General features: G+C 39.0%; 10 protein-coding genes and 1 non-coding gene across 31 annotated transcripts; 4 read left to right on the forward strand and 7 right to left on the reverse strand.

Annotated features, from left to right (window-relative positions):
- Positions 1–2,340: 2,340 nt before the first annotated feature.
- Positions 2,341–28,759, reverse strand: MARVELD2 (MARVEL domain containing 2). 3 transcript variants are annotated; one of them, XM_019463093.2, is made up of 8 exons: positions 28,455–28,635; positions 23,586–23,699; positions 21,974–23,137; positions 19,394–19,429; positions 9,776–9,924; positions 9,144–9,315; positions 4,966–5,016; positions 2,341–4,150 (listed from the first exon to the last, which is right to left on the reverse strand). In XM_019463093.2, the coding sequence occupies exons 3-8, from the start codon at positions 23,120–23,122 to the stop codon at positions 4,028–4,030; spliced, it is 1,680 nt and encodes a 559-aa protein (XP_019318638.2). In that variant the 5' UTR covers positions 23,123–23,137; positions 23,586–23,699; positions 28,455–28,635; the 3' UTR covers positions 2,341–4,027. The 3 variants fall into 3 exon arrangements, with proteins under 3 accessions (XP_019318638.2, XP_019318637.2, XP_019318635.2); XM_019463092.2 differs by lacking the exons at positions 23,586–23,699; positions 28,455–28,635 and adding an exon at positions 28,642–28,759; XM_019463090.2 differs by lacking the exon at positions 23,586–23,699.
- Positions 28,760–28,988: 229 nt separating this feature from the next.
- RAD17 (RAD17 checkpoint clamp loader component) lies at positions 28,989–66,767 on the reverse strand. 5 transcript variants are annotated; one of them, XM_053907284.1, is made up of 18 exons: positions 66,631–66,741; positions 66,267–66,315; positions 65,276–65,379; positions 62,291–62,545; positions 61,676–61,759; positions 57,527–57,683; positions 56,453–56,589; positions 55,302–55,354; positions 55,096–55,221; positions 54,934–55,003; positions 44,855–44,966; positions 41,410–41,592; positions 39,434–39,519; positions 39,168–39,314; positions 37,564–37,713; positions 35,692–35,812; positions 31,803–31,860; positions 28,989–29,762 (listed from the first exon to the last, which is right to left on the reverse strand). In XM_053907284.1, exons 3-18 carry the CDS (start codon positions 65,315–65,317, stop codon positions 29,498–29,500), a joined length of 2,046 nt encoding a protein of 681 aa, XP_053763259.1. In that variant the 5' UTR covers positions 65,318–65,379; positions 66,267–66,315; positions 66,631–66,741; the 3' UTR covers positions 28,989–29,497. The 5 variants fall into 5 exon arrangements, with proteins under 5 accessions (XP_053763259.1, XP_053763258.1, XP_053763261.1 ...); XM_053907283.1 differs by lacking the exon at positions 66,267–66,315 and having other exon boundaries at positions 66,631–66,764; XM_053907286.1 differs by lacking the exons at positions 66,267–66,315; positions 66,631–66,741 and adding an exon at positions 66,373–66,598.
- Positions 66,768–66,897: 130 nt separating this feature from the next.
- Positions 66,898–70,922, forward strand: TAF9 (TATA-box binding protein associated factor 9). 3 transcript variants are annotated; one of them, XM_053907290.1, is made up of 3 exons: positions 66,898–66,920; positions 69,069–69,161; positions 69,968–70,922. In XM_053907290.1, exon 3 carries the CDS (start codon positions 69,985–69,987, stop codon positions 70,780–70,782), a length of 798 nt encoding a protein of 265 aa, XP_053763265.1. In that variant the 5' UTR covers positions 66,898–66,920; positions 69,069–69,161; positions 69,968–69,984; the 3' UTR covers positions 70,783–70,922. The 3 variants fall into 3 exon arrangements, with proteins under 3 accessions (XP_053763265.1, XP_019318652.1, XP_053763266.1); XM_019463107.2 differs by lacking the exon at positions 66,898–66,920 and adding an exon at positions 67,094–67,115; XM_053907291.1 differs by lacking the exon at positions 66,898–66,920 and adding an exon at positions 67,713–68,179.
- Positions 66,929–83,209, forward strand: AK6 (adenylate kinase 6). Of its 3 annotated transcripts, XM_019463110.2 has the most exons (6): positions 66,929–67,078; positions 69,069–69,161; positions 78,671–78,729; positions 78,830–78,975; positions 82,000–82,051; positions 82,750–82,861. In XM_019463110.2, exons 1-5 carry the CDS (start codon positions 66,952–66,954, stop codon positions 82,031–82,033), a joined length of 459 nt encoding a protein of 152 aa, XP_019318655.1. In that variant the 5' UTR covers positions 66,929–66,951; the 3' UTR covers positions 82,034–82,051; positions 82,750–82,861. The 3 variants fall into 3 exon arrangements, with proteins under 3 accessions (XP_019318655.1, XP_019318653.1, XP_019318654.1); XM_019463108.2 differs by lacking the exon at positions 82,000–82,051 and having other exon boundaries at positions 82,750–83,209; XM_019463109.2 differs by lacking the exon at positions 82,000–82,051 and having other exon boundaries at positions 66,992–67,115; positions 82,750–83,209.
- CDK7 (cyclin dependent kinase 7) lies at positions 74,205–163,983 on the reverse strand. 7 transcript variants are annotated; one of them, XM_019463097.2, is made up of 13 exons: positions 163,583–163,793; positions 163,188–163,247; positions 155,471–155,504; positions 154,500–154,567; positions 153,476–153,544; positions 150,450–150,560; positions 149,321–149,439; positions 146,792–146,891; positions 135,863–135,949; positions 131,591–131,740; positions 128,299–128,446; positions 75,821–75,887; positions 74,205–74,373 (listed from the first exon to the last, which is right to left on the reverse strand). In XM_019463097.2, the coding sequence occupies exons 1-13, from the start codon at positions 163,646–163,648 to the stop codon at positions 74,349–74,351; spliced, it is 1,104 nt and encodes a 367-aa protein (XP_019318642.1). In that variant the 5' UTR covers positions 163,649–163,793; the 3' UTR covers positions 74,205–74,348. The 7 variants fall into 7 exon arrangements, with proteins under 7 accessions (XP_019318642.1, XP_019318644.1, XP_019318650.1 ...); XM_019463099.2 differs by having other exon boundaries at positions 155,471–155,532; positions 163,583–163,756; XM_019463105.2 differs by lacking the exon at positions 131,591–131,740 and having other exon boundaries at positions 163,583–163,983.
- LOC128778412 (U6 spliceosomal RNA) lies at positions 89,033–89,139 on the forward strand. The gene has a single exon (XR_008424003.1). It is a non-coding gene; the product is annotated as a U6 spliceosomal RNA (small nuclear RNA).
- CCDC125 (coiled-coil domain containing 125) lies at positions 93,665–125,164 on the forward strand. 3 transcript variants are annotated; one of them, XM_053907288.1, is made up of 13 exons: positions 93,665–94,060; positions 99,896–100,062; positions 101,433–101,782; positions 104,337–104,395; positions 105,873–105,959; positions 106,744–106,821; positions 107,524–107,609; positions 114,366–114,448; positions 115,988–116,103; positions 116,847–116,954; positions 118,109–118,283; positions 122,687–122,823; positions 123,670–125,164. In XM_053907288.1, exons 3-13 carry the CDS (start codon positions 101,473–101,475, stop codon positions 123,976–123,978), a joined length of 1,548 nt encoding a protein of 515 aa, XP_053763263.1. In that variant the 5' UTR covers positions 93,665–94,060; positions 99,896–100,062; positions 101,433–101,472; the 3' UTR covers positions 123,979–125,164. The 3 variants fall into 3 exon arrangements, with proteins under 3 accessions (XP_053763263.1, XP_019318639.1, XP_019318641.2); XM_019463094.2 differs by lacking the exon at positions 99,896–100,062; XM_019463096.2 differs by lacking the exons at positions 93,665–94,060; positions 99,896–100,062; positions 101,433–101,782 and adding an exon at positions 103,216–103,447.
- Positions 163,984–168,081: 4,098 nt separating the features above from the next.
- MRPS36 (mitochondrial ribosomal protein S36) lies at positions 168,082–179,694 on the reverse strand. Of its 2 annotated transcripts, XM_019463112.2 has the most exons (4): positions 179,544–179,680; positions 171,472–171,535; positions 168,944–169,131; positions 168,082–168,426 (listed from the first exon to the last, which is right to left on the reverse strand). In XM_019463112.2, exons 1-4 carry the CDS (start codon positions 179,583–179,585, stop codon positions 168,409–168,411), a joined length of 312 nt encoding a protein of 103 aa, XP_019318657.1. In that variant the 5' UTR covers positions 179,586–179,680; the 3' UTR covers positions 168,082–168,408. The 2 variants fall into 2 exon arrangements, with proteins under 2 accessions (XP_019318657.1, XP_053763267.1); XM_053907292.1 differs by lacking the exon at positions 171,472–171,535 and having other exon boundaries at positions 179,544–179,694.
- An 8,123-nt stretch (positions 179,695–187,817) lies between these two features.
- CENPH (centromere protein H) lies at positions 187,818–216,531 on the reverse strand. 2 transcript variants are annotated; one of them, XM_019463111.2, is made up of 9 exons: positions 216,302–216,531; positions 207,500–207,555; positions 202,888–202,936; positions 202,193–202,267; positions 194,512–194,568; positions 191,976–192,039; positions 191,579–191,630; positions 189,629–189,792; positions 187,818–188,098 (listed from the first exon to the last, which is right to left on the reverse strand). In XM_019463111.2, exons 1-9 carry the CDS (start codon positions 216,427–216,429, stop codon positions 188,003–188,005), a joined length of 741 nt encoding a protein of 246 aa, XP_019318656.1. In that variant the 5' UTR covers positions 216,430–216,531; the 3' UTR covers positions 187,818–188,002. The 2 variants fall into 2 exon arrangements, with proteins under 2 accessions (XP_019318656.1, XP_053763268.1); XM_053907293.1 differs by lacking the exon at positions 216,302–216,531 and adding an exon at positions 210,001–210,146.
- A 6,758-nt stretch (positions 216,532–223,289) lies between these two features.
- CCNB1 (cyclin B1) lies at positions 223,290–231,671 on the reverse strand. Its single transcript, XM_019463113.2, has 9 exons — positions 231,473–231,671; positions 230,682–230,852; positions 230,432–230,584; positions 227,618–227,800; positions 225,977–226,135; positions 225,521–225,757; positions 224,658–224,798; positions 223,924–224,034; positions 223,290–223,529 (listed from the first exon to the last, which is right to left on the reverse strand). The coding sequence occupies exons 1-9, from the start codon at positions 231,491–231,493 to the stop codon at positions 223,422–223,424; spliced, it is 1,284 nt and encodes a 427-aa protein (XP_019318658.1). The 5' UTR covers positions 231,494–231,671; the 3' UTR covers positions 223,290–223,421.
- Positions 231,672–245,773: 14,102 nt separating this feature from the next.
- Positions 245,774–280,792, reverse strand: SLC30A5 (solute carrier family 30 member 5). Its single transcript, XM_019463114.2, has 16 exons — positions 280,686–280,792; positions 271,227–271,349; positions 269,998–270,064; positions 268,076–268,161; positions 264,290–264,377; positions 260,265–260,352; positions 259,009–259,085; positions 258,600–258,770; positions 257,119–257,407; positions 256,734–256,942; positions 256,037–256,194; positions 254,633–254,762; positions 252,030–252,231; positions 251,141–251,367; positions 247,447–247,575; positions 245,774–246,617 (listed from the first exon to the last, which is right to left on the reverse strand). Exons 1-16 carry the CDS (start codon positions 280,766–280,768, stop codon positions 246,447–246,449), a joined length of 2,298 nt encoding a protein of 765 aa, XP_019318659.1. The 5' UTR covers positions 280,769–280,792; the 3' UTR covers positions 245,774–246,446.
- Positions 280,793–288,358: the final 7,566 nt, after the last annotated feature.

Here is a 288,358-nt window from a genome sequence, read left to right on the forward strand (position 1 = left end):
GTGCTGACCGCTTGTTCAGAGCCTGGAGCCTGCTTCAGATTCTGTGTCTCCTTCTCTCTCTGCCCCTCCCCGCTCACGCTTTGTCTCACTCTGTTTCTCAAAAATAAATAAATGTAAAATTAAAATAAATAAATAAATAAAAATAATAAACATTAAAAAAAAAGAGAGAGACTGGGAGGATATGTTCCAAACAGTATATATTGACAGAGAGTAGAATGATAGTGGTGGGACTTTTATTTAAAACAAAACTTTTTTTTTAATGTTTTTTTATTATTTTTGAGAGAGAGAGAGAGAGAGACCAAGCAGGGAAGGGGCAGAGAGAGGGAGGCACAGTATCAGAAGTAAGCTCCAGGCTCCGAGCTGTCAGCACAGAGCCCGATGTGGGGCTTGAACTCACAGACCACGAGATCAATGACCTGAGCCGTAGTGGGCTGCCCAACCGACTGAGCCACCCAGGCGCCCCAACTTTTATTTATTTTTTAAGTAATCTCTATACCTAACAAGGGGCTCAAAGTCATGACCCTAAGATCAAGAGTCACCTGTTCTACTGACTGAGCCAGCCAGGCACCCCAATAGGGGTGGGACTTTTATTTTCTAAGCTTTTACACTTACTATTTTTTTTTTCTTTAAAAAATTATTCTGTAATAGTTTTTATTTTATTTAAAAAATTTTTAAATTCAGTTTCAAGAGAGAGAGAGAGAGAAAGTGGGGGAGGGGCAGAAGAGGCGAACAGAGAATTCAAAGTAAGCTCTGTGCTGACAGCAGTGAGCCCAGTGTGGGGCTTGATCTCATGAACTGTGAGATCCTAACCTGAGCCCAAGTCAGACACTGAACTGACTAAGCCACCCAGGTGCCCCTACAATAGTTGTTTTTTTTTTTTTAGATAAGAATCAGAAATAATTATATATATTTCCTATATTGTCTATCTTTTGAACATTGGTGCATCTCAGTATCAAGTTCACTACACAAACCATTTCTAGAAATGCATGTTAACAAAAATGTGTATTTCATTATCAAGCCCTGGTTGTCTCATTCATACCTCCCATTAGACAAGAGTCTTGGGTTTTCTGTATCACCCACTACTGTACCCTCAATGCTAGAGTAGCATCTGGCCAATGAAAGCATTTGGCACATAACTGGCAAATGAATGAGTGAAGAATACATACCTTCTTCTTTCTAAGTTTTTAATATATTGACATATTCTCAGGGCATATGGATGGCTCAGTTGGTTAAGCATCTGACTCTTGATTTTGGCTCAGGTCATGATCCCAGGATTGTGGGATTCAGCACTGTGTCAGGTTCTGTGCTCAGTGTGGAGCCTGCTTGAGATTCTCTCTCTCTCTCTCTCTCTCTCTCTCTCTGTCCTTTTCCCTTGCTCGTGTGCATACACTCTCTAAAATAAAATGTTTATAGATATATTGACATATTCTTGTATTAAGTTTCAAATTAGAATACATGTTAAAGTTATCTGGAAGAAATAAAATGTATTGGAAAATATCTTTGCTTCTGAATCTCACAACTTGCCAAAAATGACTGCTATGGGTTAAATTGTATCCTTACCCCCCCAAAAGTTCTAACCTCTGGTATGTCCAGAATGTGACGTTATTTGGAAATAGGGTCTTTGCAGGTGCAATTAGTTAACATGAGGGCATAGTAGAGAGGATGAGTCCCTAATCCAATATGACTAGTGTCCTAAGAAGATAGCCACGTGAAGACAGAGACACCAGAAGGCAATGTGAGGGCAGAGGACTGGGATGATTAATACATAAACCAAGGAACACCAAAGACGGCCAGCCAACTGCTAGGAGCTAGGAAGGATTTCCCTACAGGTTTCAGAGAGAGCTTGGCTCTGCTGACACCTGGATTTCAAGCCCCTGCCTGCAGAACCGTGAGACAATAGATTTCTGTTATTTTAAGCCACTCAGCCTGTGGTGCACGGTGGCCTTGGCTTTGAATTTTTGCAAATAATGGGGAGGAGGAAACTGTCACCTGAACATCATGACCTACAGGTTTTCAATGACTTTCCAGTTTATTTTCTGATAATGGAAAATATTTTCAAGAACATGCCCAGTCAACACAGGAATGCTAGAAAAGCAAACAATAAAGGGCATGCATGGGGCACCTGGGTGGCTCAATCAGTTAAGTGTCCGACTTTGGCTCAGGTCATGATCTCAAGGTTTTTGAGTTTGAGCCCCGTGTTGGGATCTCTTGCTGTCGGTACAGAACCCGCTTTGGATCCTGTATCCCCCTCTCTCTCTGCCCCTCTCCTGTTTGTGCTCTCTTTCTCACTCAAAAATAAATAAACATTTAAAAATAAGTAAATAAAGGGTACACACAAAAAACAAGTAATTGAAATTTTAATATGCCCAGGTATTGACATAAAAAATTTAAAAAGTCAGTATTACAGCATTGGTTTTTCAAAGGTTAACATTTATAATTAGAGTTAAATTAAATTTCACAAAGTTAAATCTAACACTTCATTTCAGTATGAATCTAACTCTTTATAATCTATCAAAATGGTATTATTTCATGTTAGTTTTCCTCTTCTTAAAGCACTGGTATGCATCTTAAGTGAAACATGGAGCCCCAATATGTAAAACGGAAGGTGAAGCTGTTGCAGTTGAGGGGACTTTATACGGGCCTCACTCTTCCCTAGGTGTCACCTGCTAAGTTGCTTAGGGCCTAAACCATAGTCTGAGAGCCATGGAATGAAAATATTAAAATAAATGCTAAGATTTCAATGATAAAGAAAAACTAGGAAGTCCATTTAGTATGCAACACTTTTTAAGCCTCTTGCTTTTCCACATGCTTTTCTTTGGTTTCATCACTTTAGTAAATTCTTTGAACATCACTTGTTTGAATGGCAGGTACGTTAAGCAGAAATTGTACTTCTGCACCTAGGAAACTATCTCCAAGATAGATGCTGTGGAATAGGATCCAATAATAACAGTGATTTTTTAAAAAACATTTTTTCAGGTAGTCCACTGTTCATACTGATAAAAACAAAACATTTTTCATGAATAAAGCCCCAAAGCCAAGATAATGCTTAGGAAGACGAAACATCACAATAAGTCAAAAGGAGGTCCCAAGTAAAAGTAAGATCATGGGGTCTTAGAGGGACACCCAAACAGGACAGAAAACACAACAATGGTCACACAATCCTCACAATGAATGTAGACAGGAATGGCTGGGCTGTGGGGATGTGGACATATGTGCCCAGTGACACTGATGAACGAGAGGAAAGATGTGGTGGACCCCAATGGGCACAGATCCACAAGGAAGCATCCGTTTAAGGCTACGTGTGGTTAAGAGTTATTAACAGCAAAGAAAGAAATTCATGAGACACGTGGGACTTGCGGTTAGCTGGCTGAACTTGCCCATTAAAAACCTTTCCTTGCTAGTTTGTTCGTGTCACAATCACTGCTACAGATTTCATACACTCTAAGGTACTGCGTATAATGTGCCAGGGTCTATTCTAAGTGCTTTACGAATATTAACTCATCTAATCCTCATAACAACCCTACAAGGGAGGCACTATTATTAGCTCCATTTTCACAGACGAGAAAATAGGCACAGAGAGATTAAACAACTTGCCCAAGATCATAAGACTTAAAAATGTGGATCTCAGATTCAAATCCCTTTCAAGAGAAGAAATCACACTTGGGCTGGAAGAGAAATGTGTCCTAGAGAAATCCCAGGCGTGGCCTGAGTGAAAAAGGAAAATGCGGCACCACAATTGATACCCTATGTGTCCATCACACTGCAAGGGTATGATCTCTAAGCTACTTTTAACAAGATAAATATAAAATGTACACAGATGAACATACCACTTCTTACCCTTGGTAAATCCGAATCTGTTTTGAAATGTGTCAAGTGGAATCATACTATCATAACATGGCTGACTGGCTACACCAATTAAAAGCCGATGCCGGAAGCACATGCTTTTGTCTATCGTAGACTAGCATGAAAAAGACAGTAAATAAATAGTAAGTTTAATATAAAAAAAAAAAGTGGTTTCAAACAAGGGTTAAGAATAACCTTGTACATTCCAATTCATTACTTTATCATATTCTTGAATTCTTTGCTTTATGTGAGAAAGTTTATTCTTTAGATAATCACAGCGCTCTTTTTTTTCCAGAAATGTAGGATCCTGAAAAAGAAACACAGCCATTATTTCAGCCTCCAGTTTCCTCAGTGAAGAACACAGAAACAGACATTATCATCCAGAAAATGACCCTTCATGGGAGAGTTTCTGCAACAGATTTCAAAATCTTCCTGATAAGAAGAGCATGTCTCTACATTTTTAAAATAGATTTTACTTTTTACAATAGTGTTAGTTTCACAGCAAAATTGAGTGGTAAATACAGAGAGCTGAGACAACTTTAACTTTGGTAGTTTAAATTATATCAAGGAGCAAATAATAAGTGCAGAAAAAGACTAATAAAAGCTCTCTCCAGGCTCTACTTCTCTGTGCAATTAAGTTAAGGATGGAGTGACAAACATAAAATAACTTCATCTTTTTGAAGGAAATGTCAGTGAAAAGTTCTATATCGGGTGTTCATTTCCCTAGGTTGCTAAACCAGGATGTAACAGAAGACAAAGAGAAGAAAAGGTATTCAGGAGCTACTCATGTTCTCTAGTAAGTACCATCTTAACAAATACTAAAAAAGAGGAGCGCCTGGGTGGCTCAGTTGGTTGAGCGTCTGACTCTTGATTTTGGTTCAGGTCATGTTCCCAGGCTCATGGGATCGACCCCAGGGTCAGACTCTGCACTGACAGCACAGAGCATGCTTGGGATTCTCTCTCCTTCTCTCTCTCTCAAAATAAATAAACAGTAAAAAAAAAAAAAAAAAAAAAAGGAAATATTAAAAAAGAACTACTTTAGCTGAGAGAATCTAAGGTCTGTCAGCTCACCACGGCACCTGGATAAGAAAATACTTTGAAGAAGAAAATGGTTTTACTCACATTCTTTTTTTTCTTAAACTCTTCATGGATTCTTGAAATTCTTTCATGTTCCTAAAAATAATATATTGTATACTTGAATTAAAACACCAGGATTTACTCAAATCATATCTCAAGAATGTCTCAGAAGTACACTGGGAATTAGAACAAAAAATAATTTTTATCTAAGACTATAATGAAAATACCCACACACTAAAATTCAATTCAATGGACACAGATTAGAGGGCTTACTACTCACCACACACTGGGATCTAGGGGTGAAGAGAGAGAAAGGCCCCCGCCTGTGTGAAACCAGAACCGAGTCTCAGGGCCACTGCTTGCCAGGTGTCTGACCCTCAGCAAGCTACTTAACCTGAGGCTCACTTTCCTTACTGGGAACATGGAAATAATAACCACAAGGACCTCATAAGGTTGTGAGAAGCTGTACTTATTTGAAATGATACTTATAAAGTGCTTGGTATGTTATAACTACATTATACACCGGGACTAAGAGGTTGAGACTATTCAATTTTCAAAAATAACTAACAGAAGGTTCCTTCTAACTTTAAGTTTTATAGTAAATATGAAGTTACTTAATGGATTGAACCAAAGGGAACAGATTACTAGAACAATGCCCTCATTTATCTATGTAAACCAGTGCTTTAGAGTTGTCAAACACTGTAAACCTAATAAATAAAAGTGAAAATATAATAATTTATAGTTCTAAAAGCCTCCCGAGAACATTTTTTTCATCACCCACTCATATCCTTTTTGCAATACATTTTGATTCTTCAGTGTCTTTTGTATGAGTTTCAATTGTGTTTTCATCCTTTGCCAGCATCGAGATGACCTTGGTAATTCAATTGTCACCTGTATGAATGGGTCCTGGCCTGGGAGTAAACTAGCTGCCTGGGGCCCGGGGTGCTGTGCTGAAGACACAGCACAGATAAGAGCGGCAAAACCTCTCCAAGAGTCTGTCACAGAAACTGAATTTCAGACAGTGAGGACCAGAGAGATTATTTTGAGCATTATTTCTATTTTGTGGGCTTAGAAAAGTTATGTGATTTTTCAAGGGCACACAACCAGGTTTGTGAGAGAACATGTGCCTTCAAATGGGCCCGCTGTGCTTGGAAACGCCCCTCCCTGGGGACCTGGTGGGAAATGAACGGGCCTGGCAGGCCCCCACCCATGGCAAAGCTCAGCCTGTGGCCGAGGAGATGTTAAATTTTGTGATACAATTAATATTTCTATTTTATTATTATTTGTAAAAATTTTTAATGTTTATTTATTTTTGAGAGAGAGAGAGAGACAGAGTGAGAGTGGAGGAGGGGCAGGGAGAGAGAGAAACAGAATCCGAAGCAGGCTCCAGGCTCTGAGCTGTCAGCACAGAGCCCCACACAGGGCTTGAACTCACGAACTGCGAGATCATGACCTGAGCTGAAGTTGAATGCTCAACTGACTGAGCCACCCCAGTGCCCCTAATATTTCTACTTTAGATAAGAACTAGAGGAGACACTGAGACTGTGGCCTTTTCATCTGGTTACTTACTTGCCATGCTGTGTACAAACCAGAGGAAATGACTATTGTTGATACTGTACAGAAATATCACGGGAAGGCCGAGTCTCAGCCCCTACCATAATTAGGACTTTATACCCCTCAGTTGCAGACCCACATGCCTGAGCCCTTGCCCATCACACAAAGCCCATACACTGGAGTCCACTGGGTCTAGACTCAAAGACTCCACCGCACAACTGGATTGCTCAGCATCTTATCTGTCAACCAGCTTGTTCTTCCCAGCCTGAGCCAATCCAGTTTCCTGGGGCCTGCTCATTCCTTCCTGCACTCCTTTAAGGGCCTATAAATTTGGGCGTCCTTCTTGGACCTATGGACCTTGCTTGTTTTTCAAGTGGTACTAACTGACCCTTGACCTACAGTATTTGCTGGATTTCTCCTGCTTCCTGGTACCAGTATGTCACAGATAACAGCATTCCATTGCTCCAGGATTGGGAAAATGTTACTTCTCTGGTTATTTTGGCTTAGAGAGCTCGTAATTACAAATGATTTAAACGTACACTTAAAAGTTTATCGTTGGGGTGCCTGAGTGGCTCAGTCGGTTGAGTGTCTGACTTCAGCTCAGGTCTTGACCTGATGTCTCTTCAGTTTGAGCCCCATATCGGGCTCTGCGCTAACAGCCTGGAGCATGCTTTGGATTCTAGGTCTTCCTCTCTCTCTGCTGCTCCCCTGCTTGTGCTCTATGTCTCTCTCTCTCTCTCTCTCTCAAAAATAAATAAAAACATTAAAAAATAATTTTTTAAAAAAGTTTGTGGTCGGGGCGCCTGGGTGGCTTGGTTGGTTAAACGTCCAACTTCGGGTCAGGTCATGATCTCACGGTCTGTGACTTCGAGCCCCGCGTCGGGCTCTGTGCTGACAGCTCAGAGCCTGGAGCCTGTTTCAGATTCTGTGTCTCCTTCTCTCTCTGCCCCTCCCCTGTTCATGCTCTGTCTCTCTCTGTCTCAAAAATAAATAAACGTTAAAAAAAATTAAAAAAAAAAAAGTTTGTGGTCAAAACAAAGATGCTCAGTCAATATGGATTTCAGGAGCACTATATATACATATATATTAGTTACATACATACACTGAGTTGTTTGACATTTGTTAAAAATGCTGTGTGAGTTTTAAAAATTTGAATTACAAGGATCCCTGGGTGGCAAAGCCGACTGAGTATCTGACTCTTGATTTTGGCTCAGGTCATCATTTCATAGTTCGTGGAGCCTGCTTAAGATTCTTTCTTTTTCTCTCACTTTCTCTTTCCTACTGCCCCTCTCCCCTGCTCATGCTCTCTCTCTCCTTTCGAAATAAAAAAAATTAAAATTAAAAATTTGAATACATGAATAATAGATTAACATATTGTCTTTTAAAAGGATAGGATATTACACACAAAAGTTCATAGCAATATTCATAACAGTCAAAAACTAGAAACAACCAAAGTGTCCATCTGCTGATAAATGAATAAATGAAATGTGGTATATAGATACAATGGAATAAATACCATAAAAAGGAATGAAATCCCGAATATTCCTACAATATTAATGAACCTTAAAAACATTATGAAAAGAAGCCAGACACAAAAGGCCACATATTAAATCATCCCATTTATATGAAGAGTTTGGAATAAATCCATACAGACAAAAAGTACATTAACAATGGTCAGTGATTGGAGGGGGGAGGGAAGGGGGAGTGTGTGCTGATGAGTATGGCTTTTCTCTCTGGGGTGATGAAAACGTTCTGGAATCAGGGGGTGGTAATGGTTATACAACTTTGTGAATGAACTAAAATTCACTGAATTGTTCATTTTAAAAGGGTGAATTTTCTATGTGAATTTTGCCTCAATAAAAAATGTACATCTGAGAAAAAAAAGTGCCACTGATTATCAGGGCATCCTGACTTCAGAAATATTAACATGCAAACCCCCCCCCCCCCCCGCCCCCAAACTCCAGAGCATTACAGAAAATGCTTGAGTCCCTGGTGACTGGAGTCTCCTCCTTGGTTCCCTCTGTCACAATCATGGTTATCAGTCTGATGGGATGAGCTAACAGCTCAGATCAACTCTCTGTCCTTACCATTGTGTTCTTTGGACCTGGGGTGGTAACCGCTTGGCTGTTACTTATCCCTGGAGAACGCACGACCCCTGGTAGCTCCCCTACACCCACCCCTGTGTGAATAAATCTTTTTCATTTTTTTTTTTTTTTTACGTTTATTTATTTTTGAGACAGAGAGAGACAGAGCATGAACGGGGGAGGGTGAGAGAGAGAGGGAGACACAGAATCCGAAGCAGGCTCCAGGCTCTGAGCTGTCAGCACAGAGCCAGACGCGGGGCTCGAACTCACAGACCGCGAGATTGTGACCTGAGCTGAAGTCGGACGCCCAACCGACTGAGCCACCCAGGCGCCCCAACTGTGTATAATTATTTAGTAATTGAGGGCAAAAGACACAAAATTATATAATGTGAATTGTAATCCTGACTAGTCCCTTCGAAGATCTCAAATGACTTTCCCAGACACAGACAGCCAATGTACCCACTTATTATGGCTTCCCCACATCGACCTGAAGAAAGCTCAGATTTTTCGCTTCCTCTCTCACTGCTCCTCCTAGATTTTACGCTTCCTCTTTCAGTGCTCCTCCCAGGCACTGTGGGTACTGACCTGTTGGTTTTCCGAACAACGTGGCAATCTGCTCATCACTGCATCCAGCTCATCAAACTTCCTCAAGACGGCTTGGACTTCTGCAGAAAGCTCTTTGTACTCTGAAAACTGGTCTTGGAACACAGCTTTATAGCGTTCTCGTTCATCATCTGTCTGAATCACAGGGTATTTTCTGCGGGAAAAAATTGGCCAGCGATGTAACTTTTTCACTGAAACGGACTGAATGGGAAATCAGCTTAGCTCTTTCCTCACTGACCACACCGTATCTTCAATTCAATGTACTACCTCTCAGGGAACAAACAGCTGAGAGAGAGGAAGAGAGGGAGGGAGGGAGGGAGGGAGGGAGGGAGGGAGAGAGGGAGAGAGGGAGAGAGGGAGAGAGGGAGAAACAGACTCCGAAGCAGGCTCCAGGCTCTGAGCTGTCAGCATAGAGCCTGACATAGGGCTCGAACTCACAAACCGTGAGATCATGACCTGAGCCGACGTCAGACGCTTGGCTGACTGAGCCACCCAGGCGCCCCTGGATACAAATGATCTTAAGCAGAGAGCATCAGCTTGGAGACAAACAGGAAAATGAAATGCCCAAATGGAATCTCTCCGTTTCTACCTCGAAGAAGGACTTAGACACTCACGCCACATAGTCGGGCATCACGATAGGTTTAGGAATGTGGCCTGGGGGAATGTGCCCACTTAGTAGCTCAGGCTTCATTTTTGTTGGTCTCAATTCTTTGAAATTAGCTTCTTGGTCTCTCTGTCTGTCAACACCGGTGGCCATTTCACACTGCAGTTAGGGAGAAAAAGAGGATTTATTTGTAAACAGATGCAGAGGAAGAACAAAACCATGACTTTATTTCTTAGAAGAAAATGGTGGGGAGAAGAAGTAGGAAGTAGAAGCAGAAATTAATACTTCACTTTAGAATTACAGGTTTTATAGTCACAAAGTTGTTCTGAATGCTTTTGTAATGGCTAAAGGGGACCACACTGCAATACAGGAGTACATAACAGTACAAAACAATCGTGTGGATGTCAAATGTGGAGGATGAAATGTTAAATGTAGGGTCTTCAGTAGTTTATTTAGGATTTATACCTCAATTAGCTATAAAAGAATACAAAATGTAGTTCAAAATAAGAAGTTCATGGGCGCCAGGTGGCTCAGTCAGTTAAGCATCTGACCTTTGATTTCAGCTCAGGTCATGATCTCACGGTTCACAAGATTGAGCCCGCATTCGGCTCTGCACTGACAGAGTCTGCTTGAGATTCTCTCCCTCCCCCTCTCTCTGCCCCTCCCTGGCTCACACGCACTCTCTCTCTCAAAATAAATAAGTAAACTTGAAAAAAAAAAAAAAAGAAATTCAGAGATAAAAATGGAACAAGGCTACTTAAACAGCAAGAGAAAAAATGACAGGGGAACTTGAGATGAATGAACTACCAGTAGCCACTGAGTAGGTCAGAAAGGGAAACAAGTTACATTGTCTTCATTACCTGAAATGGAAAACAAGCAAACCCAAGGGAAAGGCAGTGAAGGTCTTTCAGTTGTCCAAGAGTTCTGAACCTGTGATTCCCTGGTTTAAGTCATTCTGGTTTCTAGACTGGAGAGTTCATAGAGGCCTTTTTAGTAAAAAAATGGTACATTTCAAAAGAGGGGAAACAGCACAAAATGAAATGGCCCAGGGAGGAAGTATCAGGACAGGGCTTCAAGCACTAAAATACCGACATATGGGAAGCAGGGATGCAAAGGCCCAAGGGAACCCATTCTAGAATGAGCAGGCTAACATGGGTATGTAGCTTTGGGGGGAGACTGTTCAGGAACCCCACTGGGCAGTGCCCAGAATACCAACCATACTGGTGAGGCCTGTGGATGCCAGGAGAGGGGTTTCTATTTTACATAGAAAGAAGCAAGGTTCAGAGAAGTTAGGTATATATTCTAGAGCCTCACAGCTGGGAAGTGGAAAAGCCACAATTAAAACCCAGAATTTTGGGGTCACCTGGGTAGCTCAGTCGGTTAAGCATCTGACTCTTGATTTCGGCTCAGGTCACGATCTCCTGGTAATCAGATCGAGCCCAGTGTTGGGCTCTGCACTGAGAATGGAACTTGCTGAAGATTTTCTCTGTCTGGGGGTGCCTGAGTGGCTCAGTCGGTTAAGTGTCTGACCTCTGCTCAAGCCATGATCTCATAGTTCCTGGGTTTGAGCCCCACATTAGGCTCAGAGCCTGGAGACTACTTTGGATTCTCTGTTCCTTCCTCTCTGCTCCTCTGCCATTCATGCCCCCTCTATCTGTCTCTCTCTCAAAGATAAAATAAACATTAAAAAAAAATTTTTTTTTTAAAGATTCTCTCTCTGCCCCTCTCCCCTGCTTAGGCTCTCCCTGCCCGCCCCCAAAAACAACAACAAAAAACCCCAGAACTTTTTGGGGTTTTAAGGAATAACACAAGGAAGGTTTATGTAAATGCATACTGTTCAAGCCTCAATTCTGACAGCATGTTAGAAATGGTTGATTTCTCATTACAGCAGTAAGCCCCCCTCCACTGACCCCTCTTTGGGACTTCAGCAGACAGTTGCTGAATTAAACTTGCTGAACTAAACCGAGAGCAGCTTGGGCGGGGGGCAACTTGGCTGAAAACAAACTGCAACACAGGATTTTAAAACTTTGCTCTTTACCTTACCAGGCAGCTTTAAAATCCTTTTGTTTCCTGATTTCCCTATCTCTGAGGCTGCCTCTGAGGTTTGGTTTAAGATTAGCTCACACATTAGATGGTGAGGCTGCTAAAGCAGCATTGGGGGAGGGTTGGAGAGGAGAAGCTGGGCCCAAGGCACCCAGGGTGACAGCTGGAAGGGGAACCAGATCGTCTTGGTGCAGAAGGCATGCCTGGCCACTGGGCCCCAAACAGCAAGAATTCAAGTGCAGAGCAGGAAACCCCAAGGAAAGGAGATTAAACAAGAGTATTTCAGAGAACAGTTCCTGAGGTTAGTATTTATTCTCCTTTGTTCTCCACTGCTTGGGATGCCATTTCTTCATCCTAATGAATTCTTTTATTAAATTTTTTTTTTTTCAACGTTTTTTTATTTTTTTTATTTTTGGGACAGAGAGAGACAGAGCATGAACGGGGGAGGGGCAGAGAGAGAGGGAGACACAGAATTGGAAACAGGCTCCAGGCTCCGAGCCATCAGCCCAGAGCCTGACGCGGGGCTCGAACTCACGGACCGCGAGATCGTGACCTGGCTGAAGTCGGACGCTTAACCGACTGCGCCACCCAGGCGCCCCCATCCTAATGAATTCTTAATGTGTTTGATCTTGATAGTGAATCATGGTATTAAATTAGGGGTACCTTTTTTGGCTTAAATAAATGGATCTCTATTTCATGGCATCCCTTTTTAGCTTCTAAATATTTAACAACCCATTTCCCACACAGCTCGCTGAAGGAGCTATGGAGCATGGTGACTCTCTAGAGCTTAGCGGCAGCCGCAGGTACCCAACTCGGGTTTCCAGGTCAAAATCATAAATTCTGCCCAGGCAGTCACAGTGGGCAGGAGAGTCCATAGGAGGGCGGTTGTTGTTTGTTTGAGTCTAGGTCAAGTTTTTCAAGCAGGAACTATTCATTTTCCCTACTTGCCTATCCCTTGTTGTAAGATTCACTTTTTAATTTGAAAAGGGAGCTTTAAGGGGCGCCTGGGTGACTCATTCGGCTAAGTATCTGACTTCGGCCCAGGTTATGATCGCATGGTCAGTGAGTTCGAGCTGAGTTTCGGGCTCTGTGCTGACAGCTCACAGCCTGGAGCCTGCTTTGGATTCTGTACCTCCCTCTCTCTCTGCCCCTTTCCCGCTCATGTTCTGTCTCTCTCTCAAAGATAAATACATAAACATGAAAAAAAAAAAACAACTTAAAAAAATAAATAAAAAGGGAGCTTTAAAGAAGTCAGAGTAGTTTCACAGTAGTTTCCGTGCTGTCATCTGCTTTAAATTTTTTTGTTTTTATGCTCTTAATTTGTTTTTGGGTGAATGTCACTGACCCTAAGTTTCAGAAAACCTTATTGAGAAAAAAAAAATCTGAAAGCACACATAAGACAAAGAATCAAAACCTCATCAGGCTTTTAAATTTTTTTTTTAATGTTTATTCATTTTTGAGACAGAGAGACAGAGCATGAACGGGGGAGGGGCAGAGAGAGAGGGAGACACAGAATCGGAAGCAGGCTCCAGGCTCCGAGCCATCAGCCCAGAGCCCGACACGGGGCTCGAACTCACAGACCGTGAGATCGTGACCTGAGCTGAAGTGGGACGCTTAACCGACTGAGCCACCTAGGCGCCCCTCATTAGGTTTTTATCGGATGGATGCATTGGGCTCCAGCCCTGGAACACATCACTCTCAAACCGTATCCATGACTACAAACACATGGCCCGAGATTCCAGATGACCTTTCTTTGCTTCTAGCAAAAATGAATGTTGTCAGCAAATATCAAAAAGCTTTATCATGAGGCAAGAGAAAGTAATTAAGCAACGGGGGTAAGTAATGCTATGGTTATAATTACTAAGCTTTTCAAATTAAAAAATGTATTGGGGGGGGGGAAAGATGGGTGAAGAGGAGAGGGAGGTGCAGGCTTCCAGTTATGGAACGAGTAAGTCACGGGGATGAAAGGCACAGCATAAGGAATAGAGTCAATGACACTGGAATAGTGTTGTACGGTGAGAGATGGCAGTTACACTTGTGAGCAGAGCATAACGTAGAGAGATGCTGAATCGCTATGTTGTATGCCTGAAAGTAATTAACAGTGTGTGTCGACTTCAATAAAAAAATGCTTTAAATAAAAACGGGCTGAATATGCTGCCAAGTTAGAAATAGTGTACATTTGTCCAAATGCTGAGTCTCTCTCCCTCTGAGCATAGAATACAATGGTGCAGGGGCCCCGGTCCCAAACGCACACCATCACCTTCAATGCTCAGATTAGATTCTCACTTTTCTGGCTTGGAAAAAAACCTGTTCTGCACTTGGGAAGTTATTAGAATTTTTTTCTGCCTCTGTTTGATCTTACTTTATGTCTGTATATTTCTTTTTAAAAATGATCTTATTGGGGCGCCTGGGTGGCGCAGTCGGTTAAGCGTCCGACTTCAGCCAGGTCACGATCTCGCGGCCCGTGAGTTCGAGCCCCGCGTCAGGCTCTGGGCTGATGGCTCGGAGCCTGGAGCCTGTTTCCGATTCTGTGTCTCCCTCTCTCTCTGCCCCTCCCCCGTTCATGCTCTGTCTCTCTCTGTCCCAAAAATAAATAAAAAACGTTGAAAAAAAAAAAATTAAAAAAAAATAAAATAAAAATGATCTTATTTGCTTTTCAAAAAGTGTATTTATTAAAATACAAAATAAAAAGTTACAGTCTAGGAAATAGCTCCAACCAAGGGACAGGAAACAAGGGACAGTTCAGAGAGGGTGCATAATTTCCTCAGAATCATGGAGTTACTAGTAATAAAACTCAGATTTGCCTGATTCCAAAGTTTATTTTGTTCGTCATACTACTGCCTCTCCTGTGGTAGGCTGCCAATTCTTACTGACTAAGAACTGGGAAGGAAGCTGGTGGAAATCAAACCCAGTGAGAAGCTGGAGATCCAACCTTTTCTAAAAGGTTTCTAGTAGGTAAGTCCAATACAGATTCCTCAATTAAGTCATGAGATTCCCTCTCACAGAAGTCTGCCTCTAGAACACACCTAATTGTGGATCCATAATGATTCATTTCCCAGGAAAAGAGCCCCATGAAAGGACATCCTTTGCATTCAGCAACCATATCTTGAAAGAGTATAAATTAACTGGATTGGTATGATTTTTCTTTTTTCTTTTTTCTTTTTTTAAATTTATTTTGAGAGAGAGAGAGAGAGAGAGAGAGAGAGAGAGCATGTACGAGAGGGGAAGGGGAGAGAGAGAGAGGGAGAGAGAGAGAATCCCAAGCAGGCTCCGTGCTATCACCACAGAGTGTGACATGGGGCTCGAACCCATGAACCACGAACTGTGAAATCATGACCTGAGCTGAAATCAAGAGTCTGATGCTTAACCGACTGAGCCACCCAGGCGCCTCTGGATTGGTATGATTTTCAAAGGAGTTCTAGGAATGGGGGTTCCAACTCCACTAAGGTTATTCCTGACTATTCCAGGACCCCTCGGGAGCTGGGACCCTGCAACACACCCTGGACGTGATGCGTACCAGCCTTCTAAGGCAGCCTGGAAGAGGTACTCTGGAACTTGCTTGCAGATTTCCCTAACCCTGTCCTACCTGTGGAATCTGCTTTAGCCACATTCTCACCAAACCATGATGCTGACCACCCTAGCATCTGGGGCAACTCCCCCCCCAGTTCAGCCAAGCCTTTCAGGTGGACTCTACTCTGCACTTAACCCTACTGGTAAATCCCATGACCTCAAAGGGACTGATGAGGAAGCCCATAAATTCCACCGTGGCAAACAATGACCACCATTGCCACATCACTGCCACACTGCAGCCCCATTAAACAGCCCTGTCCAGCTTGTTGCTTAACAATCAACATCTGCAAAGTGCACACCACCTTCAACCCCCACAAAGCAAACAGATTAAGTCCCTGAGGATGATCTGAAACATACTTTTTTTTTAAGTTTATTTATTTATTTTGAGAGGGGTGCAGAGAGCAGGAAAGAGAGAATCCCAAGCGGGCTCTGTGCTGTCAGCGTGAAGCCTGAAGCAGGGCTTGAACTCACAAACTGCGAGATCATGACCTGAGCCGAAACCAAGAGTCTGACCCTCAAAACAACTGAGCCACCCAGGTGCCACCCCCATGAAATATACTTCTTAATGCTAGCACTCTAACTTGCTAACTCTGGTATCACGTTACACTATCACCTGTTAACAAGTTAAGTTTGTAGACCCCTTTTCGTTATAAATAGGCTTTGTAATCCTGATTCATCTTCTAAACCAAAGTCCTTTTAAACTTGATTATTCTCCGTGTGGTGAGCACTATGTTAGGACTCTCATTGGGCTGAGAGGCAGCAATGATGGTCATTCCTGGCCAGGGTGGGATTCAAGAGTTTCGGAGTCAGTCCCTCTGAGGGAGTAGAACTTCCCAAAGGGTTAAGGTGGTACTAGAAACCTGGAATGAGAGTACCGGCAACGGTCTGCCCAAGACGCTCTGATGAGGACACTCCACGGGGAAGACTGGTCTCTTCATTTGGTCAAATTTATTTACGTCTCAGTACTAACACTGGAACGCAGCCCATAAGTAAGTTAGGGAAGCTGCACCTAAATCTCAAAGGGCCAGTGTTATTAATTAAATAAACATCAGCTTTACATTGCTCATCTCAATTTTATGTATGTATGTATGTATGTATGTATGTATGCAGGCTCCATGCCTAGCGCAAAGCCCAGAGCTCAAACTCACAACCCTGAAATCAAGACCTGAGTCGATATCAAGAGTTGGACATTTAACCAACTGAGCCACCCAGGCACCCCTGATTTGAAGTATTTGTTAGTTTAATTCGTTAAAAGCTTTTAAAATTTTGAAGGGGGACCTGGGTGGTTCAGTGTCCAGCTCTTGATTTCAGCTCAGGTCATGATCTCACTATTTGTGGGATCTCCATGGAGAGCACAAAGCATGCCTGGCATTCTCTCTCTCTCTGCCCCTCCCTACTTGCCCTTGTGTATGCATGTGTTCTTTTTCTCTCAGAATAAACATTAAAAATAGATAGATAGATAGATAGATAGATAGATAGATAAATCCCTTACTTCACTGTGAATAAAACATTTTCATACAGTATTTGTGTTATAATATAGAGAATAAAGTTAAAAAGAACCTATAGGGGTGCTTGGGTGGCTCTATTGGTTAAACGTCCAACTCTTGATATAGACTCAGGTCATGATCTCATGGTTGTGGGATCAAGCCCTATATTCGGCTCCATGCTGAGCACAGAGCCTGCTTGGGATTCTCTCTCCGTCTCCCCCTGACCTTCCCCTGCTCATGCTCGCTCTCTTAAAATAAATAAATAAACTTTAAAAGCAAAAAAGATCCTGGGCACCTGAGTGGCTCAGTCAGTTAAGTGTCTGACTCAGTTTTGGCTCAGGTCATGACCTCACAATTTTGTGAGCTGGAGCCCCACATTGGGCTCTGTGTTGACAGTGGAGGGCCTGCTTATGATTTGCTTTCTCTCCCTCTGTCTCTACCCCTCCCCGCTCACACTGTACCTGTCTCTCTCAAAATGAATAAACTTCAAAAAAAAACCCAAAAAACCTATAAAAGATATTTTTAAAATGCATTCACTTAAAGGACTTGTATAAATTAGCAACTCAGTAAAAAAGTGGACAGGATACAGTTTAACAGGGAAGGAAAAGCAAACATAATACATGAAAAATGCTCAATCTCACTCCTTATAAGAGAAATGCAAATTACAACTACATTAGATATCATTTTTCACCTATCAGGTTGACAGATGTCAACAAATTTCCTAACACAGTGTGTTGGTCAAGGTGTGAGGTAGCCCATGGTGCTGCTGGGAGTACAAATTGGCAAAACTTCCATCGGGCAACCTGGTAGTCAAAATAAACATGTGCATTTCTTCTGATCCAGAAATTTGCTTCTCAGAATTTATCTTTCAGGTGCACTTATGCATATCTGGAAGGAAGTATGTACAAGCATATACTTGGATGTATACAGTTATTCACTGCAGCACTGTTTTTAATAGAGAAATATTGGAAACAACTTAAATGGTCATTAAAAAAAATTTTTTTTAATGCTTATTTATTTTTGACAGAGATAGAGAGCAAGCAAGCAAGCAAACAAGTGGGGGAGGGGTATAGAGAGAGGGAGACAGAGAACCCAAAGCAGGCTCCAGGATCCGAGCTGTCAGCACAGAGCCCAACATGGGGCTTGAACCCAGGAACTATGAGATCATGACCTGAGCTGAAGTCGGACGCTTAACCGACTGAACCACCCAAGCGTTCCGTAAGTGGTCATTTATGGTTAGGTAAATTATGTAACATCCATATAATGCAATACTAATATATATAGCTATAAAAAGAGAATGCAGAACTTCTTTATGTATTAATAAGGAAACATCTCAAGAAACATATTGTTAAGTGGAAAAAAAGGGACGTATGTAACTGTGTATGGGATGGCAGTGTGAAAGGGGGAGTTAAGCAAATATATATACATTTTACATATGCGTACATATGTAATATGTATGTATAATATAAACAGATATCTGAAAGGAAACACGAGGCACTGATAACACTGGTTCCTTCCAAGTGGGAGAGCTGGGAAGCTGAGACAGAGGAGTGAGAGAAGACTTTGTATTAAAGACCCCTTTGAATTTTTTTTGTTTTTGAGAGGGAGAAAGAGAGAGAGAGAGAGAGAGAGGAAAGGAGGGGTTGCAGAGAGAGGGGGGTACAGAGGATCTGAAGTAGGCTCCACACTGACAGAAGAGAGCCTGATGTGGGACTCGCACTCATGAACCATGAGATCGTGATCTAAGCCAAAGTCTGATGCTCAACCAACCTAGCCACCCAGGCACCCTTGAGAGCCTTTTGAATTTTGAATCAAGTAAATATATTCCCTTTTCAAAGAAACAAACAAATCCAAAGTCTGGACTCTCAAACTCTTGCTTAGAAATAATACCCAATATTTTTAAAAAAGGACTTTTCAATGAGGTAAAATTATGATAATGTATTAGGTTTTTACATATGTGTATATAAGTATAATAACAGCATCTCATTTAATTCTCTCAGCAAACATGTGATGGAGAAATTATTATTATTATTCCAATTTTACAGACGAAATTAAGGCATGGAAAGTTAAATACCTTGCCTATTGTCATACTATTAGTAAATTCCGGAATAGGAATTTTCTTCCTGACACAACAAAATTTAGCATCTGAAAACAAGATGAGAAGGTCAGAAAAGAATGTCAAAGAACTTTAAAGAGACTAAAAAAAGTTTGAGAGAATCTCCTTTACTTAAAAAAATTAAATTTTAAACATATAAGGAGAATCAACTGTTCACGTGTTCAACTAACAAAATGAAAAGACACTATAAAAACTATAGAAGCCATAATCTTGCCCAATAAACACCATGTACATGTCTAATTTGATCCTCTCATTATGAGAAAAAAGTTGAAAGTTAAACTCCATGTTCAGTTAGGAACTCAATGTAATAGATACACTTTCACAGACAGATGATCTACTCTCAGGTAAACAGATAAGAGAGAAGTATTTAACAAATCTAGACATAAAATAGTAATGTGAACTTTATTCTTACCATTTTCCTTTTTGATGGCAATGATGGCTCACTTATCTGGAACAAAAAAGAGTTAAAATGACTTTTCAAAGGTGTGTGAGGCTACTGTGTTAATATTTTCATCCATTTGCATTTATAGCCCAGTCTCAACTTCACAGAGGTCAGTTCTCTGCTTGACAGATGCTCCTCCCCCTCACCTGGCGACTTTTGATTGGCTGGAGGAGAGCCAGAGGAGGGATAACGATAACCTCTAGTCAGTCAGGAACAGACAGCAGGGTTGGAGTACAGACAGGATAGAGACTATCAGGTAAAGTGCTTTGAATTACCTAGAGATTTTATTTATTCTTGGCTCCCAATACCTTGTGCAATTAAAGAGCTGGAAACAGAGACCATTATAAAATTAACAGAAAAAACCCATAGGCCAGAATAGCTTCTAACTATTAAGAAGTCACAGCAACACCCAAACTGGGACCACCTCCTATATCAGGGGTAATTCAAATCTCATCAGCCATTGGAAAAAGTCTGATGGGAACAAGTTTTGAGAAAGGAAAAAGAAATGAATATATCATGTCGATAATTATAATCCTATTCATGAAGAATTGTGAAACAACATTAAGAACTCTGTTGTTATTAAACTTACATAAAATTATGAGGAAATGTGGGTGTTTCATTATCTGGATTTCATACTGATTGAATCTGAAATTCTCTATTTTGTATACACAGATGTAAAATTAAGAAATATGCTTAATGTGCTAAGATAAATCTTTAGAAATAACTTGAATCTAGGGGCGCCTGGGTGGCTCAGTCGGTTGGGCATCCGACTTCAGCTCAGGTCATGATCTCACGGTTTGTGGGTTCGGGCCCCGCATCTCTCTGCTGACAGCTCTGAGCCTGGAGCCTACGTCAGATTCTGTGTCTCCCTTTCTCTCTGCCCCTCCCCTACTCACACTCTGTCTCTCTCTCTCAAAAATAAATAATAAATATTAAAAAAAAAAAAAAAAAGAAAAGAAACAACCTGACTCTATGTGGAGTTCCAGTAAGATTAATATATTGTGATGAGAGAGTATGGATCACATTGCAACATGTTGAGGTTCATCGTACAAACACAAGGTACTGGTTATAAAATTAGTCAAGTTTTATGCGTAAGATTCATGCAAAAGAGTAAACACAAAATACACAGATCAGTGAGTAAATAAATAGGTTACTGAGTACTTTTTTTTTTTTAATGTTTATTTATTTTTGAGACAGAGAGAGACAGAGCATGAATGGGGGAGGGGCAGAGAGAGAGGGAGACACAGAATCTGAAGCAGGCTCCAGGCTCCAAGCTGTCAGCACAGAGCCTGACGCGGGGCTCGAACTCACAGACTGTGAGATCATGACCTGAGCTGAAGTAGGATGCTTAACCAACTGAGCCACCCAGGTGCTCCTGTTCGAAAAATTTTATTTTATTTATTTATTGTTTTTAACGTTTATTTAATTTGGGGACAGAGAGAGACAGAGCATGAACAGGGGAGGGGCAGAGAGAGAGGGAGACACAGAATCTCAAACAGGCTCCAGGCTCTGAGCCATCAGCCCAGAGCCCGACGTGGGGCTCGAACTCACAGACTGCGAGATCGTGACCTGAGCTGAAGTCGGATGCCCAACCGACTGAGCCACCCAGGCGCCCCGAAAAATTTTAAATATGGCTTTTATATAATCTTATCCCTCAGGTATTGTTATTATATTATTATTAATTCTCCTCCTTCTTATATTTAATTAGTTAAATCCTACAAATAAAAACAAGTGCCAGACTCCCATTCTAATTTTGGGAACACTATTTTCCCCAAAGTAAGAATGAAACATCAAAATGCCCAGGCAAGTTTTCAGAGTATGTTCATGACCACTCAGCCTCTCCATACTTGAAAAAATCAAATACGGTTCACTGTATTCTTACTTCACTTTATTTAAATCACCGGAAGAAAGTGTCACTCATCATAACATGTAAATAAGCACTTTCTCCTTATAATTGAAAAGTTATGTTTTTTTTAGTTAAGCTTTACCATATTAAAGAATCAACACTGTTCTTAAACTTACTTTAATGGGGAGACATTTATTGTACTGAATATGGTCTTATTCTTAGTTGTAAGAATCAGTAGCTGTGTTTTCCCCTTAAGCATCACAGACATAACGCAATCGACAAACTATATACTGTATTTACACATCTGGTACCTACCTGCAATGTTCTAGAACAGTGACACGCCAGAGTGGGGGATCCCACCCAAAGCAGGTCAGTCAATGAGGTAGGATTTTTGAACTTCAGATCATTAAAACAAAAAGGTTGGGGGGCGGGGCACTCCTGATTTCAGCTCAGGTCATGATCCCATGGTTCATGAGATCAAGCCCTGTGTCAGGTTTTGCACTGACAGCAGGGAGACTGCTTGGGATTCTCTCTCTCACCCTCTGCCCCTACCCCACTCACATGCTCTCTCTCTCTCAAAATAAACAACATAAACTTAAAAAGCCTTTTATAAAATTTTTGTTTTAAGAACTATGTATATTTAACAAGGGAATAAATAACAGGAAAAAAATTAAAAATGAATGAAGGATTATGAAGTTCCTTACCTCCTGCTGTTCCATGTATTCCCTATGTCTCCGAGCTGCCTCGTGCCTCCATAACTTTAGGCAAACCAAAGCACTAACGAGATAAACAATCATGTTGACAAACAGGAAGATCATCGCTGCTATCTGTCCTCCTTCTACCCGGCAGAACAATGCATTCATCGGTGTATTGAATAATGGATAGTAGCAGAGTCCACCTCGGTTGGTATCATTCACATAGACTATGGCTGCAGCCATATACAAAATAAACAAGGCAACGTTAATTCCAAATTCGGTCAGAGGCCACCAGTTAGAATCCAAAAGAATGGTCCGATAATACATGGACATGCCAAGAACCAGAATAATAACGGTAGCGATCCAAGCTAATCCAGCAACCACGAGTACAAAAGGGGTTTTGGGGCCACTGTAGTAATAGCCCCCGTACGTACTTCCCAGGCCACCGAGGCCTCCCATGCCATAGGGCTGTGAATATCCGAACAAGTTATACCACTCGCTGTCCTTGTAAATGTAAGCCGTGACACAGGCAAAGACACCAGCTCCCAAGAGCAGCTCCACCACACCCAGAATTCGCAGCAGGCCTGCCCACGACTTCATGTAGGAATACCTCAGGTTATACTCCTCCACCTTCTCACTGTACGTTCGGGCTGTCTGTGTGTGGCGGCCTAGTGAACCGTAGGGGTCGTGGGGAAACATTGCCTCAGCCTCTTTCGGGGAACTGAAGGTTCCTTCTGACCCTCCGTAAGGATCTGTGTCGGAGTTGGGGGGTGAACGGTGGTTTGGTCTTGCTGGAGAGGATGGAGGTGAACACTCCACTCCATCGGAGATGTATCTGATGTCAGACACCGGCTTATCCCATCCCAGGTCCTTTTTCTTCCCTCTGAAGAAGTTCTTCCAGGACTCAGGGACAAAGCGCCTTACGGGTTTGAGATCTGGCACTATGGCCGGTTCCTCTGTGTCACTTGAGTAGAAGTCTGGGCCGAATGGTGGCTGTAATGGGAGAGGGGGTGGTGGCAAGGGATCAGCGCTCACGGCCAGCTCACTGTCATGAAGAGTCTGGAGGGTTCCTATGGTGCCATCTTGATAGGGTGAGTCCCTTGGAACCTCATCATAGTGCCTGTCCCGAATCTTGCATCTTCCATCACTGGACGACATTTGGGATTTTTACACCTGTGGCCAAGATAAAAGTTATCACTTATGCCTAGTTATTTATTCTTTCAACAATGCTGATTTTATCCACTTAATGGCAGATGATCATATTTAGGAAACCAATATGATCATGTCTAACGATCATGATATGTAAAATGATAACATGAACAGGTATATTTTAAACATATGTAACATACTAGCCAGGGATATCATCATCGTTCTATATGATTTTAAGGGGAATCAAAATTTAAAATCTTAGTTCTGAATTAAAACATTTATAAGTCTAACTTACCTTACGAGCCCTATGAACAACGGACTGTAAACACCATAACGGAAACCAAATTTTAACAATACAGGATACTGACACATCCCAAATAGAATCCTTTCTTCAAACATCTAAATCAAAATATTTAACAGTTTGGGCATACCAAAGTTTGACGGGTCAGCAAATTCTCTTCATTTTCATTACCTCAAATCTGCTTTGGAAAGGCCTGGGAGAAGCAGTTTGATAAACACAGGGAGTGAAGAGCACCTTTCTTTCTTAAATCAGGGAAGTCAGTGTAGGGGACTTGCTTCTTCCACTCTAAAATATTAACACTTCATATTAGATTTTGAAAATTTTTTTTTAATGTTTGAGACAATGCGAGAGACAGAATGCAAGCAGAGAGGGGTAGACAGAGGGAGAAACAGAATCTGAAGCGGGCTCCAGGCTCCGAGCTGCCAGCCCAGAGCCGGATGTGGGGCTCGAACTTACGAACCGTGAGATCATGACCTGAGCCGAAGTCGGACGCTTAACTGACTGACCCACTCAGGCACCCCTTAGATTTTGAAATTTGAAAACTCAGAGGAAAAAAAAAGGCCACCAAAGCTTAAGATTCCCCAAAAGTACAACACAGAACAGCCATGTATATCATGTATGTCACTCTTTCCAGTGCAGCCACCTCAAGGTGATCTGCTGTTGCCATAATGACACTCAGAAAGTATCTCAGAGGGGGTTTGAGCCACCTAAAAAATAAAGCACAAAAAAAGCACTTTCACTAAACCTGTTTGATTTCTTTCACACAATCAATGACCTGGACACGTATAAAAATAGGAGGACACTTTCTGCTAATGTAAATACTAGGTTTAAGGCACAATGAATTTCTCCCTCATATTGCTCATGAAGCAAGTATTTGCTAAAGCAAGTATCTCCCTCATAAAGCAAGTATTTGCTAAAGACTCACCGGCCATATAGCATTGTACTTGGTACCATGAAGGTCTTAAATTTTAAATGAAGAATCCTGCCTTTATGGTGTTGAACCATTTAGAAATTCCTAAGGCTTTTTTTCCCCCTAATGTTTATTTTTAAGAGAGAGAGAGAGAGAGAGCGTGAGCAGAGAGAGAGAGGGAGACACAGAATCTGAAGCAGGTTCCAGGCTGCTCACAGATCACAACGTGGGGTCCGAATTCATGAACCGCGAGATCATGACCTGAGCCAAAGTCAGATGCTTAACCAACTGAGCCACCCAGGTGCCCCAGCTTTTTTTTTTTTTTTTTAAAGTTTCTTTATTTATTTTGAGAGAGAGAGAGAGAGAAGCAATGAGCAGGGGAGTGACAGAGAGAGAGAGGGAGAGAGAGAGAATTTCAGCAGGCTCCACACCGTCAGCTTGGGAGCCTGATGTGGGGCTTGATTTCACAAACCATGAGATAGTGACCTGAGCCGAAATCAAGAGTCAGACGTTTAACTAACTGAGCCACCCAGGCACCCCCTAAGGCTGTGTTTTGTTTTGTTTTCTTAAGTTTATTTTTTAAATTTATTTTGAGAGAGAGAAAGAAAGCAAGCGATAGCCAGGAAGGGACTGAGAGAGAGAGGGAGAGAGAATCCCAAGCAGGCTCTTCGCTGACTCAGGGATTGAACCCACAGATCGTGAGATCATGACCTGAGCTGAAACCAAGAGCAGGACGCTTAACTGAGTGAGCCACCCAGGGTTCCACTAAGGCTTTGTTTTATTTTATTTTGTAAAATGGAGACCTATCATTCAACAAATATTTGCCAAACATCTACCATGTACCAGGCACACTGAAAGTGTATCAGTGAACAAAACCAAGTGAAATCCCTGCCTTCATGGAAATTAAATCTCAATGAAGGGATAAAAGATGATAGATAAGGGAAGTGAAAGACATCTGATCAGACGCTAAGGAATTAAGAATGGTGAGAAGGTACTTTGTGGGCAGGATATTATAATTCTAAATAGAACGACACTGGAAGTCTCCATAGAGAATATGACATCTGAATACACAAATGAAGGATGTGAAGGAGGAAGCCAGACAGGTTATCAGGGGAAGAGGTCCAGGCTGCAGGAGGTCCAGCCGCTGCAAAAGCCTTGAGGTGGGAGTGCTCAGCAAGTTCAAGAACTATTAAGTCATGGAGGACAATGGGGCAGCAAGTAGTAACAGAGAGGAGAGGGTAAGTAGTAGAATTAAGTCCATTTGAATCACTAGGGTCTTGAAAACCATTGGAAAGAATTCTGGCTATTATTGGAAGTGAGATGAAAAGCCAATGGAGCATTTTGAGTAGAGAAGCGACAGGATCTGACTTATTTTATTTTTTTAATTTTTATTTTTGAGAGAGAAAGAGACACAGAGTGTGAGCACGGGAGGGGCAGAGAGAGAGGGAGACACAGAATCTGAAGCAGGCTCCAGGCTCTGAGCTGTCAGCACAGAGCCCGACGCGGGGCTCGAACTCACAGACTGTGAGATCATGACCTGAGCCAAAGTTGGATGCTCAACTCACTGAGCCACCCAGGTGCCCCAGGATCTGACTTGTTTTAATAGGATCACTCTGGATGCTATCAAGGGTACGCTCCAAGAGACAAGGGAGAAAACAGGGAGAATGGCTAAGAGCCAACAGATTTAGTCCAAAGGACCACGGTGATAACAATGGAGATAAAAAGAAGTCAGATTTTTAAATACAGGGAATTAATTTTTTTTCCTATAGAAACATTCAAACATAATAAAAAGTGGAAAGAATAGCATTATGAACCCTTATGTACCCATCAACCAGCTTCAATAATTATCAATTTATGACCAATCTTCTTTCCTCTATACCTCCTACTTATTCCTTCTGCCAACAGATTGCTTTGAAGCAAATCTCAGACACGAGATCATTTCATACGCAACATTTCTCCACCCCCTCCAGTTTAGCCCTGGGTATAAGCAGTCTGAAGAGTTTGAAGATACCCATTAGAAATCCAGGTAGAGAGGGGCGCCTGGGTGACTCAGTCGGTTAAGCTTCTGACTTCAGCTCACGTCATGATCTCAGGGTTTGTGGGTTCCAGTCCCTCTGTGCTATCAGCACAGAGCCTGCTTCAGATCCTCTGTCTTCCTCACTCTCTGCCTCTCCCCCTGCCCCCCTCTCTCTCTCAAAAATAAATAAAAACATTAAAAAAATGTAAAAAAAAAAAAATCCAGGCGGATACATCCAGTAGGCAGTACACACACAGAAAGGTAAGTAATACCATAGATTAGATACAATCACCCAAGGAATAGGTGAAAATGGAGAGTTCTAAATTTCTGGATCTTTTAGTGAGGCACTCCAATTAAACAAAATTTTTTTAGGGGTGCCTGGGTGGCTCAGTCGGTTGAGCGTCCGACTTCAGCTCAGGTCATGATCTCACAGTTTGTAGTTCAAGCCCTGTGCTGACAGCCTAGAGCCTGGAGCCTGTTTCGGACTCTTTGTCTCCCTCTCTCTCTGCCCCTCCCCCTCTCATGCAAGGTCTCTGAAAAATGAATACAACCCTTAAAAAAAATTTTTTTTTAATGTTTGTTTATTTTTGAGAGTGAGAGAGAGGGAGAGTAGGAGAGAGAGAGAGACAGGGCATGAGCAGGGGAGGGGCAGAGAGAGAGAGAAAGAGGCAGACACAGAATCTGAAACAGGCTCCAGGCTCTGGGCTGTCAGCACAGAACCTGAGGTGAAGCTTAACCCACCATCAGTGAGATTATGACCTGAGCGCAAGTCTGATGGTTAACCAACTGAGCCACCCAGACATCCCTGGGGTACTCCAATTTTAGAGAATTAAGTCTGAAAGTCCCAGCATGGTGCCCAAAGTGGCAGCTCTATAAATGACATCAATTAAGGATTATTTTTGTCCCTGTCATTTAGCTCATCTGTGTCTAAAAACATAGAAATTTTTTTTCTTAACCTTGTTTACATTTTTAAATAGTTTTTAAAGTTTTATTTATTGCGAGAGAGAGAGAGAGAGAGAGAGAGAGAGAGCGCGCGCAAGCGGGGGAAGGGCAGAAAGAGACAAAATTAAGCAGGCTCCACAGTGAGCGTGGAGCCCTATACGGGGCTGGATCCCACCCTACAACCTGATCATGACCTGAGCGGAAATCAAGAGTCAGACGCTCAACCCACCAAGCCATCCATGGGCCCCTGATACATATCCATGTAAAGGACATCCTTGCTTAATTTAACACACAGGTAAAAAAAAAAAAGTGTGCTTCATTGTAATGGGTTTACCTTATCTTCATCAATGCAAAGTGGCTCATTTGAATTAGACTATCTTATTCACGTTTAAATAAAATACAAAAACAATAAATTTGAAGAATCATGCAATTAACATAACACGTGATTTTAGAAGGGAATGGTCAGCGGTATTTTATCACGTTAGTTATCTGGCTACCCCTCCTGTATGGTTCAGGGTGTCACTGAGAGCCCACTTGGATTCAGCATACTGAGGCACAGTGGGTCTTTGTTTTGGTCAAGCCCCTGGACCCTGACTCCATTCTGTTGGAACTCACAGCTCTGAACCCCACATCGGTGGGAGGAGAAATGGTTTCCCCCAGGAAAGTGACACGGCAACCGAACTCGGTAGCCTCCCCAAAAACAGAATGATCGCTTTAGCCAGCTTTAAAGTTCTGCTGGGCCCAAGAGATGTTTCTGCTCTTCCTAGGGGTTGGGAAAGCTCCCTGAGGGTTTTAACCCACGCGTGAGTGCCATGGGACACCCAGCATCTTCGCTGGGGTCTCTCTCGAGCCTGCCGTTTCGCGTCCGGTCCCAGAATCCCGTTCAGTCTTCGGCTCTGCCCACCCCAGGGAACTACCCCAGGGAGCGCTCCTGCCTCGCGTCCCAGGGAGAACCCATTCTCAGTCTTCCGAGATGACGCCCCAAAGCGGCCGGAACTAAGTTGGTGCCCCGGTCAGGATATCAGGATAGGAGGATCCCCGCGCCAGGGAAGGGCGGCGCCTTCGCGGCCGGCGGGGCGCGTCTCGCGGCGCACCTGTGTCACTTGGATGAAAGCGCGCTAGTTGAGGGGCCCTCCTGACGCGCTGACCCCGCTCTCCCCGTGGCCCTTACCTCTCTCCGCGCCGCCGTCTGGTCTCGGCCGAAGGTTATGGCGGGGCTGAATGGAGAGCGCAGCAGGATCAGGAGCGCGCTGAGAGCCCACGGCCTCGCCCTCCCGACCCGCGCACCTGCCGGGGGCCGCCGGGCCCTCCCCGCCCACGGCCGGATCACGTAGGCCCCACCCCTCGCGCCCCCTCACCTGCGCGGCCGCCGGGAAGAGCGCGCTCGCCGCCCGCGGCGCCGAAACCAGGCTCAGCTCCCGGGGCGGAGCCGAGCCACGTTTGCCCCGCCCGGCTTTGTCGGGACCGGACTCCGGCTAGGAGCCGGGGAGGGTCGGGGCCGCTGTTACAAACCCGCGCCGCGCATGCGCATACATGGCTTGGAAAGGTAGTGAAGGTGAGATTCACCGCCCTCCAGAGTTCTCTTTGCAAGGTTCTCTTACTTTTCTGAAAAGTGTTAACAATGGATAAAGGAGATTCATGTATTATGCCCAATGATACCTTGCCGACAATACATGTTAGGAAATACTAAAAGAGGAAACGAAAAGAAATTCAACATTTTAATTTTGATATAAATTACTTTCCATAAAGTATCTAAAATAGTCCAGTGTACAGCATATAAAAATGGTATTTGAGAAGTTAGAGACCATAGAGAAACTGTGGATAAGGCACAAAGTTTATTTACACTCATCATTGCATACTAAACTTTTATAATTTGTATTTACAGCCCCATCAAGTTTTAATAATCAGAATCATTCCTTCACATTGTTTGATATTTGGCATAATGTTCAAACACACTTCATACACACTGACCTACTCCCAGCACCACTCACAAGACTCAATAAATACTAGAGAAAACAAAATTAAGGTATTATTTGAAGCTTGATCTTCTGTTTACTTCAAAATGACAGAGAAGTCAGTTTCTTGTGCTGAAATACTACGAGGGTGAAGAATTGAACTGTCATTCACTTGAAAAGCATATTATCTCTGTTCAGGTACCACTGAATAAAAGGAAAATGAATCTGCCAAGTAGCAATATGATTGGCAGGCTGGTTTCTATGTCCCATCGCTTTCATAGTCTTCTATGATCATCTCTTCATCTTCCAGGTCTCCCTGCGCTGAAAAGGACTGAGGCTGGCTGGCAGGCAGTTCACTCCCACTATTCTGACTCAAAGGAAGACAGCATGTTTCAGTTTCAGTGGTTTGAGTGGGTTCACCCAGAGCTTCCTCTGCAGGCTGCCTTCCAGGAAGCGGGGCTTCATCTCCACTGTCAGGGTCTATCATTCCATGCTCCCTGTCCGTCAGGGCTTCCATTTTCAACCTGCCAGATTCATAATGCAGGCATCAATAATAACCAAATAAGGGGATGCCTTTAAATTACACCATGTGTGTGATGATTATGAAGCCATCTCTAGTTTTTCATCTACTTTCACTGTGCTCACTGTTTAGCCAGGCCCTTTAGCTTATTTAATGATACAAGCAAAAATACAAAGGTAAATGACAAAATGTGAATAAATCATTACAACTTATAATACAAAAACTTGTAAAGAGTTCTTACAAATTAAAAAGAAAATACAGAATAGAAAAATGGGTATAAAACACGGACGACTTACATAAAGAAAGTACAAATGGTAAGTAAACAAATTGTTCAACCTAATCAATTTTAAAAAATGAAATTAAAATAATGAACTAGTACTATAATCTTTAAGACAGGCCAAGACCATCTATCTATCTACCTACCTACCTACCTACCTATCTTTTATTTATTTAAGTAATCTTTACATCTAACATGGGGCTCAAACACACAATCTCATGATTAAGAGTTGCATGCTCTTCCAACTGAGCCAGCCAGGTGCCCCAAGTAAGTAATAAAAACCCAGAAGTGTCAAGAGTTAGGAGAAAAGAATATGCTTATACAATGTAAGGGGACATAAAATTAGCAAAATATTCTTAGGAGCAATCTGGCAATATAGAGCAAAGGCTTCAAAAAAGTGTATGACCATTGATCCAGCAACTTCATTTCTAGGAATACATCCTATGTAAATAACATTTGATGCCATTCACATCCTTTAGGATGTCTGTTATAAAAAAATAGAAAAAAAAAAAAGACTTGGCAAAGATATGTGGAAACTGAAACTCCTGAGCATTGCTAGTGGAAATGCAAAATGGTGTAACTGCTGTGGAAAATGGTAAGGAAGCTCCTTAAAAAATCAAAAACAGAATTACTACATGACCTAGGAACAGCAATGATTTAAGCTACAAGAAAAGCTGTGATAAAGTTGGAAATTAGCTAAATGTACAAAAATAAGGTGTAGGTTGGATTACAGGAAACTAGAGAACTATTAAATATTAATATTAAATGTCAAGCTAAATATTCATATTTAATATTGTCAACATGAATCAATGATAAGGTTAAATATGGTCATAATGAATGAAAGATAAAGTACTAGTCACTGTAGTAAGTAGCACTGACAAATCCTGTCTCCCAAGATAAATCAAGTAGTTGAACCAATAAGAGCAGTTAAAAAGCCCTTTTAAACCTTTAAAAAATGCCTAAGTACAGGAGTGCCTGGATGGCTCAGTCAGTTGGGCATCTGACTCTTGATTTTGGCTCAGGTCATGATCCCAGGGTCGTGGGACTGAGCCCTGCATCAGGCTCTGAAGTTGAGAGTGGGGCCTGCTTAGGATTCTCTCTCTCTGCCCTCTTCCCCATCTGTGCTCTCTCTCTAAAGTAAGATAAAAAGTAAAATAAAACATTAATAAATAATTAAATGCCTGAATACATAATTTGATCTTACAGATAAGCTAAGAAGAAATGAAATATAGGTGCTGTGTTAATCACTGGTATCAGCCCAGCAGTCATTTTGCAATAAAATGAATAGCACAGATACAGATTTACCTCTCTACATCTAGGTGTTATTTGTCTGAATCTTTTAAAATAAGTAAGTTTAAAAAAGACAGTGCTTTTGTGGTAGTTCCTGGTTCCTGCAGGCTTTAAACATAGGCTAATGAGCACTGGAGTGGCTCGGTCAGTTGCCCAACTTCGGCTCAGGTCATGATCTCACAGTTTGTGAGTTCAAGCTCTGCATCAGGCTTGCTGCTGTCAGTGTAGAACCCACTTCGGATCCTCTGTCTCTCCCCGCTCCAACTCTCTCTCTCAAAAATAAATATTTTAAAAAAATATTAGGAAAAAAAATAAACTAAGAACATCTTGGGAGGAAAGGTTAAAAGAGGTTTCCAAATACGTAAGATTTGTTAACTGGAAGATTACAGATAAATTTTTACTGGTTGTATACTGAATAAGTAGATAACATTCATTGGACATTTCAGTAACAGTTCTTTGAAAATTAAAACAGCTTACCTTCCAAAGTGTCGCTTCAGAGGAAGCTTTCCAATATCTTGGATAAAAGAAATTTGAGCTGAAACAGATTTTAAAAAAGCTTTAAATAGACATTTCTCTGAAGGAGATATGTAAATGGCCAACAAGCAAGGGATACTTAGGGCACCTGGGTGGCTCAGTTGATTGAATGTCTAACTTTTGATTTCCACTCAGGTTATGATCTCAGGATTATGAGATAGAGCCCTGCATTGGGCTCCATGCCAGGCTTGGAGCCTGCTTAAGATTCTCTTCCTCTCCCTCTATCCCTCCCCCTTGCGTGAAAGGAAGGAAGGGAGGAAGGAAGGGAGGGAGGGAGGGAGGGAGGGAGGGAGGAAGGGAGGAAGGAAGGAAGGAAGGAAGGAAGGAAGGAAGGAAGAAGAAAGCTCAAAATCATGAATCTTTTGGAAAATTCAAATCAAAACCATGGGATCCATTTCATATCTTTTAGGATGTCTGTTATAAAAAAATTAAAAAAAAAAAGGTTTGGTAAAGATGTATGGAAACTGAAACCCTTGGGCATTGTTGGTGGAAATGTAAAATGGTATAAATGCTGTGGAAAATGGTAAGGCAGCTCCTTAAAATTAAAAACAGAATTACTACATGATCTAGCAATTCCGCTTCTGGGTATACACCCAAAAGAACTGACAGCAGAGTCTTAAAGAGTAATTTGTATACCCATGTTAACAGCAGCATTGTTCACAGTAGCTAAAAGGTGGAAGCAACTTGAGTGTCCATCAACAGATGAATGGATAAACAGAATGTGGTATATACAATGTGATATTCTTCAGCCTTAAAAAGGAAATGCTGATACATGCTATAATATGAACTTTGATGACATGCTAGGTAAAACAAGTCAGTAACAAAAGGACAAATACTGCATGAGTCCACTTATGTGAGGTACCTAGAGTAGTCAAATTCAGACACAGGGGCACCTGGATGGCTCAGTGCGTTAAGCATCTGACTTTGGCTCAGGTCATGATCTCATGGTTCATGAAATCAAGCCCTGCGTCGGGCTCTGTGCCAACAGCTCAGAGCCTGGAGCCTACTTCAGATTCTGTGTGTCCCTTTCTCTCTGCCTCTCCCCTGCTCATGCTCTGTCTCTCTCTCTCAAAAATAAATAAACATTAAAAAATTAAAAATAAAATTCAGAGAGAGAAGGTAGGTGGTGGACAGGGAGTAGGAGGTAGTTAGCATTTAATGTGTGTAGTTTCAATTCTGCAAAATGACAAAGTTCTAGAGATTGGTTGTACAAGGTGAATAAGCTTAACACTAGTAAACTATATACTTAAAAATGGTTTAAGATGATAAATTTTATGCTGTGAAGAAACATTTTTTTCAGGAAAATCTAACAGCAAGAGTGTGGCATTTGAACCAGGACCCACCCCTTCACTTCCTCAGCTTTAGAGAGACTTCACTCCAGGTCAGGTACGGCCAAGAACTCATAGGACTTCCTCCCTCCTGTGGCCAGCCTAGAATTCGGGACTCCCTTTCTCCAACCCTTGGCATGGAAGCTCTATCCTAGTAGCACAGCAGGCCGAGAATACTGCCTTCTCCTCTAACTGCCACTGGCCCTCACCCAAGCTCATTCATAGGGCCAGGAGGGTCCACGCTAGGAGGGGCTCAGCCAAGATGATCAGAGACTACCCCCACTTGAGCGCTCACCCAGAACAGTGACTCACTACAGGGGTTCAATGGTAGATTTGAACTGGCAAAAGAATCAGTCAACTTGAACAGAAACTGATAAAGATTACACAATCAGAGAAAATGGAATGGAAACAAATGACCAAGGTTGGCAGAAGAAAGTGGGATATCTTTAAGCACACCAACAAACACTAATGGAGGAGCAGAATAAAAGACAGAGATAGGAGCACAAAAAATATAAAGAAATAACTTCTAAAATGACACAGTAAATGGGGAAAAAAATGATAAAAACAAAAATCCAAAAAAAAATTTCTTTTAAAGTAGGCTCCATGTCCATCTTGGGGCTTGAACTCATGACCCCAAAATCAAGAGTTGCATGCTCTACCACCTGAGCAGCCAAGAACCCCCAGAACATCTTATTTTTGAATGAATTTTATACACCTTTCAATATTTGTAAATGCAACACTATGAGGGCTCATAAATATTTATTTATTTATTAATGTTTATTTATTTTTGAGAGAGAGTGCGCATGCAAGCAGGGGAGGGGCAGAGAGAGAGGGAGACAGATTCTGAAGCAGGCTCCAGGCTCAGCTGTCAGCACAGAGCCTGACGTGGGGCTTGAACTCATGAACCGCAAGATCATGACCTGAGCCAAAGTTGGACATTCAACTGACTGAGCCACCCAGGAGCCCCAATATTTACCTTTTTAAAGATACACTCCAGAACAGGATCAGGATTTTTTAAAAAACAGCTTTTTCATATGGAAAAATGAGTTGTGATCCTATAATCTGAATTTTTAACTAGTGGATAAATGATTTTCCAGATAATTTCAATGTAAGCTGTCTAAACCAGTACGAGTTACTGAACTGGGAAAGGTTAAAATGAACTCTGTAGTGTTAGGCTGAAAATGAATGTACTGGCGTGAACTCATGGTACACACATACATGCACAGAAAAACTTCAGGAAGAACTTACACACACACAAATACACACACAATCTCCTAGCTTTGTTCCATTGAAAAAGAATAGACACAATGATACTCCAATAGCAATGATCATACCTAGTGCCAGATTCTAAATTTTTTTTAAGTAGGCTCTACGCCCAGCATGGGATTCAACTCAAAACCCCTAGATCAAGAGTCACACGCTCTACCTATTGAGCCAGCCAGGTGCTCCCAGATCCTAAATTCTAAATACCATTTCCACTAAGAGGAACCAGGGCTCCTTGGAATTCCTGATTCTAGTACTAGGGCAGAGAAAGTATAAAATGATCCTGGATTTCTGACATTTACAAAAAGAACATCACAGAGACCTCTCTCTTGCTCTGCTCTTTGCCATGTGAGAATACGAGAAGATGACCATCTATAAGCTAGGGAGGAGGCCTTCACCATCTGCTTGTATCTTGATTTTGGACTTCCCAGTCTGCGGAGCTGACTGAATACTAATTTATAACATATGGAGTGCTATCCATGGTAAGTGTATATGCCAATTAAAGCATATGCCTAATATTTGCATATGCACAGAAAAACGTCAGGAAGAACTTACACCAATCTTTCAAAAGAAATTACCTGTGGTTTTTAGTTTTTCTTTTTATTAACTTCTATTATTATTTGAATTCTTTCTTCCTTTCCAAATCTGAAACGTGTTAATTTTGGATCAAAAAATAATGGAAAAAATATTTAGTCTCACTAGATTGTAGCAATGAGTTGACTTTAAGAAGATAAGGTTATAAAACACTACTTTTGGGGGTTCCTGGGTGGCTCAGTTGGTTGAGTGTCCAACTTGATGTCGGCTCAGGTCATGATACCAGGGTCATGGGATCAAGTCCCATGTGGGGCTCCATACTGAGCATGGAGCCTGCTTAAGATTGTCTCTCTTTCGGGGCATGTGAGTGGCTCAGTCGGCTAGGCGTCCCAACTTCGGCTCAGGTCATGATCTCACGGTTCGTGAGTTCGAGCCCCACGTCAGGCTCTGTGCTGACAGCTCAGAGGCTGGAGCCCACTTCAGATTCTGTGTCTCCCTCTGTCTGCCCCTCCCCTGCTTGCACTCTGTCTCTCGCATTGTCTCAAAAGTAAATAAACATTAAAAAAAAAAAAATTTAATATTGTCTCTCTTTCTCCCCCTTTGCCCCACTCGCGCTTGCTCGCTTTCTCTCTCTCTCTCTCTCTCTCTCTCTCTCAAATTAACAAAACAAAACATTACTTGGATTAAACAAAAACCCATGTTATTACCTGGATTTCTCATTGGAATGGTTAGCAAAGCAAGGTATGGCAACAGCTGAGTTTGGAGGCATAAAGCTGGTAAGCAGAAGTCAGAAAAAAGAGCTTTTGCTGCCAGGCAGTTTTCCCGATACTGTAAAAGGGGGGTTGGGGGGGGACATGAAATGAAAAATAAAATTTAAAAAAATGGAGATGTATTCCTAGACAAATGAAGTTTACTGTATCACAAAGTGTGTTTATATATACCACAAACATACTTTTAAGAGTTTACCTAATTAGTTTTTTATAATTGTTCTAGCCTTATCTAATAAAGCATTTTACCTATAGAACTATTTCATATTTGACATAACAGCAACAAGAATTTTTTAAGAGACTTAAGGTAAAAGGAAAATAAACCTTAAAAATCAGAGGAATTCTGTTTATGAGCATACATCACAAATTATGTGAGGATACTGTTCTCAATTAAAGAATTAATATTTAGTTAACACGGGTACAATGCTAGGCTGATAAGGAGACAAGTACAATCTGCCTTCAAAGAGCTTATGGTTTTACAAACAATTCATATGTAACTATAAGGCAAAATTAATATAAGTGCTATAAATAGCAAAGCAAGTCAATAAGGGATACAAATTCGTTACAAGTCATGAAATTCCCCAAGAAATCTTTGGAAAAAATGTCTTAGGTAATGAATTACAGGCTCCTATTCGCCATATGATTTAAGAACTGGAAGATATGTGGGGCACCTGGGTGGCTCAGTCGGTTAAGCATCTGACTTCGGCTCAGGGCATGATCTCATGGTTCTTGGGTTCGAGCCACGCATTGGGCTCTGTGCTGACAACTCAGAGCCTGGAGCCTGTTCCAGATTCTGTGTCTCCCTCTCTCTCTGCCCCTCCCCGACTCTCGCTCAGTCTCCCTCTGTCTCAAAAATAAATAAACATTAAAAAAATTTTTTTTTAAAAAGAACTGGAAGATATCTTAGAGATGATGCAGTTCCGTGTCACAAATTCAGATGCTCTAGGAGACAGGCAGGTACATAAATCAGTGCAGTGAAGCAGCTGGGGAAGGTACCCATCACTCCCATCTTCAAGGGGGAGATGCTACTTGGCTCAGCCAGATTGTTGCCATGTAAAAGTATAGGCCAGTGCTGCCTTACTTTGCATTTATTTCAGGAGAGTCCAGACATTCTGAGCCAGAAATCCATATCTGAGTTTTAATTATTGTACTCATTTTTAAAGACTGGAAATTCATGAAAAAAAAAATCTCTGTGTAGTATTCAACTTGTGGGACCGCCTATTTTTAACTTCTAATTCAATCCAATGCATTTAAAGCTGTGGAAATGAAGTGTACATTAGGTAAAATAATCTGTCCAGATGGTTAGAAGCAAACCCAGGATTGCTTTCTTTTCTTTCCTCTTCTTTTTTTTTTTTCTTTCTTTCTTCCTCCCTTTCTCCCTTTCTCTCTTTCTCTCTTTCTTTCTATAATCTCTAGACTCAATGTGGGGCTTGAACTCACAATTCTGAGATCAAGAGTCTCATGCTCTTCAAAATGAGTCAGCCAGATGCCCCTATTTTCAATTAAAATTAAAATATAATTATAATGATACTTTGAATTCACTACTAGTCAACTAATAAATAAAATATAAGCTTTCAAATTTTGAGTGCTTTTTTTTCCTTAAAAATAATGACTGGGTATTCAAGAAGAGTGTCCTTTTTATGTCTTAATGTAATTTGAAGAAAATTGTGGGAATTAACAACTATTTTTTACTACTAATAAGACACTTTTTCAAAACTAAAAAAAAAAAAAAGTAACAGCTTCATTGGGATATAATTCACATGCCATAAAGTTTACCTACTAAAAGTACACAATTCTTTTTTTTTTTTTTACCTTTTTATTTATGAAAAACCACTGGGGCTTGTGCAAGGGTCGAAAACCTGATCCTCCTCCTTGGCAATGAGCAAATCCTCGTGCTGTATTGGAATGCATCACACCCCTCGTAGCTATGGATGTAGTATATTGCCTGAGTAAGGAGCGCATCTAAAAAAGGAGACAAAATGTAAAATAACGAAAATGAGAGATTTATAAAGTAGTGCTATTCATCTTGCTGATGCCAAAAAAACACCAACCATATTTATTTAATGTTCACTTTTTCCAACATTACCACAACCTTGAAAATAATAAGCTACAAAATTACCTAAATCAAATTCACCTGAGACATAACAATCAACCACTATGTGTGAACTATGGATCTTGGATATGGGTGTTGAAAATAACTTAAAATACATTTTGAGACAACTGGGGAAATCGAAATAATGACAATATGTTACTGAATTAATGTTAGTTTTTTTTAAAATTTTTTAAATATTTATTTATTTTGGGGAGACAGAGCATGAGCAGAGGTGGGGAGAGGGAGAGGGACATACAGAATCTGAAGCAGGCTCCAGACTCTGAACTGCTTGTGAGCACAGAGCCTGATGTGGGGCTCAAATTCACGAACTGTAAGAACATGACCTGAGCTGAAGTCAGATGCTCAACCAACTGAGCCACCCAGGGACCCCAAGTGTTAGTTTTCCTAAGTGTGATAAATGCTATTATGGTTATAATAGGGCAAGGTCCTTACACGTGGATAAGTATTAAGTGACATGATGTTTGCAATTACTTTCCAATTATTGGGCCAAAACAAGTGTATAAACACATAGAGATTAAGCAAATGTAGCAAAATGTGAAAAATTGGTGAACAAAAGCTAAGGGTATATAGGCATTCATCATACTATTCTTCCATTAGTCTATAGGTTAGAAAATTTTAAAATAAAAAATATAAGAAAAATTAAGCAAACACAACTGCTGAATAATGAAACTCTAAATACAGAAACCATATCATACATGTTTTTCACTGTATCTTTTCCAATTTTAATTATTAATACTATTTCAAATTTATAACAGAAATATTAACATATTAAAACAATGTTGTCCAAAAGAACTTTCTGTAACAAAAACATTTTGTATCTAGCTGTTTAACACAGTGGTACTAGCCACATGCAGCTATGGAATGCTGGAAATGTGGCCAGTGTGACTGAGGAACTGAATTTTAAATTAAGTTAAATTTAACCTAATGTAAATAGCCATATGTGGCTAGTGGCTATTACATTGATTTATAGTGAATAATTTGAAAGTTATGAAAAAAATTGTTTAAAAAAGTAAAAGAAAGTATAAAAAACACACTTCTTCCCTATCTACTTTTCAATGGTTGTCAAAATTTCTGAATATATTAGTTTTATAATCAGAAAATAACTTCAGAAAAAATTAGTGTTATATTATCACCAAAAAAATCAGATTAACCGGTGTCATTAGAAACACTGAGTTGGATTAAATAATTTTATCATTGTTATTAAGAAGTTACATAAGATGTCCAATAATGAGGAATAAAAGCAAACTTTCTCCATTTGGAGGAAACATTCATAAACAAAAATGGTTAAGTCAAATGGTCTTACATTCCAGTCACCGCTGAGGATATCTGCAAAACTCAGAAATTCACTGGCTCTCATAACATCATCTACTTCCACGAAGAAATCTAAGTAGTTTTGGTGAAGATATAAATTAAATAACTCTCCTGGCATGTGTGACATTTCTACTACTTCCTATAAAAAGAAGCATACACATATTATTTTGGTGAAAATTCTGTGGTTAAACGAACATTTCCATAAATGTAACTAATATATATCCTGGAAAAAGTAGTATATGTTATTAAAGACTTTACCTCAGGTTGAACAAGTAAGGTATCCCGTTCATACTCTGATAAATGTGAAGGCAACCGAGGGGAATCTAACTCTGTTAAAGATGCTCCTATAAAAAAAAATTCTGGAATTATTAAAAATAACATCACCTTAAAGTTATACAGAACCACTCATTTGAAGATTTTTTCCAATACTTTAGGCACATAATACCAAACATACTAAATAAGATATTAAAAATAAAAACAAAGCAACTGGAGACCTATGTAAGTTGCCTCATTACTACAGCGCCTTGCTACTATATGTATATAGTTAGTAGCCTCACTATCACTATTCTTAAGAACTCAAATTAGAATTCTGATGCCTGGATTATGGCTTTTCTAGTATTAAAATATTCCAGTTCTCAAAGCACTCTGCATTTCACCTTTTCAGTTCTGAGTTGCTTTCTTTTGATCCTCATTCTCAATATAGAGATCTTTACTGTCTGATTTACGATGTAGGATGAGGTTGCTTTCTGCACAAGAGAACACAGACCCTGTTCCCTGATGCAGGAAGCTGCAAATGAATGTTGAGAAGGAAAAGAAAGTGTAGAAGGGAAAGTATCAGTGGGAATAGCAACTGAGGTTCAGAGGTAAGAGGATCCAAGGACAGAGGGTGTCTTCATTTCCACCTAAGTGATGCCAGGTTCATCTTCAGGTGGCATGAAATTTTCCATTTAGAAATCTCAAATTTTCAACCACCTGGAAAGAAGAAACTGAGAGGTAATAGCCTAAAACAAGAAGGATGCCTGGAGTGAGGAGAGAATGAAGCAGAAATACAGAAAGACAACAGAAGAGAAAGAGGCAAGGAGGTAAGAAGATGGAAAACAGGTATAAGAGGCACTCAGTGTTATAGAAAGATAAAAACAGTGGTTTAAAACAACTGGGCTTTTGGCAACCAGAAAAAAATCTCAGATAATAACAGGCATGATAAACACAAAGCTTAAATGAATGTCTGTTCACATACTACTTGTGACCCACTGAAGCAGTTAATTTACACAAGATTTGAACATCTGAGAGAAAATTGAAGCCATTGTACACAAAGGACTTTTTTCAACAGTCCATTATGATTATTTACTTTGTGGTATAACATATAAAACTATTATAAACTATGGCAGGGGCACCTGGGTGTCTCAGTCAGTTGAGGGTCCGACTTTGGCTCAGGTCATGATCTCATGGTTCATGAGTTCGAGCCCCGCGTCGGGCTCTGGGCTGAAAGGTCAGAGCCTGGAGCCTGCTTCAGATTCTGTGTCTCCCTCTCTCTGCCCCACCCCTGCTTGTACTCTAGCTCTCTCTCAAAAATAAACATTAAAAAAAAATTTATAAACTATGGCAACAATTTCCCTCAAAATTTTGTATGAATTACTTTAATCTACATAAAAGCAGGTCAGATCCCAACCCCCCAGCCCCCAATCCTAATTCTCTTCCTTCAGGATCAGCTAAGAAGTGATATTTTCTACATAAGAAATAGAAGTTTGGGATTTTATTGAAAAGAGAGGCAATTTGGGAGCTGGGTGATGGGTGATGCAGATGGAGGGTCGGAGGCGAAGCAGGCATCAAATACAGAAAAGGCGATGGAACATCTCTGGTTGTGGAGAGAGGAGCTAGTGAAGAGAAATGTAAGGAGATCCAAAGAAGCCTGACGCTACCTGACAACTTGTCTAGGGTTCTGGTGTTGGTCTACCAACATGTGCCACTAAAATTCTAGAGGAACTGATACATAGTTTACCTTCAGCAAACTATAATTTTAAAGATTTACAGACAGTAGTTTTTACATTTAATCCCATCCACAGTCCAAAAATACTGTACCTAAATACATTTATCTACTGTGTCTTAGGCCTTGCCAAACAGTGTCAGACCTGGCCCTAACTGCCAAATACATGACATTTTCAAAAACTGGTATTTTATTTCCGTTGTAGGACGAATACCTAACAGATTTTTAATAAAACATAAGATTTTCTTACTTTTACAATATAGTATTTTCCCCAAAGCTCTGAAGAGAAAGAGTGAAACATCTTTGCCACCAATAGCTTGGACCTCCTGGTTTTCAAAAACCCTATCTGTTTTTTTTCTTTGTTTTGATTTTGACAGCGCAGCATCTGATTTTAATGAAGATGTTCCTTTTTTCCTTGGCCAAAAACGGTTTTCTCCTAAATAATATACACCCAAGAGACAATATTGCAAATAAAATTAAAATATGAAAAATAAAACTGAGAACATTTTAGGTACAGTTACACTAAATATTCTAATTAAAATATACTTTTCTAATACACAATACTGTAAAATCTGTGAACTAAGTAACAGTCCTCTTTGGGTTACTAAACTATTAAAATGAAATAAAATGTCATCTAAAAGTATCTCATGACAAAAATTTCAAATTTTCACACATTGAAATGACACGAATACAGGCCTATCATCTTGATTTCTCACAGTACTGCCTGTGCAAGGTCCTATTCTTGGTTCATATGTACTAACCAATTTAATCCTCAAAACACTTGAGATTAGGGGAGAACTACTATTATACACATTGAAGATAGGACATATAGGGGCGCCTGGGTGGCTTGGTCAGTTAAGCCTCCGACCTCAGCTCAGGTCATGATCTTGTGGTCCATGAGTTCTAGCCCCACGTCGGGCTCTGTGATGACAGCTCAGAGCTTGGAGCCTGCTTCGGATTCTGTGTCTCCCTCTCTCTGTCCCTCCCCTGCTCATGCTCTGTCTTGCTCGGTCTCTCAAAAATAAATAAATGTTAAAAAAAGAAAAAAAAAAGATAGGACATATAAAGAGTTTAAGTTACTAGCTCGAGGTCATCATCTGGTAAGTGATTTGAAACCAGGCAGTATGGTTCTGCAGTGGATGCTTAACACTGATTTGGGCAGTCTTCAATTTACGAATATGCCTGTGTTGAAATTTCATTGGTAAATCTGTTCAAAACTCAGAATGCATCACTTAAGAAAAGTAGCCTGAGGGGTGTGTAGGTGGCTCAGTTAGTTAGGCATCCAACTCTTTTTTTTTTTTTTTAATTTTTTTTTCAACGTTTTTTATTTATTTTTGGGATGAGAGAGACAGAGCATGAACGGGGGAGGGGCAGAGAGAGAGGGAGACACAGAATCGGAAACAGGCTCCAGGCCCCGAGCCATCAGCCCAGAGCCTGACGCGGGGCTCGAACTCACAGACCGCGAGATCGTGACCTGGCTGAAGTCGGACGCTTAACCGACTGCGCCACCCAGGCGCCCCAAGCATCCAACTCTTGATATCAGCTCAAGTCAAGATTTCACAGTGGTGAGATTGAGCCTTGCATCAGCTCAGAGCCTGTCAGCACAGAGCCTTCTTGGATTCTCTCTCCCTCTCTCTCTGCCGCACCCCACAACCAGTGCACTCACTCTCAAAACAAATAAATAAACTTAAAAAAAAAAAAAAAAAGTAGCCTGGAAGAGCAGGAAAAACATAGGATCTGGAATTGATTTATTATTGTCTATCTCATTAGGCTGGTCAAAAATTAAATGTAAAAATATATGATTGCTCATACAGTTCCTGACCCATTCAAAAAATATTATTTTCTTCCCTTTAAAATTTCTGAGCTCAGAATAATAATGGTATAAATGGTAGTCAGGATCTCAAACTGGCCTACCTCAACCTTCCCAACCTGTAATTCCTAAGTGAACCTAAGTGAACCTAAGCACCATTTACATTTCTACAGGAATAAGCAGAATTCTACTTTCAGCTGTATTAGGCTGCCTATTTACTTTTCTCTATCGTTATTTTGAAAAACAAAGATGTAGGGGTGCCTGGGTGGCTCAGTTGTTTGAGTCGGTTCAGTGACATCGGCTCAGGTCACGATCTCAGTTTGTGAGTTCGAGCCCTGCATTAGGCTTGCCGCTGTCAGCAAAGAGCCTGCTTCAGATCTTCTGTTCCCCTCTCTCTCTGTCCCTCCCCTGCTCCAACTCTCACTCTCAAAAATAAATAAAACATTGAAAAAAGAAATTAAAAAGAAAAACAGAGATGTAAACTAATGAACAGGCTACACTTGTAGGTAGATACTAGGATTTCAGGTGGATTGAGAGCTCCAAAGATGCCTTTTAAATATTCAAGGTCAATTCCTCAATGTGGTGACTTATTATAATGTTTTCTGATGAAAGACCACGCACAATAAATCATGTACTCTCTTTTTTTTTCTTTAGACTGAGCCGGGGAGGGGCAAAGAGAGAGAGAGGGAGAGAGAATCCAAAGCAGGCTCCGCACAGCCTGACAAAGGGCTCAAACTCACGAACCAAACCGTGAGATCATGACCTAAGCAAAACTCAAGAGTCAGATGCTGAACTGAATGAGCCAACCAGGTGCCCCATGTGCTATCTCTTTTAATGTAGCATGACTATGCACCGTTTTTAAAATGAAGTAAATCAATTTATTAAATGTATCTTACATAAATTAAAAATCAAAAGTAAGGGCGTCTGGGTGGCTTGGTCAGTTAAGTGTCCAACTCTGGCTCAGGTCATGATTTCATGGTTTGTGGGTTCGAGCCCCACATAGGGCTCTGTGCTGACAGCTCAGAGCCTGGAGCCTAGTCCAGATTCTGTGTCTCCCTCTCTCAGCCCTCTCCTGCTTATGCGCACGCTCTTTCTCTCTTAAAAATAAACATTAAAAAAAAATTTTTTTTAAGTAATTTAAAAATCAAAAGTAATTGATTACTTTTGTGATCAGCACAATATTATTAAATTCATTAACAGCTGACCATTTATTGATCCCTTAATATGTATCAAGCACTGGAATAAACACTCTACAAGTGCGACCTCACTTATTCTTCACACAACTCTGTAAGAGAGGTTCTCATATAAAAGGTAAGAATATGCAAGCACAAAATGATTGTCATTTGCAAGACTAAGTCACTGGCAAATGGCAGAACAAGGAAGTCTCATCCAAATTAACTTTAAAGGGGCGCCTGGGTGGCTCAGTCGGTTGAGCGTCCAACTTCAGCTCAGGTCATGATTTTGCAGTTTGTGAGTTCAAGCCCTGTGTCGGGCTCTGTGCTGACAGCTCAGAGCCTAGAGCCTGCTTCGGATTCTATGTCTCCCTCTCTCTCTGCCCCTCCCTGGCTCACACTGTCTTTCTCTCTCAAAAATAAACATTAAAATTAAAACAAAACAAAAAAACCAATTAAAAAGTAAAGTAGTAAACCACATAAATAAATCAGGTTTTGTCTCAGGTATATGGATACATACAATGACATATTCACAGGGGTGTGTTTATTGTATGCACATATACATACATGATTTTATGAAACAATCTCAAAAAAGATAGGTGGAGATAGACATGTATCAGTTGTTAAAATATACTTAGTTTGATTTCATCTCATGAACAATTAAGAGTAAATCACCTAATATAATGCTGTAAGAATTTATCTTTCATAGTTACCTTTTGAAGAAGAAAACTGGAGGCTGTTTATTGCACTTCTGATATCACCAGAACATCCTTGACAGAGCAACTCTAGGGAAGTTTTGTCAGGGACAGTAATATTTCTTCCATTCTAAAATGAAAAAATTGCAGTTTAAAAAACTCTTTTCTAAAACAAACCCCCCCCCCCCCCGCCCCACCGCCCATTCTCTAAACTAAATGAAAATAAATTAGAATCTTTCAAAGCTGGAGGCTAAAAAGCTTCCTTGTTAAACACCAGTCTGCTCAGGAAGGTCAATGACTTATCATAGATTAAGGTAAATTTTCAAGAGTATAAAATAATTTTACTTGTTTATTTGGGCTAGATTGTATTTTGAGATTCTCTCCAACTATATGTACATACATATATACAAATATCACTCCCTTGTCAGGCCAAGTATAAGACCAGAAAAATTTATCTTTCCTTCTCACCTTAAGAAACCCTAATGGTTTACTGATAACAAGACTTAAGTTGAATTCATGTGACGGCTCATATATCACCCATTTCAGATTTTGTAAAAACTGATTAAAACACAAAAAATAGTACTTTCCTATTGTCTTTGAATATATTTTTATTAATCAAAGCTGTTTCAGAAGTCTTTATGAAAAATTTACTGTTCTAGGTTAGTCTCCCCATATCCTAAACTTTGTCACAATTGTTCATATTCTAGTGAGTATTTTTCCAGACTACTTTCTGTGTAAAAATATCTCTAAGTACATATAGAACCTAAAAGTATGTAAAGACATAGTTAACTTTTTAAAGTTTTTGTTTTTTTGACAGAGAGCGAGCAACGAGCTCATGCAGGGGAGGGGCAATGAGAGAGAGGGAGAGGGAGAATCTCAAGTAGGCTCCATGCAGTATGGCACCCAATGTGGGGCTCAATCCCATGAACCATGAGATCATGACCTGAGCCAAAATCAAAAGCTGTACGCTTAAATGACTGAGCCACCCAGGTACACCCACATAGTTAACTTTTAAATACAAGTAGGGTCATATTACATGTATTATTATTATTATTATTATCATCATCATCTTTGAGAGAGAGTGCCCAAGTGCGGGAGAGGGGCAGAAGGAGAGTGAGAATCTTAAGCAGGTTCCACGCCTGACACAGGGCTCGATCCCACAACCCTGCGATCATGACCTGAGCCAAAATCATGAGTCAGATACTGAACTGACTGAATCACCCAGGTGCCCCTACATGTATTATTCTATGACATGACTTTTTACTTAATACCATTCTCTGCAATCTATAATAGCACCTTTAACTGTACTTCACTTTAAAAAAACATTATGAGTATATTATAATTTACCAGTTTCCCCAATGAGGGACATTACGTTGTTTCCCATTTTTCACCACAAATTTATCTTTGTCAGCAGCACAAATATTTCTGTAAAAGGAGAGTGCCTTTGGGGCGCCTGGGTGGCTCAGTCGGTTAAGCATCTGACTTCAGCTTAGGTCATGATCTTGCGCTCCGCGTCAGGCTCTGTGCTGACAGCTCAGAGCCTTGAGCCTGTTTCAGATTCTGTGTCAGTCCCTCTCTCCCTGATCCTCCCCTCGTACATGCTCTGTCTCTCTCTGTCTCAAAAATAAATACACGTTAAAAAAAAAAAAAAAAAAAGCAGAGTGCCTTCAAAAGTCTCTCAAACAGTTACCAATTTTATTTTTTCTACCAATGGTATATGAGAGTGCCTCTTTTCTCCTTCTCTGGCAATCCTTTTTGTTGATTTCTTAAATGTTTTGCAAACTGATACATGAAAAATGGTATCTGGTTTAAATATGAATTTCTTTGGGGCACCTGGGTGGCTCGGTCGGTTAAGCATCTGACTCTTGATTTTGATTTTTAAAAATTTTTAAATGTTTTATTTTTTGAGAGAAAGCATAAGCGGGGGAGGGTCAGAAATAGAGGGGAACAGAGGATCCAAAGTGGACTCTATACTGATAGGCTAACAGCAGTGAGCCCAATGTGGGGCTCGAACCCACAAACCATGAGGTCATGACCTGACCTGAAGTCAGACACTCAGCTGACTGAACCACCTAGGTGCCCCTTGATTTTGACTTTGGCTCAAGTCATGATCTCACAACTGTGGAATCAAATCCTGTGTCAGGCTCTGCGCAGAGTGTGGGGTCTGCTTGGGATTGTCTCTCTTCCTCTCTCTCTCTGCTCCTCCCACACTCATGCTTTCTCTCTCAAAATAAATTAATAAACATTTAAAAATATATTTAAATATTAATTTCTTTGATTACTAGTAGGGCTAAACACCTCTCATGTTTATTAGCTATTTGTAGTACTCTGAGTATTGGCTTCTGTTCTTAACCTTTTTTTGGAGGCACATATATATATATATATATATACATACATATATATAATTTTATATATTAATACAATATATATTGCATTATATGTATATATGTTACATATAAAGTACATACTATATTCAGCTGTTAATGCTTTATCTGTTACATAAATTGCAAATATTTTCTTCCATTCCCAGGCTTGTATTTTAACTTAGCTTATCATGCCTTCTGTCATCTCCTAAGTGCTTTTTTTTTTTTTTTTAATGTTTATTTTTGAGAGAGACAGAGCATGAGCAGGGGAGGCGCAGAGAGAGAGAGAGGAAGACACAGAATCTGAAGCAGGCTCCAGGCTCTGAGCTGTCAGAACAGAGCCCTACACGGGGCTCGAACTCACGGACCATGAGATCATGACCTGAGCCGAAGTCTGATGCTTAATCAATTGAGCCACTCAGGAGCCCCTCTCCTAAGCTTTGTGAAGTAAATCCAGTGTTTTTAGGACTTCTGTTTCTTGCTTAGGAATACTTTCCTCCAAACCAAAGTCAGTATTTTTTCTTTTTCTTTGATTTTAGAGAGAGTGATGCAGGGGAGAGAGGGATGCACATGCAGGGGAGTGAGAGAGGGAGAGAGGGAAAGAGAGAGAGGGAGAGAGAGAGAGAGAGGGAGAAAGAGAGAGGGAGAGAGGGAGAGAGGGAGAGAGGGAGAGAGGGAGAGAGGGAGAGAGGAGGAGAGAGGAATGGAGAGGGAGGGGGAGGGAGAATCTGAAGTAGGCTCCACACTCAATCCAGAGCCCCATGTGGGGGGCTCCATCCCACAACCTTGGGATCATGACCGGAGCCAAAATCAAGAGTCAGGCACTCAACCAACTGAGCCACCCAGGCACCCCAGAACTTCAGTCTACCTAAAAATTATTTTTGTGCATAGTATAAAGATGCAACCTTATGTCTTTCCATATGGATATCCAATTGTGCAAATACTACTTAATTTTAATAGTCTCCTCTTTCTCCAGTAACGTAAAATACCACTTTCTTATACAGAAAATTGCCATTTACACATACTGATCTATTTCTGTGTTTCTTCTCATTTTATTCTTTTTTGTCTATTACTGTGCCAATATTATGCAGGTGTGATATGTATAATTTTATATTATGCTCCAATACCTACAGAGCAAGTCTCTCTTCATTATTCCTTTATAAAATTTTCTTGCTCATGCCTGTGAATTTCTCTTCCAGATTAACTTCATTTTTATTGTGAATACGTTTATTTTATTTAAAATTTTAAATGAGTATTTCTTTTTGAAAAATTCTAGTATGGTAGTTGCCAAAAAGGAAATGTAATTTAAAATCATGATCCTTGGTAGTTGAAGGAAATACCATGGATGTTAATTACTCTGCATATACAACTGTGGTTGAAATGTGTGATCACACTTTACATACTTAATAATACAGAAAAGACTAAAGACCTTTTTTCTTATAAAAACAGAGAAACATCTATTTAAACTTAAAAAAAAACCAAAAAACCTAAGATATTCAACATTCTTTCTTATAACTAGGGGCACCTGGGTGGCTCAGTCGGTTGAGCATCTGACTCTTGATTTCAGCTCAGGTCATGATCCCAGAGTTCTGGGATCAAGCCCCGTGTCAGGCTCGGCACTGGTCATGGAGCCTGCTTGGGATTTGAGATTCTTTCTTTCTTTCCCTCTGGGCCTCTCCCCTGCTCGAGCTGTCTAAAATAAAAATAAAACATTATTTAATAAAAAAGATGTCAACACTCTTTCTTAATTTAATTAACTGAGGTGCAGAATGCCAGAGATTAAACTCTTAATCTTCCTATAACATCATTATCATCTTTGGAGACTCCAGACAGCATCCTAACAATTGATTTTATAAAAGTTTGAAGGATTTGAAGTGTGCTGGTTATTGCTCCTGTGATGTAACGTATCAACAATAAACTCAATGTATACTAGTTTTAGGTGCACCTGGTTGACTCAGTAGAGCATGAGACTCTTGATCTCGGGCTTGTAAGTTCAAGCCCCACAATGGGTGTAGAGATAACTTAAAAAATCTTGAGGCACCAAGGTGGCTCAGTCGGTCAAGTGTCCAACTCTTGACTTTGTCTCAGGTCATAATGTCACAGATTTGTGAGATTGTACCCTGAGCAGGGAGCCTGCTTGAGAGTATCTCTCTTCCTCTCTGCCTCTCCCCCACTCACTTGTGCTCACTCACTGTCTCAAAAATAAATGAGTAAACTTAAAAAAATAAAAACTAAATTTAAAAATCTTAAATACAATGAAATTTTTAAAAAAATTTTTATTTATATTTAAGAGGTAGAGACAGAACATGAGTGGGAGAAGGGCAGAGAGAGAAGGAAACACAGAATCTGAATAAGGCTCCAGGCTCTGAGCTGTTAGCACAGAACCTGATGTGGGGCTCAAATTCATGAGCTATGAGATCATGACATGAGCCAAAGTCAGACACTTAACCAACTGAGCCACCCAGGTGCCCCAAGTATACTAGTTCTAACATTCTTGCAGGTCAACTACTTAAAGTGCAACATGTTAACTACACAACAAAAAAGTCATGTTATCTTTTTTTTTTTTCAATTTTTTAACGTTTCTTCATTTTTGACAGACAGAGCATGAGCGGGGAAGGGGCAGAGAGAGGGAGACACAGAATCTGAAACGGGCTCCAGGCTCTGAGCTGTCAGGCACAGAGCCTGACATGGGGCTCGAACTCACAAATTGCAAGATCCTGACCTGAGTCAAAGTCAGACGCTAACCGACTGAGCCACCCAGGCACCCCATCTCTCTTTTTTAAAAAGTTTATTTATTTTTGAGAGGGAGAATGAACGGGGGAGGAGTGGAGACAGAAGGAGAGACAAAATCCCAAGCAGGCTCCACACTGTCAGCACAGAGCTCCATGCGAGGGCCAAATTCACAAGCTGTGAGATCACGACCTGAGCCCAAACCAAGAGCTGGATGCTTAACCAACTGAGCCACCTAGGCGCCCCCATGGTATATTTTTTACTATTCCAACACAACTTATTAAAGTGAATGCCATTTGCAATTGAATGATTTGGTCTTTTTTTTTTTTTTAATGTTTATTTTTGAGAGAGAGAAAGTCAGAGTGCAAGCAGGGGAGGGGGAGAGAGAGAGAGAGAGAAAGAGGGAGAGACAGGATCCAAAAGCAGGCTCCAGGCTCTGAGGTGTCAGCACAGAGCCCGATGCGGGGCTCGAACTCACAAACTGTGAGATCATGATCTGAGCCAAAGTAGGATGCTTACCCAACTGAACTACCTAGGTACCCCTGATGATTTAGTCTTAAAAAAATTTTTGAGTTAATGTGGTAAGCTGCTATATGTTGACTATGTCTATTAGTTCTTGATGTTTAGTAAATAAAGTATTTAAAAATAATAATTTGTAGTTATGCTCCTAGTAGAGAACGTAGATTTATTTTCAAAAAGACATAAAAAAAACACAAGTAATCCTACCATCCAGAACTAACCACACTCAGCATTTTTATGTAGTTTCTTCTAGTATGTATGGGTGTAAGTATAACATGCATTCTGTTATTGAAAATTATTTTGTTTTAGCACAGTGAACTGGAGTGAGAACAAAACTTCAAACCTATCTGATACTTAATAGTTGTGAGATATTATGCAAGTCATTTCCCCCCAAAAGCTGTCTCTTCATCCATAAAATGGGGATTATGTACCAATTTTGTACAGTTGTAATGAGGTTTAATAAGATCAGGTATATAACAATACTTTGCTTAGTGCCTGATGCATATTAAGAGCTGAAGATGAATTTTTTTTCATTTTTTTAAAATGTTTTATTTTATTTTTAAGACAGAGAGACAGAGCATGAGTGGTTAGGGGCAGAAAGAGAAGGAGACACAGAATCTGAAGCAGGCTCCAGGCTCTGAGCTGTCAGCACAGAGCCCGATGCGGGGCTCGAACTCATGGAGTATGAGATCATGACCTGAGCCAAAGTTGGACGCTTAACCAACTGAGCCACCCAGGTGCCCCTAAATATATAATTTCTATTGTTAGCATTATAACTTTGTACCTTACTATTGTTATTATTATTTTAATGTTTACTTTTGAGAGAAACAGAGTATGAGCAGGGGAGGGGCAGAGAGAGAGACACACACACAGAATCCAAAAGAGGCTACAGGCTGTGAGCTGTCAGCACAAACCCTGATGTGGGGCTCGAATCCATGAACCGTGACATCATGACCTGAGCCAAAGTCAGACACTTAACTGACTGAGCCACCCAGGTGCCCCTTGCACCTTATTATTTTTAACTTGACATTAAGTTAAAATACATTAATTCGTATTTTCCAATATCACTAAATATTCTCAAAACACTAATTAATGACATGACACCTCATCATAATAACTGCTCCCTCTATTATTGGAGTCTGCCTATAATTTTTCACTATTAATAGTTTTTACTTATTCAGTTAAGTGCTTTTCATACATACATTTTTTTGTTTGATCCTCAAAGCAACCTCTCTCTTGAAGATTTCCCTCAGTTTCTATGATCCAAGTGGTGCAAAAAAATTTATTATGTTTCATTTAAGATCTAGTTGATTTGTAGTAGTAGGCTCCCCCTAGAACCATGCTGCTGGGAGAAGTTCCATCAATTTATTTTAACATAATGTTGATGTCAAAGATAGAAAAAATGATGCATTAAAAATGACAACATGGGAACGCAAGCTGGTGCAGCCACTCTGGAAAACAGCATGGAGCTTTCTCAAAAAACTAAAGATAGAACTACCCTAAGACCCAGCAATTGCACTAGTAGGCATCTATCCAAGAGATACAGGTGTACTGTTTCGAAGGGACACATGCACCCCCATGTTTGTAGCAGCACTATCCACAAGAGCCAAAGTATGGAAAGAGCCCAAATGTCCATCGATGGATAAATGGATAAAGAAGATGTGAAATATATACACAATGGAGTATTACTTGGCAATCAAAAAGAATGAAATCTTGCCATTTGCAACTACGTGGATGGAACTTAGGGTATTATGCTAAGCGAAATTAGTCAGAGAAAGACAAATATCATATGACTTCACTCATATGAGGACTTTTTAGAGACAAAACAGATGAACATAAGGGAAGGGAAACAAAAATAATATAAAAACAGGGAGGGGGACAAAACAGAAGAGACTCATAAATACGGAGAACAAACTGAGGGTTACTGGAGGGGTTGTGGGAGGGGGGATGGGCTAAATGGGTAAGGGGCATTAAGGAATCTGCTCCTGAAATCATTGTTGCACTATATGCTAACTACTTTGGATGTAAATTTAAAACAAAATAATAAATTAAAAAAAATAAACATCACTTCCTTGACAAAAAAAAGAAAGAAAAGAAAAATTCCATAGACAAATAACTCAGAGTAATTTATGTCACAGATCAGGGGCTAAGCAAAGGTTAATTCCCCTTGGCTTACAGATGTACAAACCAGTTTAAGAAGCTTTTCTTATATGGAACCAATGATTTATTTGATTTTTTGTTCCCAAACTCATCAGAAAGTTAGTTTATTTTACAGAAAAAAAAGTCTACACCAATTTTTTTCTGGAGGTTTTTCTTTTTCCATTTATATTTATTTGCACACCAACAAAGCTCATTCTGCCAAATCAATAGTTTCAAATATTTTAGATTGTCCTTTTTGGTCAATAACACTGGTTTTGGTTTAAAAGCCATAAAAACCACAGGGAAGAAATATAAATCTGTTTAAAATAGTTTGTATAGGGGCGCCTGGGTGGCTCAGTCGGCTGAGCATCCGACTTCAGCTCAGGTCATGATCTCACAGTTCGTGAGTTCGAGCCCCGCGTCGGGCTCTGTGCTGACAGCTCAGAGCCTGGAGCCTGCTTCTGCTTCTGTGTCTCCCTCTCTCTCTGCCCCTCCCCTGTTCATCCTCTGTCTCTCTCTGTCTCAAAAATAAATAAACGTTAAAAAAAAATTTTTTTTAATTAAAAAAATAAAAAATAAAAAATAAAATAGTTTGTATAGATACAAGCATGGTAATAAAGTTTGGGAATAGTTAATACATACTATTTTTATAATGGCAGTGATAGTAATGTTAACATTAATACCTTAAAGTCTAATAATCATACCACTAAATTAACAGGTATTATATTATTAACATTTTACATTTTCTTCTTAATATAATAGCTCAAAAGAGCTGAATGTTCTGTACCCAAGGACTTCATAATATTTTAATCACTGGATTGTGCTAGAAATAGAGATTTTAAGACCACACAGAATTACAAATGTCAACTTCAAAGCTCAAAAAATCAACTTATGATTAATTCATCAATAAAGTCAAAGGACAAATTTGAACTTTACTTTTACACACTAGACCAATCGTTTGGCTGATGAAACTAATTTGACTGATTCGGTACCTTAAAGGAAAAAACAGGGGCGCCTGGGTGGCTCAGTCGGTTAAGTGTCTGACTTCGGTTCAGGTCATGATCTTGCAATCCATGAGTTCGAGCCCTGCGTCGGGCTCTGTGCTGACAACTCAGAGCCCGGAGCCTGTTTCAGATTCTGTGTCACCCTCTCTCTCTGACCCTCCCCCATTCATGCTCTGTCTCTCTCTGTCTCAAAAATAAATAAACGTTAAAAAAATTTTTTTTTTTAAAAAGGAAAAAACAATTTACCATTTAAATAATAACTACCATGGTACTGGCTCCTATGAAACCCCATCTGTTTTTATTTGATAAAGTATACAAATAATATAAAACTATAATTACAGTTAAAACATCATTATTTGTCATTGAAAAACATTAAATCACAGAAATTCCTTGGTTCTGAAACTCTCATTTTTAACGAATTGAATTATTCAAGTTAACATTGCAACTGTATACACAATAAAAAAATGTAACTGTGACTCCACAAATAAAAACAGAATTGTAATTTAAAAAAAAAATGACAATAGCCATTTCACCAAAACGTTAATATATCTAATACTACTGAACTGTACACTTAAAAATGGTTAAGACGGTATAGTTAATAACACTGTATTAAATATTTTAAAGGTACTAAGAGAGTAGATCTGAAATGTTCTCACCACAAAAAAGAAGTGGTAATGACACGACTTGGTGGTATTGTGTAATGCCACAGTGGTAAGCATTTTGCAATATGTTAAGTGTATCAAATCAGCGTGTTGTATACCTTAAACTTATGAATGTTGTATGCCAAGTATAGTCCATAATATCAGAAAATACATGGTTAAGATGGTAAATTTTATGTTTCTTACCACAATAAAAATGTTAGATTAAAAAAAAAAAAACTGACAACAGGACAAATGTAGAGTTGGAGTGTTGATGACTCCTACCTAAACGTCAGGAAACAGTCTCTTGATAATCGACACAATTTAGAATACTAAGCCAAGGAAAGAACTATTTACTTCAATATGAAAGAGAAAGTGAGGTTTAATAGTAGAAAAAGGTTAAAGATTCTTTTTTTTAAGTAGGCTCCACGCCCACTGTGGAGCCCAACAAAGGGCTTGAACTCATGACCTTGAGACCAAGACCTGAGCCAACATCAAGAGTCAAACGCTTAACCGAATGAACCACCCAGGCACCCCCGGATTTCTAAAACTATTTCCTGCCTTTCCTAAAATGACAGGCCTTACAAATGTAATAAAATATTTTAATTCTAAAAACTGAAATAATATGTGTCTCTAACTCTGCAAGTTTCACTTTCTATAAATAAAATATAAGATTCAGATTAATCAGTTCTTAAGAGATTTACCTTATTAGCTTCCATGGTCACTATTCGATTAAGAAATTTCATCATAATTGTTGGTGCCACAGGGTTAAAACTGTCAAAAGTTTTATAAAGAAAGATAAGGGTTAGATGATTACCTAAAAATATAACTTGTGAATGTGAGCATAACAAGAATTTCATTCTTACCTAATGTTTGATATAGCACACTCTTCCTGAATTTCTTTGGGAAACAGTAACCTTTGATTATTATCTCCACCAAGACTGTCAGAGATTATAAATATTAGAGGACACCGACCAGTATGCACATATTTCCTAAAATAAAGTATAGCAATGTTGAAATTTAAGCTATTGCCATTTAATTCAAAGTTTGAGAAAACTTCACTGAAACTCACCTGAGAATTTCATGTAAAGTATGAGAATCTCGATAAAACTGGTTAGGTAAATCCTATTGAAAAATGATAAATACTAGTTTAGTTTTATTCTTGTGTAAATTTATTTTCAGATTTATATTTACCAAATTAGGAAAAAATGTCACCTATTCAACGTAGTGTAACTAGAACTTTTATAGAAATTAAGGAAGACATGAAAAAGCTGATGTCCTATCCAGTAAAATGCATCAATGGGAAACCCAAGTTTCAGTTCAAATTTCTTAAGGTCACTACTAGTTACAGTATTTTCACTAAGACACCACTTTCTAAAATCCTTCCTTTTTTTTTTAAGTTTATTTATTTTGCAAGAAAGAAAGTGAGAAGGGGAGGGGTAGGGGGAGGGAGGGAGGGGAAGAGAGGGAGGGAGGGAGGGAGAGAGAGAGGGAGAGGGAGGGAGGGAGGGAGGGAGAGAGAGGGGGAGAGAGAGGGGGAGAGAGAGGGGGAGAGAGGGGGGAGAGAGAGGGGGAGAGAGGGGGAGAGAGAGGGGGGAGAGAGAGAGAGGGTGAGAGAGAGAGAGAGGAGGGGGAGAGAGAGAGAGGGGGGAGAGAGAGAGAGAGTGGGGGAGAGAGAGAGAGGGGGAGAGAGAGAGAGAGGGGGGGAGAGAGAGAGAGGGGGAGAGAGAGAGAGGGGGAGAGAGAGAGAGGGGGAGAGAGAGAGAGGGGGAGAGAGAGAGAGGGGGAGAGAGAGAGAGGGGGAGAGAGAGAGAGGGGGAGAGAGAGAGAGGGGGAGAGAGAGAGAGAGAATATGAATGAATCCCAAGCAGGCTTTTCACTGTCAACGCAGACCTGATACCGAGCTTGAACTTACGAATTGCTAGATCATGACCTGAGCCGAAATCAAGAGTCAGATGCTCAAATGACTGAGCCACCCAGGCACCCTTCAAATTATTTCTTTTGCTTTTTCCACACTTACATCATTAAAATTCTAAAGTTCATCAACTGATAGCTACTCTATTCAAGTTTACTGGAAAAGACCTGAGGTTTCTGCTATCACAGAGCCTTTACATTATATTTTACCACGATTAATACTATGGAGAGAGTTAACGCCACTATCAGTAAGATATATCTTGTAATTATTTACTCAATAGTTAGTAGGATCTCAAAATTTGTCCGTACTTCAACCAGAATTATCCTCTTATCAGTTGTCAGATCATCTCCAAGCATCTGTAGTTTGTTATATTTTGTTGCTCTTAGCAGAAACTCTTTAAAAACTGTTATCTGAGATTGATAGGGAAATACTTGGAAGCTTGATTCTGAAAGAAAACACATTCAACATTTTTACTCTCAACAAATTATGCACACATCAGCACCACACATATGTACTTAATATACATATATATGTTACTGAATACATTCACATATACCTGAAGGAGCTCACAAAATTGTGGATTTTTTTCTAATTAGGCAAAACTGTTCAAATTCAAAATAAGATATACATTTCAAAAGACAAGAGTCATCATGGACCACAGTGAATTTTCTATACCAATGAATGTAATATGGAATTAAATAACTTCAGAATACAGCTGTCAGTATAATAGTCACCCAACTGGTAAAAACATTTATGTCTTTGCCTGTAAAATGAAGACACTCCAAATGAGTGTGCTATGAATCAATTGATCAGACTTAATCCTCAAAGAATCCCATTCTCCTCTACTGGAGGCAACTTTCCCCTCTTCTCTTGAAATTACTACTCTCTAAAACTGGGAAGTATCAAAGAAAATGCTCTCATATGGTTTCATTTGATTGCTATTCTTATTTTATGAAGTTATTAATAGTGGTCAGATGTCAATCTAGCATACGAGTGACAACACATAATTTCTTCTAAAAACATATACCCAAAAATCTTGGGAATCTCAAGAATATAGATGGGGAGTTTCTTTCTTTCTTTTTTTTTTTTTTTTTTTTTAATTTTTTTTAATGTTTATTTATTTATTTTGAGAGACAGAGACAGAGCATGAGCAGGGGAGAAGCAGAGAGAGAGACACAGAAACCGAAACAGGCTCCAGGCTCTGAGCTGTCAGCACAGAGCCCGACACGGGGCTCAAACTTACAAACCGTCAGATCATGACCTGTGCCGAAGTCGGACACTTAACCGACTGAGCCACCCAGGCACCCTAGATGGGGAGTTTCAAACCTCCTTTAAACATAGACTTTTCCCACTATTTCCACTACCTTCACAGCAAATCTTACCAGAATTAAAGATCTCCTTGAAATCATCTTTTTGGAAGTCTGGTAAAATTGGATTGATCCACTCTTGTACTTGAATACCATGCTCCTTTGATAGTATTTTTAGAGTTGTTGTTTTCCCACATCCAGGAGGACCTGTTATTAATAAAACAGATCCACCCTAAAACCAAATACAAACATTAATAAAAAATCAAAATCACCTGGAATGCTAGAGTATTTTGTTTGAATTTTCTTTCTAAATATTAATTACTTCTACAAATATTTACTAAATTTCTGGTATAAAGTGACTAAATTTTACAATGATGCTATCTGGATTATACCAACTGTATAAAATAAATCATAAGTATTTTATGACTATAAAATAAGATAGTCTTTTTCCTAAAATTTAAGTATAGCTTCTGATAATTCTTCCATTCTTGCATTATGTCCCTACTAAGGTCTACTTAGCAGCTAAATTAAAACAACTAAATGTCAATTAGATTGAGCAGGTAATGTCTGAAACAAATATTTTTAGAGGTTACCTGAATTCAAAAACCCAATCTTAATACAAACCTCTCTTTCAATTATACACTTTAGTATTAAATAAGTATAATATCCTTATAGGAAGATCTTCGTTTGGATATCAAATTTTTTAAGAAAAGTGTATTACGAAACATCTTTTCCAGAATTAGAACTCTAAAGACAGACTAGAGGTTGTAGGTCACAGTAATATCTCCTCATATTATCAATCTGATAAAAAAGTTAAATCTAAAAAAATATCAGGGGAAGATTTCCTAATCCCCTGGTGGACTGTAATCCTTACTCAACTGTTTACCTTTACTAACTAGTATAAAAAGGGCTCTTGTACTTGGCCCCAGAAGAGAACCAGTCCCATTTTTTAAAACAAATAAGTGCATGAATTATAGTGCTATCTATCGGCCATGATTTTAACGATTGAAAAATATGGGGCACCTAGGTGGCTCAGTTGGTTAAGCATCTGACTTCAGCTCAGGTCATGATCTCGTGGTTTTTGAGTTCAAGCCCTGCGTCAGGCTCTGTGCTGACAGCTCAAAGCCTGGAGTCTGCTTTGGACTCTTTGTCTCCCCCTCTCTCTGCCCCTCCCGTACTGGAGCTCTATCTTTCTCTGTCTCTCAATAATGAATAAGCATTAAAAAAAAAAAAAAAAAGTGTAAATACATATATATATATATATATATATATATATATATATATATATGTTAAACATGGTGTCTTTAAACCAAAACAAATATAAAACAAGGTTATATATTGATGACTTGATGTAAATATGGCCAGAGGATGATTCTGCAGGAACCTAACTACTTATTTCTCTCAGGAACTATGGTTCAGTATTCGCTGTTTCTAGTAACTTTACAGGACATGCCTAATGTAAGTAATGAGAACTGACTACCACCAAGCAGATTACTTTTAAAAAAAGAAGAGGAAGATCAACATGGGCACCCATGTATTTTTCTTATGTAATAAAGTTAAGTGTCTTGTTTTTTGATACAGTGAGCACAGCCACATAGCAAAAGCTTTGCTTCCAGTAAGAGAAGTGGGAGGTAGGTAGAACACTAAAGCATAAAGACTTGTGTGTTAATGTTCCCATCGCCTAAAATAGAGTTTTTTCTATTTTTTATTGAAGTATAAATGACATAACCTATTAGTTTCAAGTGTACACATAATGATTTGATATTTTTATACACTATAAAATGATGACTTTTATACACTATAAAATGATGACTATAAGTCTACTTATCATTTCACCATACAAAGTTATTAATTATTGACTATATCCCCTATATACATTTTCATCACATTGTAATAGTTTTACCATATTTTAAGGAAAGATGCTGCCCTGAAAAATTAAATTCAGCAGATATTTGAAGTACTTACAATAAATTTAAGAAAAAATAATTTTAGCTTGCCCACAGAAAAATCTAGAAGTCACCAAATTTTTTTTTTGAATAAAAATGTCTTGTAATTACTGACATCATTGGACTTTTGTATAATAAAGAGTGTATGATTGGTAACACTCTAACTTCTTGGAGGGAAGAAGCTTTTAAAATTGTAGAGGAAATATTTTCCAAAATACCAACATGTGCACACACATACCTAAGTTCATTAGAGTATTAACAGTAACACAAGTAGGTTTAGCACATGATAATGTTTACATTATCAAGGTATTGGTAAGTGAGACAACATAGTGAACACTAAAAAGATATAAATATTAGCTCAGCTAAGAAAATGCCTGGATGTAAGAAGTGTGTCAGGGAAACTGCCCAAGAATCTGTACTCACAAAAGAGAGAGGGGAGATTTTTTGAGCCAGCAGAGGAATACCAATGCTGACACTGCAAATCTACCTTAAATACATTATCTCAACACTAAACCAAATGGTTAGATCCACAGACCAGACAGAAAAAAACCTCAATTCAAAAGAGAAAGACCTGTTACCACTGGAGGCAACTAAAACACAAACCCCTTCATCTCAAAGTTGAAAACTAAAGGCAATCCATTAAAATCTATCCTGTGTTTCCAATTGGAATTGTATTTAAACGTAGTTACATAGCCCCAATTAACATTGGCAAACTTCTGTATAGAAAACTGCCAGCTAACAATTATAGAAAAGTAGAATTTAAAAATCACCATTTTGCAATCTTAACAAAGTAAACTGATTCAGGCAGAGACTGCAAATGGATGCTAAAGCATTTTGGTGAAAGGCTGCTGGGGAACTGGACATATAACATTGTCAAATTTTCTCCCCATAGATTATATGGCAGTTGCAAGGGAAACTTTTCTCACAATGAAGATTTTTTACTATCATTTCCTTAATTTAGTGAAAACTTAACATCAAAGACAGTAGGAAAACCAAACATCTTTTCTCATATGGGACAACATAAAACATACACCATACAACACAGAATATTCTTACAAAAATGTTCAACTTGAGTCTAATCAAGCCCTTAATTCAAACTTCCAGATTACAGGAAATGCAGGATAGAAGAACAAGTTAGACATCATGAAGAGGAAACAATCTGACAAATTTAGAATGTGAGAGTTCTGCGTATCACCAGACCTGGTCTCTTCACAATGTCTTAGAGAAAAAGAGAGAGTGAAGTGTACTGTTCTAGATTTTAAAAGACCTAAGAGGTGTAACAATCCATTGCAATGGGTGTTCCCTGATTAGATCCTCGTTGTAACAAATCAGCTGTAAATGACATTTTGGAGACAAATGGATAAATGTGCATATGAAATGAGCATTAGATAACATTAGGGAATTATAACTAATTTTGTTAGAGTAATGGTACATATAGTTAATTAAGAAAATGTTTATTTAAAAAAAAGAGGCATACTGATGTTTCTAAAAATCTGACTGAAATGTCACTTACCTATAATTTACTTTAAAATACTTGAAAGTGAAAAATGACGGGTACTTTATGGGAGTATGAGTTTTTTTATTATTCTACTTTCCTTTACATTTGAAAAAATCTCAGAAAAAGTAAGTTTAAAAAAAGAGAGAAAGAGAGGCACCTGGGTGGCTCAGTCAGTTGGCTCAGGTCATGATCTCGCGGTTTGTGAGTTCGAGCCCCACACCGGGCTCTGTGTTGACAACTCAGAGCCTGGAGTCTGCTTCGGATTCTGTGTCTCCCTCTCTCTCTGTCCCTCCCCTCTTCACACTCTGTCTCTCTCATGAAATAAACAAACATTAAAATAAAAAAAAAAAGGAGAGAGAGAAAGAATATTCTAGCTTGGAAGCCAAGAGTAATTACAGAATTAGGAAGTGAAACAAAAAAATTAGCCTTAAAATGAATGACTGTTTCAGGCTATATTTAATACAAAAACTAGTAAGTAATTTGCCTCTTGCTTCAGCAAGAGATGATCAGATATGCTAAATATGCTAGCACCCTAACCGGTTTATTATGCTTTATGATGACTTACGAGGGCATAAGTGGGAGACAGGTGTAAGTAAAGGAGAAAACTCAAAGTCTGAGTCTTTTAGTAAAACTTGAAGCAGTAAACCAAAGACTTTTAATGTATGTGATCTGGACTTAATGAACAATGTCATCCTAAAAGTTTAACTTCTTACAACCAACCATAAATAAGAGAAACATTTGATGTTAATATATTGTAAAACACATTTCTTATCAAATTACCTGTTTTGGTTGCCTTTCTAAGACTTTAGCTTTTAACCAGGTTTCAACTTCTTCAATTTTCTTTTTATGCACAGCAAGTTCATGCTAAAAATTTCAAGTTTAAAATAAACAATTTTAGCCCAAGGATTTTTGGTACATTAGTACACATGAATCTAAATTAAGCATTTTTAATGAAAAAACTAGCAAACAAGTAACACATGAGGTAACTAAAAGTCTTTGTTATTACACTTAATTTTTTATATTGTTATGGAAAAATTCCGTTCTTACGCTGATACCTTTTTATGAAAATTTGGAGCAGGTCTGGAATTTTATAATTTTTTTTAAATCCTCAAATACATTTTGGGAAGGGAATAAACAGAGGGAGGTGTTATACTTAAGAAAAAAATAAACAGATCAATTCTATGTTGGGTTAAATTAAATCTAACACAAATAAGCAATGGTCCAACTTTGGAAGAACTTGAGAAATGCTAAACAACGGAAAATAAAAAAAACCTAGGAACTATTGTTTTTTTCTAATTCATTCATTCAGATTTTTATGAGTAATCATCTGAAAATGCACATTCCTCTCCTTCCTGAAATTAAATTACGTACACTTGTTTGTATCCTACTTAGTACCTGAGTTTCTGGTTTGTATTTATCCACCCATGGTTCGTTTTCAGATAAATAGTCTTTTGAATTTTCTGGACCATAAATCTGTTCTGAAGACAGTGGCTTTTCTCTTTTTCTAGCTGGAAATCTGCTACTTTCTAATCTGGAAGGCACATTTTTTCTTCTGTGACTTGCGTTATTCACATGTAACGACGTGGCAGTAATAGAGATGCCTGTATTCTCTGAAAAATCATCAAATGATGGGTCTACCCAATCTGTTACCTGAAAAAAAGAAATGTAAATATATTTTCTGCTTCTATTCCCTATGTAAGTAAGCTACAAAAAATATATTCATATACTTGCAATATCTCAAACAAAAATCTCACAACTTAATTCTTTAAGTAAATCTGGCTTTATATCTATTAGTTATTTTTTTACTTCATGCTAGGTACAAATGCATACTTGTTCACTTAACCAAGATAATGATGAATGCCATCTAAAGGAATATAGAATACAAACGTAATTCTTTTTACTAATTACAATATTCCCAGTATAGAATAGACTGATTATTCTTAAACTCATTGGTAGACTAAAACAAGAATATTAAAACTAAGTACCAAAAAAGAAGCAAAACTAAATAAGGAAATAGACTGTTAAAATATATATATTTTAACCATAAGAAGAGTGATACTTCTGCCTTGACCAGATTAATACATTCACAAACTAAGAACCACTGCATACTTATCCAAATAATCCTTATCAGCTTTGACTTTTATGAAGGTACAGTCTAAGAATCCTGATGCTATGAATAATTTGTTCTTTTTTTAAGTTTATTTATTGTCAAAGAGAAAGAAAGCACCAGTGGGGGAGGTTCAGAGAGAGAGAGAGGTAAGAGAGAGAACCCCAAGCAGACGCAGCATTACCAGCACAGAGCCCAATGTGGGGCTCCAACTCATGAGCCGTGAGATCAGGACCTGAGATGAAGGCGTATGCTCAACTGAATGAGTCACACAGGCACCCCGCTATGAATAATTTCTAATTATGACTTGATTATATTTCTCTTTAGCCTGTAAAGCAAATACTATTTTCAATAAAGGGAGGCAGGCTTTCCAAGGAGGATGATCTGTTTCTTAGATTTGTCTAGGAAAACAGAATTGGGATAATAGAACAGGAAAATCAGTGAGTTCTATCTCATGTGCTTCTGGTCTCTAGAAACTGTTGGTCTCTCTACAGTTCCCTTTATCATCAACTTTTCTTTAGAATCCTTTGTATGGATACACAGAGAAAAATGACGAATTAAGCAATTTAAACCTAAAAATATTTAGGGGTGTCTGGGTGGCTCAGTTGGTTAAGCGTCCAACTCTTGATTTCGGCTCAGGTCATCATCTCACACTCGTGAGATCGAGCCCCACGAAGGGCTCTGTGCTGACAACACAGAGCCTGCTTCAGATCCTGTGTCCCTCTCTCTCCACCCTTCCCTGGCTTGTGTGCTCTTGCGCTCTCTCAAACATAAGCAAACATTAAAAAAAAAACAAAACCTAAAAGTATTTGGGAGTATTAAAAAGTTCTTTTTAGTAACTAAAATTTTTAAGATGAAATTTCTTAACATTCCTACAGTGTAAATCTAGAAAAACCTAGCTTAGTACTGGCTTGTGAAATTCCCTGGCTGGGTAACAAGGGGAAACCTAGGGTACATTTTCATTGAATACTCAGCCATAGTTGTGTACCACATATTAGACAATGCTAAGGAAATGCAAGTTGAGATTTAGAAGTATTTTAGGAATGAAAGTCACACTTCACTCCCACTTTAAGGACAAAAAGTTAGGAATATTATCACCAGTGGGTAAAGGAATGAAGACCTGTGGGAAAAAAATTCAGTCATAGCCACCTAATTCATTTCCTCTTCTCCAAGACTGTTAGTGGCAATACAATTTTGGCTCTTTTCTTGTATTTTAAGAGTATGTAAAAATATCATTTGCTATAGTAAACCTTTTGATAGCAAATCTGATATCGCAATTCTTTTTTTTTTTTTTTAATGTTTATGTATTTTTGAGATCAGGGGAGAGGCAGAGAGAGAGGGAGACAAAGGATCCAAAATGGGCTCTGCACTCACAGCAGACAGCCCAAATGCAGGCTTGAACTCACAAACCACATGATATCACGATGTGAGCTGAAGTCAGGTGCTTAACTGACTGGGCCACCCAGGCGCTGTAATTCTATTTTCTTATATGTATATTTATTTTTAAGAGAGAGAGAGAGAGACAGAGAGAGAAAGAACGACTGTGCGAGAGCACAGGAGGAAGGGAGGGGCAGAGAGAGAGGCAGAAAGAGAATCCCAAGCAGGCTCTACACTGCCACTGAGAACCTCACTCAAGGGCTCAAACTCACAAATCATGAAATTATGACCTGAGCCGAAATCAAAATCAGAGCCTTAAATAACTGGGCCACCCAGGCACCCCTGATCTCATAGTTCTGATCTACATGTTACTTATACACTTTACAGTTTTATTTCTTATATAAATGTGGACTCCCATCTACTGGGAAAAAAAAAAAAAAAAAAAAAGACTGAGAAAGAGCAAAGTTTAATCACTTATTTAAGATCAGAGAAAAATAAGACCCACCACTAGAAAACAGGTACCCTGCAAATGAGTATGATACCACCTGACCCCCGACCTACTCTACCCACTAGCCTTAGTGAGAACTAAGGTTTCTAAGATGCACGGCTTGTTGTTATGCTTTAACACCAACTAAGACTCATATATTTCTTTTTCTTCTACTGACCTTTCATTTAAGAGTTTTCAGGCTTTTCTTTGCAACTGAGATTTTAATCACTTTTTTAAAATTGTTGTGGTTTTAGTCACTTCACAACTTACTATCACAATTTTTAGATCATTAATTACATCACATACTGGGCATTGTTACTTTGATGGCAATAATAAGTCATTAAGAACATACACAAAATTTACCATTCTTTTTGGACAATTATTACATGGCCATTTTAGTGTGTCATACCTTTGTGGAAGATACCTTTGGTCTAAGAAAAGTTTTTGACATTATAAACTTTAATAGTTCCCATCCGTAGTATACAACCTGTAGTACATTAAAGTATACTTCACCTAGAGAAAAAAAAGAAAAAATTTTCAAAATAGGAAAAACTGTAATATAGAGGTATGGTGACATATACCATTGTAATCAACAGTATAAGAGAAGTTCAAAAACTAGTGAAAGATAACATAGCAAATATACATAACGAAGTCAAAATGCTACAACAAAGTGTACTTTCAATTACTACAACGTCAAATAACCTACTTGTGTTAAGTGTAGTCTTTCACATGTACTCAATAATATATTAGAGAAAACAGAAAAAACACATACTTCACATTTTGTCAGTAAAAAAAAAATCAGACAATTCTATTTGTGTTCTTATGGTGAAAATTAAAATTTCCTTCATTTTAAATTACCACTGCAGGTTTTTTTTCCCCACAAAATTAAAAAAAAAAAAAAAAACTGACCACATAACAAATTCATACTTCCACTTATTTTGGAAAAAGAGTTTAAATCTAACTGTATAATAACTATAACTGTTTTCCTTAATTGAACATACTAGGAAATTTGGGGGTAACACTGTATTTTCTGACTTTAATAATTCTTTAATGTTTATATAAACTAGTGAATTCACCAATTTTAAATTAGCTACAAGCAAAGTTTAAGGTCTGCAAACTTATAAATTGGAAAGTGTATTGGGCTTTATGGTTTGGATGTACACAGTTTATATGTGTAATAGCTTCCATACACGATAAAACAAACTGTACACCCCCCCCCTCCCCCCCAACACACACAAATTGTTCATGATTAGATAGGTTTTTGCTTTGGAGTTTCAGAGATACATAGGTGGAAAAAAACACCTGTTGGATAAATATAGCTGGCAGGTCGAAATAAAAGATGCAGACTGTTTTTACGATCAGGACTCTGGTCGCTCTTTGGAAACAAGACTGACAATTACCTCCTTTAAAAAAGAAAAGTAACTGTCCCAGATGATGGATGCCAGTTTCCTGAAATGAGACGTCAGAGGTAGAAAAGACCTTCAAGAATATTTCTGGCCTACTCACCCTCCCACCCCCCGCCACACACACTGCGGGGAGATACTAAGACCAGACATTCGTCAAACGTCAAAGCTACTAATCAGCCGAGATGCGTTCGCGTGCCCCGACCCCAGGCCAGAGTTCTGCACCCCCACCCTCTCATCTCCAAATGGGATGGGCAGGTCGGGAGGAGGAGCTAAGAGAGCTCGGGGAGGCGTTAAGGCAGAGATGGGTTCGAGTCTCTAGAACATATATATACTACAGCCGCAGCCGCGGCGGCCTTACTTTCCGGGAGCTGCATCCCCCTCGTGGGCGGAGAGGAGCGGAGGAGCCCAAGCTCTCCACCAGCGGAAGGGCAACCACCTGGCCCTACCCGGGCTCAGCGCCGAGCCTCTCAGAGGTCCCGCCTCCCGGGGACCTTTTAGACCCGTCGGCGCTTCCGCGACACAGGCAGAAGGGCGGCCGCCAACGGTGCCTGTGACTTAGGCATCTACCGCATTGCCTGACCCGAAACGCGGACCTGACCTGTGCCCCAGCCTGGGACACTGCACTGAAAACGTGCTATAGAAGGCCAGGTAACCAATGTTCAGTGACTAGGCGGTAGAGATGGGCCGCGAGCGCCGCGCAGGGCCTCGAGAACCCCGAGGCCGCTGGCGCTTGCCGCAGCTCGCCCCTTTCGGCTCCTCCCTGTCGTGCGTAGAGTGCGTGAGCCAAGGCGCCCAGAGCCAGCGCGGTGAGGACCATGTTGCTTCCGAACATCCTGCTCACGGGTCAGGCGCGCGTCGGGGAGGCGCTGGGCTGCGGGCAGGCCACGGACCTGAGTGCTGTGGGGCGTCGGGCGCCAGAAAGGGTGCCGTGCCGTTCGGTGTTTCGAGGCTAGTGGAGGGCCGCGCGGCGTGGCTGTGGTCCCGGCCTCGAGACCTGGTCCTCCGACCGTTGCGGGAGGCGGGGTGGGGGCGGGGAACGTTATTCTTTTGGCCTGAGGTCACTCGGTGAGGTAGGGAGAGAGAGAGAGGGAGAGAGACCTGTCCTGGTCCCTTTTCTGGCAAGAAATCTGATTCTGCCGAATCTTTGGGAATCTGGTTTTTGTTTGTAAAATGGCCGTTGATTTTTTTCTTTGGTAGGGTTGTGTTTAGAGTTTTAAGCGAGATAATGTAAGGCAGTCATTTTGTATTTAATGCTGGATGCCTCGTCCTTAGGCCTTTCTTGGCCATGTTTCATTTTCCTTGGTGTCTGATAATCACTTTTGGGTAAAAGGGTTCGGATATTTGTGACGTAGTTTGGTTAACTTGCTGTGTACGTTGAGTTAGCGTCAGAAGCTCTTTTCTGTTTGGTTTTTTTTTTTTCCTTTCAAAAAGAAAAGGCACCTACTGAGCATCCCTGATCGTTTCTCTTGTTTAGATGCACTCTAAAGTTCCTGGGATGATAGTTTCGTCCCTTCTCGGTCTTTGTACCCGTATGCAGGGCGCTTGTTACGCGGGAGGCCTACTGAACTTTCGCATTATGATTTTAAAGACTATTGTTAGCTGTTTAAATGTTTATTAAACTGTAGTTAATAGCATCATGGGGCATTCATGCAAAAGTCAAATGGGTGTAGATGGTGTTGGAACACAAAAATTGAGACGCTCTTCCTGGCAACAAAGCAGAAGTTTATTATTTAACAAAACATAATCTTGTTGACAGCGCCCACGTCTTGTCAGTTTTTGAAAGCTACAGATAGTAATCTGTTTACCTATTATGATTCCTTAGGGGAAGATACTACAACTTCTGAACTGTTGGGGTCAGCCAGGGTCCTGGTATTTTAGTATCCAGCCGTACTGTCAAAAACCTAAAGGTGAACATTTTAGGGAAAACACAGTAGTCCAGGAAAAAACAAACAAGCACAGGATAGTCCAGGGTTCAGACTTGGTGTATTACAGTGGACTTGTAAAAGTTCTTGTCCTGTAAATGGAGGCATGATTTGTCTCTGTTATCTTTAATTATTATAATGACCAAGTTTTATAACTTCACTGGCTCTAACCTGTTCTGAGCTGAAAATTACACATTTGATTATTTTGAAATAAAATAGATGTAAAAAAAGGAAAAGTGAAGAACAATGCCTAGTACTGCTATTTATCTGACAGGCAATGAACGTATGGTGTGTTTATTACATAAAAATGCGTGTAATACATATGTAATATATATATATATATGCACATATGTGTATATATATGGGTTGCCATATATATAAATACACGTGTGTATACACAAACACCTATGCATTAGGATTTCTTGAGAAAGATAAAAGAAACTGCTTTTCAGTGGTTATCTCTAAGGAAGAGGTAGTGGAGCCAGTAGTGGAAATGAGATTTGTCCCTCATACTGGTTAAATTTTTTCCACGAATTAATTTCTTCATTTTTTAAAAATGAAAGCAAGTAAACGATGGTAATTTGAGATCACTAGTGTTATTATTGGAGTATCTGTTATGGTGGCAGGCAGTCTGTGAATTGGTATCAGAATCACCCAAGCCTTACTCCTGATAGATCAGATATACTTGGCGAGATTATGCTATCCAGCAGGCTTTGAGTAACTTTGACTAGGTCATAGTGTATAGTAATTCACGGAGGATTGCTAATTAGGAAATTTTTCATTTCAGTTGTTAAGCACTTTATGAAGGGTAGATAGGTGGCTGAAGTCTAATAAGTATTTTATGAACAGTATTCTTCTATGGCTTGTCTTACAGGTACACCAGGGGTTGGAAAAACCACCCTAGGCAAAGAACTTGCATCAAGATCAGGACTGAAATACATTAATGTGGGTGATTTAGCTCGAGAAGGTAAGGGATACTTTGGTGCTAGTTTTTGTTTTTTTGGTTTTTTTAAAGAGAGTAGATAATGGAGTTAGTACTATATTTGTGAGAGGTACAAAAAGCAGAGACAGTGCTTTTAAGGAATTGATGCTCTGTTGAGGACCCATAGAAAGAGAAAATAAGTGTATAATACTGTGTTCTGGTTGTTTTGGCTGTTACATCCCATCCTCCCCTGCCCTCTTGGCCAATAGTTTTTTGTTGTTGCGTTTTGTTTTTGTTTTGTTTTGGGTTTTTTTTTTTGAGTGGTAATAATTGGGAATGTTTCCATGAAGAGATGGGATTTGGGGAGAATGTTTTTGAGATGGACAAACACATCTAAGTGTGGGTACTACTAAGCGTATCTGTGGAGATAGTATATTGCTCTCACTGGAAGGACACATTATTTTGAACTCAGTCAGTAGGACATGACTGTTCTTTTTTTTCTTAGAGTCATTTGATAGTTGCATGCCTGCACACAACTGAACATTATTCTGAAGTGATAAATGTTTTTATTTATTTTACCGTTTCCCCCAGTCTTTTATCACTCCCTTATTTGTGTCTTCATTTTTGTATATCCTGTAATGATTTGGATAGGGTGGAAACTCCATAAACTTAAGTAAAGGGGACTTTTAAGTGTGCCTCATTAAAATTAAAAAGATTTAATATTTAAAAATTTTAAATATATTTTCACAATTTTAACAGTATTTAAAATTTAGAAAGTTCCTGACAGTTGCTACTAAAGTAACTATTTCAGGTTTGATCTAATGTACATATTTTTTTCAAATGATCTAAAGTCTGATCAACGGATATCATGGATTCTGGCAAGATGGCTTCTCCCAAGAGCATGCCGAAAGATGCACAGATGATGGCACAAATCCTGAAGGATATGGGGATTACAGAATATGAGCCAAGAGTTATAAATCAGATGTTGGAGTTTGCCTTCCGATATGTGACCACAATTCTAGATGATGCAAAAATTTATTCAAGCCATGCTAAGAAAGCTACTGTTGATGCAGATGATGTGCGATTGGCAATCCAGTGTCGTGCTGATCAGTCTTTTACCTCTCCTCCCCCAAGAGATTTTTTATTAGATATTGCAAGGCAAAGAAATCAAACTCCTTTGCCCTTAATCAAGCCATATTCAGGCCCCAGGTTGCCACCTGATAGATATTGCTTGACTGCTCCAAACTATAGACTTAAGTCTTTACAAAAAAAGGCATCTACTTCTGCGGGAAGAATAACAGTTCCGCGGTTAAGTGTTGGTTCAGTTACTAGCAGACCAAGTACTCCCACGCTTGGCACGCCAACCCCACAAACCATGTCTGTGTCAACTAAAGTAGGGACTCCAATGTCCCTCACAGGGCAAAGGTTTACAGTACAGATGCCCACTTCACAGTCCCCAACTGTAAAAGCATCAATTCCTGCAACATCTGCAGTTCAGAATGTTCTAATTAACCCATCATTAATTGGGTCCAAGAACATTCTTATAACCACTAACATGGTGTCATCACAAAATACTGCCAATGAATCAGCAAATGCATTGAAAAGAAAACGAGAAGATGATGATGATGATGACGATGACGATGATGATGACTATGATAATTTGTAATCTAGCTTTGATGCTTGTAACATGTGTACTTGGTCTTGAATCCATTGTACTGAGATTAAACATGCATGCTGGGTGTTTTCATGTTGTGTTGTAGAACATGTAAATTGTATTTAATGAGTAAATATAGTTACTCTCTCTGAGTTGTTGGATTTTCTTTAATAGGATTAGTAATGGTTTTTCATCAGCCTTCAAGTGTAAAAAATAAAGTTGTTCATCAATTTGTTGGTACTTTGGCAATTATGTTTTTAGAAGCAGTTTTCTTTGTGTCACCAACAGGAATAACCCTAACAACAACTTGAAGTTGTTGTGGCCTATTCATTACCACTAGAGTGTTACTTCTGGTGTGTTCAGATGTTTAGATCACAGTATGATCCCTAGTGTATAAGTCAGTCTCATAGAACCGTGTCTCTTTTGGAGAGACCACTTCATCTGTTTTGATGAATAATCTGTCAATTATTAACTTCTTCCTAGGTCCTATTTTTTTATCGCTTTGGTTGTATTTAAGGACCTTTGATGGGTCTCCCATTATCGTTCCACTTTAAAATTGCAAAAAAATTTTTTCCAGTAGGGCACCTGAGTGGCTCAGTCCTTAAGCATCTGACTTTGGCTCAGCTCATGATCTCATGGTTGGTGAGCTTGAGCCCCACGTCGCATGAGCCCTGCTTCAGGTGAGCCCCATGTTCTCGTTCTCTCTCTCCCTTCCTCCCTCCCCCTCACCCCCCAGCTCCTGCTGCTCCTGGGATTCTCTGCCCCTTGCTCACTTGCCTCCCCCCAATATCTTTTTTTTCCCCAGTATCCTTTTTTTGCAGGTCAGTTTTGTACATCTTAGCTTTGTCATATTCTTGATGCTGTAAGTATCATGCTCATATTTTTTTTTCAGTGTTTTGAGAGAGTGCATGCGTACACACTCAACTAAGGGAGAGGCAGAGAGAGAGGGAGAGAGAGAATCCCAAAGAGGCTCCACACTCAACCTGGAGCCTGATGTGGGGCTCCATCCCATGACCATGAGATCATGACCTGAGCTTAAACCAAGAATCAGATGCTTAACTGCTGAGCCATCCAGATTTCACTCATGGTGATATTTTAATCCAGGTCTGGTATTTATAGTTCATAAAATTTAGGTATTTATTTGCTGTTGTACAAGGCTAGTCAGTCTCCCCATTTTATACCTATATAAAATCTGGTTTTCTTCCTTTGCCTGTTGAATTTGACAAGTGATTTCACAGTCCCATACAGTTGTCAGTTTCAGTCTTGTCTTCCAGTTTATCTTACCCACTGACTTTAACATTTCTAAATGTAATGAAGTTGCTATATAATTTATCACGAATAGTATGAGAGGAATAATAACACTAGACGATTGGTTCCTGGTGTACTTGTACTCAACACTTTTAGCCAGTGTATGTACACCTAATGGAGTATTTAGTCCCAAATGTCCTCTGAATTTTATTGATGAGATTGTTTCATAAGATAGAATCTAAGCCTTGGGTTCCCCCACTTCTCCCATAACGCCGGATAAAGGATTTCTGGTCTCTCAACATGGTGTTAGATAAAGTACTCTATGAGGTTTTTCATAATGTACCAGATTGTTCTTTTCTCCAGATGCTATTTGAATATATCTGAAAATCTTAACTAGAAAATATACTGAGACCCCTACCTGTTCATTTTTCTCAAATAGTGATGTATTTTAAGAGAAACCATGTAATCATCTGTAAAGGAAAGGTTCCCAACTAGGTGTGATTTTTGCCTTTCAGGGGACTTTTGGCAATTTCTGAATACTTTGAGTAGTCATGACTGGAGTGGAAGCCAGGGATTCTGTTGAACATCCCACAATTCACAGAATAACCCTCCATTCCCATAAAGGAATTATCAAGCTCAAAACGTCAGTATTTGAGATTGAGAACCCTGCTATAAAGCAATAAGACCAAAACAACCCACTTGTTTTAAATAAATCTGTCTAAATAGAATTTATTGCCATTCTAGTAACCCTGTTGAGTTGCTATATCATTTGTAAGAGACTTATGCCATGTGGAACCAAGGTAGGAAAAATTAGGTAAGGAATTAAGCTTAATAAAATGGGGAGTCCTAAATATGGTATGGCTAAGAATGCTTTTTTACCCTGTTACTCCAGTCTCAGATTCTTCCTTTCCCTTATGCAATCACTTAATTACTTAACAGCATCCTTAATTTTCCTGCCACAAGTTTATCAGTCTTCAGCCTCTGCTCATAAACCCCAGGATCCCCATATGTCTAGACAAAGTGATATAATTCTATTAACGTTGGGTCCATTTGGAACATTGTTATGCATAGCTGAGCCCTCAGCACTTAAAATCTTGATCTCTTTCTAATCCAGGAGTTGACAAACTGCTGTTTTTTATAGAAACCACATTAGCTGAAGACTAGCGCATGAAGCATGAAGTGTTTGCTATCTGGCCTTTTACAGAAAACGCTTGGTATCCCCACTCTAACCTCTTTATCCCATTTTTTTCCCTCCACTGGAAGCTACCCCTGGAAGGCTCTGAAGCTAACCTCCCTGGTGGCCCCTCCAGCACTGCTGTCTCCCAGTCTGCATGTGATCCTCCTACATACACGTCTTCCCCCATAATTTCACTGCAACTGTATTGTAGTTTTGCCCCTCCCTTTAGTAATCTCATTCACTCTGGACTAGTTACTCCCTTTTAAAAGAGCCCAGTTTCAGGGCACCTGGGTGGCTCAGTCGGTTAAGTGTCCAACTTCGACTCCGGTCACGATCTCACAGTCCATGAGTTTGAGCCCCGTGTCGGGCTCTGCTGACAGCTCAGAGCCTGGAGCCTGCTTCGGATTCTGTGTCTCCTCTTCTCTCTCTGCCCCTCCCATGCTCATGCTCTGTCTCTCAATAATAAACGTTAAAAAAAATTTTTTTTTCAAGATCCCAGTTTCTAGACACCTACTAAAGGTAATCACCTTCTTGACAGTTGCCAGACCTTTTCACAAACTAAAACATTTAAGAAGCACATGCTCTGAAATCCTGACTACTTGCTCATGCTTGATTCTTGTTCCCCTCACACAGAAACACAAACATGCTAACACAGATCCACTTGCCCCGTAAATCTTAATGGTTTGCCTGAAAAATCCCTATGGTATCCCTATCCTATTTTCAAGCCCATTTCTCCTGAATCTCCTACTCTTTAGTATCTTTTCCTCTTCTATGCCATTATTACGTCCTTTATAAAGAAGAGGGAGAGGGAATAAACAAGACTTGAACTTTTTCTGATAAAGTCCATCATCTGTAATGTATGGATTATGAACTGGTTTGAGTTTACCTTTAGCCTTACCTGCAGCCACTCCCCTAGGTTCCCTTCATTCTGCGCACAGTGCACTTGTTCCTCACTGGGAATTGACCTCCAGGTCTTTACAAGTGCTGTTCCCTTTACCTGGAGATGCCCTTATCTGCCTTTTAAACAACTCTTTAAAAGACCCAACTCAAGGGGGGCGCCTGGGTGACTCAGTCACTTGAGTGGCTGACTCTTGATTTCCGCTCAGGTCATGATCCCAGGGTCGTGGGATGGAGTCCTGCGCCAGGCTCTGCACTAAGCATGGATCGTGCTTGAGATTCTTAAAAAGAAAGACCCAACTCAAATGTCACATCTTTGGTGCTCACTAACCTCTAAGGATTTATTGTGCTTTTCTTTACATAAAAGGTCAGGTATCAAAGCACTATATCTTTCTAAACCAATTAGCTTCTTGTACTAATTGCATTACAGTTATAAGCTTCTCGTTGGATTGAGGTAAATGTGGTAAACTTTTCAAAGTAAGAAATCAGGGGGTTGGGGAGGGGGTGCCTGGCCGGCCGAGTCTGTAGAGCATGGGACTCAAGATCACAGGGTTGTGAGTTCAAGCCCTACATTGGGCATGGAGCTTACTTAAAAAAAAAAAAATACAAAGTAAGAAATCTGAAAATGTTTTAAATATTGGCAATAGCAATGAAATAGCATCCAACATCATTAAAGAACAGCTTTCATGTGAGTATAAACTCTAGGAGGGCAGTTAAAATGTAATGATTTTATTGCTTGACTAACAACAGGTAGGAAGATCTTTTGAGGTAAGAACTTCAGCTGTTTAACTTTGGCAACTAACTTTAAATCATAAAACTTTGTTGAGAAAATTGAATTTTCTAAGCTTTTGGTAGGTTAATCAATTCAAGCCTTTTTATCGTTTCTAGATTAGGATCCTGTACTTAGCTCTAAATTTGACTTCCAACTGAAACTTTGTAAAGGGCATACATAAAAAAATAATAAAGTAGCATACGTTTTTCCGTTTTTTTCAGAAATTTGAAATGAACTTTTTTAAAATGTTTTTTTTAAACTTTTTTTTTTTTTTTAACATTTATTTATTGTTGAGAGACAAAGACAGACAGAGCATGAGCAGGGGAGGGGCTAGAGAGAGAGAGAGAGACAAAGAATCCGAAGCAGGCTCCAGACTCTGAGCTGTCAGCACAGAGCATGACACGGGGCCCGAACCCACGAATCGTGAGATCATAACTGGAGCCGAAGTCGGATACTCAACTAACTGAGCCACCCAGGCATCCTTTAATGTTTATTTTTAAGAGCTAGAGGGCACAAGTGGGGGAGAAGCAGAGAGAGGGGGACAGAGGGTGCCAAGGGGGCTCTGCACCGACAGCAGAGAGCCTGATGCGGTACTCGAACTCCCGAACTCAGAGACTATGACCTGATCCAAAGTTGGATGCTCAACCGACTGAGTCACCAGGGGCCCCATGAAATTTGAAATGAACTTTAAAGGATTTTCTTTTTTTTTTTTTTGAGAGCAAGCACAAGCCGGGGAGGGGCAGAGAGAGAGAGGGAGAGAGAGAGAATCCCAAATAGGCTTTGCTCTGCCCGTGCAGAGTCCAATGCAGGACTTGATCTCACAAACCATGAGATCATGACCTGAGCCGAAATCAAGAGCTGTACGCTTACCTGACTGAGCCACCCAGGCGCCCCTAAAATGAACTTTAGAATCCATTTCTCCATTCCCTATGGTACAGGTTATAATTATCACTCACCTAAAATTCTGCAGTAGCCTTGATCTGGTATCCCTGTTTCTGGATTTGCTTCCTTCTAACTTATTCTCTATGGAGAAACCAAAATAATTTTTAAAAATTTGTAATTGATCCTGTCATTTCAGGCTTAAAATGTTTTAATGATTTTACTTTGCCTTAGATTAAGTCTAACTCTGCAACCCTTTTTGATCTGGCCTCAATTTACCTGACCCTTTATCACCTATTTTATACATAGTCTAAGAAACTTTCCCTCCCTTAAGTCTTGCCCTCTTAATTCTGCCTTTGAATATCGTTTTTCTCTGTTGAAAATAGTCATCCCTACCTTTTTTCCCTAGGTACCTGCTTCAAGTCTCCACTTAAAAGTCACTTCCTCCAGGAAGCCTTCCCTAATGTTCCACGTTTAAAGTATTATCCTATTATAATTTCCAGGTTACTTTGTCCTCTCTAATTTTATTGTAAACTCTTTAAGGGAAAGACTACGTTTGCCTTCTTGGTCATTTTGCTCATTATTAAATCCTTATTATCCCTACAGGCACTTGTACATGGTAGGTATTTGATAGGTGTTTTTTGAAATGAATGTTTTAAAGGTTGGATTACACTATTCAACTACATTAACATGATTTAAGAAATCCTGCATTTCAGCATTGTGGTATAAAGACTTTAATTCTAACTCAATATTGCAGTGGTTGTCTCTATTTTAGATAGCATATTTTTTAACGATTTCACTAGTCTTGAGAGTTAAGGATTTAAAATATGAAGGAACCTCAGTATTTATCTACTGCAGATTCCTACATAGTATGGAATCAACAGTAGGTATTAGATTTTGTGGCATTGTGAAAATAATACACCAAAAAAGTACTCCAAATCCTAATTTATTTCCATTTTTGTATTTCTGATCTTTGGCCCTATTACAACTTTGAATTCTGCTTTTTATGTTTTACCCTTTGTGTCATAAGCATTTATCATGTGTGACCTAGTCCATAGTACATAATACTACCTAATATTTATTTTCTTAACTTTAATTACATAATATTTCATCAAACTAGTAAACCGAGATATAAGTTTTTCCTATTGTTGAATGTTTATCACTTAAAATTTTTTCTGGCTAGAAATTAAATGGTAGAGGAAATCTATGAATGGATATGACATTTTTATTTTTAAAATTATTTTTTAAATGTCTTATTTATTTTTAAGAGAGTGTGAGTGGGGAGGTACAGAGGGAGGGGGAGACAGAGGATCTGAAGCCAGCTCCATGATGACAGCATAGAGCCGGACGCACTGCTCAAACCCATGAACTGATCAGATCATGACCTGAGCTGAAGTTGGACACTCAACCCAGACACCCCTAAAATTATTTTTGAAATACATTTCCAATTTATTATATACATATATGATTAATGCAACAGGCATAAAAAGGGTAATTTTATATTTCTTTAATAGCCGGTAAAGTCCAACATATTTTCATCGTATGTTTATTAATTATTTTCATTGTGTGTGAATTCCTTTTTGTTAAGGTACGTATTTTTAATCTTGATTTTGAAGGTCATTATGTAATCTACATTTCAGGCCTTTGTCCTACTATAAAAATTTCTCCCAGTAGTTGTTTTTATTGCTACATTATTTTTCACTGAACAGAGATTTAGCATTTTATGTGTTTTAAAATGAACAAACTCAAATGAATCATTCCTTTACAGATTAAATTTTCCGCTAATTGTCTTTGAATTAAACAATTGGCTCTTTAATCCAGTTTATAGTATACAGGATTTAGATTATTTGTAAATCATTATCCAGTTTTCCCAATACCAAGGCAGTTTAATTTTTTTAGCTAGAGTATCTGGTAATTGCGCAGTAATCCAGGGAAGCAGATGGCACAGGGAGGTGCTTGAGAGGTGCTCACGTGGCCAGAATGAGTCCATACACTGTCCTGGCAGGACAAAAAGTTGCAACTGTCTCTGTGCCTCCCATTGACCCTCAGAACTACCCTTTTATTACTTCAGAACTCGTGCTCATTTTAACCTAATTTCAACCTGTGCCAAAATATTGAAGGGAAAGATGTGGGAGGACTATAGCATGCTCTTAGAGATGGCTCAAAGGATGGTCTAAGCCTTATTACATATTTCTTAGAGATTTAGGTGAGCATAGGATTATGTCTCACCTTCTAAAGCAAGACTTCCTTTGAAAGCCAGCTTTGATTTGTTGGAAAATTCTTACATGAGATTTAAATCTGCCTTCTTTATAACTGCCCATCATTCTTGTTTTGCCTCCTGAAATGTTTATTCGACCCATGGGTTTTGAGGATCCTGGAAATCTAGAAGTAAAAATACTGTTCAGGAGCACTTGGGTCAAACTGACTCTCCTTTCCCAGACCCCACGAAGATGGGACCTGTGTGACTGAGGGCTCATTTTTAGAATTGAGAAACTGCTGTTGCTTCTACTAAGTTCCATCTCCTTAGCCTAAAATATTTGATAATCTACTGTTAATGTGTGCGAGTGTCTGTATCCCTGTGTCCCCTCTTCCCACCAAATAGCTCAACAAAAATAATGCAGTCCTCTTCTATTAGTCCCACAAATTCTGAAATCATTCATTTTTTTTAGTTGGTTTCAATTTTGATAGCTAAAATTGTATCAGATATATTGCTATCCAAGTTTCCCTCTAGGTAAAATTCTGATTTAATCAGCATTGCTCTTTACATTTGGTGTCCGTGTGACATCTGCTGTCTGTTAGTGCCCTCTCTAGTCTCTCAAAGAGTAACTGATGGTATATTTCCTTTCCTAAAGTCTAAAATTAATTGAAAATTACTGACAGTGACTTATAAAATACTAGTTTAATAAGCCAGTGTAAATCTCTTTTAGGGCAGTTATATGATGGCTATGATGAAGAGTATGATTGCCCCATTTTAGATGAAGATAGAGTAAGTACAAGTTTTTTATAAAGTATACTTTTTAAAATTTAATAGGAAAGTTGACCTCATTTTTTTTAAAAGGAGCATTCTTTCTGTCCCTTTCTTACAGGTAGTTGATGAATTAGAAAACCAAATGAGTGAAGGTGGAGTTATTGTTGATTACCATGGTTGTGATTTCTTCCCTGAACGCTGGTTTCATATAGTTTTTGTGCTGCGAGCAGATAACAGTGTATTGTACAAAAGACTTGAAACAAGGTAAGAAAGGAAAAACACTGAATTCTTAAAGTATGATATAACCCTTTATTCAGATTCCTGAAATTAGCCAGTACAACCATGATAAAGGATTCCTTTCGAATATGTGACTATTGGTCTCTCATTATAAACCAAGTCTGTATGGTACCAGCGCTCTGAATCTAAGAGAAAAAGATACATTTGTAAAACACAGGTAATAGTTTATAACTGAGTAAATGAATACTGCAACTGACCGTTTAAATAAAATATACCGTAACAGCAACTCTATTTAGTCATGATGTTTCCTTAATGTAAAACCTTCCTGGGAAAACAACCAAGCCAATAACATACTCTGACTGCTGAATGTACATTACCAGCTCAAAATATCCGCACGACATGAATGGGAAAGTTTATGAAAAACTGACAAGATAAATCAACATTTCCAACCTTTAAAATATATTTTGAGTTGGTCCCTCCAAGAGAGCATCAGACTTAATCCAGAATAAACAAAAAAGAGGAATTTTTATGGGAAACATTTTTCCATTGTCTTTTGAGTCAAGCTGTAGGAAGATGGAGGTTCTAGAGGATTTATGGGGCAATCTCAGAAGGAACGCTTCAAAAGTTTCCCTAAGTTCAGGTTTAGAATTCGTAGTTCTCAATGACAGTAGTCAGCTCTGACTAACCATCACTGGATAGGATACTTGTAAAATCCTTACACCAAGGAGTATAGTAGCAAATATATGGGGAAAGTTGGAACTAGACCTAAAACCGTAATCGTCTTTTTTAGGCAGAGAAAAGACGTTAACAGTGTTTTAACAGAGAAGTAATGGAGACCAATTGGTACACATTCCTTTCTGCAAACCAAACAATTTAAATTTTTTATTAAAAATTATTGTTTTGGGGCACCTGGCTGGCTCAGTTGGTAGACCATGCAACTCTTGATTTCAGGGTTTTAAGTTCAAGCCCCATATTGGGTGTTGAGATTACTTAAAATCTGTAAAAGAAGAAATTTACTGTTTTGGAGCACCTGGCCAGCTCAGTCAGTGGAGCATGCTGTGCTCGATCTTGGGGTTGTAAGTTCAAGCCCCACCTTTGGTATAGAGATTACTTAAAAATAAAATCTTAAAAAAAAGATTTCTGTTTTATATAAAGAGCCAAAGACTAAGATATGAAAAAATTTGAGAGAGTTTGTCTTGTTTTTAGCCATTGAAAAAGTTACAAAGTAATCAATCACCTTAAAAAAAAATAACAGCTTTACTGAGCTAAATTCACATACATACAATTCACCCATTAGAAGTATACATATTTGTTTTTAGTATATTCACAGAATTATGCATCTGTTACTACAGCCAATTTTAGAAAATGTTCATTGTCTCCCTCCTCCCCCAAAACCTGTGCCCATTAGCAGTCACTCCCCATATTTCCTCTCAGTCCCCTGGCCCTAGGCAACCAGTAATTGACCTTCTGTCTCTTTTGGATTTGCCTATTCTGGACATTTTATGTAAAAGAAATCTTACAGTACATGATATTCTGTGTCTGGTTTCTTTTATTTAACCTAATGTTTTCAGAGTTCATCTATGTTGCAGCATGTATCAATACTTCGTTTTTATCCACTTACCAGAATATAGACATTTGGGTCTTTTCCATTTTTTGGCTATTGTAAATAATACTGCTGTGAATATTCATGCCTGTGATTTTATGTGGACATTATGTGTTCAATTATCTTGGATATGAAATTTAAGAATAGGATTGCTGGGTAATAAACTCCATGTTCAACCTTTTGAGGAACTGTTAGACTGTTAGCCAAAGTGGCTCTACCAATTTTCCTTCCTAAGAGCAGTGTTTGAAGGCTCTAGTATTTCCACATTCTCGTGGACAGTTGTTATGTCTTTTCATTGTAGCCATCCCAGTGGGTATGAAGTAGTATCTCATTGTGGTTTTGATTTGCATTTCCTTGATCACTAATGATATTGAGCATCTTTTCATGTACTTATTGCTCATTTGTCTGTCTTCTTGGAAGAAATAGCTCTTCAGACCCTTTGCCCAGTTTTTTATTGGGTTATGCTTCCTTCTTAATTAAGTTGTAAGAGTTCTTTGTGTATTTTAGATGCAAATCCCTTATCAGATATATGATTTGCAAAAATTTTCTCTCATTCTGTTGGTTATGTTTTCATACAGTTAATCATCCTTAAGTAGTTCGATTTACTTTTTTTTTAAATGTTTATTTTTGAGAGAGACAGAGTGTGAGTGGGGGAGGGACAGAGACAGAGGGAGACACAAAACTTGAAGCAGGCTTCAGGCTCCATGCTGTCAGCACAGGACCAGATGCAGGGCTCAAACCTACGAACCGTGAAATCATGACCCGAGCTGAAGTCAGATGCTTAACTGACTGAGCCATCTAGGCACCCCATAAGTAATTCAATTTACTCTTGATTGTAACAAGGTTGAACTAATATGAATTTTTAAAAATCTTTTTCATTAGCTAATTAATTAGTTGGCTAATTTACATAACTGCCTAAAGATGATGTAAGTTATTTTTTTTTTACATCTTTGGAATTGGTAAAGCACAGATACATCTCTCTGTATGATCAAGTACCCAATTAGTATATAGTGTTCCTATCAGAAGTATTTAATTTTTTTAAATATTATTTTTTTATTTTTTGTAAAGTTTATTTATTTTGAGAGAGGGCAAGTGTGAGCTGGGAAAGGGCAGAAAGAAAGGGAGACAGAGAATCCCAAGCAGGCTCTGCACTGTTGGCACACAGCCAAACGTGGGGCTCGATCTCATGAATCGTGAGACCATGATCTGAGCTGAAATGATGAGTCAGACACTTAACTGACTGAGCCACCCACGCACCCCTAAGATTTTATTTTTTAACTAATCTCTACACCCAACACTGGGCTGGAACTTACAACCCCAAGATCAGGAGTTGCATGCTCCACCCGCTGAGCCAGCCAGGGGCTCCCCATAAGTATTTCATTTTTATACACTACCTCGTTGTTTTATCTGTCTATATCTTAATTCCTCTAATTTCTTTTGAAATCTAGGACCAAAGTTCTACACTTCTTATTTATCTCATAGCTCAATATCTGGCTTGAGGTAGGTAGATATGTTTGCTAATGAAATGGATGACAAATTTTGGGGGCTGAAATTAAGACAAACCTAAACATTGGATATTAGTTTTAACTTCTTGTCAAAAAAGCCTCTCAGGGCACCTGGGTGGCTCAGTTGGCTAAGCATAGGACTTGGGCTCAGGTCATGAGCTTACAGTTCATGGGATCAAGCCCTGCATTTGGGCTCTTTGCTGACAGTGCAGAGCCTGTTTAGGATTTTCTCTCTCTCCCTCTCTCTCTGCCCCTCCCCTGCTCATGCTCTCTGTCTCTCAATAAACCTTATATATTTAAAAAAGTCTCATATTGGGGCACCTGGGTGGCTCAGTCGACTTTGGCTCAGGTCATGATCTCATGGTTCATGGGTTTGAGTCCCATGTCAGGCTCTCTGCTGACAGCTCAGAGCCTGGAGTCTGCTTCGGATTCTTTGTCTCCCTCTCTCTCTTCCCCTCCCCTGCTCACTCTCTGTCTCTCGCTCAAAAATAAATAAACATCAAAAAAATTAATAACTAAAAAAAAGTTTCATATTTACAGGTGCCAGTCTATTTTATTTAAATAAATAGACTACAAGGAGTATTTTTGCATGATATTTCATGTATTTAAAAGTGTCCGGTTTCTCTTGTGTTCCTAAAACTCCAGTTAATGCCATTCAGTTTGCTGTTTTTTTATCTTCTCATTGCCTTCCAGGGGTTATAATGAGAAGAAGCTAAAAGATAATATTCAGTGTGAAATTTTTCAAGTTCTTTATGAAGAAGCATTAGCATCCTACAAGGAAGAAATAGTACATCAGCTGCCCAGCAATAAACCAGAAGATCTAGAGGATAATATCAATCAGATATTGAAGTGGATTGAGCAGTGGATTAAGGATCATAGCTCCTGATTTACAAGACTACTAGCCACTTTACAACCACTCTTGTTATATCTCTGCCATATTGAATAAATTGTCCAATTTTCGGTAAAGCTTTTTTATTAAAATTGAGCTGCAAGACTAGTAGATGGATGTCCTAAAGGTTTATGTGTGGGCTTTCTTTCTCCATGAGAAAGCAAAAGTCTCAAGTATAGTATATATAATATCATTAAGGATTGATAGTAAAAACTGTTCATTTTAAATGCTTCAACAGCTAAAGAATAAATAAATCTGACCACATGGGTGGCTATCTTTTAAGTTCATCGCAGAATAAAGTAAAAGTGATCCCTTAAAGTAAAAGTTAAGACTGAAGATAAAACATCAGAGTTTTTCATTTTTATTTCTTTGCTTAAAAAACAAACACACAGGGGCTCCTGGGCGGCTCAGTCAGTTGAGCTTCTGACTCTTGATTTCAGCTCAGGTCATGATCACAGGGTCATGGGATTGAGCCCCGTGTAGGGCTCCATGCTGAGTGTGCAGTCTGCTGAAGATTCTCCCTCTCTCTCTCTCTCTCTCTCTCTCTCTCTCTCTTTCTCTGCCCCTCTCCCCCGCTCACCCCTCCCCCCATCTCAAACACACACACACACACACACACACACACACAAAGAAATGGTAATACTTATACTCTACAAAAACTGGAAGGTACAAAAGGGTATACTGGAAAGGTAGGTTTCCCTTCCAGGCCACCCCTTATTCTTCAGCCACCCCAGGTCCCCTCCCTTTAAGAAGTAATGTTTCTGGTTTCCTAAGTCTCTTTTGGAGAGATTTTATGCCTGCAAAGTATGTATGTTTGTGTACTTTAGTTGCTTTAAGCATGTGGTAGCATATTATATACACTCTTCTGTATCCTTATTTTCATTTAATATATTTTGGAGAGTATATCATCTCATAACATACAGACCTCCCTATTCTTTCAAATTAAGATAAAATTTTACTTTATGTGTTTTTTAAAATTTTTATTTATTTACTTGTTTGTTTATTTATTAAGAGAGAGCGTGGGGGCCCTGGGTGGCTCAGTCGGTTAAGTGTCCGACTTTGGCTCAGGTCATGGTCTCGCGGTTTGTGAGTTCAAGTCCCACGTTGGGTTCTGTGCTCACAGCTCAGAGCCTAGAGCCTGCTTTGGATTCTGTGTCTCCCTCTCTCTGCCCCTGCCCCCCTAAAGAAATAAATAAACCTTTAAAACAAAAAAAAAAAATAAGAGAGCACAGGGGAGGGGCAGAGAGGGAGAGAAAGAATCTCAAGCAGGATCTACACCCAATGTAGAGCCCAACATGGGGTGGGGCTCGATCTCATGCCAATGAGATCATGACCTGAGCCGAAATCAAGGGATGGACGCTTAACTGACTGAGCCACCCAGGTGGCCCCAAATTTGTCATTTTAAAGTGCATAATTGGGTGCGTGGGTGGCTCAGTTAAGTGTCTAACTCTAGGTTCAGCTCAGGTCACAATCTCACATTTTGTGGGTTCAAGCCCCACATCGGGCTCCACGCTAAATGGCACAGAGCCTATTTGGGATTCTTTCTCTTCCTCTCTCTCTGCCCCTCCCCTGCTCACTTGCACTCTCACCCAAAAAATAAACTTAAAAAAAAAGTGCACAACTAGCTGGCTTTTATTATACTCACAAGATTGTGTAATCATCATACTTCAACCATCACTATCTAATTCCATATGTAACATTTTTATTACCCCACCCAGAAAAAGTCCAGTACTGTTAGCAGTCACTTTCCATTTTTCCCTTCTCCTAGCCCCTTGGAATCACTAGTTTACTTTGTCTGTATGGTTTTGCATATTCTGGGCATTTCATATAAATGGAATCATACAATATGTAGCCTTTTATGTCTGGCTTCTTTGACTTAGCATATTGTTTCCAAGGTCATCCCTATTGCAGCCTCTACCGGTAGGTACCTCATTCCTTTTTATCAAGTAATATTCCACTGTATGTACCACCTCTTGTTTATCCATTCCATCATTTGCACAATTGGGTTGTATCCTTTCTGGGTCTTATGAATTATGTTATGAACATTTGTATACAGGTTTTTGTGTAGATGTAGGTTTTCAATTCTTGGGTATAGAGGGAAATTTCTGGGTCCTTTCGCAACTGAGTTTAACTTTGCGAAAACACCAAACTGTTTTGCAAAATGGTTGCATTACTTTACATTCCCCTCCCCCTGTCTACGTAGTAGGGATCTAATTTCTCCACATCCATGCCAGTACCTGCTAGATGAACACTTGTTCATCTAATAGCCATCCTGTGCATGTATAGTAATATTTCATATTAGTCTTGATTTACATTTCCCTGATGACTATTGATGTACCTACTAGTCATTCATATATCTTCTTTGGATCCCTAATTTTTTTTTTTTTTAAGTTTTATTTAAGTAATCTTTACATCCAATGTGGGCTTGAGCTCACGATCCTGAGATTAAGTCACATGCTCTTCCAACCGAGCCAGCCAGGCACCCCTGGATCCCTAATCTTTTTAAAGCTTGCACATAAGTCCATATAGGATGTGCTATGATTGGTTTAATCTGTCCCCTACTGATAGACTTTTAGGTTGTTTCCAGCTTTTTACTATTACAATGTTGCCAAGAATGGTAAGAAAGAAAGGTACCTGAGAGGCTCAGTTGGTTAAGCCTCTGGCTCTTGATCTCAGCTCAGGTCATGATCTCATGGTTCATCGGATCAAGCCCCACGTCAGGCTCTGCACTGACAGCAAGGAGCCTGCTTGGGATTCTCTTTCTCTCCCTCTCTGCCCCTCTCCTGCTCACATGCTCTCTCTCAAAATAAATAAACAAAAAAAAAAAAAGGGTAAGAAAGAATAACATGTATATTACATGTATATATTACATGTATCTTACATGCCAAGCACTCTTAAATACATTTCAAAAGTGAACTCTATTAATCCACATGATACCATCTGAGTTAGGTATTATTATTTCCATTACAGGTGATGGAAACAGGGCACAGAATGAAGTGACACAGTCAAGATCGCAGGAAGTATCAGAGTCAGGAGTCTATCTTAGCAGGCTCTTACCCATTAAGTTATACTGCTTAATGTACATGGAACTTGGCACATGAGTAAGTTTATCTGTCCAGTAAATTCCTGAGTAAATTGTAAGCAAAGATAACATTTAGTAGATTCATTTTAATAATCCTATATTGCCTATTATATACATGCAAGACTCCAACCAAATAACTGGTGGGGAAAGCCTCAAGTTCTTGACCTTCAGATGATCATAACCTAGTATACAAGGAAGATATACATACAAATGGGCCCTTTAGACAAATCAGGTAGACTATGGCAAATGCCCTACTGGAGATTCTAACAGAGAGAATAAAAGAGATAACTGTTTCCTACTATGAATATCAGAAAAGGATAAATGCTATAGGATGCAGGGCTTTGAAGAATGAGTATAGAGGTAGAGAAGAGAATTACTCAGACTAAGATAATAGCACATAGGTGCTATCCAGTCAAATCACATATAAAATGAGGATAATTACATCATAGGGCTATTGTAAGGATTAAATAAACAGTGTTTGGCACATACTGTTATTATTTTTAGTAATATTAATGGCTGTTTTGAGAAGACAATGTTCTTTTCATTACTAGAATTTAATAGTAATAATAATAATAATTTAGTGAAATTATCAAGTGGTTGCTAATTATCTTAACAGTAAAACTGACTCAAAGATTTTCCTTCAACAGAAGGGAGATTATTATCTAAAAGGGAATCTAATACAGAGCTATACACCTTTCAGGAATTTTAATTAAATATTAATTAAATATTAATATAATTAAATAAATCTTAATATACTCATTTCAGCTCTAGGTTTTTATTTGAAACTAGTGATAGTGCTTTAACATGTTGTTACAATTATTTGAAGGTTGTAGAAATAACCCCATTTACTGTTTGTCTTTGGTTTTATTTAACCTACTTGTTTGGTTTTTAACTTAAGTAGATTGGTTTAAAATAAACCTAAGGAGGGGCGCCTGGGTGGCTCAGTTGGTTAAATGTCCGACTTAAGCTCAGGTCATGATCTCACGGTTCATGAGTTCAAGCCCCACGTCAGGCTCTGTGCTGACAGCTCAGAGCCTGGAGCCTGCTTCAGATTCGATGTCTCCCTCTCTCTGCCCTTCCCCTGCTCATGCTCTATCTCAAAAATAAAACATTAAAAAAATTTTTTTAATAAAAAAAATAATAAAACAAACCTAAGGAGATAAAAAGTGTTCTAAATTTTAAATCATTTTATGTTTCTGTAAATAAGACTTCTTAATAAGATATATTTTGTTCCTCGTGAGTACCTTAACCAGCTTTGAAGTATGTATAACCACTGATTATTTTCCTTATGCCCACTCTTGTTGGTTTATTTTTTATTTTTGTGGGCGTTTAAAAGGGGTTTAGCCTCACTTCATCTGTATTTCTTTTGAATGTTCTACCACCAATCCCTACCAACATTTAAATTTGTTAGTTTCTAACAAAAAGTCATAGGGGTCAGGGGTCCCTGGGTGGCTTAGTCAGTTAAGTGTCTGACTTTAGCTGAGGTCATGATCTCGGGGTTCATGAGTTTGAGCCCTACATCAGCTCTCTGCTGTCAGCACGGAGCCTGTTTCTGATCCTCTGTCTCCCTCTTTCTCTGCCACTTCCCTGCTTGCTCTTTATCTCTCTCAAAAATAAACATTTTTTTTTTAATTTTAAGAAAAAAAAGTCATAGGAGTAAAAACTGCTAAGAAGCATTTATCCTTTCCTATGGAGTGGGGAGAGTCCAAGGTAAAAAAAGAATCACGGTTCTTAGTAACTTTTTTTTAAATGTTTATTTATTTTGAGAGAGAGAGAGAGACAGAGGACAAGCAGGGGAGGGGCAGTGAGAGAGAGAGACAGAGAATCCCAAGCAGACTCCACGCTGTCAGCTGAGAGCCCAACGCAAGGCTCAAACTCATAAACTGTGAGAGCATGATCTGCACCAAAATCAACAGTCAGATGCTTAACCGACTCTGTCACCCAGGCATCCCAGTTCTTAGTAGTGAAAAACAACATCCTGAAAATCATTTATATATGCCTATTTATATGTATAAATCGGCTTTTATTTAAAATTTAGTTCCTTAACACTTTTGATGACATAAATCCCTTTGACAGTCTGATATAAGCTATGAACCCACTTCCTCTAAGTAATACAGATATACATATTAATGTAAAATACTGTTTATGTTTTTCAAAGACTCAAAGACCCTTGAAATCCATTCAGAGGTTTGTTGTCTACGGAATTTATTATTATGGAAGGGAGGATTCAAAAAAAAAATAATTTGTTACACGAGGCTAGCGAATAAAAAGCCAAGTGATCATTTGCTCATCCTCGGGATCCTCACCAGTGCATTAAGCAGAAAATAAATAAAAGACATACAGAGCTGTCAGGAAAAAAATAAGGTATTCTCAGGTAACATGATAATCTGTGTAGAAATTCCAAAGAGAATCTATACAAAAACTACTTGAACTAATAAGTGACGTTCACAAAGTCACAGGATATAAGACCAATACACAAAAACTACTGCATTTCCATATAGCAGTGACAAACAATTGGAAATTAAGACTAGAACAATACCATTTACAATAGTACCAAAAACATGACCTACTTAGGTTAAATCTAACAAAATATTTGCAAGATCTGCATACTGAAAATTCAAATGAAAGAAATCAAAGATCAAAAAAAGATGTATAAACCATGTTCATGAAATCGAAGATTCAATATTATTAACATGACAATTTTCCCCAAATTGATCTATTAATCCAGCCCCAATCAAAATGCCAGCATACTCTTCTAAAGTAAAAGTTGCAGGGCGCCTGGGTGGCTCAGTCGGCTAAGCATCCGACTTCAGCTCAGGTCACGATCTCACAGTTCGTGGGTTCAAGCCCCGCATCGGGCTCTGTGCTGACCGCTAAGAGCCTAGAGCCTGTTTCAGATTCTGTGTCTCCCTCTCTCTCTGACCCTCCCCCGTTCATGCTCTATCTCTCTCTGTCTCAAAAATAAATAAACGTTAAAAAAAATTTTTTAAAGTAAAAGTTGCTGAGTGCCCATTTTGGCAGCACATACACTAAAATTGGAACAATACAGTGAACTTTAGCATGGCCCCTGCACAAAGATGCCACGCAAATTTGTGAAGCGTTCCATAATAAAAAGAAAAATTGCTAAGCTGATTCTAGAATTTATATGGAAACATGTAGGAGCTAGAGTAACCAAACAATGCTGAAACAGGAGAACAAAGTTAAAAACAACCCTGGTGTACGTGATTTCAAGATTTGCTATAAAGACTAAAGCAAGACAATGTGGGACACTAGAATGATGGACACATAGATCAGATCTTGTAATAGAAAAGACAGTCCAGGAAGAAATCCATACCTAGACAGGCGATTTTTGATGGAGGTGCAAAAGGAAAATCAATGGGGAAACTAACTTTTTGACAAATAATAGGTATACATATCAAAAATTGAACCTCGGGGCACCTGGCTGGCTCGGTTGGTAGAGCAGAAGACTCTTGATTTTGGGGTTGCGAGTTCTAGTCCCCACATTGGAAGTAGAGATTAGTTAAAAATAAAATTTAAAAAAAAGTGAACTTCAAACTTAACCACATACCGAATTCAAAATTCAAAATGTCTCAGAGACCTATGTGTAAAACCTAAAATATATAAAACTTCTAGATGAAAACATACTAAGAAATTTTAGTGCTCTTTGATTAGGCAAAGATTTATCTGATAGAACACAAAAAACACAAACCAAAGAAAAAAGAATCAATAAATTTGACTTCAAAATTTAAAACTCTTCCTCTCAAAAGACACCTAATATTGGGGGGGCCTGACTAGCTCAGTCAGGAGAGCACGCAACTGGATCTCAGGGTCATGAGTTCTAGCCCCAGGTTGGCCATGGAGCCTGCTTAAAAAAAAGACTTAAGAAAAGCAGCAGCCACAGATTAGGAGAAATGTAAACACACATATGAAACAGATTTGTATATAAAATATACATGATACTCTTGGGGCACCTGGGTGACTCAGTCGGTTAACTGAGTTGCAGCTCCATTCATGATCTCACGGTTTGGTTTTTGAGATTGAGATTGAGCCCCGTGGTGGGCTCTGGGCTGACAGCACTTGCTTGGGATTCTCTCTCATTCTCTCTCTCTGCCGCTCCCCCACTTATGCACATGTGTTTTCTCTCTCTCTCTCAAAATAAATAAACTTGAAAAGAATGAAATGTACTCAAGTTGGTAGATAGAAATTTTTTTAAAGACATTCACCGCACATTTATTATGCAATAGTTTAGCAGCATTGCACATAAAGGGTGATGAAAGCCAACTTTAAACTCATGCATTTTTTCAGGGGCACCTGGGTGGCTCAGTCGGTTGAGCGTCCGACTTTGGCTCAGGTCATGATCTCACACTCCGTGAGTTCGAGCCCCGCATCAGGCTCTGTGCTGACAGCTTGGAGCCTGGAGCTGGCTTCAGATTCTGTGTCTCCCTCTCTTTCCCTGCCTCTCCCCTGCTCATGCTCTGTCTCTCTCTGTCTCAAAAATAAATTAAAATATTAAAAAAATAAATAAATAAACTCATGCATTTTTTAAATAAAAATTTAATATGCATGCATTCAAATCTATGCTTTCTGGAGAAGTCTGATAAAGAAAACAGAGTTAAAATATTTTTAGTGGGAAAGTTCTGAAATATTTTTAAGGTTAAAGAAGTCTATTTTAAATCGGTCAAAGTTTTAAGTGAAGAAAAACTATTTTTGGTTTGCAAAGCTATTGAATATGCTAGACTAGTAGGCAAATTGACTTTAAAATTATAAATATATTAATCTCTACTGGCACAAGAACAGACACTCAGATCAATGGAACAGAACAGAGAACCCAGGAATGGACCCACAAACATATGGCCAACTAATCTTTGACAAAGCAGGAAAGAATATTCAGTGGAATAAAGACAGTCTCTTCAGCAAGTGGCACTGGGAAAACTGGACAGCAACATGCAGAAGAATGAACCTGGACCACTTTCTTACACCATACACAAAAATAAAATGGATGAAAGACCTCAATGTAAGACAGGAAGCCATCAAAATCCTCGAGCAGAAAGCAGGCAAAAACCTCTCTGATCTTGGCCGCAGCAACTTCTTACTCAATATGTCTCTGGAGGCAAGGGAAACAAAAGCAAAGATGAACTACTGGGACCGCATCAAAATAAAAAGCTTCTGCACAGCGAAGGAAACAATCAGCAAAACTAAATGGCAACCGACAGAATGGGAGAAGATATTTGCAAATGACATACCAGATAAAAGGTTAGTATCCAAAATCTATAAAGAACTTCTCAAACTCAACGCCCAAAAAACAAATCATGCAGTGAAGAAATGGGCAAAAGACATGAATAGACACTTCTCCAAAGAGGACATCCAGATGGCCAACCGACACATGAAAAAATGCTCAATATCATTCATCATCAGGGAAATACAAATCAACACCACAATGAGATACAACCTCACCTGTCAGAATGGCCAACATTAACAACTTAGGCAACAACAGATGTTGGCAATGATGCAGAGAAAAGATCTCTTTTGCACTGCTGATGGGAATGCAAACTGATGCAGCCACTCTGGAAAACAGTATGGAGGGTCCTCAAAAAATTAAAAATAGAACTACCCTACGACCCAGCAATTACACTACTAGGTATTTATCCAAGGGATACAGGTATGCTGTTTCAAAGGGGCACATGCACCCCAATGTTTATAGCAGTTCTATCAACAATAGCCAAAGTATGGAAAGAGCTCAAATGTCCATCAATGGATGGATAAAAAGATGCGGTGTATACATACACTCACCCACATATATATATACGTATACGTATACATGTGTATACATATATGTATATATATGTATACATATGTATACGTATACACACACACACACACACATACACACACATACAATGGAGTATTACTCAGCAATCAAAAAGGATGATATCTTACCATTTGCAACTACGTGGATGGAACTAGAGTGTATTATGCTAAGCAAATTAGAGAAAGATAAGTATCATATGACTTCACTCTTATGAGGACTTTAAGATACAAAACAGATGAACATAAGGGAAGGGAAATAAAAATAATATAAAAACAGGGAGGGGGACAAAACATAAGAGACTCTTAAATATGGAGAACAAACAGGGTTGTTGGAGGGGTTGTGGGAGGGGGGATCGGCTAAATGGGTAAGGGACATTAAGGAATCTACTCCTGAAATTAATGTTGTACTATATGCTAACTTGGATGTAAATTAAAAAGATAAATAAAAATTAAAAATAAAATAAAATAAATACATTATATCTCTTAAGATAATCTTAAATCTCTGAGCATCTAATATGCACAGAGCACTGATCTTGTTCTATAACTGATCTTGTTCTAAGTCTGGTTTTCCATATAAGTAGGGTATGTTTACTTGGGGGAAGTGGGTGGTTAAGGGAAGTATGGGCTGAATCTGGAGAAGAGGAAGAATAAAAGAAGTCTACTAAGGCAAAGAAGGGTTCACTTGTTTGTTTCTAATCCAGAATAATCTTTAAATCCAGCCAAAGTTATTTCAACTATGTTGATATTAGGAAATACTATCAAAATCATTTCACCCAGGCACTGAAGCTATTTGATGGGGTTTCAAGTGATGGCGGGGTTTGGAGGTGACAGCCAAGAAAGAATTCTTGAAGATGTTTTTGGTGCAAAAAATGTGATTTTATTAAAGCACGGGGACAGTACCCGTGGGCAGAAAGAGCTCCACTGGGGTTGTGAGGAGTGACTAATTATATACCTTCAGGTTGGGATGGGGTTAGGGACAGTGTTTTGGAAGCAAGGTTTCCAGGACCTTGAGGGGCTAGCTGTTGTTAGAAAAACATTTATTACTGTTAAATAAAACCTCAGACATGAGACCCTTCAAATATATAGAAGGAGCCATATGCTTGGAGTATAATTGCCAACATATATTTGGGGGGAAGGGGGTAAAGATAAAAGAGGTTTGCAAAGGAATTTCTATGTGTTTAAGAAGACTCACAGGGGGCAGAATAATGTTAAGCAAGATTCCCTTTTATCCCCAGCAAAGTACCATCATTGAGGCAGCTGAGCTCCTAAAAGGAGGTCACTCTGCCCGCTTCAAGGACTTGTCAGTGGGCCCTAAGCAATATGGGAATTTTTCATTTGCCTTTGTTTCCCACATCACCATGGCAAGCACTTGAAACCCCTTCATCTTGATGAGGGTGATATTAAGGCTCCAGGAAACGGAGTCTATAGGTTTCTGGAGGTTAGACTATGGATAAGATTGTGTTTTCCTTGCAGTTTACTAAGTTATCTGTAAAATGAAGGAGGTTCCTGTCCTGCATGACTGTGATCTCTATCAGTCAACCATTTGCTTTCCTTTCCTTTGGTCTTCGGTAGCCATGGGCATCTGGAGTATCACACATATCCCACCTTGGAGGGTGTGAGGGTGTATGTGTGCGCGCTGTTATAGCCCTCAGCTTGCCACACGCTCCCTCATCACTACTGACTCTGAATGTTCTGGAGGGTGGGGGATGGGGGGTGGAGGGCAGGGCCCGCCTCTAGAAATCCACGGAATCAGTTCCCAGTGGCAGCTCTTTCCGCCCCCCTCTTGTTCCTTCCCACAGCCACGCCTCGGCCCCAGAAGTTCCTCTCGCCGGTAAAGCCCTCCTCGGTTCTTAGTACGGGAAGCCTACTTTCCCGGTCCACCTGCGCCGCGGAACTGATTCCCCTCGAATCCCTCTGTCCCTTACCCCCTACACACTTCATGTTTGCACCATCTCATTTTCACCTTTACTGAGCGCCCGCGGTCTTGTGTCTCTCGGTCTCCGCGCTAACATTTCTAATTCGGTGGCTCATAGGGGGCAAACCTCAGGCTCTGCAGCCGGACGGAGCTAACATCTCCCGCGTCAACCGATCAGCTCACGCAGGCAGCTGACCAGACCAGCGGGGCCTGACTCCGGGCGGCCTCGCCCCTCCTTCCGGTCCCCGCGGCGCGCGTGGTCACGTGGCTGGAGGGCGGCGACGCGCGCGGCGGGGAGGCTCGGCGCCAGGTGAGCGCGCCAGGTGGGGGTGCGAGGGCGGTGGGGGTCCTGGGCGCCCGGCGGGATTCCCTGGTCCCGTCCCCTGGTCCGGTCCCCGCGACGGGCGTTGCGAGGGCGCGTGGTCAGGCAGGGCTGGTGGGAACGGCGGGGAGGACCCGGGACCCGGGCTGCGCAGATTCGTGCAAACCCGGCAGGTTGTGGACAAGTTGGCACACTGGCTGCTTTTTTCCCCCCTAACCGCTAGTTTAATGGTCTCGTCTCTCGTTAAAAAAAAAAAAAAAGGAATAGATTTGAAAGAATCTGTTTCTGCCTTTTCCCTCTCCTGCTTTATTATTTTTTCCTATTAGTATTGAGCCTTAAAAATACGTGTCCTGCACCAGAAAAAGGACATCAGTAGAAATGGCTGCGGAAATCCCAATAAAGTCTGTGGTTTAGTTAATTCCATGTGTCAATATTAACTTCTTAATTTTGGTAAATGTTAACATTAGAGGAGTGTGAGCACAGGGTATACAGGAGCTCTGCACTATCTTTGCAACTTACTGGAAATCTAAAATTATTTTCATAAAAAGTTTAAAAACATAGTGCTACAGTGTTGTGTAGCAGGCCATTGTTCACCAGGGAGGGCTCAAGTTAGTTCCTCTTTGCCAAGCCTGACAGGAATTGGGTGTCTGTTTGACCATTGTGTTTGCTAGGGCAAATGTCAGGCTAGTGGGTGTGGATGTTTCTAGTCCCAAGATTTCTGGGCAGGAGTCTGTTTCTTCATTTCGGTCTGTCACCGTTCTTTGGACAGGTCAGTGAGTTAAGGATACATCGAGCTACTGTAGGGGCGTGTGCAATACACATGTCAGGAAAATGGACTATTAAAAAGGTACAGGGATGCCTGCCTGGGTCTTCTGTGAGAGCGGTCATGAGTTCAAGCCCCGTGTTGTGTGTGTAGATTACTTAAATAAATAAAAACTTAAAAAAAATTAAAAGGTACAACACAGAGCTAGGAAAGCTCAGAGATCACGTCTGTCTCAGGGGTGTCAGGAGGGCTGCTGGGGGGAGTGGCTGTCATTAGCTGCGGGGGACTACAGAGGAGTCAGCGTTCCTGGCGTGGAGATGAGCACCAGCAGACTTGAAGGTGACTGATTGCCCTGAGGAGGCCTGGGCACAGGTGCAGTCCTTTTTTTTTTAATGTTTACTTGTTTTTGAGAGAGACAGAGACAGAGTGCAAGCTGGGAAGGGGCAGAGAGAGAAGGAGACACAGAATCTGAAGCAGGCTCCAGGTTCTAAGCTGTCAACACAGAGCCCAATATGGGGCCCAAACCCACAAACAGAGAGATCATGACCCAAGCTGAAGTCGGACGCTTGACTAACTGAGCCACCCAGGCACCCCGGTGCAGTCCTTCTTAATGGAAGCACAGAACATGTCCAGGAAGCAGTGACAGCTGACACGTGAAGTAAAAATGAGCCTCGTTGTAGATAACAGGGTGACACTTTAATTATATATGGCATGGGAGCCATGGAATGTTTTAGGGCAAGAGGGGGGCATCTCTGGATCTGTGCTTGGAGCAGCAGTGTATAGGATGGCTTGGGGACTGTTGGTTTCACCTGGAAGAGGTAATAAGAAATCCAGCCAGGGCTATGAAGTTAATATCCAAAGGATATGGTTTCAGGAGATTTTGTGCGCCTAGACATCTTGGCATCTGAAGGGATCAAGGAAAAGAGAAATCCCAAAGTTTTGGACCTGGGTGTTTTGGAGCATAGTTGAAACGTTTGCAGAAATAGAGGACTCAGGATGAGATAGATCTAGGGTGGGAGTGGGAGGGCAGTGAGTTTGTTTTTGAACAGCTGTGTTGTTTTTTTTTTTTTAATTTTTTTAACGTTTGTTTATTTTTGAGACAGAGAGAGACAGAGCATGAATGGGGGAGGGTCAGAGAGAGAGGGAGACACAGAATCTGAAACAGGCTCCAGGCTCAGAGCGGTCAGCACAGAGCCCGACGTGGGGCTCGAACTCACGGACTGCGAGATCATGACCTGAGCTGAAGTCAGACGCTTAACCGACTGAGCCACCCAGGCGCCCCTCAACAGCTGTGTTTGAATTGCTGGCAGGATATCCAGCTGGAAATGTGTAAGTGTGTTTAATAGTGGAAGCCAAACAGAGCAGGACAGAAAGAGGAAAAGGAGCCTGAGCAGGCAGACATGGGGTGGTTCCTCATTCCTGTAGGGTTTGAGGGGCTAAGGTCAACCAGGGGCCTGGGCGTGGCAGATCAGTAGTGTCACAGCTTCTGCACAGGTGGAGGAGACCCAGGAGCAAGACTAGATCTTGGATTTAGCAATTAGGAAGTCAGTGGTCCCTTTTCAGAGAGTTGTTTTAGTGCAGAAGTAGGAAGATTGCTCACTGTCTGTAATTGGTTCATCCTGTGGCCTTTCCCAAGCGACCAGAACACCGGGCCAGGAGCCAGAGATATGGCTTCTAGTTCTGCCTTTTCCACTACCCGTGTAATTTTGGGCCAGTCATGCATAGCTTTTACTAGCATAGAAAAATAAAACCAGAAGGACCCTTTTATTCCTAGCAACACTTAATAGTCCAAAGAACTAGTGTCCCATGGGGCACACACGGGGAAAAGATGATCCAGAACCATAATTTTAGAGTCCTAAAGAACCAGAACATCTTGTCCAATCCTCCCATTTAACAATGGGACTAATACTCCCAAACTCTAATTCAATAAACATTGACTTGAAATATATCATATCAAAGGTTCCCAAAATAACCCTATAAAGTAGTAATGCTTAAACTCATTTTGGAGATTGGAAAACGTGCTCTTAGAAGTTAAATGACTTGCCCGAGATCACAGAGCAGCACTTGGTGGAGTGAAATTTGAACTCAGACCTCCTGAGTTAGAGCCTTCTCTGTCACACATCCTGCTGGGCCTCCCTGGTTGTCAACATTGAATATATTTAAAACTGGCTGAGTGGAACATTAGTAACTTCAAATATTTTCCCTTTCTTAGAAGAAACGTGTTCTGAAAGTCAAGTTTGGTTTATTAATGTTAAGTATATAAAAAAGGGGAGAGTATACAGCCACCAGTTCCCAAAGTTACATTTTTTTAAAACAGTAAGAGTATTGGATCATGGGAAAGCTCATTATGTTAACTGTGAATAGCAGAAAGGCTAGAAAGACCAGACCATGATACCTGAATTTGTGTGGCACATTAAAAAATATTCTTAGCCACGCAGCCCAGCCACCAGAGCCTGCTGCTACCCAAGGCCCAGGTGATGCCTGCAACACATGCTTCTGGGCAGAGACAACCATGAGGGCCCAGGCAAGTAGATGAGACAGGCCTGCACGGGAGAATGAGCTGGAGTGAGTGCCATGCTCTCATCCACGGCTGCTCCAACAGACACCCTGTAGAATCTGCCAGGCCAGGCCCCACTCAGCAGGCTGGGCCCCTGTGTAGGCCAGGATCTGGGCTCCAGAGGATTGGGGGCTCTCCCATCCCAAGAGCCCACCCTGTCCCACCTCCTAGGAGCCCAGGGTCCCAGGACTGAGCCCCACCTGGGCTTTGTGGACAAGAATTCTGGTCACCCAACCCCTCCCTACTCCCAAAGCATGCTAACCCAGCACTGGATTGGGAGCTGGGCAGGGCTGGGGCATTTGGGTTTGGGGTTGGGGCTGGCCCCAGGACCACCATCCCCAGGAATGCTAAGACGCAGGCTCCAGGATGGACCATTGATGTACAATAAAGCTCAGATGACCTTTCCAAAAAATTACATATATATTCTTAGCTAATCCTGTGATTGCTTACTCTTTCCTCTTACTACTTTTTTCCTTTGTGTTGACCAATTCCATTTTCTCCACTGCTGGCTGCCTAGCCCTGAGCATACCCTCCTTAACAAAGGTGTGAGAGTGCATTTATAAGCAGGAGTTTGCATTAGAGGTAAAACATAGCTCCTTAGGGATTATTTCCTGTCTATCTTGATGAATAAAAATAGAAAAACTTACTTATTTAGGAAATAAACTTGTAAAAGAACAAAGATGATTTTATAAAAATTTGGGGGAAAAAAGATTTTTACTTTTAGTAATGTTTGATGTCATAAATGATAGAAACGTGGTTTATTCTGATGTAACGCTCATTCAGATTCTTCCAGTGACAGAAAGCAGTAGCTAAGAGTGTCACAGTGTCTCTGACATTAGGAGTCAGGATTCAGAATCTGGTTCAACCTCTCGTTAGCTAATTGTCTATATTTAATAACACTATTGTCTTGAAAGGTGAAGATTAAATGGAATAATCTAAGAAAAACATTAAAATAGTGCCTAGCACACAGAAAAGAAGCAACAAGTGCTATTATTATATCATTGAAAAAGAAATTCTTGCTGATTTAGAGCATCCAGCTTAATAATTTGCTTATCTAGGAGGATACAATTGATCAACACATTTCTCATCTTGTCCCCTAATGCAGTTAAAGGTCCCTTATTTTTTGTGTTTAAAAGTTTTTAAACCTATTATCGAGGCATAATTTACATATAAAATGCACCATTGTTAGAATGCTGAGTTTTGACAAACCATCACTCTAGTCAAAACCAAGACTTTTCTACCACCTCCCAAAAGTTCCTTCCTGCCCTCTGCAGTCAGCCTTCCACCCTAGGCAACCACTGATCTGTTGTCCGTTATATATTAGTTTTGCCAGGATTTCACAGAGGATGGGCTTCCTGTGTTAGCATAATGTCTCTCAGACTCATCCACGTTGTAATGTCTCTCAGACTCATGCACGTTGTTACATGTATTAGAAATTCATTATTGCTGAATATATTCTGTTGTATGGACTTAACAATTTGTTTTTCTGTTGTACATCTGGGTTTCCAGTTTGGAGCCCATTTGAGTAATGCTGTGAACAGTCATCCATACATCTTTGTGTGAACATATGTTTTCATTTCCCTTGGGTAAATATCAAAAATACAATTGCTGGATCACTTGTTTAAAGGAAACTACCAAAATTTTCCACAGTGGCTGTACCATTTTATACTCCTGCCTACTACGTATGTCTATATCCCCAGCAATACTTAGAATTGACACTGGTATGTAACAGACTGTCATTGTAGTTTAAATCTACAATCCCCTGACAACTACTGATGTTGAATGTCTTTCTATCCAGTTATCTTCTTTTATGATGTTATGTCTTCGAATCTTTAAGCACCTTGGCTTTCAAATACTGAAAGTATATGGTACTTTAAACCCTAAAAACAACAGAAACCTCTTCAACTATGTGTGTGTAGGGGGAGGGGGGTGGTTAAGTTTGTTTATTTGTTTTGAGAGAGAACTCATGAGAGCACATGGAAGGGGCAGAGAGAGAGGGAGAAAGAATCCCAAGCAGGCTCCACACTGTCAGCACAGAGCCTGATGCAGGGCTCAATCTCACAAACTGGAAGCCAAAATCAAGAGTTGGAGGCTTAAACGACTGAGCCACCAAGGTGCCCCATTTGTGTGGTTTTAATAGTGGAAGAATAAGAGAAACATCTCACTAAAAAATGCAAGTTTAAGATTTAATTATTTTTTAAAGTCCTGGTAAGCAATTATTTAAATAGGATATATTTAGAAGAGATGTCAGATGTATGTATGTATGTATTTATGTTTTTTTTTTTTTTTTTTTTTTTTTTAATGAATCTTGGGGCACCTGGGTGGCTGAGTCTGTTAAGTGTCTGACTTCGGCTCAGGTCATCATCTCACAATTCGTGAGTTTGAGTCCTGTGTCAGGGCTCTGTGCTGACAGCTCAGAACCTGGAGCCTGCTTCAGATTCTTTGTCTCCCTCTCTCTCTGTCCCTTCCCAACTCATGCTCTGTCTCTCTCTCAAAAATAAAGATGAAAAAAAAAACCCAATAAAAAATGAATCTTGAGAAAAGGATGAGATATTTCTAAACAACTACAGCAAAACAGCTATTCTGAAATGCCTGGTGGTGAAAGTTCTTCCTGTACTACTGTGTATAAGAGAACAAGGCTGAGCATTTAAGGTGCTCTGCAGCCAACAGGTAGGTGCCTACAGTGGTCCTTTGTCTTCACATGGGGAGGGCTCAGTGGTGGTAATTTCTCGGTAAGGCATTTTTATCTGGAATGTTTTCTTCTGGGAAGAAGGGCAGGCAGTTAGCTTCCCAGTATTCAGTTTGGAGTCTTGCCTAGGTGACTATTTTTCTGCCCTACAGGAAGGGAATTTGTTTATTCCTTCATTCACCTTATTTAAAAAGTATTTATTGAGCTCTGATTATGTCTCAGATACTGTTTTCAGCATTGGGAATGCAGTGATGATCCCAAAGACAAAATTTTCTACTCTTACGGACCTTACTTTCCACTTTGGGCCATCTTGAGCAGGTTTGGGCTCTGGCAGAGGAAAAGTTTTAGGTCGCTCGGCCTTTTGAGAGGCATCATAGGCAGGGCAGAATCACCTTTGGCTTTGCTAGGCTCCCACTTCTGTACTACCTCCTGCCTTTCAGTGGTGTGACTTGAAAAATGAGTAAAATATGGAGGGGTATGTTAGAAGGCCCTAAGTGCTAGGGGAAAAATAAATCAGGGAAGCAGGAGAAGGAGGAGTTTGCAATTTCAGATCTGGTATCAGTCACTGAGGTGTCACTGAAGGAAAGACCCTTAGGAGGTGAGGAACCAGTTGAGCAACTGTCTGGGGAAGAGTTTTCCAGCCAGAGGGAACCCCAGCTCTGCACCAGGCACGCTGGGGAAGCCAGCCAGGGTGGCCAGCCTAGGAGGGCATGCAGTCAGAGGCGAGCCATCAAAAGGACTTTGACTTCTATGCTGTGTTGTGAAAACAGTGGAGGGCCTTGAACACACAGTCTGATAAAGAGAGGGGGTACTTCCTTCCTTCCCACCTATCATCATCTCAGGTACAAAAACCCTGCTGTGTCTGCAGAAAAACAGAAGATGTTCCCATAGTACAGAGGGCTACAGGACAGGCTATAAGAGCCATGAGCACCTGAAGTGCACGCAAGGCCATGAAGGGACGGGGGCAGGGTGCTCTATGTACTCCCTGCAAGTTCCGTTTTGCAGGGATTCCCTGAATTTCACGTAGCTCCTAGGCTGGTGAAAACCAAACCCCTTCTCTTTCCTTGGCAAAGTCTGATTTGCTTTATCCTGATCAGTAGATTACTGGGTTCAGTAAAAGGTTTTCCTGCTTCCTTACAATTCACTGCAGTCTTTGAAATAAGAGGCTGATCATTTCCTACCTAAAAAGTCCTTAAATGTTAAACATCTTGAACCGGATTGCAAGAGATGTTTGTGTGCTGATGCATCGCTGGGATAGTCGTGCCTGTATAATAGAGAAAGAAACTTTTCTCCCCTCGAAACCCCAACTTTATTATACTGATGGTTTTTAAATTGTTTCTCTTAACCACAGATACCCTGTTTTTCCTTATGTTAAATACGGCATCTGGCTGATGAGCAGGGTGGTGAGGCCGCCGAGTGAGGCAGAGGTGCCGACCTGGGAAACCGAGGACGATGACATGGCAGAAGGCGACTTAGGGTATGGCCTCGGGAGAAGGCCCAGCAGTATTTATGAAGTGCAAGTTTCACATCTGTCTACATCTAGAAAAAGATCGGATGGAAAGAACTTTAGCCCTCCCCCCTTTCCAGGAACGAGGGAAGAAAGAAGTGGTGCCATTTTTCAGTATTCCAGGCATAAGAGCTCCCAAGATACACACCCTGAAGAGTCCAGCACTTCCCACCACAGAAGACAAAGCAGCACTGGTAAGAATGCCTCGATCCCTCTCCCTCCTTCTTCTCCCCTGTGGATTTCATCAGTGCCTTCACCCTTGCAATACATGACAATAGGTCACTGTAGTGGATTTTGAGAATTCATCTTTATTCGCCTCTTGGGATTGGTGATAGTACAAAAGTAACATGTTTTCATTTCCAAGTATTGCACAAATTGTGAACTACAGTAGTTATTCTGCATTAATACAGATATGTTAGTGATATCAGTGATTACCTACCTTGCTTTTGTGGGTGTGTGATTTAGTGGTGTGCGTTATCTTTTTTTTTTTTTCTTATTCAAGTATTTTTTTCTTATTCAAATATTTATTTGGTACCTGTTAGGTGCCAGGGGCAGTTCTAGGCTCTGGCAACAACATTAGTGAACAAAATAGTCTCCATGTTACAGTTCACATTCTAGTAGAGGAGAGAAAAAATAAATCTCCCAGTAGTTAAGTGCAGGCATAGTGAGTATCTGGAGGGGTCGGGGCATGCTATTTCAGGCAAGGGTCAGGCCAGGGTCACCTCTCTAAGGAGGTGGCTTTTGAACACTGGAGTGAACTGATGCCCAAGCCTGGTACTTATCTGGGGAAGGAGTATTCCAGGCAGAACATGTATGCTTCTGGTTATTTTAGTAATGTCATGAAATCCTCCCTCTAAAAATTAATCTTTTTTAAAAGTAACTTTTATACCCAACGTGGGGCTTGAACTCCTAACCCTGAGATCAAGCGTTGCATACTCCATGGACTGAGCCAGCCAGGTGCCCCTCAAAAAATGAATCATAATTTATCATAACCCAAAATCAATTATGCCATTTATTAAGGAAAGAACAAAATTCAGAATCACACTGTGATAGAATGTTACAACTCCAAAATGGTTGGGAGCCCAGGGGTGACTCCATGCCTACATGGTGGCACAGCTTTTATCTGGCTGAATCTTTTGTAATCCATGTTGTAAAACTTCCCCCACTAGAGTGGAACAGACACAAATTAGAACAACATGAAAATAATGTAAGAAACATGGTTTTAGATTTGCCAAAAGCATGTAGCAGATGGGGATTTTATCACCATCTTTCAGAATCCTTCTTGAAATTAGCATGGGATTATTTATATATTATTCTTTTAATTCCTCATCACGTATAGAGGATGGGTTCTGCTTTGCAAGCAAGATGTTGAAAACAGTACATGATGCTAAAATACCTTTATAAAAATATGAGGAAACCACTGGGATATAAATATGTGACAGTAAAAGTATGAGCTCCTGTGTTGTTGGGTTACAGACTTTTATCTCAAATTAGCCTGGTCCTAGGTAAGGATATTGTATTGGTTTCTTATTGCTAATAGGTCATTTCCAAGTCACCACAAATTTAATGCCTTAAAAATTTTAACACAAATTTATTATCTTACAGTTCTATAGGTCAGAAGTCCAAAATGGGTTTTACTGGGCTAAAACCAGTTGTTGGCAAGGCTGCATTCCTTCTGGAGACTCTAGGGGAGAATCCATTCCTGTGCCTTTTCCAGCTTCTAGAGCTCGCCTGCATTCCTTGGCCCATGGCTGCCATCCTCCATCTTCAAAGGCAGCAATGGCTGTTCAAGTCTTTCTCATACTGCTTCACCCTGACACTGACTCTCCTGCCTCCCTGTTTCACTTATAAGGACCCTTGTGAGTACAGTGGGGTCCCCTGGATAATCCAGGTAATTAATTTAATCCAGTCCTTAATTTAATTACACCGAAAAGTCCCATTTGCCATGTCTGTCCAGGTTCTGGGGATTAAAATGTGGGCATCTTTAGGGCCCTTGCTCTGCCTACCACAAGGATTACTACAACGCAACATGTCATTGCCAAACCAGTGTCACTTGTCCCTCCTTGGAGCCCCTGTCATCAGAGTAAAACCAAGATTTAGGTTTTGCGTTGGAAACCGCCATAGTGAAAGTTCAGAACAGCAAAGAAAAAAATTGTTTCGAGAAGTTTTTAATGTCCCTCAAAATACTCTTTCTAAAAAATCTTTTCTTCCTTTTACTTCTTCTTAATCTTCTTGCTTGTAATTTACCACTTTAATGTTTTTCTATTGCCAGTGAGACCACAATGAAAATGAAGCTCCTGGGAAGCTCAGTTTAATGTGTCAATTGATCACATTAAGGAGAGAATAATTGAAGTTACAGGAGACTTCTAGTCATTCTCCTTGGAAAGAAATTAAATTCAGGTTATTTCTTAGATATTCACATCACTGTATTGATCAAACTTAAGCCAAACACCAAAATTTATTTCACTCACCAACATTCATGTTTTTAAGTACTGTTTTGCATGTAATAATTAACCAATTCATTAACAACAGTTTAGTAGAGACTCCTTTTTTTAAAGTCTTTTTATTCAAAAGTATGTGTCTTTTCATTTGTGAAATGTTTTAAGCTACCTATTTTTTACCATTATTTGGTTTGTTACAATTCTTTCCTCTTGGCACAAAGCTGCATTTGATATTTTATAAACAGATGTGCTGTACTCAACTAGTTAAAGAATGTATTGAAGTGGGTTTTTTTTTCCCCCTTAATAGATTCTAATTCAGAATTGTCAAATGTCGAATTAAAGCAACGTCTTCATGATGCTTTAGAGGTAAGTCTTGTGGCTTCTATAAAAAGTCTCATGAGGCACTTGGGTGGCTCAGTCGGTTAAGTGTCTGACTTCAGCTCAGGTCATCATCTCACAGTTCATGAGTTCAAGCCCTGCGTCAGGCTCTGTGCTGACAGCTCAGAGCCTGGAGCTTGTGTTGGATTCTGTGTCTCCTTCTCTCTCTGCCCCTCTCACATACTCTCTCTCTCAAAACTAAATAAACATTAAAAAAAAATTCTCATGAGAATATAGCCCACTGATGGATATTTTAAGTAATGCTAAAATTGTATGGAAGGCAATATTGGCTTTCCACATATTCTGCATGAGCCACAGTGTAAAAAGCTCATAACTTTCAACTGGCCTCCTGTTTCTTATCCTCATCTCTCAAGAAAGCTTTTTACGTAAACATGCCCTCCAATTCACCTCTCACCCCTAATCTTTCATGACTTCTCTAATCTGCTCCTGGAGAGAACAGTTATAAACTTCCTTCCATCTGTCTTCCCTGTGCGTGAGGCTTGAAATAAGCTGACTTATTTTAACCTCTTTGAAATCAGAAGACCAGAAAGTATTCTAGGTGCTATGAGGCCCTGCTGACAGTAGGAATTTCTATGCGGGGTGCCTGTCTTTTGGGAAGGAGGAAGCCCATCTTAGAGTGTGTGTGTGTGTGTGTGTGTGTGTGTGTGTGTGTGTGTGTGTGTGACTTCTGGTGAAAGCTACCATTTTCGTTTTCTAGGGCTGCTGTAACAAAGCACCATAAATAGGTGGCTAAAACAACAGAGATTTTTTCTCAGTTCTAGAGGCTACCAATCTGAAATCAAGATGTCAGCTGGCCATGGCCATGTTCCCTCTGGAAGGTCTAGAGGAGAATCCTTCTTTGCCTCTTCCTAGCTTCTGGAGGTTGCCCCTGACAATCTTGGCATTCCATGGCTCATAGCCACTTCACTCCAGTCTCTGCCTCTACTGTTACGTGGCCTTCTCCCCTTTGTGTCTGTGCCCACATTTCCCTCGTCTTAGGACACCAGTCATTGGATTGAGGCCCATATAATCCAGTATGACCTCATCTTAACCTGATTATATCTGCAAAAACCCTGTCTCCAAATAAGGTCACATTCATAGTACCAGGAGTTAGGATCTGGGCATATCTTTACTTGCTGGGGAGGACAGTTCAACCGATAATAGCTACTATAGCTTTGTGGATGATCATGTGCTTATTTTTGTGCTCTAAAGATTTTTTTCATATTATTAGCTGTGTGGTCTAGAAGGATAAAAGCAAAAGATGTGGACTTGTAGTTACAACTGGATAGTAAGAGTCTCAGTGTAAAGCCTGCCTGGGCCACTTATGAACAGTGGAGGAATTTCAAACCTCTTTTATAAGGTCAAAGTGCTTAGAGTCAGTGCACACTGAGCTTACATGTAAACTATCCACATTTGGGGTTGCATATCTTGCAGATGGGTAGACTAATCTTACTTCTCTCCCTAGGAGGTAGAAATTTTAAAAACTGAACTTGAGGCATCTCAGAGACAACTTGAGGGTAAAGAAGAAGCACTGAAAATTCTTCAAAGCATGGTAAGAAGTTATTTTTAAATTTTTAGGTAGTATGGTTTTATCTTTTAAAACAAAAGCGTCTGTGCTTAAAATAGCTTTTTTGAAGGCGTAGATTTTTTTAAAACTTTTACTGAGGTAAAATTTATATACCATAAATTTCACTTGTTTTCAGCATACAATTTATCCTTACTGGAGTTGGATAACCATCTCTAATTAGACTAACCAGTCTAATTCTAGAACATTTCCCCAGTATTCCCCAGAAGGAACCTCCAATCCATTAGCAGTCCCTCCCCATTCCCATCCCCAACCTTAGACAACCAGTCATCTTACTGTCTTTTGGATTTGTCTTTTCTATTTTATATGAATGGAACGATACGACATGTGTCTGGATTCTTTTAGTTAACATGTTTTTGAGGCTCCTGCATGGTGTAGCATGTGTCAGTACTTTCTTCCTTTTTATTGCCTAATAATATTCCATTGTGTAGATATACCACATTTTGTGTATCCATTCACCAGTTAATGGGCACTTACATTGTTTCCTCTTTGGGGCTGTTATGAGTAACACTGCTCTATTTGTTCATGTACCAGTCTTTGTGTGGAAAGTTCATTCATTCATTCACTCTATTCATCAGGAGAGCCGAGCGAAGATCTGCTGACTTTTGAACTATCAAATTCTCCATAAAAGGTGGTCTCTGTGGAAATTCTCTGGTTTTCTACTGTCTTAGAATAAAAATGTGAACCTTACTGTGCATAAAGGAGTGATGAGAAATTTAATGTATACTTGTATGATTTTTATTTTTCTTAGGCAATATTTGGCAAAGCCACAAGTCATACTCAAGTGATGCTTCAAAAAACTACGGAACAAAAGAGATCCTTGGAGAAGGTATTTGCCACTTTTAGTGTAGACTTGTTCAAACTACCAAGCTTTCAAATAGCATTTCCTTTAAAAACCACAAGACTAATGGATGTCTGTTTGTTGTGCTTTTTTATACAGTCCCGTCCCTTTTGGAATTTATAACCCAAAACATATTGTTACATGGGCAAACAATTAAGATTTCTTTTATTTCCTCATTTTAAGGTAGTAGGAAGCTTGACACTTACTATAAATTTTCTTTTCTTTTGCTCCTTCTCTGCTTGTTTGGCAGAGCCTGCCTCTTTCTGACCACCTCATTGTCACGAAAATAGTAGTAAGGGGTCACCTTGGAAGGTCTTGTTCTGTTCCTCCTGAACCCTCCCTTGATGGGAGTGTCCTGGGCTCACACTCCCAGGAATGGATTTTGCTTCTGGGTCTGTATAGGTTGGGGGTGGGGGCGATGAGGAATCTAGGTTCTGAGAAGCAAATTTTGAAGCTAAACAATGTGAAATTTTTCTCATAGTAAGTAAGCTTTGGCAAAGCTCTTCTTGAGTGCTAAAGAGGCATGTTGTACGTGTTTTTAAATGTCATAAACTCTTTTTGAACAATAATTAGTTTCTCTTTAACCTATTTCTGTTAAATGATTAAATGATTTATTTCAGCTATTTACAATGTCCTGAAATGATTTATTTGTAGTAATTTTCCATGAAAAGTCCTATTTTCTTTCTATAGGAAATAAATGCCTTGCAATGGGAAATAGAATTTGATCAGAATAGATTTAAAAATATAGAAGAATCATGGACCCAAAAATATGACAGGTTTGTATATTTTTATTCTGTACTTTTTCTTTGGAAATCTCTAAAGTGTGTATAATTTATTTACTTACATTTTTATTTTTTTAATATTTAAATAATCTCTACTCCCAATGTGGAACTTGAACTCATGACCACAAGATCAAGAGTTACATGCTCTTTTGACGGAGCCAGCCAGGCACCCCATAAAGTGTGTATAATTTAAATGTAGCTTAGGCTTTCTTTTCTCCTTCTGTGAGCTAACCATGAATATTATAAAATTCTTACTGCTTATCCACTTCACTGTTCCATATTTTTCTGTTAGTATTATCTTTTTATATAATATAAATAAACTATATTTTATTGGGCTTAATGCCCACAGTAGGGTTTGAACTCATAACCCTGAGGTCAAGAGTTGCATGCACTCATTACCAACTGAGCCAGCCAGCTGGGTTCCCCTATAAACTGTATTTTTTTTTTAAAAATTCTTTTTTTTAACGTTTATTTATTTTGGAGACAGAGCATGAACGGGGGAGGGTCAGAGACAGGGAGACACAGAATCTGAAACAGGCTCCAGGCTCCGAGCTGTCAGCACAGAGCCCGATGCGGGGCTCGAACTCACGGACCCGCGAGATCATGACCTGAGCCGAAGTCGGCTGCCCAACCTACTGAGCCACCCAGGCGCCCCTAAACTGTATTTTAAAAAGCAATGTAAGGGGCACCTCGGTGGCTCAGTCTGTTAAGCGTCCAACCCTTGATTGTGGCTCAGGTCATGATCTCACTGTTTGGGAGTTCGAGCCCCACATCAGGCTCTACACTGTGAGACTGGAGATCCTGCTGCTTGGAATTCCTCCCCTCCCCGCCCCCCACATCCACCCCTGCTCTGCTATTCTGCTCAAGCTTGCACGCGCTCTCTCTCACAAAATAAACTTAAAGAAAAAAAAAAAACTTTAGGGGCGCCTGGGTGGCTCAGTCAGTTAAGCATCTGACTTCGACTCAGGTCACGATCTCATACTTCATGAGTTCAAGCCCCACATTGGGCTTTCTACTGTCAGCCCAGAGTCCACTTTGGATCCTCTGTCTGCCTCTCTCTCTACCCCTCTTCCACTTGCACGGGCGTGCTCTCCCTCTCAAAATTAAATAAAGATTAAAAATAAAAAGGGGCACCTGGGTGGCTCAGTCAGTTAGGTGCACAACTTCTGCTCAGGTCATGATCTTGCAGTTTGTGGGTTCAAGCCCCACATCAGGCTCTATGCTGACAGCTCAGGGCCTGGAGCCTGGTTTGGATTCTGTGTCTCCCTCTCTCTCTGTTCCTCCCCCACTCATACTCTGTCTCTCTCTCTCAAAAATAAACGTTAAAAATAAAAATAAAAAAATTTCCATTTGCAACTACGTGGATGGAACTGGAGGGTATTATGCTAAGTGAAATTAGTCAAAGACAAATATCATATGACTTCACTCATGAGGACTTTTAGAGACAAAACAGATGAACCTAAGGGAAGGGAAACAAAAATAATATAAAAACAGGGAGGGGGACAAAACAGAAGAGACTCATAAATATAGAGAACAAACAGAGGGTTACTGGAGGGGGGATGGGCTAAATGGGTAAGGGGCATTAAGGAATCTACTCCTGAAATCATTGTTGCACTATATGCTAACTAATTTGGGTATAAATTAAAAAAAAAAAATTAAAAAAAATGCTAGGCAATAAAATAAAAAATAAAATAAATAAAAAATAAAATAAAATATAAAAAAAACTTGGGGTGCCTGGGTGGTTCAGTCGGTTAAGTGACCAACTTCAACTCAGCTCATGATCTCATGGTTTGTGAATTTGAGCCCCATGTTGGGCTCTGTGCCTGGAGCCTGCTTCAGATTCTGTCTCCCCCTCTCTCTATACCTCTACTGCTCACATTCTGTCTCTGTCTCTCAAAAAAAAATGAATAAATGTTAAAAAACTTTTTAAATAAATTAAAAAATAAAAAAACTCTAGGGCACCTGGATGGCTTGGTTGTTAAGCATCTGACTTTGGCTCAGGTCATGATCTCCTGGTTGGTGGGTTTGAGTCCCACATTAGGTGAGTTCTACCTCTCTGTCTCTGTCTTTCCTTGTGCCCCTCACTTATTTGCTCCCTCTCTCTCTCTCCCTCTCAAAAAAACAAAAACAACAACAAACAATTTTAGGGGTGCCTGGGTGGCTCAGCTGGTTAAGCATCTGACTCTTGGATTTGGCTAAGGTCAAAATCTCACGGTTCATGGGTTCGAGCCCTGCCTGTGTCAGGCCCTCTCCTGATAGCATGGAGCCTGCTTGGGATCTCTCTCTCCCTTTATATCTGCCCCTCCCCGGCTTGCTCTCTCTTTCTCTCTCAAAAAATAAACATAAAAAAATAAAAAGCAGTGTAAGAGCCATGTTTTCCAAGTTATTTTATCATTGGCATTTGTTTTTCATATATCTTTTAAGCAATTTTTATTAGTATGAATTTATTTAGTAACTTTATTTTTTAATTTTTTAAAATCTTTATTTTTGAGAGAGAGAGCGACAGAGCATGAGCAGGGGAGGAACAGAACATACAGAATCATAAATAGGCCCCAGGCTCTGAGCTGTCAGCACAGAGCCCGACGCAGGGCTCGAACCCACGAACTGCAAGATCACAACCCGAGCCGAAGTCAGACGCTTAACTGAGCCACAGACGCCTCTATTTAGTAACTTTAAATTATAACATACACATATTATAAAGTCAGTCACTGATAAACTGATTTGATATCTGGGATTATAGATGGCTTTAATACCTAATTTTTAATTTATTATTAACTTTTAGTCTGAGATAACTGAACATGTATAGAAAAGTTGCAAGAATAGTACAAAGAAATCCTGTATATCTTCAAGATTCTCCAAAGTAGAACCCTTTACCACATTTGCTTTAACATTCTGTCTTCTTTATAGTTACATATGTGGATACAGATAGATATCTGAGCCATTTAAGAGTAAGTTACATATAAGGCCTCATTATTCTAAATACTTCAGTTTGTGTTTTTTAAAAAGGGACATACTCGGGCGCTTGGGTAGCTCAGTCGTTTAAGCGTCTGACTCTTGATCTCAGGTGGGGTCATGACCTCCCAGTTCGTGAGTTTGAGTCCTTTGTCGGGCTCTGTGCTGATTGCTGGGAGCCTGCTTGAGATCCTCTCTCTCCATCTCTCTCTGCCCTTTCCCTGCCCATGTTCTCTCTCTCAAAATAACTTAAAGAAAGAAATAAAAAGGGACATAACTCTGTCATAACCATAGTAAAATGATCAAAATTAAGACATTAACCTAATACTCTATTTTTTTAAAGTTTATTTGAGAGAGAGAGAGTGAGGGAGGGGCAGAGAGAGAGAGAGAGAGAGAGAGAGAGAGAGAGAATCCCAAGTAGGCTCTGTGCTGCCAGCACAGAGCCCGATGGAGGGGTCTGAATCCACGAAGCCCTGAGATCATGACCTGAGCTGAAACCAAGAGTCGGATGTTCAACTGACTGAGCCACTCAGGTGCCTCCTAATATTCTTGTTTAACCTACAGCCCTTATTTAGATTTGCTAATTATCCTAGTAATAATACCCTTATATCAAAAGAAAAAAATTCCTGTGTTCTAGGATCCAGTCCAGAATCACGCATTGCATTTGGTTGTCATATCTAAACTTCCGTCCCCTTTAATCTGAAACAGCTATGAGGAGTAAGGGAGAGCGAAGGAAGGGGAAAACATCTGGAACATTTATCAGTGCTTCTTTGTCCTTGACATTTTTTGAGGAGGACAGGGTGGTTATATAATACACTACATTGGAAATGTCTGGTGTTTCTGAATTCGATTCAGGTTATGCATTTGGGGCACTATTACTACTGAAACAATGTTGTTATTAGTGCATCATATCAGGGACCCTGCAATGTGGATTTGTCCCGTTCCTCGCATATGAATGTTGACTATTTGGTTAAGGGGTGGTATCTGCCTTCATTTTCCACTATAAAGCCATCCTTTTCCCCCTTGTGATTAGTAAGCATCTTGTGGGGAGATGCTGTGAGATTATGTGATTTATTGGATTTTCACCCACTAGTTTTACATCCACTGCTTATTCTGCCTGAAGCAGTCATTACTATGACGGTTGCCAAATGGTAATTTTCTAATTCTGTTATTCCTTCTATATTTATTTGCTGGCATTTTAAGAGCTTTTTTCCTCCCCCATTTGTTTATACCAAAATGGATTCATGAATTCTTGCATTATTCAATGGGTTACTATCATAATTTCTTTTTTGCATACAGTTTTCCAACTTCAGTCAATGGGAGCCCCTTCAAGCTGGCTCCTGTGGCTTTCTGACCTCCCTGTTATTGTTGGAGCACTTTCTTGCTTTCTGGTACAAGATGTAATAGGCCACTATGCTTACAATATTGGCATCTTTCCAAGGATTCCTGGTTCCTTTTAGCGGGGAATGGTGTTTAGAAATCAAGATCTTAGTGCTAGGTGTGCTTATGGCTACTGGAAGTCATTGCTAAGAGGTCCTCTGAGAGGACGACTGGAAATGCACACGCACACACTGACATATACATCTACCTCTTCATCGCTCTCTGTTCAGAACCCTTGAGTTCACACCCATATCTTCAACTGCAACCCACCACCACAGGGTGCATTTGAGCCTTGCCCATTTCCATATTTGTAACTTCCAGTGAGAAACCTGGCTCTTTTCACCCAATGTTTACTTATTTGTTGTCACAGAATACGCAGAAAGTAGCTTTAGAATTGCTAATACACACCATTGCAAAATCAAACCTACTAACTAGAGTTCAGTATTTGGTTGCAGTTTTGTTTCTCGCCTGAGGGGATCCAGTCAAAACAAGTGTTCAAAACTGACTTTAGTTTTTTTTCTCTTTCTGTGGTTATACAATTCATTTAAGTTCATTTGTTTTTATCTATATTCTGTTTTAGAGTTGTTTCGTCATCCTTGTTGATTTATTTATTCGTCTGATCTATTTTTGATCTTATAAAACACTGACATGCTTCCAAAAGTCAGAACTATTCTGAGGTATACTCAGAAATGTCATTCTCCCCCCAGGGCCCCTACCCCATTCCCAACCTGCCATCTTTCCTTCCCCTCACTATCTATATAGATAACCAGTTACTGTTTTCTGATTTATCATTCCTCTGTTTCTGTTTGCACAAATTGGCAGATATGTTTGTTTTCTTATTTCTCCTTCTTTCTTACACCAAAGAACAGCTGACTGTACATATTCTTTTGCACTGTTTTTCCTTTTTAACAATATATCCAGGAAACCACTCCATTGTGTGGATGTGCCATAGTGTACTCAACTATTCTCCCATATAGAGGCACTTAGATTGTTTCCAGTATCTTGCGGTTGTAAACAGTGCTGCAGTAAACAGCTTTGACATATATATTTTTGTGTTGTTGGGAGATGTACTTCTGGTGTAAATTCTTAGAATTGCTGGATCAAAAGGTCAATTCATATGTAGATTTATTAGATGTTATCAAATTCTTGTCTGTAAGGCTTGTACCACTTTGCATTCCTACTAGCAATGCATAAAAGTGCCTCCTCAAGAGAATGTCACAAATCTTAATTTATGCCAATTTAATAGTGTTGTCTTGGTTTTTGTATTTTGTTTTTGTTGCACAGAATCCAGAAAATTCTGATTCAAACACCCAGATTTGCACCTGTCAGTAGACTGCCTTTTAGGATATTCTTCAATTAAGCAGAACTAGCAAAAGAGGTTTTATTATGAAGTCTGCACAAAAAGAGAGTGAACCAGACAGCAAAGCATGAGCAGGAGAGGGGCAGAGAGAGAGGGAGAGAATCCCAAGCAGGCTCAGCACTGCCTGCACAGAACCTGATGCAGGGCCCAATCTCAAGAACTGTGAGATCATGGGGGCGCCTGGGTGGCTCAGTCGGTTAAGCATCCGACTTCAGCTCAGGTCACGATCTCACAGTCCGTGAGTTCGAGGCCTGTGTCGGGCTCTGGGCTGATGGCTTAGAGCCTGGAGCCTGCTTCTGATTCTCTGTCTCCCTCTCTCTCTGCCCCTCCCCCGTTCATGCTCTGTCTCTCTCTGTCTCAAAAATAAATAAACGTTAAAAAAAAAAAAAAAAAAAAAGAACTGTGAGATCATGACCTGAGCCGAAATCACGAGTCAGACACTCAGCTGAACCACCTAGGCGCCCCTAAATTTTTATTTTAAGTAGGTTCCACACCCAATGTGAGGCTTGAACTCATGACCCTGAGATCAAGAGTCGCATGCTCTACTGAGCCAGCAGCCCCTCTCCTTATTATTTTTTATTTTTTAATTTGAGATACTTCTGATTGTTTCTCAGATGAGTATACAGAAGGGTTAAGAGTATGTCCAGAATCTTACCATGCTCTAAATTGTTTTTGTTTTGTGACACATATAAGTTCTAGCTTGTTTTGAAGTAGGAAAAATTTTATCTGGGTTTTTGTTTTCTGATTATGGGATACAAATATTCTCATTCAACAATGAAATGTTAGGGGTGCCTGGGTGGCTCAGTTGGTTGAGCGTCCGACTTCAGCTCAGGTCATGATCTCAGTCCATGAGTTCGAGCCCTGCGTTGGGCTCTGTGCTGACAGCTCAGAGCCTGGAGCCTGCTTCAGATTCTGTGTCTCCCTCTCTCTCTGCCCCTCCCCTGCTCATGCTCTGTCTCTCCCTGTCTCAAAAATAAATAAAAACATCAAAAAAATTAAAACAACAAAAACAATGAAATGTTAATGTTTTAGTTATTTGGAGGGTACTTTTTTTCCAGGCTAAACTGTGAAAATGCAGTCCTCAAGGAAACTCTGAATGTAAAAACAGAAGAAATTAAAATGCTGAAGTCGGAAAATGCACGTAAGTGAAGAGCATTATTTTGATGATTGGTTAAGAATATTATGTTAAAATATCAGTTTTAGTGTCCTATGTTAAGAACATACGTATCAATAGACAAAGTGCTATTATTTAGAAGTAACGTACTTCCAAGAAATGCATCATTAGGTTTTTTTTAATGAAAAAATTTTAAGATGAAATTCACATATCAAAATTAACCATTCAAAAGTAAATAATTCATAACACTCACAATGTTGCGCAATTATCTAGTTCCAAAAGATTTTCATCACTCCAAAGTAAAACCCTGTATCCAGTAAGATTTCTCCCCATTCTCCCGTTATCCTTTTGTTTTTCTACTCAGTGTAAAACAAAATGGTAGAGCACCTCATATTTGAGAAACCTAAGTACATGTTTTTTGGGGGGACATTAGTAGGAATGTATTCTAATAGTATTAAGGCTAATACTAGCACTCTTGCTTTTTCAAGATATTGACTACAGACTTGAAAGTTTTTACCTATATGTGTGTACACACACACCCCTTATGTAATAAGTCACCTTATGACAAAAGTTAATAAAAGAATTTAAGATATCTTAAGAATATATTTCTTAAGTTTATTAATTTATTTTGAGAGAGAGAGAGAGAGAGAGAGGCAGAGAGAGTGAATCCCAGGCAGGCTCTGCACTGTCAGTGCACACCCCAAGGTGGGACTTGATCCCACGAACCATGAGATCATGACCTGAGCTGAAGTCGTACGCTTAACCGAGTGAGCCACCCAGGCGCCTCCAAGATGTTTTAAGAATATTAAGATGGCATCAACTTTTTATATAATTTTAAGAGATGTGTTGTTTCTTCCTTCTTAGCAGAAACTGTTTTAAGGTAGTGGCTTGAAGGAGACAAAGTTCTGAATCAGGTCATGGGCCTGAGAGGGGCACTTTCTGTAGTCTAGTAAGTGAATAGTGGCAGAGCTCCTGGGTGAGAACTGCACAGAGAAAATGGTGCTTCTCCATACCTGTGATTAGAGCAGATGGGAGATTTCACCTGTTAGGTTAGTTCAGGAAAGCAGCAGCCTATAACCACATCCACTCCCTCTCTACCACCTCACTCTGCAACAAGTCGGGGAGAAGTCACGATTTTCTGTTCCAGGATGTAGGACCGCTCTTGTTATAAATGGTTGAGAACTTGTGAAAACTCATAATAGAAGTCTAATAGAGTTTGGATAGCTGGTCCATTTGACATTAATGTATGAGATCTCACCATCTGGTGGTCTCAAGATCTAGCAAGTGCAAATAATTTGCATTTGTATGTTCTTTGAAAATCCTACAAATTTTCTTTGAGCAAATGAAGACCAGACTTTGGACACTTCCACATTAAATACAGTAACATTTCATCTAGTGTTAAGTGTCTGTTATCTCGTTTGATACCCACTATTTTATCAGATTTTCTGGCTGTGCAGTTTTGGTAGGCAATGTATGGTAGGCAGTGTATGATGTTGGTGTAACCAGTAGCTTAGGTGAGGCCGGAGTCAGACTGCATAACTAACACTCTTCTTTGGCCCTTCCTAGTTTTAAATCGACAGTATTTGGAGGCCCTTGCCATGCTGGAGATCAAACAGCAGATGGCAGCTCAGGAACACAAGTGCCGTGATAAATGTGGTTTTACAGAGGTTTCAGGTCTTGAGGTAGGTAGGCAGGTATGAAAGATGAACAAGAGGGAGATTTTCTACTTTCCTTTTCCCCATCACCATCTGCGACATGTTCTAGAATAGCACTATACTTAGCAATTTGAGACTGAGGGTAAGAGAGGCCCATTGGTTTCCCCAGGACAGTTCCTCAACCTTACTGGTACCATGCATTACATTCTGGTACACTAGGACATGTGCTGGCCACTTCCTGCCCCATTTCTTATTTTTATAGTTTTAGCATAAGCTGTGTTAGCTGTGTCTCACATGACACAATCACAAGTATTTTTTTAGAAATGGAGGGATGATTATTTTCCTGACATATTAAAATTCATTCGTCATTTTTAAGCATGTACCTCTCCCTGGTGGGAGCTGGCAGGAGTAAATGCTGGGCAGCCAGGCTAAGCTCATTCACAAATCAACAAGGTAGATTTTAATATTACTTCAAGTTCCTGGCAGGGATTCAGACCATAGAAACTGGTGCCAACTTAGAAGTTTTGGAAAAAGAAAAGAAGCAAGGTAGAACTCCTTTATGGATTTGTTCCAAGTAGTAACATTCTTTCCTCATTTGTGGTTGGATCCTGAAATCCGCCTGTCAATTTTCTTCTATTTTTGTTTCTCTTTCCAATTTCTTTGAATTGCATGCTCGAATATAAATGTGCATGTGTGTAAGTGCCCTTGCGTTTGTGTGCAGCTAGGTAGTGCGACCCTCAGTAATGGGAGTAATGTTTTCGGGTTTAAAGCTTGCTGTCCTCAGAGCCTGCCTTTGCCATGGTCCCGGAGGGAGTCCCTGTGCTTGTGCCAAAATGGCGGCATCGGCTCGGAAAATGCTTCTTAAGCTCAAACAGGAGGTAAGTACCATATTATCAAAACACTAAAAGCTTTTTTTTTCTCTATTGATAGAAGGGAAATATCTGCAATAATTAGCTTCCTTTTAGTAGTCACTGGCTGTGGAACTTAGGCTTACTTTTATGTGATAGAATTAACGTACAAACTGGATTTTATTTACATGGTTCCAAAATACAAATAGTACTTGGCATGATACTATGGCAACATAAAGTTGTTTGCCTAAGTTTATAGTTAATATTTCCTAAGTTTATGTTTCTTTTCTCTATAAATGGTCCCCAAATTACTCTATTTATAATTAGAGGAAAAAGCTCATGCTTAAAATCACTAGGATCCACAACACTGATAAATGGGGAGATTAACATGAAGCTTAGCAGAAAAACAGCAAGGTATACTGAAGGGACCTTTGTACCAGCCAGACCTAGGTTTGAGTCATAGCTCTAGTATTTTCTACGTGTGTGGGTTTGGACACATATGTTAAAACAGAGAATAATAACTAGTTATTGGGCTGTTTTGCGGAAATAGAAGAGGCAGACATTTAATGTTTAGCACTGCACCATGCAGGTGCTGGCACTTAAATGACAGCTGCCATTATAGTTAGTTATAATAACAAATACAAACATGGACCATAATTTTAAAAATACTTTACCTTTATTGAAGGTATGGAATTTCAAGTCTTCAGACATAGGAAAAATAACAGCTAAAAATTAGCAGTTCATTAAGACAAGCATAAGATTACAAAGATCAGTCAGGGTCAGTTATGGCACGTACCTAAAAGGTGAGATTCATAATTATTTTCAGTGATACTGTCTAGACTGGCCCAAGGCAGAATGGAAATGCAGCCTTTGGCATCCTCCCTTCTTACTTGTTGGGCAGGACACACACAAGGCCTTTCTGTGGTAATGAGGTAAGGTCCAAGAAGTGGATTAACAAGGAATGATCGGGCACCAGGAAGGAAATTTCTGGTAATCTAGTTCAGAGTGGGCAGCTACTGTAGAGGGGAATCAGCAAGTACTAATTAGTTTAAGCACATGAAATAGATCAGACTGACAGATACATGCTAGGCAGGGAGACTACATTTGCTAATGTTGCTCAGCATTCAGGCAAGAATTGTTCTAGTTTTGCATATGACACCTGTCAAACTTTCTTTCAAAACTAGTTGGGACTTTTGCAGAAGAGTAAAGAAGAAGCTTACATAATGGCAGATGCATTCAGAATTGCATTTGAGCAACAATTAATGAGGAAAAATGACCAGGCACTAAGATTGACACAAATGGATAAAATGTGTAAAAAAGCAACAAAATGGATAAATTGGAAGCACCTTAAGGAGGATGGTAAATATGAATTATAATGGCAATAATCAGGTACAATTTTAGTTGTTTTTTATTATAATCAAAGTTGATTATGCACCGTTAAATGAAAGGAGAATATAATTAAAGTCTCACAGTTGTGATTTATTACAAAATTTAGCAACTATGGGAAGAAAGGGGGGGTCACTGGACGTTACATATGCAGAAGAAATATTGGGATCACTAAAACCATAAAACAGTAGAATCTTTTCTACTACTCAACTATCTCATTTAAGCTACTTAAAAAAAAAATTGTTCACTTATTTTTAGAGTGTGTGTGCACACTAGTTGGGGAGGGAGGCAGAGAGAAAGAGGGAGAGGGATAATCCCCAGCAGGCTCCAAGCTGTCAGCACAGAGCCGGACACAGGGCTCAATCTCAAGAATAGTGAGATCATGACCTGAGCTGAAATCATGAGTCAGATGCCATGGGGTGCCTGGGTGGTTCAGTCTGTTAAGTGCTGACTTTGGTCATGACCTCACTGTTCATGGGTTCGAGCCCTGTGTTGGGCTCTGTGCTGACAGCTCGAAGGCTGGAGCCTGCCTCAGATTCTGTGTCTCCCTCTCTCTCAGCCCCTCCCCTGCTCGTGTTCTATCTCTCTCTCTCAAAGATAATTAAAAAAAAAAAAAAAAAAAAAAAAAAAAAAAAGAAAAGACCCTTAAAGCCACCCAGGTGCCCCTCAACTATCTCATTTAAATAAGACCATGTTTAGTGGGGAAAGTTTATGAGTGCTAGGTGATTAAAGGGAAACTGCCTAGATGTCATAATGAAAATAGTGAAACTCAGGGGTGTCTGGGTAGCTCAGTCAGTTAAGCGTCTAACTTCAGCTCAGGTCATGAGCTCACAGCTTGTGAGTTTGAGACCAGCATCTAACTCTGTGCTGACAGTTTGGAGCCTGGAGCCTGCTTTGGATTCTGTGTCTCCCTACCTCCCTGCCCCTCCCCTCCTCACGCTCCATCTGTCTCTCAAAATATAAACATTAAAAAATTTTTTTAAAAAATAGTGAAACCCAAACATGAAGTATATCTAATTAAACTTTGCTGAAATGTGTGATTCTAAAAGGAGATAGAGGAGTAGAGGAAAAATCTTAAGTTGGAAATATTAATAAAATACTTTTATAAAAATGAAACAAGTTAAGGGTTAAGTTTTGTTCACATACCTATCAAAAGTTCGTGGCCATTTTTCAGTATTGTACTGGTGTGAACAAAATATATAAAAATGGAATAAAAGAATAAAAATGACAGTTGGAAGTAGATCATCCAATAAAATCAAAGTAGCTGTTATTTTTTAGAAATTTTAGTTTCTCTAAATGTTCAGTATCAGTTTTTATTCATCAGTATTATTCAGTGCAACTCATATTGCTTCAATTTAAAATTCCAACTTGAAATCTTTTATTAGTCAAGAAAGATTATATAGTGAAGTTTGTAGGTTTAGATGTTTTAATATTGAAATTCTGAGATGACTATATTTCTAAATATTTTCTATTATGTCAAAACCAATAATCCTAATTCCAATCTTTCTCGTGTTCAGATGAACTTTGGAAATATGAGTCTTAGAATATTAAAAATGAAACTTTTAATAAGATACCTATTTTTAATTTTTTCTCAAGTAGTACATATTCCTAATAATATACAGGTCAGTGATGTGAAAATAAAATAAAATATAGGGAAAATATAAATAGAGGGAAAATAAAATATAGGGAAAATAAAAAAGGAAGCGATAAACAAGAACTATGAAAGTAGATAGAAGCAGATCATAAGACTTCTGTATTTAGACTGTTTATCAGGTGGAAGTCAGGGCAACACAGGAAATCGTAACTCTCAACACTGACTCTTAAGGAGGCATTCCACACTGTCCTGAAATTAATTTCTAAAATGGTTTTCTGACATGAGACTTACAACAAAAATCCCTGAGCTGGCTAATGTCATGTCTAAGTCCCCAACAATCATTTATGATAAATATAAAATCAGCATTTATATGGCTGTTATCTATAATAATCCCTTGATAAAAGCCAAAGGTATAACCTTAGTGCCCAACTCAATGTAGGTGATTCTGCCAGGCAAATATGCAAACATAGTCCATATACTTAGTCTTTTAGGAATTGATGGAAAATGTTAATATCTAGTTCTTTCAAGGACCACAAATGTGTAGGTCATCTTCACGCACCTCTTCTAAGCTAAGCCCTTGATAGGAGCTGGACTGCCGAATTTTCAAAGGTGTTCTCTTTAAGCACAACCTTGGTGTTCTGTGATGTGAACTGAAGGCAAATCCCTTTGGAAATGTAATTTAATTGCTTGTTTGTTTTGATGGAAGATGAGGAGAAGAGTTATGGGAGAAAGAAAACGAAGGGCAAGGCATGGTTATTAGAACAATCTTATGAAAGCCTGCCACATTCTGTCATCTGCACAGAAGACCACCCACTGTGTGCGTGGAAGTTGGCCAAAAAGGTAATGCTAGACAGACAAAATGGGTTTTTCCTAAGAGGTAGATTAATATTCATTTCAGCACTTGAATACATACTCATTTTATATTCTAGAACGACTGCCTTTCTTAGCTAATGACAAACTTGAAAAACTTTTCCATTAAAAATATGATTTGACAGATATAGCTCCTGATCTTTGTTTTCCATTAAGGCCCTGAAGAGACTGGAAGCAGAATTTAAAATAACTGATTCATCTCCAAAAGGCCTTTAAAAGTCCATACAAGTGTCAGTAGCTCTTTGTCAGTTTCTTTTTTTTAATGTTTATTTCTGAGACAGAGACAGAGCATGAGTGGGGGAGGGGCAGAGAGAGAGAAAGGGAGACACAGAATCTGAAGCAGGCTCCAGGCTCTGAGCTGTCAGCGCAGAACCCGACGCGGGGCTTGAACTCACAGACTGTGAGATCATGACCTGAGCCGAAGTTGGAAGCTCAACCGACTGAGCCACTCAGGTGCCCCTACTCTTTGTCAGTTTCTTAGTGACAAGACTGATTCATTTTATTCATGTATTTCAGTAATCTGAAGAGGGACAGGACGTTGCCATAGGTCAGTTTCTTGTATGTGGTTAACATCTTAGAAGACATTAACTTTTCTTGTTGATATGGCAGCTTAGACGAGTTCTGAGAGATAGGTTATAGCATATTTCTTTTTTTTAAGACTACAAATAGAGATGCAGATTCATTCACTCATCAAAGCTAATGAGCACATCAACTTGTCTGGCTTTTCTCCTTTTGTCGAAGTTGCTTGAGGAAGAGGTCAGTGAGTGAGCCCCGGTAGCTGTGGTTTATCAGAATTGGGTGGAAAGGGAATTGTCTTTTATCTGTTCTCAGTTTTCCATTAGACCATTTGCAGAGCATTCCAAAGGCATTCTTGATGTTTTCTTTGTATAAATCCACAATTTTGGTACCTTCTGCTATAAAACTGCATCCTTTCTATAAAGAACATCATCAGTGTACACATTTCAAGATGTGGACTTCTAAACATTAGGTCAGTACCTGGGCTACATGTTTGTTTGTTTTTTTAATTGTGCTAAAATATACATAAATTTACCATTTTAACCATTTTTAACTTTAAGTAGACTTCATGCCCAGCATAGGACTTGAACTCATGGCTATGAGATCAAGACCTGAGCTGAGACCAAGGCACCCAGGCATCCCCCATTTTAACCATATTTAAATAAGATTAACTTCATTCACACTGTTGTGTACCCATCAAGACCATCCATCTTCAGAACTTTTTCATCTTTCCAAATAGAAACTACCCATTAAACACTAACTGTCCACTCCCTTCTCCCAGCCCCTGTGCTCTATTATTTAATGACACAGCAATCCTGAAGCATGGAGGCTATTATTCTCATTCTAGAGTGAAGAAAAAAAGCACGGAGACCTTGTCCAAGGTCACTGAGTACGGGGCTAAATGAGGATTCAAGTCCAGGTCTTTCTCCTCTAACGCAGGATTTGCATGGTTTAGAGACCACTTGTGGCCTGCAGACATGTTTTGTTGGGTCTACATAGCGTTGTCAAATAATGTTGGTAAGTGGCTGACATTTAACACTGGAAGACTTCACACACACATCTGGATTGCTGCTTCCTCTGGAAGACTGAGATGATCTGGTAATGTGGGCTGCATGCTCTCTCAAGGGAAGCTATCGCTGGGAGCCGAGGAGTAGAGCGGCAGGCAGGGCATTGCTCTGGGTCCTTACACTGTGACCCACTCAACCTCCGTTTGCCATCCTGCCTCTCAAGTCTGTGTTCTCTTCCCACTACACTGATGCCTGACTCACCAGACTTCTCCAGAAGAGAACCACCTCTTGACTGATTTACAAATGAATTATCCTTGGTTCAGACTTACCTCTTTTCCTGGAAGTATATGAGTGAGGGTTTTTATGTTTCAGTTGATTTGCATGTTCAGTTTTAGGATTACCATCACAAGGAAGTAAGAAGACCTTAGGGCAGAAACTGTTGGGTATGCTCCCTTCAGAAAACAGTTCTAAGAAGACTGAAGACCAGGATAATCCTCAGGAAGTCTTTAAGATGCTAACAGAGTTGGTCAGTGTTTTTGCTTTCTCTTGTTAGAAGTTGTGGTTAAGCTAATCTTTTTGTTTCCTATTAATTCAACTCTTTTTTTAAAAATTCCGTTCTTCAGTACTCTGTACTTGCCTTTTATGCCCTTTTCTCAGCTGAGGTACCATCCTCCAGTTTTGATCTTCATCTCCTTAAATTCCCTGCATGCTCTTCCCACTTCTCCCATCCATGTTCTTCCTGTACAAGTTAAAGCTTCACCTCTGAAAAGAGGGGGCTCCCTGTAATTAACTGCAGGTACCTCTGTCATCTGCATTTACACATACATTCCATGACAAGACCTTTTACTTAATTCAGGAATTTTTAAAATGTACAAGGCAACTTTCTCACACATTATATCTTGAATCATTATCCCTATTTCATATGACTAAACTAAAAGACTCATGCTATATGAACATACTTATCTATACAAGAGGGTTAAAGTCATTTATTCACATATAAATATATTTTAAAAATTTCACATATAAAGAACTTCAGCCTTCTCTTGCAGGGGTAATTACATGTTGATATTATTTATACACACACACACACACACACACACACACCACGTGTATGTTTTTCCTCTCTCTTCAGATGACCTACAAAAGTTTCAGCAGAAGGAAACTTCTGTTCTTCCTTAAAAAAAAAAAAGTCCTCAGTAATGTGTAGCATAATACTTGGGGATTGCTAGATTAACTTATTTAATTAATGTATTTACATTGACTGACTTAACAGATTGAAGACAGAACATTCTGAGAAAAAGTCTTCTGATTATAGCTCTATATGCTGTGATTTATTGACTAATTGGCATATTTTTACTTTTTGTCCAAGTAGTTGAATGACAAAGAAGAAGCTTTGGCTCATCAAAGAAAAGTTAGTTACATGCTTGCTCGGGCATTAGAAGAGAAAGACACCACCTCAAATGACAATAAGGAAAAAAATCTTGTGAAAGACAATTTTCCATTAAAAAATGCATGGGGGAAAGCTTCAGAATTCCCTGTACTGCATGATCCTGTGTTTTCAAGTGTTCACATTTTAAGTTCTGCGGGCTGTCTTTGTTCAATCCAGCACCCTCACAGAGATCAGCACTGCACAAGAACTCTCAAAAGATCCTGTTCTTTGCCATCAAATATCATGTTTTGAAGATAAATCAATTGAAATCAGACCTGAGAGCTGTTTATATTATGACACTTTAAAAAAGGACTGTACAAATGTTGCTACATCTTCAGAAGTTATATGTTTTATGGGTATTTCTAAGTTTTAGAAGGTAGCTTAAATACTCAAATGTTTTCTACAAGAAATTTATTAATATTCTGTGTTGATGGATTTTATAAATTACATTAGTATGCTTTATTAAATTTTCAGTATTTGCCAACATCTTAAAAACAAGAAAGTGATTTCTGAGAAAAAAAGTTATTAAACTATTTTGATTGACTAAAGGGATCTTTGGCTTAAGCAACAATATAAATTAATGCTCTAAGAAATAACAATGCCTAGGAGTGGCTGCATGATAATTTTTGAAATACATGTATCTTGTTTTATTGCTATTTTTCAGGATTTTCATTTGCCAGAGAAAGGTTACAACTAATAATTTCCTTAAGTTAACTTCAATAAAAAAGTTATCATGGTGGGACTTTGGCAGAAGTATATTCAAAGCATTGCTAGTTACCTTTATAGCTTCTTTTTTTGTTGGTGTGATGACACTTTGGAGCCAGAACTGTGCAGAATTCTAGCACTCACACCATTCTTTGGTTTTGATGCTGAATTTTAAGGTATTGCGTAAAATCTTTAATACCTTCTGGGAATGTTGCTATATTAGTAATATCACAATTATGCCAAAGGAAATGCATTACACTGTCAGAAGTTTTAGAAGTTTTGTAAAACTTTAGTTATGATCTCTAGTAAAAAAAAAAAAAAAGATATATGGCTACATTGAATACTACTTATAGATGAGGTAACAACAAGGTAAAATGAAGTAACAATATAAAATAGAAACCATTTATAGTTGTGTTAAAGCAAGAACATTTAGTTGGCTTTAATAAATATTAATAAAAGATGAACTTTGGCAAATAAATTTTGAAAAAAGGAGTAATGATGAGGAACTACTGTTACTAGACATTAAATTGCATTGTCCTGGTAGTAATATAAAGCTACATTATTTAAAATAGTGTGGTACCAACAGGTCAATGGAATATGATAAAGAATATACACAGAACTAATACATATAATAACTTAATATGAAATAAAAGGTAAGGAAAGCAAAGATTTGGGCATGTTCAATAATATCTAAGTGTAAAAAACAGTAAAAGCTAGAAATGTTCTTTTTTAATGTGTGTATATGTGTATTATATAAAATGCAGATGCTTAAACTGCTAAAATTTGGAATACTCCCCAAATGACAGAGAATCTAAATCAACAGTTCACAAAGAGGGATTATATATGGTAAGCAAATGTGAGGAACTATTCAACAACAGTAGACGTTTAAAAAAAGTAAATGATAATGAGATACCAAATTAGGAAAGATCACAAAGATTATGTGAGTGCTAGAGATGATGAGGGGAAACAAATACTTTCATACAGTGTTGATGACCGTGTATATTTGAGAACCTGCATTCAATTTTGGGGGCATATAACTCAGAAGTGAAATTGCTAGATCATATGAAAATGCCTTTAAAATTCTTTTAAGCAAAGACTACAGTTTGTCATAGCAGCTACACCACTTTACATTCCAACCAGTAGTACACAAGGGTCCTAATTTCTCCATATCCTCACCAACACTTACTACTTTCTATGATTTTTTTTTTTATATATAGTAGTGATCCTAATGTGTATGAAGGGGTATGTCACCGTGGTTTTGACTTGCATTTCCCTAATGATTAGTGATGTTGAGCATCTTTTACATGCTTATTGGCCATTTCTAGATCATCTTTGGTGAAATGTCTATTCAAGTCCTTTGCCCATTTTTTAAAATATTTTATTGTTGAGTTATCTTTTATCAGATATATGATTTGCAAATATATTCTTCTGTTCTTTTCACTGTGTTGCTTAACACTCCTGTGATACATACAAGTTTTAAATGCTGACGTAGTCCAGTGTCTTTTTTTTCTTTTTTCAGAGAGAGAGAGAGCACGTGAGCAAGGGGCAGGGAGACAGGGACGGGGAGAGAGAATTTCAAGCAGGCTCCACACACAGTGCAGAACCCAACACAGAGCTCCATCTCATGACCCATCATGACCTGAGCCAAAATCAAGAGACAGACACTTAACCCACTAAGCCACTCAGATGCCCTATGTCTTTTTCCCCCCCACTTTTCTTGCCTGTGTTTTGGGGTCCTATCCAGGAAGTCCTTGCCAAATCTAATGTCATGAAGCTTTTCCTCTATATTTTCTTCTAAGAGTTGTTACAGTTTTAGGTCTTGAGTTTAGGTCTTTGATCCAATTTGAGTTAGTTTTTATATATGGAGTAAGATAAGGGGAAGTATACTTCCTACGCAGCAAGGAACCCAGTGTGGGGCTTGAATTCACCACTTTGAGATCAAAAGCTGAAATCAAGAGTCAGATGCTTAACTGACTGATCCACCCAGGCACCTGGGATGGGGTGGGGTGGGGTGTGGAGAGTTCTTCATTTTTAAGAACTGAATAGCTATTGGGAACACAGTGGAAATATGGCAATATCAACATTATTGAAAATACATACTTTACGATTCCCATCCTGATTATTTAAGTACTAATCTAGGTACTGCTATAAAGAGATTAAAATCCCAAGTAAATTGACCTTAATATATGGATAATCCAATCAGGTGACCTTTTTTTTTTTTTTTTTTTTTTTTTGAGACAGCAGACTTCCCTTTTTGGTAGCAGACAAGAAAACCAAAAAGATTCTAAGCACGGCTGCTGGCTTACAGATGGAGAATGCCATGTGACAAGGCATGTGGACTGTCTTAGGAAGCTGGGAAAAGCCTTGGCTGACAGCTAACAGGGACAGAAAGCATGTGCATTAAAATCACACGAACTGAATAAGCATAGAAGCAGATTCTCCTCTAGAAACTCAGATAAGAGTCCAGTTCAACGGACACCTTGATTTTGACCTATGTGAAAACCACTGTTGAGCCAGGTCAGATATCTCTGGCTTATAGAACTATGAGCTAGTAAATTTGTGTTACTTTATGCTGATACACTTACGGTAATTTTTATACAGGAAAGAAAAATAACAGTCCATAAATAAAGCATAAGAATGTAGTGTTGTATACGTAAGATAGATGTATGTTTATATATTAGATGGCTGTTAAATAAATTAGATATATATGTATTAACATGGAAAAAATAAAAAAGCTTTGAGTAAAAATAAATTATAGTATGAGATAGCCTATCATTCATATAAAACTTGGAGACTCAAAACAATACTGTATATTACTACATGCATTTTTATAAAATAGCAGGATAAAATCATGGAAAGACCCTCATTTCCTGAGAGTCGCTTCCCTTTTGGGAAGCCAAAAAGGAAAAGAATGGAATGGCATATTAAAGGGACCTCAATTTCATTTGTAGTTTTATCTTTTTTTTCCTATTTAGTATATTAACATTTGTTAACTCTAGGTCGTAGGTATATGCTACATTACTACTACTGCTTCCATTTTTAAATACTACCTCTACCCCTACTACCCTATTTTTAAATACTACTATAAATCTGTGAAGCTAGACGGGCCAGGTCATCAAAATAACTGATGATTATTTTTATTAAGGTTTCCTTAATGAATTTTCAATTCTACGTTTCAGAGAATTGAATTTAATCTTACTTTTGCACTCTCATCAGAAAAATCAGAATTAAGTTTGTTTTAAAATACATTTAATAAAAATAATCCAGTTTTACATATTTTACATGTGTAGAATATTTACAAATTCCTTCTACAGCATTCACTTAACGTTTACTATTTTTCCATTAATTGCCTTTTGGACTATTTCCTTCAGTAGTAAAATACTGTCCAGTGATCTTTGTAACTAAAAAATTAGCTTCTTGGGTAATCCTCCTAGGTGAAAAAAAAATGAGGTTGTTCACATTTAATCTTATGGCAATTCTAACCAGTCATTGCATCCAACTACATCCAATATATTTTACTTGCTTTGATTTGCTAATAGCACTTGTTAAACATTAAGCATGTAGTATACCGATAAAAATTTATAAAGAAAATAAGGCACACATTGATAGTTCGTGCAACGCTGAGGTATACTCAGAGTATACTTTTTCCATGAGTCAAAAGTATACCACATCCTTTTAAAATGTTTGGTTTAATTATTTTCAATGGAAACAAATATGGCTAAAATACCACATTCTCTACCATACACTTAAAAAAAAGCAAACAGCTCACAATCTACATGTCTCAGCTGCCCCTCAGTCACTAGCTATACATTACCTACTTGGAGTTTTCTGAATTCATTTCATTTCTTATGAAAATGAAAGTTTTACCTTGTTCCAAGGCCTGTGTTCGCTTCCGTTTTGTTGCTACAGCTGGATTTGACTGTTCCTTTAAAGTTTCCAGTGGACAGTTTGGTCTTGGCAGCTGACATCCAGGTGTTGGCCCTGGCCGATTACTGAAATACTTAGTTTTCAATGCCTTTAAAGAAAAGATACCAAAGAAAGTAGGGTTTTAAGTAAGTATCTGAACTGTTTATGAAAATCAAAACACCAGAATTATTGAGAACATTAAAAACACTATGTGAATGCCCCACTTCCAACATGAAATTAATCTCAAGAATTTGGATGAGCAAATTACTACAAAGAAACATATAATGGTTTAAGATTGGTTGAAAATTTCATTACCTTAAGAAAAAGAGACAACCTTGTAATTTTTCTACAGGTGAACAGCCTTTATATTAAATATGAAATATCCCTAGTTAAGACATGTATAATTCAGCTCTCTATACATAAGGGGCTCTATAGTTCAACATGTAAAGACAGAAACTTGCTTAAAAAGAACTTCAAAGTCTGTCACAACATGTATGTGTATTCAAATTCCAAAGCCTGTAAATACAGATTTTTTTAAAAGTTTTTTAAAAGACGCAACAGGCTGGTAACAATGTACTAAAATCCAACAATTTACCACAATTAAAAATTTTACTGGGAATGAACTGAACAAGGTTATTTCTACATAATACCTGGTCAATGTTCTATGACATGATACTTTCTTTACTTTGGTCCTGAATTCCAATAAAAATAGTTTTATTCTAAATGACAAATTTGTCAAGTTCATACATTATTTGCATAGTACAGCTCAATAGGCACAAAAATTCCTTTTCAATAATCTTTTCAGGAATATAAAGAAATTCATACAAACTTTTCAAGCATTTCCTCTCACAACATTATTTTACACTATTTGCAGTGACAATTTAGATTCCTTACTTCAAGAGAGTTGCATTTCTAAAGTATGCTTCCAAATCAGCAGTTCCCTAAGTAAATTAAGCTAATCCTGAGCTATCAGAGATTTAAGAAAGGGAGACTATCTCATTGCAACTTTAAGACAGATATCCATGAGTCAAAACCCATTTTAAAAAATTCATTCTGGGGCACCTGGGTGGCTCAGTCAGTTAAGCATCCGACTTCAGCTCAGGTCATGATCTCACAGTTTGTGGGTTTGAGCCCACCATTGGGCTCTATGCTAACAGCTCAGAGCCTGAAGCCTGCTTCAGGTTCTCTCTCCCACTTGCGTGCGTGTTCTCTCTCAAAAACAAATATTTAAAAAATTAAAAAATAAACATTAAAGAATTTTTAAGTAAAAAAATTCTATCAAAATATAACCCAAATAAGTTGTACAACTAGTATTTTTCTATAAATTTTTATTTACATGTTTTATATTTTGATTTTTACTATTAATGAAAACAACTTTCTAGATAATCTGACCTTATCTCAAATTTCTTATGATGAAGGTACTGTGTGTGTGTGTGTGTGTGTGTGTGTGTGTAAAGGTTAACGATAAGGTACTTATTTGAAATGAGAAGAGTGCTTCTAATCGTAAAATATCTAGCATGTATGTATGAAGGTAACACGTACTGCCAAAAAGAGAAGGCCTATAGAAGTAAATGCATTAAACAATGATCTGGTAGTCTGTAATAAACTTAAGTGAAAAAATATCTATTTTATATTCTTGGTATATTGTGCGTAGATATGAAGACTTGTGACATTTCATTTAAATCAGGGTCTTACTTTACGAAGCCAAATCATTGTACTGTGTGGCATTTCTACACTTCCCTGCCACAATTTAAAAAAAAAAACAAACTTTTTTTTTAGTGTTTAATTATTTTTGAGAAAGAGAGACAAAGCCCAAGCACAGGAGGAGCACAGAAAGGAGACACAGAATCCGAAGCAGGCTCCAGACTCTGAGCTGTCAGCACAGAGCCCAACACGGGGCTCAAACCCATGAACTGTGAGATCATGACCTGAGCTGAAATCAGATGCTCAACCCACTGAGCCACCCAGGCACCCCTCCCTGCCCCAATTTTAAGTGTTTGTGACACTAATCTTTTTTTGTTTTGTGCTTGTTTTTAAAACAAAGACAATGGATTTTTTTCTTTCAAAATCTAATGTTCTTTTGTTTTTGTGTTGGACAGTATTTCTTCCTTCTTATGGAAAAGCAGATATTCTTGGTCTTCTAATTTTTTTGAGTTTGATTCTTATTTCCCTTAAGTTAGGGTCAGTATCGATGTCTGTTCTATTCAGATTATCTTTCTGTCTCTTGTAAGCATACAGTTTTTTCTATTTTCAGGGCACCTGGCTCGCTCAGTCAGAAGAGCATGTGACTCTTGGATCTCAGGATTTTTAGTTCAAGCCCCACACTGAGTACAGAGATTACTTAAAATCTTTAGGGGTGACTGGGTGGCTCAGTCAGTTAAGCATCCAACTCAGGATCTCACAGTTTATAGGATCAAGCCCCGCATTGGGCTCCACACCGGCAGCACCAAGCCTGCTTAGGATTCTCTCTCCCCGCCCTCTCTCTCTGTCCCTCCCCCGATTCTGATTGCTCCCTCTCTAAAATAAAGCAACTTTAAAATAAAATAAAATCTGGGGTGCCTGGGTGGCTCAGTTGATTAAGCATCTAACTTGGCTCAGGTCATAATCTCACAGTCTGTGAGTTCAAGGCCCACATTGGGCTCTGTGCTGAAAGCTTGGAGCCTGGAACCTGCTTTGGATTCTCTATGTCCCTCTCTCTGCCCTTCCCCTGCTCGAGCTCTGTCTCTCAAAAATAAATAAATAAACATTGAAATAAATAAATAAAATTAAATAAAATCTTTAAGAAAGAAAAAGAAGGAACTATACCATTTTCTCCCCATTATCACTTTCTGACTATGACAATGATCAGCATGCATACCGAGACTACATTTCATGGGGAAAAAAAACCAGAACACTTTTGGCATTAGGCTTGGCATTAATTGAAATATCATTATTTTAACAAGTACAAAGCCATTCTTATTGTTTCTTCTCTAGGTAAGCTACTTGAAAGCCAATTAATTATGAAATAAATACGTATTTATACGTTCCTAAGCAAAAGTAAACTCTCTTGTTGCATATGCATGATGTAGTTTAATACCAGTCTGAATGGGGCTTGTAGCTTAGGTACAAGATAAAACTTATAACTACTTAAAACAAAAACACATCTTTACGGTATTTAAAGAATGTTAGAAAATCTTATGATACTCTATTTTATCAGTGTCAGAGTTAAGATTATCCTCATATTTCCTAATATAAGAAAGATATGCTAAAATACCTGTGTGGCTGTAATTCGAGTACATGGGTTAAATAAAAATAAGCCTTGTATGAGATCTAACAAGTCGTCTCCTGCTGCAATGAAGATGTGTTGTAACGGGATTCCAGGAAAACTCTTAAATGTCACGAAATCTGGAAGACTACACATGTCCTGTAAAAATATTTATAATTCAAACTTAAGGACTGAAAGTCATATACATCTCAAATGAAGAACTAAAACTGTCAAATGATCTATCTAGAAAATTCCAAGAAATCTATTTAAAAACTCCTAAAATTACTGAGTAAAGCAAGGTTAGAGGATACAGGATAAAGACACAAAAATCGATTGTGGTTCTATATACTGGTAACAAACGTGGATACTGAAATTTAAAATGCCATTTAGAATAATTCAAAAAGAATAATCAAATACATGAAAATCTAACAAAACACATAGGACACTTATACTAAAAGCTACATAACTGAGGTGCCTGCCTGGTTTAGTTGGTGGAGTGCTCAACTCTTGATCTTACAACAGAGTTCTAAGTTCGAGATGCAAGTTGGGTGTAGAAACTAATTAAAAATAAAATCTTAAAAAAAAAATGATGAGGCCTGTCCTATTCATGGATTTGGAGATTCAATTTTGTAAGGATGAGAATTCTCCTCAAAATGATATATGGAGTTGAAGGGAATTCTTACCAAAATTCTGACAAAATCACTTTAGATTATTCTAAAATGTATGTGGGAAGGCAAAAGAACTGTCATAGCTATAACAAGTTTGAAAAACAACAAAAGTGGAGGAATCAATCTACCTGATTTCAACACTTAATGCATAGCTACTTTAATTAAGACTGTGGCATTAAGCAGAAGGACAGGTATAGATCAAAGGAACACAAGATAGAACCCAGAAACAGATCCCCACAAATATGCCCAACTGATTGTTTTGATATATTGTCTTATTTTATTCAAATAATAAACCAAATATAAACAGATGTTAAAGACTGGTCTTTAAATATTCTAGTCAACAATGCCATGCTTGCCTATGATCTCAAAGACATAAAACTATATCCACACATCAGTGGTCACCAAAACATTCAGCCTGTGAGGCTGTTTGAGAACTCTTTTGACTATTTTTTCCAAGCTCTGAGTAACTCCAGGAATCTAAGCAGGGATAAGAGGAACCAGCTCAATCTTGGCATACTGCCAAAATGTGGCCAATCAAGCTTTAAGTGTCCACCAGCACCTGGGCCTTCTCCAGGTTACCAACAAATTAGTCCATGGTTCCAGGATGGAAAGTCCACTGCCCCAGACAGCTGATGAGTCTACCCAACTGACTTTTTTTTTTTTATGTTTATTTTTGAGAGAGAGACAATGTAAGCAGGGGAGGGACAGAGAGAGACAGAGGGAGACACAGAATCCGAAGCAGGCTCCAGGCTCTGAGTTGTCAGCACAGAGCCCAACTTGAACCCATGAAGTGGGAGATCATGACCCGAGCCAAAGTCGGGACTGTGAACCGACTGAGCTATCCAGGCGCCAACTGATTTTTGACAACAATGCAAAGCAATTCGATGGAAAGATAGTCTTTTCAACAAATGGTGCTAAACCAACTGGACCATACACAGGCCAAAAAAAAAAAAAAAGACCTTTGATCAAAGTCTCACACCTCATACAAAAATTAACTCAAAAAGGATCACATACTGAAATGACAAATGTAAAACTATAAAACTATTTATAGTTTTAACTTTTTTTATAGTTTTGTTGAAAAATCTTTGAGACAGGCAAAGAGTTCTTTAACTTGACATCAAAACAAGGATTTGTAAAAGGACAAACTGATAAAATAGATTTCATCAGAATTAAAAACCAAACAATCCAATCACAAAATGGGGACCTGGCTGGCTCAGTGGGTAGAGCATGTGACTCTGGATTTCAGGATGGTGAGTGAGTTCGAGCCCTATGTTAGGTACAAAGATTACTTTAAAAAATCTTAAAATACAACTCATTAAAAAAATGGGAAAAAAACATGAAGAGACACTTAACTAAAGATATACAGATGGCCAATAAGCACATGAAAACATATCCAACACCATCAGTTATTAGGGAAATAATTAAAATCACAATGAACTGTCACTACACAACCATCAGAACACTTGAAATAAAAAAGTGACAACACCAAATGCTGGAGAGGATGCAGAGAAAATGGGTTACTCATTTATGGCTGGTAAGAATATAAAATGGTACAGCCAGTCTGAAAAACAAATTAGCAGTTTTTTAAATTAACTACACAGCTACCATAGAGCTCAGCAACTGCTCTCCTGAGCATTTAGTCTAGAGAAATAAAGGCTTATTTTTATACAAAAAAAAAAAACCCACAAAAAAACAAAAAACAAAAACAAACAAAACCCTACACATAATGTTCATAGGAGCTTTATTTTTAACAGCCCCAACTGGAAACAACGAAGGAGTAAATGGTTAAACACTGTGGTACATACATACCATTCAGCAATAAAAATGAACAAATTACTGATATATACAACCTGGATGAATCTCCAAAGAATTATGCTGAATGTGAAAAAAGGCAAACCTAAAAAGTTACATAGTATGCGATTCTAGTTCTATTCTGGAAATGACAAAGTTACAGAAGGGAGAGCAGATTAGTGATTGCCAGGGATTAAAGAGGGAGGGGGAATGGAAGGAAAGTAGGTATGGCTAAAAAAGGGCAACATAAAGGATCTTTGTGGTGATGCCCCTGTATGTTAATCCTATCAACGTCAGCATGCTGGTCATGATATTGTACTAACTGTGTACGAACCTGGGTAAAGAGTTCAAGGAATATCTCAATTATCTCTTACAACTAAAATCTACAATCATCTCAAAATAAGTATAATTTTCAAAAATCTAAGGAAAATATCAGTAAAGCAGTTACTGTTTAGCAAATCATGTCTGGGGCGCCTGGGGGGCTCAGGTGTTAACCACTTCAGGTGAGGTCTTGATCTCACAGCTCTTGAGTTCGAGCCCCACGCTGGGCTCTGTGCTGTCAGCTCAGAGCCTGGAGCCTGCTTCTGTGTCTTCCTCTCTGTCCCTCCCCTACTTGCACTCTGTCTCTGTCTTGCTCTCAAAAATAAATAAACATTAAAACAATTAAAAAAAAAAAGACAAAAAATCATGTCTATGAGGGGAAAAAAGAAAATCATGTCTAAGAGAAAAGTACTGTACAGAGTAACATGAACATGGCTCTGGAGTCAGACAGATCCACATTGCACTCCTAGCTCTGACACTGTGTGGCCTTGGGTAAGTAAGTTATTTATCCTCACTAAACCTCACTTGTCTCAAATAAACTGGGACTAACAGTACCTACTTCATAGGATTGTTGGGAAAATGACATATAATTTATGAAAAGCCTGTCATGATGGCATATAATGTGTTTAATAAATGATAGCTACTAAAGCATGTTTTACAATGAGTACATATAGCAAACTTTCAATTAGAAAGTTGAGGAAGTAACAGCACAAAAAAAACTCCTTACACTAAATTTCAGCTTCAGATAATTTTATCAGTTTTAACCAGAAGGCAGAGTCTGATTAAAATTTATCTTTTGTAGTAGTTATTTATTCTCCAGGAGATGGGGCTATAACAGGAAGGAAAATCTAAAGGTTTACAGTTTTAATTTAAGAATAGTCAAGTGAGATTATCTTACTAAACTATGATATATATAATTTAGCAACTTAAATTGGTGTAAATTTTACTCACGACTTAAGATTTTTTTGTAGACAATATAATGGATTAAAAATATGCACAATACTGAGACATCTTAACTGTTAGTGAAAATTCTACAAATACACCCTAAATCCACCAAGATGTTGATGAACAAACATGAATACCCATTAAAATAAAATATGCAGCTATTAAAAAGAAAAACGTCAGAATAAAAAAGAAAAAGGTCAGGTATAAACGTTAAGTAAAAAGATCAAGTTGGTGGCAAAAAAGTTTATATGGCATGATCCTATTTTTATTAAAGAAAAGATAAAATATGTAATTGTGTAAGTATATGTTTATGTATGTATCTTCACAGCAAGACATTCCACCAAACTGACAGTGATTAACCCTGGGATGGAGGAAGGGCAACATGTACGTGGGAAGCTGGATACCATACCACAATTTTAACTTTCTACTTGGTATAAATTTTGCAGAGTATATATTACTAGTAAATTAAGACGTGAATACATTTCTTTAAGAAATACGTACATGACAACAACATATAGAATCCTAACTACATTAAAGAACATGTATGAAGGCTTACAGGCCACTGTTCCTCAGTTGGTGTGCCCAAAGTTTCAAATATTCTTGTCAGTTGATCAAGATCTGAATCTCCTGGCAAAAAAGGAACCTGAAAGAGAGCAAGACACAGGTATTTCAAGGTGTTTTGTAATAGTTACACAAATAATACTGTAAACTTAATAAGAAAAACTAAACTGTAACAAAAATCAAAATATAGTTTGAGGTGTACTGGATATGGCATTATGTCCTACACTGCCAACCAAGTAAACAGTACCATCCTGCTCATTTTATTCACTCTTTAATAATCACCATGTACATGATCTCATAGTTCATGGGACCGAGCCCCACTTCGAGCTCTGCGCTGGCAGCTCAGAGCCTGCTTGGGATTCTCTCTTTTTGCTACTCCCTCGCTCATGTGCACTCTCCCTATCTCTGTCCCTCTCTCAATAAATAAATAAACATTAAAAAAAAAAAACAAACACCATGTAATAGGCACTGTGCTAATTAATTAAGCCCTAGGTATTTAAAGAAGGGAACAAGACAGTCCTCACTCTCCTATGGGGTAGATGTGGGGAATGCTGGTAATACAAATAAGGGGGTCTTTACAAGATGATGTTTTCAGTGAGAGTACAGGATTCTAGCCCACACACAATAGCACCTAACCCACTTTAGCTATGTCAAGGAAGGCATCCTAGAGGAAGCAGCAGTGAAAGCTGAAAGATGAAAAAGAGTCAGAGGAAAAGTCTAAAATGGAGGAAAACTATTCTAGCTAAAGTGAAGGAGAGCAAAGGCTGACAGGCAGGCAGAACATATTTACATTACAATCTAATTTAAATAACATCTTGGCATGCTAATTCTCTGAAGAGGTATAATGATGAACTTTAAAAGGTAAGTGATTACAAGTTAAAAATTAGAAGCTAATAAATAATTAAAATCCTTGCTATATATAGACACTACTTTCCAATTCATTCTCAAACATCTGTGTAAATATACAGAAAAGTAAAAAAGAATTTACTGTGAATAACAGGCCTTTCACAGTTAAACGCCTTCAAAAGTTTATAAACAAAGACCAGATTAAGTACCAGGTCTCCAACACTTCTACTACTGTGGACCACTACCAATTGCCCCCAACACTGCCAAAAAAGCATTTAACTCTGCCAGTTATCGATTTACTCGAGCTCACCCTTTTTGCCTTCTCTGAGAAAATAGATGTAGGTCTTTAACTATTGTCCTTTTGGGGGCTCCTGGGTGGCTCAGTCAGTTAAGCATCTGACTCTGGCTCAGGTCCTGATTCACAGTTCATGAGCTCAAGCCCCGCTTCAAGTGAGCCCTGCTTCTTTCTCTCCCTCCTTCTCTCTGACCCTCATGGGATTCTCTCTCTCTCCCTCTCTCTGCCCCTCACCCATTTGTGCCCTCTCTCTCTCAAAAAAAACCACAAAAAACAAAAACGTATTTTTCTTTTGCCAGCTGAAGCTCTGACAATGGAGGCTGCTGGAGGAATATTATTGGAAGAAGACTTTTGCTTCCCAGGTCCAGCTCGCTGGCCCAGCACACCCCCTGCAGTACTCTGAGCTTCTCTAGCAACAGGTTCCTGCCACTGTGGGCAGTTTCTTCATTGCCCAATGCACAGAGCAGCTTCCCTCTAGAGAGGGTTGAGTAGCAGTGTGCCTCCAGAAAACCTCCCCTGAACAGCTTTCCTCCATATGCAAAAGAAAAGATTTCCAACAAGTTCTGCCAACACAGCTCCACGGCAACTTCTATGTCATCCAGTGAGACACAGTGTGTGCCCTTTTCATTTTTTTTTTTAATGTTTTATTTTTGAAGGAGAGAGGGAGACAGAGCATGAGCGGGGGAGGAGCAGAGAGAGAGGGAGACAGAATTCAAAGCAGGCTCCAGGCTCTAAGCTGTCAGCACAGAGCCCGATGCGGGGCTCGAACCCACAAACTGTGAGATCATGACCTGAGCTGAAGCCAGATGCTCAACCGACTGAGCCACCCAGGTGCCCCTAGTGTGTGACCTTTCCAACAAGGTCTAGATTTCAGTCCTTGGGTCCTCTTCCTTGGGTGCTCTATCTCAGTCCTAGGGTGGTTGCTCCTTCTGTGTGCTATTCCTACATTCTTCAGAATTCAGAGTAACTTTCTATTAGTCAACCTTCATTATTCCAATTTCTTATAACTAATTCTTTATATTAAACTTCCCTCTTTAAATTAACGTGTGGTTTCTTTTTTCTGACTGGATCCAGATTTAATACAACTCCTATGTATAACATTGCACTATTATATATATGAAATGTGTACCCAGAAAAAGAAACTTGAACTTATATTAAATAACGTTTTGCAAGTATTTTTAGGCATGCTAACATTTTCTTCTCATACCTCAAAATATTATCTCCTACTTTGCAGACTAACGATGTAAAAACTGTACTCAAGGGACACTCGTCATGATAGCCTTAGTTTCATGGGCAAGCTGGCACTTTAATTATATTTTTTAAGAATGAGTGTTTAGGTGGGCGCCTGGGTGGCGCAGTCAGTTAAGCGACCGACTTCAGCCAGGTCACGATCTCGCGGTCCGTGAGTTTGAGCCCCGCGTCAGGCTCTGGGCTGATGGCTCGGAGCCTGGAGCCTGTTCCCGATTCTGTGTCTCCCTCTCTCTCTGCCCCTCCCCCGTTCATGCTCTGTCTCTCTCTGTCCCAAAAATAAATAAATAAATAAAAAACGTTGGGAAAAAAAAAAAAGAATGAGTGTTTAGGTATGATATAAAGTATTTTTTTTAAGTTTATTTTTGAGAGATACAGAGTGCATGGGCATGTATGTGCATGTGCAAAAGACAGCAGGGGAAGGGAAGAGAGAGAGAGGGAGAGAGGGAGAGAGGGAGAGAGGGAGAGAGGGAGAGAGGGAGAGAGAGGGCTTAACTGAATGAGCCACCTAGGTGCCCTTAAATTTTTTTAAGTATTTATTTAAAGTAATCTCAAGGCGCCTGGGGGGCTCAGTCGGTTAAGCAACCAACTTCCGCTCAGGTCATGATCTCGCAGTTTGTGAGTTGAAGCCCTGAGTCAGGCTCTGCGCTGACAGCTCAGAGCCTGGAGGCCATTTCTGATTCTGCGTCTCCCTCTCTCTCTCTGCCCCTCCCCCACTCACGCTCTCCTTTTCCTTCAAAAATAAACTTAAAAAAAATTTTTTTTTAAATGTAATCTCTACACCCAATGTGGGGCTCAAACTCATGACCTTGAGATCAAGAGTCGTCGCAAGCTCCTCCAATAGGTCCAGCCAGATACCCCATGATGTGAAAATTTTAAATCATAATGGGCTACCTAATGTGTGAACTTTGGATGTCAATTTGAATAAACTATAAAAGACATTTATGATAAAAAGTGGGAAATCTGAACACATGGTACTGATTTATCCTTTTTTCCTCCCAGATTTCTGGGATTTGTGGCATAAAAAGTATGGTGTGAGAGAATAATAAAATAAAGCTGGTCATGTGTTCAAAGCTGGTGAAGCTGGCTAAAGGAAGAGTTGCTTTGGAACTAGAACTGGAAACATTTTCTTTTGTATTATTAATACATACACTGTGCTCAAATATTAATAGACTCAGAATAAAAATCATGAGTCTTTGATCCATCATCCCAATTTATTACTAAATAACTTTTGTTCAGTGCCAACTTAGTATTAAATTTCCCTTCTTGTACAATAATTTGGTTTCCCTAGGGGCGCCTGGCTGGCTCAGTGGATTAGGCAACCGACTCTGGATTTTTTAGCTCAGTTCATAATTTCACAGTCATGGGATCAAGCCCCAAGTCAAGCTTCTCACTGAGCGTGGAGCCTGCTTGGGATTCTCTCTCTCCCCCTCTCTCTCTGACCCTTCCCTGCTCGTGCGCACACATGCTCTCTCTGAAAATAACTAAACTTGAAAAAAATAGCAACTTAGTTTTTCTAGAGGTAAGGATTTCTTATTCCCCTCACTTCAACTTTTCCCACTGTTTTCCTATGGCAACTTAGTTTGTACCAAAGGATAAGATTCCAGTTATTCAATAAAATTTCTATATGATCAAATCTATCAAAATCCATCAGTTCCATTTTTTTCCCCAGGGACTGCCCTGCTGAATCTCTCATCCCACCTGCTACAATCTGGACTCACCGGGCCTGATACACATCTGTTTCCTCAGAACTTCTTTTCACTATTAAATGGGGAATTCTATTCATCCTTTTCTGTTCAACCTCATGCTCCCTGGATCCCACTTCTTTTTCTTGATTTACTCATGTAACAGTAGAGTATATCTACCAATAAATTCCCAAGAAAGGAAGTAGATATAAAATTTTTAGTGTAATAAATTGTATTTATTCTCAGAGCAAACTCAAAATACAAACGGTAACAGAATTCTATGCTGAAAATCATTTTCCAGAATGCAAGAGTGGTTCAGTCAGTTAAGTGTCCAACTTTTGATTTCAGTTCAGGTCATGATCTCACACTTAGTGTCGAGCCCCTCGTTAGACTCTGTGCTGAGCCTGCTTAGCATTCTCTCTCTCTCCCACCCCACCCACACCCTCCACCCTGCTCGCACTCCCTCTCAAAATAAACACACACAAAAAAAGAAAATCATTTTCTTTCACAATGTGTTCTATAGTCTTCCAGATTTCAACGTTGCTGTTGAGAAATCAGACACTCTTTTCTGTCACTCTCTTCCCTAATCCTCATTATGGTTTCTGTGTAACCTTTGTTTTCCCTCTCTATGGAAATAAAATCTTTGTCTTCTACTCTGGCACTCATAAATTTCATAATGTGCCTTGGCATGGGTCTTAAATACTGTTTTTTGTTTTGTTTTCTGAGAGAGGTAACAAGTGAGTGAGGGTACAAAGAGAGGGAGAGAAAGAGAATCCTACGAGGGGCAGAGAGAGAGAGAGACAGAGAGAGAGAGACAAGTGGGATCGAGCTCCCCCGGAGTGTGACCTGAATTAAGGAACCTCGAGATCATGACCTGAGCCGAAGTCAGATGCTTAACCGACTGAGCCAGCCAGGCAACCGGGTCTTTTTTCATTCACTGTGCAGGGTCTTTTTGGCACTTTGAGTCAATTCACACCTATCAGTGCTGGATTGTTTTCTTGTGAATTTCCTATCCTACATTTACTTTGTTCTTTTTTGCTATATTCTAGGATCAATCCTGGATCACTCTGCTAATTTTCTCTTTTGGTTTTACATGATGAAAGAATTCTTGAGCTTACTTTTCCAGTCTTTCCACTGTTATTGTTTGCTTTTACCTTATTTGAAAAGGTTCAAGTATCCCTTATTCTTACATTGTTCCCTTAGGAAGAGTATCATGTTCTTGTTTTACAGATATAGTACTATCCTCTTAGTTCTCTGATGATGTGGGGGTGGAGGGTTAATTTTGTTCTGCTACCTTTTTCCCAAGTTTCTTTTTGGTTAGTCTGTCTTTCTAGCTGGATGTTTTCATCAAATATCTGGAAATCCTTGGTAACTATGTGGTAGTCATTGGCTAACCATTCATATTTAAAGGTAAGGTAATAAAAACTCCTGGGCTTTCTCTAAAAAGAATGGGTGGGATGTTTAATGCCAGTTATCTGTGGGTCTATCCTCTGGGACCATTCAGTTCTTCCAGTAAAGGATCTTCTGATCTTTTGCCTGGATTAAAGAGTTACTACAGGTTATTACAAAAGCTATGAGGGTTCTGGGAGCTAAGCAGGAGACTAAATTGAAGGTTTTACTGTTCAGTATATGACTTTCATGTAATTTGTATGTTTTCACCCTAGCAACTCACCCACATCCTCCACTATGTCTAAGGACAGCTATGTGTGGAGACTTGTGTTTAAATTTCTTTAGACAAACCTATCTCTAGTGGAGGGATAAGTTAGGTGTAAGTCTGGATGGAGGAAGGGAAGTGACCTGGCTGTGTTGGAGACCTTGGTATTAATTGTTCCATATGTAAGTTTCTCAACCAACCCCAGTTTTTAGTCTGACACTTCATTATTGCCATCAATGATCACAAGTGCTTCTCACTAAGCCACTTCAGGATTCTGTGTGTTAAGCGCATACTGCCTCCAGCTGGCATCTTTTTCTGATAATTTCTAGCCTTTCTTCATTTCTGTTTTCACATCTTCTGGCATAGTGTTATGGGCATCTATCTCCTAGTTTCAAACATGGCATTTAAATATATTTTTAGAGATCATTTATAAGCGGGGGTGTTGCCCTGCCATCTCAAAAATCTTTAAGATATAATTACCACTTTATTTTGAAAATGTCTTCCCTATATTAAACATCAAAGCAATTTGACTAAGAAATGCACCGTCATGGAGCACCTGGGTGGCTCAGTTGGTTAAGCGTCCAACTTCGGCTCAGGTCATGATCTCACGGTTGTGGGTTCAAGTCCCATGTTGGGCTCTGTGCTGACAGCTTAGAACCTGGAATCTGCTTCGGATTCTGTGTCTCCCTCTCTCTACCTCCCCTACTTGCACCTGTCTCTCTCAAAAATAAACAGGGGCGCCTGGGTGGCTCAGTCAGATGAGTGCCTGACTGCAACTCGGGTCATGATCTCACGGTTCGTGAGTTCGAGCCCCGAGTCGTGCTCTGTGCTTATGGCTCAAAGCCTGGAACCTGCTTCTGATTCTGTCTTCCTCTCTCTCTGCCTCTTTCCCGCTCACACTTTGGCTTGCTCTCTCTCAAAAATAAAAATAAAAAAAGAAAACATTAAAAAAATAAACATGTTAAAAAAAAAAAAAGAAATGCACTGTCATGTCTGAGCAGGTAGTGGGTCCAGTATGTAACCCACAACAATCAATGCTTTTTTTTTTTCTAGTCATGAATAACTACTTCTGGTTTTCATTTAGTAATTTCAATGGCTATATTTAATACTATGTATAATACATATAAGTCCATATCAGGGTTCTTTTCCAATCTCGTTCTTAATAGCTAATAGTCTTAACCAATTTTCATTTGCTAAATATGGAATTTGGGCTAGTGAGTCATCCATATTTAGTTAACACAACTGTATAATGTTCAGATAATATATCTACATATTACAAACACAAACATTAAGCCTGTGCTTCTTATTGTTTTTTCCTGTTCTAAAACACCTTCTTAGAGGATACCAAAATTTCACCAACACACAATTGTGACTAAGTATGTGAATGAAATCTTTTTAGTTTTAGGAAAAAGAATCAAATTAATCCTAAAAAGAAGAGAGATGCTGACTCCAAGAGTACTAAGATTAAGGAAACCAAGAGGGACATCCCTCTGGTTCTTTTCAGTTTGATGCCATTCATGAAATCTTTTATTCATTTTATTTTTTTAAATGTTTATTTTTGAGAGAGAGAGACAGAGAGAGAGAGAGAGAGAGAGAGAGAGAGACAGAGCGTGAGTGGGAGAGCAACAGAGAGAGTGGGAGACACAGAATCTGAAGTAGGCTCCAGGCTCTGAGCTGTCAGCCCAGAGCCTGATGTGGGGCTCTAACCCACAAACCATGAGATCATGACCTGAGCCAAAGTTGGATGCTTAACCAACTGAGCCACCCAGGCGCCCCATGAAATCTCTTCTTAAATTGAGTTCATATTCATTTAAAAAAAAAAATTATAATGGAGAAATTTATTTTTTCTTTCTCATGTCTTTATAGGGAGGCAGGGATCATAAACCAAATATTAGAAGACTGGCAATGTTTTAATGCAATAGACATAATCAACAATATAGTTCTTGAATAACTAGCACACTTTAGCCTCTAGCACCTTGTATACCAATGAGTCTATGCAAAACCAACTGATGAAAACTGTGGTCTGAGCTAATACAGCTCAAATGAAGTATTAGAATGACAGAGTGAAGCCAACAGGTCTGGATCCTGATCATTTAAATGAAACAAAAGAAGAGCAGGCAGTAATTGGTTGATTAACCTTTGTATCACCATATTATCCCTAGAGAAGGCTTTAATACAGGCCTGAAAGATGCTCAGTGTCCTTACGTAAGGCATAAAATGTTCTTCCCAAACTACAGACTTCTTTATAAACTAAAATGATATCCTTGAAACTATCTAGATCAGATATAAGACAGTTGCTCACTAGTTAATATCTCAGCTTAGATTTTCTATTAATCATTGTCTCAAAATATGATTATGAAAAAGAACATACAAAGATCATAAATTAAATGTGTTCTTTTTCATTTAATAATCACAGAGGATGTTAAGACCGCAGATCAATTTGCTTTTATCTAAAATGATTTAAACAGGAGTGCCTGGGTGGCTCAGCCGGTTAAGTCTCTGACTTGGGCTCAGGTCATGATCTCATGATTTATTTGAGTTCGAGCCCCACACTGGGCCCTGTGCTGACAGCTCAGAGCCTGGAGCCTGCTTTGGATTCTATGTCGCCCTCTCTCTCTGCCCTTCCCCCACATGGACTCTTTCTCTCTCTCTCAAAAATACAGTTAAAAACAATAAATAAAATGATTTAAACAATACTGACTACTTTGGTTGGACATAAGCTTATTTATTGTTTATAAAATATAATATAAAGAAAACAACACTTTAAAAAAGGCTGAATGCTGATAACAGCAAATCTTTTGAACTAAACTGCATTCAATTGTTTGGATGGCAGGATCTCACCACAGATTCAGAATTGTGTGGACAGCAATTCCATGAATATATTTTTTAAATTTTTTTAATGTTTACTTATTTTTGAGAGAGAAAGAGCGTAAGTGGGGGAGGGGCAAAGACAGAGGGAGACACAGAATCCGAAGCAGGCTCCAGGCTCTGAGCTGTCAGCACAGAGCCCAATGCGGGGCTCAAACTCACAAACTGTGAGATCATGACCTGAGCCAAAGTAGGATGCTTAACCGACTGAGCCACCCACGCGTCCCAATTCCATGAACATTTTTAAATGAGCACAGAAGAATTTGAAATAGAAAACATTTGAAAAATAGCAAAATAGGAAACATTTTTCTTCAATTGTGCAGGACTAAAGTATGGCAAAATGGTACAGTTCTTCATCAACTGGAACCATTAATTTCTTCATAACCTTCAAGCAACAAGGCCAATGGCTAATAAAACTCCAACTGTGATTCCAACCAGGTCCACAATTTCTAATCTATTTATTTAAACTATTTTTGTATTTATTTTTTTAGTATTTATTTATTTTGAGAAAGGGAGAAAGAGACAGAGACAGAGAGCACAGGAGGGGTAGAGAGAGAGAGAGAGAGGGAGCTAGAGAACCCCAAGCAGGCTCAGCACTGTCAGTGCAGAGCCCAATGCAAGGCTCAATCCCTAAACCGTAAGATCATGACCTGAGCCAAAACCAAAAGTCGGATGCTTAATCAACTGAGTTACCCATGCGCACCTATTTATTTTAATTTCAATTAGGTAACAGACAGTGTAATATTGGTTTCAGGAGTAGAATTCCTCACTTACAACACCCAGTGCACATCACAAGTGCCCTCCTTAATACCCATCTCCTATCTAGCCCATTCCCCACCCATCTTCCTCCATCAACCCTCAGTTTGTTCTCTATCATTAAAAGTCTCTTGTTAACCTGTTCACTCTTAACTGCTATCTCTCTACTTACTTTCTCAATGGAATGATAAATCATATTAGGGGCCAAGGAATTCTGGCTTTATCTTGGTAATGAATGAACTGTTTGGGGGAACTAAATGATCCTCAAATGTAAATTTCTGGTAAATTCTTTGTTTTTGTGGGTAGCAGAGCCAGCTGATCCACAAGACCCATTACTAGCACACAGATTACTATTCATCTTCAAATCTAAATGTGTGAGGGTTTCTTCTGCAAGCACCCAGAGGAATGAGCTTCTCAAAATGATGCATATAACTCACGCTAAACTAAGAAAGATATTTAAGAAGTCAACTTTGCAGGGCATTTGGGTGGCTTAGTTGGTTAAGTGTCCGACTTCATCTCAGGTCATGATCTCATGGTTCGTGAATTCAAGTTTTGCATCGGGTGAGCTTGAGTCCAGCTTCAGGTAAAAACACGAGTTCTGCTTCAGGTGAGCTCTGCTTCTCTTTCTCTCTCTCTCACCCCGCTTCAGGTGACCCCCTTTCTCTCTCTTTCTCTGCCCCTCAGAGGAATGTCTCTTGCTCTCCTCTCTGTCCCTTGCTCTCTTGCGCCCCCTCTCTCTCAAAAACAAATAAACAACAAAACAGTAACTGGTGTATAGAAGCTGTTTTCTGTGTTCAAGAAACTAAAAAGCTGTATTTTTGTGCCTTGGGTTTACATTTCTTTAAATACGTATCACTTGAAAACAGTTGGGGTTGGAATATCTGGAATGTAAGGAGGAAAAAACTCTCAGCTTCAGAAGGACTCCCCAATATTCCTTTGCTGTCATCATTCAGAAAGGCTAAACCCAACTTTATAGCTAAAGAAAAGTTTCTCATGCACCATCTTTGTCTCCACCAGGGTAGGAGATGATGTCTTGTTTTAAGATGGTCTCAGTTGAGAGGAATGCTCTGTTGAGAGCCGAATCCTTGGTTGAGAGGACCAACATGTCTGCTTTGTTTGAAGAGAACTAAAATAATCTTCTCACACAAGGTTTAGTTATATAGTGCAGCTGCAATGGCTGGTTTTACACATCTCTTAAAGTGTAATTTTAAACAGCCCCAAACTAAAAATGTCCCAGGACTACAAAAGTTCATCCTAACACATTTAGTTACTGCATAGATATTACCATATTATGGCCTAACGAAGATTTTATTATAGTTGTATTTCAGAACATAGAAATGTCCTATAATAAAACCTTCATTGTCCTAAATGAGAGATCTTCTCACCTCACATCAACATTAACAAAAGGCTACACTGGGGAAGATGGCTTTTTTTTTTAACTGGTCAGCTTGTAGGCTTTTTATTATAAGAATGGTGCTCCTCTTCGAGAATTATCAATGGGAAGATAATCTTACCCAAGTTATAAGAATACTGATTACAATACTGTAGTGTATACATCAATCCTAGACTTACCCTTAGAAGCAACTCTGCCAATATACAGCCGACAGCCCACATGTCCACACCTACACCATACATTCTAGCTCCAAATAGTAACTCGGGGGCCCGATACCACCTGAAGAACAAAAAGAAATATTGTAAGTTTTGTTTGTTTGTTTGTTTGTTTATTTATTTATGAATGAGACAGAGAGAGAGCATGAACAGGGGAGGGACAGAGACAGAGGAAGACACAGAATCTAAAGCAGGCTCTAGGCCCTGAGCTGTCAGCACAGAGCCTGACACAGGGCTTGAACCCACAGAGCACGAGATCATGACCTGAGCCAAGTCAGACGTTTAACCAACTGAACCGCCCAGGTACCCCAGAAATATTTTAATTTTAAAATGAATTTTAAAATAATTTAAAATGAATTTTAAAATAATTTAAAATGAAATTATTAAAGTATTTCTTGGAGAAAACTCCTCAGCGAAACATCATCCCACTGATGAAATTCATGTTTACAGATATAACTCAAGAAAAACTGGCTGTAAAACCAATCAGTTCCATACTGGAAATTAAACACATCCTTGGTCCATTCACTCTTCCACTCTTAGATGACTGACACCTTCTTTCTCCTGAAACTTTCAATACCATCTTTCCCCTAAGCCTATAATCCTACTTCCAACTTCACTGAAAAAAATTCAAGTAATGGGAAAAAAAATTGTTTTTTCAAAACAAAAAAAAATTTTCTACAGATTCACCTACAGTCATTTGTATTCACACAACCTGCCTTTCCATCTGTAACTACAGCTAAATCATCCCGCACTGTTTTTTGTTTTGTTTTGAAATGTTTATTTATTCTTTTTTTTTTAAATGTTTATTTTATTTTTGAGAGAGAGAGAGAGAGAGAGAGAGAGAGAGAGGCAGAGCACGATCAGCGGAGGGGCAGAGAGAGGAAGGGAGACACAGAATCTGAAGCAGGCTCCAGGATCTGAGCTGTCAGCACAGAGCCCGACGAGAGGCTCGAACTCAAGAGCTGTGAGATCATGACCTGAGCCAAAACTGGACGCTCAACCGAATGAGCAACCCAGATGCCCCTATTCTGGACTATTTTAAAGCCAGTATCTCAACTGTGGGTATGAGAGACCTTGCTCTCTTATTTTTTTTTCTTCTTTTTTTTAACATTTATTTATTTTTGAGAGAGAGAGAGAGAGAGAGAGAGAACATGAGTGGGGAGGGGCAGAGAGAGAGGGAGACACAGAATCTGAAGCAGGCTCCAGGCTCCAAGCTGTCAGCACAGAGCCCGATGCAGGGCTCGAACTCACAAACCGTGAGATCATGACCTGAGCCCAAGTCAGCCGCTCGGCTGACTGAGCCACCCAGGTGACCCTCTCTTGCTTATTTTAAAGAATACTGAAATCCTCTCCATTTTCTCCCACATCAACGTTTTCTTCTTCACTAGACTTTTACCAATAATGTACAAACAACATTATTTCTTCAGCCTGAAGAAATAAACTAAAAAACAAAGTAACAACAAAAAATTCTCTGGACCCTACCTCCTCCAATAGCTGTCTCCACATTCTCTAGTTATTCTGAAAAGCTGTCTGTTCTTATGGTCTCCAATTCCTACTCTCTTATCCTTTCTTTCTTTTTTTTTTTTTAATGTTTTATTTATTTTTAAGAGAGAGAGTACAAGAGAGGGAGAGGCAGAGAGAGAGGGAGACACAGAATCCACAAAGCAGGCTCCAGGCTCCAAGCTGTCAGCACAGAGCCCAACGTGGGGCTCAAATCCACAAATAATGAGATTATGACCTGAGCCGAAGCCAGACACTTAACCAACTGAGCCACTCACACCCAGGCTGCCCCATACTTTCTTATCCTTTTAAACCCTTTCACAGAGGAAATTTCAGATCCTTAAAATAGACTTGGAAATTAACAAATGACATCCTGACTAGAATTATAAAATCTGTCCCTATTTCATTTGATTTTTTTTAGTTTTTATACATAAAAAGTATAAAACATGAGTACTAAAAACATGAAAACTCCAGTTATCAATGTACTGTTTTAGAGAATTTTTATTCATACTGAATGATTTAAAACATGAAATCACTTAATGACCTATAAAATAAACACAACCCCCCCCCCAATCAGGTAAATATGTAAAAAAATAGCCACTACAGTTCCAACCAACCTAACTAAAATGTAGAAATGGTATAAATTAGTCCCAAAACTTGTTAGGTAAATGTCTGAAAACGGACTTAATCGAACTCCATTTGAAAAAATGGCTGTATTTTTTTCATTGTGGTTAAACGTAAAGAGGTCCATGTTTTTAGCAAAACACCACAATTCCTGAACTCTGCCGAGATATATCAAAGAAGCCAAATGATGCTCATTTGTGATTAATATCCTACACAACAAGGGGCACCTGGCTGGCTCAGTCGGCAGAGATAGGACTCTCAATCTCCGGGTCATAAGTTCAAGCCCACGTTGGGCCCACGGAGAACTTGTTTAAAAAAAAAAAAAAATCCCACACAATGTAAGTTTTCAGTGTTTTAAAAAATTCTTACCTGGTTACAACCTGATGTGTATATGCTCTATTGGGGCTCCCAAATGATTTGGCCAGGCCAAAATCTGCCAGTTTTAGAACTCCATTTTCATCCAGCAACAAGTTATTTGGTTTTAGATCCTGTACATGGAGGTTTTAAATAAATACATAAGCAGGGCACAAGAGAATATTATAACAATATACTTAGTTGGCTTAACTTTAAACTTTGTAATAACAGGGTAAACCCCAAATTTAAATAATAATCAATATTTTTCTCACTGATATAAAATCCTACCAAAGAAAAATTAAGATTGGTTATATTACTTTGGTGAGACCTTGGATCACTGAGCTTCAATTTACCTACAAGGTTGCTGTGAACAGCCTAGTGTAATGACTATGAACTCAACAAAGAGTTGCTGCCATCTGAACTTTGGTAAATAAAAACATTGTGCATTTAGAGAGGATGAGGAATATATCCTTCAAAATCTATACTATAAGGATATTAGCAATAACCTCAAAGGGATCCCAAGTTTAGGATATGAGGATTACTGACTACAAATTATATATTCTCAGCTATTTATCTAAACAGAATATCTAAGAACATCTACTTATTAGATAATCAGTCTTGTTTCAATAGCTGGATGTTTCTAACAATGACTCAACTATTTCAGAAATTTTATTACTTCATAGATTTTTAGAGTTCTTAGAAATTTTGTTTTTCTAAAACAATTTTAGGATTGTATAATTTAATCCAGATTCTCACTGTATTTTTTTTTTTCTGTCACAACAATACAGCACAAAGAACACTGGAGTTAACCCAAACATCTAGATTCTAATACTCTGTCAGTTACCAGCTACTGACCTTGAAAAAATACATATAACCTTGGTCAGGTGACTTAGCAACTTAGCTCTTCATCTATGAAAAAAATGAACTGGGTCTCTTCCATTTTTAAATTTCACATAGTATTTTAGAATCCTCATAGCACCACCTCCTGGAACAACTGAAGGGAACACAGAGGAAGAAGGTGGGATAAAATGGGGTCCAGCTATATTTTTAACAATTTACATATTCAGACCATTTATGTAATAATTGGCTACATAAACCTTGACTAAAATATAAAGAATCAATCATACTTGGATAAAAACCTTACCCTATGTAGAATCCAATGTTGATGTAAATATTCTAACCCTTGAAGAGTCATTAACATGTAGGCTTTGATGTGTGATGGTGTCAGCACTAGACTATTATCCTTTATTATCACCTGCAAAGCCGGTATATAATACACAATTATTCCAAATAAATTATATCACATAAAATCATTTACAGACATATAATCAATTTATCCATTCTACAGAACAATCTCAAGAAAGACTGCCTAACTCTCCTTAGGAAGCACTGTCAGAATTTCAAGTTACATGGTTAGAAAAATATCTCTTCTGGTGCTTTCTCTCCTCCTGTTCTGTTTAAAAGATTTCACTATGTCACTAATAGTGAACATCTGTTGTTTTGCTTGCCCCAGGATGTACAGCCCCTTCTGATAACAGCATTCATCATTTGTTTGAATGTAAAACAGGACTGACCACTACCTGTGGCCTCTAGAGCTAGATACAAGACCCAGGCACAGGCAACCACCAAACTGAAGCCTGTTATCCAGGACACTGGTTTAGGGATGGACATGTGATCCTAGACAAGCTAATTAAAGAGGCCAAGTACTTCTGCTAGAATGAAAAAGGACAAAGTACCTTCTCTTTCTTTAGAGATTAATAAACTCTAAGGATCTGAGCCTGAAGTGCCTGAGCCACTATAATGAGAAATTAGGCACTATATTGAGAAGGAAGGCAACAAAGTAGAAAATAGAGCTAAGTTAAAGTCCAAGACTGAGTTTTGATGGCATTATTTGTGAACTGTACTTAAAGGCAGTTTATTCCTAGATTTTTAAGTTATACTAGCTAAAAATACCCATTTTATTTTTTTAGAAATCAGATTTGGATAAAAGGTATCCAAACTGGCAAGAAGAAATAACTTTCATTGTTTGCAGATGACATAATACTATATATAGAAAACCCTAAAGATTCACATAGTATTTAAAGAACTACTAGAGAGCCTAAATGTCCATCAACTGATGAATGGATAAAGAAATTGTGGTTTATATACACAATGGAGTTCTACATGGCAATGAGAAAGAACGAAATATGGCCCTTTGTAGCAACGTGGATGGAACTGGAGAGTGTGATGCTAAGGGAAATAAGCCATACAGAGAAAGACAGATACCATATGTTTTCACTCTTATGTGGATCCTGAGAAACTTAACAGAAACCCATGGGGGAGGGGAAGGAAAAAAAAAAAAAAGAGGTTAGAGTGGGAGAGAGCCAAAGCATAAGAGACTCTTAAAAACTGAGAACAAACTGAGGGTTGATGGGGGGTGGGAGGCAGGGGCGGGTGGGTGATGGGTATTGAGGAGGGCACCTGTTGGGATGAGCACTGGGTGTTGTATGGAAACCAATTTGACAATAAATTTCATATATTGAAAAAAAATAAAAATAAATAACTACTAGAACTGATAAGTGAATTCGGGAAAGTGGCAGGATACAAAATCAATATAGAGAAATCTGTTGCATATCTAAACACTAATATGGAAGTAGCAGAAAGAAAAATTAAGAGAACAATCCCATTTGCAAAAACAAAAAAAGAAATCAGATTCAGGTAAAATATGCCCCTTTTGGTGCATAGTTCCATGAGTTTTAACAAACATATCCAGTTGTGTAATCACTACCATAATCAAGATAAGAATTCTATAACCCTCACTCCCACCCCCAATTGCCTCAGGCCCCACTGTACCCAGTACTTCCCTCCACTCCAATCCTGGCCACAACTGATCCAATTTCTATTCCTTTAGTTTTGCCTTTGCCATAATATCACATAAATAGAATCATATAATACACAGCCTTTCGAACCTGGGTTCTTTCATTTAGTACAATGCATTTGAGATTTCTCTATACTGTTGCTTAATTGAGTAGTTAATTTCTTTTTATTCCCGAAAAGTATTCCATTATATAGATATACCACAGTTTGTTTATATATTCACTAGACAAAAGTGAGTACTGGATTGTTTCCAATTTGGGCAATAATGAATAAAGCTAAACATCTGTGTACCAACTGATTTCTGTGTAGACAGGTTTTTGTTTCTCTTGAATGCGTAGCAGTGGTATTGCGAGATCGTACTTTATGTGTGTATTTAACTGTTTAAGAAACTGCCAAACTATTTTCCAAACTGGCTGTGTACCATTTTGCATTCTCACCAGCAGCATATGAGACTTTCAGTTGTTCAACATCCCTGGATTGTCAATTTTTGAGATTCAATTAATATTAAGAAAAACCGTAACATTTTAATTTCTCAAAAACAAAAATTTGGCTTTCAAAAAGATGATATTCTGTAATAATATGGAAATTCTGAAAGACCTGATACTCATTTATCCAAAAAGAATGTCAATAAAGTATAGGGAACTTGGTCAACAAAAATGCTTTGAAATCCAAATCTCTGTATCTAACACTGGGAATATGGCTAAATGACTCAAAAGATCTTTCACTTAAGAATACTCGGGCACCCGGGTGGCTTAGTCAATTAAGCGTCCAACTTCAGCTCAGGTCATGATCTCGAGGTCTGTGAGTTTGAGCCCTGTGTCGGATTCTGCACTGACAGTGTAGAGCCTGGAGCCGGCTTTGGATTCTGTGTATCCTTCTCTCTGCCCCTCCCCCACTCACACTCTGTCTCTGTCTCTCTGTGTCCCAAAAATAAATAAACATTAAAAGAAAAAAAAAAGAGTACATTCACATTTAGGGGTGCCTGGGTGGCTTAGTCAATTAAGCGTCTGATTTCTGATTGTGACTTAGGTCATGATCTCACAGTTGTGAGACTGAGCCCCGAGTAGAGCTTTCAGCTGGCTCTGGAGCCCACTTGAGATTCTCTATCTCCCTCTCCATCTGACTCTACCCTGTGTGCTCAAACACAAATGCTCTCTCTCTCTGTCATTCTGGTGGGGGCGGGGGAGTACATTCACGTTTCAACAAAATTAAGCATTCCTTTGACTAACAGTATCTTTAAACATAGAAAATAAACATTTAGGTTCTCTTTTGATTTAGAGAGAAAAAAAATTTCTCTACGAATCTTAATCTTACCTCCAGATCAGTTTCCATAAAATCAAAGACAAGGCTAATATTAGATTTATGTCCAAACGCATCAAGGAGCTGCAAAGCAGTATTAAAAAAAAAAAGATCAAAATCTGATTCTCTATTAAATACTTGAAAATTATACCAACCAAAGTAGTTTCAAAAAATTTAAACTAGCATTGGACTGCTGATATTTCCCTGTTAAATTTGAATTATTTTATTAAATTTGACATTTATCCTTTTTTCCCCCCTAGGAATTAGTACTTTGAAGCACAAAAATACTAAACTTTAATATTTTTAAAAAGTCACTAGAAGTCCCTGCGTGGCTCAGTTGGTTAAGTGTCTGACTCTTGATTTCAGCTCAGATCATGATTTCAGGGTCATGAGATCCAGCCTCGCATCAGGTTCTGTGCTGAGCATGGAGCCTGCTTGAGAATATCTATCTACCCCTCTCCTGCTCACGTGCTCTCTCTCTCTAATAAATAAACAAACATTTTTTAAAAAGTCACTAACTACTTAAATTCTCCTCCAAAATTTTCAGTTATAATTAAGAAATCATTAATGAAAATCTCACCTCAGTCTCTAATTCAGAAAAATTACCATGCTCAGTATTTAAGAAAATCCTATAAATAGCAGTGGCAGCTATAATTCATTATATGCCATCTCTATGCCAGGCACTATTTTCCAGGTACTTTGCACACATTCAATAAATTAACTAGTCTCACAACAACCCTATGAGGTAGAAATTATGGCACAGAGTTGTAGGGAGCTTACTCAAGCTTATGCATGTTAGAGCTCTCTAGGCTTCAAAATAATTTTTGACAAAATTAAATTTATTTCATCAGTTGTACGGTTTTAAAGACACTGCCTCCAGTTCAATTAGAACAAAAAATACATTTCGGCATGATAAACTTTTAAGCTTTTTTACAAGGCTCACCTAAAACAACTCATCTCGCTGAGCCTTCAATCAACAACTACCACATTCAGAAATGGCAGGGTCCCATATCCCAGAAACAACGTAGATCATACTCACACCAATTATATTAGGATGACTTAGCTCCTGTAATAATTTTATCTCTCTTAAGGCTGTTCTATTTATACCTATATAAAAAAGCAGAGCAAAATGTGAAAAGCAATTCTGAAGTCTCATATCTTCTTACAAACATATTTTTTGGGGAAAGGTTAGTCTTTCGGGGAATAGATATGCATATTCTACAGAAAAATAAGGGCTACTTTGCCAATTTTTATGACATCTGGTTTTCTTTTATACTGCTTTATTTTGAAACTAGCTTCACACAGACTATGATAAATGATGACAAAAAGTATTCACTTTGCAGCATATCACTTTAGAAGACTGCTGGAATAACAGGTGTCGGCTTGTAACATGAAGGCAATATGTCAAGAGCTTCCTCCTTCTTACATTATGAATATTAGCAACAGATTCTTGATGGTAACAGCAAAACAGTGGTAAGACAGTATCTTTCCCAAAACAAAAGATAGAATTCCTAATTTAAAATAAGATCTGGTACTAGCTGTTAAATAGATGATGGATCCTTTTTATAAAAACTAGTTCTCGATGACTAAATAAGACTTAACACTATAGCACACAAGGGTGTGGAAGGGATAAAGATATTTTCCTCCATACATTTATTCCAGAGAGTTTTCTGTACTTCTATGAAGTTATATCCTGAATTTTTAAAGTAATTAAAAGCTAAGACAAAGAATAAACTGCTTACAACAACACGTTGAACAGTAACGAAGGCTGCAAGACAAGCCACTGATAAATAACTTTGCTATGTTCCATTTACTCAGATGACTTGAGTGACTTACATGACTCTTAACAACCAAATGGTGGATATCACCGATATCCTGTCTCTATCCTGAGTCCACTCTTCTAGCACCCTGCAAAAACTCTACCCAGAGCCACTTAGAACACTAATACTTGAACTTCCTCAGTGAGAAGAAACACTTATCCTGTTTGGTCAGATTACATTAAATACTCACCATCTTTAGCTTCTGATCTATGTCCAAGTTTAATCTGGTAGAGGGGGAAAAAAAAACAAACACTAAAAATGTGTTAAATTATTTTAGACTTCATGCATAAAATACAAACACTTAAAATACATAGCCACAGTAAAAACATGTAGCAACTTACATGTAGCTAGTAAGCAAGAAGAGAGTCCAAATCACGAATTTGAAAAGCAAAATTAACAATATAAGAAAAGGATCAAGTACCTACCATTCCTCACTCTTTAAGTTTTTAAGTTATACATTCAAATAATGGACTTAAGAAAATAAATGTCTCCTGTATCTTTGCAAGATTAAATGTGGAAAAGTAACTGAGGGCATCCTGATTAACAAACAAAAATATCACTTCAAGGTAGCCTATTTGGGAGGAAATACATAACATATAAACATAAAATAACATGTTTTAAAAAAATGTTTATGTATTTTTTTTTGAGACAGAGGGCCCACGCAAGTGGGGGAGGGGCAGAGAGAGGAAGACAAAGGATTCAAAGGCTGCTACATGCTGACAGCAGTGAGCCCAATATAGGGCGTAAACTCAAGATGCACGAGACCATGACCTGCGCCAAAGTCGGATGCTCAACCAACCAAATAAGCAACCCTGGCGCCTCTAAAGTAACATGTTTATTAATATGCCCAATAATATGCTCTTAGGGAAACAGTTTCTAAAAAGCAAAATTACAAATTAGGAATACAAAAAATGGTTTAACTGTTGTTACCATTAATAAGTGTAACAATAAAAAAATAAGTATAACAAATTGCATTAATAGGTTCAGGCTTACACCAGTCTCTTACTCACTGCTTTATACAATGACTAAATGCAATCAAGAATACTAAAAAACAAAACAAAACAAAATAAAAAAGAACTACTTCTGAAAAAGCTATTGTACCTAAAAAACTAAATACAAACTGATTGCGGCCACTGTGGAAAACAGTACAGAAGTTCCTCAAAAAATTAAAAATACAATTACCACAGGATCCAGTAATTTCACTACTGGGTATTTACCTACCTAAAGAATATGAAAACACTAATTCAAAAAGATATATGCACCCCTGTGTTAACTGCAACATTATTTACAAAAGCCCAACAAAAGCAACTCAAGTGCCCAAGTGTCCATCTACAGATGAATAATAGATAAAGATGTGGTACATATATTCACAATAGACTATTACTCGGCCACAAAAAAGAAAAGAACGAAATCTTGCCATTTACAACAACATGGATGGATCTAGAGGCTATAACACTAAGTGAAATAAGTAAGAGAAAGACAAATACCGTATGATTTCTCTCATACGTGGAATTTAAGAAGCAAAACAAACTCAAATAAAAAAGGAGACAAACCAAGAAACAGACTCTTAACTACAGAGAACAAAGAGGGAAGGTAGAGAGAATGGGTGAAATAGGTTAAGGGGATTAAGAGTACACTTATGATAAACTGTGAGTTACATATAGAATTGTTGAGTCACTATATTGTACATCAGAAACTAATGTAACACTGTATGTTAGCTATACTGGAATTAAAAAAATAAGATTCTTGATAATGATAAAAAATATAGATTAAAAGACATAGAAAGACATCTCCCTAGAATACTACAGACACAACTTTTTACGTAAAGATAGACTAGTATAGCATCAAAAAATATAAGGCACTTTAGGAATAAATCTAACAACAGATGTGCTAAGCCTTCCAAAACTAAATTATAAAAGAATATTAAAACATGCTTAAAAATGAGACCAAAATAAACAAATGCCACATTCATGGACAGCAAAACTCAGTACTATCATAAATATACCAAATACATAAATTTTCTTTAAGTTCAATGCAACCAAATCCAAATCTCAACAACATTTTTTAAAGAACAGTGACAGGGGCACCTGGGTGTCTCAGTCGTTTAAGTGTCTGACTTCAGCTCAGGTCATGAACTCACAGCTCATGAGTTCAAGCCCCACATAGGGCTCTGTGCTGACACCTCAGAGCCTGGAGCCTGCTTCGGATTCTGTCTCCTTCTCTCTCTGTTCCACCTCCGCTGGAGCTCTGCTTCTCTCTCTCTCTCTCCCAAAAATAAATAAAGATTACAAAAATTTAAAAAAGAAAGAAAGAAAGAAAGAAAGAAAGAAAGAAAGAAAGAAAGAAAGAAAGAAAGAAAGAAAGAAAAAGAAGACGAATCGATTCTAAATTCTACATGGGATATTAAGGAGCTAAGAACAATTTTAAAAATTATTAATTTTCTGGATTAAAAAAAAATTTTTTTAATTTATTTTTGAGAGAAAGAGACAGAGCAAGCAAGGGAGGGACAGAGAGAGAGGGAGACACAGAATCTGAAACAGGCTCCAGGCTCTGAGGTGTCAGCACAGAGGTGGACGTGGGGCTTGAACTCATGAACCACGAGATCACCACCTGAGCCGAAGTCTGACACTTAACCGACTGAGCCAGGAAGGTGCCCCCAAAATTATTACATTTTCCAACCACAGGAAAAATACATTAGTTTCATGAAGTCATCTACTTCATCACCCAGATTAAACAATTATCAGTATTTTGCCACACTTATTTCATTATTATTATTTTTAAAATGTTTACTTTTTTTAATGTTTGAGAGAGAGACAAAGCGCGAGTGGTAGAGGGGCACAGATAGAGGGAGAAAGAATCCGAAGCAGGCTCCAGGCTCCGAGCATTCAGCACAGAGCCCAATGCCAGGCTCAAACTCAAGAACTTCAACATCACGACTTGAAGCCAAAGTCAGAGACTTAACCAACTGAGCCACCCAGGTGCCTCAATGTTTATTTGTGAGAAAGAGAGAGAGAGTATGCTAGCGCATGCAGGTGGTGGAAGGGCAGAGAGGGAAACAGAGGATTCCAAGCAGGCTCCATGCTGACAGCAGAGAGCCCAACATGGGGCTCGAACTCGCCAACCATGAGATCAGGATCTCAACCAAGTTGGATGCTCAACCTACTGAGCCATTCAGGTGACCCTCACTTACTACATCATTAATCTCTGCCCCCCTTTCTGTTGGCTAAAATGTTTTAAAACAAACCTCACATTTCATGTCATTTCATCCCCAGGTACTTAAGTAGGCACCTCTAAAATAGACATTTTCTTACATATGCAAAATGCTATTTCATACCTACAAAATTATTAATAATGCCTCAGCACCATGTAATATCTAATTCATATCAAATTCTGATTGTCAGAAATTTCCCAAATGGCAGATAAAGTAGACAAGGTAATTTTGAAGAAAAACAGGTATGTGCAACTTACCAGATTTCAAGCCTTTTTATAAGGCAGTAATAATTAAAGACACTATAGTACTTGAGCAAGGATGGAAAAAAATCAATCAATGGAAAAAAAGTACGGTGCCCGGAAACAGATCCAAGTATATAATGGAACATGGCACTACAACTAAATGCAGAACTTCGTGTTACAACTCACCAGGAAAAGGACAGACTATCAATTATGCTGGGTCAGCAAGGAAAAAAATACTGGATCCTCATATTACACAAAATAGAAAAATTAACTCCAGATGGAACAAAGACCTAAGTGTGAAAAGCAGTATTTTAAAATATTTAGAAAATAGAATCCTTTACAAACTGGAGGTTGGCAAGCATACAAAATGGAAACCCATGAAGGAAAAAAATGGACAAATTCAACCAGAACAGATTTCTAAATTTCTGTGCTTCAGAAGATACCATATATAAACTAAAAGTCTAGTCGAAGACTGGGAGATGATATCTGTAGTTCGTATTTTTGACAAAGGGTCAATGCCCAGAATATATAAAGAATTCCACCAAATCAACAGGAAGGAAAAAATGTAAGCAAGCTAACAGAAAAACTCATAGGAGAAAGTCTAAAAAGTTAATAAAACTAAGAAAGGATGATCAATCTAACTGGTAATCAGAGAAATTGAAACAATTATTTTAAACAATTAATTTAAACAATCATATACTATTTCTTTCTTTGTTGTTTTTTTGTTTTTTTTTAATCATATACTATTTCTGATGCAGGTAATTGACAAATGTTGTAAAATCTGACAATACAAATATGATAAGAATGTGGGGAGGAGGTCAAACTAGTCCAACCACTTTGAAGAGCAATCTAACAATATGTGGTGAGGCTGATGCTATATATTCCCTAAAAGAATAATAATTCATAGTTGGCTTCAAATAAGGACATATTCTCTAAAGAAACTCACATGAATAGGATATAGACATATGAATGTCTATAGGGCTATTTTAAGGGAAAACATAAAGACAACAAAACAGCCTAAATGTTTATCAACAAGAATTTGGATGGGCAAATTTTACTGTAGTCATATGATGAAATCTAATCACCAATGTTCATAAATAAACCAGATCTACAGTATCCATGTAGAAGATTTCAGAAATAATGCTGCATCAGAAAAACAAACTGCTAAAGAAAATTTATATATGGGGGGTTAGGCAGGCAGGCAGCCAGCCAGCAAGTAAACAAAATACTCCAAAAGGCCACTAATACAGGATTGGTTAAATAAATTGGGAAACATAAATTCAGTATGGTCTGTTTAAAAAGATGAGGTAGAGATCAATGCTATTTTATAAATTTCAGTAGAAATTAAATATTCCACTTACCTCTATGACATCTTAAAAGTCCAAGATACAATAGGTGAAAGAATACAGAATATTCATTTTTTGTAAAATTAAGCACAAATGTTAGTAAATGAACAAGTAAAAATTTTGAGTGTTGGGAGGGGAAGGTCCAAAAACATCAAATCTATAGCAGAAAGAATGCCTAAAACGAGGTTTGGGGGAGGGGGGGGGTCTCAAGAAATAACGATGTAAGCAAATTATTTAATGAAACAGAAATAAGTAAATACCAGAAAGGGGTGCCTGGCTGGCTCAATAGGTGGAACATGTGACTCTTGATCTCAGGGTTGTGAGTTCAAGCCCCAAGTTGGGTGTAGAGATTGTCTAAAAAGAAGCAAATTTTGGGGCCCCCGGGTGGCTCGGCTGGTTAAGCATCCAACTTTGGTTCAGGTCATGATCTCGTGGTTTGTGGGTTTGAGCCCCGCGTCAGGCTCTGGGCTGACAGCTCAGAGCCTGGAGCCTGATTCGGATTCTGTGTCTCACTCTCTCTCTGCCCCTCCCCTACTTGCACTCTGTCTCTCTCGCTCTCTTTTATCAAAAATAAATAAACATTTAAAAAAAAAAAAAAAGTAAATACCAGAGGCAAATTATAGGAGTTGAAAGTGATTGCTCCAAGGAGTGAAAAACAGGGCTAGAAGAGTCAAGCACCTTAAAAAGCCCTGGCCTTTTATTTTAAAACCACAAAGATGTATTATTGGAAATAAAAATTAAATGTAAAGGAGCACCTGTCTGGTTCAGTAGGAAAAGCATGTAACTCCTGATCCTGGGATGGTGAGTCAAGCCTTATACTTACTGGCTGGCAGAAATTACTTAAACATGATATTAAAAGAATAAATGTACGGGGCACTTGGGTGGCCCAGTCGGTTGAGCATCTGACTCCTGATTTTGGCTCAGGTCTTTATCCCGATGTAGTGGAATCGAGTCCTGCACCGGGCTCCACACTGAGAGTGGAGCCTGCATAAGACATTTTCTCTCTCTCTCTCTCCCACTGCCCCTCTCCCTTGCTCTCTCGCTCTCTCTCTCTCTCAAAATTAAAGAAATAATAAATAAAAGAAGATTCCACTGTGAGTCACCGTCAAGGGGTAAAAGTCTATCAAAGAGAAACAGGATGGATTTTAAATCCTAACTTACGTTAAAAACAAGCAAAAAAAACCCCAAACGAAACAAACCCCACTAGGATTTTCAGACAACTACAGAACTCAATATACTAACACTAAAGGAATTATATCAGTCTGGTTAATCATTTTTATTTTTTATTTATAGTTTTTAATGTCTTATTTTATTTTTGAGAGAGAGCATGTATGCGTGAGCACGGGAGCATGAGAGAGAGAGAGAGAGAGAGAGAGAGAGAGAGAGAGAAAGACGATCCAAAGCAGGTTCTGCACTGACAGCAGAGAGCCCACAGGGGTTCAAACTCACAAACCATGAGATCATGACCTAAGCTGAAGTTGGACGCTTAAGTGACTGAGCCACCCAGGCACCCCAGGTTAATACATTTTTAATAAATATCTACAAAACTACTGGCAACAGACCAAAGTATTATTTGAGTGGAAGTAGACACACAATAAGTTGATAGATAAGAGGACTTCAGATTTTGATAAATGTTATGAAGATAACGGAGAAATATGGCAAAGAAGACAAGGGTGACCAGTGAAGGCCTCTATGTGGAACAGACATGTGAGTGAGTTTTCAAGATTAGGAATCAGTCATGCCAAGTTTTAGAGGAAAAATATGCTAACCAGAAGGCAGCATATGATGCTGCAATGATCCTGGGAACGAACTGAATTTAATGTGTTCAAGGGACAGAAAGGTCAGTGGGGCTAGAATATAGTGAACCACGGGTAGAAATAAAAACATAACTTCAGAAAGGGTCAGAATAGATTAGGCTTTTACACAGGAATAGCTACAGTGCTGGATTACAGAACATAAATTGGGAAATGAAGCGGAGAGAAGCCAGAAAAAGTGAAAAGACAAAAATAGCAAAAATAACTGTGCAAAGGGAGATAGGAAGTCAGGCATTAAATGAATCAGGGGGATATGCTTCAAAGGAGTTAGGAATTTTGAATGAGAAACAGATTCAAACAGCAACAGGAACAATAAGAAGGTGGAGATCACCTCCCCCAACAGGCCCTGAAATGTGACAACAGCCTCTCTTTCAGAGGGTTACTGATTTCAGTAGCACAGGAAAGAACACGCAACCTGGCATCAAAACACCTGGATTGAAATTCTAGTTTTATCAGTTAGGATCTGTGTCAGCTTGACGAGTTAATCTTTCTTAGCTCAGGCATCTCAAGTATTATATAGGGACACTTTATTTCACATGGCTATTTTGAAGACTAAAAGAAAAAACCTAAGTGAAAGTGCCTGACATGTAGAAAATAAGCTAAATATGACTGAAGTTTCTTGAATGAATCCAAGTCAAAAAGCTACAAAAATAATTTTTTTAAATGATAATGATAATGCTCGTAAAAGCCTTACATGGAAAATCTGTACACAGAAAATACAGATGAGGGGCGCCTGGCGGGGGGCGGGGGCGGTTCAGACCATTAAGCTGTAGGACTTGATTGTGGCTCAGGTCATGATCACACGCTTTGTGAGTTCGAATCTGCTGACAGTACAGAGTCTACTTGAGATTCTTTTTCTCCCTCTCTCTGCCCCTCCTCCCCCTCTCAAAATAAACTTAATAAAAAAAAAAAAAAAAAAAGAAAGAAAATACAGACGATGCACAAAATGGATGCAGGTGTGGCAGAAACGGTGACCTGGGAAGATAAGGATATTAAAATAGTTCTAAGGACCCAACAGATGAGTCCTTGTCCCCCTTACCCACGTCTGAGTTTAAAAAGCAAACGTAACATACAGCTTCCTCTTTATTTCAACTAATGGAACAACAACAAAAAACTAGTTCAACCGAGTTCCATCTTGGAACACAAAATACTAATAAATTCTACCTTCCCCGAAAATGACATAAATAACTCCTCATGAGCAGAGTACGGTCAAGAGTAGTAAAAAGCCCATGCAAGAGCTCACACACACAGATATGCTCAGAGACTCCAGGAAAAATAACAGACGGTAACTCACTTTCTTAATGGCGACAATTTGGTTGGTGTTCTTGTCTCTGGCCTTGTAAACCGTGGCAAACTAGAGAGAAAAGCAGAAACAATCTAAGTTCGTGGGAGCTCTTTTGTGTTTGCCTTGTCACTTTTTCAGATCTGGAGAAGCAAACACCCCACGGCTGTTGAAGATGCGCGGCTGCTTGAAACGTGGTGAGGTGATAAACTGCCCGTTCCAGTCTATTCTTCAGAAAGGGAGGACCACTCGGGAGCTCTCCTCTAGGGTACACATACGGGCAGACTCGCCCAAAAAGAAGAAGAAGCCAGGCCAGTCCTCTGACTTCCACCAGAAAACGTGCGAGTGTGTCAGGCGGCTCCGCGCTCTCGGCTCAGGTCCCCCCGAATCCCGCCCGGGAACCTCACCTGTCCCTCCCCGAGGAAGTCCAGTTTTTCATAACGCTTTGCTCGCGACTTCACGTCCACCGCCATCCGTCGCACGAAACCCGACTCCAACTGTAAAGGGCGAGCTCCTGAGACAGCAGGAATTTAAAGCTACCTTAGAGCCTCCAACAACCACTTCCGTTGACGGGGAGCCGACGCTTTACTAGCTCCGCCCCTACTTCCGGTTTGAGCTGGATGCTGCTAAGTCCGGCCAGAGCTTCCCCTACGGAAGCTGCACGAGTCAGGCCTGTTGGCGTTTCCGCGTAGTCCGCGCCGCGGCTCGCCACAGCCTGCTGGTCCCGGAAGCGGAATGTTTTAGGTTGTGACTGTAACCCTGTTACGGTTTTAAGTTAGATATTTCCTTCACTACCGGAGACAGGTCAGCGTTCTGCTACGATGTTCTGAGTTCGGGGCTTAATGTATGAGTGTGGAAGGCTTGACCTCTTTATTCCGAATCTCGCTTTCTGGTAATTGCGCAAGGGCGTCAGGGCGCCATGGTTGCTATGGACGCCTAGCATCGCAATCTCAGGTTACTTAGAAGAAAACCCAGTTCCTTAGGGCTGGCCAAGTGGCGTTCTTACTTCAGTCCTTTGTAAAGAAGCACTACCGGGAGAAAAAATTCCAAGTCAGCTGAAGAATTTTGTACTGTGGAACAGACATCTGATCATCGGTTTTCTACTTTGTAGAATGGAAATAGGATACATCATAAGTGGTTTTGAAGAGTAAATCAGATATCCAGAAAGTTTAGACATAGTAGGTGCTTATTAACTGTGAGCAGTACTCAACCTTGATTCGCACAAGTTTTCAACACATTAATTCACTATTCAGCGAATGTATATTGAGTGCTATGTGCCAGGCTCTGAGAAATCTGGAGGGAAAAGGACAAGGAACCATGCTTTCCAATGGAAGGAGATAAAATATGGTACACAGAATTCAGTCCTATAGAGATAATAAAGCAGGAAAAGGGATATAGTAGGGCTTGCAGTTTTAAATAGGTGTTAAAAGGGGCGCCTGGGTGGCTCAGTGGGTTAAGCTTCCGACTTCGGCTGAGGTCGTGATCTCTCAGTCCGTGAGTTCGAGCCCCGCGTCGGGCTCTGTGCTGACAGCTCAGAGCCTGGAGCCTGTTTCAGATTCTGTGTCTCCCTTTCTCTGACTCTCCCCCATTCATACTCTGTCTCTCTCTGTCTCAAAAATGAAAACAAAGGTTAAAAAAAAAAATTTAAATAGGTGTTAAAAGACATCACTGAAAAGACACTGCCAAAAAAAAAAAAAAAAACAAAAACGCCACTGTAGAGTTTTCAGCAAAGTAATGTGATCTGATTGTTTCAAAGTTCACTATGGCCCTTTACACTGACAGCAGTATAGACTTAAAGGGGCAAGAAAAAAATCAAGGCCTGTGAAAGAATTATTGCAGTAAGCTATGTAAGGTGGTATCATTTTGGCTTCTAGCCAATAAGATTTACTGACAGACTGGATATGGGTTGTGGGGGGAGGAAAAACAAAACAGTAATTCCAAGGTTTTGAGCTGGAGCATTTGTTGTTTCTAAGAGTTGCGAATATTCAGAGTTGAAAAAGGCAGAATACCAACACTCATAATTTAGTCAAGGTAATGTAAAGGTTGAGTTCTTGCTCTGGATCTAGACTGCCTGCATTTGAGTACTGGCCCCACAAATATTCAATCACTAGATTTATTACTTGGGCAAAGTATTTACCTTTTGGTTCCTAGTTTCCAACTATTCATTGGGTTGCTGCAAGTCTTAAATGACTTCACATTTCCAAAACCCTTAGAATAGGGTCTGACAGTGCTGTTTGTCATTGCGTAACTATTACCGGTCACCTTCCAGCTCTTTGTCACTTGGGTTTTTATTGAGCTCTGATATGTTCATAGGCAAACTTCTCATACATTACACAAACACACCATCTTTACCATTGTCTCTTAATTGTGTCAAGTCATACCTAATAATATATGGGAATCACAGAATTTAAAGTTCCCTCAAAGTTCCCTCACTTTAATATTAATTTAACCTCACTTGTAGTAGCATTAAGCTAAGTAGTGAGCTAAATGTGATGATACACCTGTGAGGCTAGAGGCTCCAAAGTATATCATGGCATATGAATTGATGATCACATTATACTATGCTGTTGACAAGGTAATTCCTATCTGGGGACATTTTAAGTAGGGTAAAAAGGCAGTTGTTTAGGTCATATTCTGGATTCATTAGGTCACTGTATGCATAAAATACCTTTTGTCATCTGTATAGCATTATACAGTTTAGAAAGCACTTGCACCCATTAGCAATAGCCAGCTTTCATGATGGCCCCAATGAATCTTCCATTCTGTATCAATGCGCTTGTGCAGTCTCCTCTGACAGTGAAACAGGCTGTTCTGTGTGACCTGTAGAATATGACAGAAGTGAGTGTTGTAACTTTTCAGTCTGGATCATAAAAGGCATTGCTCTGCCTGCCTTGCAAGCATAGATCATTTGCTCTGGGGTAAGTCAGCCACCGTATCATGAATTCAATCAGGTAGCCCTGTGAAGAGGCCTATGTGGGGAAGAACTGGGGCCTCCCACCAACAGCCAGCATCAACTTGCCAGCCACGTGAATGAGCCACTGGAGGTAGATAATCTAGCTCCAGTCAAGCTTCCAGATAACCGCAGTCCTCTCTGGCATCTGATTGCAGCCTCATGAGAGACACTGAGCACAACTGCCAAACCAAACGGTCCAGAATTCCAGACCCAGAGAAACCATGAGCTATTAAGTGATTATTGTTGTTTTTAGCCACTACATTTTTGGGTGTTTAGTCATTAAGTTTTCAATTGCTACAAAGTAATACATAATACACTACTGTGATCCCACCTATCACACTGTATAGTATTGGAGAGGAAAACTGAAAAACTTGAACAAATTCAGCAATTTGCTGATGGTTACACATTTTAAGTGCTTCACTCTGAAATGAAAATACAGGCTATTTAAAGCTAAGCCAGAATTCTTTCTATACTATCCTTGTTGGGAACTCATCCTGTGACACCAACTCCCACTGAATATGCCTTTTTGTCATACTTGTGTTCAAAGATTCTATAAAAGTGATCTATTTTTTCACTGCAACTTTCATGGTAGGATCTGTAGTGAGGTGAACTTCAGACAGTTCTAGTATGGGGTTCCTGACTGCTGGCCCACAGTAGTACACAAATCACTCTTCATTACTTGAACCCACTCTGTTTCTGAAAGCAAAAAAAAAAAATTGTCCTTGGCTTCCTTTTACTGAAATGAAAAAATTACAGAGAGAAAAAAGAGAATGGTGATATTTTTTAACAAAACTTTCCAAACAGGTTTAAAAAAAAAATCATGAATCATGTTATGAATCACCAGAATAGCTTATTGCTACCACCAAATACCAGTCTCATATTTGATAATTGAGATGGGCAATATTTATATTAGGCCACAACCCTGGAATAGTAAAAAGAAAAAAAAAAAAAGAAAAAGTAAAGCTTAATTGGCAGGCAACTGAGCGATACTCAACAATTTGACTCGGTCTATTGCCCACTAGCTACCCTTACTATTAAGGATGACTTCTTTAAAGCACATTCTAGAAATCATTCAAGGTATGGAAGAAAATTTATTTAGCTTTGTGAGGCTTTAGTTGCACAATAATACATACCCTTGGCATTGTAAGACCTTATTAAAGTTTCATAAATTGCCTTAATAACGTAAATATCTAGGTCGATTTTAAGAGGCTTTCAGACATTAAGTTTGAGAAAGTTAGTGGTTATCAGAATTTGCACACATGATGACAAAACAGTAAAATAAATCAAAGAATAAGACTTTCTTAACACCCCTAATAACATAGTAAGTTGCAGTTTCTACTCAATGTTATATGTTTCTATGTTATATTCATTTTCTTCCGAATGTAGGTTACAAATAATCTTTTGTATTAACTCCCAGTTTTACTACCACAAAGTCACCTGTTTTACCTGCTGTATTTTTATTATTTAGTGTAGGATATGGTTTTTAAACTAGTTATACTCCAGTAATTTTGTGAATGGAAAAATATAAAGAAAATTAAGAACAAATAATGGAGTCATTCTTTCACTGATCCTCATCCAACTTCAGGAAAATCACTTCCCAAAAGCAGCAATTCTATCTGATAAATCTTTCCATGTCTTAAAAAAAACTGAGGGGCGCCTGGGTGGCTCAGTAGGTTAAACTTCTGACTCTTGATTTCGGCTCAGGTCATGATTTCATGGTCATGAGACTGAGCCCCACATCAGGCTCCACACTGAGCTTGGAGCCTGCTGAAGATTCTCTCCCTCTGCCACTCCCCCAGTTACGCATGTGCTGGAGAGGGGAGGGGAGGGGAGGGGAGGGGAGGGGAGGGGAGGGGAGGGGAGGGGAGGGAGGGAGGGAGGGAGGGAGGAAGGAAGGAAGGAAGGAAGGAAGGAAGGAAGGAAGGAAGGAAGGAAACTGAAACAAAAGTGAAATTATGGGAAACCTATGACAGTTTACTAGATATTGTGTGCTTTTAATAGCTCAACACTGATAATACTTGATAATCAAGAGTAAATTAATAGGCTACATTTAAAAATCTATACTTTAATAAGTATATAAACAATTAGGTAAGCTTGTGGAGAAGCTGACCAACATACATATATTAGGAGATACAAGTGTCCATCTAAATTTTCTATTTCATTTTTTTTAACAGAATATTTATTCAAGTTGTTTAATGTAGCTTCTCATGTGCCACTTTGGAAGTCCTTTATTGTAAAGACTATTCCTTTGATGGCAAACAGCAGCCACACGGTCAGTGATTATTCCGGACCTCCACGCTGAAAAGGAAAAAATAAAGCAAAAAGATTAGGTTTAAATTTACAGAAGAAATCTTTTCATGGACATTATATAAATTTACACCATTTTAAGCAAATGATCATCAGGTGTTCAATAACAATTTCGGTTTTTCATTGCTCTTAGGCACTTGTATCAATGTTGTAAACAATTTCTGATCAGGAAGGAACTCAAGGTTGACCTTGATTGGTGATGCTCAAATTTCTTGGCCTCATAAGCCCTTCACACTGAAAAATTACCAAGGACTCTACTGAGCTTTTTTTCATGTGGTTATAGCTATTGCTACTTAACATATTATACTTCTACATATATATTCCTTCAGGTACTTTTACTGAGGGCTTGTACATGGTTTATTTCTCATAACCCTGTCCTACCTGATTATCTTGGTCTTAGCTATGGACCCACTGTGACAAGGAATGGAAAGAACAAGCATATGAAATTCCAAAAGCCAAAAATGTTCAGGTGTTTTGCACAGTACTATGATAAAGAGCGATGACATACTTGGATAAATTCCATTTCTTCTTGAGACACAAGCTTCCTTCTGTATTTCTGAGGTAATGTTTTTATTATTTCTGCAGTGTCTGGAGGACCCTGATGCATCAGCAAATCTGGTGATTTACTTCCCTTAGAATGCTGTGAAATTGAAGAAGAGTGAGATGGTAGTCCTGCTGATCTCAAAACTTCTGATACTGAAAAAAAAATGTAATTAGAGAAATAAATTGCTCAGGTGTCTTAAAAAACTATTTTGAATGATCTATTATTGAGTAATCAAGTCATTCTTCAAATGCTGGGTATAATTCTAAAATGTATTATTGAGTAGCTATAAATTGGGTAGCTATAAATAATTTCAAAAAGTTCTTTTTAAAACAAATAAGGAAGAAGCTTTAAGTTAATGAATTACTAAACTGAACAAGTTTATAAAATAATAAAATTTCTAGGTAGTAGAGTATAACCCATATGAATAATCTACACACTTAAGTTTTGTCATATGGTGGTGTTTACAGGTAATATAATAGGGAATAAGAAAGTTGGTATATGAAGAGAAGTTTTCTCAATACCTTTATACTTCTTTATTCACCTATATATTTTTTAATGTTTATATATTTTGTGGGGGGGTGTGCATGAGCAGGGGAGGGGCAGAGAGAGAGGGGACAGAGGATCTGAAGTGGGGTCTGAGCTGATAGCAGAGAGCCCGATGTGGGGCTCGAGATCATGAACTGTGAGATCATGACCTGAGCTGAAGTCAGACACGTAATTGACTGAGCCACTCAGGTGCCCCCTTTATCACCTATATCTTAATTCTTTAAGAGTTACAATAAGTTAGGGGCATCTGGGTGGCTCAGTCGGTTAAACCTACAAAATCCGCTCAGGTCATGATCCTACGGTTCATGGGTTCGAGCCCTGTGTTGAGCTCTGTGCTGACAGCTAGGAGCCTGGAGCCTACTTTGATTCTTTGTCTCCTTCTCACTCTGCCCCTCCCCCACTCACACTCTGTCTGTCTCTCTCAAAAATGAATAAACATTAAAAAAAAAGTTACAATAAGTTAAATTAAAAATATCCCTATAAAACTTCTTCCACTCCTCCCTGAATTAAAGATTAAATATCTTATAATAAAAACAGGGACAATCATAATGATCAATGAGTAATGTATAGAATTGTTGAATACATTGTACACTGTAAGTTAACTATACTGGAATTAATTAAAAACAACAGAGACAAAGGATTTGCTAAAAGTGAGGGATAAGGGGAAAACAGGACTTGTTCAGAATCTTCAATTACTTTATAATCAATGATTGCTCAGGTCTAAGGCAGTCTGTATCTACTGACTGAATGAATATATCAGTCAATGAAAGAAAAGGTTAGCTGGGAGAAAAATATAAGAATGGCTACTGTGGGGGTGCCTGGGTGGCTCGGTCGGTTGAGCGTCCGACTTCGGTTCAGGTCATGGTCTCGCGGTCCGTGGGTTCGAGCCCCACGTCGGGCTCTGTGCTGACGCTCAGAGCCTGAAGCCTGTTTCAGATTCTGTGTCTCCCTCTCTCTGTGACCCTCCCCCATTCATGCTCTGTCTCCCTCTGTCTCAAAAATAAATAAACATTAAAAAAAAAATTTTTTTAAAAAGAATGGCTACTGTGCCTCACAACCTCTCCAATGTAAGCACGAGAGAATCTTTTAAATAAAGGACAGAAGAAAACAAAGAACAAAAATTTCCCTGTATAATCACAATATAATTAAAAATTCAGAGACGGGGCACCTGGGTGGCTCCATTGGTTAAGCGTCCAACTTTGGCTCAGGTCATCTCACGGTCTGTGAGTTCGAGCCCCGCGTCGGGATCTGTGCTGACAGCTCAGAGCCTGGAGCCCGCTTTGGATTCTGTGTCTCCCTCTCTCTCTGCCCCTCCCCTGTTCATGCTCTGTCTCTCTCTGTCTCAAAAATAAATAAACAGGGGCACCTGGGTGGCGCAGTCGGTTGAGCGTCCGACTTCAGCCAGGTCACAATCTCGTCTCGCTGTCCGTGAGTTCGAGCCCCGCGTCAGGCTCTGGGCTGATGGCTCGGAGCCTGGAGCCTGTTTCCGATTCTGTGTCTCCCTCTCTCTCTGCCCCTCCCCCGTTCATGCTCTGTCTCTCTCTGTCCCAAAAATAAATAAAAAACGTTGAAAAAAAAAATTTTTTTTTAAAATAAATAAACATTAAAAAAAAAAAAAAATTCAGAGACAGGGGTGCCTAGCTGGTTCAGTTGGTGTAGCATGCGACTCTTGATCTCAGGGTTGTGAGTTCAAGCCCCACAGTGGGTGTAGAGATTACTTCAAAATAAACTCTTAAAAAAAGTTCAAAGACATGTTCTATTGAGTCACTACCTTTTTAAATGGAGGTAATAAGAAGTTAATTTCTGCATGTGCAACTTAATAAACTGTTTTGATCTAAGCTATAATGGTCTCCCTGATTTTAAAATGTGAAATAATGCCTATAATAGAATATTCACGTATAAATATATCTGTACCTAATTTTTAAAAAGTCTAAAACACAACTTACCATTGGGTTTAGGATTGTCTCTTCTGTCAGGGAACCTTATTAATGGAGTATGTGGCTTGACTACCTAAAGGAAAAATAAAATATATGGAAAAAAAAAAAAAAGATGAAGCACTAAACTCATTAACTCTATAAAAAAAACAATGTACTGAACTTCATAGATACCTTTGTTAAAACAAAATAACTTAATATTTGACAGCAACTCGAATATTACTATTTTACTCTTCCCCAACTAGGAAAGCTGGTCTATGAACTTTTAATTTATCTTATCTACTCTTCATAATACCTTTGGACTTTACACATTAGAAGACATTTTACTATACTACCAACTGACCTCAAAACAACCCTATGAAAAAAGATGACACAGATTTTATGTTGTATGACATATATTACCCTGCTGCTGGGTAAGAATTAGAAGTGTCCTGACTTGTATTGAATGTTGTTTTCCTAAAACGGCCAATTATCTAGCAGTGCAGAACAGGATAAAAAGCATATTGAAAATTAGCTAATTTAGGGTGACTAGGTGGCTCAGTCAGTTGAGTGTCCGACTCTTAATTTTGGCTCAGGTCATGATCTCACAGTTCATGGGATCGTGTGCAGACAGCCTAGAGCTTGCTTGGGATTCCCTCTCTCCCTCTCTCTCTACCCCTCCCCTGCTCATGAGCTAAGTAAATAAATAAACTTGAAAGAAAGAAAGAAAGAAAGAAAGAAAGAAAGAAAGAAAGAAAGAAAGAAAGAAAGAAAGAAAGAAAATTTAAAAAAAGCTTTTTCCAACTATAAAGTAACACATGCTCTGTGTAAAAACTTTGGAAGAAATGGTGAAAAGCCACAAATAAGAAAACACAGTCTATAATCCCCAAACCCACAAAAACCAGATTAAACATTTGTTGGCCCTTTTAGTCTTTTTTCTAAACCCATAGAAACACATATTTGCGAATATTTTTATTTATTCATTCATTTATTGTAATTTATTTTAATGTTTATTTTTTGAGAGAGAGAGAGAGAGAGAGAGAGAGAGAGAGACACACATATAGAGTTTCTGCCTGAGTTCACTCAGGCAGAAAAATGAACCTGGACCACTTTCTTACACCATACACAAAAATAAACTCAAAAATGGATGAAAGGCCTAAATGTAAGACAGGAAGCCATCAAAATCCTCGAGGAGAAAGCAGGCAAAAACCTCTTTGATCTTGGCCTCAGCAACTTCTTACTCACCATGTCACTGGAGGCAAGGGAAACAAAAGCAAAAATGAACTACTGGGACCTCATCAAAATAAAAAGCTTCTGCACAGAGAAGGAAACAATCAGCAAAACTAAAAGGCAAACGACAGAATGGAAGAAGATATTTGCAAATGATATATCAGATAAAGGGTTAGTATCCAAAATCTATAAAGAACTTATCAAACTCAACACCCAAAAAACAAATCATCCAGTGAAGAAATGCGCAAAAGACATGAACAGACACTTCACCAGAGAAGACACCCAGATGGCCAACTGACACATGAAAAAATGCTCAACATCACTCATCATCAGGGAAATATAAATCAAAACAACAATGAGATACCACCTCACACCCGTCAGAAGGGCTAACGTTAACAACTCAGGCAACAACAGATGTTGGCGAGGATGTGGAGAGAAGATCTCTTTTGCACTGCTGGTGGGAATGCAAACTGGTGCAGCCACTCTGGAAAACAGTTTGGAGACTCCTTGGGGCTCCTGGGTGGCTCAGTGAGTTGAGCGTCCGACTTCGACTCAGGTCATGATCTCGCGGTCTGTGAGTTTGAGCCCCGTGTCGGGCTCTGTGCTGACAGCTCAGAGCCTGGAGTCTGCTTCGGATTCTGTGTCTCCCTCCCTCTCTGCCCCTTCCCCACTCATGCTGTCTCTCTCTCTCTGTCAAAAATAAATAAGCATTAAAAAATTTTTTTTAAAGAAAGTCCCATCTAAAAAAAAGAAAAAACAGTATGGAAGTTCCTCAAAAAATTAAAAATAGAACTACCCTATGATCCAGCAACTGCACTAGTATGCATTTATCCAAGGGATACAGGTATGCTGTTTCAAAGGGGCACATGCACCCCAATGTTTGTAGCGGCACTATCAACAATAGCCAAAGTATGGAAAGAGCCCAAATGTCCATCAATGAATGGGTGAAGAAAATGTGGTGTGTGTGTATATATATATATATATATATATATATATATATATATATATATATATATATATATATAACAGACTATTACTCGGCAATCAAAAAGAATGAGATCTTGCCATCTGCAACTACATGGATGAAACTAGAGGGCATTATGCTAAGTGAAATTAGTCAGAGAAAGACAAATATCATATGACTTCATTAATATGAGGAATTTATGATACAAAACAGATGAACACAAGGGAAGGGAAGCAAAAACAATATAAAAACAGGGAGGGGAATGAAACATAAGATACTCTTAAATATGGAGAACAAACAGAGGGTTACTGGAAGAGTTGTGGGAGGGGGGATGGGCTAAATGGGTAAGGAGCATTAAAGAATCTACCCCTGAGATCATTGTTGCACTATATGCTAACTTGGGTGTAAATTTAAAAAATTAAATTAAATTAAATTAATAAAAAACCCAGATATTTGCAGGGTATTGCTGTTTTACCCCTAGAATTCTAGATAATGCTATAGAGGAACTTCCTGTTTTAAGTTTATTTTGAGAAAGAGAGAGTGCACGAGCATGGGAGGGACAGAGAGAATCCCAAGCAGGCCCTCCTGTGCTATCAGTCAACAGCCCGATGTGGGGCTCAATCTCACAAACCAAGAGATCATGATCTGAGCCGAAATCAAAGTCAGATGCTTAACTGAGCCACCTAGGCACCCCTGCTAGAGAGAAACTTAAATGGACCTTTCAGCATGAAATTTTCTGAATATACAATGCTAAGACTCTAATGAACAGTACTATTTTCAACTAAAGTAATCTAGAAGTTGCTCTGTAACTAGTGATATTGAGCTGTATGTTTATCTCCAAAATATTTGTATATATGTACTATATAATACATTAAAAAAAATTTTTTTTAATGTTTGTTTATTTTTTAGAGAGAGACAGAGTGAGAGCAGGGGAGGGGCAGAGAGAGAGGGAGACAAAGAAGCTGAAGCAGGCTCCAGGCTCTGAGCTGTCAGCACAGAGCCTGATGTGGGGGTTGAACTCACGAACTGTGAGATCATGACCTGAGCCAAAGTAGGACACCCAACCAACTGAGCCACCCAGGCACCCCACTACATAATATACATTTCATATGAATACGGAAATAAATAGGCTTGTTGGGACTGGCCTGAAAACCCCACTATAATTGTGCTCCTGTGAGAAAATGCTGGAATAGAGTTGTCTCCCTCAGCATAAGTTCACAGTCAAGTCTAATGGTAAAAAACAAAACTCTAATGTCACACTGTGTGTCAATCTGAGACTGAGCCCCATGTCCGGCTCCATGCTGGGCAAGAAGACTGCTTAGGATTCTCCCTCTCTCTCTTCTCTGCTCACACACATTCTCTCTCTCAAAACAAAACAAAAATGAAACCCAATTCTCCCTCTAGTAACTATTTCTTCCTTTTCATAGCCAATCTTCTTCAAAGAATGTTCTATCCATACGCTATGAACACCCCATTTAAAAGCTTTAAAAATGTTCAACAGCTTTCAGCATAAACTTCAAGCTCATATTTGGCATTCACTAGGCCCATCCTGATTTGCCTCTCCCTCCCTCTCCAGCCTCACTTCTCACCTCTGTCTTCTGCATCTTTTACTCCAGGTATTCTGAAGTACTTTTCTGTTCCTAGATCAATAAGCCAATGATTAGAGGACAGCTAATCTCCTGCAAAAGGCAGTCAGAGAACTAGCACTTATGCAGTACTGCCAGGTATGCAGTAAATGTTGAGAAAACACTTGCCAAGTGTGAACAGAGACCATTTGTAAGACAGGACTAACTGTATAGGTATGGGAGTAGGTATACACACACTTAAACAATGATACGTACACAAGAGAGAAAAATCCATTTCAGCAATGCTTACGCACACTTAAAAATATGACATAATATGCCCTTATAGATTAAATTGCCAGACTGGTGTCCTTTTTGTTTTTTTTTTTTTAAGTTTATTTATTAATTTTGAGACAGAGCACATGCGTATGAGAAAGCAGGGGAGCAGCAGAGAGAGGGAGAGAAGAGAATCCCGAGCAATCTACTCAATGTGGACACAGAGCCAGACTTGGGGCTCAAACCCATGAACTGCAAGATCACAACCTGAACTGAAATCAAGAACTGGATGCTTAACTGACTGAGCTGCTAGGTGCCCCTGGTGTCCCCTTTTTTAAAAGGCATTTTCCTAAATATATGAGTAGAGCCAGTACTGTAATAAACCCTAATAAACAAAAAACGAAATAAACCCTGATAAACACATTACACAATTTCTTTTTTTTTTTTTTTTTAATTTTTTTTTCAACTTTTTTTTTTTTTTTTAATTTATTTTTGGGACAGAGAGAGACAGAGCATGAACGGGGGAGGGGCAGAGAGAGAGGGAGACACAGAATCGGAAACAGGCTCCAGGCTCCGAGCCGTCAGCCCAGAGCCTGATGCGGGGCTCGAACTCACGGACCGCGAGATCATGACCTGGCTGAAGTCGGACGCTTAACCGACTGCGCCACCCAGGCGCCCCTAACACATTACACAATTTCAACAGCAATAGAGACAATCTTAATTCATCACCCCTTCCTCCATTAAACAAATCCCAACCCTCTCCTCTAACCTGTTAATACCTTCCATATGTATCACTAACATAAAAAGATTTTTGTCAAACCATAATCTCTACACATTTTACCACAATAAATTAAAAATAATTCTTTAATATCATCTAATACTTAACTTATGCTCAAATTTTCCTCTCTCAAAATCTGCTTTTTATTTATTTTAAATAAAAAAAAAAATTTTTTTTTTTAAGTAGGCTTCATGCTCAGTGCAGAGCCTGAACCCACGACCCTGAGATCAACACTTGAGCTGAGATCAAGAACTGGACGTTTAACTGACTGAGCCACCCAGACGCCTCAATATTTACTTAAACAAAAAAATTTTTTTAAATGTTTATTCATTTGTGAAAGAGAGAGAGACAGAGACAGAGCGTGAATTGGAGAGGGAAAGAGGGAGACACAGAATCTGAAGCAGGCTCCAGGCTCAGCTGTCAGCACAGAGACGTGGGGTTCAAACTCATGAACCATGAGATCATGACCTGAGCCAAAGCTGGACGCTCAAATGACTGAGCCATGGAGGCGCCCCAAAATTTGCTTTTGAATTCTAAATGTAGGGGCATGTGGATGGCTCAATTGGTTAAGTGTCTGACTTTGGCTCCAGTCATGATCTCACGCTTTGAGAGTTCGAGCCCCACATCAGGCTCTCTGCTGTCAGCACAGAACCACTTCAGATCCTGTCTCCCTCTCTCTGCCCCTGCCCCACTCACTTTTCCTCTCTCTCTCAAAAATAAAACATTAAAAAAAATTTTAGACTCTAAATGTAAACACAAAGAAGCAATTCCTTTTTTTTAAATGTTTATTTTGAGGGAGAGAGAGAGTGTGTGTGCAGGTGCGTGCACAGGTGTGCGTGCAGAAGACAGGCGGAGAGAGAGGGAGATAGAGGATCCAAAGCAGGTTCCACACTGTCAGTGAGTCTGATGTGAGGCTCAGACTCACGAACCTTGAGACCACGACCTGAGCCAAAGCCGGCACTTAACCGACTGGGCCACCCAGGCACCCCCAAAGAAGCAATTCTACCTGTGTATCAGTTGGGTAACATAACTAAGGGGGGAAAAAAGGAACTAATCCAAATAACTTTCATAGTACTTATACTCTGTACTTTCATCTAAAGGCAATGATAATAATAAATACAGTCCTAAGAAAACTTGAACTTTTTACTTAATATGTTGGTGTTGGTAGCTGTATAAATATAGCAATTTTGAAACCATTTTGAATCTATTGTAGGACTCAGCAAGAGTACATATATTTACAGTGATGTTTGGAGGAACCAGGGATTTGCCTGTGAGAGAAAGTTTGAGCCACCCAGGCGCCCCTATAACTTATTCTACTGAAATTATTTCTGAATACCTTATAGTCGAGCCAAATTTCTCTACTTAATATTGACACCATGCCTTATGAATTCCCATCAGTTTGTGCCAGTTTGTTGAAATACTACTCTTTCTTTAAGGTATGAATTAAGAGCCAAATTCTAAGTTCTATGGAGGCACCATGTCTGGCTTGTTGGTGCTATAGTCTCAGCACTGAGTACAGACCTGACACAGAAGTACTCAATAAATTTTGCTAAGGTTATATGTAATTATTGCATAATGTTAGCAAAAACCACTTTGTATTATGAATATGAGTACAAGTCTTTGCAGCTCTGTTAGAGGAAGACAGACCATTCCTTACTGCGCATCTCACAGTATCTTTTTTTTCTTCCTTATCAGTAGTTAGTAGTTCATTACTGTGTACTATTCCATTTTAATAAATCTACCACAATCTGTTTATCCTCCTAATGGACATTTGGATTTTTTCTGGTTTGGGGGTCATTATGGCATAAAGTGGCTACAGACATTTTTATCTAAGTCTCTGTATAGGTATACGCACTCATTTCTCTTGGGTATAAACCTATAAGTAAAACTGCATCATAGGGAAGCTATATTTAATTACTGGAAACTAACAAAAGTTTTCCAGAGTGGCTATTCCATTTATACCCCTAACAACAATGGATGAGAGTTTCAGGTGCTTCACACTGTCATCAGTACTTTTGGTACTGACAGTTTTTAAACTTTGAATAATTTTGGTAGATGTAGTAGTACTTCCTGGTTTTAATTTGTATTTTCCTGGTAAGCAATGAAGTTCAACATCATTTCACAGACTTGTGTATCTTCTTTTGTGCCATTTCAACTTTTTAACCCATTTTAAAATTGAGCTATGTATTATGAACATGTATGGTTACACATTACGGATACCAACCAGTCCTTTGTCCAATGTTCTCCTAATCCTCATATTATCTTTAATTAGTTAATGCTTAATATCTACCTACTGAATGAGTAATAGAATCATTATGCAATGGGACCAAACGCTAGGATCTAAGATTATCTTTCCGACTGAAACAACTTTAAGAAAAGGTCTTTTTAAGACATGTATTTGTACAAAGGGAAATGCACTTCTTATGTCAAAGTTAAAAACCATACAGTACACTTCTAGAATTTAAAAGAGATTGTGTAAAGCAGCCACAAAAGTGGAGGTTGTGTCCCTTTATATACCAACTTTACCTGTCCTATTTAAGTTAGCGATCACAACTGAAGAAGCAAATACAAAAGCTACCAGGAGTTACTTATTGATGTGTGGATTAACAAAGTTCCTCTAGCTACCAATACAAACTCAGGGCAAAAAAAAAAAAAAAAAAAAAAAAAACTTGGGTAACAACAAAACATGTTATTACAAACAAACTTAAATAATATATATTTCCCCCCCTCCAATTGTCCCCATCCAGCCTGTAACCAGACGCTCGGATTGGTGAGGGAGAATACGCCTGGGGTGAGGACTCCGCCCGCGGGGCCAGTTCTCTGGCCATTCCCAAGACCTTGAAGGGACACTGGGTCAGATGCACCGTTCGCTTCCTTCCACGCGCCGTTACCGCCTTCCTTCCGATTGGTTGATGCGGGACACCACAGACAATACTAGACGCCGATTGGCCGAGACTATTGCCAGGGCAGCCTAGCCCGCAGACTCCTCTAAGAGGGCTACCGAGGTCCTGGCAGGATACAGTCCAGGGACCGCGCAGCAGCTCTTTGCCTACGTGCTCATACACAGCACTCCCGCGGCCTGGCTCGAACCCTCAGCTTTGGTCTCCGGCTCACTGCCCGACTCATTGGGTTCTAGGTCCAATTTTCACACATATCCTCGGGCGGTGCCGCTGGCCCTACCCAGGGCCGCGGTCACCGCGCAGCCTCCGCCACCGCCTTTTCTTCCCAGCGCCTTTGCTATAATCAGCACCATCCCTACCGCCCACGGTGCGGAAAAGTGACCAAATTTCCTTACCTGAACGACCCTGCTGGCAGACGCCATCTTGCTGCCCATCATGACCCCGAGATGGGGCAGCTTCCGGGGCGCTGGCGAGCCGCAGAGATAACAGGAGACCTGGGCGGCTGGGGGCGGGGCCTGCCTGTGGCGTCATGGAGGAGGGGCGAGCGTGCGCTCGCGCCGGATCCTCCTCCACTGCGTAGCCAGCCCACGCTGGGCGCCGACCCGCCCCGCCTCAATTCACGCCTAGGAACTACCCCACGTGCTTTCCATTGTTTTGTTTTGCCCGCGAAGGTTTGTGATGTTGGGTTTGTTTTGCTAATCAGCTCATGAGTAAACTAGGGCCATTTCCTTTCCAGATAGCCAGTTTCTATTTTAAGTAGAATCCAAAATTTAGTCTGAAACCAAATAGGTAATACAAAGTCATGTGGCATCCTAAAACTAACGAGTTCGTTAAACTTAGGAGTTAGTGGCAAGCTCAGAAAGAGCAGGCATTTCGAGGTCTATACAAGGCTACCTCTTACTCTCTGCCTTACTGGCGTTACTTGATACGGTCTTGTTTTCTCTGCCATTAGTCCTGATATTAAACTGCTGCCTGATTCCAGTATGAGAACTCAAAAGTTCATTTTTCTTTTTTAATTTTTTTTGTTTATTTTTCAGAGAGAGAAAGAGAGACAGAGTATGAGCAGGGCAGGGACAGAGAGAGAGGGAGACAGAATCCAAAGCAGCTCCAGGTTCTGAGCTGCCAGCACAGATCCCCACCAGCTGTGGAGGGGTGGGCTTGAACCCACCAGCAGTGATACCATGACCTGAGCCTTAGACACTTAACCGACTCAACATAACTCTTCAATATCATTCCCTCAAAATTACATGAAATTTTGTGAACATTAATTTTTATGTTGTTCTAATTTCTGATACACAATATGTTGTGACCATTTAACATAATTTTGTAGGTAATGTAGCCATAAACAACTTCAAGTACAGTGACAAAATTGTTTTGATGACCTAGGTTGGAGGCTTCTGAATCTGGGAAGAGTTTTAAAAATACTTTACCGGGGCGCCTGGGTGGCTCAGTCAGTTAAGCGTCCAACTTCAGCTCAGGTCACGATCTCGTGGTCCGCGAGTTCGAGCCCCGCATCGGGCTCTGGGCTGATGGCTCAGAGCCTGGAGCTTGCTTCCAATTCTGTGTTTCCCTCTCTCTCTGCCCCTCCCCCGTGCATGCTGTGTCTCTCTCTGTCTCAAAAATAAATGTTAAAAAAATTAAAAAAAAAAATACTTTACCAAGCGCCAAAATGGGCCCTTCTAATAAAATTTAAACTATGCTGAAACACTAGTTTCACCCATCCAACTGGTCAACATACATAATTTGGGTAACACATTCTGGGGCGGCTGTAGGGAAAGAGGCACTCACACACATCATTGGTGGGAGCAAAAGATGGTATTTGAAAACTTACATACTGAATGACTCCAACTATATGACATTTTGGAAAAGGCAAAATTATGGAGACAGTAACAGGATAATTGATTGCCAGGGACAAATAGGCAGAGCACAATGGTTTTTAGGACAATGAAACTCTTCTATGATACCGTAATGTAAGTATGTGTCATTATACATGTTAAAATCCATACAATGTACCACCTTTGAGGGATAATGACATGTTAATATAGGTTCAGTTGTAACAAACATACCAGGCTAGAAGGAATGGTGTTAGTGGGTAAGGCTGTGAATGTGTAGGAGCTGTAAGTATATAGGAACTCTACTTTCTCTCAATTTTGCAGTGAACCTAAATCCAATAAAAATAAAAATAAAGCCTAGGCCAAAAAAAATTTGTTTTGGGGCATCTGGGTGGCTCAGTTGGTTACGCATCCATGTCTTGACTTTGGCTCAGGTCATGATCTCATGGTTTGTGAGATGGAGCCCTACATCAGGGTCTGCACTGACAGTGTGGAGCCTGCTTGGGATTCTCTCCCTCTCTCTCAAAACAAATAAACTTTATTTTAAAAAATTGTTTTAAGTCACCACTGATGAAACCAGATAATGTGTTCTTAAAGCTCAAAAGTGGTGACTATAGTAGGTAATACTGTATTGTGTAACTGAAATTTGCTAAGTAGAACTTCAAATGTTCTCATCAAAAAAAAAAAAAAAAAAAAAAAAAAGAAGGTAAATATGTGGGGTAATGTGTTAACCCAACTGTGGGAATCTCTTCACGATGTATATCAAATCATGTTGTACACTTTAACTATCTTACAACTTTGTCAATGACCTCAATACAGGTAGAAAGCTCAAAAGCGGCAGAAGCTTAGATTTCTAGTACAGAGAGAAAAAGCAAGTTTCTATGTAAATATCTACATCAGATTCTCATTCTGAAGTCATTTAAAAGGCACAGACTTTCTGGGTTACTTTTATAAATAAACATTTTTCATTTTCCTTTATGACTGTGTTTAAGAAATGAATATGGACAAAGAAGTGCCATGATTTAGAGCCTTTATTAAAAAATAAACTTTCCAGGGGCACCTGGGTGCCTCTGTCAATTAAGCGTCGACTTCAGCTCAGGTCATTATCTCATGGTTTGTGGGTCTGAACCCCGCATTGGGCTCTGTGCTGACAGTTTGGGGCCTGGAGTCTGCTTCGGATTGTGTCTCCCTCTCTGCCCCTCCCTGCTCATGCTCTCTAAATGAATAAATAAGTAAATAAATAAATATAAACATTAAAAAAATTTATTTAAAAAAAAGTTTTAAAAATAAACTTTCCAGGGCACCTGGGTAGCTCAGTTGGTTGGGCATCCAACTTTGGCCGAGGTCGTGATCTCATGGCTCAGGGGTTCAAGCCCTGCATCAGGCTCTGCACTAACAGCTCGGGGTCTGGAGTCTCCTTTGGATTCTATGTCTCCCTCCCTCTCTACTCCTCCCCCACTTGTGCTCTCTCTCAGAAATAAACATTAAAAAAATAAACTTTCCAACTCCTCACATACACAACAGTTTCCTGGGAATACTTGGTGACAAATTCAGAAAATGTCAAATGCAGTGCAAATTAATGGTCACATTGGTATGGATTTTGTTTGGGGGAGTCAGGAAAATGACTTTTCTCTAATGTGGGCTCATTTATTTATTTTTATTATTTTTTAAAAATTTTTTAAGGTTTTTTTATTTATTTTTGAGACAGAGAGAGACAGAGCATGAACGCATGAACGGGGGAGGGGCAGAGAGAGAGGGAGACACAGAATCGGAAGCAGGCTCCAGGCTCCGAGCCATCAGCCCAGAGCCCCACCCGGGGCTCGAACTCACGGACCGCGAGATCGTGACCTGAGCCGAAGTCGGTCGCTTAACTGACTGAGCCACCCAGGCGCCCCAATTTTTTTAATGTTTATTTATTTTGGGGAGAGAGACAGAATGCAAGCGGGGGAGGGGCAGAGAGAGAGAGAGAGAGAGAGACATAGGATTCAAAGCAGGAGGTGGGGCTCGAACCCCAGGAAACATGAGATCCTGACCTGAGCTGAAGTTGAACACTTAACTGACTGAGCCATCCACGCGCCCCCTACTGTGGATTCATTTCTAAGTGTTGACATTCATACTCCTTCACAGAATTCTCATCCAGCTCCCTTCTGGATTAATTCTAGGATGAAGATGATAAAAGAAGTTAAAGTGAAGGGAGCAAATTGCCTTAACCCCCAAATCCTGTCTTCTCTTCCTACTGCCGCTCAGTTTCTATCAGCCACCATCAGATCTGTAATCAGATCATAAGATTACTTACCCCATTCATACTGATTTTTGTCTACACCCTCAATTCTATTATTTGACTATTTTCATGGACTCGGAGCACACCAACTGATTCTACTTCTTGTATTATGTATTCTTTCTTTTTTTTTTTTTTTAAGGTTTATTTATTTTGAGAGAGAGAGAGAGAGAGAGAGAGAGAGCAAGTGTCAGCAGGGGAGGAGCAGAGAGAGAGAGGGAGACAGAGAATCCCAAGCAGGCCTCATGACCTGCACATGGAGCCAAGACAGGGCTCAACCTCATGACGGCAAGATCACTACCTCAGCTGATATCAAGAGTTGGATGCTCAACTGACTGAACCATCCAGGTCTCCCTTGTATTATGTATGTTCTTAACGTTACTATCTCTGGGCTTTTGACTCCTTTCTTGTACGGTAAACCCTGTTCCTGATATTGGCTGTAGATCTCTTAGGCAAAACCATGAATAACAGCCTTCTGATGTAATGCAATATGAAGTACCTAGTCACAACTGTAATTTTTCTTGATAAAAAAGTTTGAGGGATGCCTGGGTGGCTCAGTTGGTTAAGCATCCAACTTCAGCTCAGGTCATGATCTCACACATAAGGCATGCTCATGCTCTGTCTGTCTCTGTCTCAAAAATAAATGAAGGGGCGCCTGGGTGGCTCAGTCGGTTAAGCGTCCGACTTCGGTTCAGGTCATGATCTCGCGGTCCGTGAGTTCGAGCCCCGCGTCAGGCTCTGTGCTGACAGCTCAGAGCCTGGAGCCTGTTTCAGATTCTGTGTCTCCCTCTCTCTGACCCTTCCCCATTCATGCTCTGTCTCTCTCTGTCTCAAAAATAAATAAACGTTAAAAAAAAATTAAAAAAAAATAAATGAAAACATTAAAATTTTTTTTTTAAGTTTGAAACTACAAAAAAATTGAAACTACATTTAGTAAAGCAGATCTAAGTTTTAGTTTAAAGGAATACAGAGGTCAAACAAGCTACGTAAACTACTCGGAAGCAATCACACAAATCATAATACAAAATGGTCTACAGGTCAACACGTTTCTTTAAGTCAGTTAACTGTAAGAAAAATAGGGTGCCAGACATATAATCTCTTGCAGCTATTCAGTTCAATTCAATTATTAAGCCAGTGTAGAGGGAAAACAACCAGAGATAATATGTAAATCTATGGGCATAGCTTTGTTCCAATAAAACTTTATTTACAAAAACAGGCAGCTGGTAAGCCACAGTTTGCTGATCTTTAACATGGATCAACCAACCAACCAAAACAACTATGACCACCACCAACCACATTTAAAATCTACATTAACAAAAGCACTGGGTACCTGGGTGGCTCAGTCGGTTAAGAGTCTGACTTCGGTTCAGGTCATGATCTAACACTTTGTGAGTACGAGCCCCCATTGGGCTCTGCTCAGACAGTGCAGAGCCTCCTTGGGACTCTCTGTCTCTCCTTCTCTCTGCTCCTACCCAACTTGCTCTCTCTCAAAATAAAAAAACTTAAAAAAAAAAAAAACACACAAAAAAACACCACTGGTCCAAATTTAAAGACTCAGAGATGTAAAATATTTGAATCCCCAACTGAGAAAGCTGTTCAGGACACCCTCTAATGCCCTCTTCAGATATGGCCAATGTTAGTAATGCAAAGGGAGAACACAGCAAAGGGCAGAGTCAAGAAAGGAACTTCTTCCATTGAGCAGCACAAAAGCCTAATCAAAACATGTTCCCTCTCCTTAGGAAGGAGCACCTCCTATCATTTGCCAAGCAGGATTTCAGAATTGCCAACCTTGTCCACTATTGTTTGCTGACTGTGCGAAACAAAAGAATTTGTCTTTTCAGTTTATGGATCTCCAGATCATGAAGTCACATCTGGACCTGATGGGAAAGACTATCAAGAGATCCTGAACTTGGAAACTGTTACGACTGGATGACACTATTATTTCCTTGGGCAACGTTGTTCCTTTTACATGCACAAGGAAAGTTAATATTTAAGACCAAGATGGCAGACTGTGGTAGACTGTACTCTTTCCAGCAGATACCCATTTTCTACCCCCAGCTCTGAAACCTAGCACTCCCTCTTTGTGGGAGTATACTTTTCTGTCTCAGTGATGTCTGGCATGGTGAAGAGAGCCTTGGTGGAAATACCGTACACTTCTAAGTAGAAACTTTAAATGTGCTTCTGCAATTTCACTTGGTCACATAAACCATGGAATGTTTCATATAGTGAATGCTCCTCATGTCATCTAGCGATCAAACTATGGACCTAAGAGCGTTATCAATGTTTGTTACAATTCAGCACTTCAGGAAAAACTGACTAATGAAATTTCTCTCAGAGTTGGACTTTGGAAGGGAACACAAAGGATAATAAAATCCCAGGAAAATAAATAAAGTTTTTCAGATGATGATAAGTCTTTGTTTCAGGAAGGCATTTTCCAGAATAATGCTTTTCCATAAGAAAAATATAACTTGAGCCAAAATCGTCACTTAGCCAACTAAGCCACCCAGGTGCCCCTCAATTAGAGTTTTCAAAAAATGGAATGGGGGTCACCTGGGTAGCTCAGTGGCTTGAGAGTCTGATTCTTGATTTCAGCCTGGGCCATGATCTTGTGGTTTGTGAGTTCCAGCCCTGCATCAGGCTCCATGCTGACATTGCAGAGCCTGCTTGGATTCTTTCTCTCTGCCCCTCCCCCTACTCTTTCAAAAAAAACAAAAGGAATGAGATGCTATACAAGAGGCCAAGTTCTATTTTTTAGAAGTTTATTTACATGTTTTTTAGTAATCTTTACAACTAATGTGGGGCTTTAACTCATGACCCCAAGACCAAGAGCTGCATGCTCTACTAAGAGCCAGCCAGGTGCCCCAGCAAGTTTTATTTTTTAATAATACAAAGTAACATTTGCTCTTTTTATTATTTAACTTATAAAAGTAATGCATGATATAGAAATACAAAATTTTAAAAGTCACAATTGGGGGATGCCTGGGTGGCTCTGTCGGTTGAGCGTTCAACTTTGACCGAGGTCATGATCTCATGGCTCGTGAATTCGAGCCCCACATTGGAATCTGTGCTGACAGCTCAGAGCCTGGAACCTTCTTCAGATTCTGTGTCTGTCTCTCTCTCTCTCTGCTCCACCCCCACTCATTCTCTCTCTCTCTCATAAATAAACATTAAAACAAAACAAAACAAAACAAAACAAAACAAAGAGTCACACTTGGGGCTCCCAGCTGGCTCAGTAGTTTGAGCATCTGATTTTGGCTCACATCATGATCTCACCATTTGTAGAATCAAGTCCCATGTCAGGCTCCATGCTGATACCGAGGAGCCTGCTTAGGATTCTCTCTCCCTCTTTCTCTGCCCCTCCCCTGCTTGCTTCTCTCTCAAAATAAATAAATGAACGGTTTTCAGTTTTGTTTTGTTTTATAAAAAGTCACAATTACTCTACAACAACCACAACAGTTACACTCTGGATATTTTTTTGTTTTATTTTTCAAGGTTGAGGTGCTTTATTTGTATCTCTATTTAAAGATGTTGATGGGGTGTCGGGGACTTGGGGAGATGTTGGTCACAGGGCACAAACATGCAGTTAGAAGATGGGTAAGTTTTTGGAAATCTGACGCACAGCATTAGTGGGTGGTTATAGTGGTTACAATTAACAATACTGTATTATATACTTCAAAGTTGCTAAGAGACTAGATCTTAAATGTTCTCACCACAGAAAAAAGAAATAATTATGTAACACGATGAAGATGTTAGCTAATGCCATGGTGGTCAAATCAGCCCCCTGTACACCTTCAACTTACACAATGTTTTGTCAATTTTATCTGTGTATTAAAAAAAAGAGAGATGGGGCGCCTGGGTGGCTCAGTCGGTTGGGCATCCGACTTCGGCTCAGGTCATGATCTCGCGGTCTGTGAGTTCGAGCCCCGCGTTGGGCTCTGTGCTGACAGCTCAGAGCCTGGAGCCTGTTTCAGATTCTGTGTCTCCCTCTCTCTCTGCCCCTCCCCTGCTCATGCTCTGTCTCTCTCTGTCTCAAAAATGAATAAACGTTAAAAAAAAATTAAAAAAAAAGAGAGAGAGAAAAAAGAATCTGTGGGGAGATAAATATAAAATGAGATTTATCTGAATAAAATACAACTTAGAGTTGGAAAAAAACCCAAGAAGTGGATATCATTTTCTAATATTTCTAATATTTTAGTTGACTGACAGATGCACAGAAGTATTCCAAATGATGGTGGTCGGGAGGATGGGCTAAATGGGTGATGAGTATTAAAGTGGACACTTGTGATGAACATTGGATGTTGTATGTAAATGATAAATCACTAAATTTTACTCCTGAAATTAATATTACACTGTGTGTTAACAAACTAGAATTTAAATAAAAACTTGAAACGAAAGAAAGAAAGAAAGAAAGAAAGAAAGAAAGAAAGAAAGAAAGAAAGAAATTAATTCCAAATGAGAGTTGGGATTGCCAGGAATGTTGTAAAAAAATGTCTACATTCAGTGGAAAGCTAGATTAGATGTTTTTTGGGAGGGAACTTTGCAAGACTAAAATCTTCAGATTCTTTTGGAGTATGCCAGTCACTTTAATTATCATATTTAAAACAATGATTCCGTGTTATAGTGTTAAGTTACAAAAAATTTGCAGTATTAGAATAGTTCCAAAAACACTAACAAAAATTACTTGAAATATGCTATTTAAATGATATATGAAAGATGGAAACAAAAAATAATAAAACAGAAATTCTTATTTGATCATGGTGAGATTCTTCTCAAGCTGTAGAACAATTTCCTTAAAGGCAGAATCCTCTGCCCAGTTGGCTTTACTTCCTAAAATGAGGTTCTGTAATTAAAAAAAAAAAAAGAAGAAAATTTTTACATTAAACTTTTAAGTACTTTTAAAAATTTAACAAGATTTTTAAAAATCCGCTTTCAATGATGTTTTGAAATATTTACCAAACTAGGTGTCAGCATTTACTCTATGAAAAAAGTACATTCTTGTATATTCATTTCCACTTTCAGTAAGACTTCGGCCTTGATCCCCATAATGCTAAGGAATATTTACAATGTTTATAACAATTTTTTCTGCTTCATCAGTTTTGTGGATAGTTTTTACCTGCTAAGGAGTTTTACAATGGTATTCTAGATGAAAGGAAAAAGACTGCAGCTCCGATTCAGAGTCATTTTGCACTTCTACAGTGAAAAACAGCTTAAGCATAAACTGTTATGCCCTATTTATTATTTTAAAACTATGGCTCAATGATAGCAAGTTACTAATTGAAATCCTGTTAAAACAGATTTTAGAATATAAATGTTATATTGTTTTGTACAAAATTATAAAATTTGGTCTGTCTATAGTATTTTCTTGCTCTTGGGCTAGTGTTTATAAATCCAATTAAATTACAAAGGCAAGTGGAAGTAAGCATTCAAATAGAAGTAAACCCATTAGGGAAGGGAGCTCCTAAGGTAGCCACAACTATGTTCTGCTTAACAAAGCAATGATTTCATTAAATAAGACTTAATTAAGAGTATATGAATAAAACTTAAGAAAAGCAAAATAACAGAAGACTCAAAGTAGTAGGAAGGAACATGTACCCAAAAAATTTAAAATAATCCTGTCCTTATAATACAATCCTCCACTTGAGGATAGCCTAGGGGACTTCCTTAACTTCTAATCAAGTAACCCACTGTTACTAAAACGTAGGTTTAAGACCTGAGGACAAATTTCTTATGGTCAGATACAAGAACTCATATTCTACAAGGATATGCTTTACACATAATAAGCATTTGCTTTGACACATAATAGGCAGTTAATAAAGGAACACATAAAATTTAAGAGGTGAAAAAAGTTTTTAATAGGTGACATGATAATAACTACCAACACTTATTGAGAATTTAGTTTGGCCAGACATTATATTAAACAGATTAACATGAATTATCTTCTTCAGTTTTCACAACCTCTCTTTCTAAACAGGGAAACTGATGTTTAAAAAACCTTAAATAATTTGTTCAAGGTCCAGAACTATTAAGCTGCAGTCAGAATTGTAATTCTAGATTCCCATCACCCCCATCCATGTTTTCCCCATTCTCCCTAGTTCAAGTCTAAGGGTCTCCACCATTATACCATTCTGCCTTCACGGAGCTGCTAAAATCATTCCACTTATAAATGCCTAAGATTAAACATAATAAAAAAGTCAAAGCCTTAAATATTAAATACACATAAATTCCAAATATATGTAAGCAGACTAGTATATAGTATTAAATTCATGATTTTTTCAGGGTCAAAGACTAACTGAACGCAAATCTGAAAATAAGAGAAACAATCATTTTTAAAAAGTTCTTTACCTCCTTTCCTAATTTATATAAATGTTACCTGGAACACATGTTGAATCACTGTAGTAACTTGTATTTCCGTCTGTAGGTTTTGTTGTACGGTCTTTATCTTGTCTGAATTTTCCATAATAGCCAAATCATCTTTCTGTTTGTTCTTTTCAGTCTGTATTTCTAAAAGCTTACTTTCTGAAGCTTGTTTTAATTCTATTAGGTTAAAAATAAAAACAAAAAAACACTACATATAACAACTACAAACAAGAATCCTGAAAAACTGTGAAGCAGAACAGTTCCTGTCTATTGCAGTCAAGAGAAAATATGTAATAAGCATCATTTTAGGGTGCATTTCCATTTTGATCTGAAAATGACTTCTGTGGTACAAAATACCAATATTTTAATTTTACACTTAGCAATGTCCTCCATGAAATGTTCACAGTATGTATGTATGTATGACAATGATGGCTGTCTACATATATTTGAAGGGGCATCATGTTAAGTGGACTTATACTGGGCTGCCAAAAGAATAGACAGAGATATACATAAGGAAATATTTTTTCCTCCTTTATTTACATAAATGACATATCAACAAGACAAATTTTCACCGAAAAGATTCTCTTCTCCAGAGATAAAAATATCAGCAACCTTTTAGTGTAGTTCCTGAAATGTTCTAAGAATTAAGCGATTTGAAAACATAAATGGGTGTTTCCCAGGAGCTTGGTTCCTTGACATTAATGGATCAAAAGTAGGTTGGGATCAATGGAAAAAACATTAAACATCCAAAGGATGATTAGATCAGTTGACCAAGACTACTTCTGACCCTGAGATTACTTACAAACAGGCAAATTTGTGTGATATTTAAAAATAAATTATGCCTATACTATTAAATGAAAAAGGCAGTTTACAACATAGAATAAAATGAGGCCAACTTTGATAAGAAATAAGCGCTGAAGATGATTATCTCTTGATAGTTTACTTTTCCTAAGTATACTTTTCTGTTTCTAAATTCTACTGAAAATGTGTATTACCTTTGAAATAAACATTTCAATAACTTTAATACAAAAAGCCATCTCATTCATGTTCATTAAGTTAAAAAGCTGTAGAATCATATATAACAACCGATCATTTAAAATAATGTATATGTATATTAAAAAATTATGTACATATTAATATGTTTATATGAGCAGGGAAAAATGCTGGAATGATATATGCTTAACTGTGGTCACATAGGAAGGAGGTTATGAATTTCACACTATACTTTTCTGTATCATTTTTTTTCCCCTGAGAATGTATTAATTTTGTGATTTAATGGTCTAAAACAAAAAAAAAAATCAAGCTAAATACACTTTAATACTACTTTTATTTATTTATTTTTTAAGCTTATTTCAATTTATTTATTTTGAGAGATACGGTGTGAAGTAGGGGGGGAGAGAGAGAGAGAGAGAGAGAGAGAGAGAGAGAGAGAGAGAGAATCCCAAGCAGGCTCTGTACTGTCAGTACAGAGCCCGAGACAGGGCTTGAACTCATGAAACTGTGAGATCATGACCTGAGATCATGACCAAGAGTCAGATGCTTAACCAACTGAGCCACCCAGATGCCCCTGACTACTACTTTTAAAAATGCCATGTGTAGGGGCACCTGAGTGGCTCAATTGGTTGAACGTCCAACTTCAGGGCAGGTCATGGTCTCGAGGTTCCTGAGTTCGAGCCCCATGTCGAGTTCCGCAGGGGACAGATCAGAGCCTAGAGCCTGCTTTGGATTCTCTGACTCCATCTCTTTTCTGCCCCTCTCTCCCGGACTTGCACGCGCTCTCTCTTTCTCAAAAGTAAACTAAAAATTTTTTTTAAAAAAATGCCATGTGTAAAATTATGAGAAAATTTGAAAGCTAAGAAATTTCTCAATGGCTGAGATAACTGGCCTTATCAATCTCCATAGTAAGTGAAAATGTTTTCTACAAGAAAACAAAACGAAAGCCAAAACAAACTGTTCTACATACGTAATCTCTTCTTTCTAACATCAAGCAGTTTTTCCTCCAAATCCCAAGATTCCTGTTATTAGAAATAAAGATTAAGGCACATTACCTAAGAACAAACCTGTAACACTTACATCATTGAATTTTATCTATTAGTTCTCCTTTTCCAAACCTCTATCTAGCTCTCTATCCCTTTATTTCCATACAAAAAAGAGACAAAGGACAGTAGCTTAAATTACAAGTAGATAATTAGCCACAATGTCAGAAATAACTGAGTTATGAAAAAGAGGAAACTTAAGGACTGTGAATTCCAATCATACCAGTAACCTCTGGGAAATCCTATATAATGATACACAATAGAGTTGCCAGCATCAAGTTACTGCAATCATGAGAATGTGTAAAGAGCCCAAAGTGCAGTTACCTGCTGTGACTTCATGATTAATTTGTTTAGCTTTAATATGTGTTTCATGTTATCCATGAGCACACTGAAAAGGAATAAAAAATATGACTTGTTAACCTTAATTAAAAATAAAAAAAATCTCATTAATGAACACACATCGATTACTATGTATTTCCTTTCGTGAAATTTACTGTATACTTTAATAGAAAGTCATCATTTAACAAAATAAACCTGGAAAAGTTTGATGTAAACTAAATTTGTATTTAAAATTAAAGATGCAGGGGCGCCTGGGTGGCTCAGTTGGGTCAGGTGTCCAACTCTTGATTTTGGCTCAGGTCATGATCCCATAGTTCATGGGTTTGAGCCCCATGTCGGGTTCCATGCTGGGTTTGGAGCCTGCTTGGGATTTTCCCCCTCCCTTCCTCCCTCCCTCTCTCTCTCTACCCCTCTGTCCCTCCTCCTCCCAGGGCCTCCCTAGCCGAGCCCCCCACCCCCCCCACAGCAACCCCCCACTACTCACTCTCTCTCAAAATAAATAAACTAAAAAAAATTACAGATGCAAAAAAAAATAATAAAAACAATAAAATTAGAGATGCATTTCCCTAGAAAAATCTGTAATCACAGACAAAAAAAATATGAAATTTAAGCATGTATGAATGTTTCTAAAAATCTATTTTGGAGAAAAAGCCCTAATAACTTGCTAATAAGCTGCTTTAAAAAAATACATTTTATTTTTTAGAGCAGTTTTAGGCTGATAGCAAAACTGAAGGAAGGGACCCATATGCCCCTGCAATGACACAAGCACAGCCTCCTTGACTATCAACATCCCCCAGGATAAAGAAAGATCTGTTCATTACAAATGAATCTACATTTAACACATCATTATCATCCAAAGCACAGTTTACATTATGGTTCACTCTTGGTACTATACATTCTATGGATTTGACAAATGTATAAAGACATGTATCTATCATTATAGCATCAACAAGAATAATTTCACTGAATAAGTTGTGTTTTTACCCTCATGTCTTCAACAAAAACCTGTGTTAGGCACCAGGAATGTAAAGTAGAATAAAACACAAAGAGGAAAAAAATCTGTTGAAAGAGATAAATAAATCCACAACTATAGCACGGTGCCATTACAACCAGTAATAAATATGAACTGCTGAGAGTTAAGCACAGAGTACAACAAGGGAAACCCTGGAATCTTAAAGGACATGAAATAATTACCTAGATGAACTAGTTTGGTATGGCTGGAGCCAAAGGGTGTAATGTAAGACTGGGTAAGAACAATGGTTCTTATACTTCAAAGTGCCACAGTCCTTTGTGGATCACCAGATCACCCCCACCACCCTCATTTATCTTCAGAGACTGAGTCAAAAGGTTTGGAATGGGACCGGGAATGTGATCTCTGTGATAATACTAACTGTTCTGATAAACAGCCAGGCATTTGAGAACACTGCAGAAGGAGTTTGTTAGGGAGGCTGAAAATGGGAATCTTTGCAGAGACCTGGGAAAGCTAAGCTCATTTTCTACTAATTATAGCTATACTGGTTTGTAAACTTCAAAACATGCTAAAGGCACTATCACAGCCTACTTGGTCTTTCTGTCCTCTTTGGGTGTCAATATGTCCTGTATCTCTTTAACTCAAGAATGTTTAAAGCTCTCCTTTCAAGGAGGGCCTAAATTCAGATTTTAGGATTTATGGAATCCTGGAGTTAAAGGGAATATGGGAGAATGCATTACCAGTCTGAACTAAGACACCCAAAAAGGGGAAGTGCTCAAATGCATCCAGCACTTTTATGGTGCTAATGGTAGGGGATCTTTTATCACAAGATTTTTAGAACAGGTAAGGCCTCTAAGACCAGACACATAGGACAAGATCATAGAGAACCGTGACCGCCAAAGTTTTTATTTTATATTCCTTCGCAAATAGTTTAACACATACAAACTCATTTCTGCCAATGAAAAATGAGGCATATAATTCCTATCTCATCGGGTTACTGGATTAAATGACATTAACCCTGTTCCTGTTTTACAGTAAACACTGAACAAAAATAAACTTTCAAAACCTTCCTTCAAATTTTCAGACTTTCTGGCTAAAAATCTCCATTGCTTCTTAGGGCTGCAATACAAACAAAATATTGGCAGGACTATAAAAAGTATAATGCTGAAGAGGGTGCACAAAACTTCCATCACTTTTCTTATTCCTCAGATATAGGTGGTTGGCATTGATGGTAAATTAAAAAATGTCCACAAAACTGGGGTGCCTAGGTGGCTCAGTCAGTTAAGCAACCAACTTCAGCTCAGGTCATCGTTTGTGAGTTTGAGCCCCACATTGGGCTGTCTGCTGTCAGCACAGAGCCCGAGTTGGATCCTCTGCCTCCCTCTCTCTCTCTGCACCATGCCCCTCCTGCTCATGCTGTCACTCTCTTTCTCTCCTTCAAAAATAAATAAAATCATTAAAAAAATTTTTTTTCCACAAAAATAAAGACATTATGCCAATGTCCCTTCTTATTCTCATCCTTAACAAATCCAGAAGAAAAAACAAACGTACCTAGTCTGGGGGTTAATTTTCTCCAGGTTTTTTTTAAGTGCAGCCGAAAGTTGCATCCTACAATGCAAGGGAAAAAAGCTTGCATTATAAAACATGGATAACATTTGTGGTACATTGAAAAGAAAAAAATTAAATATTACAAGTTAAAGATTGATTTCCTTTAAATGTAACCTAAACCGGGGAGAGTTCCGGAAGATGGCGGCGTAGGAGGACGCGGGGCTCACAGCGCGTCCTGCCGATCACTTAGATTCCACCTACACCTGCCTAAAGAACCCAGAAAACCGCCAGAGGATTAGCAGAAGGGAGTCTCCGGAGTCAAGCGCAGACTAGAGGCCCACAGAAGAGGGTAGGAAGGGCGGCGAGGCGGTGCGCGCTCCACGGTCTGGCGGGAGGGAGCCGGGGCGGAGGGGCGGCTCGCCGGCCAAGCAGAGCCCCCGAGTCTGGCTGGCAAAAGCGGAGGGGCCGGACGGACTGTGTTCCGACAGCAAGCGCGACTTAGCGTCTGGGAGGTCATAAGTTAACAGCTCTGCTCGGAAAGCGGGAAGGCTGGAGGACAAAGGGAGGGAGAGCTGCTGAGCCCCCGGACGGCAGAGCTCAGCTTGGCGGGGAACAAAGGCGCCAGCGCCATCTCCCCCGCCCATCCCCCAGCCAAAATCCCAAAGGGAACCAGTTCCTGCCAGAGAACTTGCTCGCTCCGCGCAAACACCCAACTCTGTGCTTCTGCGGAGCCAAACCTCCGGCAGCGGATCTGACTCCCTCCCGCTGCCACAGGGCTCCTCCTGAAGTGGATCACCTAAGGAGAAGCGAGCTAAGCCTGCCCCTCCAGCCCCCGTGCACCTTGCCTACCCACCCCAGCTAATACGCCAGATCCCCAGCAACACAAGCCTGGCAGTGTGCAAGTAGCCCAGACGGGACACGCCACCCCACAGTGAATCCCGCCCCTAGGAGAGGGGAAGAGAAGGCACACACCAGTCTGACTGTGGCCCCAGCAGTGGGCTGGGGGCAGACATCGGGTCGGACTGCGGCCCCGCCCACTAACTCCAGTTATACACCACAGCACAGGGGAAGTGCACTGCAGGTCCTCACCACGCCAGGGACTCTCCAAAATGACCAAATGGAAGAATTCCCCTCAGAAGAATCTCCAGGAAATAACAACAGCTAATGAACTGATCAAAAAGGATTTAAATAATATAACAGAAAGTGAATTTAGAATAATAGTCATAAAATTAATCGCTGGGCTTGAAAACAGTATACAGGACAGCAGAGAATCTCTTGCCACAAAGATCGAGGGACTAAGGAACAGTCACGAGGAGTTGAAAAACGCTTTAAACGAATTGCAAAACAAAATGGAATCCACGATGGCTCGGCTTGAAGAGGCAGAGGAGAGAATAGGTGAACTAGAAGATAAAGTTATGGAGAAAGAGGAAGCTGAAAGAAAGAGAGATAAAAAAATCCAGGAGTATGAGGGGAAAATTAGAGAACTAAGTGATACACTAAAAAAAAATAATATACGCATAATTGGTATCCCAGAGGAGGAAGAGAGAGGGAAGGGTGCTGAAGGGGTACTTGAACAAATTATAGCTGAGAACTTCCCTGAACTGGGGAAGGAAAAAGGCATTGAAATCCAAGAGGCACAGAGAACTCCCTTCAGACGTAACTTGAATCGATCTTCTGCACGACATATCATAGTGAAACTGGCAAAATACAAGGATAAAGAGAAAATTCTGAAAGCAGCAAGGGATAAACGTGCCCTCACATATAAAGGGAGACCTATAAGACTCGTGACTGATCTCTCCTTTGAAACTTGGCAGGCCAGAAAGGCTTGGCACGATATCTACAGTGTGCTAAACAGAAAAAATATGCAGCCGAGAATCCTTTATCCAGCAAGTCTGTCATTTAGAATAGAAGGAGAGATAAAGGTCTTCCCAAACAAACAAAAACTGAAGGAATTTGTCACCACGAAACCAGCCCTACAAGAGATCCTAAGGGGGATCCTGTGAGACAAAGTACCAGAGACATCACTACAAGCATAAAACATACAGACATCACAATGACTCTAAACCCATATCTTTCTATAATAACACTGAATGTAAATGGATTAAATGCGCCAACTAAAAGACATAGGGTATCAGAATGGATAAAAAAACAAGACCCATCTATTTGCTGTCTACAAGAGACTCATTTTAGATCTGAGGACACCTTTAGATTGAGAGTGAGGGGATGGAGAACTATTTATCATGCTCCTGGAAGCCAAAAGAAAGCTGGAGTAGCCATACTTATATCAGACAAACTAGACTTTAAATTAAAGGCTGTAACAAGAGATGAAGAAGGGCATTATATAATAATCACAGGGTCTATCCACCAGGAAGAGCTAACTATTATAAATGTCTATGCGCCAAATACCCGAGCCCCCAGATATATAAAACAATTACTCATAAACATAAGCAACCTTATTGATAAGAATGTGGTCATTGCAGGGGACTTTAACACCCCACTTACAGAAATGGATAGATCATCTAGACACACAGTCAATAAAGAAACAAGGGCCCTGAATGATACATTGGATCAGATGGACTTGACAGATATATTTAGAACTCTGCATCCCAAAGCAACAGAATATACTTTCTTCTCGAGTGCACATGGAACATTCTCCAAGATAGATCATATACTGGGTCACAAAACAGCCCTTCATAAGTTTACAAGAATTGAAATTATACCATGCATACTTTCAGACCACAATGCTGTGAAGCTTGAAATCAACCACAGGAAAAAGTCTGGAAAACCTCCAAAAGCATGGAGGTTAAAGAACACCCTACTAACGAATGAGTGGGTCAACCAGGCAATTAGAGAAGAAATTAAAACATATATGGAAACAAACGAAAATGAAAATACAACAATCCAAACGCTTTGGGATGCAGCGAAGGCAGTCCTGAGAGGAAAATACATTGCAATCCAGGCCTATCTCAAGAAACAAGAAAAATCCCAAATACAAAATCTAACAGCACACCTAAAGGAAATAGAAGCAGAACAGCAAAGGCAGCCTAAACCCAGCAGAAGAAGAGAAATAATAAAGATCAGAGCAGAAATAAACAATATAGAATCTAAAAAAACTGTAGAGCAGATCAACGAAACCAAGAGTTGGTTTTTTGAAAAAATAAACAAAATTGACAAACCTCTAGCCAGGCTTCTCAAAAAGAAAAGGGAGATGACCCAAATAGATAAAATCATGAATGAAAATGGAATGATTACAACCAATCCCTCAGAGATACAAACAATTATCAGGGAATACTATGAAAAATTATATGCCAGCAAATTGGACAACCTGGAAGAAATGGACAAATTCCTAAACACCCACACTCTTCCAAAACTCAATCAGGAGGAAATAGAAAGCTTGAACAGACCCATAACCAGCGAAGAAATTGAATCGGTTATCAAAAATCTCCCAACAAATAAGAGTCCAGGACCAGATGGCTTCCCAGGGGAGTTCTACCAGACATTTAAAGCAGAGATAATACCTATCCTTCTCAAGCTATTCCAAGAAATAGAAAGGGAAGGAAAACTTCCAGACTCATTCTATGAAGCCAGTATTACTTTGATTCCTAAACCAGACAGAGACCCAGTAAAAAAAGAGAACTACAGGCCAATATCCCTGATGAATATGGATGCAAAAATTCTTAATAAGATACTAGCAAATCGAATTCAACAGCATATAAAAAGAATTATTCACCATGATCAAGTGGGATTCATTCCTGGGATGCAGGGCTGGTTCAACATTCGCAAATCGATCAACGTGATACATCACATTAACAAAAAAAAAGAGAAGAACCATATGATCCTGTCAATCGATGCAGAAAAGGCCTTTGACAAAATCCAGCACCCTTTCTTAATAAAAACCCTTGAGAAAGTCGGGATAGAAGGAACATACTTAAAGATCATAAAGGCCATTTATGAAAAGCCCACAGCTAACATCATCCTCAACGGGGAAAAACTGAGAGCTTTTTCCCTGAGATCAGGAACACGACAGGGATGCCCACTGTCACCGCTGCTGTTTAATATAGTGCTGGAAGTTCTAGCATCAGCAATCAGACAACAAAAGGAAATCAAAGGCATCAAAATTGGCAAAGAAGAAGTCAAGCTTTCGCTTTTTGCAGATGACATGATATTATACATGGAAAATCCGATAGACTCCACCAAAAGTCTGCTAGAACTGATACATGAATTCAGCAAAGTTGCAGGATACAAAATCAATGTGCAGAAATCAGTTGCATTCTTATACACTAACAATGAAGCAACAGAAAGACAAATGAAGAAACTGATCCCATTCACAATTGCACCAAGAAGCATAAAATACCTAGGAATAAATCTAACCAAAGATGTAAAAGATCTGTATGCTGAAAACTATAGAAAGCTTATGCAGGTAATTGAAGAAGATATAAAGAAATGGAAAGACATTCCCTGCTCATGGATTGGAAGAATAAATATTGTCAAAATGTCAATACTACCCAAAGTTATCTACACATTCAATGCAATCCCAATCAAAATTGCACCAGCATTCTTCTCGAAACTAGAACAAGCAATCCTAAAATTCATATGGAACCACAAAAGGCCCCGAATAGCCAAAGTAATTTTGAAGAAGAAGACCAAAGCAGGAGGCATCACAATCCCAGACTTTAGCCTCTACTACAAAGCTGTCATCATCAAGACAGCATGGTATTGGCATAAAAACAGACACATAGACCAATGGAATAGAATAGAAACCCCAGAACTAGACCCACAAACGTATGGCCAACTCATCTTTGACAAAGCAGGAAAGAACATCCAATGGAAAAAAGACAGTCTCTTTAACAAATGGTGCTGGGAGAACTGGACAGCAACATGCAGAAGGTTGAAACTAGACCACTTTCTCACACCATTCACAAAAATAAACTCAAAATGGATAAAGGATCTGAATGTGAGACAGGAAACCATCAAAACCTTAGAGGAGAAAGCAGGAAAAGACCTCTCTGACCTCAGCCGTAGCAATCTCTTACTCGGCACATCCCCAAAGGCAAGGGAATTAAAAGCAAAAGTGAATTACTGGGACCTTATGAAGATAAAAAGCTTCTGCACAGCAAAGGAAACAACCAACAAAACTAAAAGGCAACCAACGGAATGGGAAAAGATATTTGCAAATGACACATCGGACAAAGGGCTAGTATCCAAAATCTATAAAGAGCTCATCAAACTCCACACCAGAAAAACAAATAACCCAGTGAAGAAATGGGCAGAAAACATGAATAGACACTTCTCTAAAGAAGACATCCGGATGGCCAACAGGCACATGAAAAGATGTTCAACGTCGCTCCTTATCAGGGAAATACAAATCAAAACCACACTCAGATACCACCTCACGCCAGTCAGAGTGGCCAAAATGAACAAATCAGGAGACTATAGATGCTGGAGAGGATGTGGAGAAACAGGAACCCTCTTGCACTGTTGGTGGGAATGCAAATTGGTGCAGCCGCTCTGGAAAGCAGTGTGGAGGTTCCTCAGAAAATTAAAAATAGACCTACCCTATGACCCAGCAATAGCACTGCTAGGAATTTATCCAAGGGATACAGGAGTACTGATGCATAGGGGCACCTGTACCCCAATGTTTATAGCGGCACTCTCAACAATAGCCAAATTATGGAAAGAGCCTAAATGTCCATCAACTGATGAATGGATAAAGAAATTGTGGTTTATATACACAATGGAATACTACGTGGCAATGAGAAAAAATGAAATATGGCCTTTTGTAGCAACATGGATGGAACTGGAGAGTGTGATGCTAAGTGAAATAAGCCATACAGAGAAAGACAGATACCATATGGTTTCACTCTTATGTGGATCCTGAGAAACATAACAGAAACCCATGGGGGAGGGGAAGGAAAAAAAAAAAAAAAAAAAAAAGAGGTTAGAGTGGGAGAGAGCCAAAGCATTAGAGACTGTTAAAAACTGAGAACAAACTGAGGGTTGATGGGGGGTGGGAGGGAGGGCAGGGTGGGTGATGGGTATTGAGGAGGGCACCTTTTGGGATGAGCACTGGGTGTTGTATGGAAACCAATTTGACAGTAAATTTCATATATTAAAAAAGAAAAAATAAAAATAAAAAAAAATAAAAATAAAAAAATAAAAATAAAAATGTAAAGATAAAAAAAAATAATAATAATAATTATTCTGTGAAAAAAAAAAAAAAGAAAAAAAAAAATGTAACCTAAACCAAAGTAGTTTTTAAAACACTACTGTAAGGGAAATACTTTGACAAATAAGTTACAGAAATGAAAATGACAAGATGGCTAGGGCTGTGCACTACTATGCTGAGGGGCTGATGACACTTGAAATCAGCCTGAGGTTTGCTCTCCCAGCCATTCACCTTGGCAAAGGGCCAGCAGGAAGCATTAAGCATTAACACACTACAGAGATTAGCACATGCCTGAAATGGAGAAAGGGAATATAAAGCCATACTTGAACGTAAACTTTAAAATACACCTATATACAAACAAACTCCATAAATTATTTTTAAATTCAAACAGTTAATAAATAAATAATAATGAAAATGCAATCAACTTAGCAATATTTAGGTCATTTCCTCACGTATGTCACACAAAAAAATTTGACTCATTAAAATAAGATCTCTTAATAGTTCTGAAGTCATCTTGAAAAATATGATCTAGGGCACATGGCTGGCTCAGTGGGCAGAGTATGCACTCCTGAATTGGGGTCATGAATGCAAGTCCCATGTAGGGCATAGAGCTTACTTAAAATTAATTAATTAATTAAAAAAAAAATATATATATATATATATTATCTATACAATGAGCCAGCTTGAGAAGAGGGAAAAATGTTCACTGCTGGAAATGATTAAGAGGACTTTAACTACTTTTAAATTAAATGTATAAGAAATTCATCTGGGAAGGCCACAAATATAAGGAAACAATTTAAAGTCATTCATTTAAGTGGAATTATTAATTCAGATCACAAATCTGTAAGATAGCTTATTTACCTTATTCATAGCTGTATACCAACACCTACTATAAAGCTTAAGACATAGTAAGCACTCAAATATTTGTTGAATGAATTTTAAAACAGACAGGCAAAACCTATATGAAAAATATATTTAGGAGCGCCTGGGTGGCTCGGTTAAGCATCCAACTCTTGATTTTTGGCTCAGGTCATGATCTCACAGTTTGTGAGTTTGAGCCCCACTTCAGGCTCTGTGCTGTCAGAGGCGCTGCTTGGGATTCTCAGTCTATTCTCTGCCCTACCCCACTCATGTTCTTTCTCTCAAAAAAATAAACAGTAAAAAAAAATTATATATATTTATTTATTTAAACTTGATGACAATTCTTTTACTTGACTAATAGTTAACCGCAGTAATGGAATCTAATAATCCTTTGAAACATTGAATGGGATTTAAGCTCACCCTTCTACTTCCTTGTCTGATATTTCCTTATTAACTGAATCTTATATAACTACTTCTAATGAAGGTATTAATGAATGATGTTAACTTTTCTCTCAGGGCTCAAAATTTGTGTGACCGTTATCTGATGATCATTTCACTTGATTAATCATTTAGACTAGTTAAAATATTAACTCTACCTCAAATCATACCGATTTTGCATTCAGTTCACGATGTTTATACCAAAAATTTAATAATTACCTGTGTAATGCAAGCCTTTTTATTTCAAAAGCAGTTTTCACCTCTTCAATTTCATTTTCCAGGTCTTCAATTTTACTATCAAAGAAGCATGAACAAAAGAATTTCAGCAATATAAAAAAAAATTCCCCATTAGAATAAATATATAAAGCAAACCTTTTAAAAAGTAAAATGACTCTCTCTTGATAAAAATATTCTACAGACCCCCACATTGATGCATTTATAGATTTGATAAACAGATACCTCTGAGATACTTTACTAATTATGTTGTAAAGGGGGAATGCCAAAAGTGCTAATGGGATCACTCATGTAACGTAAGAACATACCGTATATCAACAACTTCTCAGTACATGCATGAAAAATTACTTGGAAAAATAAAGAAAAGGAAAAAGAAGACAATGGTGTAAGATGGGTAATAGTATCAAATCTTAGTAAAAAACACAAAATTGAGGGGCACCTGGGTAGCTCCGTCGGTTAAGCCTCCAACTCTTGGTTTCAGCTCAGGTCCTGATCTCACAGGTTACGGGATCCAGTCCCACATCAGGCTCCATGCTGACAGCATGGAGCCTGCGTGGAATTCTCTCTCTCTCCCTTTCACTCTCTCTGCCCCTCCCCTGCTTGCACTCTCCCTCTCTCTCAAAATAAATAAATAAAAATTAAAAACACACACACACACACAATTTAAAAATATGACATACGCTTCAATTTGCTTATCTTGCATGATTTGTTCTGGAGTTTTTTCTTCACCTACAAATAAATAATTTTTTGAAGTTAGTAACAGTTTAGAAGAGTGCTGTCCAGGGACATCTGGTGGTTCAGTTGGTTAAGCATCTGACTCTTGATTTAGGCTCAATTCATGATCCCAGGGTCTGGGATCAAACCCTGCATTGAGCTCCATCCACCTTGAGCATGGAGCCTGCTTGGGATTTTCTCTCTCTCTGCCCCACTCCTCTGCTTGCATTCTCTCTAAACAAATGAACAAACAAAAAGATTCTCTCTCTCTCTCTCCCTCTGCCCCTCTCCCTTCTTCTTCTTCAAAAAAAGTGCTGTCCAATAGAAATATAATGGAAGCCAGAGACTCGAACCAAACATTTAATTTTTTTTTAAAAGTAGGCTCCATGCTAAAATAGAACTACCATACAACTCACAGGTATTTATCCAAGGGATACAGGTATGCTGTTTCGAAGGGGCACATGCACCCTAATGTTTATAGCAGAGCTATCAACAATAACCAAAGTATGGAAAGAGCCCAATGTCCATCGATGGATGAATGGATAAAGAAGATGTGGCATACATATATACATGTATATATACACATACATACAATGGAGTATTACTTGGCAATCAAAAAGAATGAAATCTTGACATTCCCAAGTAGGTGGATGGAACTAGAGGGTATTATACTGAAGAAATTAGTCAAAGAAAGAAAGAAAAATATCGTATGACTTCACTCATATGAGGATTTTAAGATACAAAACAGATGACCATAAGGGAAGGGAATCAAAAATAATAAAAAACAGGGAGGAGGACACAAACATAAGAGACTCTTAAATATGGAGAACAGAGGGTTACTGGAGGGGTTTTGGGAAGGGGGCGATGGCCTAAATAGGTAAGGAGCATTAAAGAATCTACTCCTGAAATCATTGTTGCACTATATGCTAACTTGGATGTAAATTTAAAAAATAAATAAAAATTAAAAAAAAAAGAAGTAGGCTCCACGATGGGCATGGACTTGAACTCATGAACATGAAGCTTGAACTCATGACCCTGAGATCAGGACGTAATTTGAGATCAAGAGTCAGATGCTTAACTGACTGAGCCACCCAGGTGCCCCCCAAAAACTTATTTACCACCCTCCCAATTTCCCTAAATTTAATTTTAAATTTCTCATTTCCATGTTATAAATCAAGTAAAAATATTTCAGTATAACTTATTTAAACCCAATAGGTCTAAAATATTAGCATTTCAACATGTAATTAATTTAAAATTACTAATGAAATATTTTACAATTTTTTTTCTGTATTTTACATTTATAGCTCCTCCCAAGGACTAATCACATTTCAAGTGCTCAATAGTCACATGGACTAGCAGTTACCATATGGAAGAGGCTGGTTTTAGAATAATGGAGAAAAAAAAGGAGTAAAATATTAACATGAGCAATGCAGTATCAAAAAAATCATCTCTATGTCTATCTGTTAGCAACAAACAACTAGAAATTAAAAGATAAAATTACGTTGCAAAATTTTTTTCAAAAACATGAAATATTTAAGGATAAATTTATCAAAATATGTACATGAGCTCTACAATGAACACTTTAAAATAATGAAAAGATACATTATGTATAGGTATTAGAAGAATCAATACAGCTAATACAATTTCCCCAGTATGATCTATAGAGCCCAATCAAATCCCAAACAAAATTCTAATACTTTTTTTTTTTTTCTGTAGAAATTGTTAAGCTGGGGATGCCTGGGTGGTTCAGTTGGTTAAGCATCTGACTCTTGGTTTTGGCTTGGTTCAGAATGCATCAGGCTCTGCACTAACAGTTTGGAGTCTGCTTGGGATTCTCTCTTTATCCCTGTCTCTGCCCCTCCCCAGCTCACAATCTCTCTTTTTCTCACAAAACAAATAAACTTTAAAAAAAACAAAGAAACAAAATGACAAGCTGATGTTAAAATGCATATAGGAGGGCGCCTGGGTGGCTCTGTCGGTTGAGCCTCCAACTTCAGCTCAGGTCATGATCTCATGGTTTGTGAGTTCAAGCCCCACGTCGGGCTCTGTGCTGACAGCTTGGAGCCTGGAGCCTGCTTCGGATTCTGTGTCTACCTCTCTCTCTGCTCCTCCCCTGCTTCCACTCTGTCTCTCTCTCAAAAATAAATAAAAACAATTTTTTTAAATGCATAGAGAAACACAAAGGACCTAGAATAGTCAAACCAATATTGATAAAGAAGAACAACACTAGAAGTCTTACAGTAGTGATATCAAGATTTACTATAAAGCAACAGTAATGAAGATACTGTGGCATTATTGTAAGCATAGACAAATACCTCAAGGGAACAGAGAAAATAAACCCAAAATAAACCTACACATAAATAATGGAGAAAGGAAAGTCTTTGAACAAACGGGGCTAGAAAAACTAGATTTCTGTAGGGGAAAAAAACAAAATGAATCTTGATTCTTAGCTCACACCATACAAAAAAATTAACTCAAAAAGGACCACAGAACTGAATGTTAAATCTAAAACCCAAAGCCTCATAGAACAAAACAAAGGAGAAAATCTTTATGACCTTGGAGTGGTCACAGATTCTTAGGACTTAAAATCATACACCACAAAAGACCAAATAACTTGATAAAAAGCACTGCATCAAATTAATGCCTTTGGTTCCTCAAAAGATAGTTAAAAAACAAGGCAAGCAACAAACTGGGAGAAAATACTTGCTAGTTATATACATAGATACAGAAATTCCTACATATAAATCTATATGTATAGGTGGATACATGAAAAGAAAACCTGCATTTATAAACAAAGAATGCAAATCCAATAACACTAATAATCCAATTAAAGGGGGTGCCAGAGTGGCTCAGTCAGTTAAGTGTCTGACTCTGGCTCAGGTCATGACCTCATGGTTCATAAGATCGAGCCTCATGTCCAGGCTCTGCGCTGACAATGCAGAGCCTGGTTGGGATTCACTCTCCCTCTCTGCCCCTCCCCTGCTCGCACTCTCTCTCTCTCAAAATAAATAAACAAAAAATATATTTTTAGAAAGCCTGGAATATCAGACAGACAATACACGAGAACTACCTTCAGATCTATGGACCTATAAAACAAATTGAGCAGAGTCTGAAAAGTTCCTAAGTTCAATCATGTATTCAGGTGAAGTAAGTATCTATGTGGTCCCTCAGGTTTTCCACAATTCTTTTTATTTCTTAAAATTTTTCAAAAGTTTATTTATTTGAGACAGAGAGAGCATGAGTGGCATAGAGAGAAAGCGGCAGAGAGAGAGGGGCAGAAAGAGAAAGGTAGAGAGATAAAGAGGGAGAATCCCAAATGGGCTCTGTGCTGACATCCCGATGCAGGGCTGGAACTCACAAAACTGTGAGATCATGATCTGAGCCGAAATCAAGAGTCAGCAGCTTAAATGACTGAGCCATCCAGGTGCCCCTTCAAAACTCTTGATTCAGGCCCTCCGGGTGTCTCAGCTGGTTAACCATCTGAACTTGGCTCAGGTCACGATCTTGTGGTTCGTGGGTTCGGGCCCCACATCAGGCTCAGTGCTGACAGCTCAGAGCCTGGAGCCTACGTCGGATTCTGTCTCCCTGTCTTTCTGCCCATCCCCCTGCCTCCTCCAGCTCATGCTCTCTCTCTCTTTCAAAAATAAATAAACATTTAAAAAAAAACAAAAAAACAAAACTCTTGATTCAACCTAAAGTATTAATTGGTTTTATTCCTTAAGCCCATTTCAGAGAGAAAGAAAGATTTACCAAAACCTATCTTTGTAACCCAAGGGCTTACAAATCAGGTGGCAAGAATGGTTAGTACTTCTGGAGAGCTAAACCATTATTTTAGTAATCTCTTGCTCCCTAAGACTTCTGGATTAATTGTTTTAAAAGATAACTTTAAATTTGTTCAATGTTGGGGCGCCTGAGTGGCTCAGTTGGTTAAGCGGCCGACTTCGGCTCAGGTCATGATCTCGCGGTCCGTGAGTTCGAGCCCTGTGTCGGGCTCTGTGCTGACAGCTCAGAGCCTGGAGCCTGTTTCAGATTCTGTGTCTCCCTCTCTTTGACCCTCCCCCGTTCATGCTCTGTCTCTGTCTCAAAAATAAATAAACGTTAAAAAAAAAATTTTTTTAAATAAATAAATTTGTTCAATGTTTAGAACTGAAAATTTGTCATTCATGTCTTTAAGCTGATCTCCCTTCTGCCTCTCATCTCTATATTCCAGTGTTTCTCAAAGTATAGATCTTAGATCACTTGCTTAACAATCATCTCATCTGCTAATTTAATCTCCAAGCTGTTGATGGTAGCAAGTTCTAGGACTCCTTCCCACAGGAATTTCCCAATTCTCTGATCAACAGAATTTAATTGTCTGGCATTGTTATTTACTTTTTAAAATCTATTTCCTGAACCCCTAACAAGTTCCTGAGGGCTGGGGCAAGCTTGTTTTTTGCCTTCTTACATAGTATACCACTATATTATGCTGCCACTCCTGTTCCTATAATAAATGACTTTTTGTAAAGTTGATATTCTTTTCTCTAGAATACTATTCATCATCAAGCTCACAAAATCTTATTTGAAAATGAAAATACTTACTCGCGTCAAGCATTGACTTATATTCCAAGAGTTGCTGTTTAGTTTGTGCTCTCAGCCTAAAAACAGATAAAGAGAAGAGAAAGTAATATATGTGTGTGTGTGTGTTTTTTTTCAATTAAGTAAACTCTACTCCCAATATGGAGTTTGAACTCATGACCGCTAGATCAAGAGTCACATGCTCTATTGACTGAGCTAGCCAGGTGCCCCAGATGGTCATCTATTTACTGAGGTTTTATTCATTAATATAGGATAAACCAACTCATCTTTTTCCAGAAGTTTATGCATTTAATGAATGTAAATAAACTCAGCAATAAGTCTTCTAGTTTTGCCTGATTTATTTAAAGTGGGCCTAAAGAGGGGCACCTGGGTGGCTCAGTCAGTTAAGTGTCCAACTCTTGATCTTGGGGTCATGAGTTCAAACCCCATGTTGGGTTCCATGCTGGGCATGAAGCTTACTTAAGTAAAAAATAGGGGCACCTGGGTGGCTCAGTCAGTTAAACCTCAACTTGGGCTCAGGTCATGATTTCATAGCTCATGGGTTTGAGCCCTGCATTGGGCTCTGTGCTGACAGCTCAAAGCTTGGAGCATGTTTCAGATTCTGTGTCTCCTTCTCTCTCTGCCCCTCCCCTGCTTGCACTCTGCCCCCCTCCCTCTCTCTCCCTCAAAATAAACAAAAAAAAAAATTTTTTTAAATGGCAATAAGTACACACTTATCAACAACTACTCTCAATGCAAATGGCTTAAATGTTTCAATCAAGAGACAGAGAATGGCAGAATGGATTAAAAAAAACACAAGATCTATCTATGTCCTGCCTTAAAAGAGACTCACCTCAGACCTAAAGATGTATATAGACGAGAGTGAAGGGATGGCAAAACATTCACCATGAAAATGGAAGCCTCCCCTCACCCCAAAAGAACCTAGGTAGCAATACTTATACCAGACAAAATTGACTTTTTTTTTCTTCTTCAAAAAAGACTTTAAAGCAAAGACTCGGGGCACCTGGGTGGCTCAGTTGTTTGAATGCTCCATCTCTTGGCTTCAGCTCAGGTCATGACCTCCCTGTTTGGTGGGTTTGAGCCCCACGTCAGGCTCTAAGCTGATAGTGCAGAGCCTACGTGAGATTATTTCTCTCTCCCTCTCTCTGCCCCTTCCCTACTCACACTATCTTTCTCTTTTCTCTCAAATAAAAATAAACTTAAATACATTAAAGCAAAGACTGTAACAAGAGACAAAGAAGGGCATTACATAATCAGAAAGGAATCAATCCAACAAGAGGATGTAACATTTTTAAGTATCTACAAACCCAACAATGGAGCACCTAAATACATAAAGAAATATTAACAGACACAACAAGAGAAATTGATGGTGATACAATAATGGCAGGGGGACTTTAACACTACACTTACATCAATGGATACATTATCCAAACAGAAAATCAATTAGGAGACAATGCCTATGAATGACACGTTGGACCAGAGGGACAAAACAACATATATAGAACATGCCATTCAAAAACAATTGAATACACATTCTTTTCAAGTGCACATGGAGTGTACTCCAGAAGAGATCATAGATAAGGTCAAAAAACAAATCTCAATAAATTGAAGATTCAAATCATATTGTGCATCTTTTTTGACTACAATGGTATGAAACTAGAAATAAATCACAATACAAAAAAACTGGAAAAAATACAGACCCGAAGATGTTAAACAACATGATACTAAACAACCAGTAGGTCAGTGAAGCAATAAAAGAAAAAATAAAAAAATATATGGAGACAAATGAAAATGAAAACACAATGGCCCAAATTCTTGGTGACACAGCAAAAACATTTCTAAGAGGGGAGTATACAGCAATACAGGCCAACCTCAAGAAACAAGAAAAGACTCAAATAAACAATCTAACCTTACACCTAAAAGGGACTAGAAAAAGAACAAACAAAACCCAAGGTAAGTAGAAGAAAGGAAATACTACAGATCAGACCATAAATAAATGACATAGAGACTAAAGAAAAACTGAACAAAACAGAAAAGAGAAAATCATGAGACCAAGAACTTGTTCTTTGAAAAGATAAACAAAATTGAAAAACTCTTAGCCAGACTCATCAATAAAAAAAGAGAAAGACCCAAATGAATAATATCAGAATCAAGAAAAGTAAAATTGACACCATAGAAATACAAAGGATTATAAAAGTATACCATGAAAAATTATATGCCAATGAACTGAACAATCTATAAGAAACGACTAATGCCTAGAAACACACAATTTCCCAAAACTGAACAAGGAACAAATTAAATAGCTTTAACAGACTAATTACAATAACAAAATTGAATTGCTAATCAAAAAACCACCAGAAAGTAAAAGTCTAGGACTACATTGATTCAAAGGTGAATTCTACCATACACTTAAAGAAGAGTTAATACCTATTCTCCTCAAACTATTCTAAAAAGATAGAAGTGATAGGAAAACTCTGAAATACATTCTACAAGGCCAGCATTACCCCGATACCAAAACAAGATAAAGACACCACACACACAGGGCGCCTGGGTGGCTGAGTTGGTTGGCCATCTAACTTCGTCTCAGGTCATGATCTCATGGTTCATGGGTTCAAGCCCCACAAGGGGCTCTGTGCAGACGGCTTGGAGCCTGGAGCCTGCTTGGGATTCTGCGTGTCTCTCTCTCTCTCTCTCTCTCTCTCTCTCTCTGCCCCTCCCCCGCTTATGCTCTGTCTCTATTTCTCTCTCTCAAAAAAAAAAAAAAAAATTTTAAAAAAGGACACCACACAAAAGAATTACAGGCTAATATATCCCTGATAAACACAGATGCAAAGATCCTCAACAAAATATTAGCAAACCACATACAACGATACATTACAAATATCATTCATGGGGGCACGTGGGTAGCTCAGTCAGTTAAGTTCATGGGTTCAAGTCCTGCATTCAAGGCTGTGAGCACAGAGCCTGCTTGGGATTCTGTCTCCCTCTCTCTTTGTTCCTCCCACATCCCTCCCTCTCTCTCTCTTTCTCTCAAAAATAAATTAAAAAAAAAAAAAATTCACTGGGGCACCTGGGTGGCTCAGTTGATTAAGTTGCTGACTATGGGTTTTGGCTCAGGTCATATTTCATGGTCAGTGAATTCGAGCCCCACTTGGGATTCTGTCTCTCTCTGTCTCTCTCTGCCCCTCCTCCACTCATACACACACTCTCTCTCTCTCTCTCAAAATAAATAAATAAACATTTTTAAAAAATCATTCACCATGATCAGGTGGGATTTATTCTAGGGATGCAAGGGTAGTTCAATATTTGCCAATCAATAAATGTCATACACATCTACAATACAAAGGATAAAAATCATATGATCATCTCAATAGAAGCAGGAAAATCATTTGACACAATTAAAAACTCATTCATGATAAAAACTCTCAACAAATTAGAGTTAGAGGGAACATACCTCAACATAATAAAAGTCTTCCATGAAAAACCCACAGCTAATATCATTCTCTATGGTGAAAAATGGAGAGCTTTCCTCTAAGGTAACAAGATGAGGATGTCCACTCTGACCATCTTTATTCAACATAGTACTGGAAGTCCTCTCCATAGCACTCAGACAAGAAAAAGAAATGAGGCATCCATATCGGTAAGTATGTTAAACTGTCACTATTTGCAGACAACAGGATACTATACATAGAAAACCCTGAAGACTCAACCAAAAAACCTACTGGAAGTAATAAATGAATTCAGTAAAGAGGCAGTATTTAAAATTAATACCCAGAAATCAGTAGCATTTCTATATACTAACAATGTCACAGAAAGAGATATTTTTAAAAAACAACACCATTTACAACTGCACCAAAAGGAATAAAATAACTAGGAATAAACTTGACCAAAGAGGGGAAAGACCTGTACTCTGAAAATTATAAAACACCGATGAAAGAAACTTGATGATGGCACAAACAAAGGTAAAGATATTCCATGTTCATCTATTAAAAGAATATTGCCAAGGGGAGCCTGGATGGCACAGTCAGTTAACCATCTGACTTTGGCTCAGGTCATGATCTCAAGGTTCATGAGTTTGAGCCCTGCATGGGGCAGTCTGCTGTCAGCACAGAGCATATCCTCTGTCCCACTCTCTCTCCCTGGCCCTCCCCGGTGACATTATCTCTTTCTCAAAAATAAACATTAAAAAAACGTTTTGAAATATTGCAAAATGTCCATACTACTCAAAGCAATCTACAGATTCAATGCAATCCCTACCAAAATACCAACAGCATTTTTCATTAAACTAGAACAATTAATACTAAAATTTGTAGGGAACCACAGAAGACCTCAAATAGCCAAAACAAACCTGAGAAAGAAGAATGAACCTGGAGCTTTCACAATTCCAGATATCATGATATACGACAAAACTATAGAGATCAAAGCAGTATGGTGCTATCACAAAAACAGAGAAACAGATCAATGGAACAGAAGAGAGACCCCAGAAATAAACCCACATGTATACAGATAATTAATCTGTGACAAAGGAAGCAAGAATATGCAATGGGGAAAAGACAGTCTTTTCAATAAATGGTGCTGGGAAAACCGGACAGCTACATGCAAAATAAACTAGACATCTTCCTAACACCATACATAAAAATAAACTTGGGGCACGTGGGTGGCTCAGTCAACTGAGTGTTGGATTCTTGACTTTGGCTCAGGTCATGATCTCAACAGTTCATGAGACTGAGCCCCACATTGGGCTCTGTGCTGACAGTGAGGAGCCTACTTGTGATTCTCTCTCTTCTCTTCTCTCTACCCCTCCTGCACGTGTGCAAGCAAGCATGCACTCTCTTTTTTCAAAATAAATAAATAAACATTAAAAAAAATAAACTATTGGGATTACATCAAAATACAAAGTTTTGCATAGCAAAGGAAACTATCAAAAAAAAGAACAAGCTACTTGAATGGAAAAAGATATTTGCAAATGATATACCTGATAAGGGGTTAATATCAAAAAAATACAAAAAAGTTGCACAACTGAATACCAAAAACACGAACAATCTGATTAAGAAATGGGCAGGTGACCTGAATAGACATTTTTCCAAAGAAGACATACAGATGGCTAACAGACGTGTGAAAAGATGCTCAAAATGACTAATCATCAGGGAAACAAATCATAACCACAATGAGATCACTCACATCTCTTAGAATGGCTAAAATAAAAGACAAGAAACAAGTGTTGGCGAGGACCCTCGTGTGCTGTTGGTGGGAATGTAAATTAGTACAGCCACTGTGGAAAACAGTATGGAAGTTCCTGGAAAAATTAAAAAATAGAAATACCACATGATGAGGGGGGCCTGGTGGCTCAATCTGTTAAGCATCTACCTCTTGATTTCAGCTCAGGTCATGATCTCATGGTCATGAGATCAAGTCCCACGTCAGGCTCTGTGCTGAGCATAGAGCCTGCTTAAGATTCTCTCCCTCCTCTCTCTCTGCCCCTCCCCTGCTCACACTCCCTCATAAATAAATAAATAAATAAATAAATAAATAAATAAATAAATAAATAACGATCCAATAATTCCATTTGGTATTTAACCAAGGAACACAAAAACACTAACTCCAAAAGATATGTACAGTCCTCTGTTTACTGCAGCATTATTTACAATAACCAAGACATGGAATCAACCTAAATGTCCATCAGTGGATGAACAGATAAGGAAAATGTGTGTATGTATATATATACCTACACACACACAGTATGGAATATTACACAGCCATAAAGTATGAGATCGTGCCATTTGAGACAACACAATGGACCAAGAAGGTATTATATTAAATGAAATAAGTCAGAAAGATAAATACCATAATTCCACACATAAATGCAATCTAAGGAAAAAAATGCATAAACAAACACCAGAATCAACACTATAAATACAGAGAACTAGTGGTTGCCAGAGAAGAGGAAGGTGGGGGTTGGGCAAAATGGGTGAAGGGGAGAGGGAGATACAGGCCTCCAGTTACAGAATGAGTATGTTCCGGGAATAAAAAGCAGAGCATGAGAAATAGAGTCAATGATATTGTAATAGTGATATAATGGGACAGATGGTAGCTATGCTCCTGGTGAACACAGCATAATGTACAAACTTCAAATCAGTGAGTGGTGCAACTGAAACTAATGCAACACTGTGTCAACTACACTGAAATCTTATGGGGTGCCTGGCTGGCTCAGGTGGTGGAGCATGGGACTCTTGATCTTGGGGTGGTGAGTTCAAGCCCCATGTTGGGTGTAGAGATTGTTTAAAAACTAAAATCTTAGGGGCGCCTGGGTGGCTCAGTCGGTTGAGCACCTGACTTCGGCTCAGGTCACAATCTCGCGGTCCGTGAGTTCGAGCCCCGCGTCAGGCTCTGGGCTGATGGCTCAGAGCCTGGAGTCTGCTTCTGATTCTGTGTCTCCCTCTCTCTCTGCCCCTCCCTCGTTCATGCTCTGTCTCTCTGTCTCAAAAATAAATAAATGTTAAAAAAAAAAAAAAAAATTAAAAAAAAAAAACAACTAAAATCTTAAAAAATAAAAAAGTCCTCAGAATAAGACACAAAACACAAAATGGAATCCAGTGGGGAAACAGCATCTAAGAATAAAAGTTAAAAGTTTGACTTTTAAATTTATTCTTAATACGCCACACTGGAGAAATAAATATGGGCCACACAAACAAACAGATCAAAATGGTGAAAACTGCAAACCCTGTAATGAGTTTAAAAACAGACTGTAACATTTTTAGGAGACAGAGAAAAATAACAAAGATACTACTCCTTGGATAGATAATTCATATAGTTTCTCAGTTGTCCTATGATTGTAGTTAATTCAAGATCATACATAAAATAAGTAGAAAAGCTATGGGTAAGATGCTAACTAGTTATTAAGTTATACTTAATATGTTTTACATTTACATGGTAGTTTCATAATTCTGAAACTGCTTTGTGACTTTGAGACCTACATAAGTAGCTAAGTAACATTAGACAGATTTCTAAATCTCCATGGTATAAGTTCCTTAGATTTAAAGTTCCAAATGAAAAGAATGATTTCTTATAGGTTAAGAAGGTAGGCTAGCATTTTAAGACACTGTAGGAACAGTTTCCTTTTACCTGAGATACAAAAGGTGATCTCTTATTTTTTTTCTTTTAATTTCCTAATGTTTATTTATTTTTGAGAGAAGAGAGAGACAGAGCATGAGCGGGGGAGGGGCGGAGAGAGAGGGAGACACAGAATCCAAAGCAGGCTCCAGGCCCTGAGCTGTCAGCACAGAGCCCCACGCAGGGCTAGAACTCAGGAACCGCCAGATCATGACCTGAGCTGAAGTGGGACGCATAACGGACTAAGCCACCCAGGTGCCCCTGATCTCTTCTTTTTTTAAGTTGATCAATTTTTGAGAGAGAGCGAGAGAGAGCAAGTAGGGAAGGGGCAGAGAGAGAGAACCCCAAGCAGAATCCGGATTCAGGATTCGAACTCAGAACCATGAGATCATAACCCGAGCTGAAACCCCAAGAGTTAACAACCGACTGAGCCACCCAAGCGCCCCAAAAGGCGATCTTTTATGTTTAATATTTTAGCATTTTATATTGTAGGTATGAAGGAATTTTTAAAGAGAGGTTGTGAGGCTTAGTAGCCAAGACCTTTCAAAGCAGTGGTAAATCTAAAACAGTTACCATGCTTTGGGGAGTTAAAGCAAAACAAAACAAAAAAACTCTTATTAGGGTTTAGAACAAATTTTTTTCTGTAAAGGCCAAACAACAAACATTTTAGTCTTTGTGATTCATAAGGTCTCTGCTGGAGCTACTCAACTCATACCCTGTAGCGGGAAAAGTTGCGTTCCAATAAACCCTTTCTTACGGACACTGAAATTAGAATTTCAAATAATTTTCACGTGTTTTTAAATTTTCCTCCAGGAATTTTTTTTGTCCCAACTACTTAAAAACATAAACATTATTCTTTTATTTTTTTAATGTTTATTTATTTTTGAGACAGAGAGACAGAGCATGAACGGGGGAGGGGCAGAGAGAGAGGGAGACACAGAATCGGAAGCAGGCTCTAGGATCCCAGCTGTCAGCACAGAACCCTATGCGGGGCTCGAACTCACGAACGATAAGATCATGACCTGAGCCGAAGTCGGACGCTTAACCGACTGAGCCACCCGGGTGCCCCAACATAAACATTATTCCTAGCTTGAGAGGCCACACCAGAACAGGCAGTAGAGTAGACTTGGCCCTGTGCCATTGTTTGCCCACCGGATTGATATCCTTTCTCATCACATCTTCCCGTAGCAACTGCTTGGTGGAAACGTATAAACATCAATCATCCTCTTGGTAGAGAAATAAAACAAATGAGGCTTCTAGATTGAAAAGGGTCATAACCATAAAAACAAAGAGGAAAGACAACGTTTATTCAAGTAGCTGAGGCCTTAGATGCACCTCACTACGCGCTGGAAAATCGGGAGCCCAGGACGCGAGTGCACGAGAAAAGGAGAGGAAATTAGAGCTCCGAAGGCCTTAAGGGCCCTGGTCTCTGTGCTAAACGCTTGCCTCTGAGTAGCTCATTTAACCCCCACTGCATCTCTACTAGAAAGGTGTAATCTTCCTCTGCTTCCAAGATTAAGAACGGTGCTTAAGGCGTTTAAATGAATGACTCGAGGACACTGCCACGAAGCGACCGAGTCAGAATTCGCAGCCTTAGGGGCTCTGAGAGCTAAGGATGGGGCTCTGAGAGCTAAGGATGGAGCTCTCCCCCACGACGCCCACTTGCATGCGGCCGAGCGAGCCAGAGGGAACAACCTGAGCAGCAGGGTCAGGCGGTCCTCGGGACGTGCCTCCTGGGCGCCGGCGACCTGTGGTGGCCTGCCTTCCCCGCCTCCGGAGTCCGGGGACTCGGTGGCCGCATGTTCCCCTGGTTGCATCTCCATTCTGACGGGCGCTGGGAGGTACGGCCTGGGACGGGAACATGCAGCCTCAGAGGCCTATCTTCCCGCCACTAAATTGTCTCCCGGAAAGGGTCGGAGGACCGTCGCTTCCCGTCCGGCCCCTTCCGCCCCACGGCTCCACCCCTTCCGTCCCGTCCCCTGGTTGCCGTGGCTACTTCTGTTTCTCTAGTCCTGGCTAGTATTTGCAACCATTACAGATCACTAATAAGAAAAGTTGAACTTTAAGCATCAGCTGTGTCGAGTGCTGGGCTAGGAGTTGGGCTACAGCCCTTTGGGACACACCCCGGCGCCCAGGAACAGGCTGGAAAACTCCGACATAAATGGTCGTTCATCCTTGGCTCTGGGACAGGAGATCTTCGAGACAGTTTTGTGGGGTTTTTTTGTGTGTATATGTTTTTTGTTTTTTTGGGGTTTTTTTTTTTTTTTTTTTTAGCCCATCTTGGTACTCCCTTAACATTCGCGGGCTTGGAAAGGGAAACACCGGAAGGTTGTTTAAGTAGACTTTCCATCTGAGCTCATAGTGTCCAAACTCCCTCATTTGGCGGAGAACAGTGGCTAGAGTTCAGAGATAACTTAAAGCCTGCTATGAGTCAGTGCATATACTTGAACCCCAGACTTGCAGCGTGAAATTTCACTATCCGTAAGATTCATTCTTATAACAGTCCTGTGCCCCCAAGTGCCACCTTGTCGATTTATCAGCTTGCAATCAAGCTTTTTTAGCTGGGCAGCTAAATGAGCGGCTAATGGAGACAATGTGGAACGTAAAACTCCCCATTGATTGGTAGTTTTTCATTAGGGTCGGTCGTGTAAGGGACACTCTAGCCTTGTAGCACAAGCACAGCAACTCAGACCTCTTTGAACAAAGGAGCCGAGCATTCCCCTCGTATAACTAGTTTCCGCTCAGTTACACTTGATCACACAGTGCTCTCTACTTTCTTCCTCTTCATTATCAAAGTAACAGCTACCGGCATTGAGTGCAAAGACAGGAATGTAAATACGACGTTAGGTTCGCCACTCCTACCCACAAACTCCTGGAAAAACATGGTTTCCTTTCTTTATTTCCTTTTTTATGTTTACTTATTTAGAGATAGAGGCAGAGAGAGACGAAAGGGCAGAGAGAGGGGGAGACAGGATCTGAAGCCCTCCGTGCTGACAGCAAGAGAGCCGGATGCCAGGCTGGAAACCATGAACCATAAGATCATGTCCTGACCCGAAATTAAGAGTAAGTCGCTTAACAGACTGAGCCACCCAGGCACCCCCACCCCCATTATTTGTTTTATACAAAAACAATCTTGTGCTTTGGCTTTACCCTGGACGTCTTCCAGTATCTCACATGAATCTCATCCTTTTATTTTATTTTATTTTTTCAACGTTTTTTATTTATTTTTTGGGACAGAGAGAGACAGAGCATGAACGGGGGAGGGGCAGAAAGAGAGGGAAACACAGAATCGGAAACAGGCTCCAGGCTCCGAGCCATCAGCCCAGAGCCTGACGCGGGGCTCGAACTCACAGACCGCGAGATCGTGACCTGGCTGAAGTCGGACGCTTAACGACTGCGCCACCCAGGCGCCCCGAATCTCATCCTTTTAAACCTATCAGATGTCCAAGGCCAAATTTGGGACAAAGACAATGCAGTAGTTCTCCATCTGAGCAGGAATGAGAATCATGGGGAGGACTGGTTTAAAACAGACTACTAGGTGGATGGGGAGATGGGTGAAATAGGTGAAGGGGATTAAAAGCACAGTTACTGTGCAGAACACTGAGTAATGTGGAGAATTGTTGAATCACTACATTGTACACCTGAAACTAACGTAACACTGTTATACTGGAATTTCAAAAATTAAAAAAAAAAAAAAAAAAGATTGCTTGGTGTCTCTCCCAAGTTATGATTATGATTTATGTTTCTAACAAATGCCCAGGTGATGTTCATGCTGCTGGTTCGGTTTGACACTTTGAGAAGCACTATGGTAATGGTTTATAACAAAGGTTTTGCTTTTTTTTTTTTTTTTTAATCCATAGTAAGACAAAAAGGGACAGATGTGAGTGTGGAGCTATTCTTTAGAGAATCTCTAATAATATAGAAGGGATAATGGAATTAGGTAATACATCATGTCATTCTAGTCAGGTGTAGGTTTCAAAGTTAATATTAATGAATAATCAAACTAAAGAGAACAGCACCTTTACAGCAAAACTGTATCAGATGGTTACCACCTTAAACGGATGATCAAACACAATATCTTCAGTAGTGTAACAACTAATATTTAACTCCAATATGCATACGTTGTACAAATCACCTATATTCTTGGGGAATGCATAACCTGAATTTAACTATCAAAAAACAATCAGACAAAAAAAAAAAAAAAACAACAATCAGACAAGAAATCTAAAATGAGGGACATTCTATAAGACAAATGGACTAGACAGTTCATGTCCATGCCTTGAAAAACAAAAGGCATGTATATGGAAACAAATTAATTTTAGTTGGAACCTAAACTGGAAAAAAAAGTTTGTAAAACATTTTGGGACAATGGAGAAAATTTGAATACACACTGCATATTACACATAGAAGTTGTTAATCGTCTTAGCATGATAAAGATTGTGGTTATTTAGGAAAATGACTGAATTCTTAGGAGATGCATGACCTAGTATTTTAAGGTGACCTTATCTTGACATCTAAAATTTACTTTGAGGGGCACCTGGATGGCTCAGTTGGTTAAGTGTCCTACTTCGGCTCAGGTCATGATCTCATGGTTTGTGAGTTCAAGCCCCACGTTGGGCTCTGTGCCAACAGCTCAGAGCCTGGAGCCTGCTTCCTATTCTGTCTCCCTCTCTTGCTGCCCCTCCCACACTCATGCTCTGTCTCTCAAAGAGGAATAAATGTTAAAAAAACTTTTTTCTTTAAATTTACTTTGAAGTGGCTCTGAGAAAGAAAAATATATGCAAACATGTATATATCCCTCCATCACACACACATACTTTTCTTTCTTTACACCTGTAGTTTAATATTTGCCTACGTAAGTACCTACAACTTTGCCCCCTATCAGAAAACAATTCTTTCTTGTATCCTTGGAATATTTACAGAAGTCTTTCAAGTACTTACCCACAGAGAAAACGTGGTTTCAGAGTCTTTTTAAAAACCTCCATTTCCAATGAAATTAAAAATCACCACACAAAGAATTCCAAAATATTCCAAAAGAAAACTACTTAGAGAAACCAATTTGACAATAAATTTCATATATTTAAAAAAAATAAAAATAAAAAAAAGAAAACTACTTACAAGTTGAGCAGTTAAGGGGTGCCTGGGTGGCTCAGTCAGTAGAGCAACCAGCTCTTGATTTCGTCCCAAGTCATCATCCCAGGGTTGTGGGATCCAACCCTACCCCCAGCTCTGTGCTCAATATGAAGCCTACTTAAGATTCTCTCCCTCCTTCCCTCCCTCTCCCCTTTTCCCCTGCTCACTCTATCTAAAAGAAAAGAAAAAAAGAAAAAAAAAATTAAAAGGAAAACGAGCAGTTAAATAATCTCCAGATCAAGGAGGAACTGCAAAAGAAATTTTAATGACCAGAAAAAGATGAAAAGGAGGGCTTCAGAAACAAGCTGTCTCAAAGGAGAATGCATCAAGGATTTTATCACTAATATACATGGAGTATTTAACTGAAACTAGAAAAAGAAAAGAAAAAGAAAAACAGATGGTGAGAATTGATGTAAAAGCTAAAATTATAGTGACCTCTGGCTCTTGGTTTTGGCTCAGGTCATGGAGCTCATGGTTTGGTTCTTGGGTTCAAGCCTTGTGTGTGGGTATCCGCTAACAGTGCAGAGGCTGCTTCGAATTCTCTCTCTCTCAAAGAAATAAACTTAAAAAGTTAAAAAAATATAAAACTAAAACTACAAAACAAAGGTAGTAGAAATGATAACACCAAACCTGACTCTTTTAGTAAATGTGCTGCCGAAGCAAGCACAAAACCCCTTCTCTTAAAACATCAATAAAAACCCTCCAGTCAAGCCCAGTTAGAAAACAAAAGTATCAAGGATGAGACAGAAGCTATATATACGACTATAATTTTAAGAATCTAGAATAGTTATTTCCTATTAATAGAGGGAAGGTAATTCCTAAAAAACACTGGCAATGTAAAACATACCATTCTAAGCAGATCCAGGCCAAAGGACTTTACAGTTTACATTTATTTATTTTTGAGACAGAGAGAGACACAGCACGTGTGGGGGTGGGGCAGAGAGAGAGGAAGACACAGAAACTGAAGCAGGCTCCAGGCTCCAGGTTCTGAGCTGTCAGCACAGAGCCTGAGGCGGGGGCTCAAACGCACAAACGGTGAGATCATGACCTGACGCGAAGTTGGATGCTTAACTGACTGAGCCATTCCGGCGCCCCAGGACTTTACAGTTTAATTAAAAAATTTTTCGGGGCCCCGGGGTGGCTCAGTCGGTTGAGCATCGGACTTCGGCTCAGGTCATGATCTCATAGTCTGTGGGTTCCGGCCCCGCGTCAGGCTCTGTGCTGACAGCTCGGAGCCTGCTTCAGATTCTGTATCTTCTTCTCTCTCTGCCCTTCCCCTGCTCATGCTCTGTCTCAAAAGTAAAAACATTAAAAATTTTTCAATGAATGTGTAATTTTAAATTATGAGATGTAAAAATGTAAATGTCTTTGATCCAACTTAAAGGTAGTAAGAGAAAAACTAGAAAACCATAACAAGACTGAACCAGTTTACCAAATAAGATACAAAATCTTCTCAAAGAAACAGATTAAACCCATGTATCATGAGCAAGAATTCATTCCACTTTAGGAAAACTCTAATGTGGAATATTAAAGCTGAAAAAGCAAATGAATTTCCACAGCCTTGCCACTTAACTCTAAACAGAAATAAAAGAAAAAAATCTAAAACATAAACACTACCTAAAGCCTAACAGCAAAAACAGTAAATAAAAATACTTAGATGCCTAATCCAGGAACAAAATAGAGGCCTGGGATCTGTTTATTATGATTATTTTGGAGATTCTAATACAATAAATACCATAAGCACTGAAAAAAAAATCTGTAGATTTAAGGCCTAGAGAACTCCATTAAAACAAATTGAGTAAAAAATCAAACCAAAACAAAAAACACAAATTGAATAAAAAAACTGATGTCAGTTGGGTAAGCAAACTACAACTAGCAATAAAATTAGTAGGAAATAGATTGTATTCACAGTAGTGACAAAACCCCCACAAAACCAGCAATAAACTTGACAATACAAGTGCAGTAATTATAGAACTAAAATTCTAACATTCCATTGGAGGGCATGCAACAGATCTTGGAGAAAAACGCTTCTGGATGGGAAGACATGATGTATACTCAAAACCTCAAAGAAGCTTCTCGGTAACTGGACATAACTTTCTGTTATGTTTGAAACTGCCCCCAAATATCTGAGAAATAGTGCTTGCTTCACCTTACCAGATAATATAATAGTTTTACACTTATCACAGGAAAAAAGATTAAGAAATAGATGGGAATTGTTTCAATTCAGCTGGACAAGGATAATCTTGATCATGTGATACTGGCCTAAGTGGGCACCCATCTGGAAGAGTCTTACTTTATGCCATATACAGAAAGTTTATTGAGGGATTATAGATATAAATGGGGAAAACTCCAAATTTTACATGTTTACTGTTCTGAGATGGAGTAGATCTTAAGACTGAAAATCCAAAAGCAACTGTAGAAAACAAGATTTGACAATATAAAAACTTCAGTGTCTGCATGGCAAAAGAGCATAAACAATCAAAAGACAAATGACAAAATGGAAAAACCTTACATATCGATAAGTAATCAACAAAAATTTATTCAACCTAGCCATCAGAATTAAAAATTAGGACAGCAAACAACTTAGATTATTTCTTGCCAAATTCACAGAAACTGGAGAATCATTATCTTCGGTTATGGCAAGGAAGCAGAGAAATCCAGCACTTTTGTACATTGCTGATGACACTTGAGAGTCATCTGGCAGCACCTGCCAAAACTTAGAATGCACATACCTAGAGAACCCAGAGTACAAAAAGGAAAGCATGGTATTTAATGATCAACAGGTTTATCTGTAGGAGCAAAGAGGAAAAGCAATCTGAAGATCAACAGAATGGATAACCTATACTTTATCCATACTATGGAATGGAAATGCCCACATACAGGTAAGGCCTATACATGTTAAAAGGAATTGCTTATATATAGAATGATTCCATTTCTTAGAAATCCCCCTAACAACTTATTTATAAGCATATTTGTACTTATAGAATCAAAGAAGGATACACCCCAAACTGTTGTTGGTGCCTTCAGGTGGATAGGATTGAGCTGTAAGAATAGGGGGTGGGGAGTAAATTAACTTTTTTTTAGATACTTTTTATGTGTTTTGAGGATCTGCTTTTATTTGATCAACCAAGAAAGTGAAAAAGTATAGAATATAAAGTTCTTATTTTTGCAAATAAAAAAGTTGATAGTTTAAGAAATAGTGGTAGAAGTAAAAACTACTTAGAATTATGGCAGAAACCACCAGAAGAAACAGAAAACAGGAGGACTAGGGGTAAGGTGGCAGATCTTTGACAGAATAAGGCAGCATATTCTCCAAGATAATTGGGCTTACATGCAGTATGCCCTAGAGAACAGCTTTGAATGCCTTCATGACCATAGTAATTCATACAAGAATGCAAAGCCAGGTACATAAAACAAACACCACACAAGTAACAATTATATATATGTGCTGGGTCCCAATAAACTGAAAGCACTTTTTATATTCCCCATCGTATCTTTAACACACCTTTTTGGTTACCCTTGAGTTAGGAAGTAGCCACATTCAAATGAGTTAAGGTGTAAGAAATAAAAAGGACCACAAACTTTATTAAAAGTAAGTAAACGTAACATATAATATATACAGATGACACATGGTGCCAATTTTATTTGTAGTTATTATAGTACTCCAACTCAAGTTTACAAGTTACACCTTTGCCACAGCCTTGGCTAAATCTTGAACTAGTGCAGAATTTAGTTGTGCTAGAGTGCTGATCTTAGCATGCTTAGATGTGGCATACTTGTTCTTGATAGTCTGGAAGACAAAAGCATAATAATTAATGAAGGGAAAAAGGAAAACATTGTGAGACCCGATAGTACAGACAGTCACTTAAAATAATTCCAAGGGCACTTGGGTGGCTCAGTTGGTTAAGCGCCTCGGTTTTGGCTCAGGTCACGGATCTCAGAATTCGTGGGAGAGAGCCCTGGGTTGGGCTCCACACCGTTGCCAGCGTGGAGTCTGCTTGGCGTTCTCTCTCCCTCCCCCTCATTCTCTTGGTGTTCTCTCTCTCTCAAGTATTAATACACTTAAAACAATAACATTATTTAAAAAAAAATCAACTCCTTGAAAATAAACTATTCATTTACAGACTTGAAGTCTTAAGTATTTTCACTTGTCCTCCCAACACCTTACAATGCCCCTGACTTACCATGTGCTTTGTAAGCCCACGATTCACCATGACTATATTCTTAGCCAGGTGTTGCATAACATTTAGAAGGGATTCTTCAGTGTATGACAGGTAATGCTGTAAAGTTGGTGTCTATGGCAACAAAAGTTAATGTTAGAAATGCTCATGAAGAATGGTTCTCAGAAAATTTCTTTAAGGTAGTCAAGAGTAGGGGGTAGGAAGAGGGATTCTGGAGGACTGATTATAACTGAAATTTAAGATAAATTTAAGATGGCTTCTTCCCCAAATACTCTTCTTTCATGCTTCTCCAGGACCCTGTACTTATTAAACCTATTATACACTAATGTGCTCAAACCTAATTAAACTTCTTTAATTGCCGACTAGTGTACCCTCCAAAGCTGGGCTCCAAATTGTTTGACACCAACATTCGCATGCCTAATACTACTCCTAAGGCCTAGGGTAGCACATGGCACATAGGAGAAATATGTGTAGAATCAGGGAGTATGATGGACTTCTAGCATGTCATTTGACCTGCCTGAGAGTCTTCATCTGTGTAAGGTGAAATTAGGTAACGAAGTGGGAATATCTTATGAACACATAGTAAACAAGATAACATTTTTAATCATTCTCTCAGTCGATGCTCTATTTTTAGAAATCATTTGAATTGTCCTTTAATGAAAACAGTCCAGTATTAGCGCAAACATCACTTAAAATTTAAAAGCTTCGGGTAATGTAAGTCTGCAGGAAGAGCTTACCCATTCACCATTGTCTAGAATTTTTAGTGCTAGGCAAAAAGCTCCTGCTGCAATCTGAGAAGGAGGAAAGTGCACCATATCGTAATCCAGCATAGTTAGCTCCATCAGGTATTTGGCCAAAGTATGTTGCTCAACATCAACCTGAAACAAAACCCACAGGTCTCTGAGCTTTTGTCAGAATTCTGTCATGGCAATAACCAGTATACCCTTAACTATAATTACAAGTATTTGTCTATAGGGGCGCCTGGGTGGCTCAGTCGGTTAAGCGTCCGACTTCAGCTCAGGTCATGATCTCGCGGTCCGCGAGTTCGAGCCCCGCGTCGGGCTCTGGGCTGATGGCTCAGAGCCTGGAGCCTGCTTCCGATTCTGTGTCTCCCTCTCTCTCTGCCCCTCCCCCATTCATGCTCTGTCTCTCTCTGTCTCAAAAATAAATAAAACGTTAAAAAAAAACAAAAAAAAACCCTCTCAAATGCTGGGGTGCCTGGGTGGCTAGGTCGGTTGAGCATCTGACTTCGGGTCAGGTCATCATCTCACAGTTTGTGAGATCAAGCCCTACGGCGGGCTCTGTGCTGACATTTGGGAGCTTGGAGCCTGCTTCCGATTGTGTCTCCCTCTCTCTCTCTGCCCCTCCCCCACTCATGCTATATCTCTCTCAAAAATAAACATTGAAAAAATTTTTTTAAACTGTCAAATTCAACTACCCATGGAAAGCCTCAATGAAAACATTAATACATAGCCTGACTGGAAATAAATAACATCTTGATGTCTTCCTCATGTAGAGTTATAAGTCAGGTGAATCAGATCTTTTTGATTAGCAATATTTCATTATGTCCCATACTAAAGATTATCCAAGAAATCTGTACCTCTCCAATCTTAGATGCTCTCCGAAGGAAATGCAGGGGTAGAGGGCGGCCCAGACCAAAATTTAAAGATCTTAGAATCTTCATTTCCATCTGTCTGATTTGGTGCTTGGTGTAAGTGTTGTCAGTCACAAAGGCAAAGTCACCAATTTCTGGAGGGTACATTTCTTCGTATTTACTTGCAATAAACATGGCAGTGACACCAACCAGCTGCAGCATCTTCTTGGGTACACAATTATTCTGCAATGGGAAATTCCAACCTGATGAACAACTAATATGTACTTGAAAAAAAAGAGACAACATAGCTATGAAGGGAACATGGGAAAAAACATTCTAATAGCAAAATCTCAATTAATGACACTCTACCCCACAAGACAGATGTTAGCCGGAGAAGTTTGTTTCTTAGGACTCAGCTAGAACCCTGGAATGGAGAACCCTCAGGTACTGAATTATGCTCACCTGCATGAACCGATCAATAATGGAAACAGTCATGTACATGGTCTCCTGCAGTAACCTGAATTTCATTTGAACCTGTACTAGCCAGTCAATTAGGATGGCTCTCATGTTTCCAGTGACTTCACGACCCAGTAGGTATTTTGGTCTTACTGCTTGCTCTTCCTGCAAAAGAATGCTGATTATCCTTTAGAAGCAAGACTCCCTGTGACATTTCTGATCAGAAATATTAGTCATCACAGAATAGTAATGGAGCATTTAGAATCTCTAACAGGTGTCAACTTAATTCTTCATACTGTCATTACAAACAGCTCTATCACTGAGGAAGAAAGCAAACATTAAATAGGGCAGTTTGACAGGTTTTTCATATTGGCAGATCTCACTAAGTTCAACTTACCATCACTGTTACCTGCCCACACTCTGCAACCACTTCAACCCCAAGATATCTTGCCATCATCTCAGATCTTTTCACTTAAGACTATAAACCCAGAACCTGAGCTTTATGAAGTAGAGAAAAATAGCACCAGCTATTTTCCAGATCAGCTGGAACCTATATGCTACCACTCTCCTGCTGTAGGATTTAAACCCTCAACACACCATAGGTAAAAAGAATGAACCATCTAGGACCAACGCATACATCTGCTAAACCCACCCCACCAAAGTTAGAAAACTTTAAAAAGGGAGATGAAACCCAAAGTGGAAGCCTGGTCCTGGCAAGGAAGTCTTCTTACAGAACAATTGTATAGAAAATCTTTTGGATGCCCAGAAGAACCAGACAAGAGAGAAAAGATGTTAAATGGTGCTGAAAGAAGAGAATGCCTTATAAACACACAACTGGGCAAATGTGGTTGTTTGCTTTTTTGTTAGCACACAGAATGCTTCCTTGTTTTGGCGGGCAGGAGGAGCAGATGGCATACGCCACTAATATGAAGTTTCAGAAGTGATATGAAATGGAAGAAAACCAAAAACTTTTTTATTGTACTCTCAGACACAGAAAAATTTCCCTGGTGTTACATGCACATCAGCCACAAGGACCCAAAGTGCCTTGAGTTGCTGGTGGTTATAGTTTTTCGGCATATTCTCCATTATGGCCTACCTCCTGCCTCTAATCCTCAAACACAGAGCCTGGGAATTGCCCATCCTTAACCTATGGACATTCATTAGGGTTCTGGGGGCACCTGGGTGGCTGAGTTGGTTAAGCATCTGACTTTGGCTCAGGTCATGATCTCGTGGTTCATTGAGTTTGAGGCCTGCATCAGGCTCTAGGCTGACAGCTCAGAGCCTGAAGCCTGCTACAGATTCTATGTCTCCCTCTCTCTCTGCCCCTCCCCAGCTTGCACTCTCTTTCTTAAAAATAAACATCAAATTTTTTTTTTTTTTGAAAAAGAGGAAAAAAAAAAAAGCATTCGGGCAGTACCCAGTGTCACTTTGAATTTTCTCTGTCCAAAATGGCAAACAAAAGATATCCTTGGTGTGTCTGGGGACTTGATTTTTGGCACCCCACGAAGAAGAATTTCCAAGTGGCATCTGTTAAGCATCTGTTAAGGCTACTTACATCCTGCTCGAATTCTTGTAAACAAAGTAAAATATCTTTAATAAAGCTAAGCACCATTTAGAAAAAACAAATATTCTGGAAGTAATACAGACCTCAAGTTGTCTCAGATAAGCATAAATATCTTTCACATATTCACTACAAAGGTTTGGATCAGCTCCATCTTCTGCATCCACATCGTTCACTGCAAGAATTACATCAGAGAAAGCCTGACACAGATATTCTTCTGCAGGGGCACATCCAGACGTTTCCATTGGGCTTGGAGACGGAGTATCAACCTTGAAATAGAGAAACCTTTTGAAATAATAGCAAAGAGAAGCATACCATCTGGGAATGAAGGCCCAACTATTGGTACCAATTCAACAGACCAACTGCTAAAGAGACATATAATTCACAATTCATTTCCTTAAAGGAAAATTAGTTTCTTTTCAAATTTATTCAGTTTCTCTTTAGGACATAATTAATACAAAAGTGAAATGCCCAAACAGAATGAGCCACTTTGAAATCAGTAGAACCTCGACACGAATGGGTAAAACAGAGAAAAAGCAAACAAAATCACATGTTAGACTTTCTTCTAAAGGAAATGAGTAAATAACAAATCTGTTTATCAGTGTCATGTGAAGTCAATCCAAATGAATAAGTCTTTTGTCTTCATTTCAAAACATGGACTGCTTCTCACTGCCCAGGAAAACACAATGTCTGTCCTGCCTACCAAGGACTAACAGTTCATTCGTTATCATTAACCATTTCCTTCAAGCTCCAGTTTCCCCTTTGTTCAAACATTCATTGATCATGTTCTTCTAGTCAAGCCCTGTGCAAGACATGGTCTTTACAGTGTCCTCAAAGGGATTTGAATCTATCTATCTATCTATTTTTTAATTTATTTTTTAATGTTTATTTCTGAGACAGAGACAGAGCATGAGTGGGGGAGGGGAAGAGAGAGAGGGAGACACAGAATCCCAAGCAGGCTCCAGGCTCAGAGCTGTCAGCACAGAGCCCGACAAGGGGCTTGAACTCACAAACTGTGAGATAATGACCTGAGCCGAAGTCGATCACTCAAGTGGCTGAGCCACCCAGGCACCTGTTTGAACTGTTTTGAAAGATGAAAAGATTACTAGCTAAAAGAGTGTGAGGGTAGGAAAAGCCTTTTTTAAATAAGTGGGACAGCAAAGACCATCAGTATGGGACTTTCAAGGAAACCACACATAGTTGGTATGACTGTACATGCTATAGGTTTCATGTGTCATGTCCAGAATGTTAATACTAAAGCAACAGCCTCAGATCTCCCACCCTTAGATATAAGGGGCTAGGCTGAATGACTTTTACAGATCATTTTCTCAACTGGTTTTAACTACTTTGTTTTGTTTGTATGTATGTATGTATGTATGTATGTATGTATGTATGTATGGAATTTTTTATTTAGGAGTGGAGCCTGTGCTTGATCCCACCACCCTGGCAGATCCTAGGACCTGAGCAGAAATCAAGAGTGGGATGCTCAATTGACTGAACCACCCAGGGGCACCTACTTTTTGTTTTTTAATTTAAAGATGCCATTGTAGGGGCACCTGGGTGGCTCAGTCTGTTAAGCATCCGACTTTGGCTCAGGTCATCTCCAGTTTATGGGTTCGAGCCCCACATCAAGCCCTGTACTCTCAGTGCAGAGCCTGCTTGGGATTCACTGTCTCTCTCTCTCTCTCTCTCTCTGCCCCTACCCTGCTCTCTCTCATGTGCTGTCTCAAAATAAACACTGAAAAAAAAAAGTATTCTTATAAAATTAGAGCTTCATTAAATGCAGTTCATTGTAAATTCAGCAAAGCCCCTTTTAGGTGCCCTGTTTCTCCTTCAAAGGAGTGGATATATTTACATGACTGATGTTTAGTTAAGTTCTTAATTTTAGTTTTTGAGGCCAAATGTTAACTCATTTTATCTACTCTGAAAATCTACATTTTCTTTCTGCTTTACACTTTTATATATTCCAGTGTTACAGGCTTATTAATTATTCAGTGGCCACATTAGGGAGTAAAAGGATTCAAGATCATCTGTTTCAGTCAATAAATTCTGGTCAGATGGCTTGTACCAAAGACAGTAAAATCTTTGATCCATGCACATATGATAAATCAATACCATTAATAAAGAGCGGGAGGGGCTCCTGGGTGTCTCAGTCTCTTAAGCTTCCAATGACTCTCGATTTTGGCTCAGGTCATGATCTCATGGTTCGAGGGTTTGACCCCGCAGTGGGCTCCACATTGAAAGCATGGAGCCTGCTTGGGATTCTCTCTCCCTCTCTCTGCCCCTTTGAGAGAACTTTCTCTTTCAAATAAACTTAAAATAAATAAATAAATAAATAAAAGAGGGGGGAGGCAGTATAACAAAAACGATTTAGAGCCTAGGTTTTGAAGCCAGATGGCCTGGGTTTAAGTCCATATGTGTGATCAGATGTGTGACTCTAGAAAATTTACCTAATACTTCTCTAAGCCATTATCTAAAAAGTAGAGGTAGGAATACAAGTAAGAGAGTCAATACAAAGATTGGGTGAGTTATGGGGCGCCTGGGTGGCTCAGTTGGTTAAGCGTCTGACTTTGGTTCAGGTCATGATCTCTGGGTTTGTGGGTTTGAGCTCCGCATCGGGCTTTGTGCTGACAGCTCAGAGCCCAGAGCCTGCTTCCGATTCTGTGTCTCCCCCTCTCTCTGCCTCTCCCTTGCTCACACACACACTCTCTCTCTCAAAAATAAATAAACATTAAAAAAAAAAAAAATTAAAGATTGGGGGAGTTAAATGTATTTGAAGTGCAGAGGCTACCTCCTGCTAAGCACTCTATAAATGTTACTATTATTACTATTTGTTCAAACACTGATTCCACGTTATTATTAAATGAGGGAAAGAAACAACCAAACCAAAGTAAGTTTACCAAAATAGGCTCCGGAGAAAGCTTTTCTTCTTTAACAGGCTCATGTTCTGGCTCTGGTTCTGGCACAGGTACAGACACAGGCTCGGGTGCTTTGTCCAGAGGTTTTGGTATTTTTTTAGCAATAACTTTTCCAGGAGCCAAAGTTTTTGCTTCCTGTGGATGAAAGAAGAAAATGAACTGTTTCTGCATCAAGGGTCACAGCTGTAAGGCGGACTCTTACAGAGAAGTTAGATCAGGAAGAGATAGTTACCTTTTTCAGAGGCAATTTGGCTTGTGGCTGTTCACTGACTTTGTTACCAATGTCTCCGAGGGCTGTTCTTGGCCTCAGTCCCGGCTTGGAGGCTGCAACAGTGGCCAGAGGCACGCGCTTTGCGCCTGCCATACTGATCTTTGCCTTATTTTCAACATTAACTTTCGTGTTCTGAAAGAAGCAAGACCACTTTCAGAGCTGGCCCAATCAGAGCGGAGTAAGTCAAGGGTCAATTAAGGTGGGGCAAGAGAGAGGCTCTCAGGACAAAAGTTGGCTGCAAAAAAAAAAAAGGGTTCCCAAGGAAAACCGGGGTTCCAGGATCTACCCTTCGGTTGTGACATGTCAATTTCTTCCTAGAACCTCTTCACTCATCTATTCAGGGGTTGTCGGTTTAGTCCCGGCCGACCCTAAAATTCCACGAATTTACATTTGAAAGAAAATAAAAAAGCCTGCAATTGCAGGCATTTTCTCTCCGGGAAGGGGGTTATGAGGTTGGTGGGTGTCGGCTCTGGGGCCCTCTATCACATTTTAAAAGAGGTTTCCTGTGGACCCTCCATCGCCCTCCCCACTCGCGGCAAGCATTTATCCAAGGCTGGTCCAGTTCTCTTCCTCTCTTCGTCGGTCCACCTAACTCCCCTACCAAGCCAGGGGCCCACCGATCCCCCCCGCCCCGTCCTCCTCCCCAAATCGCTGCCCTGGTCCGCTCGAGAGCCTCCGGCAGGCGACAGAGGATGCGAGGACACGCAGCAAGCCAGGAAGGCCGCGTTTGTTCATCGTCCGCAGCAGCTCACCCTGGTGACCCGGAGCGCCATGGCTTCCTCTTCACCAGGCAGCAGCTCAACGGGGAGAAGCAGAGCACGGGAGCCACCGAAGAGCCGGGGACCTGAACGCACCGCAGACCAACAGTCGTTCCTCCGCAGCACGCCGGGAGGAGCAGTACCCAGCCTCAGGTTTAAACCCCGCACTGCTCCCTCCTCATTGGTCTGTTCGTGGCACTCGCTCCCTTCCCATTGGCGGCTGCCTGTTCCTCCGAGAATGCGTTTCCTGGGCGATCCCGCGGAGATGTTCGAGAGGGGGCGGGGCCAGGCCTCTGCTCTCCGGCAGCTGTGCTGCCACCTGGAGAGGCGAGCAGGCAGTGTGCCGCCGGCCTGGAGCGGAGTCCTTGAGCGCAGCGGGAGCTCGCACAGGGAGTGGCTGGTGGTCTCTGAAAAGTGCCAGTGGGGCAGCAAGAGTTGGAGAAACTGAGAAGCAGTTATGGCTCTAATCTTGCTTATTGTTACACACTTTCCTCTTCTGCAGTGGACTGTAGCAGGAAAGGCTTTAAAATACATTCTTTAATTTGATTTGAATATCTTTCATTTGTTTTCATTCCTGGGGTGGAGGAACTGAAGCTCAGAGAGGGTTTGGGTGACTTTCCCAGGATCACAAAATGAATTACGTGGGAACGAAACTTTGGCTATTTTTTGGATCCCTGAAGTTTCCACAGCACAAATTGTATGTTAAGAATATTGTCACCTTCGGGGCGCCTGGGTGACTCAGTCCGTTTACCGACCGACTTCGGCTCAGGTCAGGATCCCACGGTTCGTGGGTTCGAACCCCCGCCCCCGTCAGGCTCTGTGCTGGCCGCTCGGAGCCTGGCCCCTGCTTTGGAGTCTGTGTCTCCCTCTCGCTCTGCTCCTCCCCCACTCACTCACTCTCTCTCTCAAAAATAAGTAAACATTAAAAAGAATATTGTCAGCTTTTTAACCCGCCAGATTACTTTAATCCAATTGCTTCCCAAAGCCAATCTTTTATTTTAGCTTTTTATTTGAAAATGATTTCAAATTTAGGAAAGTTGCAAACAAAATTATTACAAAGAACATATATACCTTTTGCCCAGATTCAAGTACCCTTAACATATTACTTCATTTGCTTTATCATTTATTTTTCTCTCTTTCTATATAAATCTCTATGTCTCACTGTATATAAAAATTTTCTTCCTGGGGCACCTGGGTGGCTGGCTCAGCTGGTTAAGCCTCTGACTCTTGATTTCGGCTCAGGTCATGATCTGGGGATTTGCAAAATCGACCTTGCTGTCAGCACAGAGCCTTCTTCGGATTCTCTCTTCCTCTCTCTTTTATGGGCTAAAAACTTATTTAGCCCATAATTAGTATGAAGTGTACACAGTATTTTTTTTTTTCATTTCAGTGGTCCAAGATCCGAAGGTTCCCAGATACAATCTTGTTCTCTAATACTGCTCCAGGTGGGATGTCAATTCGGTCACCATGATTTGCAATGATGATAACTGTTCCCTTTAGTGAAACATTCTTGCCAAATGTCACATCTCCTGAAACCCCTCTCCTGCCTGCAGTCTCTCTCTCTCTCTCTCTCTCTGTCTCAAAATTAATAAACTCTATGAAAAATTTGTTTCTTCCTGAAACATTGGATGGTAAGTTATACATACTTACAGCCCTTTATCCCTTAATTCTTTGGTGTGCATTTCCTAAGAAAAAAGGATATTCTCATATATAACCACAATACAGTTATCAATTTCATAAGTATACTGTTTTTAATGTTTATTTTTAGAGAGAGAGTGCACATGTGCATGCACATGAGCAGGTGAAGAGCACAGAGAGAGGGAGAGAGAGAATCCCAAGCAGGCTCAGAGCTATCAGCACAAAGCCTATCTCAAGGCTCAATCTCATGAACCTGAGATCATGAACTGAGCCAAAATCAAGTGTCAGCAGCTTAATCAACTGAGGTGCCACATAAGTTTACTTTATTACAATATTAAATGCAACCTAGTTTATATTCCAGATTTGTCAGTTGATCTAATAATGTCACTTACAGCATCTTCCCTCCTCCAGTAGAGGATGCAGTCTAGAGCCAGATGTTGCATTTAGCTTCCTTTAATCTGGAACAGTTCCCACAGCTTTTCCTACAATGCATAGGACAGCTCCCACCCTCCCAAACACATAAACAAATAATTATCCAGCCCAAAATGTCAATAGTCTGGTAGAGCCACAGTTGAGAAATCTTGCCAACTCTGTACATACCTATAGACTCATTCAATATGCTAGTTTTGTTTTTTTTTTTTGTTTTTTGTTTTTTGTTTTTGCTTAATTAGCATTAAGTACCATGGATCACCTCCTTTCTTTACAATAGTTAAAAATGTGTGTGTCTTTCTCCTAAGTGAACTAACTATACAGTGTGAAGTCAATGAACTCAATGTTCTCTCCTCTGGCCAAGTTAATAGGGCTGACTACATACCAGGCCCTGTTCTAAGTGCTAGGAATATATCTCTGAACAAAACAGAGAAGATCCTCATTCTCACAAACCTTATATTCCAGTAAGAGGGAGATAGAAAGAGAAAGAGAGAGAGACAGATAGAGAGAGAGGGAGAGAGAGAGAGAGAACAGGTAAATAAGTAAACAAAGTGAAAAAAAGAAAAGTCAGATACTACTAAGTGCTAGGCAGAGAATGAAAAGAAAGTGATATAAATAGAGTAACTTGGTAGCTACCTTGGACTTGGTAGTCAGGGATGGTCTGAAAAGGTGACATAATTCCTAGGTTAAGGTGAGGTTTAAATGACAAGAAGGAGAACATTCCAGATAGAGGAAATAGCCTTTTAAATACCCAGGGATAGCAATGAATTTGTCATATTCAGAAAAGCGTGTAGCTAGAGTATAGGGGATAGAGTGAAAATGAGATTGAAGAAATTAGAAAGAATAAAATTACACAAGTCTTTGTAAAGCAAGGTAAAGAGTCTGGGCTATGTAAATGCAGTGCAAGCTTTTGGAGGGTTTCAAGCCAAACTGTGGCATAATCCATCTTTCAAAAAGATTACCTTAGTTACTGTGGAGATAATGTATGTAGGTGGGGAGGAGGAGGGAAGCAGGAGGAAGGAAAAGAAGAGCCAGAGGAGCCATTAAGAAACTATTGTAGGAGGGGCGCTTGGGTGGCTCAGTCAGATAAGCATGCAACTCTTGATCTCAGGGTGGTGAGTTCAAGCCCAGTATTGGGCTCTGGGCTGGCAGCTCAGAGCCTGGAGCTCAGAGCCTGGAGCCTGGAGCTCAGAGCCTGGATCCTGGAGCCTGCTTTGGATTCTGTGTCTCCCTCTCTTTCTGACCCTCCCCCACTTGCACTCTGTCTCCCTCTCAAAAATAAAAATAAAACATTAAAAAAATCTATTAAAAAAAAAAAAAGACTATTGCTGTGTCTTGATGATTTACATACTTGGGAGTGAGAGAAAATGGAGTCAAGGGTAATTCCCAGGGGCGCCTGGCAGGCTCAGTCAGATAAGCATGCGACTCTTGATCTCAGGGTCTTGAGTTCAAGCCCCACATTGGATGTAGAGATTACTTAATGAATAAAACTTTAAATAATAATAAGTAAAGTGTAACTCCCAGGTTTTGACCTGAGTAACTGAAACAGAAAGACTAAGAGAGGAGCAGCTTTTAATGGGTGGCAGGTTGTGAGTAGGAGATCAAGAATTCTGCTACATTTGGAATGCTTAAAGGTATGGGGGAGGAGAGGTCCACTAGGCAGAGCCCAGGGAGGGAGCTTAAGTCTTCTTTGGCTGTAAATGGTATTTAAATCCTAACACAGGTCATCCAGAGGAGGAATGTAAAGAAGCCTAGATGCCAAGAGCAAGCCCTGGGGCACTCCATATTTAAAATTGAACCAAATGGGAGAAGTCTGTTAAGAAAATTGGGCAATAAGATCAGAGAGGTTGGAGATCAGTGTTGTCTCAGAGGTGTCTCAGAAAACAGAAGGCGATGGTTCACTGAGGGAATATGACATGAGGGTTTAACATGACAGACTGAATATACATAGTCACTGTTTCTCCCTGAAGACAGTAAAACGCGTAACTCTCAAGGATAGGTGAGGAGACAATAATGCCAACACTTTGGAAGCAGGAAAGCAAATCAAAAAGTGGTAATGGAAGTACCAGAGAGCCCAAGAAAGTTGAAATCTAAGCTAGTGGTGGAAAACCAAGAAGCAAACTGAATCTTGCTATAGGCTCCGGCAGGTTTCAGGAATGGGGAGTACCAGGAGCCTATGAAAGTGGTGGTGTAGGTGGAGCTGAAACAGAATTAGTTGATTCCCTCCTACACGTTTGAGTGCAGTGAGAGCACAGCATCTTTCTGGTCCCAGCTGACTGGAAGTTTATGTTTGGAGAGGCTGAACTAAAGGAACTCTGGATTCAGGTGCTGGGCAAGTTGAGAGAGGATGAAGTAAAATTCTCCACACCAAATGGCGAGACCTCCAATTCCTTTCTTCCACTCAGTCCCCTAAATGCAGGTAGCTGAACTTATACCCTCCAAAATGAGATAAGGCCTTGCCTCTCTGGGGAGTGGACCTGCCCAAGAGAAAAGAAAAATCTCAAAAATATTGATGGGTAGACTACCCAAAGAAATGGCTGGGTCACCCTGAAAGTGATGCTCATTACTTGACATGCTGGCATGCTGACACAGAGCTTCTAGTCAATTTTAGTGTTTTACTCTTAATCATTAATATACAGGGGCGCCTGAATGGCTCAGTTGGTTAAGCATCCAACTTTGGCTCAGGTCATTATCTCACGGTTTGTGAGTTTGAGCCCTGCATCAGGCTGTCTGCTGTCAGTACACAGCCTGCTACAGATCCTCTGTCCTCCTCTCTCTCTGCCCCTCCCCCACTCACACACATGTGCAGGTGTGCTCTCCCTCAAAAATAAATAAACATTTAAATAACAAACAAACTGGGGCGCCTGGGTGGCTCAGTTCAGTTAAATGTTGGACTCCAGCTCAGGTCATGATCTCACAACTTGTGGGTTCGAGCCCCACATCGGGCTCTGTGCTGAGAGCGTGGAGCCTGCTTTGAATCCTCTCTCTCCCTCTCTCTCTGCCCCTCCTCTGTGCTCTCTCTCTCTCTCTCTCTCTGAAAAACAAATAAGTATAAAAAAATAAAATAAGAGACAAATAAGCAAACAAACAAAAACTATTAATAGCCAGCCACTGAGCACCAGACATTTGAGGACATGCTCCAACTTGAAAGAAAGAGACCAAAACAAACAAAAAGAAACTTCAAATGAACAAGCAATTCAAGTAGAAAGCTAAAAAATAAAAAAAAGTTACCACCCATATCATAAGAAAAATAAAAATAATGCATCCACAAGTAAGTTTATAAGACAGCACTGCAAGCTTAAAAATACGACAGCAAAAATTAAAAATGCAATAGGTTTGAAAGAGAAAGTCACAGAAATTTCCCAGGAAAAAAAGGATAAAAAGACAAAGAGATGGACTATAGAAAAGAAAAGAAAAGTAGAGGATCATTCCACAAGGTCTAATATACAACTAATAGTTCCAGAAAAATAAACCAGAGAAAATTCACAGAGGATACTGTTAAATAAACAATACAAGAAAACTTCCCAGGACCAAAGAACATAGTTTCATGAATTCACATCTGATCACTCTGCAAAATAAATGAACAAAATACTGATCCCATAACACGCTGTGCTGGCATATAACATTAAGAATAAAGGGAAGAGGGGTGCTGGGTGGCTCAGTCGGTTAAGTGTCCGACTCGACTTCAGCTCAGGTCAGGATCTCACGGTCTGTGAGTTGGAGCCCTGCGTCAGGCTCTGTGCTGACAGCTCAGAGCCTGGAGCCTGAGCAGCTCAGAGCCTGCTTCGGATTCTGTGTCTCCCTCTTTTTCTGCCCCTCCGCTGCTCGGGCTCTGTCGCTCTCTCTCTCAAGAATAAACAAACACTAAAAAAAATTTTAAGTTTATGTTTTTTTTTAAGTAATTTCTATGCCCAACATGGGGCTCAAATCCACGACCCTGAGATCAGGAGTCACACATTCCTCCAATGAGTCAGACAGGCGCCTCCAAAGCCTAATTTCAGTCCTTGTAGTAACTTTAGTTACTGTGCTGAGTTAAGGGATGCCAAGAAGGCTGAGGCAGATAAAAGGGAATGAAGAAGAGGAAGGGCCAAAGAGGCGTGAGGGAGAATGAGAGCCTGTGCTAGTCCTGGAAACTGAAGTCAGGCTTCTCTTCTGCAGTCCACTACCGGTGTGATCTGACTTGTTCTACACAGTAGCCAGTCTTTGTGGAGTGAGTAGTCTAGTAAAGCTGTGTAGCCTGAGGCTCTGAGACTGTGGCTAAGTAACCTGGGGGCTGGTCCAGAGCAGAAGCTTTACAGCACAAGTTACATCTTGCAATGGTGCCCAGCTGAACTCTACAATCAGCTGTTGGGTAGAGTCAGAGGTGGGGAGTAGATGAAAGGTGCCACTGATCCTGCAAAAACTCTGTGATGCTCCTGAGGAAGCTGAAGCTCAGAGTTTAAGCCGCTTTGTCATGTGGCCAGGATGAGGACAAGTCTAGTTCAAAATCATCGTGAATTCCACTGATTTTTCCTATTAACAATGTATGCCTTCTTCTCCATAAAGGTTTTTCTAATCTCCCAGGAGAGTTTTCTTTCTCTTCTGAACTCAGAGCGATATTTCCTTCGTCTTTTTCCCAACATCGATCTCTTCTTTCTCATATATATATCATATATATGAGATATATATATATATATATATATATATATATATATATAGCATATATATATATATATATAACAGAGAGAGAACATCAAGCAGGAGCTGCACTGTCAGCGCAGAGCCTGACTTGGGGCTTGAACTCACGAGCGCAGAAATCATGACTTGAGCCGAAACCAAGAGTCAATGCTTAATCGACTGAGTCACCCAGACACCCCTCATTCACTTATTTTTATATGCTCAGTAACTATTGCTTTACTGTAAGGACAGAGGCCCTATCAGACCTCTTTGCGTCATCCACTCTGCTTTATACATATTAGGCCATTAATGCATCTTTTATCTAAATAGGTAGGTGCCTTTAACAAAAAAGTTCCCGCGCTTTAATTTAGAACAATTGCCTTGGGGCACCTGAGTGGCTCAGTTGGTTAAGTGACCGACTTTGGCTCAGGTCATGATGGCTCGTGAGTGAGAGCCCTGCGATGGGTTCTGTGCTGACAGCTCAGAGTCTGGAGTCTGGGAGTTCCGATTCTGGGTCTCTGCCTCTCTCTGCTCCCTTCCCCCCCTCCTCTTCCACACTCCCCGATCCTGCCCCCATCTGCTCACGATCAAGCTTCTCTCTCTCTCAAAAATATACATTAAAAAAATTATATAAAAAAATAGAACTATTGCCCTCGGGCGCCCGGTGTCTCAGTAGGTTAAGCATTCAACTCTTGATTTGGGCTCAGGTCATGATCTCAGGGTTTGAATTTGAGCCCCTGGTCAGGTTCTGTGCCGGCAGTGTGGATCTCCTTGGGATCCTCCCTCTCCCTCTCTCTGTGCCCCTTACCTGCTTTCACTCTTTCTCTCCCAAAGTAAATAAATAAACCTTAAAAGAAAATAAAAAATAAATAGAACTATTGCCTTAATTTCATAGGAATGAAAGGGATAATCTTATGTTCACTGGACCCAAACCCCATCATTTTACATCTGAGAACAAGTGACCAGCCCTTAGATCACAGCTGTGGTGATTCCTAGGCCAGTGTCCAGCCCACTGTATCAACTTGCAGCCTTTCAGATTAAGCATTCCTATCTTGCTTCTATGGAAAATCAAAGCAAACCCAAATGGGACACTCCACTTGAAAAGTATGTATCATTTAGCTAACGTTTTTCACAGGGCTAGACAATAACGCCCCCATAGGATTCCCTAGAGGTCTATGGTTAACTTGTACTCTGGTATTCAAGTACCCTCAGCACCCTCCTCTTAAACCTTCTAATCACAGGCCTAAGAATTTCATATGCGAAAGCCACGATTATGCAAAACTGAAATACTAATGGGTTTACGCAGTTCACTCTGATGGAATCAAGCCCCTTGCCGTCTTATTTCCACCAGTTCTTTTTTTAAAAAAAATTTTTTTAACGTTTTATTTATTTTTGAGACAGACAGAGACAGAGCATGAACGGGGGAGGGGCAGAGAGAGAGGGAGACACAGAATCGGAAGCAGGCTCCAGGCTCTGAGCCATTAGCCCAGAGCCTGACGCGGGGCTCGAACTCACGGACCGCGAGATCGTGACCTAAGCTGAAGTCGGACGCTTAACCGACTGAGCCACCCAGGCGTCCCTCCACCAGTTCTTTAGATCTGTCAAATGCCACCTCCTTCAGCTAAAAGTGACCTCTCCATACTGAATTCTGCCACTCTCTTATGGCACCAAATCTCTCCAAATCTTGAATTATAGTTATTTTCATCTTATCTTCTCTGCTGTAACGAGTGTGTTGAAGAAAGGGTTTGTGTCTGATTTTTTTTTTTTTTTTTTTTTTTTTTTTTTTTTACTTTAAATGGCAAACTTATAAATATGAGGCAATGAACATGTCACATAGTTCAAATCACCATCCTCTCTCACTGGGGCTTGGGCAAAAGCCTTCTAACTCTCAAGGTTGCAGTGTCACTCTCTCACGCTGATCCTCTTGAAACTTATCAGCTCAGTAAGTCCCTTCCTCCAAGCCCTCTACAGGCTTTCCATGTCCTGACCACACCACCTGCCTGATTTGCTTTCACACTGGTTTTCCTGCTCTTCTTCTAGCATGTTAAGTACCTCCTGCCCCAGATGCCTTGCATTTGATGCTCAGTCTAGAACCCACTGGGTATTGGTAGAATAGTCTAGAATTCTAGATATTGTTTGCCTCCTTACTTAAATCAGGTTCTCGGGTTTGCTTCCACGGAGATCCTCTTTGGCCATTCTCCAGCACCATGTTACTCTCTATCCTTGTGTTGTGCTCCAGTGGAGTGTCAGTCCTGAAACCAGAGTGCCTGGTTTGAAAAGTTGACTTTACCACTTACTAGGTGTATGACTTGGGGCAAGCTAAATTAACCTTTTCCTGCCTTAGTTTCCTCATCAAGAAAATGGGGGTTATTCTGTATTTGTTGCTTGGAACATTGCCCATCTGATACACAATAAGGGGCCAATAAGTTATTGCTTTTCTCAACTATCACAAACTATTCTTCACATATTAGTCTGTCTCGATTAGAAAGTCAGCTCCATTAGGGCAGGACTTTGTTTCACTTATGACTTTATCCCTATAGCCGTGTCTTGGTAAGAAGGACTCCCACAAATTCTTGTTGAGTATGAATGAATTTACTGAATGTTTAAAAAGCCATAAACCATTGAATTTATTATTTTCTTATGTTTCCCGTAACTAGGTGAGTATTAACATTGATAGATCTGTGTACTATACTTTGTTGCAGGGGGAAATCTCCTTGGTCTTTAAATTCAAGTGGAAAATGGCAATAAAGTGGAACAAAATGTACCTGAAAAAAATCTTCTCCACCAGCCTGCATTATTGAACTAGATCAGTTAAAGCAAACTTAGTATATGATAACACCAGAGTATGAGAAAAAAAATGCAGAGATTATGTAAACAGTTTATACAGTGCCTAGCATATAGTAGCTTCTAAATGAATACTCACTAGCAAATTATAGGTACACTTAAAAAAGTGCAATAATATAGAAGTTATAATTAAAGGATTTTGCCAATTATATACACCTATGTTAGATCTAGATATAGAACATTTCCATTACTTCAAAAAGGTGCCCCTTGCCCCTTTTTCAATAAATTCTGTCTCCCCAAGACAACCATGTGGTAGGCAGAATGAGCCACTCTCCTTTAAGATGTCCTTGCTGGGGCACCTGAGTGGCTCAGTTGGTTAAGTGTCTGACTCTTGGTTTCAGCTCAGGTCAGGATCTCATGGCTGTGAGATCCAGCCTGGTGTTGGGCTCTGTGCTGGGCATGGAGCCTGCTTAAGATTCTCTCTCTCCCTTTTCCTCTGCTCCTCCTTTGCTCATGCTCCCTTGCTCTCTCTCAAATAAATAAACAAACAAACAAATAAATAAATAAATAAATAAAAAATTAAAGAAACTTCCTTGCCCTAATGCCTACAACCTGAGAATATGAACATACCTTTGAATATGTTTCATGGATGGGCCTGGTGTAACCACATGAGTCCTTAGAAGTAGAAGAGAAAGGCAGAAAGACAGGTCAGAGAAAGATACAACAGTAGGAGAGGAAACAGAGATTTGAGGTGAGGAGCATATGACCCATGGTACTGGGTTTGGAGATGGAGGAAGCCAAGGAATGCAGGTGGCCTCTAGAAGCTGGGATACCAACAAAGAAACAGGGACCTCAGTCCTACAACTACAAGCACTGAATTCAGTCAACAATCTGAATGAGCAAGGAAATAGATTCTCCCAGATGCTCTTGGATTTCATATACAGGTAATCATAAAGTAAGAACTCTTTTGAATCTGGCTTCTTTCACTTGACATAATGTTTTTGATATTTACCTACATTTTTAGAACAGTAATTTTTTTTTTTAACTGCTCAGTACTGTTCTACTATGAATATACCTCAGTTTATTTATCCATCTTCTTGTTGACGGCTATTTGGGTTGTTTCTGGTATTTGGATATCATGACTAGGTACATTCTTATACAAGTCTTTTTGTGGACACACCTTTCCATTTCTCGGGTAAATTGGGTAAATACCCAGGAACAAAATTGCTGGGTCACAGGGGAGATATATGTTTAACTTTAAAAGAAATTGGCAAACAGTTCTCCAAAGCGGCTGCATGTTTCATGTTCCCTCCCACTTGCCTCGAGTGAGCTCACTGAACTGAGCACTTAAAATCTGTGTATTTCATTGTGTACCTAAGTGTACCTCAACAAATATATCAGAAAAGAAAAATATGTAACAGAACACTGTATTTCTATATGCAGACAATATAATATTATCCGTCTCAGAAACGGTACTGTGGATACAAGGAACAAGTAAGTCATAGAATAAATTTGATTAAAAAAATACAACTTTACCATTTTAATTTTATTATACATTATTTACTAGAAAATTTTCCTTCTGAAAGGTCACTCTGAAAAATGAACACTAGTGGTTTTATAATCGAATTCAGTTTAGCATCTATATATAATCTCTGCATATTTAACTTGCACATGAATTAAGGCTATAAGAAATGTTTGCCCCCAAATTCTTAAATTTTTAAGAATTTTATTGTCTTAAAATTCTTTTTTTTAACTGTTAGAATTCTTATTAGGTGAGATTTATTTATTTATTTGTTTGTTTACTTATAATATCTATGCCCAACATGGGGCTCAAATTAACCACCCTGAGGTCAAGAGTCACATGCCCTACAAACTGAGCCAGCCAGGCACCCCTGGTCTTAAAATATTTTAAGACCTCTAACATTGCTGATTGAACGGTAAGCTGTCACAATCTCTATGGAGTACAACTTAGTAATATTTTTCACATTTATACAAGCTCTAAACCCTTTGACTTTGAACTCCTGCATGTTGGAATACATTCTACATATTTACTTGCTCATATGCACAATATTCATGCAAAGCTACTCATATCAGCAGTCTGTAATAGCAAAACATTTGAACCAATCTAAAAAAATGCAGGGTTGCTAAATCACAGGGTTGCTACACAGCTGAGGAAAAAAGTGGGGATGCTACTTAATGCTTCAAGTATGGAATAATTTCTAAGGGAAAAATAATACATACATATATTTGCACATTCATAAGGTATTTGGAAGGATATACTAGAAACTGAAAAGTGTGGTAATTTCTTTTTTTTTTTTTTTATATTTATTTATTTTTGAGAGAGCAAGAGAGCAAGCCAGCCAGGGAGGGGAAGAGAAGGAGGGAGACAGAATCCTAAGCAGGCTTTGCATCTCTGGGCTGTCAGCACAGATCCCAGCGCGGGGCTTGAACTCATGAACTGTGAGATCATGACCTGAGCCAAAACCAAGAGTCGGACGCTTAACCAACTGTGTCACCCAGGTGCCCCAAGTGTGGTAATTTCTAGAGAGGAGGGAGAGCTGTGTATCTGAGTGACAGGTGTGAAGCTTTTTGCCATTCACTCTTTAATTTTGAACAATGTGACCATTAACTAGTAAAAACAAACATCTCTGCATTAAAATTTTAGGGGAGAATGATAATCTAAATTTAAAGTAAAACGAATCTTGGGGTGCCTGGGTGGCTTGGTCGGTTGAGCGTCTGACTTCGGCTCAGGTCATGATCTCACGGTCCGTGAGTTCGAGCCCCGCGTCGGGCTCTGTGCTGACAGCTCGGAGCCTGGAGCCTGTTTCAGATTCTGTGTCTCCCTCTCTCTTTGCTCCTCCCCTGTTCATGCTCTGTCTCTCTCTGTCTCAAAAATAAATAAACGTTAAAAAAAAAAAAAATTAAAAAAAAAAGTAAAGTAAAACAAATCCTATGTTACAGATAATTGTATATAGCTTCATTATTCTATTATTAGAAAAATGTAAAGTTTGTTAATTTTTTAAATTATTTTTTTAAAAGTTTTATTTTTATTTTTAAGAAACAGAGAGTGAGCAGGGAGATAAGGAGACAGAGACAGAGAATCTCAAGTGGGCTCTGTGATTAAAGCAGAGAGCCTGATGCAGGGCTTGAACTCTCATACGACGAGATCATGACCCGAGCTGAAGTCGGATGCCACCCAGGCGCCCCAAAAGTTTTATCAATTATTATGTAAAAGGAACAATAAATCTATACTATAACAGATGTAAAGTTAATTCTAAGTGGAAATCATGAGCTCCCAAGTTGGTAATAAGGGAAAAACAATGCTTGTAATAAAGGGAAGGGGAAAAAAATTAGTAGGTGTGGTAAACAACCATAACCATTCTTCTTGGTGCGAATGAACTGTTACAGGCTACTGTTTGGGGTATTATTTTGAACTTATTCATACATTTAACATGTAGTTAATCTCTTGGGATGCTGATTTTAATAGAAAAAAACAGACAAATTGAAAGCTACCTTTAAAGGCAGATTTAAAATAGTAAGAAAACCTCAACTTTATTTAGCCCTTTTCAACTTTCAATTCATTAAGAAAATTTTTTCCTTACATTATTTGTTCATACATTATTCCTTTTGCTCCTCATAACCCTACAATTTTGAAATTTTATTCTGACTTTATGTATAAGGAAAAAAAAGATACTCAGAGAAGCTAATTTACCTCAAATCACATGGTTTTGTATGAGCTAGACCTAGTACCCTGGTGTTCTTAACACTGGTGCTACTTTCCATCTGCAATCCCTTAACCTTCAGCCCCTGCCCTCTCTCTCACCTTATCTCTCATCACAGTAATTTAACTTTCCTGCTGTTTATATGCCTCCAAAGGGAAATGACAATTTTGATAATGGTGCAGTATTTATTGTACCTATCTATTTAAAACTTTTTTTAACAAACCAAAATTGCATTAAAACATCAATATGCGATTATTTTCCCACCACTCAAAAATTTTAATATGTATTGAAGATTCTGGACCAGAAAATGTGTAAAGATAAGACAGAGAATATCAAAATAACTTATAACAAATTTCTAAAACCTCTCACATATTAAAATTGGTAAGATAAAAATATGATTTACAATACATGTTTGCCATTATGGTATAGATAAGAAAATAGTAACCATACTAAAATTAATTCATCCTACTTATCAAAATTCCTATTATAAGAATGAAAATATTCACCTGTTTATAAATAGGTATTCAAAAGTGTCTTTTGAACAACATTCTTTGGTGTTCATAAAACGGCATATATTATATTTATCATACAGTCTTTTCAGACTATAAATTCATTTTAAACTGGAAATGAAAAAATATAAATTAGATATTGCTATAGAAAGTAGTTACAGGGTAAGTATTTTGATGTCATGGTGCCCAAGTACTTATGGACAAGATTTACCTACTAAACTTTAAAATAACTACCTTTTCTTTGATATTTCTTATCGATCTACATGTTCCAGAACTTAAAAAAAAAATTACGTTAGTCTAAAGGCAGAAAATTCAAACATGAATTGACAATTATCTATGATTCTCTCAACTGGCTATTCCACAAAATATGGAGCTAACTGAATAGATGAAAACCCTAGCACTGCGTGGATACCAGCTTGATAAGCAACTTGGAATGGCAGATGCATTACAAGAAATGGAACATTCTACTACAGAGGAAGAAGACAAGTGATCGAATAATATGCACACAACTTGGTAAAATTCTTTACCCTAATAAAGTAATTATTCATTTGCAAATATTACCAAAAGTAAAAAAAATTTATTTTACAGAGTGGTTGGTTTTCAATACATCAATAATGTTTTAATTCCCTATTCTCATTTCCGCTTGTCTCATTTCAGTGGTTGGTTTCTCCTAAATAATTTAGTTTACATTTAAAGTGGCAATACAGCTTTTACGTAATGGATTTAAGTTATAATTAGAAACCAGTTTTATATACAGAAAATCCATAAATATAGAACTTTTATTCCTATTTTATCCTAGGGCTATGCAAAAAATTGACTAAAAATTTTTCATTTGGGTCGTTGTAATAAACATGTAAATACATTATTTACAATGGAGATGTTTTCTGACAGAAAGTAAACACACAGAAGTAATTTTGGTCTTCACCAGAATCCATCATTATATGTTCATTTTTGAAGATGATGTAACACATCATGTTCAAATTTTAAGATTCTCATTATACGCATAATTCAAGTAATTATTTTACTTGTACAATTAATGCTTCATTCTGTATTTAAATTTCCTTTATGAAAGATTCCTTGATCCAATAGCAGGGAACTTTAGAATTTGTCTCAAATACAGCAAAATGTTTCTGTACAATTATGTGCAATTTTCTTCCTTCTGGCAATATTATAAATACCGAGCAATTTAATCTTCACTGTCCATACCCCAGAGGTAATCCTTGAGTTATCTCACATGATGTAAGTACCATCTTTGTAGTATTTCATGGACTCCATTTGTTTGGTCATAGCTAGAACATCATGAAATCCAGTACTTAGGCCAGACATATGTTGAAAGTATGCCTCTTTTTCCACTTGAATTGTTAAATTGTTTACTCCAGCATCTTTAAGTATTCCTGTAACCTGTTATAAAAACCCATACATTTTAAAGCATTTAGATTAGTGCATTTAGTACATATGTCTTAAATAACTGATAGGACATTTTTTTCATAGCCACAGATAGTCAAAGATAATCCCCGGGGCGCATGGGTGGCTGAGTCAGTTGAATATCTGATTTCGGCTCAGGTCATGATCTCACAGCTCGTGAGTTTGAGCCCCGCGTTGGGCTCTGTGCTGACAGCTCAGAGTCTGGAGCCTGCTTCATATTCTGTCTCTGTCTCTCTCTCTGCCCCTCCCCTGCCCACGCTCTCTCTCAAATATAAATAAACATAAAAAAAAAAAGATAATCCTCAAAGTAATGTTTATTATTTACTTGGTAAAATGTTAAATATAATCTTTTAGAAAACCTGTAAATTACTGACCTGACATTCCAATTTGAAAAGGAAAACAGCTTTTGTTTTCAATTTGGTATGTTTAGAAAAGGGATATTAAAACTATTTTGATTCTTACCTCCAACCATAGCATATACCTTGCCAACTTTATTGTGATTATTATTAATCTAGAGCTATATTTATAATAATTTCTAGATAACCTATTGGGAACCAAGGTGGATCACATGTGATATTTTAACATTACTTTAAGCTTGTGCTCTAAATATTAAAACTTAATTTTTACCATTTTTGGGCAGAAAACAAATCTAGATGTAAAAAATAAGTTATATTATCTTTAGACAGCCAAAAGATTGATGTTTTTGAATAGTCAAATGATTACTGAACTGTGTAATTTATGATGTGTGCAAATTTATGCATGAATTAACTCAACTGAAATTACTTTAAAAAGAAAAGCTGATCACCTGCTGTACTATTCTTTGCTCCAGCACATCGGATGCCACCTGTATATGAACTGTTCCTGCCACAACACTGGCTGAATGACGCCAAAAATGAGGGTCTCGGTATGATATTAATCCTTCAATTTTCTGTATCTGTAAGATAAAAAAAGAGGTGATATAAATGGACATAAAGCCTAATTTATTTAACACAAAGCAACCTTTTTGGTCCAGGAACCAGATGATTAAGTGTCTGACTCTCGATTTCGGCTCACGTCATGATCTCAAGGTTTGTGGGATCGATCCCCACATCAGGCTCTGTGCTGACAAGTGTGGAGCCTGCTTGGGATCCTCTCTCTCCCTCTCTTAAGAAGAAAAAAAAAGATAATAAGGAGAGCAAGGAAGTGAGAAAGGAAAGGGACAACTCGCTTGAAGTAAAATATTTCCAACAGAGTGATGCCAAGGAAGACAGCTCTGAATGGGAAGTGAATAATAGTTGCACACCCATTTTCCCTTCTTGAAGAGGTACTTTACCGATGCTAAACTTTGGTATACATTCAATGGACTAAATGGTTTCCTCGTGTTGATACATACATTCACATATTATTTAGTACAGAAACATGTTCAAAAGATATCCTTTATGCTTAGTAATGGAGAACTGGTTAAAAACAGACAACACACATAATGTAATAGGACACTGTCATCAAAGATGTATTAAAGGTATTTATCAATATGACATAATTAAATGGGGAAAAATTTACAAAGTAGCACAAAATAGTTTTTTGCCATGTTCAAAATACCTAAAATATAGAAAAACAATTTTTAAAAGTGCTTCTTTCCAGGGGCACCTGGCTGGCTCAGTTGGTAGAGCATGCAACTCTTTTTTTTTTTCTTTTTAAATGTTTATTTTATTTTTAGAGAGAGTGAGAGACAGAGCGTGAACAGGGGAGGGACAGAGAGAGAAGGAGACACACAATCAGAAGCAGGCTCCAGGCTCCGAGCTGTCAGCACAGAGCCTGACGTGGGGCTTGAACTCACAAACGGTGAGATCATGATCTGAGCCGAAGTCGGACACTTAACCACCTGAGCCACCCAGGTGCCCCCCTCTTTTTTTTTTTAATATATTTTTTTAATTTACTTATTTTGAGAGAGACACAGACAGCACAAATGGGGAGGGGCAGAGAGAGAGAGAGAGAGAGAGAGAGAGAGAGAGAGAGAGACAGAACCCAAGCAGGCTCTGTGCTGTCAGCTTAGAATCCGATGTGGGGCTCGAACTCCTGAAACATGAGATCATGACCTGAGCTAAAACCAAGAGTTGGACGTTTAACCAACTGAGCCACCCAGGAACCCCTAGAGCATGCAACTCTTGATCATGAGTTTGAGCTCCACATTGGTGGCAGAGATTACTAAAATAAAATAAAATAAAATAAAATAAAATATAAAGAGGTTTCTTTCTAGGTGGTAGAATTATATGTGATTTTGTGTGTGTGTACTTTTCTGTATTTTGAAGTTTTCCTTTTCCCATAATGGACATACATTATTTTTGAAATAAAACTTTTTTTCACTTTTAGAAGAATGTAGTATTCACTAATAACAAGAAGGTGAGGGTACTACTAATTTTATTTATGAAAACAGTGGGTTAAGATGCTATTCCTTTAATATTCAAGATGCCAACTTTTCATCAGCAGATCTTGATTTAATGTGATATGGCAAGGGTGCCTGGTTGGCTCAGTTGGTAGAGCATGTGACTCTTATCTTGAGTCAGTTTGAGCCCCACAATGGGTGAGGCTTACTTTAAAAGAAAATATGACATGGCAAACTACAAGCTGAAAAAAATTTCTTTTGTATTTGTTTTCTCTGTGAATTGTTGATTTATATTCTAGTCCATTTTCTTACAAGACTTTCTTTTTTAAACAAATTTGTTTTATAAAAATATTTTTTTATTTTTAAGAGAGAAAGAGAGAATAAGAATGAGAGGGGTAAGGGCAGATAGAGGGAGACACAGAATCTGAAGCAGGCTCTAGGCTCTGAACTGTCAGCACAGAACCTGATATGGAGCTCAAACTCACGAACTGTGAGATCGTGACCTGAGCTGAAGCTGGCGCTCAACCCACTGAGCCACCCAGGCGCCTCAAGACTCTCTTGATTTAATTTTTAATTTTTTAGTGTTTATTTATTTTTTGAGAGAGACAGAATGTGAGTAGGGGAGGGGCAGAGAGAGAGGGAGTCATAGAATCTGAAGCAGGCTCCAGGCTCCAAGCTGAATGTAGGACTTGAACCCATAAGCTGTGAGATCATGACCTGAGCTGAAGTCAGCCGCCCAACCAACTGAGCCACCCAGGCGCCCCAAGACTCTCTTAATTTAAAAAATTATGCACAGTAAGTCTCTGGTTGCTTATATGTGCTGCAAATATTTTTCTCTTGTCTGCCTTCTGTATTTATTTGTTAATGGAGTCTTTTGCCAATCAACAATTTTTAACTGCTCCAATCTATAGATTTTTTCTGTCCTTTTTCGGCTTCTGGTTTCAATTTAAGCTTATTAAAAAGGCTTTCTCTAGCTCTGTAGCTCTGAAAGTATTCTTCTATTTTATTTTAGTACCTTCATTATTTTTTATCTTTTACATATCTAGTACATTGGAAATACATTTTGATATTTGGAGGTAAAGAGATACAGCTTTTTATTTTTATTTTTTTAATTTTTTTTTTTTTAATGTTTATTTATTTTTGAGACAGAGAGAGACAAAGCATGAACAGGGGAGGGGCAGAGAGAGAGGGAGACACAGAATCGGAAGCAGGCTCCAGGCTCTGAGCCATCAGCCCAGAGCCTGACGCGGGGCTCGAACTCACGGACCGTGAGATCGTGACCTGAGCCGAAGTCGGACACTCAACCGACTGAGCCACCCAGGCGCCCCAAGATACAGCTTTTTATATTCCACTAAGTAGAAGTATTAATTAGGTCCACCCTTTCTCCCCACTGATCTAAAATGCCAAGCTTTGCTACATACTGAATTCCATAAATTCCTGGGTCTGTTTCTGGACCACCAATTTAAAAAAAATTGATTTATGTGTTTACTGTTGTGCAAAAACAAAACTATTATTTGTGTTGGATAATTCCGTAACTTTAAAATCACCAAACAGCATCCTATTAGTTAATTCTGTAATTTATGGGTTTTTTTTGTTATTCTCAAGCATTAACTCTTCCAAATAAGCTTCCAAGTAATACTGGATAACAAAATAAAACAAACAAAAGGAAAAAAACCCAAAAATCCCAAGGAAAGGCAACTGCACTGAGATTTAAATAAAAGAAATTCAACATCTTTACAATACTGTTTCCCATCCAAGAAAAATCTCTCCATTTATTCAGTACTTATTTTTATGTCCTTTAAATAAGATTGTATTTTCTTCATTCATATTTTTCACATTCCTAGTTGGGTCAACTTACTCAATTTCAAATGCTATTTTAAAAGGAAAAAATAGGGGCACCAGGGTGGCTCAGTCGGTGTTCATTTTCAGCTCAGGTCATGATCTCACCATTTGTGAGTTTGAGCCCCACATTGGGCTCTCTGCTGTCAGGGCAGACCCCACTTTGAATCCTCTCTCTCCCTCTCTCTGCCCCTCCACCCGTTTGCATGTGTGCACATGCTCTCTCTCAAAAATAAAACAAAACATTAAAAAATAACAATAAAAGGAAAAAATATAGTAAAGAAATTACACACAGTACCTTTTCTAAAGCAACATGTAGTTCTTTTTCACATTCTGGTGGCAATCTCAAAAGTAGAACCTGACAGGCATCTTTAATCAGTGGAACAACACTGAGAAATATTAATACGGCAATAAAAAGAGAACAGAGGGGATCAGCAATGAACCATCCAAACTGCTCTATGAGAACTGTGGATACGATCACACCAATACTGCCAAGCGTGTCTGCCAAAACATGTAGAAACACACCTGCAAGTAAAACACATGAAAACATTAAAAATGAAAGCACATCTAATTTAGTTCTTTTATCCATTTTATAAACAATACTGGGTATCTACTATGCACCAGAAATTCTGCTAGGGTATGGTACTTAAAAAAAAAAACCAACAAAAAACAAGGGCACTGCTCTCAAACAATTCACAGCCCAGTGGTAAAGGGAAAAATGTAGGCAACAGTAAGACAGAGTGTTAAGTTTTATGATGGTGTGGTTTTCCTAGAAATCACACATGAGCCAAGTTTTGACATTACGCAAATTACTTCTATTAAACCATCAGAATATATAATTTAACACAGTAAGTGATAAAAATTCCCCCATGTATATTTATAATACAATAAAAATTTCCTGGTTCTTTTGTAGTGAAAGTTCATAATGACACACTCAGTGTTCCCGTTCCAAATAATATTTATGCAAATGTCACAGGAAAAGGACTCTGTAATAATCTGTTTAAAAATTGACATTTATGAACCAATGTGAGCATTTTCTACAACAGATGACTTTATTTATTTATTTTTTAGCCACAGATTGTTTTACAAAAATAAAGCTGTACCAGAAGCCTAATACTTCATACAAGTAAGACAGTGTCAATTCAGAACACAATTGAAAGGTAGGACAATATTTGGCAAGGACTCACCCCTCATGTTAGCATTCATGCCTCTGCCTGCAGATCCGTGGCTGTGACCATGCCCGTGGTCACTGTGTCCATGCATATGGTGGGAATGGCTGTGATCAGATGAATGACAGCTTCCCTGAGAAGCTCCATGGTTATGGTTATGGGCATGGCTAAAGGCACAGATACCAATAAGGTTTACTATCAGCCCTCCAACTGAGACTGGCTAGTAAAAGGAGAAAAGAAAACCTTTAATTTGTAGTTAAAAAAAATAAATTTGTTACTTAAAAGTTACTACAGATCTAAATGTTTTTCTGTTTATGGTTTTAAAAGTATTTATGGTAAAACCTCACAAAGTTCAATAAGGAAATTCAGAAGTTTTATTTACTTATTAATGTAGTTTTGTTAGGAAATCCAAAATTTTTAAAAATCGGATTTTTGAGTATTTTAGAAGAAACATTTTTAACTTCCAAAAACCAAAGTTTTGGCAAGTAGAAGGATTTGGACTTGCTTTAAGCAAGTGATTAAGAATAATATGCACCTGGTTCATGGTTTATGAATAAATAAATTATGCTAAAGTTTTGTTTTATTTATTTAAATAGAGTTTGAAAGTACTGCTTAAGTATACACTGTAGTTGAAATCTCATTTATATTACTAGGTAAATTTCAGTTTGTAAGGCAATGATTATAATTTACTAACTAGTAGACTCCAAATACATACAGTCTTATTGTGTCTTAAATACAGTAAAATTTGCCAAAGTAAAAAAAAAAAAAGTATAATGGAAAAGCAAAGATATAAATGGCATTGTCTGGATTTAATAATGCCACAACAACATCCTAAAGGATACATAAAGTTACTTATCCTTGATTATCCTTACAAAATGATTTTGGGTAACAGTTAAGGGTGTTACTTAATTTATGTACGTCTACAATTTCTCCTTCAGAGGAATTCATTTGATTTATAAAAAGAATATATAAAAATAATGGGTACAGATAATTGTAATCAATTTCCAAAGGATGTAAGAGAAGAGATTTACTTTAGTAATCATATATGGAAACTATGTATTTCTTATTGTGGCTCATTTGTTGGTCAGACTTTAAAATTTTAGTTAGCTTTATGAGCTTGAAGATGGTTACTGAACTTTGAATTAAATCAAATACTGCATAAAGAGATCCCCATCATCTCAACTACTTGTCCTCTAATGATAAATACTTCATTTGTATAGATTTCACCAGAAAAAAAAAAAAAAAAAACATAGAAAGTATAATCCCCCTTATAATTCTAACCCTCAGTTAGTCACTAAGAGAATAGTGTACACTCTATGCATGTACTAAAATACATACATCAATCCCCTTTTCAACCAATAATAGCATCATGTTATAATACCGCTTTGGAAAATTTTTTTAACTTAGTACAGCTTACAAATATTTTTCATGCCTGTATATACAGTTGTGCCTCATTTTTCTTACTGGCCACCTAGCTTTCTATAAACAACAGCTTTATTTAATTAGTCTTTTTATTGATTTTTTTTCGCCATAACGAACAATGGCACAATGAATCATGCACCTTTACACACCTGTGCAAGTATTTCTGTAATAAATATTAAAGGTTAAAGGATGTGAGCATTTAAAATTCAAAACATAATTCCAAACTGTAATCCAAAGCATTTTACTAACATATACTTCCACCAACCAGATTCATAACTACAAGCCAGGTGCTAGAATTTAACACTTAATAATAAACCATTCAGGTCCCCGAGATACTTCACTTACATCTTTAATTGTGGAAGAATGACAAAGGAGTTAACTCAATGTTGCTTAAAAAAAAAAAAAAAAAAAAGCAAGATACAATGCGAATAGTGAGAAAGGGAAATCTAAGAAACTGAGGAAGGAAGACAGGAGTTAAGGGAAAATCTCTCACTTGAGACACACAAGCAAAGTCTTGAGGAAGGTGGAAAGGTAGATGTGAGGGAAGGGCATGCCAGCTTCAAGAAACAGCGCATATAAAGGTATGGCAATACAGGGAGAACATTAAAAATTTCTAACAGTAAATAATCTATAAGATAAAGCCTTTAAAATGATAGTATTTTTCTGATTTGCTAACATTTTGCAAATTTCCTCAGGTTATTTAAAAACACATCTTGGGGCATCTGGGTGACTCGCAAGTGTTGAACTTTTGATTTTGGCTCAGGTCATATGTCGCGGTTTGTGAGATCAAGCCGCACGTAGGGCTCTGCTCTGACAGCCAGAGCCTGCTTGCAATTTTCTTTCTTCCTCTCTTTCTGCCCCTCCCCCATCCATGCTTGCTCCCTTTCAAAATAAATAAACATTAAAAAAAAAAAAATAAAAGCACATCTTCATACAAAAACACTGCATAAGTCAGAAAGATAGCTGTTATGTATTAGAATGTCATCTAATATTCTGACTGCTAACATATGAGAGAAAAGGATTAATTTCTAAGAGTCAGCAGTGTAAATGTAAATACAGGGTCAAGAGCTTATGTTAATTTAAATTATAAAAATAAAGTAAAACCTTCCTACATCATTAATTACAGGTAGTTAAACTTTAGCATGGAAAAAGCTAAAGGGTTATGAGTAGAAAATCAAACAGGAAAAAAAGAGACTTACTGTTAACATGTGTGTGTCTAATTCCGGAGGATCAATTAATCTAGCCACTGACTCCATAAACACAAAAAAAGCTATTACCATTAGAAAAAGTCCATTAATAAATCCAGAGAGAATTTCTATTCGGCCATACCTAGAAATGTAAAAAATATTTTTAGAAAGGAAAATGACAAATATTTTTATTTTATTTTTATTTATTTAAATTTTTAATGTTTATTTATTTTTGAGAGAGACAGAGTGCGAGCAGAGGAGGGGCTGAGAGAGAGGGAGACACAGAATCCAAAGCAGGCTCCAGGTTCCGAGCCATCAGCACAGGGCCCGATGTGGGGCTCGAACTCACAAACGGTTGGATCATGACCTCAGCCAAAGTAGGCCGCTCAACCCACCCAGACGCCCCTACAAATATTTTTAAAGCATAAACATTATTATGTTACAAAAGAGGATATATAAGTCTAGATCTTCAATTATGTACATAATTAGTAAGACTAGAAAATTATCGAGATTTTAAACACCACACCAATGCTGAGTCTTTCTGTACAAAAGTTTGTTAAAATTTTAAATATTTATCAAAGTCCTTCTTCAATGTTCTCTCTTATACAAGGCCTTGCCTAATTTATTAGCAAGAAGTTACTTCTCTCTCCTTTAAGCCTTTGATGGGCTCTGTACCTCTGTCACAACACACAGATTCTGCTTTGTACCAAAATTATTTGTATCTTTGGCCCCTCTGTCTTTCAGAATATAAACAGTTGAAAATAGCTGAATTTATCAATCTATTTAGGGTCTTATCAAAATTCATCATATACATCAGGGATTCTAGTATTTGTTGAAATGAATTCAGTTGAAATGAATTCAGTTAATGAAAGGGCATTTCATGCATAGCCACTTCAAAGTTTGAATACTGTTTATAACAGCAAAGATGTGAATGACCATGCACATTCCATTGTCTCAAAGAAACTGTTAGGCAAAGAGCTCAAAATCTAACTAAGTTTTGCTACCTCCATGTAAGATGGATTTGGCAGAGAGTATAATCTTGAGCTCACTGCCATTCAGTATCATGCTTGGTTTATTTCCTCTTACTTAATTCAAATTAAAGAAAAATAAAGCTCTGAAAAATTATTTGTATTAAAAGTAATACAATTGTATTTTCTGGGGTGCCTGGGTGGCTCAGTGCATGGGGGGGGGCAACTCTTGATTTCATCAGGCTCTGTGCTAACAGCATGGAGACAGCTTGGGATTCTCTCTCTCCCCCTCTCTCTGCCCCTCCTCCACTCACGCACACATGCATATTCTCTCTCCCTTTCAAAATAAATTAAAAAAAATTTTTTTAAAAATTTTATTTCCTAAGATGGAACTTGCCCTGAGAATTTTTTCATTTTGTTACATCACCTTGATGGTCAAGGTACCTACCCATAGGAGAAAATCCGAGTTGCTTTCCATCTACTCATCAGGGCTGCAAAAAGTCCCATGACCAAAGCAGAGCAGTCAAAGAGCATGTGAAATCCATCTGAGATCAGACCCAGACTATTGGTCAACACTCCATAGAATAATTCCACAAAGGTAAAAAGCTAAAATAGGTTTAAAGACAAATAGGGGAGGAATGTGTTGGGAAATACTGTTTCAATAGATTTATCAGAATGCAATCACGACAATTTTAACCGTTTATTACACAAACCTTACTTGATGATATAACTGATATTTTATTTCATTTCATATAAACTGTTAAGATACTAAATCAGATAGGTTCATCTTATACATCATTTAAAAGGAGACAGTTTCATTTATATGACTGTAGAACTCAATAAACTAGGCTACAAAATGTTAGCACTGTGGTCTGTAGTGAGATCCTGTAAACAGTAGATAAAAATCTTTACAGGATACTATATTTACTGATTTGAAATAGTACACTAAACTGATGCAACTAAAATGCCTCAAAAGTTGCATAAATAGTCTGAATATGATCCTGTAATCTTCCTATTACTTAGAGAAAATATAGTTTTAGCCCCTGATGATCAGAAATTTTGGTAATTACTAAAATTCTACCAGAAATATCAAAATTAAAAGATTAAACTTTTTAAGATATGTCAGTAATATTTAAAAATCTTACCAGATTCAAGCACAAGAAGTAAAAGATCTGCCTAGAGTCATTTTCCTCAAGAATTTGTTTTAGTGATTCCTTAATAAACCTAGGGATCGATTGGGAGCTATGCTGAAAAGCATCACCCATGAAGTTATAAAGAGGTGTTCCTTCAGGAGAATATCCAATTAGAGTGCCTTTCTGTCCTCTCTTAGAAGGAGATGATAAGATGTTGGCAGCTAAAAAAGGGAAAAAAAACCCATGAACATTATAAAAGCTTTAAAAGCTTAAGCTACCAAACCAACACCGTACCCGTCAGCACTAAATGCAAGCACTGAACAAATTCCCAAATTAAGTAAATGACTTCAACACCAGAATCCATAAGATGAAATTTCCTAAGGGGAAAAGTGCTCACACAAAATGAAGAATATAGCGCTCACTACCACTCCTCCGGACAGGACGTGTTCAGTGCTTTCCTGGTGTGCTGCTCTGTTCATAGCTCGAAGCTGGTCTGTTATCGGATGTGTCCAAAAGTTTCCAAAAAGTAAAGCACTAATAAAAATGGGAAAGGATCCATAGCGGGCACATTTGCAAGCTTCCATTTTGACTGAACAAACAGAATCGACATAGAAATCCAGGATCATGACAAAAAAGATAACTGTTGTGAAAGGCATAATGAGAGAAAACCAAGACTCGACTTTACTCTAGGAATTAAACAGAGAAGAAAAAAAGAAATTGTCAGTACTGCACAGGTATAAAGTTCATATCTTATGTTTTAGTTAATCGCTTTATATATAAACAAATACTGTGATTAAATATGATTCATAAAATGCCAAAATATAAGAGATATAAAATATTACTGCATTTTCCTAGTAGTCCCCAAAGTATTAAAGAACAAAAGCATTATGGTTTAATAATTTTATAAATACTAAGTGATCCACAATCCTTGTGTATAAGTAACACATGGTTAAGTATTAAAATGTGTCTTTTTTTTAAAATAAATTTTTTTTTTTTTGGAACCGTGACGCTTTCCAAGGCACGGGCCCCTCTCTCGGGGCAAACCCATTCCAGGGCGCCCTGCCCTTCACAAAGAAAAGAGAACTCTCCCCGGGGCTCCTGCCGGCTTCTCCGGGATCAGTTGCGTTACCGCACTTAAAATAAATTTTTTAAGTTTATTTATTTTGAGAGAGATACAGAGAGTGCTAGCTGGGGAAGAGCAGAGAGAGAGAGAGAGAGAGAGAAAGAGAGAGAGAGGGAGAGGGAGAAGGGGAGGGAGAGGGAGAGAACCAAGCAGGCTCCACAGGGTCAGTGCAGAGCCTAAACAGGGCTTGAACCCACAAAACCCCAAGATCATGACCTGAGCGAAAATCAAGAGTCAAACGCTCAACTGACTGAGCCACCCAGGCACCGTGTCTTTTTTTTTTTTTTTTTTTTAATGTTTATTTATTTTATTTTGAGAGAGAGAGAATGAGCACACATGTGCATACACGTGAGTGGGAGACGGGCAGAAAGCGAAAGGGACAGAGAATCTAAGCAGGCTTCCCTTTCAGCATGGAGCCCAACATGGGGCTTGATCTAATGACCCTGGGATCAGGACCTGAGCCGATATCCTGAGTTGGATGCTTAACTGAGTCACCCAGGTACCTCCTAAATTATGTCTTTAACTGATTCTTTTGAGCTACAGGAATGGGAGGGATATATATATCTAATAGTACTTGATTTGTATTTTCTATAAGCAATAAAAATTCCAAAAATTTTTCAAAAATTATGAAAAAAAGCATAACTTACAACACTTGTAAGTTCGAAGTGAAATAAAATACAATGTACTGAAATGAACTAAAATTTATAAGTAACAGCAATTCATTTTACTTATTACCAATACATTCCTGCTCTTACCTCAGTTGTCACAGAAAGAACAATGACCCATGGACATAAGAGAAGCACAGAAACAAGATGGGATAAAGCTTGAAGACGCTTGGCTCCACCAACATCTATAGAGAGTTTTCTGGATGCTGTATGAAAACCAACTTTACAACACAAAGCCAGTACTAGCAATAATACTCCACCCTATAAATAAAATTACATAAGTTTCATTAGAAACACACGGTTCACTCAATCCTTCAATACACAGTATTGGAAGAAATGGAACTATTATGTTTTTTCCATATCCTAAATTACCGAACTACTTAAATGTCAGGCAGTACTGTAAATTACTGATAACTTACTTTAATGCACTTTTAAAGTTACAGTTGTGGTAACTTTTTAAAATCTCTTGATTATGTTAGGAACACAGAAAAGAACATACCTTGTGATCTGCCACACCTAAGAAGGCAATGGCTGTGTAAAGCATGTGAGTTAGAGCGCTGTCATGATGTCCTTCAGCTAAGTGAGTTGCAGTAAAGGAAGAAAAACCCCAAATATTAACTCTTTGAATTCTGAAGTCCTCCTAAAATTTTAGCTACATTATTTTGGGTTGACTAGAGACCAGTTTGGGAACCCCAAACCTGACTACCTGCAACAATATATTGCCCTTAACAACAAAACAATTAAACATTTAATTTTGGGACATAATTTATAAATTGGAATGGCTTGTATTTTTGTTGTCTCCAAAACAATTATAATAGTGCTTGAGATACAGCTGTTAAATTTCAGGAGTTAACCTTCAAAAGTATATGCATGCATACTATGAGTAGGGCAAAGGGACAAGACCAAGGAACATTTTGGACCATTCCTACCAAGGAATTAAGGTTGCTCTTTCAGAACAAGAGGTCGAATCAATCCTAAATCTATTTCTAAATCACTGACCACATAAGCCTCAGTAAAGCAGCAAGTATAAAGGGTTGGTGGGGCGGAGACATATCATAAGCAATGTGGAGTTTTGCAGTCATGCCACCCTCTTTCAGTCTAAGAAAGTAAATTGTTATTTAAGTAACAGGCTCTAGAACAGTATCAGTAACCAGAAGAATTAAAACTGGTGTTCCAAGTTCTGCTAAATGGAGCGGGCAAAGGGGTATGGACAGGAAGGAACAAGGCATGTCTGTTTGTAGAGGAAAAGGGGTATACTTATTTGACTGGAAAGTTGGGGTTATAGAAGAGTAGAAGCTGAACTGGAAATAACAGTTTAGATCAAGAGAGTGATTACCAGGTTAAGGAATTTCAACTTTTTCTTTTCGGCAAGAAGATGCCAAAGATTTTTCATTAAATTTCAAAAAAAAGTTTATATTTAATAATTGCAACTGACTTCTAAATCAAGTATTTGAATTGTTAAATTTGTTACAAGGGAGCCAACAGATTGATTTTGTTGACTGGCAAATCCTTTTTTTTTTTTTGTTTTAAGCACCAGGACATTCTAAAATATTCTTTCACTGTCTCTGTAGAATATATTGATTAGGATGCCATAAAATATTTAATTTAGAATAAATTTACTCATTATTTGAATACCTACATTAACTCATGGAAGTTTCATTCATGACTGATTAGTTTAATTCAATCCTCCTTGTCCCATTCTGCCAGTTTCCTATTTTCAAGACTATATAATTCCAATCTATTGCAAAAGGATACGGTGTTCAGCCATTTTAGCCATGAGATCATCATTGTCGAAAAGCAATAGGCAGATCACAGCAATAACGAAAAAAGCAGCCCCTCTTGTCTGAAAATGAAGAAAATATTACTTAGGATGACTATTTTAAGAGTTGATTTTTAAGACCATGACTATACAAATACTAAAGAAAAATTGTTTTCAAATAAATATGTGAAGAAAAAATAACATCTGACATTAAAACCCTTCTACTATATAGCATAAATAAGCAGTATTAACAGATAAAAAAAGCAAAGAGCTACAACAAATTCTGCAGAATAGTTTAAGGGCATTTAAGGCACATAATAATGATGACTTCAACTGTCTCCTTGTTCATAGGACTAGGCATGTTACCATGCACAAACCATTTATGTTTGCAGAATTAATATCCCTAAATGTTATTTTGCTTCGGGTTGAAAAGCTCAAGGAGCTACAGAATTATTAGCATGAACTTACTTTATTCTACAACATGCAAGTGATAGACAGTTAATTTACAGTTAATTATTGATAATAATATCAATATTCTAGTTATGACTCTTCTATGGAAACAGAACTAAGAGGGCACATTAAGAAAATTGGCAGTCATTTCTCATATCCAGTAAAGGTGCAGAGCATTTAAAAGCTGATAAATTTTTAAATTTTATATTCTCATTCCAGGGAAAGGATTTTGATGGAAAAAAAAAATCATAGGAGGAACATACTGCCTAGTTTATGCAAATACTTCAGAATTTTGGGTATAAAAGCCATCCAAATAGCATTATTATACATTCTGTATTTATAAATTTATAGGTGTACTACCATACACTTTCATTAAATAAAAGTTAAAATTTAAAGTAAGAGTCCTATTCATTAATGTGATCACCACTATACTTGATAAATTCTCTTAGAGTGGTGGATATTTTTTTTTTTTTTTAAATTTTTTTTTTTTTTTTCCAACGTTTATTTATTTTTGGGACAGAGAGAGACAGAGCATGAACAGGGGAGGGACAGAGAGAGAGGGAGACACAGAATCGGAAACAGGCTCCAGGCTCTGAGCCATCAGCCCAGAGCCTGACGCGGGGCTCGAACTCACGGACCGTGAGATCGTGACCTGGCTGAAGTCGGACGCTTAACCGACTGCGCCACCCAGGCGCCCCTAGAGTGGTGGATATTTTGACAAAAGTCAGTACACATAAACCACACAATATCAACAATACCCCGCTATGGAGAATGTAATTTAATCTTTTGTCAAAGAGAGCAAATGAAATTTTGTAGTGCTTCAGTCACAGCTAAGAAAAAAACCCTGCTGCTGGATAGATGCCCAGATTTGTAACACACTAATGAGAAAATATATATGATTTATACTCTCATTTCTGAGTCTAACTGCAACAAATTTTTTGTTTTTAAGTCATTTTTATTTCTTTCTTAAAAAACATTTAGTGTGTGTGTGTGTGTGTGTGTATGTGTGTGAGTGAGAGAGTGAGAGTGAGAGAGAGAATCTCAAGCTGTCTCCATGTTGTCAGTGCAGAACCTGACGTGGAGCTCAACCTCACATCATGAGACTGAGATCATGATGGGAGCTGAAATCAATAGTCGGATGCTCAACTGACCGAGGCATCCAGGTGCCCCTAAAGTCAGTTGTATTTCTTTTGTGAATTGTCTTTCCCTGCCCTTGGATCATTTTTACTGAGAATCTTAAGCATTTTTCTTAACTTACTTGAGTGATTTATATTTTAAAAGAAATGTAAAACTTTTACTTGCGGTAATTTTTGTTGTTATTGTTAGTTTGTTGTCTACACAATGACTTCTGTTACATAGAAGGTTATAATCATAATGAAATCAAATTTACTGAGTTTTCCCATTGTGATTTTTTCCCACTGCTTTTATGCTCAGAAGGTTTTCTCCTCATAATTTATTTTATTTTACATATATTTATTTTATACATTATACATGTTTATATTATTTTGTATGTTATATATTTATGTTATTTAATACATTTTACATATTTTAATTCTACATTTATTATATATTTGTGTCCACAAAACTCTTCAATCCACTTGACATTTATTTTTTTATTTTTAAATATTTATTTATTTAAAATAATGAGAGAGAGAGAGAGAGAGAGAGAGAGAGAGAGAGAGAGAGAAACCCATGAGCGGGGGAGGGCAGAGAGAGAGAGGGAGACATAGAATCCAAAGCAGGCTCCAGGCTCTAAGCTGTCAGCACAGAGCCCAACGTGGGGCTTGAACTCACAAAACTGTGAGATCATGACCTGAGCTGAAGTCGGACACTTAACCAACAGAGCCACTCAGGTGCTCCACTTGACATTTATTATGGCGTAATATATGAATGGGATCAAAGAAAGAGTGGCATACAGGGTACGCCTGGGTGGATCAGTCAGTTAAGCAACTAACTCTTGATTTCAGCTCAGGTCATGATCTCATGGTTTGTGAATTCGAGCCCCTTGTTGGGCTCTGTACTGATGGCACAGAGTCTGCTTGGGATTCTCTCTCTCCCCCTCTATCTCTGCCCCTCTCCTGCTCATGCTCTCTTTCTCTCAAAATAAAATAAACATTGAAAGAAAAAAAATATTGGCATATGCTTTAATATTAATGATCCTATTTGAAATCTATGAGCTGGGTAGCCTCCCTGCTCTCCTTGGCATATTTGTTCACTTAATTTTATTCATGTGCCTCCAATACTCAGCTTGAAACAGCTCCTTTTACAACACGGACTACTACACCTTATTTATCTTTATTTCTCCTTTCCCCTGTAACTGGGACAATGTACCATGCACAGAAAGCATTCAATTTGGTAAAACAGAAATACTGTAGTTTTAAGAATTTGGAATTGCAGATTTATGACTCATTTACCAAAGAAGGATAATTCTTAAGTTATTTAAGATAAAGAAGGCTTCTGGGGTACCTTCAGTAGGTTAAATGTCTGACTCTCGATTTAAGGGTCATGAGACTGAGCCCTGAGTAGGTCTCTGCAATGAGTGTATAGCCTACTTAAGATTCTCTTCCAAGCCTTCTACCCTTCTCCCGCTCATGTGTGCACTCAAAAAAAAAAAAAAAAAAAAAAAAAAAGATAAATAAAGCTGCCTAGTTGGCAAAATGCTCATGAGACTTTATAACAAGTTCTTAGGTATTTTCCAAAAATGACGAATAAGGGTTAAAAATGAGGTGTGCGAGGAGCACCTGAGTGGCTCAGGTGGCTAATCAGCTGACTCCTGATTTTGGCTCAGGTCATGATCTCATGGTTCGTGAGATCGAGCACCGGGTTGGGCTCTGCACTGACAGTTCAGTGCCTGCTTCTCGCTCCCTCTCTCCCTCTGCCCCTCCCTTGCTCTTTTTCTCTCAAAATTAATTAAAAAAAAAAAAAGAAAGACAAAAGAATAAGGTGGGTGACAGGCTTGGCTACAGCATGATGGATATTTTTGTGGTGATCAAACAGTTCTGAATCTTGTCAAGGTCTATGGATTATATCAATGTCAATTTCTTAGTTTCCATAGTGTGTTTGAGTTGGGTAAGAAATTACCACTGAAACTGAGTGAAGGGTGCTCTTCGTGCTCTTTTTGCCACTTTCTGGGAACATATGATGACTTTGGAATAAAAAGTAAAAAAAGTTTGTAAGAAAAAGTTAAAATTAGCAGAAAAAGCCCCTGAATTCTTTTATTTATTTATTTTTGAGAGAGAGAAAGTGTGTGGGCAAGCATGGGGGAAGGGGCGGAAAGAGAGGAAGAGAGAGAGAGAGAGAGAGAGAGAGAGAGAGAGAGAGAGAGAGAGAGAGACTGACTCCCAAGCAGGCTTCCAGCTGTCAGTGAGGAGCCCAATGTGGGGCTCGAACTTACGAACTGTGAGATCATGATCTGAGCTGAAATCAAGAGACAGCGCTTAACCGACTGAGTCATCCAGGCGCCCCCACCCTTACATTCTTTTAAATGCTAAAAGATATTATGTAATTGCTTTAGTTAATACTTTACACGTATACTTTCAATTTTCAAGTAACTAATAAAAGAAAATTGTACCTTTGCTGGTCCTCCTCCAGAACTAGTGAACAAAACACTGAGTAGTGAGATGACAACAGTATCACTGTGTTCAAATAGCAGCAAAGTCCTAGAAAAATACAAAAACATTATCATTCACATAAAATATATCCGATCTTTACCAAGAAACATGAATTCAACAAGAGTAAGAGAAAATAAGTATTTCTTCCTGATTTCATAAAACACTGAGAAAAATAAATAGGTACAAATGCTTTAGAATTAGCTACCTTTTGGCATTATCTACCTGGTAATACTACTTGCATGATTATATCACACCAATTTCTTGTGTACGTGTACCAGGAAACACTTAGAAGGTTGCTCATACCAGCTTTGTTTGCAGTAGCCTCAACTTAATGCTACTGGTAAGAGAAAAATATAAATTAGAGTGTATCTATTCAATGGACTATTTTACAACAGTAAAAAATGAATAAAATTATACGAATATATTAAGAAATGGTGAATACTACACTTTAAATGTGTTATAGACTGCACGTTTGCATCCCTTCTAATTTTATATGTTGAACTCAATCCCCAGTGTGAATCCCCTCATGAATGGAATTAAAGCCCTCATATAAAAGACGATAGAGCACTCCCTTTGCCCCTTCTGCCATGTGAGGTTATAGAGAAACCAGGAAGCAGTGCCTCACCAGACAGTGAATCTGCCTCACCTTGATCTGAGACTTGCCAGTTTCCAGAACTGTGAGAAGTATATTTGTGCTGTTTAAAAGCTACCCAGTCTTTGGTATTTTTGTTATAGCAGCCCAAATGGACTAAGAAAAAAGGAATGAATCTTAAGGTATGTGAATCTTATATTTAAAAATTGCCATAAAAATGAACTATATATATATAACATTCTTCGAGATGGGCAAGTCTCAAACATAAATTTAAATGCAAAAAAGTACACTGTAGAACATACATGCAAAATCATCTAGGTACATAAAGTAAAAAACTTGTAAACATTAAAAAAACCCACAATTAAACATTAAAAAAAAAAAAAGACTTAGGTACATATGTGAAAAACTATAAAGGAAACCAAGAAAATGAAAAACAAAACTTAAGATGCTGACTACACCCAAGGGTAGGGGGAGATGGGGATACAATCAGGAGGGAAACACCAGCATTCAAAGGCATTGGTAAGATAGGTATTTTTTTTTTCTAAGTTTATTTATTTCAAGACAGAGAGAAAGCAGATAAGGGAAGAGAGAGGGGGAGACAGAAAATATCAAGCAGGCTTTGAACTATCAGCACAGAGCCTGATGTAGGGCTCGAACTTACAAACCATGAGATCATGACCTGAGCTGAAATCAAGGGTCAGACGCTTAACCAACTGAGCCACCCAGGATCCCCATAATATATACACGTGTTATATACACATATACAGATATACATATATATATATTTTTTTTTTTTTTTTTTGAAAGAGAGAGAATGCACAAGTAAGCATGCGGTATAGGGGAGGGGCAGCAGGAGGGAGAGAGAGAATCTTATGCAGGCTCAACACCCAGTCAGGAGCCCCATGTGGGGCTTGATCCCACAACTGTGAGATCATGACCTGAGTCAAAATCAAGAGTCACTACCCTTAACTGACTGAACCAACGAGGTGCCCCCAAGTATTGGTAAGATTTTATTTGGGGGACTGGATGTTGGATATGTCAATGTTCACTATTATTAAACATATTTCCTCTCTTATCTGTATGAAATATTTTAAAAACTTGAAAAACCATCACCAGCAAAAACAGGGCTTATAGGATCTAAATAGTAAGATTTTCAGCTGCTCTTTTAACACATTTTCATTTTTCTCTTTACTCAAAAATCTGTAATACAGAACACAGCAATACTAACTTTAATTCTATTAATGATTATGAGGTACAACTTAAGAAAATAAATATATCAAAAGAGTAATACCAACCTGAAATGAGACAGGCTATGGAACACCAAAGAGGTCTTTTTTATTTGAGAGAGAGACAGTATGTGTGTGTGTACATGTGCATGAGGGAGAACAGCAGAGGGAAAGAGAGAGAATCCTACGCTGGCTCCACAGGGAACATGGAGCCCACTGCAGGGCTTGATCCCATAATCCTGGGATCATGACCTGAGCTGAAATCATGAGTCAGAAGCTCAACCGAATGAGCCACCCAGGCACAACTCCACAAAGTCTTTCTAGTCAAGAAATTGCATGATAGTTTTTATTTTTTAAAACTTAAGTAGGCTCCATGCCCAACATGGGGCCTGAACTCACCACTTTGAGATAAAGAGTTGCATGCTCTACCGACTGAGCCATCCAGGCACCCTGCACGATGGTTTTAATAAAAGAATGAGAGGGGCAGTGTTGGCACAGGAGCTGGCAGTGAGGGATTTTAAGGGTAGGAAGTAGAGGACTAAATAAGGAGTCAAGTAAGAATTTAACAATTTTCCCCTTCTTTCCCTACCCTAATATGTGGGGACAGTGATTTAATAACATACAGAACAAAACATAATTTCATGGAAAAGAAACTTAAATATTAGAGATGATAATACTGTTAATCATATTCAAGCATAAAGTGAAAAAGCTCTCCCAAGCTGAGAAAATCCAGCTGCCTTACCTACCATTCCAGGATGCTGCTGCTGTCATGGACAAGGACATGACATCTGGAATTATGTATACCCTGCATCTGACGAAGTACACGGTAAACAACCTAAAGGGACTCAAACCTGGAAGCTATTCTATTAGCTAAAAGAGGGGAAAGGATTTTCACAAAGCATTTTCCACCTATCATTTTTACTATGTCTACCCCATTATTCTGAGTGAGATTCTTTAAAATATCCTTAATTTTATTCCTTACCTCTCATCATCATACCCCCCTCCTCCCAACAATGGCCAGGTACTTTTTCTTATACTTTCAATCAATGAGTAAAACCCTTTAGCTACAGAGAAGCATTAAAAATGTTTATGCACAGTTGTACATATTACAATTCCTATTAAGTGGTCCTTAAGCACCACCCCCCACCCCCGGGGAATTGGTCCATTACATAAAAAGATTGCTCTATATAGATCTAGGGGAATATGAGAGTTAACTCATCTTTAATCTGATGATTGACACACTGTTGTCAAAACATTTGTTTACGACCATATTTTTTAAGAATTTTCTGTTGGTAAGAGTATTTCAGAGTAGTGAAGAAAAAAGTGTTTAAATAAAGATTTTGCTCTTCTACTGGTTGATTTTATTTACCACTTCAGACCTTTTAGTTTCTAAAATCAGTTGCTAAAAGGGATCACCAAGGTATGATGAAAAGCCACCTATGCTAAAAATTTTCTGAAACTGGATTTAAAAAAATTTTTAATGTTTATTTATTTCTGAGAGACAGAGTGCAAGCAGGGGAGGGACAGAGAGAGGGAGACACAGAATCTGAAGCAGGCTCCTCTGAGCTGTCGGCACAGAGCCTGACACAGAGCTCAAACTGACAAGCCGTGAGAGCATGAACTGAGCCAGTCAGACGCCTAACTAAGCCACCCAGGCGCCCCTGAAACTAGATTCTTAACTATTAAAATATCATGACAGATCATGAACAATACATTAATGGTGTTCACCAAAAGCTAGACCACAAATTCAACAGGTTCTCTCCTTCCCTCCCTCTCTCCCCCACTCTATATGTTGAGTTGTATCCAATGCTATACAAGCGATAGAAGCATTTGCACATAACATAAGCATTTGATATTATATATAATGGAAGAAAACTAATATTCAAAATTAAGAAACACAAACAAACATTCAAAATATGAACTTTTACCTTAGTGGTCCACAAAGAGTCAGGCCAAAAAACCACAAGAGTGAAATGATACACCCAGCAACTGCATGCTTAAATATTTTGATCCACTATAAATGGAAACAAAAAGTTAAAAATTTTACTCATGTATGTTTTGCTATTATCTCAAAGTCTTAAACAAAACACATAGGGAAAGAAAATAATGGTAACACTTAAATATTTTAAAGGCTAAATAATTACATATCTTGAAATTAAATAGAAAATGTTAAGATCCTTTGACTAAATCTAGATTTGTAAGACAGTAGTCTGTTTTCCATTTTCTATATTCTTACCTGTTGTTAGATTTTGAGATCTTTTTCTATAGAGTATAAATGTTTTTTTTTTTCATTAGTTTCTCACTAGTTTGCTAGGAACATGTATTGTTTTAATCTTTAAATTCTTTTCTAGAGATATTCAGAGCTTTAATTACTTGAAAAGAGAAAAAAAGTTATGATGGGGTTTAAAATATTAATCCCATTTTTAAAACACGCATGGTCTCTAAAAGAGAGGTACCTACGTTTGTCATTTTAATAAAAAATTGCCGTACAAGTTTCTAAGTTGTGGCATACAGCAAACACGTAGTAGGATATACCTCTACTGTCCAAAGAGGTGATAATATGAGGTGACTATGCAAAATGCAGGACATTTCTGCTATGTATCCTGAACTTCAGGGGTCTATAGAAAATAATAATGAAGATGAGAGTAACAGCTAATACTTACTGCATAGTCACTATATCCCAGGCACTACTTCAAGAACTTTATATGCATTAATTCATTTATTCCTCACAGCTTCATTACAATGGTATTATTAACTCCATTTCATTGGTGAAAATATTAACGGAGAAATTAATTAACTTCAAAGTAAAAGTTTGTAAGGACAGACAGAATATGCATCTGTCTGCCTCCAGAAGCCTCATTCTTAACCCCTATGCTTTATCTGCCTCCTCATGACACTTGTACTAGGCTCTTGGGTATGTCTCCATGTCTCATTCATAAATCTTTCAGAATAAGGATACTACATTACAAAACAAGTACTGTATACCTTAATGTTTTTCTACTTTCTTCTTCATATTTTTTTTTACCCTATGACCCAGCAATAGCACTGCTAGGAATTTACCCAAGGGATACAGGAGTACTGATGCATAGGGACACTTGTACCCCAATGTTTATAGCAGCACTCTCAACAATAGCCAAATTATGGAAAGAGCCTAAATGTCCATCAACTGATGAATGGATAAAGAAATTGTGGTTTATATACACAATGGAGTACTATGTGGCAATGAGAAAGAACGAAATATGGCTCTTTGTAGCAACGTGGATGGAACTGGAGAGAGTGATGCTAAGTGAAATAAGTCACACAGAGAAAGACAGATACCATATCTTTACACTCTTATGTGGATCCTGAGAAACTTAACAGAAACCCATGGGGGAGGGGAAGGAAAAAAAAAAAGAGGTTAGAGTGGGAGAGAGCCAAAGCATAAGAGACTCTTAAAAACTGAGAACAAACTGAGGGTTGATGGGGGGTGGGAGGGAGGGGAGGGTGGGTGACGGGTATTAAGGAGGGCACCTGTTGGGATGAGCACTGGGTGTTGTATGGAAACCAATTTGACAATAAATTTCATATACTGAAAAAAAAAAAAAAAAGATTTTATTTTTAAGTAATTCTACAGACTGAGCCAGCCAGGTACTACCCTCTTCTGCATGTTTAAACATTCTGTAATCTTAACACTTTAGTTTACTCTTAAAGCCTCAATACTGAAAGACAAATCAAGACCAAGTTAACTCTGGAAATAATCTGCTGTGTACTTAAGTCATTTTTTAAGTAACCATGCTCAAAGAAAGGGCACTGTCTCTTGGCCCACTAACTAGGAAGCTGCTAGGAAAAAAGAATTGTGCAAAAAACTCACCTGGTGTTTGGTAATACTTTTCCCAGAAGAAAATGGCTTTTGAAACAAAACCATAAAAAATGCAGTTCTGTGGATATTGAAACATTAATATATTAATATTTGTCTTATATACAAGTGTAATGTTAAGATATTTATCTTAAACAAATACACTAGAACTTGAAAGGTATGTTACCCTCTAAAAAATTATACTGGAGAACAATATTTATTCAAATAAAGCTTCCACTGCAACATTTTGGGGAATGCTTATTTTGTAATTATCTTCAGAACCAATTCACAAGCCACAAAAGAAAAGGAGTCTCAATGTTTTTTCATACTGGGAAATATAAAAAAAAAAAATCTATCTTCTCCAAAATTTAATAACAAATCTTGAAATAAAAGAAATGAAGAAAGTACTTATTGTATGTCTTTAGGTTTCACATTCCCAAAATGATTATATAAAAATGCATACAACTGCTTAAAATTTCCTAGTAAAGAATCACTTTCCATAATTGCTAAAATTAACTCCCAGGAGTCTTTAATAGACTGTTATTAACAGAAAGTAGTCGCTATCAATCTCAAGATCTAGAGAAACTTTATTTACAGAGAATTTCTTGCAATATGCAGAATAATGTAAATTTATATTATATGAGGACCCTGTAGTGTGAAGGGAACATATAATGAACAAAACCCAGCACAGATTAACTTAGAAAATAAGGAACATCTGTGCCAAGACAAGTCTCAGGTAACATTCTACCTGCTGGAAGGCTGAACTACACCAATGGTATGGTCTGGAGACTCTTTTAGGGAAACTGTAGCATCAAAACTATTTTTACAAAAATTCTAATAAATTATCTGCTCTTTTCACTTTTATGCTCTCAGGGGTATACAGTGGAGCTCTTCAGAGGTTAACTGATAAAAGAGATCCTGCAACAGACTCAACGCTGAAACAGATATGAGAACTTAGCAATCTTCTATTAAGCTGGACATTAAAAGAAATCTACAAAAACTTCATTAATGCAAAGTACAGTATAAGTCTAGTTTTGGCAAGCTATTACAGTACAATAATCATTTAAAAAATTCTCTTTGTACCTCTAACCTTAGGTATTCTATTTTTTTATTAAATTATCATACATTAGTGAGGAGGGATAAATAGCACAATATATTCTATCTAAAATTTCTTAAAGATACTCAGTTAAAACAGGAGTTTCAAATAAATAAAACATAAGGAAAAAGGAATCACACACACTCACCCAAGTTTTAATATAAAAATGAACTGAACAATGTGAACTGCTTTTAGGAGATCGTATGATTCAAAAAGTCCCACAGCCTTCAAAAATTTAGTCAAACATAGTAACACAATATATTTTGTTAATCTGAAAAATAAAAACAGAAACAAGTTTCAGTATCATTAAAATCACAAGGAACTCTGTCATCTGTTCTTTTCTTATTATACAAGTATTGGGATCATTAGAAAAACCTCAGATATTCATTAAAAACATCAAACAAAAGCCCAAACAACTCACCATCTACATAACTACTATTAACATTTTGGTATATATACTTGCAGATTGTGTTCTTTTTAATGTTTATTTATTTATTTTGATAGAGGGAGGAGGGAGGGGCAGAGAAAGAGGGAGAGAATTCCAATCGGGCTCTGGGCTCTCAGTGTGGAGCCTGACTCAGGGATCGACCCCATGAACCATGAGATCCTGACCTGTGCAGAAATCAAGAGATGGTCTCTTAACGAACTGAGCTGCTCAGGTGCCCCCAGATTCTTTTCAATGTATAGACTGTGTGTCTATGTATATGTGTGTATGTGTGTGTATAGTCTGTTGAAGAACAGACACCAAAGTCTACCTGCAATGAAACTAGAAGAGCACGCTGTAGGAAGAAACAGAGGAATGGTAAATGCCTTAGATTTACCCCTCCTCTGCTTTGCTATGTGGCTGCAGTGAAAGTCATGGTTGAAAAGTCAAACAACCTGCCCTACAGAGTCTTGTAAAGGCTCAGGAATCTGAAGCACCTGAGAAAGGCCTGGGGAGTTAAAAAGAGAAGCATCAAGAAGTCTTCCAAGTAGTTAGATCCCCACATTCTCACCCAGCAGAGCCAGGCAACTACCTCTCCTCAATCATGACAGGACAGATGAGGCTTAGCTTCTGGAGATGTCTAGACAAAAGGCAAAGAGAGGAGGCATGAAGTGCTAGAATAAAACCATGGAAATTAAAGGAAGTTTCTTAACACCACCCCACCTCCCTTTCCTCTTCTACCTCCAATATCCTAACGGCTGGGCTGCAATCTCCCAGCAGAACCCTTCTAGGGATCCACTAGGGTTACACCTCACACAGGTATTCATTCTAATTAGCTTTTTAGCCCTCACTCAAATATGAATAGCAAACATAGATAATCAATCGTTTAAGATAAGCTTATGAAAGGCCAAACAGAAACAACAAATTTAACAGATAAAGATATTACAGGTAATAGCAGAAAACAACAAAGAATAATAAATAATATTCTGAGATATAAGAAAGAATATTGCACGCATGAAAAAATTAGGCTGCCATAAAAAGGAAGAAAAAAGGAGCTCTTGAAAAAGAAACTAAAATTAGGGAAGAAATTACTTCAGTTTTCTGGCCTAGTAGTTTTCTTAGAATAAAACCATTATTCTTTGCATGAAACCCATTATCTGTGTGTCCATTGTAACCGTGTAATACTGAACCGTGAATACTGTAATAATGAACATTATAAAACATACACAAATTAGAAATAAAAAAGAAATAAAAAGTTGAGAAATTTAATATTTTTTCCTTCACCCTAATAGGAGATCTTGTGTAAGTAATACTCAGGAGACCACTTTTTAAGTTTACATCAAACAGGTGTTAGTACATTAAAAAGTAGGTATAAGGGATGTCCAAGGCCAGCACACTGGCAGAGATGAGAAGTCTCTACCAATGGGAGAAAAAATTCAAAAAGCAAACAGAATTTTAAAAGAAACCTAAGTCACTCAGAGTTAAAATAATCTGACATCAATGGGGATATCAATGTATATAGGACAGTATAAAACTTGATGAATGTGAATAATCAAGTGCCATGGCAGTGAATTAACATGAAAGAGCTAAACTACACTAAACAAACAGTAATCTGATTAAGAAGGCATGAAAATATAGACTTTAGGAAGATTTTGATGCAATTATTAAAAAAATTTTAGTCCTTGAAAGAATGAATCTCAGCATCTTCACCAGCCAAGATGGCTCCTTTTCTGTTTTAGTCCAGATAGTATCATACTAAATTTAAAAAAAGAAAAAAAGATTTGAAGCAAAGTGGTTTTTCTTATCATGAACATAATCTGGGGGGCCTTTTATAGTGCAAACTGGGGATTTTAACTATGTGAAAATTAATCTCCCAAAAGCTAATAAAAATGTTACTGTCGAATCATGTAAATCACATCCTAAAGCATTCTAAAGAAGTTCCCATTTAACCCATTTGTTGATCAGTATAAACTTTCTTAAAATTTCTGTTTAAAAGATCAATCAGGGGGCGATGGGTAGCTTAGTTGGTTCAGCGTCTGACTTCTGCTCAGGTCATGATCTCACAGTTTGTGAGTTTGAGCCCCACATAAGACTCTGTGCTGACAGCTCACAGCCTGCAGCCTGCTTCAGATTCTGTGTCCCCTCTCTCTGATCCGCCCCCACTCATGCTGTGTTTCTGTCTCTCTCAAAAATAAACATTAAAAAAAAAAGATAAATCAGATTTTCTGGGATAATAAAAAATGTCCTATAGCTTGATCATGCTGGAAGTTACATAGGTTTACACATTTGTGAAAAATGTAAACTTACACCTTTAAAATAAAGTGATTTATTTATTTATTTTATTTATTTATTTATGAGAGAGAGAGAGAGAGAGAGAGAGAGAAAGAGCGAGAGCATGAGAGAGCACATGCACACAAGCAGAGGAGAGGGACAGGAGAGAGAAAGAGAGAGAGAGAGAGAGAGAGAGAGAGAGACAGGAAGGGAGGGAAAATCTTACTCAGGCTCCACTCGGAGTGTGGAGCCCCAGGTGGGGCTCGACCCCACGACCTTGGGATCATGACCTGAGCCGAAATCAAGAGTCGGAAGCTCAACTGACTGAGACACCCAGGCACCCCAAGTGTATTTTGTTTTTGGACTGTCTGTAGACTGGCTAAAAACACACAGTAAAACAAAAGAAATCTACCAAATGTCTAGCAATTGTACAAGTATGAAAGTAAATGTACATGTGCTAGAAAAACTGAACACTAATACCTTAGAAATTCTCTAGTTTAATTCCTCTCCTGTCACAGATTGGGAAATTAAAGCCCACAAAGTTAGCTAGGGTCAAGCCCCTGTCCCTTAAGTATGCTCGCTTTATTTATTTAATTTTTTAAAAATTTATTTTGAATGAGAGAGCGCACAAGTGAGGGAGGGGCAGAGAGAGAGGGAGAAAGAGAATTCCCAGCAGGCTTCATGATATCAGCTGAGAGACCAACAGGGGGCTCAATCCCATGAACCATGAAATCATGACCTGAGCCGAAATCAACAGTCTGTTACTTAACTGACTGAGCCACCCAGGTACCCCTTTTTTTTTAAGTAGGCTCCATGCCCAACATGAGGCTTGAACTCACGATCCGGAGATCAACAGTCACATGCTCTACTGACTGAGCTGGCCAGGTGCCCAAGTATGCTCTTTTTAATAAGTCACACACAAAATCAAAGTTCATTCAAAGGCTTTGAGGGTTCCCATCTCAATTACACATTACACATTCATAATAATTTATTACACATTGTAATTATTACACATTTATAATGGCTCACACAAACAGTAAAATCATCTTTAAATTATACATTTGTAGTGGCCTACACGAATAGTAAAGTCACCTTTATTAAAAAATTTTTTTTAAATTATTTTTTAGAGAGAGAAAGACAGAGTTTGAGTGGGGGAGGGGCAGACAGAGAGGGAGACAGAATCCAAGCAGGCGCCAGGCTCTGAGCTGTCAGCACAGAGCGTGACATGGAGCTTGAACTCACAAACTGTGAGATCATGACCTGAGCCGAAATTGGACGCTTAACCGACTGAGCCACCCAGGGGCCCCTTATTTATTTATTTTGAGAGAGAGTGAGCATTCGAGCAGGGAAGGGGCAGAGAGAGAGAGAGAGAGGAAGACCAAAAATCCCAAGCAGCTTTTGCAAAGTTAGTGAAGAGGGTGATGTGGGGCTTGGACCCCTCACGGACTGCAAGATCATGACCTGAACCCAAGTCAGACGCTTAGCCAACTGAGCCACCCAGGAGCCCCCAAATCATCTTTAAATATGAAAGACAAAATGCACATTAAAACCTAGATTAATTTATATTTTGGCCCATTTAAGCTGGAGAAAAACAGTCATATAGACTTTAGTACAGTGAACATATTAACTATATGAATGCTAAGTAAATATTCTGGTTAGGGTAGCAATTCAAAATTAACCAATGAAAATAAAAGTTGGGCTAGAAATCCACTGTTTATTAGTTCATAACACAGGGACCGTCATTATAGGTGGTCAGCAAATGTTCACCAAATGAAAGAATGTGAACTCTACAACTACACTTATGCGTTACAGTACCATCTCATACAGTAACATATAGAGTGCAAAAATAGAGTACCTTAAGAGGTAGTCCAAGCTTGTGGCAATCTGAACTATCAGCAACCCAGGCATGGACTCAGAATGAAAGAAAAGAATGAAATCAAGTAGAGAGGGACACTAGAAATCTCAAGGGCTTTACTCCTTAAACTCTTAATTAGGTGTAATAATAAGGCAGTAGGATAGAAGCAAGGACACAAAGAACAACAATGTCAAGATAGGGAGAGGAAAAACAAAGACCAGGAAAACCAGACAGACATACATTAAAAATCACCAGTGTGGGAATTCTCAATGTCAGCAAAGAGACCTGTACATTCTCCATGGGGCTAGTTAGCCTTTCTTCAAATTTTGTTTGCACACGTACTATATGTCAGATGCCATATGTGGCCAATGAGATCTAAGGGAAGACTGACAGGGTGGCTTCAAGTATAGCCTTCCCTCTCCCTGATAAAAGGGCAAGATCCAGCTGGAAATGCTTCTGTCTTCTTTCTGCCTTCAAGGGAGGAGCTTTATCTAAAAAATGTTATCAGAATGTTAACATTATCTAAAAAGTGTTATCCATCTTCTAACAAGCCTGAATATGAAAGCTGATACACTTAGGATGGCAGAAAGCAGAGGCAAAGAATCTGGGTCCTAGATGGTATCACTGAGGTTCTGAACAAATACCTGCAATCTCTGGTTTCTTTTATGTGAGAAGAATATATCCCTCTTTGTTTAAAGCTCTTAGTTTGGTTACTTACAACTAAATATATTTCTAGGTGCTATCTGTGACTCTTAATAGAGACAATGCTCTCAAGGAATCTGAGGCCTAAGAAAGTGAGGCAAGCAAACAAGTATTTATGTGACCCAAATAAGTAATGGGACTTTTAAAATAGATGTAGAAGCAACTAACCCTAACTTTGGAAGCAAAGGTCTGTCTTCAGAGTTTGAGATGTGTAACTGTGTATTAAAGACTAAGTAGGAATTATAATGGAAGAAAAGGGAAAGGGTATTTCAAAGCAGACAGCACCATTTGGAAAATACTAATACTAGGATTAAGCCTTCGAATAAATGTATTTAAGCTCAATTAACTAGATCATAATGACCAGAAGTTATTAAGGAAAAGGCAAGTTATCTTTAATAAAATTGTTCTGCCAAGATGGGGCAATAGGAGAAATTATTTCTAAGTTTTTAAAAAAATTTTTTTTTTTTTAACGTTTATTTATTTTTGAGACAGAGAGAGACAGAGCATGAACGGGGAGGGGCAGAGAGAGGGAGACACAGAATCTGAAACAGGCTCCAGGCTCTGAGCTGTCAGCACAGAGCCTGACGCGGGGCTCGAACTCACGGACCGCGAGATCATGACCTGAGCCGAAGTCGGCTGCCCAACCGACTGAGCCACCCAGGTGCCCCTCTAAGTTATTTTTATTATTTTTCTAAATGTTTTTATTTTTTAGAGAGAGAGAGAGAGAGAGAGAGAGAGAAAGTGTGAGTGGGGGAAGGGCAGAGACAGAGGAGGAAAGAGGACCCTAATGCAGGAATTACTTTTATAATCTCTGTAGTTTAAAAATTAAAAAAGGAATAAAGAAAATTAGTATCATAATAGAGGGGCACCTGGGTAGGTTCAAACTCATAAACTCATAAACCATGAGACCATGACGTGAGCCAAAGCTCAACCGACTGAGCCACCCAGAAGCCTCTAAGTTACTTTTGTTTAAAGTATTAATAAAACTTTAAAATAAATAAGTTTGGTACTTCAAACACAAGATTTAGTCAGAAGGAACATTAATTTAAGTAAAATAGTTCTTGATAACTTACTACTATTATGATTTTTTACTTTTTTATTTTATATTTTTTAATGTTTATGTATTTTTGAGAGAGAGAGCGTGCTACCAGAAGAGGGGCAGAACTCACAGACTGCTAGATCATGACCTGAGCCTAAGTTGTACTCGTAACCGACTGAGTCACCCAGGTGCCCCATATTATAATCTTTTTTAAAAAAATTAATTTTTTTGAGGGGGGGAGAGGCAGAAGGGGGGGGGGGGCGGGAAGGAGAGAACCTTAAGCAGGTTCAAGCACAGGGCTGGATCTCACAACAGAGAGACAGATAAAGACCTGGGACAAAATCAAGAGTCAGATGCTTAACCAACTGAGCTACCCAGGTGTCCCTCTATTATGATGACACTAATTTTCTTTATTCCCTTTTTAATTTTTAAACTACAGAGACTATAAAGTAATTCCTGAGAAGCTGCTTGTTATTAAAATTTTAGGTAAAATGGTTCCTAACTTCCTCCTCATAGGTGACCAACTGGTCATCCTTCCAAGCCATTTCCTTTGCACTTCTTCATAGACACATGCATATATTATATATTGACATATTTACAATTGTACACATATTTTGATATTGCTATGTGACTTTCTGTGTAACATGTTGAAGATTTTTGGTACTATTATTAAACTAGGAAAATTATTTTAACATTTAGTTAAAAGTTGGACTCTCTGATTTTATTTTGAGAGCATTTCTTTGAGATAGAGAAAGAGAGAACACATGTGCAAGCACGGGGGAGGAGCAGAGAGAGGAGAGAGAGCAGGCTCTGCACTGTCAGCACAGAGTGCGATGTGGGGCTTGAACCCATGAACTGTAAGATCGTGACCTGAACAGAAATCAAGACTTGGATGCTCAACCGACTAAGCCACCCAGCTGCCCTGGACTCTGATTTTTAAAGTCTCAGTGAAGTTTTCCTGTAGGCCTACAGATGAAACACCAGCTAAGGCAAAATAACCTTATACTAATAAGTAGGTACTGTAGTTCATATTGTGCAGGGAAACACTGAAACAGCTTTATTTACTAAGGAAAGATGTGGGGGTGAGGAGAGGGAGGCTCTTCAACAGGGGCAGTGGTCTTTGAGCTACTTTCTGGGCAACTCTGGGAGACATACTTGACCTACTCAAGTTATAAATCATGATTGGCCATTAACTAGTTCCATCAAACATATCACTGGTCTTTTATATATAGGATTACAAAAATCTCTGGTTCTCTAAACCTGGAATTACTGAAATTTGGGTTTGGGTCTAAATGTGCTTCTTGGGCTTTGCCCAGCGCAGCAGCTCATGGTTCTCCAGTAAACAAAAAACAAAATCAGTACATGTAAGGCATGGGGTTTAGGATAACTGATTCCTAGTTCAGTTATTCTTTCTGTTAACTTCTGACAATAAACTTTTTTCTATTATATCAGTTTCTTGATCTGTGAAACAAGGATACTATTATGTAGTCTGTAGCACTGTATTAAGGATTAAATTAGATGCTATACTCAAAGCACATCGGACACAGGTGTCCAACAATGTTGACCATCACCCTGTTTCCTGCAAAGAGTACTTACAGAAGCCGAAAAGAAAGATTTTAAACAATTGTTTTAAATTGTGAATTTGGGCATAAAAATACCCACAAGTAAAGGATTTGTGAACTAGTTTCTGCTGCAGATTATAACTAGTATTGGATTATCAGTCTAGACAAAGGAAAATTCTTGCAACTGGGAATCTATTAAAAATGCAATCACTCCTGAGTTGAATTTTTCTAATGAACTACAAGAGCAGTTCTGCTAAGCAAAAGACTGTTTACTACATCTACTTAAGATAGTAATCTCCTGAATAAATAATAGCTTGAAACTATTTAATAAAAATAATTTCTAGTTTACAGAAAAGTGGCAAGAATCATATACCCTTTACCTGGATTCCCTCATTGTTAATTGTCCCATTTGCATTCTCTCTCTCTCTCTCTTTAAATACAGGCGTTTTTTTCCTCAACCACTTAAGAATAAGTTACTTACAACACATTTTTTACCCCTAAATTTGGATTTCCTAAGAACATGGATATTTTCTTACAAAATCAGGAAAGTTTTCAACTTCAGAAAATTTAACATTTTTATGCTACTTCATCACCCATGGTCTAATTTTGTCAACAGACCTATTACTGTTCTTTACAGCAATTTTTTCCCTCTACTACGAAAATCCAGACCAGAATCGCCTATTGCATTTCCCTATCATGGTTCGGTCAATAATATGCGATGCTGTTATTTACAAGAGATTAGACAATTAAACTTATACTACAAAAATGCAATTGATTAAAGTTCTGTTCCAGCATTTTATGTGTTCTTTTCTTTTCAGTAAAAAAGGGTGTGTTAGCAACGCTATTTCTACCGTTTCAAAGGATTTATCAAAACAATCTTTAAATCTCAAAAGGAGTAAGGAAAAAACAGAACCTCATTAAAAATGAAGACACTAAATACCAATTCCAACAAAACCGTTGGGCTGAATTCTATGCATCTTTGACACTACTTCAGAACTTAAGACAAATCATGAAGGAGACACTCGCAAGTGGTTACTGTACTTACCTGTGGAGGTTAGTGGGAACATGGGGGGGGGGCGCTGGTAAAGTGGTATTTCCGCTTTTCATTCTAGAAATTTTTGTAGTGTTTGAGGTGGTTTTTTTTTTTTTTTTTTTTTTTTTTTTTGGTATTTACCATGAGCACACATTTCTCATTTAATAATAAAAAAATAAAATCAGAAAGATAAAGAAAACTAGATGCCGGGCTGCATTTTTGATGTACGGGGTTAACCTGAATATCGAAGTTCATCCGTTTGTACTTTGGTTTCTTCGCCTGAAGATGGTGACACCTTCCCCTAACTTACGCAGGGAGACGCCAGAAAGGTTAAGTAGTCACTAAACTACTGTTGCAGGGAGAAAGAGCCAACAGAAATGTTTGTCACGGACCAGAGAAACGTCTCCCGTGCACGGGCCGGCGGGCAGAGCGAAGGTTAACGGTCTGCCTTGAACAGACCAAAAACTCCAGCAGAACGGCCCTGGGTTTTAGAGCGTTCATTCTGCAGCGGGCAACGGGGGAGCCAATGAAAGTCACAGGCACCCGAGGCAGAGGGAGAGGACGGACGGCTCCCGGCGCGCGCGAGCTGAGCTGAGGGCGCACCGGGCTGTCAATGGGACAGGAGGGACGCCGGTGACCGCGCGCCCGGGGGGCAGCTGCCGTCCGGGTCCGCGAGTGGGAGAGCCGCTCCGGAGGCGCGAGCTGGGTGGGTCACACCTACCGAGCGCTGGGCACGTCCACCGGCCCGAGGCCACCGCCGCCGCTGGGGCTGGCTAGCACGTCCCCGCCGTATTTCTCCTCCATCCCGGGGCTCAGGAGCCGCCGCCGCTGCCCCCGCCGCGGGGTTTCCTCATGTCTCGCCGCTGCCGCGGAACAGCGGGCGCAGGCGCGTCACTCCCCCATGATAGCGGCCCCCTCGGGTCCCCACAGGCCAGGCCGCCACCGCTGCCGCCGTCCCCGGCTCCTGCTCACTAGCACACGCGCGTCGGGACTAGGCCGCGGGCAGTTCCGGCGGCGCCGGGCTCCCCCGAGGCGCACCGGAGCGGACGTTGCCAGGCCACGTCATCGGGCCCAGCAGCCCTCACTCCCGGGGGAGTGCCCAGCCCTGCGCCTGCGCATAACAGAACGCTCGCTTTCTCTCGCCCTTCCTTAGGCACCGCCTACACGGGTGACGGGATCGGATCGTTTCTCGGGATCAGCTCTTCGTATTGACGCTGCCGTCGCGCTTACCTGTCCCTGCAGCGCCACCTCTGTGCCGTCAGGAATACAGCCGATTCTTGTAGCACCGCGGAAGAAGGCATAGAAAATGGACAATGTGTGATCAAATACAATACAGTATCTTTTAAAATTTGGCTGCTAGACTATGCTAGACTTAATCCTGGTACATCAGTAAATCTTGGGTAGAGAGGACCAGGCCTTATTAGGGTTTTTTTTTTTTTTTTCTGTTGCTAAAAATTTAGGAACGTGAGGTCTGCCAGTTTCAATTGTAACTCTGCCACTTAATAATTGGTCACTTGGCCTTTCTGTACCTCAATTTTCTTATTTGTAAAATAGGGATAGAAATATGTATGTCATAGGGTTGTTGGGAAGATTATATGTTATGTGAAAATGTCTAGAACATTTTGAAAGGTACACAGTAATCAGTGAATGTTAACTGTTATTATTACTCATAGGGAAATTTGTGGACTGGGTTGGGAGATGGAATGGAGTTTGGAGCGGTTTACAATACTGTACTTAATTTGAATATAGATAAAGAGTCTTAAAAACCTATAAAAGATTGAGAAATCACTGTCTGTGCCTGCTCTGGCTTCATAATCTATTGTGGAAATATTTAGCAGTTTGCGAGCAAGGCCTGGTTCACCACAGTAAAGGTTAAAGGCACAAATGCTAAGGTTTCCCAAATAAGGTGTGATATGATTATACCTAGAAAAGACTCACTGATAGAACTTGACCTGAAACTTGGATAAGATTTTAGATATGGGAGGAAAGCACTGTGGGATGACACATCCCATGTATAAAACACACAAGAATGCATGACTTAAAAAAATTTTTTTTCAATGTTTGTTTTTGAGAGAGATTGCACACACAGTGCCAGCGGGAGAGGGACAGAGAGAGGGAGATATAGAATCTGAAGCAGGCTCCAGGATCGGAGCTGTCAGCACAGAGCCCCATGTGGGCTTTGAACTCAAGAACCGCAAGATCATCACCTGAGCTGAGGTTGGACAGTTAACCTACTGAACCACTTCGCCGCTCCGTGGAATGCATGACTTTAAAAGCTAAAGTGACTCCAGGGGTGCCTGGGTGGTCCAGTTGGTTAAGCATCTGACTTTGGTTTAGGTCATGATCTCATGGTTCTTGAGTTGAGCCCTGCATTGGGCTTCTGCTGTCAGCATAGAGCCCAAATCAGATCCTTTGTCTCCCTCTTTCTCTGCCCCTCCTGCAGATAGGTGCTCGCTCTCTCTCTCTCTCTCTCTCTCTCTCTCAAAAATAACTAATAAACACTAAAAAAAAAAAAAGAAATTCATTAAAAAAAAAGCTAAAGTGACTCCAAGTGACTTTTCTGTAGCAATTTTTGTAGAATTTTTATTTTCCAATTAGAGTGGTAGTGTTAACAAGTAACTATTGTTTTTCTAGAGCAAGTTCCATTCTTTTGGAGCCCAGAAAACGAGGTAACATGACACGTGTGAGCTTGAATTCACTTGATATTTCTGATTTGGTTAGAATTATGGCACTTTTCTTTTAGGCCGATTTAAGGACATTTCCTACAACTGTGGAAGTTGTAGTGGAAGGACAAGTGCCTCTATGCTATTTCCCTTTGGTCACTTCTCAATCCATTTCAACCTGGCTTCTCCATCCATCAGTACCCTGAAATAGCTCTCTCATGGATATTTTTGAGCCATATATTACCTCACCCCTCTAAAGCTGTCGACATAGATGAACTCTTTTCTTGAAACATTCCTTTTTGTTGATTTTGTGAACTCCACAATGGTTGTCTCAAAGGAAGCTCAAGTTCTTTATGTTTCAAAGCCAGTATGTGATCTTTCCCATAAACCTGATTCTCTTCTAATGTTTTCTACCTCATTGAATGGCATCATTTATTTAGCTTAGCAAACCAACAACTTAGCTATCATCTTGAACACCTCCCCTTCCTTGTGATCTATATTGAATCCATCACCAATTCATGTCATTTTTTTACCTTCTCAATATTTCTTGAATCAATCTAAATTTTTCCATTTCTATTACCACCATCAAGTCTAGGCTACCATTAACTTTTGTTTCAGCCACATTAGTAACCCATTCCAATTTTTTTTAAGTAAAAAAAATATTTATTTTTGAGAGAGCGAGCAAGAGAGGGGCAGAGAGAGAGGGAGACACAGAAATCCGAATCCAAGGCAGGCTCCAGGCTCTGAACTGTCAGTGCAGAGCCTGACGACGTGGGACTCAAGCTCACCTGAGCTGAAGGCCAAAGCTTAACCAACTGAGCCACCCAGACACCACAGTAACCCCTTACTTATTTTGCAAGTTCAGTCTTTTACGTTATCCAATCTGTTTTCCACATTTTGTCATAGTATGGTAATATTTTCCTAATGCAAATCTTATAATGAACTGCCTACCCCACTGCATTTCACCCTGCAGTCTTTCAGTGGCTTTCTGTTACTCTTAAAAAAAATTTTTTTTAATGTCTGTTTGTTTTTGAGAGAGGAGAGAGAGAGAGCACAGGAGGGGCAGAGAGAGAGGGGACAGAGGGTCCAAAGCAGGCTATGTGCAGACAGCAGAGAGCCTGATGCAGGGCTTGAATTCATGAACTGTGAGATCATGATCTGAGCTGCAGTCAGACGCTTAACCAACTGAGCCACCCAGGCGCTCTTTCCATTACTCTTAAGGGCCTCCATTACAAACTTGAATCAGTCAGGAATTCACACTGATACCTCCAATTACAATCTAACTGTAGATGTTTCATTCTAGACTTTCCCCTTGTATTTCTACCTCTCTTCCCTGAGAATGAGAAACATGGCTCCCATTATCCTCAATATATTGCCTTATTTTCTCAGTCTTCTTGTGTGTAACCCATCTCATGATCATGTAGGTCATCTCCTTTTTGGCACAGCCAACTCATGCTAGCCTGGGAGGGCTGAGACTTCTCCCTCCCAGCTTTTATTTTTTAATCTACATTTGACTCATTTGCACACAGTGACAAATATGGAGCTGAAACATTTTCTTTCACTTTCACTTCCCATCATCTGGAAGGAGCAAGAAAGGGAACTAAATTTTTGGAGTGGCTCTTCTAAGAACCAGGTAATCTCTTATTTAGTTTTTATTTATTAATATTTTTAAAGTTTATTTATTTATTTATTTTTGAGAGAGGGAGAGAGAGAGAGAGAGAGAGAGTGCCAGCATGGGCAGGGGAGGAGCAGAGAGAGAGAGAGAGAGAGAGAGAGAGAGAGAATCCCAAGCAGGCTCTACACTGTCAGTGCAGACCCCAATGTGGGGCTCAAACTCACAAACTATGAGATCATGACCTGAGCAGAAAACAAGAATCAGAGGCTTAACCGACTGAGCTGCCCAGATACCCCTCATTTAATTTTGAGATCCTTTCAAGGTTGGCATTATTTTATGCTGCAGAGTTAAACTCAAAAAGGGTTAAGTAAATTGTCAGTTATTATATAACTAGTAAGGCAAGACTACCCCCTAGAATGGCAAAGTGCCCTTCAGTGTCAGCTGTTTTACTCCTTTCTTCCTGATTGCATGAGTGACAACTGACTCCAATGTAGTAAGAGAACCATATGGGGAGCGCCTGTTTCATAAACCACTTGTGGGAATCTTGATTAAAGAATATGGTGGACGTTGTCATAAGGGGCAACTTAGCACCAGCTTCCTTCCTTCCAATGAATTTTGTTGAGTGCTTACCATATTCTAGGTCCACTTTCAGGTACTTGTTGCATTTCCCAGAAGCAAACTCTGAGGTAAGAATTTGAATAAAAGTGACTTACTAGTAAATATCTTCAGGAAAAGCAGGAGAGTGGGAAGGAGAACAGGAAAGAAAGACAAGTAAGGATGTGATATCAGGAAAAGTCCCACTGGGGAGCTTGGATACCGTGAAGATCACACCTCAGAGGGTCCTGATGGAGGTGAGCTGTCTTAGTGCGTTTGGGCTGCTATAACAAAAGTACCATAAACTGGGTGGTTTATAAACCACACCCATTTATTTCTCCTAGGTTTGGAGGCTGAGAAATCCCAGATCAAGATGCTGGCAGTGGCAGTGTTAGTATCTAGTGAAGATCCACTTCCTGGTGTCACCTTTTTGCTGTGTCCTCACATGGTGGGAGAGGTGAGCTAGCTCTCTGTGTGTTTTTTATGTATTTGTTTGTTTTAATGTTTATTTTTTTATTTTTGAGAGAGAGCGTGAGTGGGGGAGGTACAGAGAGATGGGGGGACAGAGGATCTGATATGGGCTCCATATTGATAGCAGAGAGCCCAATGTGGGGCTTGAACCCATGAACCATGAGATATGACCTGAGCCAAAGTCGGATGCTCAACTGACAGCCACCCAGATGTCCCATCTATGTGTTTTTTTTTTTTTTTAAATAAAGGCACTAATCTGAATCATGAGGGCAGAAGGTAATAACCTAATAACCTCCCTAAGACCCAATTCTTTTTTTTTTTTTAAATTTTTTTTTTCAACGTTTTTTATTTATTTTTGGGACAGAGAGAGACAGAGCATGAATGGGGGAGGGGCAGAGAGAGAGGGAGACACAGAATCGGAAACAGGCTCCAGGCTCCGAGCCATCAGCCCAGAGCCTGACGCGGGGCTCGAACTCACGGACCGCGAGATCGTGACCTGGCTGAAGTCGGACGCTTAACCGACTGCGCCACCCAGGCGTCCCTAAGACCCAATTCTTAATATCATCACCTTGGGGGTTAGCATTTCAACATAGGAATCTTGGGGAAATACAAACATTCAGACCATAATGCAAGGGAATTGGGATATTTTGAGAGTTCTCTGACAATGAGAGGATGGTATTGGTTGTTAGGAGTGCTCCTTGCATGTGTAATAATGGGAAAGGGATCCAAAGGCATATAGGCAAAGGCCTTACTGACAGTATCCGCTATAAGATTACACATATTTTGGTCATTTTCCACGTGCTGTGTTCTACCGTCCCAATGCTGAAACCAGAAAACTCATAGCCTAGACTTCCTTGAAGCGAGGGTTCTGGTATATGACCTGGGTCTCATCAGTCAGACATATTCAAGTGTGACTTAACTTCAGCTGAGAAAGCAGCAAGTGGGGACACTTTTTTTCTTCTCTGGAGGAGGCATTTAGTACTTTGAAAGCATCAATGGCAGAACTTCTGGTGTCCATTCCTAGGGGTCACTGGTGCCAAGCGGCAGTGACCGTGGTGTTGTTGGCCAAGTGACCCCCCCTGGTGTAGTTGGACCTTGCTTCTGGTTGCCCAGTGGCAGAGCCTGGCTCTCTGGTCCTACAAAGGTTCCGTGAATTACCCAATATCCCTTGATACATTCCTGCATGAACTAGTCAGACTGGAGGTGGTGGTTTGCAATTAAGAACACTGAATGGTACGGCTGATATGGTACCAAACCCTGACTAACAATAAGCTGCACATAGATTTTGTTAAGTGCTTTTTACTTTAGACCAAGAAACAGTACCATGCTTCTAAAAATCAACTCCTAATATGTTGCACCTTAGTGGAGAAAGCTTCCCCAAACTCACACAAGGACTTTATCTGATGCCAAACATATTTTTATCCTCTATTTGATGTCAGAAAAGCAAAGTAAGACAATGTTCAGTAATTCCATATCTGTCCTGACCAGGGTAGGAAGCAGACTGGGGTTGGAATTCTCAGAGATATTGATATCGATATTCTCAGAGATAACAGGCTCCACACTACCATTGCAAAGCTATACAGGGAAGTAGTGTGTTGTTTTAAGGATTTGAGTTCTTAGCAGTTAGGGACTCTGTGTAATGTTTTTAGCAGACATTAAATGTGGGCAGTTAAAAATGAAAAACACTATCTACAGGAGTGACGAGGAGGATGCAAATGAGGAGATGGAGAGATATAGTTCATATTTGCACATTTTCAACTAGCAAATCAGAATTTTATTGTGAATCTCGAAGTTTCATTCAAGAATTCATTTACTAATTATGCCCCATGTGTTTCAGGAATATATCCTTCCATTTATCCATTAATCCACCCAGCTGTCAAAAAGGAAATATTTAATGAAGGCCTACTATGTGCCAGTACCACTTATATTCCAAAGTGGAGGAAAACACAGTATTATTATCTTTCTTCTCAAACTGATGAGAGACTCAGCTGATAGCAACACACTTTGGGGGAAAACAAACTGAAAAGAATCTTGCCAAAAGACAATTCTGTATAGGCCTTTTGTGTTTCTGCGTGTCTTTTCAGCAAAGGCATTGACAGCCTTTGTTAGAGACTATGTTTTCAAGGATGTTTGTATAGCAAACAGCCTTGGAAGATAGAGGTAATAACTCCTTTTGGGGCAGAGGGAAGATTTATTGCTGATCAGGATAAAAAAGATAAAGGCTCACTCTAAGACAAGGTTTGGGGAGGTTGGCTAGGAGACTCTTTAAAAAGGACTGGAATTTCCTAAACTTTCAGTTGCATGCTTAGCAACTACTTAGGCTGTGAGGCATCACCCTCATGGGATTTGAAGGTGCGGGAGGCAAGATGAAGTGATGCAAACGTGAGGTTCATGTTACCTGTGTGGTTAACAAAGTCCTTTGTCTCTGATCCAGGAGTCTTGGTCAGACTTCTGCTGGCTTCAGGAAACTGTAGCAGGCTAATTGTGAGTTTGCAAGCACAGTAACATCTTAGTCCCTTCATGGTTCTTGCCACATCTTCCCCCCACCAAAATTTTACGTATCATTTAATTAGAAAAATTCATAGTACACTATCATGAGGGGTGTGGGTATTCAGGGGTCTTGAGGTATTCAGACTGGAAAGAGAGAAGTAAAGATATTGGTATTTATAGATGACATGATCTTACATGCAGAAAATATGAGGAACCCAACTAAAAAAATTGGTAGAAATAAACAAGTTGAGCAAGGCTACAGGATGCAAGCTCAATAAACAAAAATAAATTTCATTTCTCTACATTTTTTAAAGTTTATTTATTTATTTTGAGAGAAAGAGAGAGAGAGAGAGAGAGAGAATGAGTTGAGGAGGGGCCGAGAAAGAAGGAGAGAGAGAATCCCAAGCAGGCTCTACACTGTCAGTGCAGAGTCCAACACAGTGCTCCATATCAAGAACAGTGAGATTCTGACCAGAAAAGAAATCAAGAGTTAGACACTTAACTGAATGAGCCACCCATGTGCCCATTTCTAAACGTTTGTAATGAACAATCCAAAAATGA

Source organism: Panthera pardus, unplaced genomic scaffold (genome assembly GCF_024362965.1).
Source record: "Panthera pardus isolate Hobbes unplaced genomic scaffold, ASM2436296v1 HiC_scaffold_2, whole genome shotgun sequence".
NCBI lineage: Eukaryota > Metazoa > Chordata > Mammalia > Carnivora > Felidae > Panthera > Panthera pardus.

Bases quoted from the DNA above. Each gene is read 5' to 3' on its own strand.
- MARVELD2 (XM_019463092.2), bottom strand. From the start codon at position 23,122: ATGTCGTCCAGTGATGGAAGATGCAAGATTCGGGACAGGCACTATGAT. The intron at 19,430-21,973 runs GTAAGGAACTTC...TTTTTGTTCCAG, and splicing joins AATACATGGAACAGCAGGAG to ATAAGTGAGCCATCATTGCC. The intron at 9,316-9,775 runs GTGAGTGTCTAA...TTTTTCCCGCAG, and splicing joins GTGATGCCCGACTATGTGGC to AAAATACCCTGTGATTCAGA.
- RAD17 (XM_053907283.1), bottom strand. The intron at 61,760-62,290 runs GTACTAAGTAGG...TGAAATTTTTAG, and splicing joins AATACAAACCAGAAACTCAG to CATGAACTTGCTGTGCATAA. The intron at 35,813-37,563 runs GTAAAAAAAAAA...CCCCTTTTACAG, and splicing joins GGTTTTTCATAAATAAAAAG to TATCGGGAAAACTGCCTGGC.
- AK6 (XM_019463108.2), top strand. From the start codon at position 66,952: ATGGGCCGCGAGCGCCGCGCAGGGCCTCGAGAACCCCGAGGCCGCTGG. The intron at 67,079-69,068 runs GTGAGGACCATG...CTTGTCTTACAG, and splicing joins AGGCGCCCAGAGCCAGCGCG to GTACACCAGGGGTTGGAAAA. The intron at 69,162-78,670 runs GTAAGGGATACT...AATCTCTTTTAG, and splicing joins GGGTGATTTAGCTCGAGAAG to GGCAGTTATATGATGGCTAT.
- TAF9 (XM_053907290.1), top strand. From the start codon at position 69,985: ATGGATTCTGGCAAGATGGCTTCTCCCAAGAGCATGCCGAAAGATGCA.
- CCDC125 (XM_053907288.1), top strand. From the start codon at position 101,473: ATGAGCAGGGTGGTGAGGCCGCCGAGTGAGGCAGAGGTGCCGACCTGG. The intron at 106,822-107,523 runs GTATTTGCCACT...TTCTTTCTATAG, and splicing joins AAAAGAGATCCTTGGAGAAG to GAAATAAATGCCTTGCAATG. The intron at 122,824-123,669 runs GTCAGTGTTTTT...TTGTCCAAGTAG, and splicing joins TTAAGATGCTAACAGAGTTG to TTGAATGACAAAGAAGAAGC.
- CDK7 (XM_019463097.2), bottom strand. From the start codon at position 163,648: ATGGCGGTGGACGTGAAGTCGCGAGCAAAGCGTTATGAAAAACTGGAC. The intron at 146,892-149,320 runs GTAAGAATTTTT...TTTGTTCTTCAG, and splicing joins ACACATCAGGTTGTAACCAG to GTGGTATCGGGCCCCCGAGT. The intron at 128,447-131,590 runs GTATTTTAGCAT...TTTTCTTTAAAG, and splicing joins CTCGAATTACAGCCACACAG to GCATTGAAAACTAAGTATTT.
- MRPS36 (XM_053907292.1), bottom strand. From the start codon at position 179,679: ATGACGCCACAGGCAGGCCCCGCCCCCAGCCGCCCAGGTCTCCTGTTA. The intron at 169,132-179,543 runs GTAAGGAAATTT...TTTTTTTTTCAG, and splicing joins CTGCCAGCAGGGTCGTTCAG to TATCAGAAGTTTTGAGATCA.
- CENPH (XM_019463111.2), bottom strand. From the start codon at position 216,429: ATGGAGATGCAACCAGGGGAACATGCGGCCACCGAGTCCCCGGACTCC. The intron at 207,556-216,301 runs GTTGTTCCCTCT...ATCTGTTTTTAG, and splicing joins CGCCTGACCCTGCTGCTCAG to GCTGAGAGCACAAACTAAAC. The intron at 192,040-194,511 runs GTACGTTTGTTT...ATTCCTTTTCAG, and splicing joins AAAATTAACCCCCAGACTAG to TGTGCTCATGGATAACATGA.
- CCNB1 (XM_019463113.2), bottom strand. From the start codon at position 231,493: ATGGCGCTCCGGGTCACCAGG. The intron at 224,799-225,520 runs GTACAGATTTCT...GTTTTGTTTCAG, and splicing joins GAGCATCTAAGATTGGAGAG to GTTGATGTTGAGCAACATAC. The intron at 223,530-223,923 runs GTAAGTCAGGGG...TTTGTCTTCCAG, and splicing joins GTGGGCTTACAAAGCACATG to ACTATCAAGAACAAGTATGC.
- SLC30A5 (XM_019463114.2), bottom strand. From the start codon at position 280,768: ATGGAGGAGAAATACGGCGGGGACGTGCTAGCCAGCCCCAGCGGCGGC. The intron at 256,195-256,733 runs GTAAGATTTTTA...AACCTATTTTAG, and splicing joins ACTTCTTGTGCTTGAATCTG to CTTTTTACCTTTGTGGAATT. The intron at 251,368-252,029 runs GTGAGTCCTTGC...TTTTACTTGCAG, and splicing joins CATGAATGCTAACATGAGGG to GTGTGTTTCTACATGTTTTG.